Raw genomic sequence first — 288,358 nt, 5'->3', positions numbered from 1 at the left:
AGCCAGCTTTTTCACTCTCCTTCTTCACCATCATCAAGAGGCTCTTTAGTTCCTCTTTAGTTTCTCCCATTAGAGTGGTATCATCTGCATATCTGAGGTTGTTGATATATCTCCTGGAAATCTTGATTCCAGCTTGTGATTCATCGAACCCGGCATTTTGCACAATGTAGTCTACATATAAGTTAAATAAGCAGGGTGACAATATACGGCCTTGACGAACTCCTTACCCAGTTTTGAACCAGTTTGTTGTTTCATGTTTGGTTCTGACTGTTGCTTCTTGACCCACATACAGGTTTCTCAGGATACAGGTAAGGTGGTGTGGTATTCCCATCTCTTTAAGAATTTTTCCACAGTTGTGATCCACACAGTCAAAGGCTTTAGTGTAATTCAATGAAGCAGAAGTAGATGTTTCTGTGGAATTCCCTTGCTTTCTCTGTGATCCAATGGATATGGCAATTTGATCTCTGGTTTTGCTGCCTTTTCTAAATCTAGCTTGAACTCCTGGAAGTTTTTGGTTCACATACTGTTGAAGCCTAGCTTGAAGGATTTTGAACATTACCTAGCTAGCATGTGAAATGAGTGTAATTGTATAGTAGTTTGAACATTCTTCAACTATGTCTGTCTTTGGGATTGGAATGAAAACTGACCTTTTCTAGTCCTGTGGCCACTGCTGAGTTTTCCAAATTTGCTGGCATACTGAATGCAGCACTTGAACAGCATCATCTTTTAGGATTTGAAATAGTTCAGCCTGAGTTCCGTCACCTCTAGCTTTGTAGTAATGCTTCCTAAGACCCACTTGACTTCACACTCCAGGATGTCTGGCTCTAGGTTTGTAACCATACCATCATGGTTATCCAGGTCATTAAAATCTTTTTTTTTTTTTTTGTATAGCTCTTCTGTATATTCCTGCTACCTCTTCTTAATCTCTTCTGCTTCTGTTAGGTACTTGCCATTTCTATCCTTTATCTTTAGTTGGAGCTCAGGTGCAGAGATTTTAATTAACTACACTTCTAAATTTATGCCATGTCATTACCATTGGTTCACATAAACCTGCTGTTTAATTTAATTTTTTTTTTAACTTAAAAAAGAACTTTTATACAGATCCGTACTCCTTTTTCCCTCTTTGCACATAGGAAACTATTCCAATATAATGCCTGTCATTCACTGGGGTCCATTGTTTCAGTTCAGTTCAGTCACTCAGTTGTGTCCAACTCTTTGTGACCCCATGGACTGCAGCACGCCAGGCTTCTGTGTCCATCACCAACTCCCGGAGATTGCTCAAACTCATGTCCATGGAGTTGGTGATGCCTTCCAACCATCTCATCCTCTGTTGTCCCCTTCTCTTCTGCCTTCAATCATTCCCAGCATGAGGGTCTTTTCAAATAAGTCAGTTATTCGCATCAGGTGGCCAAAGTATTGGAGTTTCAGCATCAGTCCTTCCAGTGAATATTCAGGACTGATTTCCTTTAGGATGGACTGGTTGCATCTCCTCGCAGTCCAAGGGACTCTCAAGAGTCTTCTCCAACACCATGGTTCAAAAGCATCAATTCTTTGGCACTCAGATTTCTTTATAGTCCAACTCCCACATCATTACATGACTACTGGAAAAACCAAAGCTTTGACTAGACGGACCTTTGTTGGCAAAGTAACATCTCTGCTTTTTAATATGCTGTCTAGGTTGGTCATAGCTTTTCTTCTAAGGAGCAAGCATCTTTAAACTTCATGGTTGCAAAAACCATCTGCAGTGATCTTGGAGCCCCCCCAAATAAAGTCTGTCACTGTTTCCATTGTTTCCCCATGTATTTGCCATAAAGTGATGGGACCAGATGCCATGATCTTAGTTTTCTGAATGTTGAGTTTTAAGCCAACTTTTTCTCTCTCCTCTTTCACTTTCATCAAGAGGCTCTTTAGTTCTTCTTCACTTTCTGCCATAAGGGTTCTGTCATCTGCATATCTGAGGTTATTGATATTTCTCCCAGCAATCTTGATTCCAGCTTGTGCTTCTTCCAGCCCAGCATTTCTCATGATGTACTCTGCATATAAGTTAAATAAGCAATATGACAATATATAGCCTTGACATACTCCGTTTCCTATTTGCAACCAGTCTGTTGTTCCATGTACATTTCTAACTGCTGCCTATTGACCTGCATACAGATTTCTTAGGAGGCAGGTCAGGTGGTCTGGTATTCCCATCTTGTTAAGAATTTTCAACAGTTTGTTGTGATCCACAGAGTCAAAGGCTTTGGCATAGTCAATAAAGCAGAAGTAGATGTTTTTCTGGAGCTCTCACTTTTTCAATGATCTAGTGGATGTTGGCAATTTGATCTCGGGTTCCTCTGCCTTTTCTAAATCCAGCTTGAACACCTGGAAGTTCACAGTTCATGTACTGCTGAAGCCTGGCTTGGAGAATTTTGAGCATTACTTTGTTAGTGTGTGAGATGAGTGCAATTGTGTGGTAGTTTGAGCATTCTTTGGCATTGCCTTTCTTTGGATTTATGGACTTCCCTGGTGGCTCAGATGGTAAAGAGTCTGACTACAATGCAGGAGACCTGGGTTCAGTCCCTGGGTTGGGAAGACCTGGACAAGGAAATGGCAACCTACTCCAGTATTCTTGCCTGGAAAATCCCGTGGATGGAGGAACCTCGTAGGCTCCATGGGGTTGCAAAGAGTCAGACACAACTGAACGACTTCACTTTCACTTTCTTTCACTTTTCTTTGGGGTTGGAATGAAAACTGACCTTTCCAGTCCTGTGGCCACTGCTGAGTTTTCCAAATTTGCTGGCATATTGAGTGCAGCACTTTCACAGCATCATCTTTTAGGATTGGAAATTGCTTAACTGGAATTCCATCACCTCCACTAGCTTTGTTTTTAGTAATGCTTCTTAAGGCCCACTTGACTTCACATTCCAGGATGTCTGGCTCTAGGTGAATGATCACACCGTGGTGATTATCTGGGTCAGGAAGATCTTTTTTGTATACTTTTGTGTATTCTTGCCACCTCTTCTTAATATCTTCTGCTTCTGTTAGATTCATACCATTTCTGTCCTTTATTGTACCCATCTTTGCATGAAATGTTCCCTTGGTATCCCTAGTTTTCTTGAAGAGGTCTCTAATCTTTCCCATTCTATTGTTTTCCTCTATTTCTTTGTATTGATTGCTGAGTAAAGCTTTCTTATCTCTCCTTGCTATTCTTTGGAACTCTGCATTCATATGGGTATATCTTTCCTTTTCTCCTTTGTCTTTTGCTTCTCTTCTTTTCTCAGCTATTTGTAAGGCCTCTTCAGACAGCCATTTTGCTTTTTGGCATTTCTTTTTCTTGGGGATGGTCTTGATCACTGCCTTCTGTATAATGTCACAAACCTCTTTCCATAGTTCTTCAGGCACTCTGTCTATCAGATCTAATCCCTTGAATCTGTTTGTCCTTTTCACTATAGTCAGTGAAGACTATACTTTTCTTTTTCACCATACCATGACTTTATTGTATGGTGAAGCCTGGTATGGTGGGTTTTCCTCAAGTCTTCTTTTTCGTTGTTTAGCTATTTGTGTACATTTGTTCTTCTATAGAATTTTTAGACTCAATTCTTGAAAAAATGCAAATGGCATTTTGATTGGTATTGCAATGAATATATAGATCAATTTGAGGATAATTATTATCTTTCTAATGTTAATTCATCTCATTCAAGAATTTGAATTCTCTATCCATTATTCAGATCATCTGTACGTTCTTTCATTGAACCTTTATTTTTTCTCCATGGCAATCTCTTCTAAATTAATTCCTAGATACTATATGGTTTTAAACTATGAATAATACTTTATCTTTTATATTTTATAGTATGTCTTATGATTTTGTAAGTTTAAAATATTTAAGTTGATGTCATATCTGGCAGTCATACCAAGCTATCTGAAAAGTTATGCTATTTGGGGGCTTGAGACAACAGAATGTATTCTTTTGTCGTTGTGGAGATATCTAAAATCAGTAACACTGTACCAAAATCAAGGTGTGGGCAGGACCACACTCCCTCTGGAAATTCTAGGGGTAAATCCGTTCCTTGCCCCTTTCACTTTCTGTTGGTATTCCTTGGCTTGTGATCATATCACTCCAATCTCTGCCACCATGGTTACATTCTTTCTCTCTTGTATATATCAAATCTCCCTGTCTCCCTCTTAGAAGGATATATTTAGATCTTATACATATAATTCATCATAGTCTCTTTATCTCAAAATCCTTAATTTATTTATATTTGCAAATTTTTGTCATATAAGGTAACATTTACAGGTTCTAAAGAATAGTACTTGATATTTTTGGGAGGGCATTATTCAACTTATTATGCTTTCTCAATTAATAGAATATACATATATAATTCAGCTCCCAATCTTACATATTACTTAATGAGAAGACACTAACACTATAGTCAGGTACTAGATAGGAATTATACAACCAAAGGCTGAGTGCCGAAGAATTGATGCTTTTGAACTGTGGTGTTGGAGAAGACTCTTGAGAGTCCCTTGGACTGCAAGGAGATCCAACCAGTCCATTCTGAAGGAGATCAGCCCTGGGATTTCTTTGGAAGGAATGATGCTAAAGCTGAAACTCCAGTACTTTGGCCACCTCATGCGAAGAGTTGACTCATTGGAAAAGACTCTGATGCTGGGAGGGATTGGGGGCAGGAGGAGAAGGGGACGACAGAGGATGAGATGGCTGGATGGTATCACCAACTCGATGGATGTGAGTCTGAGTGAACTCCGGGAGTTGGTGAGGGACAGGGAGGCCTGGCGTGCTGTGATTCATGGGGTTGCAAAGAGTCGGACACGACTCAGCAACCGAACTGAACTGATATAACATTGTTTTGAGGCTCCTACCTATTTTAATTAGACAAGAGGAAATAATTGGGGGATGTAATAGTTGGAAATGAAAAATTTTAACTCTATTTTCAGATAACATGATTGTTTATGTGAAAAATCTAGAAGAATTAATAAGAAATGACCTTAAGTAAAATAATTTAGTAATGTAACATCTTATAAAATTAATATTCAAAATCAATAACCTTCATAATAGAAACAAAACCAATTACAAATGTAATGGTGGAGAAGTTTTCTTTTATGATTTAAGAAAAAGAAGTGCCAAGGTAAAACTTAATTAGAAGTGTCCAGAGCCTACATGAGGAAAATAAACCAGAAAGTTACAAAAGTTGATTTCAATAAATGGAAAAATGTGCCTTGTTCTTGGATAAAATCAATATCATTAAAAAATGTTTTCTCTATTTTAATTTATAAATTTATGAAATGCCTAGTAATAGTATCATCGAGTTTTTCCCCTCTGGAGCAATACAAGTTGATTATAAAACTTGTCTGAAGGAACCTACAAGCAAGAATGGTTAAGACATCTTAAACACAACAGCAGTTGTGTGAGAGAATGGGAAGATTAGCGGTTACATTACACCAACTCACAAACCCTTTATAATTAAGATAGTTTGGTATTGACACATGAATAGACAGATAAGTGGGGCAAAGAGTAATGAGAAACAGACGAAACTGCAGATGGAAATTTAGTATACAGTAAAGGGAGCATCTCAAATCAGGAAGGAAAAGATGCATTTTAAAAATAAGTATTTTTAATAATAGAAGATTGTGATTTACTTACAGTAACATTAACACACTTAAAATTCAGCATAGTGTTTGTCAATGGAACTCAGTTGACCAAACTATGAAAACATTGTTCCTTGCTTTATAGTTCTGGATGGAAGTCACAAGTAATGGTTCCATTGTGCTCACTTTAAACTAGAGATATAAACTTTTTAATAAGTAAAAACGAGATGCTATATAGCCAGTGTTTTGCTAATAAATGTTTAATACACACACATATACCTGTGTCTATATATGTGTATACACACACACACACACACACATATATATGCATACACTTATATTTGTATATATATGTATTATTGGGGCTTCCCAAGTGGTTCAGTGGTAAAGATTCCACCTGCCAAGCAGGAAACTCAGGTTCAATCCTGGGGCTGGAAGTTCCCTTGGAGAAGGAACTGGCAACGCACTCCAGTGTTCTAGTGTGGAAATCCCATGGACAGAGGAGTCTGGTAGGCTACAGTATAAGGAGTCGTAAGGAGTCGAGGAGTCGGACATCACTGAGCAACTAAGCCACCACTGTGTATACTATTTTACTGATATAAAGAATATTTAGTAAGTAATTTACTAATTGTAATAAAATATACAGTATTCTCCATTGTAAATGCCATATAATTAATTGATTCTCATAGAATGCTTTCTTTGATTTTTGCCAAATTCTTATCCATGACAAACTTATGGTTGTAATTGATAAAGGTAGCTCTCATCTGAATGTATGTATGTATTTTCACTCGCATTAATGAATAAGCTGAAAGTGAAATGACAGTGTTGAATCTTGACTTATTTGTCAAGGACATGAGTGACTTCTTTGTTGAATTGGATAATAGGTTTCAAATACTGGAAGATTATCTCTCAATTTTTCATGCTATTCACAATGTAACAGCTACAGACAAGATGCACTTTAAAGATGAATCTATGTTGTTGATATTTTCTCTATTTTCTTAAATCTCTAGGCCAGAGGTCAGCAAACTTTCTCTAAGGGTCAGATAGGAAATACTTCAGGCTTTTGGGGTTATATGGTATCTATTGCAGCTAATCACCTTGGCCATTATAGCACAAAAGCATCCATAAACAGTATGTCAAAAAAAAAAAAAAAAAAAGCTGTGATTCAGTAAACTTGAGGTTGAATTTAGCCTACTGGCCATAGTGACCTCCAAGTATACAGTCAACAAAGCAATAAATTAAGCCCTGATTTTAGAACCGCCAAGTTTCATGATGTGAGTATTCCCACCCTAGCCAATTTCATGGTGTTGATATGGTGATTAATGCCAGTTTGACAAGAGATGTAGAGCAGCACGCCATTTTATAGTCTTACCACCATATAGACCCAGCAGACAAAAATTGCCCCAAGAACCTTGATAATAGTAAAATGTTCTAAAATAATTAGAAAGTGATTGAGTTTTGAATATTTATTAGCATTGCTTTTAACATGATTTATTTCATGTACATTTGTATAATTTATTTTGTATTAATGGCTGTGTTTAGCAATCAGCTCATGAAATTCCTGAAAATTAAAAAAATCAGCTCTTGTGAGCTGGCTCACACCACTCTGTGTAGCCATACGGGGAAAGAGAAAATTTGATTCATTATTTACAGTATATACCAGAATAAATTCCAAATGGATCAGAAACACAAATGTAAAAATAAGATGAAACCTTGCAAGTACTAGGCCAGACACAGATGAATTCCTCTCTAACATGAGAGTGGGGAAAACTTTCCAAACTGAGGCTTAAAGGCCAGAGGCTTTGAGGGAAATGAGATAGATTAGCTTTAGAAAATGAACTGAGAATTATTCTTTCTTTTTGCATTTTCTGGAACGACTTCTATAACATAGGAATTGTGTTTTTAATGGTTTGATAGAATCTATTTTAAAAGCATCCAGCCTAGAGCAATTTGGAATGGAGTTTTAACTACCAATTAAATTCCTTTGGTCCTTGTAAGTCTATTTTAAATTCCTTTTTTATTCTCATACCAGTGTGGCATCCTATGTTTTCTAGGAATTTATCCATTTTATGTTTGTTTTTTAAATCTGCAGTTATTTCCCCATCTTCATTTTGATTTGTGTTTTATTTACTTTTGTTGTCTCCTTTTTCTCTTGATCAGTCTTATCAGAGGTTTATTTTGGTAGCTTTTTCAAAGTAGAACTTTAGTTTTATTAATTTCTTCTACTAAAAAGTCATTATATTGTTTCTTTTCCTCTCTTTTATCTTTTGTCTTCTTTGGGCTTGCTTTGATGATCTTTCTTATAACTTCTTGAGTTGAATGTTTACCATATTTCTTTTCAACTTTTATTGTTTCCTGATAAGTATATTTAAAGGTATAAATGTTCCTTCTAACACGGCTTTAGGTATGTTCCACACATTTTGTGTTTTCATGTTCATTCAATTCTAGATAGTCTCTCATTTTGATTATAATTTAATTTTTAACCTATGAGTTATTTAATAATATGACATTTTCACAATATAGTACATTAAAAATTTTTTCTGTTATTAATTTCTAATATTAATTCATCTGCATGGTATTTTTCCTGGCAAGTTTATTGAGACTTTCTGTAGGCCTGATCTATTAGTTTAAACATGTGTATGCTTCTAAAAAACGTGTGTTTGCTATTTGTTGCATGAACTATTATAGCATATATATCGAAGCATATATATTATACATAGCATACCACTGAACATACATATCACAGATCTCAACAATATTCTTAATAGTATAAGCCCACTAATTATACTGTTTAGATAAAGATCTGCTTAAGTTCTTTTTGCTTAATACATTTTTGATAATTTGGTTTTAAATGCTCCAGCTGTTTATCTGTTTCTCTCTATATGTCAGTTATTGTGACCTATTACTAGGTTCACATATGTTTGTGATGGTTATCTCTTCTCACTCTATTTTTTGTTTACCTTTTACCTTGAACTTTTTAAAATTAGCTATTATGATTGCTATTCCAGCCTTCTTTCATGGTTTTGGGTTTTTTCCCCTGTCTTGAATTCTTTCATTCTCAACCTTTTTGTGTCTTTTGATTTTCAGAATTTCTCTCAAATAGAACATATTTTTGGATTTTGTTTTTATTTCTTAATACCATCAGAAAATATTTTTCTTTGCTAGTTAAATCCACTTAAATTTATTGTAATTTCTTTTATATTAGGAATTATTTCTCCCACCATGTCTTATATTTAAATTTGTTGCATTTTCTGCTGGCTCAAAAATTATTCTATTTTTATTCAAAAGTAGCTGCTTTTAAGGCCCTTATTCATCTTTACTTATGCTATTACTGCATTAAATTTATCAATGTCTATATATCCAAGGAAAAAATTTGCTTCCAGAAATAATGAAGAGATCAATTAAAATAAGAATCAAATTCAACAGTGAGCACAAGATGACAAATGGGAAAAATACTTTTAAATATTAAAAGAAAGTAAATTTGAACCCAGAATTTTATATTCAGCCTAATTGTCTTTCAAATGTAGTGACTTAAAAGATATATATATATATATATTTATTTGTATGTATGTGTATGTACATATATGTTCATTTCACTTCCAGTGCCTAAAGTTTAAAACTACAGAACAGACAAGTGGGAAGGGAAGATGAAAGACAGGTGCAGGTGAGCAGGACAACTTGGAACTTTTGTACAAGCACACACTGGAACCTGGGAACAGACTGAAATTCATGTTAGTTCTTGTTGCCTCTAACCTTGATCATACGTGTTTCTTGCAGAAACTGGGACCTTTAATCACAATGGCCAAACACACACCTGGTCCAGGAATCAGAGACCTTCAAGGTGACCTAATGAAAGGTGGAGCTTTTGAAGATTCCACTGCCTCTTGACACCAATGATGTGAGCTAGCAAGTAAGTGGCAAGGCCCTTAGAACATTTCGTGGGGATTTAGCTTATGGTCCCATAACTGGAAATATACAAGAAAAGGAACTTGGAGAAAGCGAGTTCAGCCTAGCTAACTTGACACTGCTCAAAGTCACCACTCACAGACATTGGTCCTTTCCTTTCCACCACCTATATCTCCTAGCTTCTTGGTATTTTTTGTCTCTCTATCCTCTCCTGCTGACCTCTAGGAGAGGTTCTCAATCTGATCTTGCAACTCAGTGATTTATTCATCACTTTTGTCCATCTTGCTATGTATCTTATCTATTGCTTTTGTCACTTCGGCTATTATATATTTCATACCTACCACTTAATTTAGTCCTTTCTTATGTTTTCTTGTTCTTGCTTCACATGGATATCAGCCTTTAGCCTCTTAATATATCCATCATCATTTTAATTTCTTGGTCCATTTCCTCTTATAATTCTGTATAATTTAGATGGTTTATACTGTTGAGTTTGTTGTCCTTCCTTATATGTAGTTGTATTCCTTATATGACTTACGGCTATTTCTTCTGAAGAATTCCTCTTCCCCTGAGAGTATTGGTTACTACACATGGCTCTGTGCTGGGAAATGTCTGTAGCTCAGCCTTTACTTGATGTACCTGTAGGTGAATTAAATCCAGGGAAGAGAGGCTCAGGGACCCTAGAACTCATAGTGTTAATTCTAAATCGCCCACCATCTACAAGTAGCTTCTCTAGTCTATATTTCTCATTTACACTCTCTAGAAGCAGTCTCCATAGATTCACTCTTCCTACCCTGGGGATTTGGAGAATACCCAAGACTTAGCCGGTCAGTACACGCCCATCTTTCCACCCCCCCTTTTTCTTGCAGGGCTTTGGCATGTCTTGTTGCTCCCTCTGGATTCCTGCAGCCCCTGATGTGGTTGTCAGTTTCTGTGGTAACTGGCAGGCTGTGGCCGTCCACACTGGGGAAGCAAGAGCAGCGCGGAAACTCCCCTCTCTCCTCTCTTCTCAGAGCTGCCTTAGCTGCCCTCCCTGCCTGACTGAAGACTTTCTCAACTCTCCTCCCATCCCCACCCCTCCACAGCCCCACATAATACTTTCTGAGTCTTCAGACTCCCCAGGGACTTCTCATAGTGTTTTATTTATTTTTAGTCGTTCGTTCCTCAAATCCAAGTTTCCCTCCAGTTCCTATAGTTTCTCTATGGTTGATTTTCAGGAAGCAGCCAGTGGCCAGTGTAGTTTGTCATTTTGACAGGGTGAGAGAATGGTTTATAGGATGAGCAGGTGTACCATAAAAGGGGGAGAATTAGAGACGGCAGGTGTATGAGTCGTAAGCACAGAGAGGCTACCAGTGCTCACCAAGAGATGCTTTCTTATGCACTTAATTCTCAAAGTTTAATTTATCTATCTATCTACCTTACTGTGCATTTGTATTTATGTATGTACGCATATATATGTGACTTTAAAAGTAAAATAATGCTTTCAAGCTTATAATGGAAACAGGAGTCTTCACCTCTGCTCCCTCAAGGCAACATACTTTGACCTTTAAAAAAAAATGTTGCTTCTGGTGTTTATTTCCACATTCTGAGTAACATGCTTATGTTACTGTTTCTTGACTTTTTAATGTTAGAGACTATCTTTGGGTTTATGAATATATAAGATGGGGACTTGGTACTCACTTTATTTTCCCTTCCAACGAGTTCTCTTTCCCTTCTTGCTCCAGCTCCTAATATAGTTATGTCACGGCTTCCATTAGTAATACTGAATGTTTATACTATCATGCCCATGCAAGCAGTATTCACAGTTAAGACCTGTAGCATACTAAGATTATATTCCTACCTTATATAACCTTGTATTTTCTTAGGGTTAATACTGGCCTCTCCCCATCCCCACCACCCGCTCTCTTTAGCCCGTCCTGGTTTTCTGATAAGAGTTGTTGGATAGTTTCAATTGACCCACCTGATTCTTCCCCTCTCCCTTCCTATCCTAGCTCCATCTTCCTGCTCACAGCAGAGTGCTGGTTAAACCTTCCCTTTATCATCATCTTGAAACTTCCCTTGCCTACCTCCCTGTGCTAGAGCTCCTGTTTCTTAGTTCTTTATCTCCCTATTTCTTAATTCCCTCCTTTATTTGATGAAGAAAGTATTATTTTCTGGTTGCTTCCTAAAAACGAGTCCATAAGAGGTAAAAACTCATGTCGGGTGTAGTGGTCATCTGCTATTCAGACTGCCCCATAGTTTTAAACACCCCTTTCCCATTGTTTTAGTAGTTTTCCCACATTATAAATTCCACATTCTTAAAGAAGGACATTTCCCAGGTCATTTTCTAGCCGTTGGATTTCAGACATGTGGTTTTGATTACACTCGTCAGCTGCCTCTGCGTGCGAGTCAGAGTCTGGGTCGGGAGCTGGATTACTTGGGAAGGAGGCGGGGCCTGAGGCATCCACTTGACAGGTGCAGGTCTGGGTGGGGCCGCACAGCTGAGTGTGAGGATCCAAAGCGGTGGCAGAGGCAGAGGAAGGACCTGGAACTAGTGACTGCAGCCTCCTAGCTTGGTAGTTTCAGTCAGAAGCAGTGACTCCCTCGCTAGGCAGCTCTTTGCCTTGATGTTGGGGTGTCACTCCTGGAAACACAGTCCATTTCCTTCCCTTTAGTCTGTGGACTCTATCTCACAACGAGTCCTTTTAGCTTAAACTGGTCTTTCAGTCTGCTGTGCTGTGCTTAGTCGCTCGGTCATGTCTGACTCTGCGATCTTATGGACTGTAGCCCACCAGGCTCCTTTGTCCGTGGGGATTCTCCAGGCAAGAATAGTGGCATGGGTTGCCATGCCCACTTCCAAGGGATCTTCCCAACCCAGGGATCGAACCCAGTTCTCCCGCATTGCAGGCAGATTCTTTACTTGTTTGAGCCACCAGGGAAGCCCCTCAGTCTGTTGCTGCTGCTGCTGCTGCTAAGTCGATTCAGTCGTGTCCAACTCTGTGCGACCCCATAGACGGCAGCCCACCAGGCTCCCCCATCCCTGGGATTCTCCAGGCAAGAATACTGGAGTGGGTTGCCATTTCCTTCTCCAATGCATGAAAGTGAAAAGCGAAAGTGAAGTCGCCCAGTTGTGTCCGACTCTTAGGGACCCCGTGGACTGCAGCCTACCAGGCTCCTCCATCCGTGGGATTTTCCAGGCAAGAGTACTGGAGTGGGGTGCCATTGCCTTCTCCCTCAGTCTGTTAGGACTGCTATAATAGAGTACCATAGACTGGGTAGCTTAAAACCAACAGATGTTTATTCCTCATGGTCCTGGAGGCTGGAAATACAAGATTAGGAGCCAATGTGTTCCGTTTGGTGCAGACTCCCAGCCAGGTTGCAGGTGCCAACTTCTTGTTGTGTCTTCACATAGTTCAAGGGAGCTTTCTTGCATCTCTTTTATAAAAGGTATTAATCGCATTCATGAGGGCCATTCACTTTCCAAAGGATCACCCTCCTAATACCATCACACTGGGCATTAGGATTTCAACATATAAATTTAGGGGACACTAATATTCAGACCATAGCAACTGGCTAGAATAACTTCCACTATGTCAAATTAACCTGGCACATATGCCTTGCATGCCTAAAGAGGTCTTTATTCTACTGTAAGAGACGAATTTGTAAGAGATGAATTTGAGAATAGAATTTGGAAGATCTTCCTCAAAAACTAGAAAGCATTTCTACATTACCTCTGGCTTCTACTGTTGTTGCTTAGAAGTCTGAAGTCAATCTTTTTCCTGAATCTACATGTGATTCACTCCAAAGTTTTTTTGCTTATCTCAAAGTCTAATTTACTTTAAATTTTTTTCTTTTTATATTACCACATCTACAAATGGTCATGGTCATATTTTAAAGACTCAAATAGTTCTAGATGTTGTTTTATGAAAAGCAACTGTTTCCTGATTTTTTTGCTCCCATTTCTGCATGAGAGTAAGCAAGCACTTTTACCACTAGTAATCCCAGTGGCTCAGATCGTAGAGAATCTGCCTGTAATGCAGGAGACCCAGGGTCCATCCCTGGGTTGGGAAGATCCCCTGGAGAAGGGAATGGCTACCCACTCCAGTATTCTTGCCTAGAGAATTCCATGGACAGAGGAACCTGGTAGTCTACAGTCCATGGGGTTGCAAAAAGTTGGACAGGACTGAGGGACTAAACGCAAATTTATGCATTTTTAGCCCAACGAAATGAATCCCAGGAAGCCTTTCAAAATTCTCACATTTAACTGTTATTCACTTATTCAAGAAAACATTACACATAGAAGATGACTACCTTTTACCTAAACAGACTTTTTAGGATGTAGGAGTTAGAGATCTCAGAAGAGCAGTTATTGGTAAGATGTTCCTGTCTATTGACTCATTTGAAAGTAGAATGTGAATCTGGGCTGGGACCTAAGGTATAAGAAGCTTCTGTTTCTAAGGAGTGGCTCAGTGGATGAATGAGTGGTCTTTGAGGTTCCTGGAAACCAGCATTCAGAAGGGACTCCTGGCATCAGAAAAGGCTGGGGAGTGAAATCTTAAGAGCTACATTTGAAAGCCTAGAAAGGTTGATGTGGAACACATCCACTGAGCCTGGTACTGTATGATTGGAGTGCCCTTCCAGGGAACCTAGAAGAACCATTAGAGGCTGGGCAGGCAGTGCAGAGGCCAGCATCAGCTGCTCACTTCACTTTGGACTCTATTTAAGCACCTTCAGAAACAGCAGCATCAGGCAGAGGAAGCCACTCCAGGCTGTCCAGTCTCAAGCTGCTGCTTCATCTGCCCTCCATGTACCTGCTCACTCTAAGCCAACCGGCTTTGGTAGCTGTGGTGAAATTCTCCAGCCATCAGGGAGTGTATTTGGCCCCAAGGTAGCAAAGTAGCAGGACAGAAGCAAACAGGGTTCCCTCCTTAGACTTTTTAGCATCCTGGAATCCTGGAATTTCTGCATGCATGGAAGGGATGAGGGGATCTAAGAGATAAACTAATTTCTTGCTAATATGGACATTGTGGGCTTGAGTACAACCTCAGGAACCCTCCTGGGGCAAGATTGGCTGTTATTCAGCAAACAGCCTTGAAGTGAGATGTGCTGCTGCTGCTGCTGCTGAGTCACTTCAGTTGTGTCCAACTCTGTGGGACCCCATAGACGGCAGCCCACCAGGATGCCCCGTCCCTGGGATTCTCCAGGCAAGAACACTGGAGTGGGTTGCCATTTCCTTCTCCAATGCATGAAAGGGAAAAGTGAAAGTGAAGTCGCTCGGTCGTGTCCGACCCTCAGCGACACCATGGACTGCAGCCTACCAGGCTCCTCCATCCATGGGATTCTCCAGGCAAGAGTACTGGAGTGGGGTGCCATTGCCTTCTCCAAAGATGTGCTGGTTTACACAAATTATATTTTGCTGATGCTATCGCTCAACATCTCTTGACACTAACAACTCTGGTTACCTGCTATATGGAATATTTGTGTCTCCCCTCACCCCCAAAATTCATATGTTAAAATGCTAATCCCAATGTGATGGTATTAGGAGGTGTTGCCTTTTGGAGGTGATTAGTTCATGAGGGTAGAATCCTCATAAATGGGATCAGTGACCTGTTAAAAGATACTCTAGAGAGCTCTTGCCCCTTCCTCCATGTGAGGACACAGTGAAAACAAGACTGCTGTCTATGAGCCAGGTGAGCAGGTTCTCACCAGATGCCAAGTCTGGAGGCACTTTGGACTTCCCAGGCTCCAGAAATGTGAGAAATAAATGCTTCTTGTCTAAGCCACCCAGTTCATGGTATTTTTGTTACAGCAAAGCAAGACCCCTGTGCTTTAACTTTTTTAGAAAAATTTGACAGTTGAAGATGAGAGGTTGGGGAGTACAAAATGGGAGAGACTGGACCTGCCATGATCTAATTTGTCCAGAACTCTACCCCTAAGTTGCCCCTGCCGAACCAAGAAAGTTTCTACAACTCACAAAGCTAAATTTCAATCCAATTTGTATATCTATGCTAGCAGAATAAGACATTTTATCACAGATAAAGAAAAGTCTAACAGGTTTAAAGTTGGACATAAGGAACTCTGACCTTATTTTCCCTGAATATTTCCCTGAATAGCCAAAAACAAAACATCTAAAAAAAACCCACAAGAAACAAAACCCAAGCCATAAAACAAAACACCCAAAACAAACAGAAATACTTGGTGCATAAAAAAACTTTAATTTTTATACCAGGGTGAATTACATAGTTTCCACAAACAATGATGAGCCTGATAGGAAACTCAGAGCAGTGTCAACTGCTGAAGCTTTTCTGGAAATGAAAAGAGGCAAATAGTCAAACCAGACCATATATCTGTGACCCTCACTAAATGGGCTGTTTGCTCCATTGCAGCTGTTTTCAAGGTTCCTCACTTAATCCAAAGTAAACTGGACCCACGGAGTCTTTCAGTCACACATTGTCTTGCCACAGTCATATTTGCACAGACATTGTGTCAGCTGTCCTGATTCCATGGATGATGTGGGGCTGTAGCTATGACTGTGGCTAATGAAGGACACATTTGTCCTTTATAGTTAGAGAGAAAGGGCACCAAAGAACAGATCCGTATATTAAATGGAAGGTGTACGTTGGAAATGAACAAATGGATTACAATAAGATGAGAAGTTACTTAAATTTGATAATAAGTGGTTGTAGCTTAGGGAAATTCGAATATGAGAGGTTATAGTCAAGCATTTTTTTCACGAGAAAAAGCAAATCTCTAAAGTAAGCAGAAGTAATCAGAATGTATCAACTCAAGAGAGAACAAGATATGGCATTTGGAAAGGAAAGGTAATCTTGGCAATAATAATGTTCAGCCTCTGTTATTTCTTGAGGCCAGTTCAATAAATTGTAATGTTACATTAGCAGTTTCTTGGAAAAAAACCAATCAACTGCTCTTCTCTTTTATCTATGGCTCTATATTCCACATGAATTATTCACTGCTGTGGTTAGTTCCTCATAGTTGCTGCATCCCCAAAGAATTCTGGGATGTTAAATAACAATGAAAGTAAAATTTGTAATATTTTATTTAAGTGTTAACTAAAGCTTTATTTATAAATGATCATCCATTTGTTTTTAACCTAAATGCTTCCTCAAGTTCAGCTATTGATTTCACTCCATTCAAATCTAGGATTTGCTCTAGTCTGGTGTGTTATGCAAAATGCAGTGGGGCAGTGTATCAATGCAAAATATCCTAGTCACAGGCACAGTGATGTTTCCATGTTGCTTGCTAAACTGTTACCTTTCCATAGCCTCGGAGTAGTGACTGTGTAATATGTTACACTGAGAACAAAATCAAGTCTGAGGCAGTGTCTTCTAGGTGTTTCTGTTTAATCAAGACGGGTACCAGAACCCTAACATCAGCTTGAGTTTATTTGGTCCATTTATCTGTATGATAATTCTGAGGGGTTTTTTAACTAAGGGTTTTACGAAGATAATGAAATGATTTTTTGAGAATAATTGAAACCAAAGCCTTGGAATTAAAACTAATGATCAAGTTTGGCATTAATATAGACGACAAACTACAAGCTATCACAAAGCGGAACTTGATCTCATTTTCTAGTTCTTCCTCCTCTGCATGAGTGATTCAGAGAGTTTTTTCTGTTAGCATATCTCTCCCCCTGAGTTCCCCTTTTCCTCGTCCACAGCCCATGCTGTTCAATGACCCTGGCTGTCTGTGCTAGAGCGGGCCCATATTTCTCTTTCTCTGGCTCCGTGTATGTCAGGACTAAAGATTGTTTCAAACCTGGGCTATATCAGTTGTTACTGTGCTTGAGTGTGGAATGCTCTGGGAAGTACTGATGTCCTGCTGTACTTGTGTGCCTGGGAGCAACTAAGGATCCTGTTAATGGGTGCGTCCCTCCATCTTTCCTTTCCCAGCCGAGCACTGTCCTGCTTCCCCCCTCTCTCCTCCAGCTGTCATGGAGTCCTCTTGCTGTTGACCTGGGTGATGTGTAGGATTCTAGTCACCTGCTTTTGGCTGAAAAGTGTCTCCCTCATGGAGGTAAAGTGAAATAAATTCCTCCACTCAGTGGTACTAAGATAACTCTTACTCAGTGCCCTTAAACATCCCCCAAACAACAGTGGTTCCGGACATGTATGATTCCTGTCTACAGAACATGCAAAGGAAACCACCTAGATGTGGGGATATGTGTGTAGAATTAGGGAGAATGGCTCACACCTCCATCACCAACAAAACTCTTTCCCTCCCTCTCTCTTTCCCTACCTTTTTGTCTTCCCTTCTTACTCCTTCCAGTTGCTTTGGAAAGAAGTATGATTTACCACATAATAGACACAGAAGTGGTGGCTTATTTACCCATGTGCTCACTCAGTCCTGTCCAACTCTTTGCGACCCCATGGACTGTAGCTCACTAGGCATAGTTCCCACACATTTTCAATCTTGACTCTGCATCAGATTAATCTCTTAACAGCTAAAAAAAAAAAGAAAAAAGATAAGAAGCCTGACCCCGCTTCTAAACTACTGAAAGAGAGTCTCTGGAGATGAGAATTTAGAAGACTGTATTTTGAAAAATCTCCACTCTTTGAGTAATAATATGCAGCTAGATTTGAGAACCGACAGTCTGAATGTTGCCTGCTGTGACAATGATGTATCAAATGTTACATCTGATTGCACTGATGATGTAGTTTGCCTCTCTCTGATGGCCAGGCTTGAGGGATAGAATAGTGACAAGGTTGAGTATATATAAATGGTTACATCAGGCTGCCAGTGTTCAAATCCTAACTCTACTGCTGTGTGTTTTATTGCGCAAACTATTTAATCTCTTCATGTTTCAGTTTATTCATCTGTAAAATAGCATTAAAAATAGTACCTGTCTGATAGCACTGTTGATGATTAAACATGAGACAAAACACTAAGAACAACACCTGACATATAGAAAATGCTGTTAGAGTATTAGCCATTAACATTATATGATTATGCTTGAATCAAAGGGGTCTCCTAGAGTTTTAAAAGACTTTAGAATATGATCTAGTCTTCAGGCAGCTGTATATTATTATCATTCCCATTTGACAGATTAGAAAACTCAGGTTCTTAAGTGATGTACTTGCCCAAGATGATTCAGGATGAAAATAGCAACAATTATGATAGCAAAAGCAATAACAAGTAGTATCTATTGTGTGTTTATAACATGCCAACACGGTATTAAGTGTCTGATGTATGTTATATCATTAACCCAGAGGTTTTCAACCTTTAACACGCACACACAGTCATCTGGGGACAATGTTATAATGTGGATTTTGATTCTGTACGTCTGGGATGTGGCAAAAGAAGTCGTTGTTTTTTTTTTTTTTTCCTCTGTCTCTTTGTACATTTTTTAATTGGTGGAAAATTGCTTTACAATTCTGTGTTGGTTTCTGCCGTACAACAGTGTGAATCCATCATGATTATATATGTATCCCTTCCCTCTGGAGCCTTCCTCCCCTGTCCCCATCCCACCTCTCTAGGTCATCACAGAGCACCGGGCTGGACTTCCTGTGTTAGTTAGCAACTTCCCACTCTCTGTTTTGCGCATGATAGTGATATCTGTCAACGCTACTTCCTCAACCTGTCCCACCCTCGTCTTCCCCTGCTGTGGCCGCAAGTCTGTTCTCTGCTAGATTTGTCAGCACCGTTTTTCTAGATTCCATGTGTGTGTGTGTGTGTGTGTGTGTGTGTGTGTGTGTGTGTGTTAGTCACTCAGTCGTGTCCGACTCTCTGCGACCCCATGGACTGCAGCCCACCAGGCTCCTCTGTCCATGGGATTATCCAGGCAAGAATACTGAAGTGGGTTGCCATTTCCTTCTCCCCTAGATTCCATATATATGCATTAATATACAATATTTTTATCTTTCTGACTTCACTCTAGATTCATCCAACTCACTAGAACTGACTCAAATTTGTTCCATTTTGTGGCTGAGAAATACTGCGTTGTATAAATGTACAAAAACTTTTTTATCCATTCATCTGTTGATGGACATCTGGGTTGCTTCCATGCCCTGGATATTGTAAATATTGTTGCAGTGAACATTGAGGTACATGTATCCTTTAGAATTGTGGTTTTATCAAGGTATATGCCCGGTAGTGGGATGGCTGGGTCATGTGATAGATTTATTCCTAGTTTTTTAAGGAATCTCCCTACTGTTCTCTATAATGGCTATATCAGTTTAGATTCCCACAAACACTGTAAGAGGGTACCATTTTCTCCACATCCTCTCCAGCATTTTTTGTTTGTAGATACTCTGATGATGGCTGTACTAACTGGTGTGAGGTATATACCTCATTGTTTTGATTTGCATTTCTCTAATAAGCAGTACTGAACATCTTCTCATGTGCTTATTGGCCATCTGTATGTCTTCTTTGGATAAATGTCTGTTTAGGTCTTCTGCTCATTTTTTTGAGTGGGTTATTTGTTTTTCTGATATTGAGCTGAATAAACTGCTTACACATTTTAAAGATTAATCCTTTGTCAGTTGTTCCATTTGCAATTATTTTCTCTTGTTCTGAGGGTTGTCTTTTCATCTTGCTTATAATTTCCTTTGCTGTGCAAAAGCTTTTTTTTTTATTAGGTCCTATTTGTTTATTTTTGTTTTTATTTCCATTAATTAGGAGGTGAGTCAGAGAGAATCTTGCTGTGATTTATGTCAAAGAGTGTACTGCCTATGTTTTCCTCTAAGAGTTTTATAGTTTCTGGCCTTACATTTAAGCCTTTAATCCATTGTGAGTTTATTTTTGTATTCCATTCTTTTACATGTAGTTGTCTCATTTTCCCAGTACCACTTATTGAAGGGGCTTTTTTCCATTGTTTATTTTTGCCTCCTTTGTCAAAGATAAGTTACCCCTATGTGCATGGGTTTATCTCCGGGCTTTCTATCTTGCTCCACTGGTCTATATTTCTGTTTTTGTGCCAGTACCATACTGTCTTAATGACTGTAGCTTTGTAGTATAATCTGAAGTCAGGGATGTTGATTCCTCCATCTCAATTTTTCTTGATTGCTTTGGCTATTCAAGGTCTTCCGTGTTTCCATACAAGTTGTGAAGTTTTTTTTGTTCTAGTTCTGTGAAAAATGCCATTGATAATTTGATCATGGTGATTTAGCTGCTAAGTCATGTCCAACTCTTGTGACCCCATGGAATGTAGCCCTCCAGGCTCCTCTGTCCTTGAGATTTTCCAGGCAAGAATACTGGAGTGAGTTGCCATTTCCTTCTCCAGGGGATCTTCCTGACCCAGGAATTGAACCTGGGTCTCCTGCATTGCAGGCAGGTTCTTTCCCAATTGAGCTACAAGGGAAGCCCTGGTAATTTGATAGGGATTGCACTGAATCTGTAGATTGCTTTGGGTATACAGTTATTTTAACAATACTGATTCTTCCAATGCAAGAACTTGGTGTATCTCTCCATCTGTTTGTGTTGTCTTTGATTTCTTTCATCAGTGTCTTACAGTGTCTTTCTGCATAAAGGTCTTGTCTCTTTAGGTAGTTTTATTTCTAGGTATTTCATTCAGTCACATTCACCATTGCAATAAGAAGGTTTCTACACTTCTAACAACTTCATAGGCAATGGTGACCCTTCTGGTCCAAGACTCACCCTTTGAATAACATGGGTTTAACCCATACAACAACCCTATTTGATGGGTACTAGTTTTTGTCCTTATTTTATGCATAATAAACTTAGGTTGTGAGGATAAATAACTTTCCCGTGGTCACGGGTTTTGGAGCAGTGGTACTGGGCTTAAAGTGATTCTCATTCCAGAGCCTGCCTCCTTTATCACCCTGCCTGACTATGAGTATGTATGTAACAGGGGTATCTATGCCATTTTGGCAGAATGTAGAGCAAATGCCATGTGTTTCCCAGAGTTTAAAATTTTTGTGTCTACTTGAAGGAGAGACATTGATATGGTGTTTCATATATTTTAAATTGTTCATTACATCCCTGGCCCTTCCAGCTAGCTGCTAGAGTGACCCATTTATATCTGTGGTTTCTCTTGCACATAAGAGAGAGTCCTAAATTCTAGCTGATGGTAAACCTAATGGTCAGGTCTCCCCTGAGTTATAACATGCTCCATCACTCTTTTAAATCCTGACTTTCTTTGATTTGAACCCATTTCAAGTTTAGAATTCTGGACTCAATAAACTTAGATTGGATCCTCTGCCCTTCTGCACTGACTCTGACTTAGCCTCGTCAGCAGACACAGAGATGCATCTCTCAGGCCCCCTTTGAAGAAAGAACTTGTTGCTCAGCATCAGGAACACTTCCAGGTGTTGACCCCTTTGGGTTTGCTTCAGCTTTGGATCCCAAGCCAGCTCTCCTCTGGTCCTCCAATCCTGGGCATTTCCTCTAATGCTGACACTTTCATGGGCAGTCTTTGCTCACAGCTTCTCTTTGGGCTGGCAGAAGCTTTGTGAGTTCAGCATCATCGTCTGACAGCTTCCATGATCAATTTTACTTTCTTTATTGTTTTTGCACAAATATTACTCCCCAGCCTGTGTGTGTGCTCAGTCTCTTCAGTTGTGTCTGACTCTTTGCGACCCTATAGACTGTAGCCTACCAGGCTCCTCTGTCCATGGAATTCTCCAGGTAAGAATACTAGAGCGGGTTCCCATGCTCTCCTCCAGGGGATCTTCCCAACTCAGGGTTGGAACCTGAGGCTCCTGCTTTGCAGGCAGATTCTCTACTGTTGAGCCTCTGGAGAAGCCCACTCCCCAGCACAGTGAGCCTTTTACATTTCTAACTCCATCTTAGTGTCTTTTCCAACCAACACCTCCTACCACTTAACCAAGTGAGAGCTCTAAGTCAACCCAAACCAGTGCCTGGATAGGCTTGGCCTAATACTTGATAGATATCTATGCTTGGGTAGGTGCTTAAATTATATATTGATATAATCACTCAATGGACAGGTGCATATTGAGTAACTGTTGAGTACTCATACCTTCAAAAGCATAATCATCCCTTTTAAATGTCTCAGATAAAGGAGAAATGTGCCAAATTTAGATACTATGCATCTTAGGATCATGGGATGCTGCCTACAAAATTATAGCATTGTGATATAGTGAGGAAAAACAGATGTCACCAAAATAAGATAGGAAGTAACTAGCAGTGTCTATGGTAGAAAAAATACAGACCATGAGTCAGCAACATTGAACTGCAGTTCAAAAAGTAAATCACACAGTGGATACAGAAAAATAAACAGAGTAAAAGATTGAGGGTTTTTTTTGGTTTGGTTTTTGTTTGTGTTTCAGGTTTTGGTGGGTTTTTTGTTTTTTTCTTTGGTTTTGTTTTTTGAACTATTTATTAATACTACACAGAATCCTGTGTCATGGTTCTAATTTCAGATGAGGAGTTGTCAACATGATTTAATTGGATGGGTTCTCAGAAACCCCTCCCTAATTCCCCAATATCCATGTACTCCTATATTGGAGGGTTTGAAGTTTTGAAAGAGGGGGCAGGTAGAGGAGGAAATGGCAATTTTGGAGCATAAGTTGCTTGCCAAAAGAACAGTCTATGTGACTGCTGTTTAGTTGTGTGGCTGTCAGTGGAGAGGTGATGAAATGAAGCTCTGACTGTCCAGAGGATGAACTGAAATCTTTCCATCTCTGGAGAAGGAGAAATGACTGAGAGATGGAAACAGTGTTGGTTGGGAAAGAAGTAAAAGGCAAGTCCAGTTTAGATTAAAGCACATTTTGGGTGCAATAGCCTAAGTCTTAGAAAACTTGTAGATTAGAAGCAAACCATAAAATAAAAGTAAATTAGAGTTGGGCACTTTATGCCCACTTTTATTTTTGGGCTCCAAAATCACTGCAGATGGTGACTGTAACCATAAAATTAAAAGACGCTTACTCCTTGGAAGAAAAGTTATAACCAACCTAGATAGCATATTGAAAAGCAGAAACATTACTTTGCCAACAAAGGTCCATCTAGTCAAGGCTATGGTTTTTCCAGTGATCATGTATGGATGTAAGAGTTGGACTGTGAAGAAAGCTGAGTGCCGAAGAATTGATGCTTTTGAACTGTGGTGTTGGAGAAGACTCTTGAGAGTCCCTTGGACTGCAAGGAGATCCAACCAGTCCATTCTAAAGGAGATCAGTCCTGGGATTTCTTTGGAAGGAATGATGCTAAAGCTGAAACTCCAGTACTTTGGCCACCTCATGCGAAGAGTTGACTCACTGGAAAAGACTGTGATGCTGGGAGGGATTGGGGGCAGGAGGAGAAGGGGACGACAGAGGATGAGATGGCTGGATGGCATCACTGACTCGAAGGACGTGAGTCTGAGTGAACTCCGGGAGTTGGTGATGGACGGGGAGGCCTGGTGTGCTGCGATTCATGGGGTTGCAGAGTCAGACACGACTGAGCAATTGAACTGAACTGAACTGAATGATATATGTGGATAGGCAGAAAGGTTTGAAAAATGCCTTATTATGTTGAAGAAGAAAAGTGAACTACCAAAGAACTTAAGAGACATTCTCTAGAAAATGAGCTCTGCTTAGTGCAGAAAGGGTAATTGTTGTCGTTCAGTTTTTCAATTGTGTCCAACTCTTTGCGACCCTGTGGATTGCAGCACACCAGGCTTCCCTGTCCTTCACCATCTTCCTGAGCTTGCTCAAACTCATGTCCATTGAGTTGGTGATGTCATCCAACTGTTTTGTCCTCTGTCGTTCTCTCCTCCTCCTGCCTTCAGTCTTTCTCAGCATCAGGGTTATGGGTTATATCTGAGTTGAATTTCTTGTTAACAAAGACTGACATTATAAGTTAACTTGGGAGATTTTGTGAAATTCACATACTTGAAGGTAGCTCCAGTATGGTCCTGCATGGAGTTGAGAAAACAAGAAATAACCAATTTTATTTTTTTATTTAGTTTTTATTGCAGCTGGCACCCTGTCAAACTCCATATAGAACTTGCACCCAGAACTTGGTGGAAGATGTGTTAGATGTTTGCTTGACAGACTGGTTTCCCCTACCAGACTACCTGTATCTTGAATGCAGGATCATTTCTTTCTCGTGTATAATCATATTCAAATGCTTGGAACAGAACCTGTAAGGTACTTAGTAGGTGCTCAGCAAATATTTATTTATTTTTTAGTGGTTTTGCCATACATTGACATGGATCCACCATGGATGTACATGTGTTCCCCATCCTGAACCCCCTTCCCACTTCCCTCCCCATCCCATCCCTCTGGGTCATCCCAGTGCACTGGCCCTGAGCACCCTGTCTCATGCATCAAACCTGGACTGGCGATCTGTTTCACATATGATAATATACATGTTTCAGTGCTATTCTGTCAAATCATCCCACCCTCGCCTTCTCCCACAAACTCCAAAAGACTGTTCTATACATCTGTGTCTCTTTTGCTATCTCAAATATAGGAGAAATAGCCAATTTTAAAATCTGTCTAGCCCCTGCTTCTCTAATTTATGGGAAAAACTAACATTTTTACTTTTTTTTTTTTTTACTTTACTTACAGTTTGATGTGCACGCAGCAGGTTTGAATGTATAGTTTTCTGAATCAGTAGCCTAGAAACCCACCAGAGCACACACAGTGAGGTAACTCTGTCACCCATGAAGCAGCTAAAGTGACAATCAATAAATCATAAAATATGCCCAAGAGGGCATTATAAATCATTTAGAGTTGCTATTAATATTTTAGACATGTTCATTTTTAGCAGTGTGTTAAGGTTTAGTGTTTGCATTCCATTTTTAATTCAGCACTTGATAATTGAAATATGATGCTGTTAAAAGTGATGTAATTTTTTTTTTTTTGCCAATTATTTAAAGATTAAATTGAATGAGGGAACTGATTGTTAGCTTTATTCTCTCTAAAATTCCCTCCTGGTACTTTGGGCACTGGTTCTCTTGGAGTGCGGTAGGGTGTAATCATTGGTCTTCTCTGATAAGGAGGGAGCATTCTGATGTCCTTCCTGATAATTCCCCTTTCCTGGCTCTGGAGCTTTCCCTTCTCAGGAATGTGGCAGTGTGATGGATGGCTGGCAAGGGGACCTGTTCTTACTAGGCTGCCTAGGACTTTCCTAGTTTTAGCACTGAAAGTCTTGGGTTCCAAAAACCATGTAGGTCCAGGTCAAACAGCTGGTTGGTTACCCAGGCTGGTCCCCAGATCCAAAGTAATATTATTTGGCGTACTGGCCCAGGAAAAGGGGTGGACTTTAACACACTTGTCAGTAGCACTTGTTCACTTTCTTTCTGTACTGCCATTCCGCTCCTGACTTCCTTGGTTGCTTAATGTTTTCTCTAGTTGTTCAGGGCATCCTCTCAGACTATGCTACTGTGGATATCCACTTCTTTCATACTATTAAAAACATCTCAAGTGATTAATAAAAACCACTCTCTACTGAGAATCTATTTTGTGTCCAGCAGCGTGCTAAGTATTTTCTATTTACAGTATCATCAGTTCAGTTCAGTTCAGTCACTCAGTCGTGTCCGACTCTTTGCGACCCCATGAATCGCAGCACGCCAGGCCTCCCTGTCCATCACCAACTCCCGGAGTTCACTCAGATTCACGTCCATCGAGTCAGTGATGCCATCCAGCCGTCTCATCCTCTGTCGTCCCCTTCTCCTCCTGCCCCCAATCCCTCCCAGCATCAGAGTCTTTTCCAATGACTCAACTCTTCGCATGAGGTGGCCAAAGTATTGGAGTTTCAGCCTTAGCATCATTCCTTCCAAAGAAATCCCAGGGCTGATCTCCTTTAGAATGGACTAGTTGGATCTTCTTGCAGTCCAAGGGACTCTCAAGAGTCTTCTCCAACACCACAGTTCAAAAGCATCAATTCTTCGGCGCTCAGCTTTCTTCACAGTCCAACCCTCACATCCACACATGACCACTGGAAAAACCATAGCCTTGACTAGATGGACCTTTATTGGCAAAGTAAGGTCTCTGCTTTTGAATATGCTGTCTAGGTTGGTCATAACTTTCCTTCCAAGGAGTAAGCATCTTTTAATTTCATGGCTGCAGTCACCATCTGCAGTGATTTTGGAGCCCAGAAAAATAAAGTCTGACACTGTTTCCACTGTTTCCCCATCTACTTCCCATGAAGTGATGGGACCAGATGCCATGATCTTCGTTTTCTGAATGTTGAGTTTTAAGCCAACTTTTTCACTCTCCTCTTTCACTTTCATTAAGAGGCTTTTTAGTTCTTCTTCACTTTCTGCCAATAGGGTGGTGTCATCTGCATATCTGAGGTTATTGATCTTTCTCCCGGCAATCTTGATTCCAGCTTGTGCTTCATCCAGCCCAGCATTTCTTGTGATGTACTCTGCATAGAAATTCAATAAGCAGGGTGACAATATACAATATCATAGGTCTTCAAAAAAATGGTGTGAAAAGAATACTACTACCCTTACTGCTTATAAGCCAACTTAGGTCCAGAAGATTAAGAAATTAGGCAGGGACTTCCCTGGTGGTCCAGTGGCTGAGGCTCTGTTCTTCCAATGCAGTGGGCCCGGGTTCTGTCCCTGGTCAGGGAACTAGATTCCGCATACTGCAACTAAGACCTGGTGCAGCCAAATAAATGCATAATTTTTTTTTTTTTTTTTTAAGAAATTAGGCAAAGATCTCAGAACTGGTCACTGGAAGCTGTCTTTATTCCAAAGCCCATGGGTGTTTCTAAGTCAGAACTTGATCCCCTTAGGGACTTGCCTGCTAATACTTATGGCTTCAGTGTGTGGATCTCTGTTAAGGCATGCCAATATTGTAATAGCTCATCCTTCATGAATCATGACTTGGTGGCCACCTCTTTCTAGAAAACTCACTTTCTTTTAAGCACAAAGGGGCGGTTCAGGTAGCCTTCAGGTGTCCTGGAACAGGGCTGCATGATGGACGGGTTCTAGTTTTCCCAGAGTTGGTGAGGAGCAGAGATGTATATCAGTTAGGACTCTTGATGTTTTTTAAAGTGACACAAGTGTGACTTGAGCTAGATGAAGAAGTAGGTGCTTCCTGGTTTACCCAATTGTATAACTGTAAGGTATAACGGTATCTCTGGCTTCAGGTGTGGCTGATTCAGGTATAAACATCTTCATCAGGACATTGTACCTCTCCATCTCTTAGTTCTGCTTTCCTCTGTGTCAGCACCATTCTGGGCAGCCTTTCACATATAGTGATTCCCACAAACTTTCAATTTAGAGCTTCTTGGTTTATCAATTTCAGGAAAATCCCATAATTTAGTCTGTTGGGCTGATTTAAGTCATAGGCCTGTCTCTGAACCAACCACTGTGGCCAGGGAGGTGGAACACACTGTTTGCTAAGTCCAGACTTGGATTAGGGGATGGGATGAGGTCATCTGACCTGAGTCACATTCGGTGGGAGGGATGTGCCTTGTCAAAGGGAAATAGAACTTTACTATCATAAGCCACGGGAGGAATAGCTTCTGAGCAGGGAAAAACTAGAGATGGACACTTAAAATAGCTATTGAAATTGAGTGGGTTTGAAGGTGAAATGAGAAAATATAAAAGCATTTGATAAACTAAAAAGCACCATGTAGTTAAAAAAAAAAGCTCTCCTTTTATTAATTGATGTACTGTTCCACTCAGAGTTGAGAAATGAAAGCCTTTAAAAGCTTGTACTTTGATTTGGTTAGTAGATCATTCAGTAGAAACCATTGCAAGTAAAACCAGCATAGCCTTACTGGGGAAGCACAGCTGTGGAATATATATATATATATATATATTTTTTTTTTTTTCTATTGATTTTATGGAGAAGAGTGTCATGGAGGGGGGTCCAGGGAGCAAAGAGGGGCTAGATAGCCTGGATAGCCTTGTATATCAAGAAAGGTCTATGGTCAAAGAAATGTACTTTTCCCTCTTTAAAATGATGATTTATTTTAAAAAGTAAGTATTGATTTCCTTTTTAAAATTTTTTTTTAATTTTATTTTATTTTTAAACTTTACAATATTATATTGGTTTTGCCAAATATCGAAGTGAATCCGCCACAGGTATACATGTGTTCCCCATCCTGAACCCTCCTCCTTCCTCCCTCCCCATACCATCCCTCTGGGTCATCCCATTGCACCAGCCCCAAGCATCCATTTCCTTAATGCAAATAAAGTTTATATGAAGTTTACTGCATGTGTAATGTAGTCTAAAGTGAAAATGTTAGTCACTCAGTCGTGTCTGACTCTTTCTGACCCCATGGACTATAGCCCGCCAGGCTCTTCTGTCCATGGAATTCTCCAGGCAAGAATACTGGCGTGGATAGCCATTACCTTTTCCAAATGTAGTCTAAGTTCATCATATAAGCATCAACTTGAAATGATTACTACTTAATCTAATTGTATGTTGTCTCCTTTTGCTTCATGAAAAGAACTCCCCGTGCCGCAAACCACCCCTCCCCCCGCCCCCCCACCGACCCCAGTATATTTCTATTGTTCAGAAAGCTGTGTAGCCACTTCCATGACTTAGGAAGTTTCTGCTCAGATGTCAAGCCCATTAAGGCAAGTTCTTTCCAGTTTTATTACCTTCATGGAACGCCTCCGGAAGAAGGCAAGATGTCACTGTATCCTCAGCATTCCCAGGGCCTTTTCTGCTCACTCTACCTATCCTGAATCTCATTTGCCTTTGAGGAAAGAAAAATTCCCTTAGGCCATATGGTTTAGCCATCATGAGAGAAAGTATCTGTACAATGTATCCTTCTCCCTCTCAAATCCCATTTATTCATTCTTCACATTAAATGCTCATCTCCACTGAGAGTGTGCTTTAGTTAAGTCTAGAAACACCCAGAAATGGAAAAACCTGATTCCCAAAAAGACACATACAGGAAAGTATATGAATATATACATATCATTATAACTTTTATGGATATTTTATTATAGAAATGTATGTTCATAAAAATGTTTAAAAAAAGAAGTAATAAAAAGATTAAAAAATCATATTACAGCACTCAGATAATTGTGGAGGCTGTTTTCATTTTTAGAGGGAGGAAGGATGGCCTGGCATTTCATATTTTCTCATTTATAAAAATGAGATCATGTTTAAACACTCATTTATATAATCTTATTCTTCATATAGCAGTTTCTGGTTAATATTCTTTTCTACAACAATCTATTTCTTAAAGGGGTTATGTCTTATTTTTCCCCCTAAACGTCTACTTTAACATATTCTTGAGCACAGTAGGAATTGCTAAATACCAGTGTATAGTGATTTCTCTCTTTGCATTAACATACTGCTACCCCTGCCAAGAGAGATGTTTGTATTTTAATACTGCTTTTCTGTAGACAGTGCCTTAGTGCAAGGAAATAAATCTAACAACTGGTCCCCTGGGGGACATTTTAAAACAGAGTTCACCCATTAGTTTTTATCATGACATATAATCTGTCCATTCATTTGCCCATAAGAATGACCCAACTCTAAAGAGAAACTTACCCCTTCTTTCCCGATGAGTGTTTATAGAGGGAAGGGAGGAATCAGATTCAATATTTATTTTAAATGGCATTGATTAAAGATCTTGCTGTATATGCTTGGCATATTGTATCAATGTCAGCTGTACCCTTGAACACAATGCATGTCTGGTATACCAGTTAGCCACAATCACATTTTAAAATGCATGATTCTCTGTTCAGCTGTTTGTGGCACGCAGTCGTGTTAGATTTTGGAAATGGAAGAAGAAGACACCCAACTATTAGAGTATTTCTGTCACTTGCATTTGTTAGAATATTCTCTGATTGAACAAACATGTATTTCTCCTGTGCCAATATCTTTGTAGTATGAAAAATTTCACTTCACCAATGGGGCAGAATGTTTCCCCTTTAGAATTCGGAAATATAATGTTTAAGTTGGGTAAAATAATGCCAGGGAGGGAATTTGGAGGAAAGTAAGTTGCAGATAACATTAGAAGTGCCTGATACAGTCAGTTTGAAAGTGGGCCAGAAGACTTCCTTCTAAGAACCAGGGAATGAGTCTGGGTCTTTGATCAGAGCAGGGCAGTAGAATAGGAACCAGAGTTGGCTTTGGGGTAGTACTTATATCCAAATACTCCTTTCCATGAGAGGAGGTTTACTTCTGGTATCTCATGGGTTGAAGAGGCCATAACAAGACAGGATGAGGTTCAGGCAAGGTGTCAGGGAGCAAATGTTAGTTGAGCAGCAGGTCAATTACCACCACATACAAAGAGCTGCAGGTGTGCTAATTGCTAAAGTCTAGGGATGTCGCTGCAACAAGCTGGTGGAAACCTGTGGCAGCAGCAGTTAAATATGGCTTCCCTGGAGGGTCCAAGCTCAGAGCTAAAGGTCGATTCCAACGTTACCCCTGGCACATCCAACTACTCGTAGAAGAAATAAAGGTAAATAATGCCAAGGGCATGGGAGCATGGGCAACCAGGTACATTGTAAGAGCTGTCGTTTTAGCCTGAGCGTCTTGATTGGTGGGGAATGGTAATAGATGAGACTGAAAAAGCAGCGAGAGAAGAGAATTCTTCTAGAGAAGAATTTGGATATTTTCTGTGGGTGATGGGAAACCTTGATGGGTTAAAAGCGGAAAAGTGACAAAATCAATCTTGCCACAGAGATAGATTATTCAGGCAGATATGCAGGGGGTTGGAAAGTCAAAGAAGATTAATATGGAAGGCAAGGGGACCCATTAGAAGGCTAGGGCAATAAGGACAAAGATATTTGTGGCAGCACTATTTACAGGGGTAAAAACACTTGAAACAATCTTAGTAACAACCGATAGGAATGAAGCTGTGCAGTCATGAAAAAGAATAAAGTAGTTCTCTTGGTTTCCCTGAGATCAAATCTCTTAATCGAAGCCACCGAGGCTTCAGAATTAGCGTGTAGCATCTTGACCCATTCTTTTAGTGGCTACAGCCTCTACATTCTGGGTTTCCCCAATGGCTCAGTGGGTAAGAAATACCTGTAACACAGGAGATGCGGGTTTGATCCCTGGGCTGGGACGATCCCCTGGAGGAGGAAATGGCAACTCATTCCTGTGTTCTTGCCTGGAGAATTCTATGGACAGAGGAGCCTGGCGAGCTACAGTCCATGGCGTCGCACAGAGTTGGACATGACTGAGCATGCACGCATCTCCATTCTAGCCCCCATCCACTTTCTGGCCCAGGTAGGAGATGACTTGGGAGAATGGAGCATTAGAGGAGCAAATTGGGACTGTGAGCATTTTTGTAAATCTCCCCTTACCTGAGAATTCTCTGCCATAATACAGAATTCTGCCTTCTTTCTTCCTTACCATGCATCCCAGTGTTATGGTGATAAGAATAGACAGTAATCTTTTATGTGGCATGATGTTATGATGCCAATATTTGGTGAATAATACATATTTTATTTAAAAACAGTTGTTATGACAACTGCAGTGAACACTGGGATTTTCATGTTGTTAAGGAAAAAAGAGTTCTCTTCCTCCAACCCCCAAGCCTACTCCTCCTTCAAACCAAGGTTAGTTCTTCCATGGCTTTTAAAATGTTAACTTCTGGATATAAATGTGTAAATGTAAAACCAAGCAGAGCTCTCACTCCCAGTGGGTTATTCATGAGCTTGCCTTTTGTCCAAGATACTTCAGTTCTCTCCTGTTGCTTAAAGGCTTTGAAGGAAAAAAATCCTAGAGCTCCGTGGTATAGATTTTTCAGTCTCCCTGAAGCATCCAGAATTGTTTTTTATTTCTCTTCCCTTCTGAATCCACGAAGACAAACCCTTTTTTTTCTTAATACAGTTTTATTCACACATCATTAAGCTGATTTACCATATTATACACCACTGTAGGCTTAGCAATCGTGCTTTTCTCTCATTGTGGGAATGAAACAATTATTCAGAATCTCATATTAAAAAAAAAAGAGATTTTGCCTGATCCTGCAAGTACACATCACTGGGAATTTTGCTAAAACCTCTGATGTTATTAAAGTTCACAATGAGGGGAGGCATGGAGGGATGGAGATTAAGCAAATTATAAATGCAACAAATAAAATGCTAAACTGTAAAGTAGGAGTGTGTGGTCCTTGGGGCTCAGTTGGCTGACATAAAACATTTCTAAGGAGGAGTTTTTACCTGGGGTGTCATCATTTCTTACTTTGGAAAGTGCATTTTGTTGGATGGTTTGCTCTGTGTTTTGGAACTCCCTGATCCCAAGTTTGCTCTCTCAAAACACATGCTACAATTGTTGTTTCCCTCAGTAAATGCTAGAGTTTTAAACATTCTGTAGTCTTCTCTAACACAACGAAGAAAGAAGAATCAAAAGTGATTATCCACTAATGTTTGGCGCTCAAAGGCAGGATCACACACAATAACGAGTTGACAATACACAGCATGGTTTGGAGATGAGTAAACAAGGCACCATTACTCCCTACTATGAACAAACACCTGGAAGTGAGACAGTGGCAGAAAAATAAATGACCAGCTGCCAGGTTAAAAGCTCATCATTCAAGGAGTGTCCTTCATCTACTTGAAAGCATCTGGAAAGTAACGGGCACCAGCATTAACTGCACACTCATTTGTAAGGCTTGGCGGCATCTCTCCACTTGACAGCACCCTAATCATTCATCTGGTGGCCTGGGAGTGTGCAGACTATGCGTGTGAAAAGACAAAGTGAAAACTGAACACCAGCAGGATTTTACCACATGGATGCCTGCCAGTGGAAGCAGAGGCAGACTGGAGGAGGAACTAGATTTTTCAGACAATCTTTACTTGCCCCCTTTCCCTCTCTTTCAGATCAATCTATTCCAACCGTCTTTCAGCGGTTGTTTTTTTTTTCTGTTTTATGGTGGGTTGTTTTTTTTTTTTTTAAGTTTTAATTTTTTTATTTCATTTTTTAAAACGGCCAAGATGTACATGTGTTGGATTGATGAACCTACGTTGATGCATCATGAACATCCAACGTCCATAGTTCACATTAGGGTTCGCTCTTGGTGTTGTACATTCTGCTGCTGCTGCTAAGTCACTTCAGTCGTGTCCAACTCTGTGCGACCTCATAAACGGCAGACCACCAGGCTCCCCCATCCCTGGGATTCTCCAGGCAAGAACACTGGAGTGGGTTGCCACCTCCTTCTCCAATGCATGAAAGTGAAAAGTGAAAGTGAAGTCACTCAGTCGTGTCTGATTCTTTGCAACTCCACGGATTGCAGCCCACCAGGCTCCTCCGCCCATGGGATTTACCAGGCAAGAGTACTGGAGGGGGGTGCCATCGCCTTCTCCGGTTGTATATTCTATGGATTTAGAAAATGTACAGTGACGTATATCCATTGTTATAGTATCATAGAGAGTTATTTCACTGCCCTGAAAATCCTCTGTGCTCTGTCTGTTCATCTCTCCTTCTCCAATTCCTAGCAACCACCAATTTTTTACTGTCTTAATAGTTTTGCCTTTTCCAGAATGCCATGCAGCTGGAATCTGTAAAGGCTTTTCAAACTGACTTCTCTGAGTTAGTAATATGCATTTAAGTTCCTTCCATGTCTTTTCATGGTTTGATAGCTCAGTTGTTTTTTTTTTTAATGCTGACAGTGCATTATCTGGTTGTATCACAGTTTATTTATTCTTCACCTACTGAAGGACATCATGGTTACTTCCAAGTTTTGGCAACTATGAATAAAGCTGCTGTCAACATTCTTGTGCAGGTTTTTATGTGGACATAAATTTTCAGCTCCTTTGTGTAAATAACAAAGAGCATGGCTGCTGTATGATATGGTAATAATACATTAATTTTCTAAGAAATCACCAAACTGTCTTCCATTTTGTATTCTTACTGGCAATAAGTGAGGCTGTTGTTCTACAGTCTCACCAGCGTTTCCTGGTGTTAGTGTTCTGGAGTTTGGCTGTTCTAATAGTTGTGTAGTGGTATCTCATTATTGTAATTTGTTTAAATTTGCTATTTAATTTTCATTTAATTTAAATGACACAAAATATGAAGCATTTTTTCATATGCTTATTTGTCATTAGTATATCTTCTTTGGTGAGGTATCTATAACGGTCTTTGTCCCATTTTAAAATCAGGTTTCTTGGTTTTTTTTGTTACTGAATTTCTTTCAAACTTGGTTTTTTGGAGAAGGAACCAAGCAGGAGGACTTTTCTAATATTCAACATGAAAATAAAAATGCAACATCAGTGTTTCTATGAATTAACCACAATTTACTTAAAAAGACTTCATTCGATGTTGCAGTACATGTGATACCAGATATTCTCCAGATGTTATATAGAGTAAAAATTACAGGTTTACAGTGAAATCAGATGTGTATTTCCAAAATGTCCCCTACAATGGGATTCTAATCACAAATTGGCAGTATATTGTAAGTATATATCATGAAAAGTGCCCTAAAGGTTGGAAAAATTCTTTCCATAGGAGGGAAGCATGCTAAGGAGCCCACATATGCTCCATTGACTCATCAAACAGTGATGTTAAGAATGGGTCCCCTGGTGTTCCCCTATCTAGGTGTTAATGTCCATGGTAGAAGGCGGGACCCTGTTGGCCCCTGGCACAGCACTTTGGACCAAGTATTGTTCAGCAGTTCGAGAAAATAATCCACTCCAGGGTTCACTTGTACTTCAAATTTGTTTGAAACTTGGGTTTTGTAGCTTCTTCAAACTCATGAACCCATATTCAATATATTTTATTTAGTAAATGACAAAGGGAATTGCTGGATGACATAGGTGGCTTTATATGGAAAGGTGCTAACAGAAAACTCACTGACTAGGAGAAATCTCTCTCACACACACATGAAAGGAACCTGGAGATAAGGCAATCTGGGACTAGTGTGGTAGTAATGGGAAAGGAAACTGCCCTTGTTTGGCTGTATTGTGTTTGTTGCTTCCATTCTCAAGGCCACCTCACAGTCCAAGAGGGCTGCTTGGTCTTGCCATTATATCCCCATTCCAGGCAGGTGGATGGAGGAAGGTAAGAGAAGAAAAAAACCTCCTCCCATACAAGAAGATTTCCTACACTTAGCACACAACACTCTTCATTCAGCATACTAGCAATGTGTCCTAAACTGACTGAAAGGAAAGCTAAAAAGTAATCTTTTACCTGGGTAGAAATGTATCCTGCTTAAAAAAAAAATTCAGAATTCTTTAACAAGGAATTAGTAGAGAGTAGATTTAGGGGGGTACCTAGCAGTGTCTGCCACACCTGGATAATCCTCACGTCCCCCTGTTTTACGGGCTTTTGCTTAAAGTTCTCGTTAACTTTTTATTTCTGAGTTTACTGGATCAAAAGTCCCCACCATCAGATGACCAGGCCCTGGCCCTTCCCCATTCTGGTCTCACATTTACCTCCCCTCGCTGTCTGGAATCCCTGTGCCTGGGCTCTTTTTCTCTGTGTTCTTCTCAACTCTTTGCTGCTGGTATGACTAGTCATGTGTAGGTGGAATGATAGTCCATACAGCCTAATATATTAGAAATGAAATGTTATGTTATCCCAACTCTGTGTACCCATTCTCTTAGGGAATTCAACTTCTGGTTTTCTTTGAGGATTCTGCCCCAGGGACCTTACCTAGAGCCAACAACTTATGTGTATTGTAGCAGAAAAAAATACATATTTTTCTGTCTTACTTGTCTCAGTGCCCCTGCATCCAGTGGGCCATGCTGTGGGTGACATCTGTCTCATTGATCTCTGCTTCATTCACGGACATAGTCCCTGCTGGTTTTCATCACCTCATTGCAATTCTAAGACTTCAGAAGCTGCCTGTAAGGGGAACAGGGTGATGTATTGTTTCAAAGCACAGTTTGTTTTGTTGTGTTACTTGGTTTTCCAGGTAAAAGGTCCCTATACTTTTTAGTCTACTGATTTTTAATTGTATATTTTAATTAAAAATTTTAAATTGAAGTGTAGTTTACTTACAATGTTGTATTAATTGGTCTCTACTGATTTTAAGAGGAATCAGTTTAACCACATAGCTCTTTTCCTTCTGGTATGTATGGAGACCAGCTGGGGACTAGGTCAGGAAGAAATGAAATACCATGAGAGAAGAGTGCAGACTCGGGGCCAGAGGACAGGATCTGGAATGTCGCCTTCTCTTTGGAGGAGAGAAGACTGACTGTTCAAGCACAGGTTGTACAGCTGCCTTGAAGGTGGCACTGACCACCCTGCTGGCTAGCTGCCAGGCACGGATCCGAGCTTCAGCTCTAGAAGAGCCAGGGATCCTGCTAGATCTGTCGTTAGACACCTCAGTCACCTATCTGCTCGCCACTGTGATTTCTTTAAGGGCATAGAAAGAGGTGGGGTTTTAATTGTGCTTCTGGGAATTTCACAAAACCTTGAGTATGCCCAAGTGGATATTATCTGAATATTATCTGTTAGTGTGATAGTCCAAAAGAATTGAGAATCATGGAACTGGCAAATTATGGCAATCTTTACTTGGATTTCATCTAGACTATTGACTAGCTTCCCCATGATATTCTTGAGGATGGGGGTGTGGAATGTAGTATGATTGAATCTGATTAAATCAGTATAGTCAGTGGGTAGGTGTCTCATGGGTGTCACTGGGCTCTGTCCTTGCCTGATGAAGATACAGAAGGTGTGCCAGTTTTCAGGTAACATTAAGTTGGAGTGATAGCCAGTACGCTAGAAAATAGGTTACAGAGAATCAGGACCGCAAAGCATCCGAGCAACCTGAAATGATGAACTGAACCTAACAACATGAAGGTGAGTGAAGAATAAATGTGATATCCTCTCTGGAGTCCTCGTGACCAACGTCACATGTGCATTTTCAAGGAGACCTACTTAGGTCCACCATATATGAGCAGGCTTTTTTTCCCCTTGAACTACAGTTTTACAATAAATAAATAAATTTCAAGTGTACAACACACTGATTCACAATTTTTAAAGATTATACTCCATCTATAGTTATTATAATATTGGCCATATGCCCTGTGGTATACCATATATCCTCATAGACCAGGAATTTAACTATCATTCATTCTTCCATTCAAATATTTTTCCAAGTCCTTCTTTGTACCTCTTCTTTGATTGGTTCTGGGGGGGTTTCGTGATGAACAAGATAGACACAACTCATTGCCTTATGGAAACTATTGAATAAGAAACGAAGTAAGAACTGTATCCTAGAGAATACAAAACTTTAACATTCAGGAAACTTTACCATGAGAAAGTGACATTAAAGCTGAAACATGCAGGATGAGCAGGAGTTAGCTTACCAAGCAGTGGGGAGAGGAGAGAAGGGTCCGGGGGGAGGGCACAGCAGGTCCAAAGGCCTGCAGGTGAAATGATGTAAAACACTGATGCGATGGGATGAGGTTTATTTACACTGTGACACAGAGGGTGGAGGAAATAATAGGAGATGAAATTGGAGAGGGAGAATTGGAATTGGTCTAGAAGGGTTTTGCAATCACTTAAAGAGCTTGGATATTATTTTTGTGGGATGACAATTTACAAAAAATTCTTAAGCAAGGAAGTGACTTAATCAGAGTTTCCTATTGGAAGCTTCCCATGTTGAGGAGTGCAGAGGTAGAAGGGAGCACCCAGTGACCTGTTAGGAGGTTGTTGCAGTCACGGAGGTGAGAGATGGTAGCCGGCACGAGTGGCTGTGCGGATGAAAAGAAAGGGTGGAGCTGACAATTAAACAGAAGAGAAATCAAGGATCTGGTGATGGTTTGCATGTGGAGACAGGAGAGAGTCCGAGCGGCTGTCAGGCTTCTGTCTTGGGACAAGTGAATTGACAGTGAAGCCATGTTCTGATGTTGGGGAACAGCAAGAGAGGAATGAATTTAGGAGAAAAGCTGATGTAATCAGTCTGGGACAGGCTGAGTTTGAAGTAATCAGGTGTTGTTCAAGTGCTGATGCCCAGCAGGCAGCTGGGAAAAATCTGGAGCCCGAGAGAGATTTGGACTAAAGATACTAACTCAGGAATAATCTCAAGGAGTCAACAAAAATAGTAAAATATCCCTAACCATCAAAAGTAGGACCTAGAATATGGGAATGGTAGTCCTGGCTCTGGAGTACAGATGGCATCGGGGCTGAGAGCTCTTGTTCTGCTCTGCACAGGCTGTGGGGCCTGAGGGTAGTGACTTATGTCTTTGGAGTTTCAGTTTCTTCACTATAAACGGGATGATAAAAGCAGTGGCTACAGAGAAAGACAAATACCATATGATATCGCTTATGTGTGGAATTTTAAAAACATGATACAAATGATCTTACAAAACAGGAACAGACTCACAGACATAGAAAACAAACTTATGGTTACCGAAAGGGAAAAGGGGAGGGGTAAATTAGAAGTTTGGGATTAAAATATGCAAACTACTATATAAAGTGAAAGTCACTTAATCGTGTCTGACTCTTTGTGACCCCATGGACTACACAGTCCACAGTCCAGGCCGGAATACTGGAGTGGGTACCCTTTCCTTTCTCCAGGGGATCTTCCCAGCCCAGGGATTGGGTCTCCCACATTGCGGGTGGATTCTTTACCAGGTGAGCCACCAGGGAAGCCCCAAAATACTTGAGTGGGTAGCCTATCCCTTCTCCAGGGGATCTTCCTGACCTAGAAATTGAAGTGGGGTCTCCTGCATTGCTTACGGATTCTTTACCAGCTGAGCTACCAGGGAATCCCAATATAAAGTTAATAAACAACAAAAACTGTATAGCACAGTGCTGTGTAGCGCAGGGAACTATACTCGACATCTTGTAATAACCTATAATGGAAAAGAATCTTAACAAGAACATATTTGTTGTGTTCCTGTGTACTGTAGGTCTATTATAGTTCAATACAATTTTTAGAAAATAAAAGTAAGAAAAACAATCCCAGTTACTACACAGTATTTTTTATAAGAATGGAATAAAATGATGAATATAAAATGCATAAGAGTGCCTGGCATTTGGCTACTGCTCAAGAAATACTAAGTATTTTCACTATCATTGTCGCTGCTCTTGTGGTTTGCTTATTGTTTGGGAGAACTCACTTGAAGAGGGAAAGGCAGACTGTGCCTCGTTTGGATGAGATGCTGAAATGTGCGAGTTTATCAGAATGGTTAAAGAGCCTGAGGCTCATCAGGCCTGATTTACAGGAGTTCTGAGATTGCACTTTTCAAATACACAGAAGGCTTCTAGAAGAAAAAGGAGATAGAATTGCCCAGTGGGACTCTGGAGGATAGAAACAGGATGAACTGATGGGAGTTTCAAGGAGACTGACCTCAGCTCAATATATCCAAAGTTTTCTAAAGATAGATTAAGTAGTTTTTTTTTTTTTTTTTAATTTTGGAAGGAGGACCACCTTCCTCCTCTCTAAATTAGAGCTCCCATAATTGCAGCTGGAAGAGTTAGACCTGTTATTAGCGATGGGCTCGGAGGTGGTCTTGCTAACTGTGGAGTGAGTGCCTAGTTGGAACTGGGTGCTTGTTTAGGGCCTGGGATCCTCAACAAGTTCATGCAAATGCATTACAATATTCATTCTCTAAACATAGAAGAGACTGTTTTCTCTACAGAGCAGGGCAGGGGCTGAGATGGTCCAGGTAGAAACACCCCCCTCACGTGGGCCTGCATTCTGCCACCACCCAGTCTCCATGTCCCCAGAGCACGGTGTCCCGGGTAGAGGTCACACCAGCACCTGAGTGCTGCAGGGAGGTTTCGTTTTCCCAGGGTCCCCTCTCACCTCTGGAATTCATCATCATCCCTCCCCAGCTGAGTGGCCTCCTCCCTCTCCGTCCTCCATCCAGGGCACAGCTCCAGGGAAGGCAGAGGGAAGGCCCAGCAATATGTAATAAATAAAAAGAGGTCAGGTCTTTAAATCTCGCCACCCTGGGCTTATTTTCGGATCGTAAAATGAAAGCAAAATAGAGTGAAACCTCCATGATTGATGGACTCCCTTCTCTTCCGAGGTTTTCCGGTTGCATCTTTGTGCTACGCTTGACATTTATGATATAAGGTATTAATATCTGGAAAGAAGAGCTGCTGGTGCTAATTATTCAGACCTGCTCTCACAGTGCACTGGTGAGCAACTCATATGTCAGATCCCATCTATGCATTAAGTCTTTAACCTCAAGTAGGTGGGAATTACGAGGCACTGTGGGCTTTCACTGTATACATTTCACAGAAAGTCTGTAGGATATTTCAGTAAATCAGCTGTGATAGAGTCGCCAAAAAGCAAGCCAATAACCCTCTGATATATGGAATCCTCAGGAAAGTCTTTGACTTAAGAAATGTGCGACGAACACTAAAATGATACAAGGGAGAAAAAATGGAAATGATGGGACTAATTTATTTTGATTCAGAAAGGAAAACGTCTGCCTCCTCTTCTAATTCTTCAGGTTGTCAGATGTGCCTTGTTTCTAGTAGCTATTTGTAAAATTAATCATTTTAACACTATCAAACAGACTGGGTTTTTACACTTGATAAATTTTTGATGTTGAACCTTTGAAAAATGCAGTGATGTGATTTTTTTTCCCCCTCTCTCTCAAGAGTTTCTCCCCAAAAGCCAGTGTTAATTTGCAGATGCCAACACATGACTAATGGGTTTTTATTTCAAAAGATTAATACACATTAAACCTACATAGGATTAAGGACTCCGGACTGTACAGACTTTTGTCATGAGAGAATCCAGGCTTGATGATTCTGACAGGTTGGTAGCCCTCTCCTCATGAGGGGCAGTTGGTTAGTTGGTCAGTCAGCCTGGTTAACCCTGTTATTGCTTATCCAGCAGTCAGTTGTGTCTTCTTCCTTGTTAAAGAGCCCTGGTTTTGCAGAAGGAGCGATGTGCTCAGCCCCAGGTGATGAGATATAAGTGGCCTCAGCCAGTTACGGTGAAGCTCATCTTTGCCTACGAGTGGTTTAGGGAGAAAATGTGTTGTGATTCTGGCCAATGAAATAGAAGTAGGGGTTGCATGGGTTGGGAAGAGAAAGGACAGTGCTTTCTGAAAAAGAAATGAAAGGAGACCATCACGTGAGAGGTAGTCCTCTGTGTCTCTGCTAACTTCCTTTCTGATTTGGGATATGGTGGTGAGAAAACTGCTGCCCAGAGCTCAGCAGCCATGTTGGGATCACTTGGGAAGACCTCAGACAGTGATTTGGGTGGTTGAACAGAAAGATGGAAAGAGTCTGGGTTCTCTCTGACCTCATCAAGCCAGCAAACCACCCTGTCTACCCCTGAATCTCTTTGAATACAAATAAATGTCATGACTTAAGTCACTGTTAGTCAAGTTTTCTGTATATTGCTGCTGGAAGTGTTCCATACAATTACAGTCAGTTAAGTTTGCAGGCCTGGGAATTTTTCTGTACTATTTTTTTGGTTCATGAGAGTCACACTTGGATGTAGTAAAACTAAATGTCAAACAGTATGTAAAGCCATTAAATAACAAATGAGCATTTATTATCCCAGATCCCAGTATCCTCCACAGAGGAAATCACTTTTAATTGCTTCTGTTTTTAGTCCTTGATAATTACAACTATAATTTGCCTATTCTTCTATTCCAAGCATATTATTTAAACAGTTTCTATTGGCTCCCCACTCTGAAAGATGAGGAATTTACCATCAACTTCTACTCCCTCCTCATATTTATTGCATTTCCTTTATCAGTTATATTTGTAGCTTTGTATCAATAAACATCACTTTTCATATGTTTATTATATGAAGTGCAGCATCAAGTGGCATGGTTTAAACCCTAGAAAAAGGAATGGAATCCTATGTCACTAAATTATCCAAGGAAGCATGTTTTAGACATTGGTTCTCTTTCTTCACACTCAGATTCTTCAAAATCATGCCATACTTTTGTTCATATTCAAACACTGGTTTTTTCTAAAACTTTTTTTTCCACTCTGTGTTGCTGATTGCCTTACTTTTTTCTTGTGGAGAGTAGAAACAAAAATGTTTGCATTATATGACAGATACCAACTTCTTCATCATGCTATTGGTTGAAATGGAAAGTACTTTCTTAGCAGGTATTATTCTCATCAATGTCTGACTTGCTGTTCTAATTTGGCCAGTAACATATTCCTGCAGAACTATGAAAAGGCATGGTTCCACAGTCTTTTAGTGTTTTACAGATGAGAAGTTTGATGCATTTTTATTTCAATTTTCCTGTAAAAACTGATTCTTGTTTAGGTCTCTTTTCTTTGGTGTTCCATTCCAGAGGGATGGATTTAGAAAGAAGCATCTACATATTTACTCTGGTTGATACTCAGTCTTAAGTCTTATGTTTGTTGTGTTGTTGTTTTGTGTTTTTGTTGTCATTGTTCTGAGATTTTTTTCTGCTATTTCTTGGGAATTAACATCTAATTCATATGCTCTAAAATGTAATGTTTTGCTCAAGGAGCAAATGCCATTAATACTTTTTTTATGTGTTCACAAAGTTGTGCAACCATAACCACCGTCTAGTTTCAGAATATTTACATCATCCCCAAAAGAAACCTCAAAATCATTATCAGTCATTCTCTACTCCTCTCTCCGCTTGGTCCCTAGCAATCACTAATCCACTTTCTGTCTCTATGGCTTTGTCTATTCTAGGCATTTCATATCAGTGGAATCATATGGCTTTTTGTGCCTCGTTTCTTTCTCTTAGCATAATGCTTTTAAGATTCATCCATGTTGTAGCATATATTAATATTTCTTTTTATGGCTGGATAATATTTCATTATATTTATAAACCACATTTTGTTTGTCTATTCATCAACTAGTGTTTCTTTAATCATTGCCTCCTGTGCATTTTTTCAGTTCTCTCTTTCTGGCAGTTTGGCTAGCAGAGTACATGTAGGAGTTCTTATAACGATCCTCTATGACTTCTACTTTTGATTTCTCTCTTTTCTGATCAACATTTTAGTAGATTTCCTTGATTTTATTTTTCAGCCCTTCTATTACATGTAAAAAGTTTCAGCAACCATATTTTAAATTTCTAGTAACCTTTTCTTGTTTTCTGATGGTTCCTTTTTCATAAGAAGCATCTTTTATTTTTGTTTCTGTTCACATTATTGAGTACCTATCTAGGTGTCCCCAGCTGATGTAAGCCACCCCACACAGTCCTGTCCAGGGTGATGAGGGACGTTTCCCTAGGTCGTTGTGAATTCACTGTGTTGTGAATTGAATAAAAGAAGGGATCTCAGTATGTTTGGTGCTCAGAGTGTACTCAGTGTACACAGGACTTTCTCTCTCTTTTGCTTCCACGCCAGTCAGGTCCGCTTCCTGCCTTTGCTGAGATGGAGCCAGCCTTCCCAGTGCCACCCCTCCGTGCTGTCACATCAGGAGACAGACTCTCAGGACCGCTACAGACCAGGTCAGATGTCACAACTTTAGGCATCTTTCCTTTTGTGGTTTGTGCTTTTTTTGTTTAAGTCCAGGTTTATTGGGGCACAATTCATATACAGTAAAATACACTCTCTAGGGATGTTCAGTTTGATGAGTTTTGATACATACATACACTTATGTTACCACCACCATACTCAGGATAGAGAATAGTTTCATTAACCCCAAAAGTTCCCTTGGGATCCTACTCAAATCTCTCATTTTGGCATCGATTTCTTTGAGTATTAGAGATCAATACTACAGATTACTGTTAAGTGATTGCCTGCTGCTGCGTGCGTCCTGTTCTCTTAAAAGGATCCCTACTGACCATCAGAGCCCAGGGGTCTGTCTGTGAACTCTGTGGGCGGGACATGCTGACAAGATGACTTTCCTTTTGGGTATGAGGGTGTGGAGTAGGAAGGCAGCAGTTCTGCTTCTCAGATTCCACAGCCTCTAATTGCTTTGATGCAAGGGGATGGGAGTGGGGTGGGAGAGGCTACCTGGACCAGATATTCCATAATAGCACTTTAATTAATTATACTGATGACTGCTTCGCATCCTATTTCTGCTGTTGTTTCTCATCATTTATACATTTATGGTCCCTTATGACTCTGCCCTAAAGAATGGCTCCCGCCTCTACTGAAGACTTCTTCCTAATGCATTCTGGGTCTTAGCTTCCTTCACTCTGATTGATCCAACAGTATGGTCCCATCCTCTTTCTTATTGCCAAGAAATGTATCAACATAAGTTTCTCACTGATATTCTTCCCCCTGGTCACGACGGTGTCATGACTATTCCTGCTGTATTTCTTTACCATAATTGCCCTGTAACTTTCTGAAAGAATAGAAGTAAGAATATGTGCTGGGTATGCCATCTTAAAGCATAAGTCTTCATAAGAATATGTATATTCAAGAGCTCAGCAAGCAGTTATTTGGATGTCTTCTCAGATGAAACATTTCTTCAGGGAAAATAAGAAATGTGATCCTGACCTGGGAACAAGCTTTGTGACTCACGTCACCTTTAGCATGTACTTTGGCTTGCTGCAGGGCTTCCCTGATGGCTCAACTGGTAAAGAATCTGCTGGCAATGCGGGAGATCTCAGTTCAATTCCTGGGTTGGGAAGATCTGCTGGAAAAGGGATAGACTACCCACTCCAGTATTCTTGGGCTTCCCTGGTGGCTCAGCAGGTAAAGAATCTGCCTGCAATGTGGAAGATTTGATCCCTAGGTTGGGAAGATTCCCTGGAGAAGGGAAAGACTACCCACTCCAGGATTCTGGCCTAGAGAATTCCATGGACTGTATAGTCCATGGGGTTGCAATGAATCAAACACAACTGAGCGACTTTCACTTTGGCTCTCTGCATTCAGGTTATTTAAGTAAAATTAAATTAATCCCTAAATAAAAGAAAAATGAATAGACTCTCACATATAGTTTCAGGAAGTCCCAAAGATACCTAAGTATTGACATCATATACTAGTTTTAGCCATTTTGTAAGTATTACATAACATGTGGAATGTAGATGGAAATTGTTGTTCAGTCACTCAGTCGTGTCTGACCCCCTGGACTGTAGCACACCAAGCTTCCCTGTCCTTCACCATCTTCTGGAGTTTGCTCAAACTCTTCCACTGAATCACTGATGCCACTAATGGAAGTTACAATTTAACTTTTACTAATGAAGAACCTAAAACAAGGTTACGTGATTTAGATCACCGAGAAATTCAAAAGGGAGCCAAAATGTTGTGTCAAAATCTAGTACAGTGGATATAAAGATACAGAATACGTAGTGCCTCACCTTCACGCCCACTCATTTTTTGAAAGAAATGCTTCATAAAAGGAGAATCAATTTAAAAGCAAAACTAAAACACCAATGTCTCATTCCAACCTATAGATTACTGCTAAGATATCTTTCATTTTTAATCTTTACTTTCTCTTCCTTAAATTATAGGGGGGAGGTGGAGAAGCCCATTAAAATGTTTCGTCTTTGAGTTGCCAATAAAAAAGCTTCCTGCAAACAAAAATCTCTAGTGGATATAGCTGAAGTATCCTTACCATGAGTTCTTGTAGTTAGAATATTCTGGCAATAAGAGCTTTCTATTCTAGAAGGAGGAGGGAAAGGGAATGAGACCATCCCAAGCTTTCAAACATCTCATGAGAGCTTGGTGCCCAGCAGGTCCTGTGTAGGGGAGGGTGGTGAAGCCCTCTCATTTAACCACCTTTTCTTCTGGGTCTTGGCTGTGATCACGTCCCTTGTCCCTCCCGTGGAGTACCTGAACATGTTAAAAGACCTTGGTGTAGGGGTCTCAAGTATTTGACATGGTGAGAAGGCTGACCTTCACCGTGCTAACCCCTGTCGGGGATGCTGTCCCACATGATAAGTGTGCTCTTGATGTGTGATTTTATACAGGTCAGTGATGTTTTGGGTAAAGTGCTAAGCCTAGCTGTGGATTCTAGCCGAGCTGTTACGAATGTCTGTCTGGTTGGAACAGGCAGCTTAACCTTCATATGAGCTGTTTCTTGACCTATATGGAGGGGATTGTAATACCTGCTCTCTTCACATGAAGTAATAGATATACCAGAGTCTCTGTGCCTGAGTTTGAAAAGCAGAAAGCTCTCTGTGCATGTAAGACAATGCTATTGTGGCTTCCCTTACCCCTGCTCCAGTTCAGCGCCTGACCCTGCCCACAAAAACCAGCTGCTCCTGTTTCTTCTGTGACCTGTGATGGCACCTAGAGCACTCATGCGTCATGCATTCAGCTGCCTCACTGTCTGCCAGCAATCACTGGGTAGGTCACTCACCTGTTACGCCCTTCCCACCTGTGGGGCTGGGCGTCCCCGTGGCAGCCTTGGCTCCGGAATTAGGCTCTGCCACTTGGTCTGCCCATTGTCACACGCCAAGGCTTCACAAGAGTACAGTCACCTCTCCCAGGCAGGGTCACAGGCCCTGGGGCCAGCACTCAGCTGGAAAGGAACAAAGAGTTGCAGGTCTCTCAGAATATTCAGGGAGGTGCTGAGTGAGTCTGCGTGTGAGCAGACTAGGGTGAGGCTGAGATGAGCTCACGTTTGAAGAATTTGAAGAATTGGATGTAGGGAGGGGATGTAGAAAGAGGCTGAGGGAATGTGAAGAGTGAGTTGGGTCCGTTTGAAAGCAGCTAATGCTGTGTGAGCGAGGAGGAAGCAGGACCAAGATACGCGATCTGTGAACTACTAGTGTTCCCCCACTGTTCCCGCGGTTGGCGCGCAAGCTTCCCTCCGTTGTGTCTCTTCCCCCAGTGCCATCAGCTGGAAGGGGGATGGGAGGAAATGTGCTCAGCTGCCGGAGGGGAGAGAGAGTTGCACTGCCCTCTAGCTGCCACAGCAGAAACTACAGATATAACTTGGGTTTATGTCTGGTCAGCAAGAAACCTTAAAAAAAAACTTCTCTTTTTTTGCCTGACTCTTGGGGAATTCAATTTTATAGGCTTCTTCCTGAAAGGAAAAAAATGAGCGAATGTGATAAATGAAAAATAGAGGCATAAATTTAAAAATGAGTGTGGGAATTCCCCAGGTGTCCAGTGGTTAAGACTCTGGGCTTTTATGGCTGAGGGGCTAGGTTCAATCCCTGATCAGGGAACTAAGATCCCACAAGCCCCGCGGTGCAGGCAAAAAAAAAAAAAAAAGATGATGATCATTTATGACTGAATTTTTATTGTGGTTTAAATTTTCGTTTTTGTTAACTAAAAACATGGCGTGGGTATCAGATAAGACCATCATATCCCTTCTTGCAGTGAGTCCATCTTATTGTTTCCCAAGGGTTGAGTAATATGGCCATCAGCAGCAAAAAGGCATACTGGTGGGATTTAAGGGTATGGGATCCCTTTCACTAGCAGCCTGAAGCTTTCCATCACATTTTCTTCTGACCCACCCAGTTCCTGAAGTTCTTCCTGTTTATCAGGAAGCAGATTGGAGCTGGAAGGCAGGGAGAGGTGAATAAGCCAAAGTTAAGCTGGAATGATGAAACTCCAATGTGGACAACTTGGAGTGCAAAGGCTTGGAGCTGGATGAGGTGCCCTCCCTCTTCAGTGCTCAGCTTCCAGGCGGGAAGGCAGAGAGGTCAAGGGTGAGAGACTGCCTCAGGGAAGGACTCAGGTGAAGTTCTCCTCTGGGCATCCCCAATCTTGGAATTAGTTGATCACCAGAAAGAAGAGAAATCATTGAGTCTAGATGTTTACAAAGTGAAGTAGAGGAAAGGAGAGAAGGAACAAGTTTGAAGTCTGTAAGGAGAGGAGAATGTGCAATTAACTGAGCACCATAATATGGGCTGCCATCTATGGGGTCGCACAGAGTCGGACATGACTGAAGCGACTTAGCAGCAGCAGCAGCAGCAGCAGCAGCAGCATTATATTCTAGGAGTCTTAGGTAATCATATTAGTTATCCCTCCCAGCAGTCTGGTAAGCAAGGTAGTTTTATGATGCCATTTTTCAGATGAGGAGGATGAGGCACAGAGCGTTTTTTTTTTTTTTTTGACCAAAGTTGCGTGACTTTATGGGCTTGTGGGAGCTTTATGGGGCTTCTGGCCTCTGTTGTTCCAAAGCTGGTGTTATTCTCCTAATGGGAAGCATATCATAGTCCAATTGTCCAATAGTGCTATGCTGTTTCAGTGCTGAAGAAGTATCTGAGGCCATCTACTCTGCCTCTTTCAGTATCTTCATGTCAAACTTGAAGAGACCAAATTGACCAGGGTCAGGCAAGACAGGCTTGGAATGCTTTCCCATCTCAGTAAGTGGCATCCTCATCAATGAAAGTCTTCAAGCCAAACATCCAGGATCCACCTTGGTGACTTTCTCCCACCTCACACAAGGGATCCATCTTTAAGTCCTGCAAGTTCCAACTCTAAACTATGAAATCCTTCCCCTTCTCTTTCCTGAATTTAGGCAGCAGTTTCTTAATTAGTATTCCTAACTCCAGTCTCCACCCAGTAGACATAGTGATCTTAAAAAAAATGGAATCTGTCGCTCCTCTGCACATCAAATACTTCCTACACTCTTAGATTAAAATCTAAACTCCTCTTGTGACTCCTGGGCCCTCCGTGAACTAATCCTTTTCTACTGAACTCACAGAGGGTCCCTTTCTATCCTGCTGGCTGTCTCTGGCCACACTGTCTTCTGTACCTTAGACATATTGTGCTCTTATTCCTTAGGATGGTTTTGGTGGTATTAGTCGCTAAGTCGTGTCTAACTCTTCATGACCCCATGGACTGTAGCCCACCATGCTCCTCTGTCCATGGGATTCTCCAGGCAAGAATACTGGAGTGGGTTGCCATTTCCTTCTCCAGGGGATCTTATGACCCAGGGATCAAACCCAGGTCTCCTGCTTTGCAGATAGATTCTTACCATCTGAGCTGCGAGGGAAGCCCATCTTAGGATAAGATGCCTGAAATGTCCTTCTTTAGAATTTGTAGTACCTTCTCATCCATCAGGTCTCAAGCTTAAATATCAGGAAAGCCTTCGCTGACAACCATATTCTTTTTTCCTGCTTCAGGTAGTATCTATCAGATTACCCCATTTCTTTCTTTCTTAGCATTTATCATTATCCAAAATCTTCTCGATTATTTGTGTACTTGTTTATTGTTTTTCTCTGTTAGAATGTCTGCTTCCTAAAGGCAGGAAGTCTGCTGTCTTATTCACCATTGATTTCTAAGGCTTAGTTCAATATATGACTCTTAGAAAATGCTTAAAAATACTTATTGAATGAAAAAAAAAATGACCAAATAAGTCTGGGCCTCAAGCCAGTGTTCCTTCCTTCAGGCTTCCCTGGTGGATCAGCTGGTAAAGAATCTGTCTGCAATGCGGGAGACCTGGGTTCAATCCCTGGATTGGGAAAATCCCCTGGAGAAGAGAATGGCCACCTACTCCAGTGTTCTGGTCTGAAGGATTCCGTGGACTGTATAGTCTATAAGGTTGCAGAGAGTCAGAAAGTTTTCAAAGGAAAGAGTCCTTCCTTCTCTAGCTGACTAAGATAGAGAATTTGTGACATATTTAGGAAATTGAAAACAGAAAGTCTGCCCCCAACAGTTAGAGTCAGGAGAACAGAGAATTGGCAAGGAGAAAGAGAGCCAGAGCACAGGATGAGGAGCGTGGGAAGGGAGATCAGGGGTTGAGTCTCTAAAGCGGCCTGTGCCAAGATCCCCAGTGAACATTTCTTGACTTACCCACAAACATTTGTAATGGAGTCTTATTACACATAACTGCAAATTCCAGAGCAGCAGTGACAGCAGAAAAGAATGAAAGGCTATGGAAACAAGCCCTGAGAAGAGGAAGTAGCTTTTGGACAAGAGTTCCTTCATCTCAGCGTTTTTCATGGATTTCAAATATTTCAAGAATAATATTTTTATTTGCACATTCATCTTGAAAATAAAAGTTATCTAGTCTCAAAATGGAACTGATTAAAGCGCACTTGGAAGCTTTTATTACTATTTTATATTTCTAGTAAGTACAGTGGTTACCACCTCCCCAGCCCCCACTACTCAGATATTATAAGCATATTCTGAAGTATTGAAAATTATCTCCCCAACAAAATTATCTTATCCCTTTTGCTAAAATTTCCTCTGACTAGCTGGATGCAGCTTTAAAATCCTAAGAAATGGTATCAAAAAGTACTCACTGCGGATTTATTATGTTCACATTTGTGAGCATTTGACCGTGCATCATACTCAGACTTGGAGAATCTCAGGGACAGGCTTTATGTTCTGTTTGTTCTGTTTATTGTAGTGTTTCAGGGCTGGGACATAGCAGGCCCTCACAAAGTATTTGCTGCTAATATGGTACTATGCTAGGTAGTTGGGAAACAGTCACTGTCCTCGGAGTACACAGTCGATGTTCCATACATTTTTTAAAAGGTGTGTGTAATGAGAGAGCAGATAGGAGATTGTAGCATGAGGTAGTGCCAGGTGAATACCCCAAGAAGAGAAGAAGTCAGTAATTTGGAGATGAAAAGGAAGAAATTATGACTTACGATTTCAGGATCAAAGAGGGTTTTGTGAAAGGAAAGTGATGATAGAAAAATCTGAACATTCACTTACTAACCCAGTGAATGTAATTTGGCCAAGGGCAGAAAATCTGAGCAAAAAGCCTAGCGAGCATAGGCGGAGAAGGCGATGGCACCCCACTCCAGTACTCTTGCCTGGAGAATCCCAGGGACAGGGGAGCCTGGTGGGCTGCTGTCTATGGGGTCCCACAGAACTGGACACGACTGAAGTGACTTAGCAGCAGCAGCAGCAGCGAGCATAGGATTCACGCAGGAGAAGAGCAGCCAGTGTCTGGGACTACCAGTTCAAGGAGACTGTGCTGTTGAGGCTGAGACACCAGTAGAAGGAATTGGTACTGGTGGTAGGAATAACTCCTAAATCAAAGATGGAGTGTGCACAATACTTCTCCAAGCCTTTATCCCACCTCACCGGAAGTAACTTCCATCTTCTCGTTGGGGATTCTCTTTCCTTCCCTCAATATCTCAGAAACTTTTGTGGTTCCTCAAATAACAGAGGAACTGCCCCTACGTTTTGGCTCATCATGGTAGTCCTCTTGTCAAAGCTGTCACAGCTGCTGAAATGGCATTGGTTCTCTTCCTGTGCTCTTTAGGGGCTGCAGGAATATTTCTTTACGTGGGAACCTGTCATCCAGGGTACGGCCTCCTTCATTCCACCACACAGTCATGCCCCTTGGAGGCCCCATCCTCTCACCCAGGTACTATCAGGAGCATGAGGGGTGCCCACTGTTTGTGGACACCACCGTACTTTTCTGGTACACGGTCCTGTCCTCTCCTTTGCTGTGCCTGCTTTTGCCTCCCTCCCCCAGCTTAGTACACTTGAGGAGTCGAGCTCCACACAGCAGGCAGGAGGAGAAGTGAGTTTACCATCAGGCTTCTACCACAAAACTCCCCTGAAGTACCAACAGGTAACCTTTCTACTTGCTTAGAATAGGGGAGGAAAATACTGGTCATATGAATTAATAGTTCAACAAATTATCTTACATATTATTTTTAAAAATTTATTAAAATTAAAATTTATTTAAATTAAAATTTTTTTTATATTGGAGGATAATTGCTTTATAATGTTGTGTTGGTTTCTGCTATACAACAGTGTGAATCAGCCACAAATATACATATATCCCCTCCCTCTTGAATTTCCCCCGCAGCCCCCATGCCACCTCTCTAGGGTGCCACAGAGAACCAGGCTGAGTTCCCTGTATTATACAGCAACTTCCCCCTATCTTGTGTGTGTGTGTTAAGTTGCTCAGTTGTATCCGACTCTTCAACCCCATGGGCTGTAGCCTGCCAGGCTCCTCTGTCAATGGAATTCTTCAGGCAAGAATAATGGAGTGGATTGCCATTCCCTTCCCCAGGGAATCTTACTGACCCAGGAATCAAACCCAGGTCTCCTGCATTGTAGGTGGATTTTCTACCATTTGAGCAACCAGGGCACTCTCTTACACATTCTTAAGTTGAGTGGACAATGAAAAACCATTGAATGTTAGTAAGAAATAATATTCATATTTATGTTCTTTTTTTTCCCCTTCCACCATGCTAAGGATGAGAGGAAAATGCAAACCAAAAATAAAAACATGGTGTGGAGGGTGTTAGAATTTTGTGATTTAATAGATACAGTCTTAGAGGGAAGCTATTTAACATAGCCTGGCTGCCCACCCCCATTTCCCCTTGCTTTGTATAACCCAATAGCAGGGTTGACAGTCTTCCTATTGTATCTATGTATCTAAAAAATCAACTCTTCATTTTTCCCCCTGGCTTTATATTAACTTACAGGCTGTTTAAGAAGAGATTTTACCTAAGGCCATTTTCAAAAAGGGCTTCTGGGTAGAGAGAAATTACAGTAGACCTCAAGAAATAGAAAATGGTGACAAAAATTAGAGGTTTTATTATTCTTACTTCCATGTGGAAGTAGGACGTCTAGAGCTGATACTGGGGCTCCATGAAGCCCCCAGGGTCATCCTGTATCTCTGCTCAGTGATCCTTACCTTGGGGCCTCAAGGTCCCAACACGGTTACTCCACCTTGAATGAGATGTTTCCGAGCAGGACGAAAGGTAAGGACAAAGCATCCAGGCAGCCGAGTCTATTTACCTTTTAAATAGATTTAAAACACCTTCCCAGAAGTTTCACCTGCTGACGTTTACTTGTATTTCACTCACCTGAACAGTGTCGCTTGGCCATTCATAGGTGCAAAGCAAGCTGGGGAATGCAGTTCTCCCCTGGGCACACTAAAACCTTGAGAAAAATTAAGGATCTGTTAGGAAAGAAGTGGGGAAGGATGCTGAGTGGGTAACTAGCAGTGACTGCCACATTCCATACTGTTTTGCCCTTTTATTTAAGTTAATGCGCCTTCTGGAAGAGCAAACCAACTTTCAGCAAACAGAAGTAAATCTTTCGCAAACTCTTCTGTCTTCTGTGTACCCACCCAAAGGCACAGTGATTTTTCTGTTGGTAGTTCATATTATGCATATTACAGTTTCCCTCTATCAGCCTAGATCATCCTGAATTGATAATATTTGTGGATGCATACATGTGGTTATTTATACAACTGCCTCTAATAGATAATTCATTATTGAGCGTCTTTTAGTGCTTTTCTCTGTTCTCACTCTACTTCTGTATGTGTGGTACAGCGCAACTATATAAATACTTCAGCAGCCACTTATTTCTAGCTACCAGATCTTGTAGTTGGAGCCAGTCCTCGCTCATGACTGTGTAGTCTGATATACCTAACTCCATTTAGGAAAAAGACTTAGTTTCACAGGTGCCTTAGTTTCAACATGCCCGAGGTGAATTCATGGTGTTTTCATCACAAAATTCCACCTCTTCTGTGTTTGTTCATCTTGATGAATGCCCATGTCCAGGCCAGGAACCTGAAAATCATTCGTGTATCCTCCCTCGCGTTCCTTTCTCCCCACAGCCATTTGATGTTAGAGTCTTGTCCAGGTAGGGTACTGAAAATTCTCCTCTTTGCCCTCTTTTCTCTAACCCACTGCCACCTCTTGGGGTCACCTAGTTCAGACTCGGAGAAGGCAATGGCACCCCACTCCAGTACTTTTGCCTAGAAAATCCCATGGATGGAGGAGCCCGGTAGGCTGCAGTCCATGGGGTCGCTAAGAGTCGGACACGACTGAGCAACTTCACTTTTCCTTTTCACTTTCATGCATTGGAGAAGGAAATGGCAACCTACTCCAGTGTTCTTGCGTGGAGAATCCCAGGGATGGGAAGCCTGATGGGCTGCCGACTCTGGGGTCGCACAGAGTCGGACACGACTGAAGCGACTTAGCAGCAGCAGCAGCAGCAGTTCAGACTAGCTGCTTTTAGCTATATTGTTGCCACATTAAATACCTGTTAGATTTCTTCATTAGCCTTCCATGTACTCCAGAATCTGTAGCTCTCTGTGCCATTTTAAAAATTACTTTGATTTTATCTAGATGACATTGAAAAAACATAAGCAATTGTGGATCACCTGAATGGTTGTCTTAGAACTGAGTACTGCCGATAGATTTTAGTGCCTGCATGTGTATTTGTGTTTTTATTGTACCAATGAGCATTACAGTAATTATCAACAACCAACACAAAAAAGAAAGCAGAGGGACTTTGTATCCCAAAATGAAGCTTTTGGGACAGATGAAATTCAATGAAGTCACTGTCTTTTGTTATATTAACAAAGGTTTATCCTAGTTTAAGTATGGAAGACCATCATGTGGTCCAAGTAGTTTAAGTTGCTAAATTCAAAAGAACCTGTACTCAGCAGCCAGTCCCATGTTAGGAGTGGAAATTTGTTTTCATATGAAAGATGTTATCTGTCATATTGAATTAATACCATTCATTTGAATGTCAGTTTTGCGTAAATTTAATATGCAAATTTATATAGTTATGTAAGAGCAATAAGTATGAAATGCTTCCAGCTAGTTTTAGGTTTGCACAAATATAAGTATCAATACACTGAAGATATCTGAGTGGCACTTCAGGTCTTTGAGAAGTTTTTTAAAGAAGGTACATACAGCAAAGGAAACCATCACCAAAATGAAGACAACCTACCAAATGGGAGAAAATATTTGCAGATAGCACGACAGATATGAAATTAATATCTAACACATAAAAGCAACTCATACAGCTCAACAGCAAAAAATAACCCAATTAAAAAATGGTCGAAGAACTGAATAGACATTTTTCCAAGGAGGAAATGCAGATGGCTAACAGGCACATGAAAAGATGATCAACATTGCTAATCATCAGGGAAATGCAAAGCAAAGCTACCAGAAGATATCACCTCACACCTGTCAGATTGGCTATGATCAAAAAGAACACAAATAGTGAATTTTGGTGAGGATGTGGGGAAAGGGAACTCGCAGATATGGTTGGTGGGAATGTAAATTAATGCAGCCGTGGAGGAAAACAGTAGGGAGGATTCTCAGAAAACTAAAAATAGAATTACCACATGATCCAGCAATCCCACTCCTGGGTATATATAAAAAACAAAACAAAACACTAATTTGAAAAGATACATGCACCCCTGTGTTCATACTAGCATTGTTTACAGTTGCCAAGACATGGAAGCAGCCTAAGTACCCATCAACAGACGAATGGATGAAGAAGATGTGGTATATCTATACACAATAGAACACCACTCAGCCATAAAAAGAACAAAATCTTGCCGTTTGTATCAACATGGATGGCCTTGGAAGGCATTATGCTAAGTGAAATAAAGTCAATCAGGGAAAGACATACTGTATGATACCTCTTATATGGGAAATTTAAAAAATATAACATACTAGTGAATATAATAAAAAAGAATTAAACTCATAGAACAAACTAGTGGCTACCAGTGAGGAGGGAGAGGGGCAGTAAAGGAGTAAGGGTGTAAGAGGTACAAACTATTAGGTATAAAATAAACTACAAGAATATGTTGTACAATATGGGAATATAGTCAATATTTTATAATAACTTTAAATGGAGTTTCAGAATTGTGAAGCACCTCCTCCTCCTGCCTTCAATCTTTCCCCGCATCAGGGTCTTTTCAAATGAGTCAGCTCTTCGCATCAGGTGGCCAAAGTATTGGAGTTTCAGCTTCAACATTAGTCCTTCCAGTGAACACTCAGGACTAATCTCCTTTAGGATGGACTGGTTGGATCTCCTTGCAGTCCAAGGGACTCTCAAGAGTCTTCTCCAACACCACAGTTCAAAAGCATCAATTCTTTGGCGCTCGGCTTTCTTCACAGTCCAACTCTCACATCCATACATGACTGCTGGAAAAACCATAGCCTTGATGAGATGGACCTTTGTTGGCAAAGTAATGTCTCTGTACAACAATTAGGCTTCAATAAAAAAAAGAATAAAAATGATGTATGCAAAAACAATAAAGAGGATGCATATATTTCTCAAGTGGATTGGAGCAGGGTCAGCAAACCTTTTATGTAAAGGAATGGAAGATAAATATTTTAGGCCCTAAAAAAAAAATATATATATTTTAGGCCCTGATGGCTGTATGTCATCTATCAGAAGCCCTTGGCTCTGATGGTGTACTATGAAAGCAGCATGAATATTATGTAAAGAAATGAGCATAACTGTGTCCAACCAAACTCTGCTTACAAAACCAGGCATCAGGCCAATGTGGACTTCATGTCCAGTTTGCTGACTCCTGGTTTAGAGAATACAATCCCCATTCCTTGTCTTGAGGTACACCTCTGTTCACCTCTCTAGATTTATCTCTTCCCTCCTCTATCAAACCTTCTTTGTGCTCCAGTCACAGGGAACTGCTTGCCTTTCCCAAGCATGTCACAGTTTCCCTGATTCCACACTTTAATCAATGGTCCCTGTGACTTCCTTACCCATCTTCTCAAACCAGCTAACTCCTACTTACCCTGATTTAAAAATCGCTTCCTCTCAGAAGCTGTCTGAGTTTTTGTTCTGTCTGCTCCCTTTGTGCTTTTTTATATTCACTCTTCTCCCCTATCACTCTCATTGATCTTGTGGTTGGGCCCTTACTGGACTATTTTACTATCTTCTCTTCTAGGCTGAGCTCCCTCTTCTCTGCAGTATGTGCTGCCCCTCACTTATAGTTATGACCACCTATCCCCACATTGAGAGGATCAATGGAAAGAACAGAAGGAAACAAGAAAGAGTGTATTTATCCAAAGAAACTGAGAAAACCCAGAAATGTCTGCTGCTGCTGCTGCTGCTGCTAAGTCGCTTCAGTTGTGTCCGACTCTGTGCGACCCCATAGACAGCAGCCCACCAGGTTTCCCCGTCCCTGGGATTCTCCAGGCAAGAACACTGGAGTGGGTTGCCATTTCCTTCTCCAATGCATGAAAATGAAAAGTGAAAGTGAAGTCGCTCAGTCGTATCCGACTCTATCGACCTCATGGACTGCAGCCTACCAGGCTCCTCTGCCCATGGGATTTTCCAGGCAAGAGTACTGGAGTGGGTTGCCATTGCCTTCTCCCAGAAATGTCTGAGTTTTCTTTAAATTGACAAAGTTAGGTATTCTCCCATCTGTGGCAATGGAGGCTTGTGAGCTAAGTCAGTTTTGAAGAAGTAAAGGGAGGTTTATGTTTGTACCTTTAGCTTTTGTGACTAAAATTTATGCCTGTGATGGACGTTATTTAACGTTGACAAATGGAGTCAGCTGAAAAAAATCAAAGATAATGAAGAATAAAAAGAAGGCACACTGTATATGTTTGGGGTGTCGGTAAGTGGAGAGGGTTTGAGGTGTAATAGACAGTGGGTAAGTGTGCTGTGGTTGCGTTCCCTAGGCAGAAAAATACCTTGGAAAATTTACAACCAAGTTGTAATTGAAAGGTTTAAGAAGTGATTTCTGAGACTAGGCTGGATCCTTGACTAAATCTCTGAGCAGGCCTTTTTCTAGTTGTGATTTAAATCTTTCCATGGGAGTGTAAATATTACATGTATACTCACTCACCGGACAGATCACATACATATCACTAATGAACAGGAGGTAATAAACTCTTCAGTGGGAAATGTCACTGGACACATTTCACTGTTAAGGTTACCATTTCTTATTTGGGAAATAAAAGAGCTTGTTAGCTGATGGTTAAAAATCAAACTCTTTTGCCCTAAGTAGTTCCCATTAGATGTGATGTTAGTGATTTTACACAAACATGTTGACATTTTGCTATATTATATTTCTAACAGGGTCAAACTTCCAGGCAGTATATATATATATATATATATATATTTTTTTTTTTAAGTAAAGAAGACCTAGGTTCTTCCTTGAGTCAGTACAGGGAGTTTAGTGGTCCTGCGTTGGAAGCATCACCATCACACCTCTGAGAGCTTGCTGTGGGTCAGACATTGCATATGTAGCAACTCAGTGCCCACAGCAGTTGTAGAAGATGAGTTCTCTGATCACCCATGTCACAGATGTGGAAGTACATCCATAAAGTGCAGGTCACTTGTCCAAAGTCACACAGGCGGGGAGCAGCATGACCAGATCACATCCCTGACAGTCTGGTTTCTGAGGCCATACACTTCACCTCCACACGTTCCTTCTTCTTAGGATTCCAGCTTCCCAAGTGTGCCGACTTCTAATTTGCTGTGGGATATTCATTCCCAGTTGGTGTCTACTTATGATCTATATTCACCTTCCGTGAATAAAACTGACAAAGCTTTGTCTTTATAAATGACCTATGTTAATGTCTCTTGGCATTAAGATGCTCACAGGGAAATAGAAATTATATTTTGCAGCGCTTGTCTGGTTTCCTCAGTAATGGATTATGTCTACAGGATATGAATTCAACCTGTTGAAAAAGTGAAAGAATCATCATTAATAGTGGTACAACTGACATCATATGGCTCCTGATGTGATACATGGAGAAGGACACAATACCACCTATGTGATGGTACTGCCAAATGTGTCACCTGAATCTAATCATGAAGAAACAGACAAACCCACATTAAAGGACAGCCTGCAAAGTAGCTGGCCTGGATTCTTCAAAGGCATCAGTGTTAAGACAGACAAAAAGGCTGAGGAACTGTTTAAGATTAGAAGATAGAGAAGCAGAGCCATAAAATGCAGTGCATAATCCTTGTTTGGATTCTGGGTCAGGAGTAAAACCAGCTATAGGGGAGGTTATTAGGACAAATAGGATGCTTTTAAAATATGAACTGTATATTAAATGGGTTTCCCTGGTGGCTCCAGGGTAAAGAATCCACCTGCCCATGTAGGAGACACAGGTTCCATCTCTGGGTTAGGAAGATCCCTGGAGAAGGAAACGGCAACTCCTGCCAGTATTCTTATCTGGAAAATCCCATGGCCAGAGGAGCTTGATGGGCTATAGTCCATGGGATCACAAAGAGTCAGACACGACTTAGCAACTAAACAACACTACATACGTAGAACAAGTTAACAGAATGTTAACAATTAGTGACTCTAGATTAATGATAAATTGGTGTTATACTGTTCTCACAACTTTTCTGAAGGTTTGAAATGTTCATAATTTAAAAAATATATATAGGAGTAGAAAAATGAGTCAGGGTATAGGTCAAAAAAGATTAGCCCGGAGTTGGAGCTAAGTGTTGAGTACAGAGAGGTTCATTATATTATTCTGTCTACTTGTCTTTATATATTTGAAGTCTTCCCTACTGTTTCAGTCAGATTTCATGGTGCTGATTCTCAGTACATGATGAAAGTAAACTGCCATGACAGATTCTGTCTCTGCTTTTCTGTATTTTGACCTCATCCCCACTCTTACCCAGCCCAGCTACCATTTTCCCTTGCCAGCATCCCAACTCCACCTCCCATTTTATCATTCAGCCGGAAGCCAAAACGATTTTTTTTTTAATGCAAAATTGACCTTTCCAGGCTCCACTTAAAACCCTTTAAGTTCTGTCCATTGTTTTAGGAGGAAACTTACCACTCCTACAGACTTCCCTGGTAGCTCAGATGGTAAAGAATCTGCCTACAATATAGGAGACGGGGTTCAATCCCTGGGCTGGGAAAATCCTCTGGAGAAAGAGAATGGCTACCTGCCCACTCCAGTATTCTTGCCTGGAAAATTCCATGCACAGAGGAGCCTGGCATTCTGTAGTCCATGGGGTCAGTAAGAGTTGGACATGACTGAGCGACTAACGCTTTAAACCATTCCTTCTCAGTCTGCCCCTCCTCACTCTTCACCTCTTTCCCCTAGGTTCTGGGTGCACAGTCCTTTCAGCCCTCCGATTTTTACCCTGCCCTTCTGCACTCCTCTGGAGAGGCTCGTCCCTCTCACTGGAATGCCCTGTTCTCTCTTTACCTACTTAGTGCTTGTTCATTCTTCAGATATCACTCCTTCACTAGATCCATCCTTGGTCTGTCTGTTTAGAGTGTTGTCTCCTATGCTGGTAGGCACATTTCTCTGGTAACATTTATCCCAACTGAAATTACAATTCTCTGTGCTTGGACTAATGCTTCCTCTCTCCCTAGGCTGCAAGTTGTCTCATGTACTTCTTTTGTTTACCACTGTGTCCCAAATAGGTGCTTGGTATTGATATATGATTTTAAAATATATTTTTCAAAATAGTTCTCTTCCACTAGGAATATTTAGAAGTTTTTCCTTTTATAGAATTCCATTGTGCTTATCTTCAAAAGGATAGGAGACTGTCTCCTGAAGTTTAATTTCAGTTCTTAATTTCATGTGATCCTTCTGACAGTATAGAAACATTACTTTCACAACGCTCCTTGAGAAATTGGTTAAGTCACTTGGCCCCTGTTTTCTTTCACAGTCAGTATGACTTCATGCAAAATGATGCAGCAGTTCACATCATTCTGTCAGTCCGCATCAAAGAAATACTGTCTTCCAAAATTAAAATTGTGAATCAACTCACAGGAGGATGTTGTCAGATAAACAAAGAATCATCGCTTATATCACACTGCCAAGTTTTTGATAAGCTTAATTCCTCTAAATGCATTTAAATTTAATGAAGAGTAATACAATTTAATAACAACATAAAATGGAATCATTTATCTTCCCAGTCCTAGACATTGGGCACATGTCTTCTCCTTAATACGTTGTTTCAAAACGCAAAAGTTTTTTTTTTTTTCCCCTATCTCCTTTAGATTTGTCTCTCCTTATTTCTATGTGTATAGCGTGGGGAGTGATCTATATGTACATGTTTAATTAAATCACTCATCAGGCTGTAGTTTTCATGGTTGGAAATCTCAGGAATTTGTTGTTTCAAGTTCCCAAGGCGATGATATTTACATAGCCCAATGGAATTTGATAATTATCAGTATATTAGTCAAGTTTATTTCAATTGCAAGTGATATAAATCCAAATTCGAACTGACTTAAAGAAAAATGAGAATTTACTGGCACATGCAACCGGGGAGACCAAAGGTGACTGCTGGTTGAGGGCTCAGGTGAGGAGGCCTCTCATCTCCTCACTTGCTTTCCTCTCTGCTAGCTTAATTTTCAGGTAGGCATGCCAGTAGGATGTTCATGGAGCAATAGTAGGTTGTTCATTGACGAGGCGGTGATCTTTAAATATTTACAAATGAAGTAAGGAGCTCTGGCTGAGCAGAAACTGGGATCTGGAGTCTGCCTGGGTGTCTGTTTGGGTGACCTCACTTTTTCTTTTTTTTCCTTTTTCTTTTTTGGTTTAAAGAGATGTTGTGTTCTAAGGCCCTGGGGAGAGGGACAGGTGGTGAGGCATTACTTGGTGCTATCTCCCACATGGCCCAAGGACTAATTTTTGAGCCCTGTGAAAAGCTGAACTATGACTGATGATGAAGTCATTGTTTTTATGAAGACTTTTATAAACTATGAAGGGAATGCAGCACAGTTATTTGGTGTATTAAAAGCGTGATAGCTTTGAATTGCTCCCGGGAGGCAACGTTAGTGCAAGACTGGACAGCATCTCAGAGGGAAACCCTGATGATCCCAGAGGCTGTAGTTTCTTTGCTGAACACCTTTTGGAGGCTTCCAGAGACACTTGAGTGTCTGGTACATGGAGGCAGAGCAATGCGGATTACAGTAACAATAAATTTAACCCCCTGTATTGTGGAGGATGATCCTAATACATTTTATATGGATGGATTATTTGACTCCAAAAAGTTTCTTATAGAGAAGAAATAGTGTGAAGACACTGTCAGAGTTAAAAAAAGAGTAGGTGAATGTGAGAATACAAAGAAACAGGGTATTATGTGTTGACAAATATTTCAATTTGATAATTCAAAAAAAATGCAACTTACGTAGAAAGTAGTAAGTCTGTGGCATTATCCTGGGAACGTTTTCACTTATTGCCTCTAGGAAAGTCATGTTATTGCTCTGTATGGGCTTTCAAAGACAGAACCAGTGTTAGAAGAGCCATTTCCAACATGTTGCAAATAACTGAGCAACATCAAGATTCCTCATCGAGAATACCTCTTCCTGTTTAACCTCTTTTCTGGTTAAAAGCATTTCAGACTTTTAAGAAACATATATAATGGAATTGTAGAGATTTATACATTCAAGTGAGTTGTGTGATCTGCAAAAGTTAACTGTAAATTGTAATCTAGGTAAAAGCTTCTCTTATTTTTGTTTGTATGAGCTCGAGTCTTAAATAAAGCAGCTGCCAGCAGAATGCTGATTAAAGTTAAGATTCCAAATGAAAAGTTATTGAATTAAAAATGGATAAACATCACTGCTGCTGCTGCTGCCGCCAAGTCGCTTCAGTCGTGTCCGACCCTGTGCGACCCCATAGACGGCAGCCCACCAGGCTCCTCTGTCCCTGGGATTCTCCATGCAAGAATATTGGAGTGGGATGCCATTTCCTTCTCCAATGCATGCTAGAATCATCTGAAGTTATTAAATACCAGTTTAGTTACTGTTTTCTTTTAACTATATTCTTTATTCAAGTAAACAGTATAAGGTATTATGTTTGAAATGAAACTGAAAGATATCAGTCAATAGTAATTTTCCACAGACATTTAGAAATTAATGATCTGCTGAACAATGGTGATGTGTTTGGGTCTTCGTTGCCCCAGATTCCTTGCCCTCATAAAAAATATAGCCTACCTCATGTCTGTGAGAGGGAAAAAGATTAGGATGAGGTTAGATGATAAATTTTTAGCCACTAGCATCTGGCCAAAAGAGCCTAGGTTGGCCCTATCACATTCCCCATGTATATTTATGTACTGTACCATTTGGGTATTATAATAAAAATTTTTATCTGTCCCTGGAGGCAAAATTGAGTTATATATTAAATGGTTATTTTCTTTGTTTTCTGCTTAGGTATGCATGTAATGTGGTAGCATAATATATATTCCACACTTGTTTCATTCCTGCAGAGAGATAATATTTTTGCAGCTGACAGAGTAAAGACATCCTGTGCTTCCAGAAAAGGAGAGAACATATTGGCAGTATAAAATACAGATGTTCCCAGTGTTTGTCCCACTTCATGGTTATATTCAGCAGAGGTTAACTTTCATGGACATATTTCCCTATCCTTGTTTAGGCTGTTGCACATAGGAATCCACAGTAAATTCAAGATTGTAAAGATGGTTTCAAGGAAAGCATGTCAAAGTGTTTTCAGTGGGAGGAAAGTCACTTAAAAATGTCTTCCCCCTTCCTCTTCACAAGAGACTCTTTTCATAAGATTGTTGGAAACAGAACAACCTTCTTTCTTGTCTATAAGGAAGGAGCTTGGACTATATCCAACTTTTGTTTTAAAGAATTTTAAGTGGGAAACAAATATAAAATTTTCTTGTCACAGTATAGGAAAATAAATAGAAACTGCTGTGACAAAGATGGTATCCTAATTACATGTTTGCTGTCTTCTTCTTTCCCGTTTCATAAAGAAACAACCCAAGGGATGTAAAAGAAATATAAAAAGATCATTATGTGATATGATCAGAAACTTCTCACCTGAATCTATGAAGCTTAACAGTCAGAGATGGAAATAGCACAGGTAGGAGTGAATGAGGGGATCACTGGTGATCCACTATTCACATTTCGGGTGTACATCTTGGAAAAACTAATTCTTCCTCTAAGAGAAAGATTGTCAGGGAAATTGAGATATTCAGTAGTTCAAATGAAGGGAATCAAATGTTGAGCACTCAGATTAAATACCTTCTAGTAAAACAGTGGAGAAGGCAATGGCACCCCACTCCAGTACTTTTGCCTGGAAAATCCCATGGACAGAAGAGCCTGGTAGGCTGTAGTCCATGGGGTTGCTAGAGGTGGACACGACTGGGCAACTTCACTTTCACTTTTCACTTTCATGCATTGGAGAAGGAAATGGCAACCACTCCAGTGTTCTTGCTTGGAGAATCCAGGGACGAGGGAGCCTGGTGGGCTGCTGTCTATGGGGTCGCACAGAGTCAGACACGACTGACGCGACTTAGCAGCAGCAGTAGCAGTAAATCAGAGATGCTGTAGAATAAAGGGAAGAACTTGAGGGTGGGGGAGCTAATTTTCTTAGGTTCAAAAAGCATCATGTATTAATTTTGTTTAAAAATTAAAGTAAAAATAAAGAAATTAAAAAGAAGAGTAACTGGGACTTCCCTGGTGGTCCAGTGGTTAAGAATTCACCTTTTAATAAAGGAGATGTGTGTTCGATCCCTGGTCAGGAAACTAAGATCCCACATACCGCAGAGCAACTAAGCTCGCATTCCACGACTACTGAAGCCCATGTACTCTGGAGCCAGTGAGAAGCAACTTGAGAGCCTGTGTGCCACAACTATTGAGCCCATGTGCCGCACCTAGAGAGTCGGTGAGCCACAATGAGGATTCCACATGCCGCAACCAAGACCTGAGGAAGCCAAATAAATAAATGGAAGGAGAAAAGAAAAAGCAACTATGGGACATTCTTCTAGAACTCTGAGAGTTGGAAATTCAAGAGAAAAGTTGACAGTCAGAAAAACTTGAAGCAGGAGAAGCAATATTGTGACAGGAGTTCCAGAAAGAGAAAATAGCATGAATGAATGAAAAACAATAATTAAAAATAATTTCAGAGTTGACGGATTCATTGTTTACATGGAGAAAGCTTACCAAAGACTGGGCAGATATAATGAAAAGGAATCATATTCAGATGGTTTTCCATGTCTTGGATAAAGAGAAAATGCTGGAAACAGCCAACTGTAAAAAAAAAAAAAAAAAGAGGGGGAGTCACCAAAAACATGACATTAGTTTTCTTATTTGCAACACTAATGCCAGAAAACCTCAGAGAGAATGTAAAGACTTCTGAAGCAAAAGAATTATGTTCTAAGAATTATAGACTGGACCAAGCTATTATTTAAATGCAAGGCCAAATGAAAGTCTGGTTCAGATTTTTACGAATTTAGAAATTATATGACTCATGTATGCTTTTCGGAAAAAATGTAACTTAAAGTAGACCTTAAAGAAAAAACTCATCAAAATATAGAATTTAATAAAGATGAAGCTATGTTTTTAGAAAAAAGTGCAGTGAGCAATAAAACCTTAGATTTAAGTCTAAAGAATTGTTTTTAATGTGGTTGAGAAACTAAGTCAATTTATAACAAAGAATTTTAAAAAGACAAATGTATACTATAAAAGAAAATTTCCCTAGAAATATTGGGTGAGGAGAGAGGTGGAAAAGAGAAAGTAAAATATGGTAAAGTTTCAATGTCAAACAAGGAGGATCCATATTTGTAACTGTAAATTTGACATTGATATTGATACAGGATAAATTAAAACATGTTTAAAAGTTTTTTTAAGCAAAATCAATTTTCAATGAGGCTGTGAGAGAAAAAAACCACATAGAAAGCATTATTATTCCAAAAGTGTCAAAGTGTAGGTGTATATGTGAATGTGTTTAGTGGGGTAGTAGCAAAAAATAAAATAAAAAGAACTGATGAAATAAGATGCAAGGAGTAAAACAATACGAGTCTCCTGTTTTAGACATGTACTTCCAGGCTGTCATGGGGTAACTGCTGTTGAATTTACTCTTCCATTTTAAAGCTGAACAAAATATGTGGTGGCTCTTTTTATTAATAGGCATTGGATAATAGGCAGTGCAGGACTAGAGTCCTGAAAAGTCCAGACGTCATGAGATAAGCACACATTCAACCTTGTTTTATGTCTATGGGACCTTCCTTGAATGTGGCACACGGTTGTGAAGCCCAGGTGAAAAACATCAGTCTCACTGAGCTGAGGAGGTAGAAATTAAAACAGAGGGGTTGTAAAGGTAGCTGGAATTAGCAGAATAGGATTTCTGAGAGAAGTAAGCTGTACAGATGAAGGTCTCAGAAGTCAGTGCACAGATTCTCTATAGCCTTTGACTAAGAGCTGGTCTGAGACTTATATTAAGATTCTGCAAGAACCCGAGATCCAACAAGACAGCAGCTGATGTGGAGTTAAGAAATGAATAGAAATGCCAGAGATTATGCAGTGCTAAAAGACATTGAAGTTTTGGTTCAGTCATAGTGGAAAAACTTCACTGAGCACATCAGTCATTAAGCTGAGACCTCAGAAAGGCCACTCTTTAGGAGCCAGGAATAAGACTATATCCTATAGTTAAGTCAAATGAATATATACTTGCCCAAACAAAGCATAAAATGAAGCCCAATGAATCAGGAGAATTATCCAGCTATGTAGTTGCTGGTCAGAAAAAAAAGTTGTAGCTTTAAAGGAGAGACAGCATAATCCAGATGCTCTACACTATATTGTCCATAACATGCAATATTCAATAAAAGCACTACTACATGTGCAAAGAAGTAGGAAAATGGGACCCATAATAAAGACAAAAAAAAAAAAAACCAAGCAAAAGAAAGAGATCTTGAGATAACTAAAATTTTGGAGTTAGGATTTAATTTTTTAAATGGTAACTATAAACATGTTCAAGGATTTAAAGGAAAACAGGGACATAGTGAGCAAACAAGTTGGAAATCTCAAAAGAGAAATATAAGTTATAAGAAAGTCTATTAAAAAGTATCGAACTGTGGTGCTGGAGAAGACTCCTGAGAGTCCCTTGGACAGCAAGGAGATCAAACCAGTCAATTTTAAGGGAAATCAACTCTGAATACTCATTGGAAGGATTGATGCTGAAGCTCCAGTGTTTTGGTCACTTGATGCAAACAGCCAGCTCTTTGGAAAAGTCCCTGATGCTAGGAAAGATTTGAGGGCAGAAGGAGAAGAAGCCATCAGAGAACGACATGACTGGATGGCCTCACTGATGCAATGGACATGAATTTGGGCAAACTTTGGGAGATGATGAGGGACAGGGAGGACATATTTTTCAGATGACTCTAAACTGAAAGACTTTGTTTATAGTCGTCACACACTAAAAGAAGTGCTGAAGAAGGTTCACTGGGGTGAGGATAAAACTTAGAATTATAAGAAGAAATAAAGATTGTTGAAAATGGTCAATGAAATATATTTTATTTTTAAAAAATTTTAAAAAGATGATTCAAGCAAAAATAATAACTGTGCTGTAGCATTTCTAACATATGCAATGGTAGATTATGATAGTAGTGTTAAGAATTGGATGGGATAAATGGAGTTCTATTGTTGGAAGATTCTTATATTCTACATGAAATAGTATAGTATTAATTAGAACTAGCCTGTGATAAGTAAAGGATGTGTACTATAATCCTAAGAGCAATCACTAGTATACACATCCATATACAGAAAGAAAGGGAGAGAGAGAAAGAAAAAGAGGCAATAAAATGGAGTAATAAAAGTATTTTATTGGCCTAAGAAAGCAGAAAAGAACCAATAAAGAAGCAAACATGAGATGGGACAAATAAAAAACTAATTGCAAGATGGCAGAATTAAGCCCATTAAACCAAATTAATAATTATGTTCAATGCAAATGCACTAGATGTTCCTGTTAACAAATTTCACAATAGAAAAGTCAGTTTGTCAAGAGGATGCAACAGTCTAAATGTGTATCCATAGCTCTTGGCACATGTAAATACAATTAATTTAAGGATAACTCAACACAAGGAATCCATTACTGAAATTCACTAAGTAGATAGACGAAAAGAGGAAAACTTCATGACATTTCAATATGAGCAAAAATATATTTGTTGAAATACAACAATCACTCTTGATTAAAAACAAGTAAACAATAAGTCTTGGCAAGTGATCAATAGAAGGAAACTTCCTTAAGTTGGTAAAGGTTAGCATGTACGCTCACTTTTCACCGTCCTGCATTGGAGAAGGAAATGGCAACCCACTCCAGTGTTCTTGCCTGGAGAATCCCAGGGATGGGGGAGCCTGGTGGGCTGCCGTCTATGGGGTCGTACAGAGTCAGACACGACTGAAGTGACTTAGCAGCAGCAGCAGCAGCATATACCAAAAGCAAATTTCATACTTAATGTAAAACATAAGAAGCATTTCTGCTAACATTAGAAATAAAGATAAATTAGCTCCTAGCATTGTTACTCTTTAAGTGGAATCAGACTATAATGCAGTAAGGCAAAAAGAATAATATATATGTATATATATATATATATATATATATATATATATATATACACATACCCACTATAAGACAAAGACACAAATATAATTATTTGCATAAAAGATTACTTGCAGTAAAGAGTTCAGTGTGATGACTATATACAAAGTTAGCATAGGAAAAAATTAATGCTTTCCTATATATTATTGACAATACATTAAAGAATAAAACAGAGAAAATGGAATCCATTCTCAATAACAATAAAAACTATAAAGTGTCTAACAAAAATATAAGACTCATCTGTTGGAAATTATAAAACTATAGGAAAAAAGATGTAATAAGATTCAATAGATGCAGATAGATAGCCTCTTCCTAAATACACAATATTTTTGAGATATTAATCTTTCCCAAGTTAATTTAGAAATGTAATACAATCCTCATCATTCTTGTTAGACTTAACAAGTTCATTCTGTAGGTCAAATGGTAGTAATTGCCTGGAAAATTCTAAGAAGAAATAAATGGGATAAATTTCTTTTAGAAATTAAAACATTTTTGAAATATAATTGTGAAAATATAGGGTTGGTACAGATACAGACAGAGATATTGATTAATAAGATTGACTAGAACTTAGAAATAGGGGTATACACTGCTGTTTTATATAATAGTTAAAAACTCTGAATCACAAGCCAGGCCACAGAGTAGCTGTGCATTCTTGGGAAAGTTAATTAAACTTTCTATGCCTCGATTTCCTTATTTGTAAAATAAGGACTACTACGTCACCTGTATCTTATTATTGTTGTGAAGATTAAATATGTTGATATACATAAAGCCCTTAGAAGAGTGCTTGGTCAGAACTTAGAAGAATATGGTCAGAACTATGTAAATACTAGCTGCTATCAATGATAAAGATGGTAAATTAGTTGGAAGACATTGAATTACCTTTTAACTCAGGGTGAAGTTCAGTTATTTATTTTGAAAGAAATATAGTTGAGGTAATTAGTTGTCCATTTTGAGAGAAATAGTTAGATACATACCTTATGCTATATACAAAGACAAGATATAAAAGTATCAGACACAGGCATGCATGCATGCTCAGTTATGTCCGACTCTGCGACCCCATGGACTATAACACACCAGGCTCCACTCTCCATGGAATTCTGCAGGCAAGAGTACTACAGTGGGTTGCCATTTCCTTCTCCAGGGGATCTCCCTGACCCAGGGGTTGAACCCACATCTCCTGCATCTCCTGTACCTCCTGCACTGGCAAGACACCCTTTTCCCACTGTGCCACCCGGGAAGCCCCATGAAATTATCAGATAAAAATGTAGAAGAGACATTAAGACATTCATAAGCTTGAGGTGAAGAAATCGTATCAAAGATATAAAATATTAAAGTCATAAAGGAAAATAGTCACATTTAAATATATAAAAACTAAAACATCTGTACACAAAGAAACAACATTAGTGGACAACCCACAGCCTAGGAATATATCTATATTATATTAATAAAGGATTAATATCAAAATGAGTCAATAGGAAAAACACTCCAGTAGAAAAATTAGCAATAGGTATGAAAAGCAATTTACATAAAAGAAATACAAATGTTCAATAAACTCCACAAAAATGCACAAAGTCATTGGTAAATTAATGATACATTTTAGTCAACCTTCATGCATCAGATTAGTAAACATATAAAAGCTTAATAACACCCAGGGTTGATAAGGATGTGGCAAAGGGGCACTTTGATATTCTATTGATAGGAGAGTAAGAGAGCAAACATTTTTTTGAAGATAAATTTTTCAGTATTGAGTAAGATAAAACTGCCCATTTTTGTTGAGTTGGCAGTCTTTATTCTGAAGACTACTTCTTATGCACATAGACTTGAAGCTTTATGTACAGCAATGATCACAGCAGGAATATTTATTATAGTGAAAAATGGGGAAAAGCTAAATATTCATCATCAGAAGAGCAGTTAAATACCATACAGTTATTGACAAGGATATAGTACATGAATTTCATATTTTAATATATATGTGGAAAGTGAAAAAAAGTAAATTTCAGGATCATACCTCCGTTATTTTTACACACACATGTGTGGGAAGTCACAGGAAAAATACTGAAATGGAAGTATTAAACTGTTAATCATGGTTAACTCTGGTTATGGGGTGACAGAGAACCTCGTATTTTTAGTCTTTACACTTACATATAGTTTTAACTTTAATAAAAGCATTGTCACATACATCTTATATAAAAGAACAATGAAACACAATAGAAGAATAATGACTTGAGATGAGAAGTTGCAGAAGCATCAGGATGCAGATTACTTTCTCCTTGAATGCTCTTAATTTAGCAATTAATTCATATAACCTTAAAACTGTTATAGAGCAAACATATGAAATATTTTAATTTAATATGGTTAACATAAAAAAAAACCTGACAAAGATAACATATAACAAAGCTACAGTTCATGCTCATAAGTACAGATGCAAACACTTAAAGTAAAACACTAGGAAATACAGTTAAATACCACTTTGAAGTAATGTTATTATATAAACGTGAAAGTATTGTAATACTATGACAGCTCTTAATGCTTTTCACAGATTAAAAGAGAGAGCATCTGACTGTCTAGAGGTGACCTGCCCATCATTGATCAATTCATTCATTTAACAAATTTCTATTGAGGCAGCCATTCTTTTCAGTTCTGGCATAAGACAAAATGCTGTTCCATACCACTAGGAACATACATTGTAATGAGAAAAATAGATAACTAGACAAAGGCTAAATGATAAATAATAAAGTATGAAGAGGTATTAATATTTAGATAGGGAAAAACTATAAATAGGAGAAATAGATGGTCAAGTGTTTGCTGAAATCAGTAAAAATAATGTTGGAGAAAACTAAGATTATATCCAAGTTGAAAGCAACACAGCCACTCTCTCTTATTTTTAGAGATGTATTTAACAAATTCTAACCAATGTAATGGGATAACTAAAAGAAATATTATACATATAAATTATAATATACAATTATAATTGTGCATTTATATGATTGTCTATCTAAAAAACTGAAGACAGTTGAAAAATATTAGAAATGTTCAGTAAGTTGGCAAGTTATGAGAAAATATAGAAATAAATAATACAAATTTTATAAATAATAAATACAAATAAATATAGAAAAATTGTTATATACTATTAATAGTTATAATACATAATGGAAAAAGATGTCATTATAATAGCAAAGAGTAATATAGCATGCTTTGACACACACAATGGAAAATGCACAGGACATATAACAAGATGATAAAACTCTGAGGACAGAAATAAGTCTTAACCATATTTTTAGAGAGAAATAATTGGAATTATAAAGAAGTCAATTCTTCCTAAGTTGTTTATGTATAAACTCAGTGAAAGTCTAATGAAAATAATGATGGAATTTGGGGGGAATTTAAAAACTATTTGTCTCTAAAATTTTAATCTTTGTTTTTGTCAGAATTACACATACTTTAAATATGATGAGTTCTGCTAGCTTATTATAATAGTTCTCAGCTTTACTCTTTTCAGCTTCTGATTCCAACTCCCAAAGTCAACAGTTTCCAATACTTTGAGCAGTTTTTACTTCTTTCTTTCAGTTTTGAAGATTATCACTTCACTTCCTATTGTGAAAAGTAAGGTTTAGGTTTCTGATCCACTCCTCAACTGCTCCTCCCCCCACACAAATACACACCACATAAACGAGCACACATTTCACCTTCTTCTCACTGACAATATTTTTGAGTCTGTCAGTATCTAATGTCAACATTAGTATGTCTCTGTAAATATTCTTATACAAAGTGCCCTATAATTTCCTCTCATATACAACTTACTTTTGGAGGGAGTTAATAATTGCTCACTTTTAAATTTGCTTTGTGATTGATGCAGTTGATGGGCGGGGGGCGGTGGGAGGGGTGGGGGGAGGGGAAGGAGGAAGGGGAAGATGGAGAGAAATGAGGAAGAGAGAGAGAAAAAAACCAAATGGATGAACCTCTAAATTCAGTCAAGCACTCATAAAAAAGTATAGGAATTCAGTTCTCGAAAATATGCATCCTGGACCATCTTTTCACTTCACACTGGACTTGGTTACTCTCCACACTTGCTGTCACACTTATTCAGGACCTTCTGTTCATTGTCATCCTAGGAACATTCCTTTTCCTCATGTGGGAGCATCCATTTGTGGGCTTCCATGTCTCTTTTATGGTTTATACCCTAGTTTGTGGGGAGCACTTCATCTAGTAGATTCTAGAAAACTGTGCCATGGAACTGGCCTAGGAGAAACGCTACTGCCACAGCCCCACCAGACGCTGGAGAGAACTGCCACCGGCTCTGCCACTCCATCTCACACCAACCACTGGCACCTTCTGGGAAGTGCGGACTGCCTCCACTGCCCCCCATGATGCCCAGAAGGCTCATGTGCCTGGAACAGTGCTTTAAAATTAGCTGTCAGAGCCTTTAAATTAATCTTTATAAGCCATGTTTCTAAATGTTAAGAAAGGTTAATGTTAATAAAATCTCCTTCATTCCTTTTGCTCAGGTTGGAATAATTTGAGATAGATCAGGTGGTGTCCAGATGGGTTTAGTCTCATCAAGTTGGTGGGTAACACCAACATGTTAGACAAAATGTAGTTTATAATTTTAAGCAAACATTTACAATAATTTTAAGCAAATATTTTAATTTTAAGCATACATTTCAACAAAGTAATCCATAACACATGGTCTAATTTCAAAGTTGAAAGTCAGCATTTGGTAGAATATTAAAAATAAACCTTCAAATATTTTAATAAAGTTCTGTCCTTAGCCACTAGACTTATGTAGAAACTCAGATTTTCAGTGACAAGATATAGAATGTCCAGTTTTCATTTAAATTTCTTTGTAATAGGTATGTATATAATTACTAAATATCCATTTATAAAGTTGTGATTGCTAGCACAAGGAATAAAAAGAATTTCACCTTTTCACATTTATGAAAAGTTAAAATGTGCTTCTATGCATCAGTAGAATTTTTTATCAATGCTCAACTAAAGAATATATTTAACATAGTGGTGAAATATAGAGGTTAAATTATTTTCTGCATATGCAAAGGTTTAACATTTTTTAATAGAAGAATGATAACAGAAATAAGATACAGAACCATCAATCTGATACTCAACTCTGCTTTTCTAGTTGTGTTCAGTATTCGTGATTTGTGTAGTAAATTCGCTTCCCTGTGGAATGAAAATGGAAAATTTTTCTTAATTTCAGGATAGAGACCAAATGACATGAAGAAGAATGATGCAATGAAGAACGTTAAGAAATAAGAAATTATATGATGACAACAGTTGTTTTCAAGCACTGTGCCACTTAAATTCTACAAGCTCAGCCAGAGAAAAGAGTGGTAAGAACTTTCACATTCCAAGTTAGACCCACTTTGAGTTGCATATTATCCATCAGTAATGATTTAAAATGTATTCTCTTCTTCAGATTTGGAGTGGTGTGACTTTGGAAGACATGTAAGGAAGAAGGCTTAGGGTGGTGGAACAGAATATATAAGCATTTCTCTGAGTTTCTCTTACCTAATTATATATCCATTTTTGATCAGGAAGACAGTGGTAATGGAGTGGTTGAAGGCAAGAGTTCTATACTAAGCCTTCCCATCAGGATTGCACCCATGAGCCTCTAGTAATATAAATTCCATTCATGAGATGGTTTAAGCCTGAACTTTGAACAATTCCAGATGAGAGCAGATTGCAGAGGAGGATTTGACAAGGTGGACTGTGACCCTCCTTGAATACAAGGTTGATAAATATTGGGTGGGCTTGGGAATCAAGATGATCATGCTTACCCTGCCACTCAGGGTAAGAACGAGGCTGAAGAACGAGTTCTGCGTGAGTGGGAGGTACACTCCTTGGGCTATGATTTTCTCCCTCTCCATAACTTCTTTCATTTTCCCAGAATCCAACAATCTTTATTTTGAACTTCCATTCTGTTTGTTGGTGGGAAATTAATCCTGTCAATTCATCATCCTCCTAACGCTTGAGGGATGTAGGTTGGGGGAAGGGAAGGTATAGCCCAGGTCATCAGCTGTCCTGTGTGGCATCTGCTGGGACGTAGGAGACCATCTGGTTCCTGGTTGTCATTACCCTTCTCTCCTGATGTCTGCATTCCTACCTCATCTCTGGTTTTGTGTAGTTCTTGCCTCGTGCCTTCTCATCCTGGCTGCCAGTCCCCTCCAGGTCCACCAGCCCCAACTTGGCTAAATTTCTCAGTTTTTAGAGGTACCTTTTACATGATATTTCATGCCAGTATGGGAAATTAAGTAGTTATCTCATGCCCTTTCTGCCTGGAGGGCCTCCATTTCAAAGTGGCTCAGGGCATAAATTAAGATGTTTCCAGTGATAACAGGAAAGTTACCTCAAATTGCCTTGAGGCAAGTTATTAGCCCCTTTTAGAAGTCAGGAGGTGAGGTGAGCTTCAGAGTGTCTAGATTCAACAGTTAAAGAATTGGGTTTGCTCTGCTCTGCCTTCTGCCAGTCATCTTCAGTCTAAGGCGGGCTACTGTCTAGGTTATATGACAGCTGCCTGCAGAAACTAGGGTTTTCTCTTTTATATAATTGGTCTTTCATGCTTATTACTTTCTTTTTTTTTCATACTTCTTTCTTAAGAATGAAGAACATTCCTAGAAGTCTCTGGCAAACCCCTTTTTAGCTTTTGTTTGTATAACTGGGCCACAGGCCTATTTCTAAACCAATTTTTAGTAAGAAGAATGGAATTACCCTTAGACCAAAATCAGGCTGAACCCTGAAGCGGAGGCAGGAAGGGTGGGGGGAGACTCACAGTCTTGTCAGGCATTTGTCTATGCTGGGGAGGAGTGAGGACCTGAATGAAATATGGAACTTGTTAGGAAGAGAACAAGGAGACTGGATGTTCTCTAGGCAATAATAACAGCAAGGGTTTAGTTAGGAAAACAAATCACTCTAGGAATTTCAAGCAGAGTGAGATTTAACCCAGGGAATTAAGTTCCAGTTTTGCTGGAAGGAATGAAAGAGAAAAAAGGAAGGAGAGGAAATTGGTGTCAGTCAGTGTTTAGGGACTCCAGGAAGCTGCTGCAGGCCCTATAGGGGATCGTACATGTCTCATCCTGGATTGCTCTGACCTGTGCTCTGGTACCCCTGCAGAGCCAGTGCAGTTGCTAGAGGGGTGCACTGCTCAAGCTCCCTTCTACTTGTGGCCCTGCCTTTCTTCCTCACCTCCTATTTTTTAAAAACAGATTTGCTCAGATACAATTTATATAGCATGCAGTTCAGCCATTTAAAGTGTATAATTCACTAGCTTTAGTATATTCAGAGTTGTGCATCCATCACCACAGTCAATTCTGGAACATTTTCATTATCCTTGAAAGAAATTCCTTCTCCTTAGGTGTCACCCCTCAACACCCCCCTCCCCCCCCCCCCCAGGTAAACATCCCTCTAGGTAAACTCTAACTGACTTTTCATCTCTATAGATTTGACTATTCTGGACATTTTGTATAAATAGAATCTTAAAATATATCGTCGTTTGTGGTTGGATTCTTTTGCATAGCCTATTCTCAAGGTTCATGCATGTTGTAGCATGTATCAGTATTTGCTTTTATTGATGAATAATATTTCATTGTATGAATATACCACATTTCATTTATCCATTCATCAGTTAATAGGCATTTGGGTTATTTCAGCTTTTGACTATTATTGATAATGTTGATATTATAACATTATCATTATAATGTTATCATTATAACATTCATGTATAAGTTTCGTATATATGTTGGGTATATAGTAACTAGGAGCTAAATTGCTGGGTCACATGGTAACATTGGGCTTCCCAAGTGGCTCAGTGGTAAAGAACCTGCCTACTGAGCAACAGACACTAGTTCTATCCCGGGGTCAAAAAGATGCCCTGGAAAAGGGCATGGCGATCTACTCTAGTATACTTGCCTGGAGAATTCCATCAACAGAGGAGCCTGGTGGGCTTCAGTCCATAGGATCACAAAGAGTCGGACATGACTGAAGTTCCTTATCGTGTATATGATTTACAAATATTTTATCCCATATTGTGAGCTGTCTTTTCACTTTTTGATAATGTCCATTGGCATCTGCAAGTTTTTGATTTTGATAAAGTCTAGTTTATTTGTTTGTTTTTCTTTTGCTGCCTGTGTTTTGTTATCCTATTTAAGAATCCATTGCAAAATCACAATTTTATACTTTTACTTCATGGAGTTAGGTCTTAGATCCATTTTGAGCTAATTTTTATATATATGATTTGAGGTAGGGGTCCAAATTCAGTCTTCGCTTGTGACTATCCAGTTGTCCCAGCAGTTCACTTTAATCTTGTACAAGTTCTTTCTACTCACAGGCCTTGAACTGAAACCTACCCACAAAGCCTGGGTGGGGGTGGGGTGGGGGGTGGGGTTGGGTGGGGAGATGGTTGGGAAATGTAGCTTTCAGACTTCTAGCCCCTGTGATATAAGGGAGAGCTTAGATGGGTGGGAACCAACCTGTAGTACTCAGCAAACAACTAACACATTAGCCTTCTATGGGGATTTGCTGTGTCTTTATTGTCTAGACAGAAAGCAGGCCACAAGTCCCCTGTGTTTAAAGATTCTATCTAGAATCCATTCATCACCCTCAGGTCTTTGGAGGGCTACAGGATATAGGGCCCCAACTTACTTTATCCTATTTCTCTCCTTTCTGTTCTTCCCTCTCCCTAATTAAAAGAATTCTAAAATTGAGTCTAAGAAAAACTCTGTCACATTTCTTTCGAGGTATTTCTGTTTTAGGGGCTTCCCTGATAGCTCAGCTGGTAAAGAATCTGCCTGCAATGCAGGAGACCTTGGTTTGATTCCTGGGTTGGGAAGTTCCCCTGGAGAAGGGATAGGCTACCCACTCCAGAATTTTCGGGCTTCCCTGGTAGCTCAGACAGTAAAGAATCTGCCTGCAATGTGGAAGACCTGGGTTTGATTCCTGGGTTGGGAAGATCCCCTGGAGAAGAGCATGGCAACCCACTCCAGTATTCTCCAGTATCCAGAATCCCCATGCACAGAGGAGCCTGGTGGGCTGCAGTCCATGGGGTCACAAAGAGTACATTTCTGTTTTACATGCTTTTGTTTTCTAACTTTATCTCTTCCCTATCCTAGACTGAGTCTTCAAGCCAAACTGCCTCTACTAAAAAGTAGGGTCTTGATAGAGAAGGGGACACTATTGGATCAATAGTTCGAAGTATTGTCCTGCAACATATGGTCATGCTGATAATGGGGTGAAAATAGAGATGAGGTGAGTGTGAAGTGGGGCAAATCCTTATTAGCAGTTGCTAAAAATTATAAAGTAAGTGCCATGCTAAGACAAAAGACCAACAATGAGATTTTTCTACTGCTTTAAGAAATATATATGGTACTAGGGATTGCCTACCTTTAAAGACGTATTGCATTGCTTTCCTTAATTTTGAAACAGTTTGAAACATACCATGGTGAGCTTTTTAAAAGAATGAAAAAAATCAAGGTGTATGAGATTATTTTAGATAGATTATTAGACAATAGAAAGTGACATTTTGCCTGACAGGTTGGGATATGGTTCTGTGACTGTGACAGTCCTCCAGAGAGAAGGATGAGACTTTAGGAAAGGAGGAGAGATTCTCAAGGGGGAGGTAAGCAATTACAGATAAGGAGCTGAAACTAAAGAGTAAGTAAGACATTGATGCTTTTGCTAGAGATTTCTAGTTATGACCATGTAGGTAATAGGGGTAACTTGGCAATGCTTTTACCACTATATTTTATAATAAACCATAACATATTACTATATACTGAACTGTTTAAACATCTTGGGAACTTTAATTTATTCAGCTTAAAGAGCTTAGTTGAAGGGAAAAACAATAATGGAAACTAAGCTGTAGGATTGCTTTTCCTGAATTCTAAATTTAGCTTAAACATATTTCTAATCCTCTGTGCCAGGAATATTTTCCTGAAAATCATTTGAATTGTATGATTTGATCACATTTATTAATACAGAGATTTAGATGGGCACAAACATATTCACTGTATTTTACTGTGTCGATGTTTAGCCTAGGTAATCCTGTAAATGATTAATTATATTCTGTCTGGTTATCAAACTACTTAACTGAAATCCAATATGATCATAAAAGATGAGTAAATCTTTTGTGCCAATAGAGGAGATTCTACACATGGATTATATCTAAGAAGACAAAAGAAACTGTACCATGTGACCAGAACCTGAATAAGATTAAATTCATGTTACACTGAAGACATAAACCAAAAAGGTAGAGACTGTGTGAAGAGCAATACAAATTCACAGCCATCCTTTTGAGTCTGTATTACTGAAGACAAATATGCTTGCTCTCTAATCTGATTCTCTTATGAAGCTAGGTGGGGAACATTGTCTTGCCAGCTGTATGAAATATCTTTCTCCATTTTTAATTTAGGTTTAGATGACTTCACATTATGTATGGGTGTAAATGGAGAACTTTAAAATGAGCAATAGAAAAGGAAAACATTATGTAAGAACTCAAGGGTGTGATATTGGTATAGCTCCCAGGGAAAAGGGAACCCTCCTACAGTGTTGGTGGGAATGTAAATTGGTGCAGCCACTATGGAAAACAGTATGGAGTTTCCTTAAAAAACTAAAAATAGAGCTACTGTATGATCCAGCAATTCTACTCCTGGGCATATGTTCAGAAAAGATGAAAACTTTAATTTGAAAAGATACATGTGTACCCTAATATTCATGAAAGTGAAACAGGAGAATGAAAAAGCTGACTTAAGACTCAACATTTAAAAAACTAAGATTATGGCATTGATCCTATCACCTCATGGCAAATAGGTGGGGAAACAATGGACACAGTGAGAGACTTTATTTTCTTGGGCTCCAAATCACTGCAGATGGTGACTGCAGCCATGAAATTAAAATACGCTTGCTCCTGGAAGAAAAGCTATGACCAACCTAGACAGCATTTTAAAAAGCAGAGACATTACTTTGCCAACAAAGGTTCGTCTAGTCAAGGCTATGGTTTTTCCTGTGGTCATGTATGGATGTGAGAGTTGGACTATAAAGAAAGCTGAGCACAGAAGAATTGATGCTTTTGAACTGTGGTGTTGGAGAAGACTCTTGAGAGTCCCTTGGACTACAAGGAGATCCAACCAGTCCATCCTAAAAGAGATCAGTCCTGAATATTCCTTGGAAGGACTGATGCTGAAGCTGGAACTCCAATACTTTGGCCACCTGATGCAAAGAACTGACTCATTTGAAAAGACCCTGATGCTGGGAAAGATTGAAGGCAGGAGGAGAAGGGGATGACAGAGGATGAGATGGTTGGATGGCATCACTGATTCGATGAATGTGAGTTTGAGCAAGTTTTGGAGTTGGTGATGGACAGGGAAGCCTGGTGTGCTGCAATCCATGGGGTTGCAAAGAGTTGGACATGACTGACTGACTGAACTGAACTGATAGATGAATCACTTTGCTATACACTTGAAACACTGTAAATCAACTATACTTCAAAAATATATATATAGCTCATAGGGGAGATTAAAAAAGGGAACCTGTGTATTCAGTGTCTCTCATTTGTAGATAATACTATTTTTTTTGTCTTCATGATGGACCTAATAGGAAGGCATTATTATCTCTTAATGTGGAAGCTAGATCAGAGATCTAATTTGTCTGATTCCAAATTATATGCTCTTGTGGTCATTACATTTTGACAGCATCCTTTTAGGTCCAAAGACAGAAAGAAACACTATTCAAATTAAGTCCGGGAAAATAAGAAATATATTGGCTCATAAAACTGAAAAGTGTAGATATGATCCTCCTCATTCAACCATGCGTGCTACAGGCATGGTTGGATCCAGGGGCCGAATGGGTCTGTGACTCCATTCTACTTCCGTCTTTGTTACACTTACTGTCAAGTGGGCTCTCAGGAGTTTCAGCTTCAATCCCAGGGAAAAAGAGAGCCTCTTTCTAAGTTGGAAGAAAAGTCACAGTATTAAATTTCGTTATCATAGCTTGGTCTACGTAGTCCTAACCACACACTGTAAGCAGTTTGAAAGAAAAGTGAATGATCAGGGCCAGCTATTTCAGAAAATGTGAATTCTAACTCTTAAGCCTTGTGTATATATGTTGAAGATGCAGATATAGACTTCAGAATAACTGCACAACTTCTGAGATTTTTTTCGTTTAGGTCATGGAGCTAACCTGATAACTATAGCAACTGCTATGAATCATAAGGATTTCAGAAGTAAACAGTGACGTTTACTTCTCTGCTGTAGGAAAGGTATTAATCACACTGTAAAGTCATACATACAGCTTCATTCCATATTTGTTTATGATAATATGTTGCATAGCATTCTTTAAAAATACATATAAAGGAGAATAGGGTTAACATTTATCCTATAGTATATAGGTGGTACTGTAGTAGTACTAGAGTATACTAGTACTGTATTAAGTAGTATAGTACGTACTAGTACCTGCTACATACAGGAAGAATGTAGGCACTTTATATCTACTTTTTAAAAAATGTTTTGTTTATTTGCTTAAAAAAATTGGTGTATAATTTCTTTACATTTTGTGTTAGTTTCTGCTGGACATCAACATGAATCAGCTATATATATGTATACATAGATCCCCTCTGTCTTGAGCCTCCCTCCCACCCACTGCCCCGTCTCACCCCTCAAGATCATCGCAGAGCACCAAGCTGAGCTCCCTGTGCCACACAGCAGCTTCCCCCTAGCTATCTGTTTTACCTACAACAGCGTATATATGTCAATGCTACCCTCTCAGTTCGTTCCCCCTTCTCCTTCCTGCTGTCTCCACAAGTCCATTCTCTACATCTGCATCTGTATTCCTGCCCTGCAAATAGGTTATCAGTGCCGTTTTTCTAGATTTCATATATATGTGTTAATATACAATATTTGTTTTTATCTTTCTGACTTACGTCACTCTATGTAACAGGTTCCAGGTGCATCCACATCACTGCAAATGGCCGAATTTCATTCATTTTTATGGCTGAGTAATATTCCATTCTATATATGTACCACATCTTCTTTATCCATTCCTCAGCTGATGAACATTTAGGCTGCTTTCATGTCCTGGCTTTTGCAAACAGTGCTGCAGTGAACATTCGGTTGCGTGTGGGGTTTTTTTGAATTTCGGTTTTCTCAGGTTATACACCCAGTAGTGGGATTGCTAGGTCATATGGCAGATTTATACCTAGTTTTTTAAGGAATCTCCAGACTGTTTTCCGTAATGGCTGTGTCAGTTTATATTTACACCAATAGTATAGGAGGGTTCCCTTTTCTCCACATCCTCTCCAACACTTATTGTTTGTAGATTTTTTGATGATGGCCATTCTGACTGGTCAGAGAAGGCAATGGCACCCCATTCCAGTACTCTTACGTGGAAAATCCCATGGACAGAGGAGCCTGGTGGGCTGTGGTCCATGGGGTTGCTAAGAGTCGGACACGACTGAATATCTTCACTTTCACTCTTCACTTTCATGCATTGGAGAAGGAAATGGCAAACCACTCCAGTGTTCTTGCCTGGAGAATCCCAGGGACGGGGGAGCCTGGTGGGTTGCCTTCTGTGGGGTCGCACAGAGTCGGACACGACCGAAGTGACTTAGCAGTAGCAGCAGCATTCTGACTGGTATGAGGTAAATACCTCATTGTAGCTTTGATTCGCACTTCTCTAATAATTAATGGGGCTTCCCTGGTGGCTCAGATGGTAAAGAATCTGCCTGCAATGCAGGAGACCTGGGTTCAATCCCTGGGTTGGGAAGATCCCCTGGAGGAGGGCACGGCAACCGACTCCAGTATTCTTGCCTGGAGAATCCTTATGGACAAAGGAAACTGGCAGGCTACATACAGTCCATGGGGTTGCAAAGAGTTGGACACAACTGAGCGGCTAAGCTTTAATAATTAGTGATGTTGAACATCTTTTCATGTGTTTGTTGGCCATCTGGACATCTTCTTTGGAGAAATGTCTATTTAGGTCTTCCATCCATTTTTTGATTGGGTGTTTTTTTTTTTTTTTTTATTGTTACTGAGCTGTCTGAGCTCTTTATACATTTTGGAATAATTCCCTTATCTGTTGCTTTGTTTACAAATAGTTTCTCCTGTTCTGAGGGTTGTCTTTTCATCTTGTCTATGGTTTCCTTTGCTGTGCAAAAGCTTTAGGTTTAATTAGGTCCCATTTGTTTATTTTTGGTTTTATTTTCATTACTCTAGGAGGTGGGTGTGATTTATGTCAAAAAGTATTCTTCTTATGTTTTTCCCCAAGAGTTTTATAGTGCCCTGTCCTACATTTTGGTCTTTAATCCATTGGGTCATTTCTTTTAGTATAATTATTTTAACAGTTTGAAATTTGTTCTGGTGTAATATACAGGAAAAAGATTACTTTCATTATTTTTAGGTAGTTAGATTGTAGAGAATGTTTGCCATTTGCTTTGAATTCATTCACCTTTTTTTCTCGAAAGAGCTGTTTATTTTCATTTGGTGATCTATAGTCCTTTCATTTTCTGGTCATGTGTTGTGAGTAATACAGAAGTAAAACATTATAAGCCTGATATTTAAAAATTTCTTCTTGGCTGAAAAAGAACTGGAACAGAAACCATAGTCTTCATTGGTAGTTTAATGGCAAGTTTAAAGAATGGGAGTTGGCCGAGATGTGAGCAGATAAGCCCTGTTCTAGCCATTATATCCTATTCATAGACAGGGGAAAAAGTTTAGAGTGTTTTCACATACCTGTCCTGTAAAATGAAAGTTAAAGCTGAATGTTTATTACATGTATTATATAAAGAAATGGAGTTTCTATGTCTGTTTCCTGAGAAGACTGTTTCAGTCACAGCTCAGACAAGAATAGAAAATGCACTGTAGTTGTTTCAGGCAGAGGCTTTAATACAATCAATTAGTGCCTGCAGAGCCATTACAGGGGCTGAAGGAGGTGAGACAGAGAAGTACCACTAGCCTTGAGGTGCACCTCCACGGAAGTTACAGAGCCTCTGTTGGTAGCGTTAAGATCACGCAAGAAACTCCTATCTGGGAATTCCCTGGTGGTCTGGTGGTTAGGAATCTGCCTTTCAATGCAGGGGATATGGGTTTGATCCCTGGCCAGGGACCTAAGATCTCTGCTTAGGGGCATGCTGTGGGGCAGTAAGCCACGTGCCACAACTAGAGAGAAACCCAAGCACTGCAACGAGAGCCCGTGTGTTGCACCTAAGACTTGACACAGCCAAAAATAAATACATAAATATTTAAAAAAAAAGAAAAGAAACTCCTGTCCATCTCCTGGTGCTTTGTAGCTTCAAGATGAGTGGAATAGCAGGGGAGAGAGAAGCCACTCCAGAAATTCGCATTTAGAAGGCTCCTGCTATGCCTTTGACTGTTGCCAGAGAGCAAAGAAAAATGACTCCGGCCTTCCTGCTGCCTTTCAAGTATCATACTTGAGTTTTTCTGTAAGATAGAGCCTACATATGCATTCAAAACTTTGCTGCCTAAGGTATCAGAGAAATGTACTTCTCAGGTTTACAGCCTCTGCAATGTAAGGAAGAGATAGAAAGGTTTTTCCAGTGGACTGGGATGTCAAATAGACAAACCCAACAGAAGGAGTGAGGAGCTTTCCTGCAGTATTCAAATACTTATTTTAAAAATCATATACTGACGCATATATATGGAATCTAAAAAGATGGTACTGATGAATTTATTTGCAGGGCAGCAATGCAGAAACAGACATAGAGAACAGACCTATGGACACAGGGGGAGGGGAGGAGGGAGAGGGTGAGATGTATGGAGAAAGTAACATAGAAACTTACAATGCCATATGTAAAAGAGATAGTCAGTGGGAATTTGCTGTATGACTTGGGGCACTCAAACAGGGGCTCTGTGACAATCTAGAAGGATGGGATGGGGAGGGAGATGGGAGAGAGGTTTGGGAGGGGGGGGACACGGATGTACCTAAGGCTGGTTTTTGTTATGTATGACAGAAAACCACAAAATTCTGTAAAGCAATTATCCTTCAATTAAAAAAATAAGTTTAAAGAAAAGGTAGTATTGAAAAAAATTCAAAGCATTGTTGACTTGAAATTTTGAAAGTAGACTATGTAGGAAAACAAATTTGTTAGAATATTTGATGAGGAGAACAATACGACGTTATAAATTACGTTTGTAATAGAGAATTGGTTTCACCCACCAACTGGTAAGAATTAACTTCCTGTAACATCATCTAACCTAGCAAGAGCTTCTTATCGGGTGGGTCAACCAGTCCTGCGGATGCTGCCGAGCAGGGCTAGGTGGCCACAGAAGCCTTGCCAAGGACTCCAATTCCCTTGTGTATCCCAGGATGCTGTATGATCGTAACTGTCATCTTAGTGTATTATGAGAAAGGCTGTAAGGCGCTGCATTTTAGTAAAGCAGTCTTCTGTTGTTTCAATGTGACTGATATTCCTGAATATAAAGGCTCCGAAGTGAATTAATGTACAAGAAGTATAAGCAATGACTCTTTCAGGGCACTTGCTCTTCACTTGTGTGAATACATCATGGCCATATAAGGCTGTAAATCTCTGGATAGAATATTGATATTCCAGGGAGTAATGCTAGGTAAATAACAAAGCAGCTGATAAAAATTCCCTGGGTTTTCAGAAAAGTAAAAGCCTTGATTAATTAATTCTTTATCTCCTCCTCCTTTTCTTGACTTTTATAGCAAGAGTAAGATAATTATTATAGTCTGAGAGATAAGACTAAATCTTCCAAGAGCCGTATTTGTGCAACTCTGTGGTTTGGGCAAATTATTAAATGAATTAAGGAAATTCATGTTCAAAAGCCTCTGATCTTAAAATAATTTCCACTTAGAAGAGATAATTTCCAAGTGGAAAGTAAAAATCCTCTACCAAGTTAAATTTTTTTTTTTTTTTGCTTAAAGTATATTCACTGTTTTTGAGGAGTTAATTATGCACAAAGACTCCACTTGGTGCTTGAAATATATCTGTAAAGAAAATAGACAAAGATGCCTGTCCTTGAGAAGTTTATATTTGAATATGTAAAATATGAATAAATTATATAGGCTATTAGAAGGTAAAAGCAATATATAAAAAAGAAAAAGTAGAGCATTTTAAAGGAGATTAAATGTGTCAGGGCAGCAGGGATGAGTTATGAGAAGGCACAGTTTGGGTTAGACATAAGATGAGGGACCAAGCCACACATGCCAGGCAGAGGGAATAACAAGGGCTCTAATGTGGAAACACGGCTGGGGTTTGAGGTAAAGAAGGGAGGCCAAGGTGTCCAGAGCAAGGTGGGCAAGAAGCAGTAGAGTATATAAAGAACTCCTATAACTTAAAAAACAACTTGATTAAAAAATGAGCACAAAACTTCAATAGACATTTCTCCAAAAGCGAGATACAAATGACCAAGAACCTGAAAAGATGCTCAATATAACCAATCATTAAGGAAAGGCCAATCAAAACCCCAGAGAGATAGCATCTCACGCGTATTAGAATGGATGCTATTTTTTTGAAACAAGGGAAGGAAGTGTCAGCAGGATGTGGAGAAATTGGGACCCTTGGGCACTGTTGGTTGAAATTGTAAAGTGGTGCAGCCGCATGGAGAACAGTATGGCAGTTCTTAGAAAAGTAAAAAATAGGACTGTCATATGATCTGGCAATCCCACTTTTGGGTATTTATGCTCCCAAATTGAACGCAGGGTCTCTAAGGTGACTTTTGTCAATCCATGTTCATAGTAGCATTATTTACAAGAGCCCAAAATTGGAAGAAACCGAAGCATCCATCCACAGATGAATGGTTAATGAAATATGGTAGATACCTACAATGCAATATTATTAGCATTAAAAAGGAAGGACATTCTGGCACATCCTATAAACGGATAAACCTTGAAGACATTATGCGAAGTGAAATAAGCCAGTCACAAAAAGACAAATAAATACTGCATGATTCCACTTCCGTGAGATAACTAGAGTAGTCATATTCATAGAGGCAGAAAGTTAAACGGTTGTTGCCAGGGGCTAGGGGCAAAGAGGAATAGGGAACTATTATTCAATAGGTATAGAATCTTAGTTTTGCAAGATGAAGGCATTACGGCCATGGATGGTGACTGAAATAGCGAGAATGCTCAGAAATAGTGTTGAGTGACAGTGAGCCATTTTCCCACCCACACTGGCTCATTCTCAACAGGATACACAAACATTGTAGTTCCTTCTACCCTAGAAAACCTTACTGTGATCCTGCATTCCTAAATAATTACTCTCACTTTTCTGCTGCAGTTGAGAGCAAAATTGGAAAGACTTGTCAGTACTCTGTGTCAAATACCTGTCTTTCTATTGTCTTCAATTTCCTACAAATAGACTTTCAATCCATTTCTTCATTGTCAAAACTCCAGACGTAGCATCTGTAAAAAACAACCAACCCAGAGCACTGACTGTACACACACACAGTAAAATCGAGCTGATATAGGAAGGTGTTCTAGTCCAGTCATTTCATTAAATTGCATCTACTTTTCCCCCTCAGTTAGTCAAATGGAATGGTCTGGTCAATTTGTTTGTCTTTACTATTTTTACTGTTTTCAGGATAAAAATGGGAATAACTTACTAATATTACTTTTAATTTCATAATGCATATTTTGGCAAGCTTTAAAATGATATGCACCTTTTCTTTCACAAATACTTGACTGAATTATTGTAGCAATTGTGAACAAATGATGGTTCATTTTAACATGAAAATATAGAAACATTTTCATAAATCTCTGTTTTGTTAAGCATGAGAAAGGTACTTCATGAATGAGGAGGAGAGTTGATGTAAATCTTTATGTAGTGTACTTATTTAAACTTTTAATGGTTCCACGTAATTCTGTGTGATGACTGGAATGTGCCTACCCTGGGTCATACCTCTGGGTGCCTCCATTCATTGGAGGCCAAATTCCACACGTGGTGCAAGAAGAGAGACTTTCCTACTGATGGTGGTTGTTTCACACTAAGTGATTGTTCAGGAAGGTCCAAGTTTTGCCTAGTTTTTATTCACTTGCCCGGGGTCCATGATAACATTTCTTTACTGGTCTTCATCAAGCTATGTGCTCATTATCTCTTAACCATATTTTCCTCTAAGCTGAACATCTTCCTTTATATTCCTGTCATCTCAGCTGTTGTGTTTGAGAGCGATTCCCCTTATGAGCAGGGTTACTGCATACAGCTGTATAGCCTGTGCTCTGCACACAGGCTCCCCGCAGAGAGGGCAAGTGAGGCTAAAATCCAGGCGTGCTCTGTCCCCTAAGCCCTGATGGTGGCATGTAGGCAATGGAGAAAGGAAATACTCTTTCTAATTTTGTCAACTGGAGGCATGCGTTTTCTTCATTTGCACAAAGCACTGTAGAGGCTAATAGCAACCCTGCTTGTGAGAGTTGATCAGAGGAAGAGCCTTTCTTTTGATATAGAAGCACAAAGGACAAATACTTGCTTCTTCGGACCCCTTTGCCACTGGGTTGTGGTATTTGCCCTGGACTTTGACTCGGTAACTGGGACAAAGGAGAATTCTTCCCCACAGCTCAGGGGACGCAACAGCTTTCCTAGAGGCAGTAGTGATCTCAGTAGGTGTCTAGCTCTGGAGGCATTGGCGGAAAGACCTCTGGATCCAGCACTGGGGCAGGGCTTCCTGAGACTAATTCCACAAAGTGATTTTAGCTCAGAGTGTGGAATCTCACTATCCCTGGGCACCTTCCCAAGCCAGTCCTCTGACCTGCCTGGCGTCTCACCAGCTCACCCCAGTAGCTTCTCAATAAATTCTTTTTCTGCTTAAAGTAGTCAGTTTCTTTCGCCATGTAACCAGTTTACTGGAGAGTCTGAGCTCAGTGGGATCCTAGCATGAAACCGCTTCATTTTCTTTCTCCAGGTGTGCTTTGATGGAGACTTGTTTTCTGTCCTTTCACAGCATCTTGCGCAGCTCCTGTAGCATTTCAGACTTTCAGGTTTTGGAACACCGGGGACAGTATAGTCCACTGTAAGCTCGAATCTCACATCCAGTTTCACACTCCTCCCCTCCCTTGGTGCAGCTGTGACCAGTCGTGCAGATGGTCCCACCCTGGGGGGTTTGGTGTGCTTTGCTTATCTCCCCCTTCCTTCTCTTCCTTCATCTTTCGGGTTCATCTTTGCTGTCTCTTTCCGAGTGTTGGGTCCTGGAGGCAGAACTGAGGAAGGGACTGACATCGGATCGTCAGTCCTCGGCCTGCAGAGGAGACATCTAGATATGGCAGAAGTGGAGTGCATGCATGGGCTCTTCAGGAAGCCTTGCAGAGGCCTCAGTTGCCCAGGCCTCCAACATGAGTGATTCTTCACAACCCAAGTTCTTCTGCTCTCTGTGCTTTCAGCTCCTGCTCCTCCACTGCAGCCTCCCACTAGCAGTCAACCCTTTTAGGCTAGATTGTGACAAAATTGCTTAAGTCTAGCTACCCTCCCGTGGTATCCATTTAGCCCTAAGGGAACCTGAGCATTCTTTTTTAAAGATTAATTATTTCCCTGGCATTCTCATATCATCAAGCAGTGGGAGTGGGAGTTTCACTCTGTTGTCCCTTGACCACACCTTTCCTCCTCTTCTAACATGTGGGGAGAGCTGCTTGCTCTATGTAAGCAGAAGTCTGCCTAGGGGTGGAGATGCCAGCTTCTGCCTCTGGCCAGCACTCCTCATCTTGTGATTGTTTTCCTTGCCTTCCCCTACATCTTCAGTTAACTTGCCATAGGGAGGGAAGAAGTAGTTCCCTTCCCTCTAATATGGGGAGGAGAAAAGTCACCATTTGGGTGGCAACTTCCATACAGCAGGAATTCTGCCAACTCTTCTGGAATTCTTTAGTTTTTTCCTATGGGGGTAAAGGGATAGACATTGTGTGTGTGTGTGTGTGTGTGTGTGTGTGTGTGTGTGGTGGGGAGGGGAGTGTGTTGTAGTACATGATAGTGCTATCAGAGCTTGTCTTTTTTAAATTATTAAGTTTTATGAAGGTTGTGTCTATATGCATCCTTTAAAGTGTGTGTCAGTCAGCCTCTATTCTCTTTGTGTCTGAGACTATAGATTCGATTCCCAAACAAGTGGAAAACCTCATTCACCATCCTGTTATACTTGCAATAAGTGCCCTTGCTGATTCACAGTGCTCCGTCATGTATAGTTTTTTTTTTTTAATTAACTAATTTGACTGTGACGGTCTTCATTTTCGCATGCAGAATTTTTAGTTATGGCGTGTGCACATGGGATCTTGTTCTCCGACCAGGGATGGAACCCAGGCCCCCTGCACTGGGAGCATGGAGTCTTAGCCACTGGACCACCAGGGAAGTCCTCGTCATATGGAGTTTATTTGTGGTTCAGCACCTATTTCCTCTTTACAATGGCACACTGATTTACTTTTGGGACATTTCCTCTCCCTACCTTTTTATACTCTTAGAGGAATGGTATATCAAATCATCCTTCTGCCATAGAAGGATGTTCATGGGATAATACTTCATTTTATCCCAGGTCTGGCAAGAGGGAATGCAAAACCCAAGTTCAGCCAATGGATGCTCTCTCTTGTGACTGTGATCTTGAGAGTGTGGTGTGAAGACTCAGTAAAAAATTATTCAAGTTCATGAATCCAGGCGGAATATAGCATGGCCAGGCTGTTTCTGCTCTGAGTCTTTGGGACCCTCTAGAGGAAGTCCTACTTGAATTCAAGTTTAGCCTCTTCCAATTTTGTTTTTATTAAGTTACAGTTGACATTTGTTACTTGAAATAAGAACCTTGACTGATGTAGTGAACACTGATAAACTGCAGACTAAAGGAAATCACCCCATACTAGCAAATCACATACACCACAGGGATTTTTTTTTTCTTTTTTCCTGATATTCATCTCATTGCCATGGTCACTTTTGGTCATCTATGTAATTTTCTTTTCATATACAGTTATGAAGATCCTTATTATGAATAGCAGTTAGATTTATATATTCCCAATTGGAATAGATTTATTTATTGTGTCAAATGTTACAGTTTTAAAAAGCAAGGTCAGGAAGAGGTCAGTCTCTTTACTTCTATCACTTTCTGGCCTTACTATATGGAAGATGCCGTTGTTTTCTGTTGAAAGCCTTCCAAGCATGATACCACATCACACATAGACTTTTGCAGGAATATCCTAGATAGCCATATTGTTGATTCAAGAGCTTCTCCAAGCATAGTGTCACAGCTGGAAATACACCAGCAGTGCTTTTACAGATTAATAGTCCAGATACACTTGAAAGTTTGAAGAGTGATTTAGCACTTAAATAAACCCAAGAGACATGCATATCACCTTAGGAGTTTGTTAAAATGTAGGCTCCACCCCAGATACCGGATCAGAATTACACGTTAACAAAATCCCTAGCTGTTTAACATGTACATTGACATTTGAGGAGCACTAGAGTATAGAGAATATCAGAGGACATGACATATAGTAAGTGTTGTTTGATGAAACTTGTTCTGATCATATACCTATGAAAATATGAATTTGATTATGATGAAAAATGTACTTCTTCCTGTGGATTACAGTAAAAAAAAAGTTGGAGAGAGTGACATAGGGGAGATAGCTCAGTAAGGTTCCCTTTATTATATTCCCACCTCCCAACAACAATTTGGCTTCAGTTCATAGACAAAAGTGGCCGCGGAAGCTGTGGGAGCTAGCATCAAACACCAAAGGATCTGGGAGGAGTCTCGCCCACCTGTGCATCGGGTACTAGGCATACCAACCTTGCTCTGGGCTGCCGACTGTGAAGTGGCCCGTGAACCAATTCAGTTCCTCTTAGCTGAGGTCCAAGAGCCCCTGGAGAATACTGCCTTTGTCAGTCACCCACTTTTGAGCAAGCTTTTGGAAAATTCCAAGTGTCCAGTGGGGGAAGTTCTAACACACCACTGGAGGAAAAACTAACCCAAGACTGGACTCATTGGAAAAGATAAGAGAAATGTTAAACGTTATCCATGTCACCCTTCCCTCTGTGCGGCAGCTCAGTGCCAAAGGAGCCCATAATTACTCCCTTGAGAGAGACAGAGAGTTTGTGAGGGAGTGCCCCACTTCCCAGCTGAGAAGGATGCTACCAAAGAGACCCACTTCTCTTTAGCCTCATCCAGAGTATTGAATGGTAACCTATATGGGGTGGGGGGCAGTGAGCAGATAGGAAAATGGCAGCCAAGGCTCAAAACAAATCAGAGGGAAGCAGAAGCTACCAGCCGTCCATTGGGAGGCCTGACTGTCAGCCACTGGGAGGTGTGTTCTGTGAACACAAGTAGATTGTTGTCACTAAGAAAGCTTTTAAATCATAGATTTGAAGACATGATTGAGAGCACTACAGAGAGGAGGCCATGGCTATAAGAAGTCAACCTTGTTTGCTAAGAAGCAGACCTGCTAGGCTGACTTCACTTTCTTTACTGGAAATATTACCAGACAGGTAAATTGAAGGAATGAGAATACATTTGGATTTATGAGATAATTGAAAAAAGTATCCCATGACATCCTTGTGGGTCAGATGAAGAATGTGGGCTGATGTAATAGAGCTGTAGTGTTTGTAAGTGGTTAAATGACTGTACTATGGGATGAAAAGAACTGTAAATGGAAAATGAAGTCCTTGTCAGAATATGCCTTTGACTTTCACCTGCTTCCACATGTTTAATAGGTATTTGCTCAAGAGCTTTGTGGCCTGCTGATCAAACTTCAAATATATTGATTTTGAACTCCCTAGCCAGTATAGTAGGATAAGAATTAGCTCCTCCAAGATATCAACAAGTTCTAAAATGGACTGCATATAGAAAAATAGAATTTCATAGGGCTAAATGAATAGTTCTATAAAATTACTATGAAAGCTACAACTAATTATATAAGTAATATTTTAAAAAGTCAGACTTAATAACAACCATGAAGAATAATTGAAGTTTTAGTAGATTCTAAATTCTGTAGTATAGTTGACAGAATAGTATAGTCACCAATTAAAAACCCCATTTAATCTTATATGAATAATGCTTATGGTATTCAGAATAAAGGTACTAAAAGCTTCACTCTAATCCAGGTTGTTCAGGCTTTATCTTTATGTGTTCATTTTGGCTACCACATGTGTATTGCCCAGAGTTCTCAAGCAACAGAAACCAAGTCTATCCAACTCAAGGAAAATATATAAAAACATACCAAACATGCGAAATAATTTGTCCAAAGAGTAGCTCCTAGAAATCAAAGGCAAAGAATTTTTCTGTCCTTAAACGGTTAACTAGACTGGTCTTAGGATCCTGCTTTGAACAACTGAAGTGAAAACAGTTCTTTTTAGACACTGGGCAAGAAGATTGTGGTCCCAAAGGAAAAATAAGCAAATGAGGTGAACCCTAGAATCACCCTGGCTTTCTGACCAGAGGTATTTCCTGGAGCACAGTGCAGGTGAGCACAGGAGACAGACACTGGAATTCAGAGGCTGCGGTGGCTGGAATTTGGAGAGCAGTGTACTAAAGAGGAGAGAATTAAACCAAGAGAAACCTCCATAAACTTGCACAGGGTCCTTCTGTTGCTGAATAATAATCCAGGATGATTAGGGTGAGACTGTACAAGACAGGTACACACCCATCAAGAAGCTGTAAGCTGAACAATTCCCAGAGGCCTTCAGGGACTCATAAACAGAGTGAAGGGTGAATGGTCTTCAGTGAACATCTGGGGACATTCAGTAGAGATCCCAGAAAGTTCACACCTTATAATGTACCAAGTGGAAGCAAAAGTTGCTCAGCCATGTCCAACTCTTTGTGACCCCATGGACTGTAGCCTGCCAGGCTCCTCTGTCCATGGAATTCTCTAGGCCAGAATACTGGAGTGAGTAGCTGTTCCCTTCTCTGGGGTATCTTCCCAACTCAGGGATCAAACTCAGGTCTCCCACATGGTAGGTGAATTCTTTACCAACTGAGCCACCAGGGAAGCCCAGGAATACAGGAGTGAGTAGCCTATGCCTTTTCCAGGGGATCTTCCTAACCAAGAAATAGAACTGGGGTCTCCTGCACTGAAGTTGGATTCTTTACCAGCTGAGTTACCAGGTAAGCCCAATAATGTTATCAGTCTGGGTCCAGTTAAGAGATAGAAACCACAGTGGGTTAAACGGAGTTGGGGTAGTTCATGTAACGAATTATTAACTCTGGTAAAAAGTGACTATTAGATACAACAATTCTGGATGGTGTTCTAGGGCTGACAAAGTGCTTAAGAAAGAACAAAACTGGAAGGGGTTCAGATCTCATTGGAGAAGGTATAGTTCAATCCTCTGGTGAGCACAGAAGTTTGCTGGTTTGCCCAGGCTGGAGCTATTCTACCATCTCTAAGCCATCAAAAGGCAGCCCTCTGCTGTGCTGGTAAAACACTGGTAATTAGTGACAGGTGGGGCTTCCCTGGTGGCTCAGTGGTAAAGAATTCCTGCTAATGCAGGAGATGTCAGTGCTGTACCCTCTACAACTCCCTGCAGTGCTTGCCTGTGAACTAGCATCTGCTGAGCTGCTGCTCACTCTCCAGGTCCCTCTGTGGCTCATTGTGGTCCAAAGTGTTCCCATAGAAATACTACTCTCCCTGCATGCCCATACTGTTGTTGTTGTTTTAGCTGCTAAGTTGTGTCCGACTCTTTTGTGACCCCATGGGCTGTAGCCCATGACTAAAGCCCATGACTGTAGTCCATGACTAAAGAGGCAATTGGAGAACCAGTGTGGGCAGGAGGCTTTAGAGGGATGATACAAGCAGAAGACCTTCAGGGCACTATCTTTAACAGAGAGGGCTGCAGGACATTCATCACTATGCTAAAATGGGGCTATGAGGTCCATTGAATAGATAAAAATTTTAATGAATCTCTTGCCTGACAAAGAGTCACAAGAAAATAAAAATATAGACCAATATTCTTTCTGAATATAGACACACCTGAACAAAATGTTAGCAAATCAAATCCAATAGTACACAAAACCTGTCATACACATCGGCCAAGTAGGCTTTAACCCAGCAAGGCAAAGGGCACTTTTGACAATCAATTCAATTAACGAGATAAAGGAGGAAAACCATACAGTCATTTCAATTGATGCAGAAAAAACATTTGATGAAATTCAACAGTCATTTATGGTAGAAACTTTTAGTGAAGGGATTTTTCAATCAATAAAGGGTGTCTATGAAAAGCCTACAGCTAACATCCTACTTCCTGGTGAAAGACTGTTTCTTTTTGCTCTAAGATGGAGAACAAGGCAAAGATTTTAACTTTTATCAACAGTAACATCTTATTCAACATTGTCCTGGGCATCCTATCCAGAGCGATAAAGCAAGAAAGAGAAATAAAAGTAGCAAAATTGTATTTATTTGTATGTAGGAAATCCTAAAGAATTTTAGAAAAACTGCTAGAACTAATCAGTAAACTTAGTCAGGTGGCGACATATGAAGCTATTGTACAAAATTTCATTGTATTTTTCCATGTTAGCAACAAACAGTTAAAAATTGAAATTCAAAAACAAGTCTGTTGACAGTAGCACCAAAAATTTAAAAATATTTAGGGATAAATTTTTTAAAATATGTGAAAAACTGGCATGCTGAAAACTAAAATATTGCCGAGAGATGTTTAAAATGATCTAAATTAATGGAGCGATACAACAGGTTTATAATTGGAGGATTCAACTAACATGTCAGTTCTCCTTGAAGTTATCAGTATATTCAAGGCATTCTCAATTAAAGTGAGTTTTTAAACACTGACAAGCTAATTCTGCAATTCACGTAGGAGATTTAAAAAAACCCCAAATTTAGGAAAGCGAAGCAAATCTTGGGAAAAAAGGGAAGTTGGAAATCAAAGTCTTATTATGTTGTAGTTGTTCCTTCACTAAGTAGTGTCCAGCTGTCTGTGACCTCATGGACTGCAGTACGCCAGGCTTCCCTGTCCTTTACTGTTTTCTGGAGTTCGTTCAGATTCATGTCCATTAAGTCAGTAATGCTATCTAACGATCTTATCCTTTGCCTCCCCCTTCTGCTTTTGCCTTCAATCTTTCTCAGCATCAGGGTCTTTTCCAATGAGTTGGTTCTTCACATCAGGTGGCCAAAGTAGTAGAGCTTCCGCTTCAGTATCAGTCATTCTAATCAATATTCAGGGGTGATTTCCTTTAGGATGGACTGATTTGATCTCCTTGAAGTCCAAAGGACTCTCAAGAGTCTTTTCCAACACCACAGTTTGAAAGCATCAATTCTTCGGCACTCAGCCTTCTTTATGGTCCAATTCTCACATCTATACATGACTACTGGAAAAAGCATAGCTTTGACTAGATGGACCTTTGTCGGTAAAGTGATGTCTTTGCATGTGAATATTCAGTCTAGGTTTGTCATAGCTTTTCTTCCAAGGAGCAAGTGTCTTTTAATTTAATGGCTGCAGTCACCATCCTCAGTGATTTTGGAGCCCAAGAAAATAAAGTCTCACTGTTTCCATTGTTTCCCCATCTATTTGCCATAAAGTGATAGGACCAGGTGCCCTGATCTTAGTTTTTTGAATATTGAGTTTTAAGCCAGCTTTTTTACTCTCTCACCCTCATCAAGAAGCTCTTCAATTCCTCTTTACTTTCTGACATCAAGGTGGTATCATCTACATATGTGAGGTTGTTGATAATTCTCCTGGCAATCTTGATTCCAGCTTGTGCTTCATTCAGCCTGGCATTTTGCATAATGTACTGTGCATAGAAGTTAAATAAGCAGGGTGACAATATACAGCCTTGATGTACTCCTTTCCCAGTTTTGAATCAGTCCATTGTTCCATGTTTAGCTCTAAATGCTGCTTCTTGACCAACATACAGGTTTCTCAGGAGTCAGGTAAGGTGGTCTGGTGTTCCTGTCTCTTTATCAATTTTCATAGTTTGTTGTGATCCACATAGCCAAAGGCTGTAGGGTAGTCAATGAAGCAGAAGTAGATGGAGCAGACCTAAACATAACAGCTTAAATTATAAATTTTGGAAGAAATAGTGGGAGAAAATCTTCATGACCTTGGGGTAAGCAAAGATCTCTTAGATAAAACATGGAAAACACAGCTGTAAAAAAAAAAACAAACTGATAAATTAGACTTTGTAAAAAAAAATTATGTTGTTTGAAAGAAAGATTGAGAAATTAAAAGGCAAGAGACAAACTGAAACAGTATATTTGTTATACACATATATGACAAATACCTGATTTTCAGAATATGTGAATTCATACAACCCAATAACAAGAAGACAAATGATCTGCTTACAAATTGGACAAGAAACTTTGGATACTTCATCAAAGAACTAATGGAATGCAAGCACATGAAGAGGTGGCAAACATCTTTGTTCACCATCATTAGTCATTTTTTGTTCTTATTTAGTCTCTAAGTCATGTTAGACTCTTTGCGACCCCATGGAATATAGCCTGCCAGGCTCCTCTGTCCATGGGATTTCCCAGGCTAGAATACTGGATTGCATTGCCGTTTCCTACCCCCAGGAGGTCTTTCTGACCCAGGGTTTAAACCCCCCGTCTCTTGCATCTTCTGCATTGGCAGATTCTTTACCACTTTGCCACCTGGAAAGATCATTAGTCATTAGAGAAATGCAAATTAAAGCCGTAATGAGACACTACTATATACTCAATGGAATGGTTAAAATAAAAAGACAGACAATATCAAGTGTTGATGATAATGTGGAGCAACTGTCATACATTGCTATTGGGAACCTTGGAAAACAGTTAATCTCTATTATATATGTAAACACACACTATATAATCCAGTAATTCCACTCCCGTGAAAAAGACTTTTACATGGAAGTTCCTAGCTGCTTTACTTATTATAAACCTAAATTGAAAACATTTGGTGGCTGGGCAAATGGCAGTATATCCATACAATGGAATAATACTCACCAATAAAGAGAAAGCAACCTACTTTTACAAACTGTTTTGATGAATTTCAGAAACATTATGCTGAGTGAAGAAGTCAGACATAAAGGAATACATATTACATGATTCCATTGTAGAAGGATCTTCTACAATAGCAAGAAAGACGAATCTATAGCTACAGAAAGCAGTTGAGTGGGTCAGGGATAAAATGAGGTGGGTAACTGAATTCAAAGGGGGTAAAAGAGAAGTTTCTGGAAATGATTGTTCATTATCTTGACTGTAGTTGTGGTTCCATGGGTGTGTACATTATTCAAAACTTCTCAAACTCTATCTTTGATATGACAGCAATATATTGAATGTAAATCATATCTCAATAAAGTTAATTAAAAAATCAAAGGAAGTGGAGTAACCAGGTTTCATAAAATATAAAGCCGGAGCTTTGGGGTATAAATGGCATGACCTAATGGCCAGTCTCTAGAACACTGTCATATGGATCAATCAGCACTAGATTTATTCCTCCTTGTGCTGCTCTGGCCAAAGTTAGTATTCCTGGAAGAGAAGGTCTGAGGGGACTAGCTTAGGTCAGGTGCCCATCCTTGGACTCAGAAAAGCTGGACCATCCTGAATGACCTTCCCATCCAGAATGCCCTAAATGTGGCAGGGGTGGTGCCTCAAGAAAAAGGAAGGAAGGTACTGTTAACCAGAAGAAAGGGTGATGTTATCTGGTAAACATACAAACAGACACAGTCTTCCACTGTATTTCCAGGGGTTACCAAGGAGAATAGTGAAGGGCTTCAAATATACATGCTCATTCATTCCATTCAAGTATAACTTTGAGCATGGACTGTTTGCTCTGTACTGTTACTGACTGGGGTTGCATATGCTTTTGAGGTCTCTCTAAAAAGAAAGAGTTTATATTAATGTAAGGAACAGGAGTGCCTCATCTGGTGTGAATATGGAGCACAAGTCTTTTGGGGAGTGGAGAAGATAGAATTCAGCTTAATATTGAAAAAAGAAAAAGCTAACAACTTTCCGTGGATAAGAAGTGTGTATCTTCTCATGTCATTCTCATGCAGGTTAATTGTTTCCTAAGAAAGAGGATGGTGATCAGAGAAGGAGATTCCAAAATTCGTGTCTCCCCAAATACACAGATAGGGAAAAGCCTTTTCATCCTTATCGCTTTTCGTCTTTGGGTCTCCTGGGGTCTCCCTGGAGAGTCGGCAGAGGGAGCCATTCCCCAAGAAATCTCCGCCCGGGAAGTCTTAGCTGGCCTGGAGGGATTTTGCTGCTGGCCCGTGGAGTTCTCTCTCCGCTCCGCCTCCGTAAATCGGACTCTCTCACCCCACGCCCCACCTCTCCAACCACTTTGTTGCTGCAGCGAACACTTTTGTACCGTTAGGTCACTCCTCCCTTCTATGTCCCGCGGTTGCGCTCCCTCCCTGGCACCGCTGGGGACGTGCCATCCCCTCCTGCTGGTTGCTCGGGTGCTGTCCCCATTCCCCCCAGTCTTCACAGGGGCTCCAGAACCTCTGGGGACTTTGACACTGGGGCCCTGAGAGTGAATTGGGACTCAGACGAGCACTCTCTCCGCTACCCCTTGGTAAACCCCACGAGGTAACCCCAAGGTGTGCCAGTTTAGTAGCCAGACTATTGGCGCAGTCTCTTCGGGCGGTGGAAGCCGCTCAGGACAGGGACAACCCGCGATCGGGGCGCAGGAACTGGGCGGGGAGGATCCTGCAGGTCACACTAAGGACTGCCCGCCGCGCCCAGAGACCCCCGCCCCCCAGCAGTCTCTGTCCCGGCGGCAGCAGCTGCAGCAGCGGCAACTGCTCGCATCCCGCGCCAGGCTCGGGTTACTCCCCTCCTCCTTCAGCATCTCGGGCCAGACGGAGAAAACCTGACTCAAGTTTGCAGCGAGTACTTTCTCGGTGCGCGAAACCGGGGGTCAGGAAACGCACGCAGACCCGTCTTCGTTCCCGAGCCTCTAAGCCTGAACCAAGACTCCGAAGTATCGCTCTTTTGGGGACGCTGCTCGGAACCGAGCTGCGCCTTTTGGAACAGATTCTGTTTATCCGCTGGCGCTGCGTCAAAACCCGGGGGAAAGTGTTGGGCTGTGAATCTCAGGATCTCGGGTAAGAGTTGGGCAAACTCCCTTCTGGCAGCCGCTGGACCTTGGCCGGATTGGGGGCAGATTTTCCTTAGCCAGGATACCCCGGGTGCCCCGTGAGGTGGGGCAAGATGGGCTCGGTCTGGCTTGTTTACTGGTTTCCAGGGTTTATTGTTAGTGTTTGGATTTGGTCTTGTACTGGGAGCTGGGTAGAACTTCTTGGAGTATTTTTCGTGAGATGCCCCCCTTACGCATCTTATTTTGCATAATTTCTGCCCTTGTATTTCCTTGTTTGTGTTGGTTCTCTGTTGACCAGTGTCATAGATGTGTGTAGGGAGATTTGGGGAGACTGGGAATGAAACAGTTTTGGCGGGGTCCTTGTTGTCTGGTCCACTTTGCTTGTCTTCTGGGATCTTGTTTTCTAAACTTTTTCTCCAGGACTTGCTATTCAGATTGTGTGGTCGGACTGGAATGTTCCCTCCTCCTGTGTTCTCACGGTCTTTTAGGGGGCATCAGGATCACAGGCTGGGTGACTGAAGGCCTCTCTTACCTGTTTGAATACCTGGTACCTCGGGGGATGTTGGGAAGGGCGGTTCTTCCAGCCATGTGTGAAAGTGTTAGTGGCTCAGTCGTGTCCGACTCTTTTGCCGCTCCATGGAAGGTAGCCTGCCAGGCTCCTCTGTCCATGGGATTCTTCAGACAAGAGTACTGGAGTGGGATGCCATTTCCTCCTCCAGTGTAGTTACCATGCAAAGAGCTATCTCCTGTTGGTCTTTTTAATTCCTTGGATCTAGGACTTTCAGCCCTGGTTTAAGAAAGTATTTTGTCTTTCTTTCTGGAAATGAGTGATACCACGGAGTAAATGAAATGTAGTGACAACTTTGATACTTCTTTAGAAAATATCCCCACAGGAGAATCCAAATTCTTCAGGGAGAGTTAAAGTTTGAGATTTTATTATTCCTAAAATGGGCTTCCCTGGCCTTTCTCCTTTATATTCTGAGCCTCACTTTGTGTATAGTCTTCACTGTATGTGATGTTTCACTTCTTATGGATGAAAAGACCGGATCATTTTTCTGATGTGAACACTCCAAGAGGTCAGCTTGCAGGGTACTTTTTGCTGTGCTGCTCTGAGGTCAGAGTGTTCAATAGAGGGGATGCTCTGGGACCTGGGGGCCTGGGGGAAACCACTAACTCTGCCACTATCCAGTTGTATGATTTGGGGTATTACTTAACCTTTCTCTCCTCAGCTGCAAAGTCAGAAAAATCATAACAATGCTCATACCAGAGGGCAGTTCAAAGGATTAAATAAGTTAATGTGTGTGTGGAATGCTAACATGCCTGGCAATAGTAAGCACATATTAGCTGTTATTAGCATCATCATCATCATCATTATTCTAACAGTGTTAACTCGTATTGTGATGATATAGTTTTTGTTAGTTATCAGTAAGTGTTAGCCATTCTTTCTGTTTGGATGAACTTTGAAAACTGTGCTCATGTAGGCTTCATTCCCACCTAGAATGTGATGCATTGTCAAACTTTGCTCCGACATGGTCTTTGTATTGCTTCCTGCTGGGGCTTGTTTAGAGGAAAGGTACAAATTGCAGGGCTGGGGTTTGTAGAGGACAGGTCATGGTTGAGTGTCAAAAGGTGCTTGGGACAGGTTAGCAGGTGGGAGGTCTACACTCAGTTTACAACCTGTAAACTATAGTGCCTTAGAAACTTGTTGCATTACTATGCATCCTTAAACCTATTTTTTTTAAGAGTGTCAAATCATTTGTTCAATAAATATTTATCAAGCATCTATTACAGTTCAAGCACTGTTCTAGGTTCTATATTATTTAAATTTGTGTGCTTCATTTTAGAAATGGAAAAGCACAAGTATTTGCTTTATGCCTACCCCCTCCCCAGACACACACACACACAATTTAGAACTTCATGTGGCATTATTACTCTATAAATTAAGTCTCTAACACTTTTTAGCTCTAATGATTTCAATACCTGTTAAAATGAAGAGCCTATATCGCTGAGGGATTGAACAAAATATGCAATATAAACCTCTAGCAGGGCGCTTTTCCCATCAGCTTCATCATGTGTGGGGAGGTAGGGAAAGAACTGGGTAATCTCTGGTGTTCCTCTGGCTCTAACATCCTTAAATTAGCTGCCTTAGTTCATTGGTGGTTGTTTTTTGAATATCCTCTTTTTCTTTTAACATTTGTTTTAGGTTCATAAGTTATGTCACTTACTTCATTCCATGTCAGTCAAAGTGAATAATGACACTGCTAATAAAAAAAGAAAAACATTTGACTCTGCTTGTATTTCATCAGTTATTCTCAGATGTATATCAAAAACATAGAGGAGGACTTGTTAAAAGTATTAGATGGACCTGTGAGAAACTGCTAAAATTTGACCATTTTTGACCCTGGTAAAATTGTGATTTCTTGTATTTCTACCAAATATAAATCTGTGCTCCCTCCTCTTGGATTCAGGTACAGTAAGTCCTGGGTGAGATGTGAAAAGTCTGCAGTTTTACAAGTTCCCCAGATGGTTCTAATGCTAACCCAAGCTTGCACGTGCTCATTTAGCAACCGCCGATTTACTTTCCTCATGATTGTTTAATAGAGTATTTGTAAAATACACATCTGATCGTGTCATTTCCTTATTTAATAATCTTTGGCAAGTCCTCAGATGGTGTCGTCAGTGTCACCTGGGTACTTATTGAAAAATGCAGATTCTGGAGCTTCACCCCACATGTAAGGGCCAGAAATCTGCTTTTGAGCAGATCCCCAAATGAATCTTGTAGAGGTGACCTCAAATCACATTTGGAGAAACACTGACTTATGGCATAAAGCCTAACCTCTTAATACCATACATAAGACCAACTTGGCATCATCTTCTTAGGTTACTTCTCTGCTACCCTGTGCTTCAGCCTTTCAGCCCCATTGATGTTGATCTTGTTACTATTTCTTAAAGAATGCATTGCCTCATTCACTCCTCGCTGTGTATGCTTTTCCCTCTGCAGGAAATGTCTTTGCTCCTCTTTTTGGTCTAACTAACTTCTTACTACCTACTCATCCTTCAAGATGCAGTTTAATTAAGATGTTTCCTGTGAAGCTTTTCCTAGTTATTTTACATAAACAGTGGTATCTCATGTGATTCATATTCTGCTTTGTGGATAATTTTAATATAGCATCTCTCATACTGTGTCAACTCTGTTACCTGAATTATTTTCCAACTGATTGGTGAGTTTATCATTCCTTATTCTGAGCCTCTATCCAAATGACTGGCACATAGTAATTACCTAAAAAATACCTAAAGAATGTGGAGGAAGAATGAATGAATGAATGAATGAATGAATGCATTTGACTTTTTATTGACACACCAAGGGTTTGAGTTAGTCAGACTGTGGACAAGCCATTCACGAATTCACAATTTGGCTAGACAGAGTCTACAAAGTTAATAACATAAAGTGGAAAAAGGACAAGATAGAATATCCTAAGAAGATTTATGAAACACCAGATGCCCCTGAATTAATATTGTAAGTTCAAAACTGTATTCGTATTATGATTCAAGAGCTGAATTTATCATACCTTTTAGATAGTTTTGGTTGTGAACGTCAGGGTGCTGTAGTGGTTTACCCTGTGCTTTTGAGTCTATAGAACACCTTTCCATTTGTTTTAATATTTGATCAGAAACATGGTGACTCATTCAATATTGTTTTTCTTACTTAAGTAGAATAGGATGCAGTCCTAAAAACAGGTTCAAAGGTTGTGCAAAATCTTACATGTTATAGGGGATGCTGGGCCTAGAGAGAAAAACATATTATAGATTTTTAATTACATCTTGCCACTTAAGACACACTATTCAGTGTTTTCTTCTTTTTCTTTTTTTAAGTGCTCTTTAATTTTGATATTTCCTCCTGTTTGAGTCCCAGTTAACTTGTTCAAATTAAATAAGTACCTGATTCAGACTAAAGATTTGCCATTTGGGGCATGCCTAATAACTTCCATCTTCATTTCACATATTAAGTTTATGAGACAAAGTCTTCTTATAATTATGATTATGCTTTTAATTTTTTCACTTCCCACTCATTTTTTGTAATAATGGAAATATGTAATACTATTTTAACAAATGAACAAATTGCAGGGTCATGACAAAGATGGTGATGCTTCAAAAACCGAACTTTTAGCTCATGGGCAGCACCACCATAAAATAAACCACAAAGCAATGTTCATTCATAGGTTGATGTAAGAGATTTCCACTGACATAGAGCAGGAAGGTAGGAGCATCAAAGAATGAATTACAAATGTCCAAATTCTTTGGACTTCAAACAAAGCAATATTAAGAACTGCCTTGGCTCTCATTTTGTCAAGGATGTGTACCCAGTATTTCATTAAAAATATTAGCTTTAAGAATTAAAACAGGACTCATTGGCTTCTGTTAAGTCTTCTTTTTCAATTGTTTCCAGTATTAACTTTTTCTGCCTTAATTTAAGCTTGCATCTGGCTGTACTTTCATAAGTCTCTTAACTGATCTCCTAATCTCTTTATTTATTCATTCATTCATTTATTCCCTCTCTCTGAATTTCCCAAGATTTTATATTTATCTCAACTCCCTTTTCTTCCCAATTTAAGATTATTTTTCACTATAATCATACTCCTTTTCAAAATAGTTTTTGCAGAAGATGAATGTATAGAACTTAATAAAAGGATTTCTTATACTATCAGGAAAAACTAAGATGCAAACCAATGTTATTCTCCTTGATACAACTTTATTTGTAAAACTGCAGGTCACCCTGCGGCTTCTATTTGATGACGTATACTTTGTGCCATTAGCCAGTCTGGAAAGTGTGAATGTGATAATATATCCTGTCATTATGGATGTTCATTACTAGTGATTTCCTCTCATTTCATTTCCAATGATTTATACTCCTAGATAAAGAAACTATGTAAAGCATTTTAACCACTTCAATTTCCTATTCAGAGGGCAATAAATGGTACCATCCCCCTCTTCCCAAGACAAAGAAACACAGTATTTCAGTATAGAAAGCCTCATCTTGATACATGTGTGCACAGGATTGGGAGCAAGGAGGCCCCATCTAGAGTGTGACTGCTAAAGCTAAAACTCCAGTACTTTGGCCACCTCATGCGAGAAGACTTGACTCATTGGAAAAGACCCTGACGCTGGGAGGGATTGGGGGCAGGAGGAGAAGGGGACGACAGAGGATGAGATAGCTGGATGGCATCACTGACTCTTTGGACGTGAGTCTGAGTGAACTCTGGGAGCTGGTGATGGACAGGGAGGCCTGGCGTGCTGCGATTCATGGGGTCGCAAAGAGTCAGACATGACTGAGCGACTGAACTGAACTGAACTGAACTGAGCACTTTGTCCTTGACATCCTGTCCGAGCTGGCTGAGCTGCATAGACTGGCTTAGTTCTAGAACCTCACCACAGATGATCATTCCCGTGATGAGTCTTTGAAATACCTTCTAATAAAGGATCATGCTTGTCTTTTAAAAAAATATGGCAAATTGAAAATCAAAACCCCACAAATTTAGTTTGTTTCACACAGAACAAAATAAAAGTATGAAATATTTGTTTTGGGTCTAGAGGATTAATTCTACAATCAAGACGAAAACTTTGGATTATCTACTCCCACTGATACTTTGTGAAGGATACTTCATTTTTTTTCTTTTTTTTTTGCACAAGGAATCAGTGATAAAATGTGACTTTTGTTCTGTGAGAAAGTAATTAGAGTGAGTTTTATTTTGCCTCCATCAGATGTGTGTTTGGTGTATATAGGACATAGGGATACACACTATGTGTAAGTACCAAGATATTCGCCTTAAAAAATAGATGACAAAACTGCAGTGACGGTTTAAAGCTGGGTGTAGCAAGGGCCTGGTGTGCAGTTCTGAGAGCTGCTCTTGAGGGCTCATCCTAGAGAGAGGGCTGTGTGCTCACCAGAGGCATCCTGACAGTGCGGGGCCTTGAAGGAGAGGACTTGAGTGGATGAGGCATTTTAGACAGGGAAGTGTAAACACATGGCCGCAGGGATTTGTAAGACACCTTTAAGCAATAGCGACTAAACCCTCCCATAGGAGTAATGAGTTAACATTTGAGAACGGTTTTATGACGACCACGTCTGGGACTATAGGACTGGATTCTCCCTGCTTCCACAACACTTCTGTGCACTAAAGGGGCCCCTCACATTATACTGCAATTATTTTATTATATAAACCCAGTGTGCATTAGGGCACCCAATTGAGAGTCAAGTAAAAATAGAGCCCCTGTTCCATGAGAGGGTATGAAATGAGAAAACCGTTCTTTCAGCCATTGTAGAGCTTCTTCGGGGGTGTGGATGGAGACAGGACTTAAGTTTCTTCTAAGATCATCTAGATCTGAATTCATATTTTCCTTTAAGAAGTTTAATTTAGGGATGACCTTGTCACACCACTGGACTTTTAGCATGAGGTCATCAGCCCAACCATGGATATCACTTCATATCTACTTCATTTCATACAATATCACCAAACATTCAACTCTAAGTGGCTGACTTTTAAGGCTGAAAACTATGGAGGAAATTCCCATCTTAAAACTTTGAACTAAATATGCAACATGCTCGCTTTTTGTCATCTTCAGCCCACCACTGGAGCTTTCTCACGGCTCATCCTTTGCTGAAGGTGCAGCCTCTGCCAGCTTGCGTCAGCACCTCCTTTTATTCTCCCCTTATCTCCCTCTTCTTCCTCCTTGCTGTTCCTACCCCCAACTTCCTATTATCTTCTCAATAGTCATTATTATTAGTTTTTAACTTTCCTGTCGCATTCCCCACATTACTTGGTGCCCTCATTTTTCTCATCTCTCTCCTCCCAGTCATTCCTCCTCACATGAAGACTGGATCACCACAGTGTGAAGTACATGCTGTTTCAATATCCTCTCATCTCCTGTGTGTTCCTTGAACTGATAGGTGTGCAAAATCAGGCCATCAGCGAGGTGAGAAATGCTCGAGGCCTCTGCTTTCAAAGTTTAGGGGCTTAAGAATCACTGGCAGATACTGGCTTACCTCTAATTTTGATTTAGTAGGGGTGCAGTGGAGCCCAGGGCTGGGTATTTTTTAGTACTGTGGACGTCCCCAATGTCTCAGTGGTAAAGAATCTGTCTGCAATGCAGAAGATGCAGGAGATGCGAGTTTGATCCCTGGGTTAGTAAGGAGGAGGAGGAAATGGCAACCCGCTCCAGTATTCTTGCCTGGAGAATCCCATGGACAGAGGAACCTGGCAGGCTACAGTCTATAGGGTTGCAAAGAGTCGGACATGACTGAGCACACACTTGCAGGCAGGTGTGCCGCGTGGGGCCCAGGGCTGTGTATTTTTTAGTATATTCGCTGCCGAAGTGAGCACGGGGATGGGTGTTTCTGACAGGGTCTTCTGACACAGGTGGTCTGTGGGTACGCTAATAATCCTTGTTAGGGCTGTATTGCTCCAAAGGCACAAATGTTCTTTCCTTTTCTTTTCTCTTCATTTCTAATATTTAGTGACTTGGTCAGAGGGGGTCGGAGAGAATAGTTGGTCTGTGAGAACCCGTGCCTCTCCGTCTCTGCTAGGAGGGACAATGGCTGTAATACAACGCCGTTCATGTGACAGCCGGAGAAAGGAGCCCATTGTTCAGGGCTTGGCTGATGCTCCATTCCTCTCTGGCCAGCCATCCAACTGAGCTTGGTAGCCCCAAGGAAACAGACACACTTGAATCAGAGAGACAAAGAAAGGAGGTCAAGGCCTTCCACAGTTAAACTACTTGAAGCAATGTGTCAGATGTAGGATTTGGGAAAGAAGAAAGTGATTTTGTGGAAGCATCATTAATCTGCTAGTTTGGGGGTATGAGACATGGCATTAAGATCATCTCGGGTGGCGCAGTGGTAAAGAATTTGCCTGCCAATGCAGGAGACACAGGAGATGCAGTTTTGATGCCTGGGTTGGGAAGATCCCCTGGAGAAGGAACTGGCAACTCACTCCAGTATTCTTGCCTGGGAAATCCCATGGACAGAGGAGCCTGGGGAGCTACAGTCCATGGGGTCACAAAGAGTCTGACATGACTGAGCAACTGGGCACACATGATATGGCATTAAAGGGACACAAGTCTGTTAGAAGCCCCAGCTGATATCTAGCCAAAGAAGAGTTGTTTCCTGCTATACCCAGTGACTTCTCTTATGGAAAGATTTTATTATTGATTTTAAAAATGTGAGATGTTCCTCACATCTCACATGATTTGAGGATATCATATAGGCAAAGGTACATTTCTGGGCCTCTTTTCCCCAGCTTCATCAAAGACAAGAATCTGATCTGACCTAAATAAGGCCTCTGATTTCAGAGAATGATTCTTTATTCTGTGGTATGGTCACCATGTGTATGATGTATTAAAATTTTCTCTCTAAATCTAGATTCAGATGTTAGTTTAGAAGCTGAGAATCTTGTGAGATTGAAATGCAGTTAAATGCATTAGAAAATTATTGATATGTTAGGGAAGTTATCGGAGAAGGCAATGGCATACCACTCCAGTACTCTTGCCTGGAAAATCCCATGGACAGAGGAGCCTGCCAGGCTGCAGTCCATTGGGTCGCTAAAAGTCGGACATGACTGAACAACTTCATTTTCACTTTTCACTTTCATGCACTGGAGAAGGAAATGGCAACCCACTCCAGAGTTCTTGCCTGGAGAATCCCAGGAACGGTGGAGCCTGGTGGGCTTCCGTCTATGGGGTCGCACAGAGTTGGACACGACTGAAGCGACTTAGCAGCAGCAGCAGCAGTAGGGCAGTTATGAGGTTGGGGGACTCCCCAGATGTTAGGTAGATACCATTTCTTACCCCCAACTTTCAGACTGGATTCCAGCCCTGAAGGGAAAGGGTTGTAAACTTCCTGTAAAGATCTAATCCAGAGCCTGACAATTGACTACATTCTTTGCATCAGAAAAAGATTCAAATTTAAGGTCAGAGCCTCAGGAAAGGTCATGGACTTTTCACACAGGATTGGTCTTTTAGCCTGATTTATGAAAAAGTATGTCATTCATTCAGCCTTTGCCTCTGGGTTTCTTTTAAAGGGAAACTCAGTCCCTTGTTCCTGTGGATATTTGTAGGTGGCTATTTCCCCGCCCACCCTCACCCACCCCCCCAACCCTCACCACCCACCCCCCCCCCCACCCCCCCGCCAGTTAGGCAAAGAGTACAGCTTTGAGTGAGGCCGAATGGCAGAAGCCTTTCTGGTTGTGAAGGGTTGTGGAGAGCCCATTTACACAGTGTTCAGGCAGCTGCTGCTCAGTGGCTGTAGGAATCCTTTCGTGTCTGAGATAAGAGGTTTTCTGACTGGGAGTATCAGGCTAAAAGAGGCAGGTACCCAGGAGAAAGCAATACATGACTCGCTTGAGGTCACTTAGAGCTTCTTGTAATTGAGTCCATCACGGCACCTTGATTACAGACTATCGTTGTGAGTCCATTAAAGGAGGAGAAGCCAAGTGGATTGCAGAGAGGCAAGTGGTTTATTTATTCATGTTTCCACTCCCCCACCCCCTTGCAGTTTGTTTATCCTTTACTAAGTGGATATTTGGTTTTTACCAAGGATAGAGATGCCTTTGAAGTGGAGAAGCGGAAGAGGAGACTGTTCTTTGCAGGTGGCAGAAGAATTGTATTCAGCACGCTCCTGATTAGTTAATGAATTCTCAATTCGTTGTCATTAGGCCTGTTAATTTGGCTCCATTCCTGTGATTTAGAGAGGCTCATCCCTCGGTACTGCGAGGGATGCGTACTGTGCTCTGCTTGAAGTTCTGTGTAGATGCTGCTGCTTGTGCTGAAAAAATACAGCAGTGATGGGTTGTCACATTATTGTGCTCATGTCCCAAGGAGCACATTTGATGCTAAATGCACTTTTTAGGCACAGGGTGCTTGCTGGGACTTATTTTTGTGTTAGGATTAAAGCTCTAGCCTAGAAGGGCTTCTGAAATGCTCATATTGTTCTGTTTAATCTGTTGTTCAGTCAATAAGTCATATCTGGCTCTTTGCAACCCTGTGAACTGCAGCACGCCCGGCTTCCATGTCCTTCACTATCTCTTGGAGTTAGATCAAACTCACTTCTGGTGTCATATCTCTTTGCCTTTTCATACTCTTGATGGGGTTCTCGAGGCAAGAATACTGAAGTGGTTTGCCATTCCCTTCTCCAGTGGACCCTGTTTTGTCAGAACTCTCCATCATGACCCATGCATCTTGGGTGGCCCTGCATGGCCTGGCTCATAGCTTCATTGAGTTATACAAGGTTGTGATCCACGTGATCATTTTGGTTAGCTTTCTGTGGCTGTGGGTTTTTTTTTTTTTTTTTTTTAATTTTATTTTATTTTTAAACTTTACATAATTGTATTAGTTTTGCCAAATATCAAAATGAATCCACCACAGGTATACATGTGTTCCCCATCCTGACCCCTCCTCCCTCCTCCCTCCCCATACCCTCCCTCTGGGTCGTCCCAGTGCACTAGCCCCAAGCATCCAGTATCGTGCATCGAACCTGGACTGGCAACTCGTTTCTTACATGATATTTTACATGTTACAATGTCATTCTCCCAAATCTTCCCACCCTCTCCCTCTCCCACAGAGTCCATAAGACTGTTCTATACATCAGTGTCTCTTTTGCTGTCTCGTACACAGGGTTATTGTTACCATCTTTCTAAATTCCATATATATGCGTTAGAATACTGTATTTATGTTTTTCCTTCTGGCTTACTTCACTCTGTATAATAGGCTCCAGTTTCATCCACCTCATTAGAACTGATTCAAATGTACTCTTTTTAATGGCTGAGTAATACTCCATTGTGTATATGTACCACAGCTTTCTTATCCATTCATCTGCTGATGGACATCTAGGTTGCTTCCATGTCTTGGCTATTATAAACAGTGCTGCGATGAACATTGGGGTACACGTGTCTCTTTCCCTTCTGGTTTCCTCAGTGTGTATGCCCAGCAGTGGGATTGCTGGGTCATAAGGCAGTTCTATTTCCAGTTTTTTAAGGAATCTCCACACTGTTCTCCATAGTGGCTGTACTAGTTTGCATTCCCACCAACAGTGTAAGAGGGTTCCCTTTTCTCCACACCCTCTCCAGCATTTATTATTTGTAGACTTTTGGATCGCAGCCATTCTGACTGGTGTGAAATGGTACCTCATAGTGGTTTTGATTTGCATTTCTCTGATAATGAGTGATGTTGAGCATCTTTTCATGTGTTTGTTAGCCATCTGTATGTCTTTTTTGGAGAAATGTCTATTTAGTTCTTTGGCCCATTTTTTGATTGGGTCGTTTATTTTTCTGGAGTTGAGCTGTAGGAGTTGCTTGTATATTTTTGAGATTAGTTGTTTGTCGGTTGCTTCATTTGCTATTATTTTCTCCCATTCTGAAGGCTGTCTTTTCACCTTGCTAATAGTTTCCTTTGATGTGCAGAAGCTTTTAAGGTTAATTAGGTCCCATTTGTTTATTTTTGCTTTTATTTCCAATATTCTGGGAGGTGGGTCATAGAGGATCCTGCTGTGATGTATGTCGGAGAGTGTTTTGCCTATGTTCTCCTCTAGGAGTTTTATAGTTTCTGGTCTTACGTTTAGATCTTTAATCCATTTTGAGTTTATTTTTGTGTATGGTGTTAGAAAGTGGTCCAGTTTCATTCTTTTACAAGTGGCTGACCAGTTTTCCCAGCACCACTTGTTAAAGAGATTGTCTTTAATCCATTGTATATTCTTGCCTCCTTTGTCGAAGATAAGGTGTCCATATGTGCGTGGATTTATCTCTGGGCTTTCTATTTTATTCCATTGATCAATATTTCTGTCTTTGTGCCAGTACCATACTGTCTTGATAACTGTGGCTTTGTAGTAGAGCCTGAAGTCAGGTAGGTTGATTCCTCCAGTTCCATTCTTCTTTCTCAAGATCGCTTTGGCTATTCGAGGTTTTTTGTATTTCCATACAAATTGTGAAATTATTTGTTCTAGCTCTGTGAAGAATACTGTTGGTAGCTTGATAGGGATTGCGTTGAATCTATAAATTGCTTTGGGTAGTATACTCATTTTCACTATATTGATTCTTCCAATCCATGAACATGGTATATTTCTCCATCTATTAGTGTCCTCTTTGATTTCTTTCACCAGTGTTTTATAGTTTTCTATATATAGGTCTTTAGTTTCTTTAGGTAGATATATTCCTAAGTATTTTATTCTTTCTGTTGCAATGGTGAATGGAATTGTTTCCTTAATTTCTCTTTCTGTTTTCTCATTATTAGTGTATAGGAATGCAAGGGATTTCTGTGTGTTGATTTTATATCCTGCAACTTTACTGTAGTCATTGATTAGTTCTAGTAATTTTCTGGTGGACTCTTTAGGGTTTTCTATGTAGAGGATCATGTCATCTGCAAATAGTGAGAGTTTTACTTCTTCTTTTCCAATTTGGATTCCTTTTATTTCTTTTTCTGCTCTGATTGCTGTGGCCAAAACTTCCAAAACTATGTTGAATAGTAATGGTGAAAGTGGGCACCCTTGTCTTGTTCCTGACTTGAGAGGAAATGCTTTCAATTTTTCACCATTGAGGATAATGTTTGCAGTGGGTTTGTCATATATAGCTTTTATTATGTTGAGGTATGTTCCTTCTATTCCTGCTTTCTGGAGAGTTTTTATCATAAATGGATGTTGAATTTTGTCAAAGGCTTTCTCTGCATCTATTGAGATAATCATATGGTTTTTATTTTTCAATTTGTTAATGTGGTGTATTACATTGATTGATTTGCGGATATTGAAGAATCCTTGCATCCCTGGGATAAAGCCCACTTGATCATGGTGTATGATCTTTTTAATGTGTTGTTGGATTCTGATTGCTAGAATTTTGTTAAGGATTTTTGCATCTATGTTCATCAGTGATATTGGCCTGTAGTTTTCTTTTTTTGTGGGATCTTTGTCAGGTTTTGGTATTAGGGTGATGGTGGCCTCATAGAATGAGTTTGGAAGTTTACCTTCCTCTGCAATTTTCTGGAAGAGTTTGAGCAGGATAGGTGTTAGCTCTTCTCTAAATTTTTGGTAGAATTCAGCTGTGAAGCCATCTGGACCGGGGCTTTTGTTTGCTGGAAGATTTTTGATTACAGTTTCAATTTCCATGCTTGTGATGGGTCTGTTAAGATTTTCTATTTCTTCCTGGTCCAGTTTTGGAAAGTTGTACTTTTCTAAGAATTTGTCCATTTCTTCCACGTTGTCCATTTTATTGGCATATAATTGTTGATAGTAGTCTCTTATGATCCTTTGTATTTCTGTGTTGTCTGTTGTGATCTCTCCATTTTCGTTTCTAATTTTGTTGATTTGATTTTTCTCCCTTTGTTTCTTGATGAGTCTGGCTAATGGTTTGTCAATTTTATTTATCCTTTCAAAGAACCAGCTTTTGGTTTTGTTGATTTTTGCTATGGTCTCTTTTGTTTCTTTTGCATTTATTTCTGCTCTAATTTTTAAGATTTCTTTCCTTCTACTAACCCTGGGGTTCTTCATTTCTTCCTTTTCTAGTTGCTTTAGGTGTAGAGTTAGGTTATTTATTTGACTTTTTTCTTGTTTCTTGAGGTGTGCCTGTATTGCTATGAACTTTCCCCTTAGGACTGCTTTTACCATGTCCCACAGGTTTTGGGTTGTTGTGTTTTCATTTTCATTCGTTTCTATGCAAATTTTGATTTCTTTTTTGATTTCTTCTGTGATTTGTTGGTTATTCAGCAGCGTGTTGTTCAGCCTCCATATGTTGGAATTTTTAATAGTTTTTCTCCTGTAATTGAGATCTAATCTTACTGCATTGTGGTCAGAAAAAATGCTTGGAATGATTTCTATCTTTTTGAATTTACCAAGGCTAGCTTTATGGCCCAGGATGTGATCTATCCTGGAGAAGGTTCCATGTGCGCTTGAGAAAAAGGTGAAATTCATTGTTTTGGGATGAAATGACCTATAGATATCAATTAGGTCTAACTGGTCTATTGTATCGTTTAAAGTTTGTGTTTCCTTGTTAATTTTCTGTTTAGTTGATCTATCCATAGGTGTGAGTGGGGTAAAAAATATGGAACGCTTCACGAATTTGCGTGTCATCCTTGCGCAGGGGCCATGCTAATCTTCTCTGTATCGTTCCAATTTTAGTATATGTGCTGCCGAAGCGAGCACTGGCTGTGGGTTTTGTTCTGTAGATGTGGGATTATAGTTCTTGCTTCTTCTGTCTGCCCTCTGATGCATAAATATAAGAGACTTTTGCAAGTTTCCTAATGGGAGAGACTGGCTGTGGGGAAAACTGGGTCTTGCTTTGGTGGGCACAGCCATGCTCATATGAAAAGTGAGTGTTAGTCACTCAGTTGTGTCTGACTCTTTGTGACCATGGAGCCCACCAGGCTCCTCTATCCATGGAATTCTTCAGACAAGAATATTGGAGTGGATTGCCAGTCTCTTCTCCTGGAGATCTTCCTGACTCAGGGATTGAACCTAGGTCTCCAGCATTGCAGGCAGATTCTTTATCCTCTGAGCCACCTGGAAAGCCCCTTGGGGGCAGGGTAAATGGATGTGTTCAGCTGATGAGAATGTATTGAGCTATTTAATTTTGATTTGTATACATTTGTGATATATATTTTATACTTCAGTAAAAAGTTTGAAAAACTTTTAAAGCATCATGTTTAATACCAAATTATAGCTGTAACAGTGATGGAAAACAATAAACTCAGAATCCCAACTGTCACAAAATTTGGGTCTTGGAGGGGCTAAGGAGGCCTGAAAATTTAAACATCCTTTAATTTGCCCTTACTTCTATAGCCAGAAGAGCTGTGTGTCAGGAAGCAACAGACCAACACCATCATAGTTGATTGTTGTACTTTTCCAGGCAGCAAATCCAGTGCCTAAGAGGTCAGTAATGTCAGCAGAGCCCCACTCTTCAGAATCTAAAACAAAATCACCTCTCCAAGTTGATCGGCTAGCAAACCTTCTCATTCCTGCTTTCCACTCTTCTCCTGTTCATTGTAGTCTGTCAGGAGAAATCAGAGAGCAACTCTGGGGCATGGATGTTTTCCTGAATCTTTAGATGATATCTCTCTCAAAGTCTAATATTGAAATGCTTTCATTTATTTCTTTTATTTTTCTAACTGGGACATAGTAAGATGTTGGCTCACCTCTCTCACTTTTTTCAGCCATCACTTCCTGAGCTGCAGTGAGCTCCAGGAGCAATACCTGTGATGGTGGAATGGCCCTATGAGCAAAATGATGTTTCCAGCATGTGGGTGGCCTGTGGTCCTTTTTCTGTGTAGAAGGCATTATTCATCATCAATGTGGATTGTTCCGTGTACCTATTAGAACATCCTAACTTGCTGTTACCACATACAACTGATAGACTCAGATGGAAAAAATAGTTTTTTTTTTTTTTTCATTCCTGAAGGAGATTTTGGAATTGTTGGCTTTGAAATGGTTTTAGCACAACTGTGAGAGGTTTGAGTATCCATTCTGTACACTTCCTTTGGGCATTGGGCTTAAAGGTTCACTGTTGATTTTACACAAACACGTGTGATTAAAGTCATGAGCAAGGAGACAAGATGTTGATGGTCGGGGTCTACTCCTGGCTGACCTTGTGATTTACTATATGAAATGTGATAACCCTGGTGAGGGTCCGATCTCCAGCCCAAACCCTTGTGACCTTGGCAGTCTACTTATCTTCTCTAAGCCTCTTTTCAACCCCTGTGAAATGCCAAGAGTATATACTTCAAAGGGTGTTACGTAGGTATGTAGTAAGCTCTCAATAAATCTTAGTTATTATTTAACACCAAATAATGTTAAATTAACATGTCTAGGAATCAGGTTTGCTTATGATTTTATGAGAGAATTACCCTTGTGCTTAAGTATGATTATATTAATTAAATACAGAAGTTAGAAAATATGGCCTATGATATACTATGATATAAACAATAAGGAATTCAAAATATTGTGGAATCAGCAACAATTAAATTTGCTTATGGACCTGAATATTTTTTAATGATGATAGTATTTTACTAAGAGAAAAGTTATTTATCTCTACTATAGAACCAGGGGCTTCCCTGGTGGCTCAGACAGTAGAGAATCTGCCTGCAATGCATGAGACCCAGGGTGGATCCCTGGGTCCAGAAGATCCCCTGGAGAAGGAAATGGCAACCCACTCCAGTATCTTGCCCAGAGATTCCATGGACAGAGGAGCCTGGCAGGCTACAGTCCTGGGGTTGCAAAGAGTTGGATATGACTTAGCAACTAGCACTTTTAGTCAATGAATTTGTTCTTTCCTAGTAAGATGTGAGCAGACTTCAGAGGGATTTGAACAAAAACATGTGGCAGCATTACTCACAAAAACTAAAAGATGAAAACCCAAATGCCCACCAACTGATGATTGGAGACTGGATACGCAAAATGTCATATCTCTATACAATGGGATATTATTCATCCCTAAAAAGGAATAAAGTATGATACATGCTAGAATATGGATGAATCTTGAAAACATAATGCTCGTGAAAGAAACCAGACATGAAGGCTACATGTTGTATGATTTCATTTGTATGAAATGTCAAGCACAGGCAAATCCATGGAGCTAAAAAGTGGATTAATGCTTACAAGAGGTTTATAGGAGGGGAATGAACAGTGATTGGGTCATGCAGGATTTCTTTTTGGGGTGATGAAATGTTCTGGAAGTAGATGGGGGTGATGGTGGTACAGTGTGGTTAAATGATGAATTTTACATCATGTGGATTTTACTTTAATTATTTTTTTGGCCTTTATTAAAAAGAAATGAGCAAATGTTTTGCCTTTAGATGAGATGTATCTGTATCAGTCAGTCGATCTCTCTTCACGATGTGTCTGAACAGCCAAGTCTTTGCTGCATGTTGGAGAGGATATTCAACATGTCAAGGCCTGGTACCTGCCCTCAGCACACTGCCAGTCTGGGGACAGGAAAGAATAAGGAAGCAGGTGATATGTTCTAAGTGAACCTGTCTTGGAAGAGGGAGAGATTACTGTGGGTTTGTTGAGAAGGCTTCTTAGAAGAGATGGGGCTTTGAAAGATAAGTGAGCATCCTGTAATGGAGAAGAGGGAGAGAGTAACCCAGTTGATAGAAATTCAGGGCTGGGTGAGAGTGGGTGAGGGTAGGAACAGGGGCAGGCAGAGATGAGCAGAGTGGCATGCTTGTTAACAGAGATACCAAGAAATAAAGTTGCAGGAGGTTGGAGCCAAGTTGGGAAATCTTTGAAAGCTACTTACATTTACTAGGCAGTGATTATTAAAGGGTTATCATTGCTGACAGGAGTAGAAAATGATATAAAAATGGGGAAGACAATAAAGAAACTAATATAGTAATTTCACTAAATCTAATACAATCTGTTATTTATTTATTTAATAAATATTCATGGACTACCTATTATGTTCCATGCAATTTTCTATGCATTACCTAAGAGAAGCAAGGTCCCTGCCTTCTTGGACTTAGATTCTAGTTATACATTTCAAACACTGATCACTCTGTCCAGTGGACAGCTGTAGTTGAAAAGCTAAAGCACAGGTTGTGCTATAATGTGGTTTAAAGTGTGGGTTCTAGAACCAGACTACCTGGGTTTGAATTCTGGTCTGCTCCGTGTTTACTAGATGTATAACCATGAGCCAGTTACTCCAGACTTCAGTTTCGTTATCAATTAAGTAGGGAGAATATTAACTTTCTCAGAGAGCTGTCCTGAGGATTAATTGAGATGATAAATGGGAAAGACTTATGACTTATCTGGTATATAGTAAACACTCAGTAAGTTTTACTTGATTGTATTGGATTGATTGATTTCTACTCAAGGATTTGTCTAGGTCATTGCCATTTTTAATTCAGTGAGGCTGTTGTGGAATCCTGGTGTGTTGCACCTCGGGTCTACGCTCTCTTTCATATGCTGTACTATTTTGGATATTGAACGTGTTAAATCAATAAGCATAGAAACTCTTCCTTCAGAACTCAGGAAAACAGTAGAGTTCCTCTCTCTAACAAGCTGCAGTTCTGATCTTGGCTTGGACAAAAGTTTCCAAATAATGTTCCTCTTGCAATCTGAATCACGAAGTCTTTTTGAACATCTTGGCCTGACAGATTCTGCCCTTTCAGTATTAGGAGTCTAGTGGTAAGGAATGTGGTTGGTGCCTCAAACCTTATGGTATTGTCTCCCTCTGGAGACAGAGGCACACTTTGAGTTTAATTTCTTTATGTTACCTCATCACAAGTGCCCTGGCCACCTCAGCTCTCTGTACCTCTGTGACCCTTTCTGTTGAATTAGGGTAAAATAGCCAGCCCCCGCCCCCCACCAGAAGGTACCTTCTTGGAATTTTTCTAGAAGTAATCCTTAGAGCTTGTGGGAAAAGACTGCGTAAAGTTTGAGGGCCCTTCTACTCTTAGCATAAATTAATTCTAGAATATAAATTTCCTGAGCACATGCGATATGTCTGGTTTACCATGCAGTCCCCAAATGGTCAGGCATAATGCCATGGACTTGGTTGTGTCTCCCCAAATTCATCTGTTGAAATCCTGTCCCCTCAGTGTGACTGTATATAGAGATGGGACCTGTGAGGAGGTGATGAAGACTAAATGAGGTCATGATGTGGGGCCCTAATCATGTAGAGCTGGTTCCCTTATTAGAAGAGGAGGAGACCCTAGAACTCTCTCTTTCCATCATGTAAGGACACAATGAGAAGGGGGCCATCTGCAAGTCAGGCAGAGAGTTCTCCGCAAGCCTGAATTGGCCAGCACCTTGATCTTGGACTTCCAGAACTATGAGAAATAACTTTATATTGTTAAGTCACCCAGTCTGTGGTATTTTGATATGGCAGCCTGAGTAAACCAAGACATGTAAACATTTTCTTTTTTTCTTCCCATTCCCTCCCTTACTTTTTCCCTCCCTCCCTTCTTCTTCTTGCCTTCCTTTCCTTCTTTCTTTCATAGAATAGGAACTCAAGCATTTGTGGGCTTGACTAATTTTGAGATTATTCAGAACTATGGGTATAGAAGAATAACATGAAGAAGAGAACCTGACCCGCCATCCTATTGAATGGATAATCTTGACCTTGTCTCCCACTGTACACCAGCGAGGCCACGAGGTAGCATCATTGCTTGATGAGAAACTTTCTCCAAGACCTCATCTTTCCTCTACTGGAGATGCTAATGAGTGCTGAATAGTCAAGAGTGAGTGAGAACCATTGTCTGAAGGATGTGAGGGGAGGGAAGGGGTAGACAATTTGTGCTTTGGACTTTCAGGTTTTGAACAGTTGACTTCCTAGCTATCCTTTCATAGGAGGCAGAGGGATTGAAGTGGTGAGAGTGTAAAGGGAGGGTCAATAATGGAGGCTGTGCCAGCCAGACAGCACCTCACCTGGGCCAGGAGAGGTCAGGTGGATTCTTCCACGGAGGACATCCCCCTTCCAAAAGGGTGCGAACTCTGCCTAAGCCCAGGCAAGGACTCAAGTGCAGAGAGTTCCTGGGGACAGCTAGCCAGATGGTCTACTTTTATTTTGGTGAAGACCCGCCTGGAGCAAAGACAATTTTCTTCCACTATTCAAAAACAAAAGCAAAAAGCTTATGATGTGGAGCTCTGCCAAGGTAGGGCAGGAAAAAAAAAATCCTGGCCTTGTTTTTTCAAGGCAGGATGCAAATGATGCTTTGTAGTTTGGTTTGTGCAGCCACTGGGGATCATTCCGCGGGCCTCCCCGCAGCCCATCACTGCTGTAGAGTAATTTTTATGATTGTGATCATCATCCTATAAGCTAACCCTCTAGGTCCATTTGTCACCTTCCAGAGTAATTGTCTTTGATTGAGGATATTGTATTGTTACAGCATCCAGAGAGCTTCTGAAAGTGATCCCCTAAATTCGCTTTTAGAATTTGAAGTGGGTACTTATGTGCAGTCCCCTCCCTAGAGGACAAAACTCCGTTCTTTCTGAATTTGCAGAGTTCAGGCGGGGCAGACAGGGACTTCTCTCTATCCCTGGAGGATTTCTTAGAGCTTGATCTGAGGAAGCTCTTGTGTAGTTGGGAGAATTTGAAAGAGCCTTTTTCATTTCTTGGCTAGGTTGTACTGTGTGTGTGAAAACGAGGCCGCATCATTAGGGCCCCGGTGGCATGTAGATTCCTCCCCTGGCACAGGAGGAGACCGCGGTGTTTGCATGGGTTGGTGGGTGCTGCACCTCGTCCGTTTCCTTTGTTGGGGAATGTGTCAGGTTCTGCTGCTGAGGAGGGTGGCAACCACAGCCTGGCAGGCAGATTTGCAGAACAAAGTGTCAGTCAGTAAACACAGGGTTTTGGAAGCCAGGCGAGTTTTGTCACAGAGTTCTAAGAACCAGTTCTTTAAAACAAAAACAGCTTCGCCATCTGTCTAGGCATTGGATCCACCGCAAGGAAGACTGGAGGCAGAGCAAACCTATGGGGAACCACGGCGGGCTTTCTTCTGTGGCCTCTTCTCTGAGATGTGAGATGACCTCTGCCAGGCTTTGACTACTGTGCCCACAGAGAAAAAGCCATGTGCAGTGACCGTCCCGCTCGTTCTTTGTGTGCTGCAGTTATTGGCAGCTGAGCAGATGGGAAGGTGAAGATGCCTGTGGGAGGTCAGAGTCAGGCCCCAGGATCATTGTTGAAGGCCCAGCGGGAACCCCATGGTTAGGGGAAAGAAGTCCAGATGAAGCAAAATTGCTTAAAGAGAGGGGGGCTTTTAAGAGTTTCACTTCATTGATTTGGTTCAAGCTTTACCTTAAATGTACTTCCTGCTGAGTTGTGGGAGGTGGTGGGATCACCCAAATTTGAAATTCCAGCATTACTCATGAGTGTAGCTGCCCACTTTTAGAACTGTATCACTTTGAGGTAGTTTTTTGTGCTTTCTCCTCTTGGTGCCAATGAAAAGCATACACGGTAATGTGAATCTCAAGATTAGTGTCACTAATCCGTATCTATCTGTCTGTCTGTCTATCTTCACACACACTGGAAAAGGGAATGGCAACCCACTCCAGTATTCTTGCCTGGGAAATCCCAAGGACAGAGGAGCCTGGTGGGCTACAGTCCATGAGGTTGCAAAGAGTCAGACATGACTGAGTGACTAACATACACATATACTTACACACTTGCATGGCCTTGAGTGAAATAAGCAAATACTTCTAGAGTACGGGAGCATGCTCAGAGCCCTACTAGGTGGTCCAGAATAGTAGGGTGATCAATGAATGCATCTGGAGCCTGGAGCTCTTGACTTGAGATCTAAATCCGCCACTGTTTGATCTTAGGCACCTAAAAACCTGTCTCATGCCTGATTTCCTATTTATGAGATGAAGAGGTCAAAAAGGTCCTTTGCAATGCCATGACCTTGACCAGGAAGCCTCGGGGGCGAGTCTGGAGTGCAGGATATGGCTGAACGGGCAGGTGAGACTAAGGTGGGTGAGGCTTAGTGCTGGCAGCGAGCAGAGCTGTCTGAGGGGCTTGGCACCGAATGGAGGAAGCACGATTGTGTGGCTCACAGAGCTTGATCCCCATCCCTTCTCTGCCCTGGAGGAGACTGGGATGAGTCTGGGAATGGCTGCCTTCCTGGGGACCCTTCCTCTGTACTGGCTCCTGGTTACTGCAGAGCTGGGCCCGGACATATGGAACTTAAAGCACAACTTTAGCAAAGTCCTCCGTTATGGCTAACATCACACCAAATCTAAACTACCTTCTTCTATCCACGATGGATGTATTTTCTTCTACTTCGTTATGACAGATCTTCAGGAAAAACAGGTACAAATGTGCTTTCTGTTTCTCTTTTAAAAAAATCTACACATACATTAAAAAAAAAAGAAGAAGAAAAGAAAGTGTTAGCATTTAAAATCTGATATCTGCTACTGTTCCCCAAGAGACTGTGAAGAGAGTGTCTGGTGGCGGCACAGAGCCCTAGTTCAGGAGTGTGGAGTGGAAAGGCCAGTCCTGCCCCTCTGGGTAACAGAGACCCGGGACTGTCTAATCCACGCCACATGCAGTGACCTGAACGGACCCTGCAGAACAGAAGGCTTGCTGTCTCCTTGCCGAGCAGTTGCTCCGAAGCCCCGATACAGCTGTGGCTGGATTTGTGGAGAAGTGCAGTGGGACTTGATCTTTTAATCTCCTCTCTCCCTTATAGGTATTATAAATAACAACTGTTCTGTAGGAGTACCTGCCAGAAGGGATTGAGATGTGCATTCTGCACTCAAAAAAGCATTGTTTTGTGTCATCTTAACTTCATTAGTTATTAGACGAGTTGGCGGGGGCGGAAGGGAATAAAACTCCAAAGCAAAGCTACTTTGTTTTGTTTGACCCAGAAAATCCAAGCGCAGGAATTTAGAATTGAAATCGAGGAGGGCAAGTTACTCAGTTTTAACATCAAATTCCTGATAACTTCTCCGAGAAAGTAAGACGTGCACACCAGTCCGCATCCCTAAGTCCATTCATTGCGAGTTAAACAAGTGAAATGGAGTTTTGAATTCAGGCAGACAGGGGTCGAGAGCTGGGATTCTGACAGGCACAGGGGCTTCAAAATGTTAGATGCCCTTTGGTTTCCATTTGCTTAAAGTTGAGAGAGAGCGCGCTAAATTGTCTATTTTGGCTTCTGTTGGTGGGTTCCGGAGGAATCGTCTTCTGTTTAGAGCTCACTAGGAGAGCAGAGAGGGGACATTTTGGACCCCTAATCCTGCAGAGTGGGACTTCCCTGGTGGAATCCTGCAGAGAAGGCAGTGGTGGCACTGAATAGGCACAGGATCACTCTGTTGTTATTGTGTTACTGACGTGTCCCTCCTTCCACCCTTGAGTTCTAGCGACTGGCTTACGGTCCCGTGATCTGTGGAAGAACGCACAATGCGTGTTTAAATCATGCAGACAGGTGAAAAATGAAAGGCAAACAAGAAGTCCCTACCTCTTGGGCAGGTATCTGTTACTCACTCCTTAGAACTTGGCTTAGTTCCCGTTACTTCTTTTTTTAAATTGTGATAAAAGAGGTGTAACGTTTGCCATTTTTAAGTGTACTGCTCTGTGGCATTAGGTTTACTCCTGTTGTTGTGCAACTATCGCTGTCACCATCTGCAGAACTTTTTCATTTTCCCAGATGGAAACTCTTCACCCATTAAACAGCAAATACCGATGTCCCTGTGACCCCCACCCTGGCAACCACCGTTCTATACTTTCTGGCTACTGATGTGACTACTTTAGGTATCTCAGTCAGCTCAGTTCAGTTCAGTCGCTCAGTCGTGTCCGACTCTTTGCGACCCCATGAATCATAGCACGCCAGGCCTCCCTGTCCATCACCAACTCCCAGAGTTTACTCAAACTCATGTGCATCAAGTCTGTGATGCCATCCAGCCATCTCATCTTGTCATCCCTTTCTCCTCCTGCCCCCAATCCCTCTCAGCATCAGGGTCTTTTCCAATGAGTCAACTCTTTGCATGAGGTGGCCAAAGTGCTAGAGTTTCAGCTTTAGTATCATTCCTTCCAATGAACACCCAGGACTGATCTCCTTTAGAATGGACTGGTTGGATCTCCTTGCAGTCCTAGTATAAGGGAAATCATACAATATTTATGCGTTTGTGGCTGGTTTGTTTCACTTAGTGTAATGTCTTCATTTCTTTCATGTTGTAGCATGTGTCAGAACATCCTTTTTTAAGGCTGAATAATAAGGAATGATGCTAAAGCTGAAACTCCAGTACTTTGGCCACCTCATGTGAAGAGTTGACTCATTGGAAAAGACTCTGATGCTGGGAGGGATTGGGGGCAGGAGGAGAAGGGGACGACAGAGGATGAGATGGCTGGATGGAATCACTGATTCGATGGACATGAGTCTGAGTGAACTCTGGGAGTTGGTGATGGACAGGGAGGCCTGGCGTGCTGCGATTCATGGGGTCGCAAAGAGTCGGACACGACTGAGTGACTGAACTGAACTGAACTGAATATTCCGTTGTATAAATATACTGCATTTTGTTTATCCATTTATCCATTAGTAGACATTTGTATTACTCCTACTTTTTGGATATTGTGCATAATTCTGTTATGAACATTGGTGTACAAATCTGTTTGAGCCACTGCTTTCAAACCTTTTAGAGTATTTACCTAGAAGTAGAATTGTATCATATGGCAATTTCATGTTTATTTTTTTAGTTAATTGAAATAGCTATACTGTTTGCCACAGCAGCACAGTGTTTAACATTCCCACCAAGAATGCACACGTTTCCAAATTCTTCTCATCCTTACCAACACTTGTTATTTTCGGTTTTTTTTTTAGTTTTGTGTTTTGATAATAGCAATCCTAATGGATGTGGAGGGGTATCTCATTGTTTCAGTTTGCATTTTCCTAGTGATTAGTGATGTTGATCATCTTTTCCTGAGCATATTGGCCAATACTGTATCTTCTTTAAAGAAATATTTATTCAAGTTCTGTGCCCATTTTTAATTAAATTATTTTTTGTTGCTGAGTTGTTAGTCTTTGTTTTTTTAATAGTCTAGATATCGATCCCTTATCAGATATATAATTTGCAAATATTTTTTTCCCATTGGGTGGGTTGCCTTTTCTCTGTTGCTAATGTCCTTTGATTAAAAAATAAAGTTTTTAATTTTTATGAAGTCCAGTTTACCTCATTTTTCTTTTGTTGCTTGTGCTTTTGGTATCATATCTGAGAAATTATTGCCAAATTGCTTTTAAGTATTTTAATGTAAAGCTTCTTTCTCTGTAATACCACAAAAACCATTATTTGTATAATTTTATCTTTTGAATGAATATTGCTTTGAAATTGCTCTCTTTTTGTTGTTGCTGTCAGAGTAGACTTTATATAATTTCAGAATTGGTTGATTCCACTTCCACCCTGCTCTACTATCTCTCTTCTTTTCTTAGGGGATCACAAAGGCTCATTGTGGATAAACAGAAAAGAGAATAAGGGAAAGGCTTAGTTTAAAAACGAGCCTCCGTCATTTATATTATAGGGATAGAGGAGAGAAAGGCCACATTTCAGAAGTCGGGGGAACGTGAGAGGGCTCTTCAGCAATCATGACTTGCAGGAAGTGTGTGACACTGAAATGGACTGCCATTTGTCTGAGAAGCCTGAGATCTGTTTCCTAGAGCCCATTTCCTCCCTCCCCTCACAAGTTGGAAAAAATTGCTGAAAAGTAGGCAGGCGTTATGGGTGAACCTCTAGGGAACTGACAGTCTCCATCCCAAGGCAGAGAAAATGTCATATCTGAGATGCCTCCAAATGTATAGACAGTGACTTTTATACATGTTCATTCTTTTTCAGAAAACCATACATTCCTTTTATTTTTATTAAATGCTGCTCTGATTTTTCTAATAGAGTAGAAAGTCCTTTTCCTGTTTGCCAACTTCTCATGGTTTACTCACTGTTATTTCTGAGTTATAGTCTATGCACAGATCACCATTGAGAGTAACCACATACCCAAAACACCATGGGTATTGCTTGGTATAAAAATGCAAATGGGGAGTGCATCATAAATTTATATAATCTCATCCTCTAAGAGCAAATTAAACACAGAGAGAAGGCCTCAAGGACATTCTTCTTTATACTTGATTGTTCCGGAAGGATATTTACAAGGTATACATGTTGTAATCTTTTCTGATCTCGTACGTTACAACCATATGTCACAACTTCTCTAGCACTGGGCCATTGTTTACTTTAGACAGCTCTGGTTAGGTGAGTGTGTGTTTGTTTCCCTACCTGGCATGTGTTTGGGTAAGAGGTTTCCTGCTTGTATGTGTGGTCTGAAGAATGGTTTTCTGTGCTAATAATTGTCCCAGTGCTTCTGCCTGCACAGTAATTTGATTTAGAGATAGAGAGAGCACTGGGTGTCTGGATTTTTGCAGTTTTAAGTTGAAGGATGGCATATTTTTAAAAGGCAGCTGTTTTCAAATGAATTGCAGTTTAATTAGTAGATGCCCACTTACCGCCATACACAGACTTGGAAGAATCAGTGAGCAGCTTTCCTGGGGACACAGAGAGATGGCTTTAAGTTTCCCTAATATATATGTTAGAAATCCCCAATGGCTCAGATGGTAAAGAAACTGTCTGCAATGCAGGAGACCCGAGTTTGATCCCTGGGTCCGGAAGATACCCTGGAGAAGGACATGGCAACTCATTCCAGTGTTCTTGCCTGGAGAATTCCATGGACAGAGGAACCTGGGGTGGGGGGCGGGAGGTGCAGGGAGGAGGGGGAGTGGCTGCAATCCATGGGCTCGCAAAGATTACAGAATGAGATGATAAGTTCCTAAAATTCAATTTGGTGGTTGGTTTGTAGGGCACAAGGCATCCAAGGATCTAGGGGTCCTGAGAAGACAGCATCCTGGTTTTGCAGATTAGATTCATGTTTTCAAGTCATGACTAGCTCTGCTGCTGCTGCTGCTAAGTTGCTTCAGTTGTGTCTGACTCTGTGCGACCCCATAGACAGCAGCCCACTAGGCTCCTCTGTCCCTGGGATTCTCCAGGCAAGAATACTGGAGAGGGTTGCCATTTCCTTCAAGTGAAAAGTGAAAGTGAAGTCGCTCAGTCGTGCCTGACTCTTCGAGACCCCATGGACTGCAGCCCATCAGGCTTCTCCGTCCATGGGATTTTCCAGGCAAGAGTACTGATTAGCTCGGTAACTAGTAAATGCACTTCATTGGTAGGATCCCATCAGAGCTCCTAATGTGAGTGCCTGCAGGTAGGACCACAACAGAGCCAGAGCTGGGCCCTCCTGGTCTTGCCCTGCTCTGTCCTCTCTCCACTGGGCCTGTTGTTTATCATGGGCCTTGCTGCTGCTGCTGCTGCTAAGTTGCTTCAGTCATGTCCGACTCTGTGTGACCCCATAGACGGCAGCCCACCAGGCTTCCCCGTCCCTGGGATTCTCCAGGCAAGAACACTGGAGTGGGTTGCCATTTCCTTCTCCAATGCATGAAAGTGAAAAGTGAAAGTGAAGTCGCTCTGTCGTGTCTGACTCTTAGCGACCCCATGGACTGCAGCCTACCAGGCTCCTCCATCCATGGGATTTTCCAGGCAAGAGTACTGGAGTGGGGTGCCATCGCCTTGTCCGATCATGGGCCTTAGGTGAGCATGATAGAAATGGAGTCCACAGGAGAGAGAGAAAAAAAGAAGTCAGAGTAAGCATCCCAGGCCGTGCTTCCAGTTTAACTGGCACCAGGGAAAAGTGCCTTCAGCTGGCACAGGGGCTTGTGCACACCAGGCTGTGACTGTTGGCCGTGGAAATCCTGGTTGTAACAGAGGCTGCTGCCATTCAGGCAGCGAGCGAGGAGCTGCTTTCATGGGGAGGCTTTTTTGGCACCGTGTCCGACATACACTGCAGTCAATCACGGTAAAGTGCCTAATAACAGATGTGGTAATTAAGCCTGAAGAACTCCGTCTCTATTTTTTATTGCAGGGAATAACAAAGTGCCTCATTAAGCCTCCAATCCCACTGATTTTTGATTTGGGCATCCTGATGTCGTCAAAAATGACATCTTTGCAAGGGCTTTCTTCCTAAGTCCTTATCAGCCTAGGATGCAGCCAGCACAAGTTGGATCAGTTTTGGGAGGATAGTTCTATCCTTTCTGATCTGCCCTTTGCACTCCAGTACTGAAGCATATGCAGATTCCTGGGGTACCATCAGATTCCTTAAAGTACCTTGGATATGAATAAACAGTTTTAGCTTTTATGTGCTTGTGTGAATATAAAATGCTCCCTGAATATCTTCAGTTCAAATTATGCTGTTTATAGCAAGAAATTAACTTCAGCTTTCAATCCCAGAAAGGTTTCAAATAACCTGAAACCATGGTAAATTACCATATTTTAATAAGATAAATTATCTTGGAAAATAATTACATCTGAAAAAGTTTGTCTTTGTGGCAGTTTATAAAGCAAATGTCTTTGTTAATGTTATTTTTCCTTCTTTTTTAATGATGAACATGAGTCTGGCACATTATTAGAGAAAATGAATCTAGTAACTAGGGACAGGTAGAAAAAGTGTCCTCAATAGTAAGAAAATGTGGCTTGAAACTTTCTCTGGAGCACTTCCTGAATTATTTAGAGCTGGGTCTATTGGTGCTCTTGGGAAAGACAGCCAAACACCGCTCGTTGTTTAAACGTTTCTACATGACTCTTGGATAGTGTAGATTTGAAAACAGCATTTATATCATGGAGATGATTTTTTGTTTCTTTCTAATCCAGGGTGGCCATAAGCTTAGAGATGTTTAAATATTTTGAAAAGGCCCTGGATCCCATTTTATAAAATTATTGGTTCATTTCTGTGTCTCCTAATGCATAATTTTGAGTTTTTCAGGGTATTTCCAAGAGAATTTCTGGTTGACTATATTCTGAAATTCCGCTCTTTTAATCTAACCCTGTGAAGCAGATGATTCATAGCACAAAGTCAGGATTTAATTTAGTTTCAAGCTTGGTATTAATAAAGCATAAATTTGACCTGCTCATCTGATTATGATTAGCCTTGAACCAGCAACTTGTATGTACTTAATATTTGTACACAAACATCTATGGAAAGGGATACCAATGTTAATGGCAGTCCATATTTGTTTACTCAAAATGTGTTAGTCACTCAGTCATGTCTGACTCTGTGTGACTTCATAGACTATAGCCTTCCAGGCTCCTCTGTCCATAGAATTATCCAGGCAAGAATACTGGAGTGGGTTGCCATTCCCTTCTCCAGGGGATCTTCTGGACCCAAGGACTGAACCTGAGTCTCCTGGATTTCACGTGATTCTTTACCGTCTGAGCCACCGTCTGAGCCACCAGGGAAGCCCCTTGTTTCCTCAAATGACATCCAATACTTACTAATCACATTTTACCACCTTTATCCATTTAGAGATTTTCTGCCATTGATGCCAAAAATATTTTTGCCAAATATAAAGGTAGGCATGTGCAAACTCAGACCTTACCACATTAAATCTATTTTTAGAAACCATCTCTATGTATGCCTTGCATCAAAAAGTGAGACCTCCTAGCAAAACACTGTTGCTAGGATTATACAGTTGCTGGAAAAGCAAAACTTTTCTTTAAATGAGATTCTAATTTGTTTTCTTATATTTCCCCTAACAGCAAGATCTGGGATGACAGAATTCATGTTTCTATAATTTCCATCACTGGGTGAATGTTTCTACAGGTTCATAGCGTCACCCTTTGAACGAAGCGGAAACTTGGCCAAGAGTGGTCCTGAGCTAAAGCGCCACCTCCTGGTGGAACGTATCACTTCAGGGATGGTTTCTCAAAACTATTCAGGGGTTTGTTTTCCTCAGGTATGGATCCCTTTCTCAGTTTATTAATCTCTCACCTCAAGCCTCTAGACTCATATCAACTGTCTGGGACTCACAGGATACAATCCCCTGGCTGCCCTTCAGCCTCTCAGATCACTAGTTAATTTAGTGTGAATGCTGTGTGCCCCAAGTTTTGACCTATTTCAATTAACAACCGTTTGTTGAACCTCTGTTGTATTCTGGCAGATGGGGAGAGTAGTAAAAATTAAAGAGGAGTGGAATAAAAGACAAGACAGTGACTTGAGCTCTGCATTTCAGGAGTTTGTAGCTAGTTGAGGAGAAGGGGTTGGCTATGTGAAAAGATGACCAGCAGCCCAAGGTAACTTGCTGTACCAGAAGAAGGATGGGGAGAGTTGGTTCCAGCAGAGATTTCTATGCAGTTTTTAGTGAGAAGAGTAAAGAATATTTTTGCTTATGTCCTGGAAACATTGTTAATTAGACGTGGGATGAGAGAATAAATTATTGCAAAGAGAGAAATAAGTTTACAGGAAGCTTATGTAATGGTTTGAATTTCAAACAATTAGGGAGGCGTACATATTTGCCGCAGGAAATCATAGAAATGAATCATAGACCCTTTCAAATTAGCAGGGCAAGAAAAATATAATCCATGCAGGAAACTATTTCCATCCTCCGTAGATTCTTCAATTGAGATAGGCTTCATGTATACTTTAAATTCATTAGATTTTATTTTTCCTTTTAAAATTAAATGATTAGAAAGTTTAAAACCTTGAACAAACGACAGTAATATAGTTTATAGGGATATTGTCATAAGAAGGAAATTAATGTGTTCAGTATGATAGGGTCAACTTAATCTTGAACGCTTTCTGCTGTCTGTAGTTTCAATATTTATGATAAAGTGAAGATACTGCTATTAGAGATTTTGAAATTAAACACAGAGTCAAGGAAGGGTATTTATAATAAAGGCAAAAGGGAAATAACATTTAAAAAACCAAGAACAGAGGAAGGAAAGAGATTAAAGAAAATGTCACAAGTTGAAAAGCCTGTAGTCCTGCAGAGTTCAGAACACATGGCTTTAGTTCAGTTACCTTGAGCGTTTTTGGTCCAAATTGCCCTTAAAGAGTTATTAGAATCTGCTTGAAAGTAGAGGTATTATTCATCATGAAACCTGTCTATATCGATGTTAATGTTACAGTTTATTTATTTATTCTTAACATTATATTTGATGTGCGTTCATGTCCACCTGTGCTTCTCACTTTCTTTCCTTATTTGGGTAATGAACAAACACTCATGTGCATTCGGAGTGTTCTGTTGCTTGTAGTCACAATAGGACCTTCATCAGACACTGTTGAAGACCTTAGAGAGTTCTCAAAATTAAGCCTAAAAGTATATGGATCCCTATCTTTACTTTCTATATTTCAAGTATATATTTTGAATTACTTTATAATATAAGCTTTCCCCTTTTTTAAGGTTTGATTGGTTTTTAATTTATTTATTTTTAATTGGAGGATAGTTGCTTTACAATATTGTGTTGGTTTCTGCCAAACATCAACATGAATCAACCATAGGTATATGTATGTCCCTCCCTCTTGAACCTTTCTCCCATGTCCCACCCCATCCCATGCCTCTAGATTGTCACAGAGCACTGGATTTGAGCTTCCTGTGTCATATAGCAAATTACCACCGGCTATCTATTTTACATATGGAAATATATATGTTTCCATGTTACTCTCTCAATTCATGCCACACTCTCCTTCCCCCACTGTATCACCAAGTCTGTTCACTACGTCTGCATCTCCATTGCGCCCTTGCATATAGGATTATCAGTACCATCTTTCTAGATTCCATATATAATAGGTATATACCGTGAAGAAACCATAATTGAAAAAGACATGTACCCCAGCGTTCATTGCAGCGCTGTTTACAATAACTAGGACATGGAAGCAACCTTGATGTCCATCGACCGATGAATGGATAAAGAAATTGTGGTACATATATACAATGGAATATTACTCAGCTGTAAAAAGACCACATATGAGTCAATTCCAATGAGGTGGATGAACATAGAGCTTATTATACAGTGAAGTAAGTCAGAAAGAGAAAAATAAATATTTTATATTAACCTTTTTCTTTTCTAAACTTTTTATATTTCACTTCATGAACTCATTGAAGTGTGGTGATTTTTCAGTTATTATAGGTGTAATAATCTGCTAATTACTGAGGGTTTGTTATGGTGTGTTCCAGATATTGTTTTTCTGGTGAAGTTTGCTAAGATGGGTCTCTCTACCAACCCACACAGAAAGGCCCTAGGAATTGTACTCTTCAGCCATAGGGACTCAACTTTTCCCAAGTTCTAGGCACCCTACTCCAGTACTCTTGCCTGGAAAATCCCATGGACAGAGGAACCTGGTAGGCTGCAGTCCATGGGGTCGCTAAGAGTCGGACAGGACTAAGTGACTTCACTTTCACTTTTCACTTTCATGCATTGGAGAAGGAAATGGCAACCCACTCCAATGTTCTTGCCTGGAGAATCCCAGGGACGGGGGAGCCTGGTGGGCTGCCGTCTATTGGGTTGTACAGAGTCGGACACAACTGAAGCGACTTAGCAGCAGCAGGCACAGCACAAGGCTCATTGAGAGTTTGATTCCACTGTTCCTTTGTCCCCGACTCCTGTACCTTCCTTCGTTCCTTGTATTGCCTGAATCTCAGCACATCCTGATTTCTCTCTTTACCACTCCCAAATATATGCTCATGGTCACCTCCCTTTGCCCACAGCTGAGATGAATATGGATCCACAACAATTATGACCAAATGCAGCCATGTTTGAGCAGGGCCACATACTGAGAATAAAGGAATGCCAATGAAAAGAAAGCCTTGAGCTTTTAAATGAATTCACAGAATAACTAACTTTAATTAAGTCCTTGAAAGATATCTATAAGCTCTCTATAGAAGCAACACTTTTTTTCCTCTAATTAGAGCAAGTATTTTTCTAGTAAAGCTTTCATTGGTTTTCCGTGTTTATATTCACTGGTATTGCAATCATTTTATTTCAAGTCCAGGATTTCCTTTTGCAGTAGTCTAGTTTAACAATTAAATGGGATAAAACTTAGACCTTTCATTTATTTTTTTTTAATATTTGGAAAAATATTTCAAGATCCAGGACAACTGATGTACATATTCTGAGGTTTATTTTTTCCTATGGGTCATTAATTCATTCAATCAGTGGTTAAGAAACATTATTGAGCCCTGCATATATGGTAAGAACATGTAGAGATGATGTAGAGATGAATATGTAGAGATGAATTCCCTGTCAGGGAATTCACCAGCTAGTGGAGACATGAGTAAGAAAATGGCCAAGAAAATAGTGTGGTTTCCCTCTGACAAAGTCCACATCATCTATTCCCTGATGCCCCAGGGTTATGAGGGCAAAGAAGAAGAATGTTTAGATTGGCCTGGGAGCTCTTCTAAGAGGAAGTAACTTTTGATTCTTGAGGAACTGGTGAGAATTAAGTTGACCAGATAGTTACAGGCATTCCAAGAAGAGAATAACATGGGGAAAGAGAGAGGAGTGAGAACATGTAATATTCGGGGAAATTCAAGTAGCAAGGATTGCTCAAGTGATATTTAGAAGTGATAAATAGCTGTGTGAACTTGCTGGGTGACGGGTCACTCAGATCATGTGGAGTGAATGAAGGCCAGTTTGGACTTTACCACAAAGGTGAGTTCTCAAAAGCTTTAAGTATGAAATTCTGACGTTCTGATTTGTGTTTTGAGAGAATTGGTGACAACATGGAGGACGAATTGGAGGTTAATTGGAAAAAAAGAAAAGTTGAAAAGCTTGGCTTTAAAACCTACTTTATCTTTGCAACAAAAGGTCAAACTAAAAGACCAATATTATTGAACTGTTCGTTGCTGTAGTTAGAATGAAGAGAGAAACTAAGTTAATAATAAATGATAGAGGCATATATCTCTCAACTCTTTATTTCAGATATCAATATTAAAATTTAAAAACTTAATGACTCAGGAAGAGCCAAAAAATATTGGCCATTTCCTCATTCCTGATAGTTTTTTGCTAAGATATAAAAGTGATAAAGAATTTAAAGTGCTGGGACCATTCTAAGTATTGAGTTGGCCAAAAAATTTGGTTGAGTTTTTCTGTAAGATGTTAGATACAATTGGCATTACTGACTGAAAATGAATTTTAAAAGTACTTTGGAAAGCCGATAAAATTGCCAAAGATTATGTTAAAAGATAGTTGTAAAATCATCCTAGAATATACAAAGCTTATAAATACTTGAGATAAGAAATGAGAACTCTCGCAATGATTTTGCCATTGGAAAATTGCCTTAAGCCCTAAAAAGTAATGAAAAATAGATTAACAAGAAACATTTCCAATAAGAAGATCAAGCATAACTGGCTGAGAATGAGAGAGAAAAATTAAATACCCATAAGAGTTGTAAAATTATGCCCTATTTCAAAGTAACCAAGTCTTCCACCAGAATTTTTTTAAAATAAAAGGAAGTTTAAGTTATATAAGAGACGCACAATGGCCTCATGGTACATAAACATTATTAGTTCTTGAAAAACCCATGATTTGGAATATATTTGCTTTCAAGAGATTTTGATTTGTTCAGTTCGCCAGTTCCAAATCTTGCTTGAGAAGTCCTACCAGAGCCAAACCTTTTTTTCAAGCTAGTCTTCTTAAAGTCTTTAGTTAAGTCTACGTACTTGACTCTTCTCTGTACTTTATTATTCTTTGAATTCATTTAGTCACTTGTTCTTCATTCATTCTTTGGCCCTCCTCTCTGTGAGGTGCTGTTCTAGGTACTAAGGATATCACAAAGAATCAAAAAGGCATCATTGTGCTGAGGATTTGGAACGTCCGTTTATCTTTCATCAACTCCTTTGCCTCAGCCAATAGCAAAGCTTTTTTGAGGCTGTGTCTACTCCTCTCCCTCGATGCACAGATTGGGTGGGCATAACCCACTGTGAGTAAACTCCTCCTCCTTGGAATGAAAAAAAGCATTCACTAGTTACCTGATTAAAGTCTTGGCCATTTTGTCAGTATTTTAGTGACAAACTTTTATAGGAACTCTGGAGCCTATAATTTGTGTGTTTCTATTCTGTTAAGACTGGCATCAGTTGCAGGGGAACAAACGTAATTTCATCTTTATTATCTTTATGTGTAGCAAGTCATAATGTTGTACAAGGATCTTGAGAAGCTGTTTATCAAGTAGGTTTGTGACCTTGGGTGTACACAGAATTTCACTTGATCATGGCATCATTGTCCATGACATTAGAGTATTGGACCAACTTCCTGTTAACAGCTATTTTTACACAAAAAGTAGATGAATCTTAGACATTCTGGAGGTTTATAAGAAAGACACATTGGCATTAAAGCTCCTTTCCTGGCTAATATTTCTGAACTGGAAGCAAAGCAAAGTGAGAATGAGTGAATTCATTAGTGATTGAAGTTTGACTCTGGGCCAGATTACAATGTCAGTTGCTATACCTTTCGGTCCCCGTAGCATCCAGATTCTGAATTTCCCTGAAAATGGCAGAGAAAGACAAATAAGGAGATGCCAGGTAATCAGAAGGGATTGTTATGGATAATGTGAATGAAGGAAGTAGTACGGAGAATGGCTCTTAACTTTCCTAACAACATGAGATTGTTTTCCAACTATTATTCCGGGTCAGACAGGGTCACTTCTTGAATAAAAGATCTGTCTAGACACCACGGGAAGCGGTGCTTCTGCTTCAGCATGTGTCACTTTGTCTACTAAAACAAAGTCCTATTTTAAGAGCCATAAAGTTGGGGTTTGGGTTGTGGCTTCTCAGATTTGCATATAGATGCTGTTGGTGAGGAAGTGGAGATGGGAGGGATGACAGCCCCTGCGTTTTCTCCTGAAGGTCCTGGCCAAGTACAGCTTTGAGTAATTACCTTCTGCCTACTTGCACTTCCCGGTGGCTCAGACAGTAAAGCGTCTGCCTACAATGTGGGAGACCTGGTTTCAATCCTTGACTGGGGAAGATGCCCTGGAGAAGGAAATGGCAACCCACTCCAGTACTCTTGCCTGGAAAATCCCATGGATGGAGGAGCCTGGTAGGCTGCAGTCCATGGGGTCGCAAAGAGTCAGACACGACTGAGAGACTTCACTCACTCACTTGCATTTCCTCAGCAGTTCCCTCACATTTTGTCTGAAAGCTTCAAAGCTTTTCACCATGTGGGTTTAAAACCACGAGGATAAATGTGTCCAGACTTTTTTTTGTGGCAATGCCTGCTGCTCGAGATGTCTGTGGTCACTCCACATCCTGGTCTGGATTAGCGGTTCTGAACTGAGTAGTCCAGGGAAGAATGGCCATGGAGTTGTGCTGTCACGGAGTTTTTGAAACATCTGGGCAGTCTAAACATGGAAATACCTTGTATACTTTCTAAATTCACATTTTCAGTTTTGACCAGGAAATAGCTTAGTCACTTAGAAATCTAACTTTGAATGAATTTGCATTTTAAGAGGTTCCAGTGCACAGATAGAGTATTATTTTAGAAAGACTATGACTATTATACCTGATGGAGAGGTAGTTTGACTGGAGTTAAGAAACCTGAGTTCTGGTTTCTAGTTTTGAACCATTCACAAAGTAGCTCTGTGATCATGGTGGAGTCATCCATCATTAGGGCTTCAATTATTCCATCCATAAAATGAAAGAATTTTGATTGGATTCCATAAAGACTTAAACTGTAACTTTCTGTCCCATTTTTTTTTTTTTTAGCACAAAAGCTCTGTGGACCCAGGACATATACAGTGCCCTGGAAAATCTGGGGGAGCCAAATGAATGTTAAGAACTTCAATTATATAGCTCGTTATGAAGTATTAAAAGTAGAGCAATACTCTATGTGTGTTTGCCTTAATAGAATCTGCTGCTGCTGCTAAGTCGCGTCAGTCATGTCTGACTCTGTGTGACCCCATAGACGGCAGCCCTCCACGCTCCCCTGTCCCTGGGATTCTCCAGGCAAGAACACTGGAGTGGGTTGCCATTTCCTTCTCCAATGCATGAAAGTGAAAAGTGAAAGTGAAGTCTCTCAGTTGTGTCTGACTCTTCTTGACCCCATGGACTACAGCCCACCAGGTTCCTCTGTCCATGGGATTTTCCAGACAAGAGTACTGGAGTGGGTTGCCATTGCCTTCTCCTAATAGAATCTAGATGTATGCAATTGACAGGGAAATTTTCTAACATCTTCAGTTCAGTTCAGTCGCTCAGTTGTGTCTGATTCTTTGTGGCCCCATGGACTGCAGCACACCAGGCTTCCCTGTTCATCACCAAGCCCCAGAGCTTACTCAGACTCATGTCCATTGAGTCAGTGATGCCATCCAATCATCTCATCCTCTGCCTAACATCTTAATTCCATAGAAACTCTTCTCCTTATGGGGTTTGCATTCCTCTGTATTTTCTATTCTAAGAAATGACCTTGGAGGAAAAGAAGGCTTGTCTTGGATTGCTCAGATGTGCCTAAGGGTTGAGTAGCTCAGGAACTGAGGATTAGCGCAATGACCTAGAGTTGGGCAAGCAGGTGACATGTAAGTGTCCCTTTGTCATGCCAGCGATGGTGCAGAATGACCATCATCTATCCTACTATGGGCCACTGAAAAGGACCCTTCTGAGAGAGGGATTGTGCAAATACTATTATCTTTTCCTTTCTCCTACCCCCGGGTGCAAGAAAAGACCTAAGGTTCTGCTGACACTCACGTGTCCAGCTGCACATCAGAGAACTCTATTTCTCCTCTTACCGTCCTAGGTGGCTTAGTTGGTAAAGAATCTGCCTGCTGTGCAGGAGTGAAAGTGAAAGTCGCTCAGTCATGTCCGACTTTTTGCAACCCCATGATCTATACAGTCCATGGAATTCTCCAGGCTGGAATACTGGAGTGTGTAGCCTTTCCCTTCTCCAGGGGATCTTCCCAACCCAGCGATTGAACCCAGGTCTCCCACATTGCAGGTGGATTCCTTACCAGCTGAGCCACTAGAGAAGCCCAAGGATACTGGAGTGGGTAGCCTGTCCCTTCTCCAGGAGTGCAGGAGACCCAGGTTCAATCCCTGTGTGGGGAAGATCCCCTTGAGAGGGAAATGGCAACCCACTCCAGTATTCTTGCCTGGAAAATACCTTGGACAGAGGAACCTGGTGAGCTATAGTACATGGAGTCCCCAAAGAGTCGGACATGACTTATCGACTAAACCACCGCCACCCTTTATTTTAATTTGACTTTTCCTTTTTAAAGGAGATTGGCTTCTTTTGTTATTCATTCTGTTTCCATTGGATTTTTTTCCTCTTTGTATTGTGTCAAGGGATTGGTCAAACCTGAAATGTTCAGCTTCTTTAATCAGTGTTGTTGGTTGAAAGAAAACAAAAAGCAGTAAGTCTCCCTTTCTTTCTGGGCTGATCAAATTTTATTTTCTAGTTCATTTTTCTTACACACATTTATTCTTAGACTGCCTGAGGTCTCATGCTGTGTTTGGATATTTTATCTTGAGTGAATCTTAAGCCATAACATTCAGTACCATCCCTGGCCTGTCTCTATAGTTCCTCTTCCGTTCACAAGCTTTTCCACTCTGTGGTCCAGACAGACTTGCCCATTGGCTCTCCCCTCTGGGAATCTGCTTTCTGCTTTTGCACCTCCTAATTCCTTCTGGTGCAACCTCTTCTGTGCCGTCTACCCAGCACAGTCCTCAATATGGCACCTCTTATCCCTGCTCGCCAACTAGAAATACTTTCCAAACTCCCATACTTATTTTGTTAACTTATTTGGACCCTAATCACAGTTTTCATTGTCTTATTATGATACAGCCAACTCAATGGGATCGCAGAGGGTCAGGCGTGACTTGGCAACTGAACAACAATGATATACCTCTCACATTATGTTGTAAACTCATTGAGGGCAGACATCACCTTCACCACTGTTTGCTGACTGAGACAACCAATGTTTGTTCTTCAGCAAAGGCTTTGAAAAGTGTCTGTGTGAAAGATTGTTAAAATAATTGCATTATTAGGACATAGTGAAATTTGAAATAGGTCTACATATTAGATGGTAGTATGGCATCAGTGTTAAATTTCTTCACTTAGACAATTGGATGATATGGGTGAACATTCTTATTCTTAGGAAATGTAAATTGAAGTATTTAGAAGTATTAGTATATATACTGTTTACTCAATTTACTTTCAAATGGTTAATGAAATCTATATATATTGCCTTTGTATGTGTGGGTTCAGTTCAGTTCAGTTCAGTCGCTCAGTTGTGTCTGACTCTTTGCAACCTCATGAATCGCAGCACGCCAGGCCTTCCTGTCCATTACCAACTCCCGGAGTTCACTCAGACTCATGTCCATCGAGTCAGTGATGCCATCCAGCCATCTCATCCTCTGTCGTCCCCTTCTCCTGCCCCCAATCCCTCCCACCATCAGGGTCTTTTCCAATGAGTCAACTCTTCGCATGATGTGGCCAAAGTACTGGAGTTTCAGCTTTAGCATCACTCCTTCCAAAGAAATCCCAGGGCTGATCTCCTTCAGAATGGATTGGTCGGGTCTTCTTGCAGTCCAAGGGACTCTCAAGAGTCTTCTCCAACACCACAGTTCAAAAGCATCAATTCTTCGGCACTCAGCTTTCTTCACTGTTCAACTCTCACATCCATACATGACCACAGGAAAAACCATAGCCTTGACTAGACGGACCTTTGTTGGCAAAGTAATGTCTCTGCTTTTGAATATGCTATCTAGGTTGGTCATAACTTTTCTTCCAAGGAGTAAGCACCTTTTAATTTCATGGCTGCAGTCACCATCTGCAGTGATTTTGGAGCCCCCCAAAAATAAAGTCTGACACTGTTTCCACTCTTTTCCCATCTATTTCCCATGAAGTGATGGACCAGATGCCACGATCTTCGTTTTCTGAATGTTGAGTTTTAAGCCAACTTTTTCTCTCCTCTTTCACCTTCATCAAGAGGCTTTTTAGTTCCTCTTCACTTTCTGCCATAAGGGTGGTGTCATCTGCATATCTGAGATTATTGATATTTCTCCTGGCAATCTTGATTCCAGCTTGTGCTTCCTTCAGCCCAGCATTTCTCTTGATGTACTCTGCATAGAAGTTAAATAAGCAGGGTGACAACATACAGCCTTGATGTACTTCTTTTCCTATTTGGAACCAGTGTGTTGTTCCATGTCCAGTTCTAACTGTTGCTTCCTGACCTGCATAAAAATTTCTCAAGAGGCAGGTCAGGTGGTCTGGTGTGTGGGTAGATAGTGATAAAGTGAATGTGGAAAAGTGTTAGCAACTGGTGAGTCTCTGTTATATTTTTGTGGCTTTCAAGTACATTTGAAATTTTTTAAAATGAAGTGTTAACAAAATGTAACAAATTTTATATGCCATCTAATCAAAGATAATTATAGAAAACTAGAAATAAAGGAAAATTTATTTGTAGATGAAAAATTACCTAGGGAAGATTCCAAAATCCATTCACTTAATATTTTACGAATGACATTGCCCAGAGCACTTGATAAACTAAGTTATTGTGAAACAGGTCAATTCCTCTGGATAGTCTAACGTTAAATGATTAAGAATAAAAAGCAGGATAATTTGGGACAGTGCTTTGTGTGGAAAAGTGGCAGATGTACCCACTCCAGTGTTCTTGCCTGGAGAATCCCAGGGACGGGGGAGCCTCATGGGCTGCCATCTATGGGGTCACACAGAGTCAGACATGACTGAAGTGACTCAGCAGCAGCAGTACCTTAAAACACAGGCTTTGTGAGGTCATGCCTCTGGGGACACAGTAAGTTAAACTGCAACTAGAAAATGGTGAGCTCTTGACAGGAGTTTTAATGCAGAGAAAAGATTTCAGAAGCATTGTGGGTGGCTTCTTCCATGGACAACTGATAGTGAAGATGCCAACTAATGGTGGCATTTTTGAGAACTGTTTTGGATGTCAAAATACTTCCTATATTAGCCATATTTGAAATATAGGCATATTGGATATCTATTGCTGCATAACAAGATACCTCAAAACTTAGTGGCTTAAAACAACAAACATTTATTATCTTGTAGTGTATGTGGGTCAGGAGTTTGAGAGAAGCTTGGTTGGTGGTTCTGGCTCAGGGTCTCATGAGGTTGTGACCAGTATGTCAGCAAGGGCTGCAGTCATCTGAAGGTTGACAGGGGCTGGAGGATCCACTCACATGGCTGTTGGCAGGAGGCCTCAGTTGATGCTTGAGTGTCCTACTAACATGGCAGCTGGTTTCCTGCAGAGGTGATCCATGAAGCAAGATGGAAACTGCCGTGCCTTTGATGACCTAAGTGTGGAAGTTATACTGTCAGTTTTATAATATCCAGTTGGTTACATAAGTCTGTTCATTGTAAGAAGAGTTTACACAAGACAGAATTCATTGATGGCCATCTGGGAGGCTGGCTAAAACAATAGGGCATAACTATTACTACTACTAAGTCGTTTCAGTCGTGTCCAACTCTGTGCGACCCCGTAGACGGCAGCCCACCAGGCTCCCCCATCCATGGGATTCTCCAGGCAAGAACACTGGAGTGGGTTGCCATTTCCTTTTCCAATGCATGAAAGTGAAAAGTGAAAGTGAAGTTGCTCAGTCATGTCCGACTCCTAGTGACCCCATGGACTGCAGCCTACCAGGCTCCTCTGTCCATGGGATTTTCCAGGCAAGAGTACTGGAGTGGGGTGCCACACTGCCAAAACATAATTATTGTAAAAGGGAAAGAGTGTGTCTTATAAAAGAAATTACAGGGCTTTTGTTGTTGTTGTTTTTGTACAGGCCAAAAAATTAGTACTTTTCATAGGCAATGCCAAAGAATGCTCAAACTACTGCACAATTGCACTCATCTCACATGCTAGTAAAGTAATGCTCAAAATTCTCCAAGCCAGGCTTCAGCAATACATGGACCATGAACTTCCAGATGTTCAAGCTGGTTTTAGAAAAGGCAGAGGAGCCAGAGATCAAATTGCCAACATCCCCTGGATCATTGAAAAAGCAAGAGAGTTCCAGAAAAACATCTATTTCTGCTTTATTGACTATGCCAAAGCCTTTGACTGTGTGGATCACAATAAACTATGGAAAATTCTTCAAGAGATGGGAATACCAGACTACCTGACCTGCCTGTTGAGAAACCTATATGCAGGTCAGGAAGCAACAGTTAGAACTGGACGTGGAACAAGAGACTGGTTCCAAATAGGAAAATCAGTATGTCAAGGCTGTATATTGTCACCCTGCTTATTTAACTTCTATACAGAGTACATCATGAGAAACGCGGGGCTGGATGAAGCACAAGCTGGAATCCAGATTGCCGGGAGAAATACCAATAACCTCAGATATGCAGATGACACCACCCTTATGGCAGAAAGTAAAGAAGAACTAAAGAGCCTCTTGATGAAAGTGAAAGAGGAGAGTGAAAAAGTGGCTTAAAGCTCAACATTCAGAAAACAAAGATCACAGCATCTGGTCCCATCACCTCATGGCAAATAGATGGGGAAACAGTGGAAACAGTGGCTGACTTTATTTTGGGGGGCTCCAAAATCACTGCAGATGGTGACTGCAGCCATGAAATTAAAAGGTGCTTACTCCTTGGAAGGAAAGTTATGACCAACCTAGATAGCATATTCAAAAGCAGAGACATTACTTTGTCAGCAAAGGGCTGTCTAGTCAAGGCTATGGTTTTTCCAGTAGTCATGTATGGATGTGAGAGTTGGACTGTGAAGAAGGCTGAGCGCTGAAGAATTGATGCTTTTGAACTGTGGTGTTGGAGAAGACTCTTGAGAGTCCCTTGGACTGCAAGGAGATCCAACCAGTCCATCTTAAAGGAGATCAGTCCTGGATGTTAATTGGAAGGACTAATGTTGAAGCTGAAACTCCAATACTTTGGCCACCTGTTGCGAAGAGCTGATTCATTTGAAAAGACTCTGATGCTGGGAAGGATTGAAGGTGGGAGGAGAAGGGGACGACAGAGGATGAGATAGTTGGATGGTATCACCGACTCAATGGACATGGGTTTGGGTGGACTCTGGGAGTTGGTGATGGACAGGGAGACTTGGAGTGGTGCGATTCATGGGGTCACAAAGCGTCGGACACAACTGAGCGACTGAACTGAACTGAACTGATACTGGGAAGAATGGGTAGGAATGTTACTGAAGAATGTTAAATTGTGAGATGTTTAGGAAAATAGATATAATTTTATTTAGTAAATTCTGGAATGAGAAGTAGTATTTGAAGTCTTTTTCTATTAAAGAAGAGATGTATTTTTTTTCCCAAAGGGAGATTAAAATAGACCAGACTGAGAAAATATAACTGGGATTCAAAACGGTTTAAACCCAAAATAACTCTCCCTAATATTGACCCTATTTTCTGTTGTTTCTCCCAAATCTGCCAATGCTTTCTTTCATTGGTTTCTCATGTATTTCCTATTCCTTAGACGACCAACCAACCTTGGACAGGCAGTTCCACGCTAAACCTGAATGCACCCATTTTCCCTGCAGAAGGCTGATGCCATTTCCTTGGTTGGATTTTGAACACCTACTCTGTGTTAATGTCTAAAATGCCTCTGTTATCAAATAATGCACCCTGCTCAAAGACTCAAGTGTTTTCCACTGTAGACAGGATAAAATCCATCTAAACTCCTTAGCCTAAAGTTCAAGCCTCTTCATCAAAAAGCTCTCCTTCCTTTCTAGCACTGCTGCTCACAGTTCCTTATAAGACCTTCTTTTGTCCACTCTGAGGCTTGGCTCATACTTTTCTCTCTGCCTTATGGGCCCTCCCCATTGTATTCATTTTTACCCAAAGTCTTCCTTTAATCCTGAAGTAATGCCTAGGGCAGATAGCAGGCAAAGCAGTCACAGCCAGCCCTGTTTATTTTTGTTTATTTATTTATTGTTATTATTATTTTTTACTTTACAATATTGTATTGGTTTTGCCATACATCAACATGCATCTGTGACGGGTGTACACATGTTCCCCATCCTGAACCCCCCTCCCACCTCCCTCCCCATACCATCCCTCTGGGTCATCCTAGTACACCAGCCCCAAGCTTCCTGTATCCTGCATTGAACCTGGACTGGTGACTTGTTTCTTATATGATATTATACATGTTTTAATGCCATTCTCCCAAATCATCCCCCACTCCCTCTCCCACAGAGTCCAAAAGACTGTTCTATATATCTGTGTCTCTTTTGCTGTCTCGTATACAGGGTTGTCATTACCATCTTTCTAAATTCCATATATATGCGTTAGTATACCATATTGGTGTTTTTCTTTCTGGCTTACTTCACTCTGTATAATAGGCTCCAGTTTCATCCACCTCATTAGAACTGATTCAAATGTATTCTTTTTAATGGCTGAGTAATACTCCATTGTGTATATGTACCACAGCTTTCTTATCCATTCATCTGCTGATGGACATCTAGGTTGCTTCCATGTCCTGCCTATTATAAACAGTAGCCAGCCTGTTTAAATCACTGCTGCTGCTGCTAAGTCACTTCAGTCGTGTCCAGCTCTGTGCGACCCCATAGACGGCAGCTCACCAGGCTTCCCCGTCCCTGGGATTCTCTAGGCAAGAACGCTGGAGTGGGTTGCCATTTCCTTCTCCAATGCATGAAAGTGAAAAGTGAAAGTGAAGTCGCTTAGTTGTGTCTGACCCTCAGCGACCCCCTGGACTGTAGCCTTCCAGGCTCCTCCATCCATGGGATTTTCCAGGCAAGAGTACTGGAGTAGTGTGCCATTGCCTTCTCCGGTTTAAATCACTACTCTGTTTTAATTGATTTCAGGTAAAGCATTTAATCTCAGCCAATGAAATTACATCTGAGAGGTGTGAGGTGTGAGGGGTATATTCAGTGATTTCTAGTTCTTTTCCTTTTGAAAACTTCCTTTTAAGTTTGACCTCTTTCATGAGACTTCATTGCTTACATTGATTTTTTTTCCTCTTAAAACTCTTGGCATTTTCTTTCCGCAGTGACTCATCTGGCAAATAATTTTATTTATAATCTTTCTCCCTAGTAGATTTTGAACTATTAAAGCTAGAGACCATGCCTTATAAGACGTAATACTTCATAGTTGCTTGTGCTTAGATCCTCAGTGAGTATTGTATGTAGATTTCCCCCCATATGTTATAGGACACGGATTTATAGGGATGTTGTAGGATACTTTCCAGAGTTGATGATAAGCAGTGACCATGGCCTCCCCTAAACTCCCCCTGAATGCCACTTAATTACACCTGTGGGGTTGGATGCTTAAGTAGGTAAGGTTATACCTCTGTGTTCCCCTAGCAGCTCTTTCAGTCTTAATCCTTAATCATGGCTGTTGCTTGAGATGGTCTGTTGTGGCCCCCTCATTGCGTGTGGTGTGAGCCCCCTCAGGTAATTCAGTGGCTGGCATCTTCAGGGGTTTGCCCAGTTTTTGCTTGATGTAAAGTGCTCAGTGAATGCCAGAATACCCAGTTCATGCTAATGTATAGGGGTTTTTATTTATTTATCTGTTTTTTGGTTGATTATGAAACCTTTTTAAGTTTATAAAATAGGACTTGAGAATGTTTTTCTTTTATTAAATGTTAATAGCCACACTCATTTACCTTTTGTTTTTGGAAGCGTCCAAGGAACACTGGGTGGCTGCCATTGCAACGTGACTTAGTTTGACTTAGAAGCATATCTTGGGTGTGGTATTTGATGTTAGCAACATGAAGTGAGGATGCCCAGACAAAAATGGATAGCATTGTACTGCCTCCAGTGAATAGTTACGCTTGAGTAAAGTAAAATGTTGTTAAAATAACTAGCTTTGGATGGTGAAAATAGAAATCAGGACAGTGCCTCAAGGATTCCTTTGATCAGTGAAGTAGTATTTCCATGGAAGTTTTCATCTGAGGTTATTCTTGGGGCAACCGGGCAAGCATTACTCTTTTGACATCTTAAATACCCTGAAGCTGGACCTCTGATATGCTATTCACAGGCTCAGAGCTCCAGGAAGAACACAGCTCATCTGTGCAGCCTTTCTGTGTGGTTCAAGGTAAAGTTAATACATCCTTTATAGATAACATGAGGGCTTCCCTGGTAGCTCAGATGGTAAAGAATCTGCCTGTAATGTGGGAGACCCAGATTCAATCCCTGCATTGGGAAGATCCCCTGGAGAAGGAAATAGCTAACCACACCAATATTCTTGCCTGGAGAATTTCATGGACAGAGGAGCCTGGTGGGCTACAGTCCATGGGGTTTCACAGAGTTGGACACAACGGAGCAGCTAACACTTTTAACACTTGTAGATAACATGATACGGTGATCAGTGGACTAGGTGGCTCTTTGGTACCCTGGGGGAGGGGTGTGAAATTATGAGAATGTGGCTGTTTGTAATAAATCACTTCATCTAGAGAACTACAAGAGCATTTTAGAGTCACTCAGTTCAGCTCAGTCGTGTCCCACTCTTTGCAACACCATGAACTGCAGCACGCCAGGCCTCCCTGTCCATCACCAACTCCCGGAGTTCACTTAGACTCACATCCATCAAGTCAGTGATGCCATCCAGCCATCTCATCCTCTGTCGTCTTCTTCTCCTCCTGCCCCTAATCCGTCCCAGCATCAGAGTCTTTTCCAATGAGTCAACTCTTCGCATGAGGTGGCCAAAGTACTGGAGTTTCAGCTTTGGCATCATTCCTTCCAAAGGACACCCAGGACTGGTCTCCTTCAGAATGGACTGGTTGGATCTTCTTGCAGTAGTGAGCTTGAAAAAACACTGGGTGAGGGCCCCCACATTATTTCTATGTGTGCACTTAATGTTTCTCGCAAGGAGATAGATTTTCAAGCCAGAAAGAATTGTTTGGAATCATTTATCCTTCTGTTGTTGCTAAAATAAATTAGCAAGTCAACGCCCTGTTATTTATTGCTCCCTAACACACCGATAGAGAAACTGCTCCCTGTCATCACAACGCAGACTCATCCATTGTGATGATTTTATTCAACCTGATTGTTTACTGCGGTTTTTGTATCAGAATGGGCAAAGCCTGCCTTCAGAGTAGGTGGTAAGAGTTAACTCTGCCTGCTGTGTTTCCTCTTTCTAACAGGAGCACTTAGCAATGCTAATCAGTTGTACTGATTTTCTGTTTTGATTTTTCCATCACAATTAAGTGAATGATATGGAATGCAATCAAGTTTGACACTAGGGGGTTCATGCAAATGACTATTTTTTTATGTTTAAAATTTTGTTAAACGTAACCACAAGGAACGTTATTTGAAGGCAAAGCCTGGGTAGGTAGGGGTAGTTTAACACCCAATTTAGAGTTTTGAATATTTTTAAAATGTTTGTTCCAAGAAAACATATCTGTGTTGCCTTTTTTTTTTTTCAGTTGAACTAATGCAATTTTTAAAGGATTGTATTTTGTTTTCATGCACACCCTAAAGTGGAAAGATTATAGTCTCAGACAAGATGATACAGTTTAAAAGAGAAATGAAGAAAAACGTTCATGGAACTTTCTTCCTTCAGGGTAGACACAAAGACAGAAAGGTACACACATTTACTCCTCAAAGCCTATGAAAGAAAACAAATCAAATAGGGAGAGAGTATATGAGATGCCCTATCCACCTGTTTTGATCGCCTATCAGTGACAAGACAAACAAAAGGAAGGACCGCCCATGTTTCTGAATACAGGGAAATGTTGCATTTCTACACTCCTTTATAGCTCATTGGCACATTTGTGAAATGTCTTCTCCCTCTACCATGTATAATATTTGAATTGTTTGCTCAAGTGATTTTAATCACTTTGTGTGAATTTGCACCTTCCCTTCTTGATCTAGCAATTTTTTTGCTTGGAACGTTATATACTTTAATGTAGATTGTTCTAAAACTCAGTTAATTTTCTAATTTTGATTTGGAAAATCCTTCAGGAATAAGGCTGAGCTATATATATTCACTTTTGTTATAAATGTACTGATATTTTCCCTTCCATGAACACCACCAGCAACTTTGCAATGCAGTTTGATTTTTCTCTGTGCTGAATTTCAGAAGCACTAAGGAGATGACCAAATTCTGCTTTTTCTTTTTTTTCTCTGACATCCCTGTAGAAAGGTTAAAGCCTTCACAGGGCAGTGCATCAAGTGCAAAGCAAAAAGAGATACCAAATTAACGCTAACATTTTTTGCATTCAAAGAGAACAGACTCTTCCCTTTTCTTGGCAGTTTGGTTCATTGCTTCCAGCAGTTTCCAACTTTGTACAGACTAAACATTTCTAATTGGGAAATGGATGGGTTGAGGCTGAGATGGTGACTCAGGATATAAACTTTCCAATTTGGGATAATTGTTTGTGAGTGGATGGCAGATTACTGCTGACTGGCTCTTGTTTTGTCTCCGAGAAAAGGATGAAAGTTAAGGTGCATACTTCATACTTCGTTGAAACAGAATATTTACCTGGTATAGATAAGGCAATGAGACAGAGATATTTGCCATGCTTGTTTGTTACAACCAAATCTAGTATATGAAAGGATTACTTTTTTGATGGATGAAGAAAACATTACAATATATGATGTGTCTTCAGCTGTGAAATGGGGATGGTAAAAATGCCTACTTAAGTTACTGCATGGATTAAATAGATAATTCACATGAAAGGTTCAGTACTGTGCCTAGCGCACAGTAACCGGTCAGGAAATGTTAGCTCTTGTTGTTTATCATCACCATCATTATTACTTTTTATTTATTCCTGTTAAGCAGAATAGCTTCTGTAATTATATAACATTAAGCTTCAGATTTTACAACTTCATGATGATTAGCCTGTGAGAAACATCTGTGATTTGAATTAATTTATAAGCCATATTTTGGCTAGTCATTTATGCTTTGTATGTTGGAATTACTTCGTAATGATTAGAATCCCCCTTTTAAAGATTTTACTGCTTCTCATAGTGGCTTACACTATATTTTAATTATCCTGTGAATTCATGACATTTATCCATATTCCAAATCAAACATTTTCTTTCATTTTAGCCTTTGTGGATCAGAGATAGATAACCTGTCATGGGAGAAGGAAATGGCAACCCACTCCAGTATTCTTGCCTGGGAAATCCCATAGACAGAGGTGCCTGGTGGGCTACAGTACTAATACGCTATATATACTTGTGCTTATAAACAGTTTTGATTTTAAAGAATTTAATGTTTCTTCATTGTTCTGTTTTCTTGAATTTGAAGGATAAACTGTTACCTAAGGTTCAGTGTTTGCCTGTATGGTTGTTTATTACTTATTTAAGATAAACTGGCCTTTTAAAACCCCAAGATTATCACTCAATAAATATTGTCCCCAGATACTAAAACCTGGTAACCTCATGGTGTGGAAAGTTAGTCTAACTTTTCAGAATGCCAGCTCTCACCCAGAAAGTTACTGCTGGGCCACATAATCTGGTCCATTTTTACTAGTTTCACTCGTTTACCAACAAGAAGGCTAATGCTTGCTTGCTTTTTAATTTGCAAATGGATCACCTTTTTGGAGGGAGTTGCGTGGCATGTGGGATCTTACATCCCTGACTAGGAATCAACCCTCCCCTCTCCCCCTGCACTGCCCACCCCTTGCATTGGAAGCGCCGATTCTTAACCACTGAACTGCCAGGGAGGTCCTGGATCAGCTATTTCTAATTCCATGTCTATTTTTATAATTATTATATGAAGCCATTTTATATAGTGAGACAAACTTTTCCTCCTCATTAAGTGCCAAGTTTCCCCCACCATGGCCCTGCCCTGCCTCTCAGGAAGAGAGCTCCTGTGCTTCCATCTCCATGAGTGGCTCACCCGCCACTCAAGGGGCTCTAACAGGCGTCCCTCCTTGCTCTGACTCCTACATTCAGTCACCAAATCCTGTCCATTTCACCTCCTGAAAAACTCCCAGATTCCCTCAGTTCCCTGCAACCCCAGTGTTACTTCCGTATTTCACCCTCAGTTGCCTCTCACCTGACCTCCCTCTAATAGTCTGCACCTGCAGTTCATGCTCCCCCTGCAGCCAGTAAGATTTCTAATGTCACCCTGCACCCTTCCCTAGCTCTCTGTAATCCTTGGATGAGGTTCACATCGTTTGCCATGTCTTATAAAATCCATGGTGATGTGCCCCCCACCCCATATCTTTCTCCAGCTGAGCTAATTTGAGCTCATTAAGTGTGCCTGATCTTCCCTCACCTCTGTCCCCTCTGCCTTGAACATTCTCCTTCCTCTTCTATCTCCTTTGTGGGCCCAACTCTTTTGTAGATGTGTTGCTATTTGTTTTTCCTCTTTTGGTCTTTCCTCCTCTCAACAATAATACCAGGTTCATTTTTTTCTAATACTGACCTCCAAACAGCTTTACACTTTTTATCTGTACACCTATGTAGAAACCTCTATAAAACAACTGGTTTAGTTTCTGTTCAGCAGATGGTGGGACAGAAGCACTAAATATAAGAAATGTGTGTCACGATTACTAAATTATAAAGATCGTAGTGGGCAGGAACAAGAACTAGATCTGTGTTTTATGTGCCGTGTTTGCACGGTGCCTAGGATAGAGTGGCCATTCAGTGAACATCGAATGAATTACTGAATGACCCTCAGTTTAAGCCTGAGGTGCCTCTCTCTTGAGTCAATGGACCTTCTGTTCCATTATTTATCCTCTAGGACAAAGGAGGCCAGATTCCTCTGTGTGCCCTCTCCTTCCAGAAGGGAAATATGCCTGCTGAGAGAATCTGGAAGCCTGTGTCGCCTTGAGTTGTTCTGGTAGATTCCTTTAATGTCGGTTGGCATGGATGAGAAGGTCTTTTGTTATAGTGGCAATTAATGATGATTTGCACTTTTTAGTAATTTACAAAATAGTGGCCATCCTAACAACATAAGAAATATCTCTCTCTCCTGGACCATGAAAGCTGGTGACCCATCTATTTAAATCTGACTCATTATTCATGTTTCAGCCCTAGTGACAATTGGCACTTTATAGTTACCGTACTGAAAAGAATTCTTTGGGGGTCATTTTAATGCATTTTTAATTTGAATTTCTTTTTCTCGTAGGTTGTTCTTCAGGAACAATGGTTATTTCCTCGAACTCATGCCCGGGCTTTATCTGTTTATTGTTATGCCACTGGATCAGGACGGCATCATCTCTGAACCTTGAAGATCCCAATGTGTGCAGCCACTGGGAAAGGTAATAGTTTTGAGAAATAATATTTCTCAATAGTCTGAGAAATAATTTCTGATAGATTCCTTTGTATGCTATCAATATCAGTACAACATATAAAATTAGAATCTGAGAAGAGATTATAAAATTGATTTCATGTAAAAATCTTTCATTATATGTAATAAATTAGATGGTATAATTCACCTTGGTCTTAGAGAGTATGCTATGCTATGCTATGCTAAGTCACTTCAGTCGTGTCCGACTCTGTGCGACCCCATAGACGGCAGCCCACCAGGCTCCCCCGTCCCTGGGATTCTCCAGGCAAGAACACTGGGGTGGGTTGCCATTTCCTTCTCCAGTGCATGAAAGTGAAAAGTGAAAGTGAAGTCGCTCAGTCATGTCCGACTCTTAGCGACCCCATGGATTGCAGCCTAACAGGCTCCTCCGTCCATGGGATTTTCCAGGCAAGAGTACTGGAGTGGGGTGCCATTGCCTTCTCCATTAGAGAGTATATGTTATGTATATTAAGCTTGAGATATTAATTCTAACAGAGGTGTATTTGTAAAATAGGGGAAAACATTATAGATTCATAGATCAATTAAAATGATCTCCTTGAGGTCTTACCTCTGCTCTGTATCTATTTGCAATGATTTGGTGGAGCTGAACTTATGGACATATGGATTATGGTGGAGTTCCTACTTACGCATGGGAATCAATGAGAGAGCAGTGAAGATGGTGTGGAATAATGTCCTAGAGCGTTGAAATGGATGGCATAAAAAGTTGTGTGGTAGGTGACCTGAAAGGAAAAACTTGATTTCTGGAGTAACTGGCTAGGCTGCATGGAAGTGGTGTCACTTGAGATGTCCTTGAAGACTTGAATAAGACCAGTGGATGACAGTGATTGGCAGGCGTTCTAGGATGGAAGGTAGTTTGAAACCAGTGCCATGCAGACCACTAAGGACTGTACCCAGTAAGTCTAGCGTTGATACAATACAGGAGGAGGGCAAGATTGCCTACATTATATGAAAGCAAATGATGTAGTCTCCAGATCTGGGTAAACTTACAGTCCTTTTTGGAATACAGAAATAGCACAAACTATCTAGTGATACTGAAGTGCAGTCAAATGCAGTTCACTCTGTTACTTATCTTCCTAAAAAAAGTGTGGACATGTTTCTTTATCCAAAATGAACATTGCATTTGCAGATTTTTCAAACAAATAGAAGGTGTCAAGTACTAGAGAGTAGTATGTAGTTGTAATAGCTGTAAATGCAGTGACATTAAACTCTTAGCCTCTTTTTCCTGTCACCCTCAGTACCAAGAAGAGTACAGCACAGAGCATACATCCCAGTCACTGTGTCACCCACTGGAAGGATGCTCAAAGCTCAGAATTTTTCCAGCATGGCAGCTGAATTATTCTAGGGCACACTGATTCCTCATTCACAGTGTTAGTTTTCAGTGAGGGCTCACCCCCATCTCTGCTGGCAGTATTATGGCAGGGTAACAAAACGTATTCTCCTGATTGATCAATAGAGTCTTCTATCATTATGAAACTTTAAGTGGAAATATGTATATGTAATAAAGTTATATATATTTGATATTAACTATATTATACAGAATTTAAGGGGAGGGAATGCCTATTATCTTTATAATTTTCATAGACCTTCCCATAAAACATTTCGCCAGCAAAGTACATAATAGGTGGGGTTATAATAATAAAAATGAATTGATGAATACATGAATTAGGAACATATCAAATTTAGAAAAGGGAGAGTCCATTGGTAGTTGAGCTTCTTGGAGGATGATAGTTTTGAAATGGGAGAAAAAAATCAAGTTTGTTAGGTACTGTGAAATAAAAATCAAGAGATCTTGGTAATACATTAACTATGGATGTGAAAGAGGCAGAAAAGGCTGAGATTTAGAACCTGCTGTGTGGAAGAGTGGGCGTGTCATTGGACACTGTTGTTGAGTTGCTAAGTCGTGTTTGACTCTTCGTGACCCCATGACTGCAGCACACCAGGTTTCCCTGTCCTTCACTATCTCCTGGAGTTTGCTCAAACTCATGTCTCCTGGGTCGGTGATCACATATGGAAAGATAAAAGGAAGAGAGTTGATGTGACAGGGAAGAGATTCATGTGGTTTTGTCACATTGTGTTGATAAGATCAATTTGAAATACGGGCCTAGATGAATGTTTAACTTTTCATTTAAATAAAACATGAAAAATACACTTCCTCTGGTTTGTTTTTTACATTGCCCTATCTTATAATTGTCATGGACAAAAAGGCCTTATTAAATATAAGAAAGGGTACTGGCTTAGAATAACCCCTTTTTTTTTTTCCATTGAAGGAGTCCAATGATCTTGCATAGTGTCTTTTTTTAACAAATGAATGAATTTATTTATTTTTGGCTGTTCTGGGTCTTTGTTGCTGCCTGTGGGCTTTCTGTAGTTGTGGTGAGCAGGGGAGACTCTAAACCTAACATAATTTCACTGTTGTACAAGTGATTGGAGTAACTGAGAAAATACTAATGGGGAAGGAAATTCAGTGTGAAACAATAGGGAAATGATGGAGATTTTTCTCCTGCCTATGTTTTTGCTATGTACTACCAAAAAGAAAAAGTTGACAGCTACGATCTTCTCATTGATTAAATTTTCTGTTACACGGCTAGATAACGATTCTTTGAAGAAAGGTTAAAGAAAAGTAGGATTTGTTTTATAAGATAAAGGTGCAGGTGACAGATTCTCCTATATTTTCAAAAACTGAAATGAACTTGGACTGTATAGTCCATGGAATTCTCCAGGCCAGAATACTGGAGTGGGTAGCCTTTCCCTTCTCCAGAGGCTCTTCCCAACTTGGAGATTGAACCCAGGTCTCCCGCATTGCAGGCGGATTCTTTACCATCTGAGTCACAAGGAAAGCCCAAGAATACTAGAGTGGGTAGCCTATCCCTCTCCAGAGGATCTTCCCGGTACAGGAACCGAAGCGGGGTCTCCTGCATTGCGGGCGGATTCTTTATCAACCGAGATGTCAGGGAAGCCCAAAGTAAAATTAAGGAGAATCAAATCATTTAAAATACATAAGAGATACTTGTTATTAGAGAAATTCTGAACAGCATCCCTTTGGAAAATGAATAACTCCATGAATCATCTGTCCCTTCTCCCCATCTCCTTTCCCTGTTGTGTGAGTTTAAGTATTTCCACCTATGAGGGTTTCTTCTAAAGAAGACACAAATGAAGATAAACCATTCTCTGCCCAATCCCTTGGGGGTGGGACACAGGAGTGGTAATAATTGAAGCTGCATTCCTGAAGTGAGCAGAGATAAGAAATGATAATTATTACCATATCTGATTAAAGTAACAGGATAATTTCGGCAGATAAAATGTAATTAACCACTTTGGAATGAGTCCAAGTGATGATGGCTTCCCCTACCCTGTTCTTTGACCTTAAATTAAATCTTGCTGGGGTTCCTCCCCAAATAATACTTAATAGGTTAAAATCATGGTGATGATATGTTTTCAGTGTGTTTGAGAAGATGAAACAAACAAGCAGGAAATAAAAGGTTTTGCATCTTGAGCCTGAAAATAGTGTAGAGTTGGGACCTGCAGTTTTTATACCACAGTTTCACTGCTTGCTTTAGAAGCTTTCGATGTTCTATGATATCTGAGAGGCAGCAGAGGTACAGGATGGTGTCTGGGGGTCTTGGTGTTAAAGTGCTGGCTCTAGACTGACCACTAGTACCAGGAACTCAGTGTGGCTTATTTGTGATGAAAATGGGGTTGGACTAGAACAGGGGTCCCCAAACTCCAGGATCTAAAGCCTGATGATCTGAGGTGGAGCTGATGTAATAATAATAGAAATAAAGTGCACAATTAATGTAATGCTCTTGAATCATCCCCTAACCTTCCCCCCTCCCCGCCCCCATCCCAGTCTGTGGAAGAATTGTCTTCCACGAAACTGGTCCCTAGTACCAGAAAGGTTGGGGACCTCTGGACTAGACAATCAAGAAGATCCCTTCCCATTCTGTGACTTTAAGAGCAGCGCAGATGAACATGGCTGTGTGGACTGTTAGCCGGGGTACTAACTGAGTTCAAACACCAACCCAGGTATTATCCAAAGAAGTAGTGCTAAGGAGCAGGGGATGCCCTCCAGTTCTCAGAGACATTTGCCTTCAAGGTGTGAGCACACAGCTTCCAGAAAGTGGTCCCTTGGAAAAGGACAACTTGATTGTCTAATGATAAGTGGGTACTGAGCAAATCAGGTGTAGTTACAAGTATTTGGCAGTCATAATTTGAAGACTATTTACTAACAGGGAAAAATGCTTATGACATACCCTTAAATTCAAAAAGTAGACTTAAAATTATGTGGCTAGCATGAGTATGAACATATAAAAGCGAAAAAAGCTAAACTAAAGCTAAAAGCTAAAACCCCCTAGGGACGGTAAGAGAAGTGCAGGAAAATGCTATGGGTAATTAGGTAAGAGTTATTCAATTTTCTCCCTTTCTTCTTAAAGATTTGTTTTCCAGATTTTCTGGTGTGATTATAATATCATTAAAAATGAGAAATAAAAAGCAGAGATTGTTTCGAAAAGAAAAACAATGTATGAAAAAGAACAGAAAGGAAATTTGGGGTGAAGAGGCTCAGAATCATTCTCCTTTAAATTTGAGTGGAAACCTCAGTATCTGATCAATGTGAAAAGTAATTTATATTTAGCTGTTATTCATTAAGTTTGAGACTATGAATAATTCTAATGAAAAGTGTCAAGACTGAAGAGAAATACTCAACCATGGTAAATTTTATGGTTTGATTTCCCCCGAAATGTATATATTTCTCTGTTAAAGTAAAAGCATGTTATTTTAGCTTTTACAGGCTGGCCTCTTTTAAGAGCCCTTTGAGAATTACATAGAATTTATTTAATAAATCTTTGTTGAATTGGAACCCTTAATGGTTTAATTACCCTTTTATAGAGAAGAGCTTTTTTGTATCCTAAAAGCAGAGAAACATCCTGCAAATGTAAGCTATTAATGAGCAGTAAATGTCCAGAAGAGGAAATTCATATGCTTTAACATTTTTTCTTATTGAGGAAACTTTCCAGGCTGCAAGAAATTAGTGAAAACACTTTTCACATTTGCTTATGGAGTCAGCTCCTCCATCATATGCAATGGCGAGTGTTTGGGCAAGGTCCTTTAGTTGATTATTGCTTTTGCACTCCAAGGCATTTGGATCTTAACACTATAACATAGCATGTGAAATTATGGGAATACTGCATCAGATGTAGTTCTAACACACTAATTTAGTTCAGTTCAGTTCAGTCGCTCAGTCGTGTCTGACTCTTTGTGACCCCATGAACCGCAGCATGCCAGGCCTCCCTGTCCATCACCAACTCCCAGAGTCCACCCAAACCCATGTCCATCAAGTCGGTGATGCCATCCAACCATCTCATACCCTGTCATCCCCTTCTTCTCTTGCCTTCAGTCTTTCCCAGCATCAGGGTCTTTTCCAATGAGTCAGCTCTCATCAGGTGGCCAAAGTATTGGAGTTTCAGCTTCAATATCAGTCCTTCCAATGAATACCCAGGACTGATATCCTTTAGGATGACTAACAGAAGCAGAAGATATTAAGAAGAGGTGGCAAGAATACACAAAAGAACTATACAAAAAAGATCTTCACGACCCAGATAATCATGATGGTGTGATCACTCACCTAGAGCCAGACATCCTGGAATGTGAAGTCAAGTGGGCCTTAGGAAGCATCACTACAAACAAAGCTAGTGGAGGTGATGGAATTCCAGTTGAGCTATTTCAAATCCTGAAGGATGATGCTGTGAAAATGCTGCACTCAATATGCCAGCAAGTTTGGAAAACTCAGCAGTGGCCACAGGACTGGAAAAGGTCCGTTTTTATTCCAATCCCAAAGAAAGGCAATGCCAAAGAATGCTCAAACCACCGCACAATTGCACTCATCTCACACGCTAGTAAAGTGATGCTCAAAATTCTCCAAGCCAGGCTTCAGCACTACATGAACCATGAAATTCCAGATGTTCAAGCTGGTTTTAGAAAAGGCAGAGGAACCAGAGATCAAATTGCCGACATCCGCTGGATCATCAAAAAAGCAAGAGAGTTCCAGAAAAACATCTATTTCTGCTTTATTGACTATGCCAAAGCCTTTGACTGTGTGGATCACAATAAACTGTGGAAAATTGTGAAAGAGATGGGAATACCAGACCACCTGACCTGCCTCTTGAGAAACCTGTATGCAGGTCAGGAAGCAACAGTTAGAACTGGACATGGGACAACAGACTGGTTCCAAATAGGAAAAGGAGTACATCAAGGCTGTATATTGTCACCCTGCTTGTTTAACTTATATGCAGAGTACATCATGAGAAACGCTGGGCTGGAAGAAGCACAAGCTGGAATCAAGACTGCTGGGAGAAATATCAATAACCTCAGATATGCAGATGACACCACCCTTATGGCAGAAAGTGAAGAGGAACTAAAAAGCCTCTTGATGAAAGTGAAAGAGGAGAGTGAAAAAGTTGGCTTAAAGCTCAACATTCAGAAAACGAAGATCATGGCATCTGGTCTCATCACTTCATGGGAAATAGATGGGGAAACAGTGGAAACAGTGTCAGACTTTAGGGCTCCAAAATCACTGCAGATGGTGACTGCAGCCATGAAATTAAAAGACGCTTACTCCTTGGAAGGAAAGTTATGACCAACCTAGATAGCATATTCAAAAGCAGAGATACTACTTTGCCAACAAAGGTCCGTCTAGTCGAGGCTATGTTTTTTCCAGTGGTCATGTATGGATGTGAGAGTTGGACTTTGAAGAAGGCTGAGAGCCAAAGAATTGATGCTTTTGACCTGTGGTGTTGGAGAAGACTCTTGAGGGTCCCTTGGACTGCAAGGAGATCCAACCAGTCCATCCTAAAGGAGATCAGTCCTGGGTGTTCATTTGAAGGACTGATGCTAAAACTGAAACTCCAATACTTTGGTCACCTCATAGAAGAGTTGACTCATTGGAAAAGAAAGACCCTGATGCTGGGAAGGATTGGGGGCAGCAGGAGAAGGGGATGACAAAAGATGAGATGGCTGGATGGCATCACCAACTCAATAGACATGAGTTCGAGTGAACTCCAGGAGTTGGTGATGGACAGGGAGGCCTGGCGTGCTGCAATTCATGGTGTTACAAAGAGTTGGACACGACTGAGCGACTGAACTGAACTGAATGTGAGACTGCCTAGATGGCAGGTCCACACACAGAGCACATTCTCTCTGCTAGAAATGAAATGGAGAAATAGCGCTCAGGTCTCAAGATTCATTTATTTGCAAGCTGTTGGTTTGTTGTTCAGTCACTCAGTTGTGTCCGACTCTTTGCCATCCCAAGGACTATGGCACACCAGGCTTCCCTGTCCTTCACCATCTCCTGGAGCTTGCTCAGACTCATCTCCATTGAGTCACTGATGCCATCCAACCACCTCATCCTCTATAATCCCCTTCTCCTCCTGCCTTTTATCTTTCACAGCATCAGGGTCTTTTCCAATGAGTTGGTTCTTCGTATCAGATGGCCAAAGTGCTGCAGCTTCAGCTTTAGCATCAGTCCTTCCAGTGAATATTCAGGGTTGATTTCCTTTAGGATGGACTCATTTGATCTCCTTGTCATCCAAGGGACTCTGGATTGGGAGGGAAAAGAATTGGTGAAGAAAGGCTTAGAATTTGCATCAACATGAGCTTCAGGATGCTTCCCAGGTGGCTCAGTGGTAAAGAATCTGCCCGCCAATGCAGGAGACACAGGTTTGATCCCTGGGTTGGGAAGATCCCCTGGAAAAGGAAATGGCAACCTACTCCAGTATTGTTGCCTGGGAAATCCCACAGAAATCCCACAGAGCCTGGTGGGTTACAGTCCATGGAGGCACAAAGAGTCAGACACGACTTAGTGACTAAAGCACAACAACCACAACAAACCTCAGGACACTGCTGGGGGTCTGAAGGAAATCTGAATAGCGTGATGTGATATTTCATTCCAAGACAATTTATATTTTAACAGAGACCTATTGGTTTACCCAAAAGGAGTTATATCAGAGATGTAGGTGATTGCATCCTTGATGCTCGTCTGAACCTGTTCTTGTGGGTGTCATCTGCTGGAGTAGAAGGAAGTAGTTATGTGAAATGTATGTTAGAAATGCAGAAGTCAGTGGGAAGGGATCTTCAAGAACATCTCTTAGCCCATTGTTTTACGACGTGATAAATCGAGGGAAGTGAGATTCTCCCCTGAAGGTCAGCCAAGTTCTCAGTATCAGATCAGGAGGCGAATAATCTTGCCTTCTTCTAATCCAGTGGTCTTTTCACAAGGACCTACTACATTTGCCTCAGACCTGTGGAGGATCCCTAAATTTACCTAGAAATCAAGTTGCAATGTCCCAAATACACAGAGTTCAAACAGTATGATGAGTTCATGGATGTCTCATGATGACTGAGAGAGACCACTTGGAGAAAGAAATAGTACTGTGTGTAAGGCCAGTACAGCTTAGCTTTCAAATCAAGAGTCTCTTTTCTTTATCTAACCTGAATTTATTCATGTAGAAATTTTAACCCCATTCCTTCCATACTTTCTTCAGTCCATAGCTCTTCTTAATGAACTTGGCCTATTGATCTGCGCCAAGTGAGTCCATGATTGTGGCTTTTGTTGTTATTGTTGTTAGCATGAATTAAAGATTTTAGTGGAAATCTTTATGAGACTGCTAACAAATAGAAAACAGATTGTTTTGGAAAGGGAATTCTCCAGATTTTCCTGTGGGCAAGAAATTTAAGCTCTTGGGCATGCAATAGACTGCTTTGAAATAAAGTAAGGAATTGAACAAGGAATATTCTTTATATTTTTTGGATCTTTTCAGCCACATTCTTAGACCCATCGGATTGCATGTTTTTACTCTTACAAGAATCTATTAATGAAAATATATTGGAAAACAGACTGTTTAAGTAGCGTCTGGTTGTTAGTATGATTATTTCAGGCTAACTGTCTCAGCAGTTTGTTTAGAATCAGGTTTAAAGGCTTCTTTGTAGCTTCTATGTAGAGGCTGCATATATTCTTCCATTACCTGAAGATAGGGCAGGTGCAAGAAAAAAATCATTCGAAGTTCCAGAGAAATATACTTTCCAAAATCAGTATTTTTCCAAAATCAGTAGCAAAATGTACTCAGATTTGCTGATTACACTTATTTAATTTTTGAATGGAAAATTGCTCAGTCATGTCTGACTCTTTGTGATCCCATGGACTGTAGTCCATGGAATTCTCCAGGCCAGAATACTGGAGTGGGTAGCCTATCTGTTCTCCACGGGATCTTCTTGACCCAGGTCTCCCGCATTGCAGGCAGATTCTTTACCAGCTCAGCTAGGGGTATTATTTATTGAGGCCTATGATGAAAACTTTTTTTGAGAGGTTTTGATATCCCTGGACTACAGGGTGTGGGATGGAACTGAAAATTACAGGAAAATATGTGGTGATTTTTAAAAAATATTTATTTGGCTGCCTTGGCTCTTAGTTGCAGTACATGGGATCTAGTTCTCTGACTAGCGATTGAACCCAGGCCCCCTGCATTGGGATCATGGAGTCTTGGTCACTGGACCATCAGGGAAGTCCCTGTAATAGTATGCTTTTAAATTTAGTGATATCGGAGTTTTGGGTGAATAGTAAATGAGAATTTTTTGAAATTTATAGCATAAACTCTTGTGTTTTAAATATTTTAATGTCGGAACTTTTAGGGTTCAAGTTCACATAGAAACCCATCAAAACATGGAGATTCTGTTAAAAGTCAGTGTGGAGTTGGAAGTACAGATAATTTAGCCAGTGACTGTTTTTTGGTACAGAGTCTATCATTAATGTAAGAGAAATACTGACTGCTTCTCTTTTCTCTTCTTTTCAGCTACTCTGTGACTGTGCAAGAGTCATATCCACATCCCTTTGATCAAATTTACTACACTAGCTGCACCGACATTCTGAACTGGTTTAAATGCACGAGGCACAGGTAATGGACACTCAGAAGTGTTTATTTATTTGGCATAGTGGAATGGAGCCTGACACAGTCAGAGATATTAAACACTTGAGAAAGTGGGCCCATTCATAGAGTGAATAGCTGCTGAGTGTGGGTGGTTGTTGTAGCCATGTTCCAAGCTGCAGGAGATGCGGAAACACAAAAAGATTGTCTGTCCCTCGAGGAACTTACACACAAAACATCTACTGGTTACCATCATTTGATTAGCTGAAGTCACCCAGCTGTTGAGCAAAACTGGGGAGACACTCTTAAATATGGATATCACCAGATATCAAAAAACTCTATCTTAGCCTATGTTTCTACTTGAACATCGAATTTAATTTAGACTAACTTAAATTTGAATTAAATTTAAGAAAAATAAGCCACATGTTTATTTTTTCTATAAATGCGAAAACAGAAAACAAAAACACTGTGTTAAATAATCATGTTAATATGGAAGAAAACTGTCTTGATTTCAGTAGTAAAATACTTGTCATCTGGGTTGTGGGTGAAATGTGGTACCTGCTGATTTATGCTGCACTAAATGATGTCACACTCATTATTATTTCTTAGGACAAACTTTCCTTGACTGCTGTGACTAAACCAGCATTCCTTCATGTCACAATCTATTCCCTTACTCAAGCTTTATTTTTTGACAGCATTTAATCATTACCAGCCATTATTTGATAATATATTTATTTGTTGAGTGTATATCTTAAATTATACAGGTCTGTCTTCCCCAGTAGAATGTAAATTTCTTGAGGGCAAGAGCTTTATATTCTTTCACTCACTGTGAGCTCTTTCCCCAATGCCTGGAATATGGTAAGTGCTCAATAAACATGTGTTATATAAATGGATTGGTAAATGAATGAAGCTTGAGTTATATGTAAAGGTCTTTATTTTTGGTGTCCTATTTTGTAGTAGGGTAAAAATGCACTAACATAGATTTTTAAAGGACTTCTCCAAATTCTTCCTCTAAACCTATATAGATAAATGATGAGTGACTAGATAAGTAATATATATGAAGCTGATCAATATCTTATAAAATATCTCAAGTGAAGTAGAGAAGACATGAAGCTTCTGATTCCTTGCAAAAAGTGCTGGTGTACTTAAATGTCCATTCAGTGTATTCTTAGCAAATTGGTGAGTTAGTATAGTATTGCTCAAAATATATATCCCATGTTTCTCCTTTATTATTTTGGAGGACCTTGTTTTTTATACCTATATCATGTTTGATAGTTTTTTGTATTAAAATATACATTTTTGATTTCTAATCAAATTGCAGATCAAAAGATGTAATGATGTGGTTTTTTTTTGACCTCTATATAGAATCAGTTATCGGACCGCCTATCGACATGGAGAAAAAACTATGTACAGACGCAAGTCCCAGTGTTGTCCTGGATTTTACGAGAGCAGGGAAATGTGTGTCCGTAAGTAAGACTAACATTTCTTGGAAGTTCATTTACTTTTCCCAGTGTTGGTTTGCATCTGTTAATGGCAGCCTGTGGAGATGGAGACTGAGGCCTGTGGAGACTGAGGCCTGTGGCATCTTGGATCCTTCCCTTATGCTCACTGCTGCTATCTTGGCCTGTGTAAGCAGGGAAGCATTCACTATGTCCCTCTGTCCTGTCACAAGTCTCCACATGAAAGTCACTTGAGGAGAAAGCAGAAGTTGTAGAAAGATGATTCAAGGTTGGATGCTGCAATGTTTGTTACAATTCTTCAAGAAAAGTCTGTTTGGAAATCAGTCAGGGAGTCATCAGAGAAGAGAACAGAGATGTAAGCTTCCTGCAGCAACTCACCAGAGTCTTGAGTCAACTTTCAAGGGGCCAGCATGTTCTTTTCTGGTACATAGACTGAAAGGCTTATTAAGGAGCTTTCACAATATGAAATGGCTGTAAGTCTGAATCACAAAGTAGACCTTTTTTCATTGTCATTTCTATCATCCCTCCCTTCCCCACCTCACTGATTCATTTTAAGATGTCTTGAGAGAAGTTTGATGTTTTATGATACACTTTAGGAAATCTTAGAATATCATGTGCAATGTAGTTTGCAATTGTGCTTTCTAACTATTGTGTGTAGGACTCTTAGAGACACTTCAGATCAGATCAGATCAGATCAGATCAGTTGCTCAGTCGAAGTGGGCCTTAGAAAGCATCACTACGAACAAAGCTAGTGGAGGTGATGGAATTCCAATTGAGCTATTCCAAATCCTGAAAGATGATGCTGTGAAAGTGCTGCACTCAATATGCCAGCAAATTTGGAAAACTCAGCAGTGGCCACAGGACTGGAAAAGGTCAGTTTTCATTCCAATCCCAAAGAAAGGCAATGCCAAAGAATGCTCAAACTACCGCACAATTGCAATCATCTCACATGCTAGTAAAGTAATGCTCAAAATTCTCCAAGCCAGGCTTCAGCAATATGTGAACTGTGAACTTCCTGATGTTCAAGCTGGTTTTAAAAAAGGCAGAGGAACCAGAGATCAAATTGCCAACATCCGCTGGATCACTGAAAAACCCTTAAGATAGGTATTATTAAAAATGATTTTATTCAAATATTTTGGCTCAACAAAAAGCTAGAAGGACATCTTTGCTTTCTGAGATGGGATGCTGGTATTGAGTAGTAAAAAGAGACAGAGTTCTGTTCTAACGTGGAGGCACTAGAAACTTCTGATCATGTCTGGGCTTAAGACTCCACAGAACTGAATGATAGCACTGACTTGGCCACCGCTCAACTGGGTGGGCTTGGATAAACCATTTATAAATGGGTTTATAATTTTATTTGAGGCTGCTGCTGCTGCTGCTAAGTCCCTTCAGTCGTGTCCGACTCTGTGCGACCCCATAGACAGCAGCCCACCAGGCTCCCCCGTCCCTGGGATTCTCCAGGCAAGAACACTGGAGTGGGTTGCCATTTCCTTCTCCAATGCATGAAAGTGAAGTGAAAGTGAAGTCGCTCAGCAAATTTGAGGCTGCTGCTGCTAAGTTGCTTCAGTCGTGTCTGACTCTGTGCTACCCCATAGACGGCAGCCCATCAGGCTCCACCGTCCCTGGGATTCTCCAGGCAAGAATACTGGAGTGGGTTGCCATTTCCTTCTCCAATGTATGAAAGTGAAAAGTGAAAGTGAAGTCACTCAGTCTTGTCCGACTCTTAGCGACCCCACGGACTGCAGCCTACCAGGCTCCTCCGTCCATGGGATTTTCCAGGCAAGAGTACTGGAGTGGGTTGCCATTTCCTTCTCCAATGCATGAAAGTGAAGTGAAAGTGAAGTCGCTCAGCACATTTGAGGCTAATTTGCTCTAAATAGAGAGAGAGCTTGGACCAGTATATGTATCATCTTCCTTCTACCCTTTGGAGTCTATTCTTCATATAGAAAGGGTGTAGTGTTAGTTACTCAGTCATGTCCAACTCTTTGTGACCCCACAGACTGCAGCCCTCCAGGCTCCTCTGTCCATGGAATTCTCCAGGCAAGAATACTGGAGTGGGTTGCCATTCCGTTCTCCAGGGTATATAGAAAGAGTGATATCTCAAATTTGATTCAAAACCAAAGCTATATATGATAATAAATGTTCATTGAAGAGAAATTAGAAAATGTAACTAAGCAAAAAGAAGAAAATACAAATATATTGTGACTGTCTTTCCTGGTCAGTAAATATACTTCTGCAACAATTTACAAATGCCAGTGTTTATTGGATTATGCTGCTACTGCTAAGTCACTTCAGTCGTGTCCGACTCTGTGAGACCCCGTAGATGGCAGCCCACCAGGCGCCATCCCTGGGATTCTCCAGGCAAGAACACTGGAGTAGGTTGCCATTTCCTTCTCCAATGCATGAAAGTGAAAAGTGAAAGTGAAGTCGCTCCGTCGTGTCCGACTCTTAGCGACCCCATGGACTGCAGCCTACCAGGCTCCTCCATCCATGGAATTTTCCAGGCAAGAGTACTGGAGTGGGGTGCCACTGCCTTCTCCGTTATTGGATTATAGATGTTTATTTAACTGATCTCAGCTCTTGAATATTTACATGATTTCCAAGTTATAACTATTATGGACTACTTTAGAAGATGTCATTGTGATTAAATCTTTGTTCATCTATATAATTACTAGGTAAGGATACCTTCATAGACGTAGAATTTCTGGGTTAGAGGCATTCACATATTCCTAGAATGTTTGGTGTGTTTTCAATTTATACCCCCACCAGCAGTGTAGAATGTCTTTTTGCTTATATGGTGGTGGTGATTTAGTCGTTAAGTTGTGTCTGACTCTTTGCAACCCCTTGGACTGTAGCCCCCATGCTACTCTGTCCATGGGATTTCCCAGGCAAGAATACTGGAGTAGGTTGCCCTTTCTTTCTCCAGGGGATCTTCCCAACCCAGGGATTGAACCCAGGTCTCCTGCATTGCGGGTGATTCTTTACCAACTGAACCACCAGGAAAGCCCATCTTTTTGCTTATACCTTGTGCCAATTTTTCTTTTGCTATTTTTCTTAATTTGCATGTGTTTGATTAATAATGGTGTGGAATAAGAAAAATTATGTTTATAATCAAACATCTTTGAGAATAATCATGAACTGATCTCTGTGGCCTAGGCTGATGGGAAATTTTCAAAGGAGGGCCTTGAATACACACAGCCTGGAGAGTGGGGAGGCCTGGCTGGTCGGGCTGGCCACTTCCCAGATGCTTCAAGGAGACATTATCTTGGTGTACTTGCCAGGGTTCAAACCTACAAGCCTAGTTGTCAGCACCCTGAGAAAATAGCTCTATCTATTGGGGATTGTTTTGTTAATCCAAGTCCTAAGAATCATATAAAGTCGGGGTGCTAATTCATTGTTACACAGAACTTGGAGAGGCGCTGACACAGTATCCTGGTCCTACCTTCTCTCCTTGAAGATCTGGCGTGTGGGCAAACAAAATTTTATTGGCAGCTGATGTAGGGATTGTGGATCTGAGCAAGGTTAGTTAGAGAGAAATTTCAGTGCTTCATGGTTCTAGCCTTCTAGAGCCCAGTGCCTCCATCAGTAGTACAGCTCATCTCAGAAAGCAGGGCAATCCCACAGGACCGTCATACCTGGTAAAAATTATTGCCATAATGTGATGGTAAAGATATTATAACTCTTCCTTGAGATAAGTCTCATACCAGCCAATATGACTCCTGAATGCTTGGATGGCCATCTCTAGCATTTGTCACTAAAATTTTCCTTTTCTTGCAGTTTTCCTTTAGATATGTTAATACATTTAATCAGCTCACTGTCTGGTCTCCGAGGCCTGGGAGCTATTTGGTCTCTTTAAGGGTATTTTTGTATCTCTCCACTCTGATGTCTTGATTTCATAGCTTAACCCCAGAGGACAAGCATGCTTCCGTTACTTCCTTGTTCTCAGGGATGCCTCTGGTACATCTTCTGTTCTCTCAACAGCTGGCACTAGTGAGACACCCTTGTGGATAGAGAAGGAAGAGAGAACACATGATTCTTGTTTCTGCTTTCATAATCTTTTTTCTTTCCAACTAGGTTTTGCTGCCAGGCACCCAGCACAGTCACCATTTTAACTGTTTCCAGCAAGTTATCAAAAAGAATTGAAACACACGAATTGATTATAATTTTGGTTTAATTTTGTTAATCAGTTTACCTAGAAGGCAAAAAAAGGATGGTTTCACATAACAACCTATATTAGAAAAAATAGTTTCTTTTACGTGGCTAAGGTAGCTCCCCTGGAGAGCAAGTCCCGTCTTCCCATCCCTCCCTCCCCCTGCTTCATCCTGCCCAAGATTATTCATTTCTACTAAACTCTCAGGCTGTACAGAAGCTGCTGGTCCACAGAGCACACTTCGGGTAATAAGGCTCTGTGTTCAGAAGACAGATATTTACCATCAGGCAGGAAAGAGCCAAAACAAAAAATGTGGGGAGTAGTGTGGTTAGAAGCCTTTCCTAAGAATCTGGCTGGAAAAGAGAATGGATTGGAAAATTCTCCAAGAAGAAAATATTGCGGGACATGAAGATGTCTGTAATTCCTTTGTGAGGTTTTAACCTGTTCATAAAATTACACTTGTACGGTTATTCATTTTTCAAAGTTCCTATTATTGCCTGATTGTGTTTCATTATTTTTAAAAACTGGAATGTCATTTATTTTCTTGACTTAAAAAATTGAAATAGAGTCGACATAAAATATGTTAGTTTCAGGTTAGTGATTTGACATTTGCATATATTAACAAATAATCTCCAGGATAAATCTAATAACTACCTGTTAAAATCATTACAAAGCTATTATAATATTATTAACTGTATTCTTTGTGCTGTATTCGTATTATATCTGTGTGGCTTATTTTATAACTGGAGGGTTTTGCTTCTTAATTCCCTTCACCCATTTCACCCTCAACTCCCAATGCCAGAAACCACTCATTTATTCTCTGTAGCTGTGATTCTGTTTTCATTTTGTTTTTAGATTTCACATACAATTAGAACCAGACAGTATTTGTCTTTTTTATGTCTGATTTATTTCACTTAGCATAATGCCCTCTGCATGCGTGCTAAGTTGCTTCAGTCTTATCCAACTCTTTGAGACACTATGGATTGTATGATGCAAGGCTCCTCTGTCCATGGGGATTCTCTAGGTAAGAATATTGGAGTGGGTTGCCATGCTGTCATTCAGGGGAATCTTGCCAACCCAGGGACTGAACCTACACAATACCCTCTAGACCTATTCATATTGTTGGAAATAGCAAAAGTTCACTCTTTTTATGGCTGAATAGTATCCCACTATATCTGTATATTGCATCTTCTTTATCCATTTATCCACTGGCAGACACCAGGTTGTCTCCATGTGTTCAGTTTTCACGACCCCATGAATCGCAGCACTCCAGGCCTCCCTGTCCATTACCAACTCCCGGAGTTCACTCAGACTCACGTCCTTCGAGTCAGTGATGCCGTCCAGCCATCTCATCCTCTGTCGTCCCCTTCTCCTCCTGCCCTCAATCCCTCCCAGCATCAGAGTCTTTTCCAATGAGTCAACTCTTCGCATGAGGTGGCCAAAGTACTGGAGCTTCAGCTTTAGCATCATTCCTTCCAAAGAAATCCCAGGGCTGATCTCCTTCAGAATGGACTGGTTGGATCTCCTTGCAGTCCAAGGGACTCTCAAGAGTCTTCTCCAACACCACAGTTCAAAAGCATCAATTCTTTGGCACTCAGCCTTTTTCACAGTCCAATTCTCACATCCATACATGACTACTGGAAAAACCATAGCCTTGACTAGACGGACCTTTGTTGGCAAAGTAATGTCTCTGCTTTTGAATATGCTATCTAGGTTGGACATAACTTTCCTTCCAAGGAGTAAGCATCTTTTAATTTCATGGCTGCAGTCACCATCTGCAGTGATTTTGGAGCCCCCAAAAATCCATACATGACCACAGGAAATAATGCTTCAGTGAACATGAGGTGCAGATAATCTTTTTATGTTAGTGTTTTGTTTCCATCAGATAAATACACAGAAGAGGAATTGCTAGATCATGTGGTAGTTCTATTTTTAATTGTTTTGAGGAACCTCCATACAGTTTTTCATAGTAGCTGTACTATCTCACATTCCCACCAACATTGCACAAGGATTCCCTTTTCCTCACATCCTCACCGACATTTATTGTATCTTGTCTATTTAATGATAGCTATACTAACAAATGTGAGGTGATATCTCATTGTGGTTTTGATTTGCATTTCCCTGATGATTAGGGATGATGAGCACCTTTGCATGTACCTGTTGGCCATCTGTATGTCTTCTTTAGAAAAAGGTATTTTCAAATCTTTTGCCCATGTTTTAATCAGGTTTGTTGTTTGCTTGTTGATAGTCTTGTGGGTCAGAGAAAGCATGGCACCCCACTCCAGTACTCTTGCTTGGAAAATCCCATGGACGGAGGAGCCTGTTAGGCTGCAATCCATGGGGTCGCTAAGAGTCGGACACGACTGAGTGACTTCACTTTCACTTTTCACTTTCATGCATTGGAGAAGGAAATGGCAACCCACTCCAGTGTTCTTGCCTGGAGAATCCCAGGGACGGGGGAGCCTGGTGGGCTGCCGTCTATGGGCTCGCACAGAGTCGGACACGACTGAAGTGACTTAGCATAGTCTTGTGGGTGTTTGCTTTGCAGTAGTTCTTTAGTTTGATGCAGTCTCGTTTGTTAATTTTTGCTGTTGTAGTCTTTGCTTTTGGTGTAAATCCAAAGAATCATCACTGAAAGCCATGTCAAGGGCTTTACATCTATGTTTTTTTCTAAGAGTTTTACGGTTTCAGGTCTTATGTTCAAGTCTTTAATCCATTTTGAGTAGATTTTTGTGTATGATATAATATATGATCCAGTTTCACTTATTTGCATAGGGTGGTACAGTTTTCCCAACACCATTGATTGAAAAGATTGTTTTATGTTCTCGACTCTTTTGTCACAAATTAATTGACCATATATGTATGGGTTTGTTTCTGGACTTTATTCTGTTCCACTGATCTATGAGTCTGTTTTTATGCCAGTACTATACTGATTACTACAAGTTTGTAATAAAGTTTGAAATCACAGAGTGTGGATACCTCTAGCTTTGTTCTTTCTCAAGATCACTTTAGCTATCTGGAGTCATTTGTGGTTCCATGCAAATTTTAGGATTGTTTTTTCTATTTCTGTGAAAAATACCATTGGGTTTTTGATAGAGATTGAATTGAACCTGTAAATGGTGGCTTTGTTAGTATGGACAATTTGACAATATAAATTCTTTCAACCATGAGTGTGGAATGTATCAAATGTATTTGAGTCTTCAATTTCTTTCATCAACTTATTATAGTTTTTAGTGTAAAGGTCTTTCACCTCTTTAGTTAAATTATTCCTAGGTTTTAAATTTTTTGATGCCATTATAAATGGGAATTTTTTATTAATTTATTTTCCTGATCACTTTTACAATTAGTATTAGCAATTAATTTTAATTTACTAAAGTTATAAATCCAAAATCTAGTTGTTTCTTGACATAGAAAAAGAACTTATGGTTACCAAAGGGGAAAGGGAAGGTGGAGGGATAAATTAGGAGTATGGGATTAAGAGACACACAGAACTATAAATAAAGTAGATAAACAACAAGGATTTACTGTATAATACAGGGAACTGTATTCAGTATCTTATAATAACCTAAATTGGAAAACAATCTGAAAAATATAACTGAATCACTTTGTTGTACACCTGAAACTATCAAGATATTATATATCAGCTCTACTCCAATTTAAAAAAACAACAGAAATAACAAAACCTACTTGTTCTTAAGCTAAATTCACCTGACAGATGTTTTACTCATCACTGATTGATTTTTTTGTATCTTTTGCCATTAAGATATATAAATGTGTATGTGTGTGTGTATATATATATATATATATATATATTTGCCTAACTTTAACCACCATGGTAATTGCTACAATTATGTATTCTTTTCATATAGTTCTTATCTTTCATGACCACACATCCCTTGTAAATATTAGTGTCTGGTTGCATTTTGTAAATGTCATGGCTACATTTGAATTTCAAATCATAACCTCTGAGGTCATCTTGTTCATCCTCTTCCACCTTGCCTTGGTCCATGTGTTCTCTGAAGTCATGAGAGTAGACGTTGTTTGGCTCTTCCTCCACAAGATCAGTAGTCTTAGACACTTCCTATCTTCCATCTTCTCAACCTTGATCCCTCAAGATTTCATATAATTCTTTCCTTTAAAATTTTGATCTTGTTCCTAAAATGAAAAGATGCATAGCTTAAAAACTGGCTTAAATGCAGTGTTCCAAGGTTATCTGTTAACATCTATTTCCTCCTCACTTTTTGACTATCTCACTTACATTTTCTTCCTTTCTTCTTTCTTTCCTTCCTGCCTACCTACTCATTCTAATGTTGGACACTTAAATGTTGCTCACTGTAGCCACTAAGCTATTTTGAATTTCTTTGTACATGTGAAAAATTCATGAGACAAATTTAGTAGGATTTCTGGGACAAAGAGTATGTATTTTGTATCAGAAAAGATTAGGTTTGGCTGTGACATAAAAGTTTGTTTCTTTCTCACGAGTCCAGAGGTTGGTAAACAAATAAGAAACCCAGCAATTTCCACCTTTCTGCTCCACCATCTCTAGGGTGCAGCCTTCATCTTCATGTGCCATTATTGATTTCCTCACATCAGTCTAGGTCCCCAGTGGTGGGTACTTAGTTACATGACCTCACTGAGCTGCATGGGCATCTTTATTCTGAGTGGTCAGGAGCCCAGTAAAAATATATTTCTATAGGAAGGGAATAATGGAATATTAGGAGAAAGGAGAAATCTGAGTCACATTTTAAGACTTTTTGATACAAACTTCCAAACTGCTGTCTAAATTGGTTCTAACAACTTGCCTGCCCGCAAGGAATATATGAGGGTGCCCACTCCCCTGTATTCTCACCAACACTAGATGTGATTATTGCTTTCAGGCTTCTGGGTGGCAAGAGTACCTTGCTTTTCTTTGCATTTCCTTACTTATTAGTGTTGCTGTTCTCTTAAGAAATATGTATTAGTTAGCTACTGGTATTTTGGTTTCAAGGGGGATAAAGTAGACTGCTTTGTTCTTCAAACAGCTATAGAAATGCTGTTTAGAAACAATAGGTGGCAGTGGAGACAGAAATGGGCGGATTTCCCAGCCGGTACAGGAGATAGTTTGAGACTGAGACTTGAATAATAAATGCCAGGAGTCAAACCAGCAGGTGCTTCGAGCTCCTTACCCTTACCACTGTCACTGGGATCCATTCTCTCCATCCTAAAGTCCACAGGTCCTCCTCTCCCAAGGCCTCACCTGTTTGTAGCTCCAGGAACGGTTTGGAGCCAGGGTGGCCGCTTGACTTCTCCCACAGCCCCCACCATCAACACCAGGTGGCCGCTTGACTTCTCCCACAGCCCCCACCATCAACACCAAGGAGAGAGCCGTGATCTCTTCCCCTGTGGCAGTGAGGGCACCCCCAGCAGTCCTAGACAGCAACACATGAGGCTGTGGGTCGGTGGAAAGGAGTTGAGACCCGGACTCGTGATCACCATGTTCTTGTACTTGAGTAGTGAATAAGGACTTGAGGCTGGCCTAGGCATCTAACCATTATTAGCAACATTAGAACTTCAGGAAGATGCGTTGGGTTTACACACAACTGATTTTCAAACACGTCTTTGGTGCCTGACCTCTTAGCAAGTGGGAATTGCTTGTAAATTTGGTTTCTTGGGACTAGGAAAAGCTCACAGCAAAACAGCAGAATGAGAAGTTGGCAACTGTCCCTCCTTGGGAAGGATTGGCTAATCCAAAGATGATACCAGAAATTCATTCTCCCTCCCACGTCCTTGACTGGTGGCAGAGAAAGCAGATCACTGGGAGCAGGGCTGCCTGCAGCAGGGTTGTGAGCGGACAAAGGGCATGGCTTGGGGATCTCCTCCAGTGCAGCTCCCGTCCTTAGTCTGTATGTCCTGTCTTCTGTTGCTGGATGCTGCTGCAGAGGAAAGGACTGTTGTGATGACTGTTTCCTCTGTGGTGAGCTTGACTCTGTTACCCTACTTTTGTTAGATGCATATTTGGTGCTAAGTTGCTTCAGTCATGTCCAGCTCTTTGCAGCCCCATGGACTATAGCCCACCAGGCTCCTCTGTCCATGGGATTCTCCAGGCAAGAATACTGCAGTGGGTTGCCATGTCCTCCCCCAGGGGATCTTTCCAACCCAAGGATCAAATCCATGTCCCTTAACATCTCCTACATTGTCAGGTGGGTTCTTTACCACTAGCGCCACCTGGGAAGCCCCTTCTATTAGATGGTGGAGGTCAAACACTCACTTCAAGTTAAAGCTGTGATGGGGGCTTTGCAGCCTGCGTGGCTTGCAAGGGAGACACAGGAAGAGGTTTGGGGACTGAGTTGTCACCCTGTTGTCTTGTAGGCCAGCCTGGGTGGTAGAGGACCAGTTCCCATGGATGTGCCCTGGCTGTCTTTGCACTCAGTAAGAGAACTTTGGAACCGTAAATAAGAAGGCTTCACTCCCACACACTGAACTGTATATGATTTCCTGTGCTTAGCAGAGAGCAGTGTGACAATTGATTACCATAGCACTGAATGAATATTCACAGCTGATTTTTCACTTGGCCAGTTTTGTGAAAAAACTGAACTGGCTGGAGGCAAAGAAGGAGCTAGAACTCTGGTCTGTGTTTATGTAATAAATAATTCCTGCAAATGAGCTTGACTCTTGCTTGAATGTCATGTTTCAGTAAGCAGTGGGTTGTAAACTGAAATTTGGGGTTAAGAGCTTAAAGACATCTGCTGCTCACTTACCCAGGACTGTTTTCCTTCCAGGAGACAGATATGCCATAGGGGTGGCTCTTCAGGGGGCCCAGTTAGGCTGTTTGCCACATAACTCATAGATTTCTTCCTATGTCTTTTATATTGGAATGTTATGTTATACTGAACTGGAATTAACAAAAAGTTTCCCTTTGGGGAGAGAGGGTAACGTCTTAGGAGCCACTACCTGGAACATCGTGTTTAGAAGAGAGTGAGACCACGAGAGTGAGAGTGAGAGCATCATGAGACCATGTCTGTGCTAAGAGGGAGAACAGAGTGACTCATTAATGATTTCTGTCATGGTCATTGGGTGGCCCGAGCGCCCCACATTTGCCATCCCTGTGTTAGACTCTTTCTGGCCTCCTATGACATTTTGGACCTCTTAAGTCATGGAGATATCAACTGAGGTTCCTGAATTATGCACCTGGCCATAGGTTCATGTTATACCTTCTCCAATTAACCGGGAAGTTATATGTACTATTCCTGCCCTTGTCTCCAGGAAGAATGGGTTTCCTCTTTGTGAGCTGGAACATTTGGCAAGCTAACTCAGGATAATATTGTCAGCAATTTTGTTTAAGGAATGGAAAAACATTTTCAGTGGCTACATTTTGCCCCACTGTCAGCCACTGGAGGGGAAACACAGGCTTGGGGAACTGGCCGAATGGGCAAGGATTTTGGAAAGAACTTCCCTGTGGGTTCTTGTTTCCCTCACCTGGAGATGATGGAGTTGCTGTTATTGTTCAGTCGCTCGTGCCAAACTCTTTGCAACCCCATGAACTGCAGCATGTCTGACTTGCCTGTCCTTCACTGTCTCCCTGATTTTGCTCAAACACATTTCTATTGAGTCAGTGATGCCATTCAACCGTCTCATCCTCTGTCACTCCCTTCTCCTCTTGCCCTCAATCTTTCCCAGCATCAGGGTCTTTTCCAATGAGTTGGCTCTTCATATCAGGTGGCCAGAGTTTTGGAGCTTCAGCTGTAGTATCCGTCCTTCCAATAAATATTCAGGGTTGATGTCCTTTCGGATTGACTGGTTTGATCTCTTTGCTGTCCAAGGGAGATGATGGAGGGACACATTTAATTCTTTGTCCAGGCTTCATGTCATTTTGATCTACTGCTGCTGAAAAGTTTTGGACTCAGAGTTTTCTAGATGAGAAGAACTAGAGTACAGGGCAAAAGCCTTGTTTGGGGCTGTGAAGATTCAGCCTTTGGCAGAGGACTATTTTGGGGTGAGTGGTGCTTTTCCAGGGCATTCGGGGAACATGGTGAGGATTTAGGGGAGAAGCATCTCTCTGAAGTTGAAGGCAATCAGAGCTTTCTGTTCCTGATTTGTTTGACTTCCACACTCACAGGCTTGTTTAATAATAAAGTTGTGATCTTGTCAAATATTTCCAAACAACCTTGGTATGTAGACTCTCTTAAGCAGACTCTTTTGAGTACAGATAAAAGTGAGACAATCCTGTTAAGCTATCCAAAGAGACCCTGAACTGACAGCGAAACCAGATGGTATGTTCCTAAGTACACCTACCCATGATGCCCTTTCTGCCACTGGCAGTGGATTTTTTCATGTTTCCATAGGGACCCTGCCTTCTGTTGCCATGGAGCCCGACTTGGTTCAGAGGAATGTACCAGTAACTACTGGGAAAGATTCTTTGTCCGCATACTGCACCAGCAGAAATTCCAATTTTCCCACACATCTATTAGAACCTAACTTATGCTTTCTGATTTAGGTCTTTGGTTTCTGATAGTAGTGAAGATTGGAAATCTGATAAACAATGCAGGAAACCTTTTTTGTTTTATTGCTTGTAATGCATGCTGACTACTTAGGATTTTATAGATAGAAACCCTGAATTTAATAATGATAATAAAACCTCTATGTTTAGCCTCCATCTAAACAGATGGAAATCTTGTCTTCTGCCTGTTTTTTCCTTAAGAAAGTTCGACTTTAGAGTCCCATGGAGACAGGGCCAAAGGAAAACAATGAACAGCTTTACCTTATCTCTAGAAAATTAGTTGCTGCTATTTCAGTCTTTGCAGACAGGGAGAATTTTTACAGTTCCAATCATGTATGCAGTCTCCTTACGGGGATAGATAATAGCTAATATAAATGCTCAGAACTAAGAAGCATTTTTTTTTATTGCACTATAACTTTTTAGAGAAAACTAATTTAAAAGTAATGGGAAAATTACATTTTGATCTAAGTGACCAACCACAAAATATTGACATGACCAGGTGATGATGAACTTGCATTTTTTAGTCTCGGTTGGCTGCTGTCAGCACTTTCACAGATAATCCAGTGGTAAACTTAGTACATCCCTCCAACCACATACACAGATGCTAAAGGGAGAGACTGATGCAGGCAGTGCTCTGTGGGTACTGATCTTTCCTGGTGTGTGTGCTCAGTCCCTCAGTCATGTCCGACTCATTGTGACTCTGTGGACTGCAGCCCACCAGGCTCCTCTGTCCCTGGGATTCCCCAGGTAAGAATACTGGTGCCATTGCCTCCTCCAGAGGATCATCCTACACAAGCTTGGATGTGTAGTTGCTCAGTTGTGTCCGACTCTTTGTGACCCCATGGACTGCAGCCCACCAAGCTCCTCTGTCCATGGGATTCCCCAGGCAAGAATGCTGGAGTAGGTTGCCATTTCCTTCTCCAGGCGATTTTCCTGACCCAGGGATCGAACCCAGGTCTTCTGCATCGCATGCAGATTCTTTCCCACTGAGCCACTGGAGAAGCCAGTGTTCTTTCCTGAAGCTACAGCAATAGCCCAAGTTCCAGATGTAGTTTTTTCCTTTTTTCCCTTGATGAGTAATTCTTAAAAAGATTGAAAGGAAATTATCTAGAGTTCCAAGAGAACCACCACATAGAAAAGCACCATCTTAGTTAGGTCACAGGGGGCAGCATGGTGTGAAGGTGGGCCTCCCTGACCAGCTGGGCTCATTGGAGAAGCAAAGGCTGTATGGCAAGTCTACAGATATGCCACCCAAACTGAAGTTTAAACTTTAATTTTGTTGTTTGTTTTAGTTGCTGAGTTGTGTTTGACTCCGCAATCCCATGGACCACAGCCCTCTAGGCTCCTCTGTCCATGGGATTTCCCAGGCAGGAATACTGGAGTGGGTTGCTATTCCCTTCTCTAGGTGATCTTCTGATCCATGGATTGAACCTGCATCTCCCGTATTGGCAGGCAGATTCTTTACCACTGAGCCACCAGGGAAGCCCCAAGCTTTAAAACAACTGAATCAGTTGATTGAACTTAGCATGTAATCAAGGGGCAGAAAAAGAAATGTGCTACCTCAGATGAAATCCTTCTGGTGATGGAGAGAATTCCAGAGACTTGGACCCCCTGGGCATTATGTGTAGTTGCATGGCCCTGGGGTGAGCTACTGAGTACTCTTTTTTTGGAACTCACTGTGGCATTTAGCTAGTAAAATTGGAAAATGCCTTGTCCTAGATACCCTTTCTCAACAATTTAAATTTGACTTTTAAATTTTTGTTGGAGTAAAGGCATGTCTCAAACTTGCTGCTGCTACTGCTGCTAAGTCACTCCTACCCTCTCCACCCCTCTTTTCTTCTAAGAACACAATGGGACTGATAGTTTCTAGAGTCTACTTATTTGGGAAACGATGCTGTAAGGCCTTTGGTTTGCTTTGTATAACCTTAGACTGGTAATTATAAATACTTAACTCTACCAGAAACTCTTTAGATGTTTATTTTCTTGTTTTCTTCAACTTTATTGAGATATTATTGACAAATATCATTGTGTAAGTTTAAGGTATACAGTGTGATGATTTGATAGACTTACATATTGCAAAATGATTACCATAAGAGGGTTAGTTAACACCCCCTTCATCTAACATAATTACCATTAATTTTTTGTGGTGAGAAAATTTAAAATTTACTCTCTTAACAGCTTTTAAGTATGTAGTACAATGTTGTTATCTATAATCACTCTGCTGTACATTAGCTCCCAAGAAATTATTCATCTTACAACTCAAAGTTTGTGCCCTTGGACAAACATCTCCCCATTCCTCTCACTCCCACCCCCTGGAAACCACCATTCTACTCTCGATTAGTCCATCTTTTTCAGATTACACATATAAATATTATACGGTATTTCTTTTTCTCTGTTGGACTCACTTCACTTAGAATAATGCCTTCAGGGCCATCCATGTTGTCACAAGTGGCAGAATTTCCTTCTTTTTTCATGAATAAGTAATAGTTGGTTGAATATATATGTATATGTATGTAGGTGTGTATGTATACACACAAACACACATATTATATGATCTCACATTTTTTTATCCACTCTCATCAGCCAAAGGAAATTTGGATTCTTTTCACATCTTGGCTATTACAAATGCTCGTGCATTAAACAGGGTAGTGCAGATGTCTCTTTGAGATACTGATTTTATTTCCTTTGTATATGTACCCAGAAATAGGATTGCTGAATCATATGGAAGTTCAATTTTTTAATTTTTTCAGTAGCCTAACATACTATTTTCTATAGTGACCATATCAATTTTCATTCCCACTAACAGTGCAAAAGTGTTCCGTTTTCTCTATATCCTTACGGACTCTTGTTATCTCATTTTTTGATGATAGCCATCCTAACAGGTGTGAGGTAAGGTGATCCCTCCTTGTGGTTTTGATTTGCATTTTCCTGATAATTGTGATGAAAAGCACCTTTTCATGTACCTGTTTTAGTGTATGATCCTTTTTATATATTATTGAATTCAGTTTGCTAATATTTTGTTGGGGAATTTTGTATATTCATCAGAAATATTGGCCTATATATATATATATATATTTTTTTTTTTTGAGAATCTTTGTCTGGTTTTGGCAACAAGGTATGATTAGATAGCATCATTGACTCAATGGACATGAAGCTGAGCAAACTCCAGGAGATAGTGAAGGACAGGGAAGTCTGGCATGCTGCAGTCCATGGGGCTGCAAAGAGTCAGACATGACAACAACTGAAGAACAATGATGGCCTCGTAGAATGAGTTTGGGCGTTTTAGCAGAGTTTGGGAAGGATAGGTATTAATTCTTTATATGTTTGGTTATATTATCATGTGAAACTGTCCAGTGCTGGACTTTGTTTGTTGAAAGATTTTTAGTTGCTGATTCAGATTCATTACTCGTAGTTGCTCTGCTCTGATTATCTACTTCTTGACTTGGTCTTGGAAGTTGGTATGTTTCTAGGAATGTTTTCATTTCTTTTAGGCATCCATTGGTGGGTATTTTGTTTATTTCCATATCTTATGTGAATTATTAGTGATATATATATATATAATAATGAGTAGTGAATTGGGAGTGCGTGTATCCTGTTTGTATCAGAGTATTCTAAATTTGACTTATATTTGCCTTTACTAGCGTGTTATATATTTTCATATTTTTATGTCAGTAATTTAGTTCACTTCAGTTCAGTCGCTCAGTCGTGTCCGACTCTTTGCGACCCCATGAATCACAGCATGCCAGGCCTCCCTGTCCATCACCAACTCCCGGAGTTCACCCAAACTCACGTCCATCAAGTCAGTGATGCCATCCAGCCATCTCATCCTCTGTCATCCCCTTCTCCTCCTGCCCTCAATCACTCCCAGCATCAGGGTCTTTTCCAATGAGTCAACTCTTCGCATGAGGTGCCCAAAGTATTGGAGTTTCAGCTTCAGCATCAGTCCTTCCAATGAACACCCAGGACTGATCTCCTTTAGGATGGACTGGTTGGATCTCCTTGCAGTCCAAGGGACTCTCAAGAGTCTTCTCCAACACCACAGTTCAAAAGCATCAATTCTTCGGTGCTCAGCTTTCTTCACAGTCCAACTCTCACAACCATACATGACCACTGGAAAAACCATAGCCTTGACTAGATGGACCTTTGTTGGCAAAGTAATATCTCTACTTAGCATCCCTTTATTTCAGCTCAAAGAACTCTTTTTAGCATTTTCCCCCCAAACTTGAAACTTTTTATTTTGTATTGGAGAGAAATAGCATATGACATCCTTAAATGTAGAATCTAAAAAGAAATGAAACAAATGAACTTACTAAAAAAACAGAGACTCACAGACTTAGAAAGCTTTTTAGAATTTCTTAAAGGAAGTTATGATGGTGATGAACTCCTTCAGCTTTTGTTTCCCTGGGAGAGTTTTTTATTTCTCCTGCATTTTGAGGGACAACTGCTAGATAGAGTATTCTTGCTTACTTCTTTTGTCTTTTGAAACTTTGAATACATTATTATCTCCAGGCTTTTAAGCTTTCTACTGAGAAATCAGCCCATAGTTTTATGAGGGCTCCTTTGTAAGTTATAAGCTTATTTTCTCCTGCTGCTTTTAAGATTCTCTCTTTGTCTTAAATTTTTGACAGTTTTTAAATAATGTGACTTAAAGAAAATCTCTTTAAGTTAAATTTGTTTGGTAACTTATGAGGTTCATGTACTTAAATATCCAAATCTCTCCTACACTTAGGACGTGCTCAGCCATTATTTATTTAAATAAGCTTTCTGCTTCCCTTTCCCTCTCTTTTCTTTCATGATTTGCTGTTTATTCCCTTTATGGTACCCTATAGATAACTAGACTTTCTTAACTCTTTTTTATTCTTTTTTTCTTTGTTCTCTTCTGACAGGATGATATTAAAATGTCTGTCTTCCTTTCACAGATTCTTTTTTCTGTTTGATAAATTCCTTTGTTGATGCTCTCTATTGTATTTTTTTTTCTCACTTCATTCATTATAGTCTTCAGATCCAGAATTTGTTTGGTTCTTTTTTTTATGATTTCCATTGCTTTATTAAGCTTCTTGCTTGTGTATTTATCCTGATCTTATTGAATTATCTTTCCATGTTTTCTTGTAGTTTATTGAGCTTCTTTTTAAAAAGCTGTTTTGAATTCTTTATTAGGTAAATCTCAGGTCTCCATGTCTTTGATGTTGGTTACCAGAGGATTATTATGCTTCTTTGGGGAGGTCATGTCTCCTTGATATTTAAAGTTCCTTGAATTCTTTTGTTTCTGTTTTCACTTTTGCAGTGGCAGTCACCTCCTCAGTCTTTCCTAACTGACTGTGGTAGATAAAATGTCTTCTGTCAGCTCTGCTGGGGATTCTGAGACTTTCTGAGACCTTCTGTTGATATGCCATCATGGTTATCTGGGTCATGAACATCTTTTTTGTACAGTTCTATGTATTCTTGCCACCTCTTCTTAATATCCCCTGCTTCTGTTAGATCCATACCATTTTTGTCCTTTACTGTGCCCATCTTTGCATGAAATGTTCCTTTAGTATCTCTAATTTTCTTGAAGAGATCTCTAGTCTTTCCCATTCTATTGTTTTCCTCTATTTCTTTGCATTGATCACTGATCAGTAGATGGGGAATAGATGGGGAACTGATTAATAGATGGGGAAACAATGGAAACAGTGACAGACTTTATTTTCTTGGGCTCCAAAATCACTGCAGATGGTGACCACAGCCATGAAATTAAAAGACACTTACTCCTTGGAAGAAAAACTATGACCACCCTACAGCATATTAAAAAGCAGAGACATTACTTTGCCAACAAAGGTCAATCAAGTCAAAGCTATGGTTTTTCCAGTAGTCATGTATGGATGTGAGAGTTGGACTATAAAGAAAGCTGAATGCTGAAGAATTGATGCTTTTGAACTGTGGTGTTGGAGAAGACTCTTGAGAGTCCCTTGGACTGCAAGGCAATCCTACCAGTCCGTCCTAAAGGAAATCCTTCCTGAATATTCATTGGAAGGACTGATGTTGAAGCTGAAACTCCAATATTTTGGCTACCTGATGCTAAGAACTGACTCATTGGGAAAGGCCCTGATGCTGGGAAAGATTGAAGGCAGGAGGAGAAGGGGACAACAGAGGATGAGATGGTTTGATGGCATCACCGACTCAATGGACATGAGTTTGAGTAAGCTCTGGGTGGTGATGGCCAGGGAAGCCTGGCGTGCTGCAGTCCATGGGGTTGCAAAGAGTTGGACACGACTGAGCGACTGAACTGAACTGATCGATATGCCTGCTCCATGCTTCTTGCTCCCTCTTATGTGAGAAGTCTTAAACTTGTATGGCTTCTCTACATTCTACAGTGCAGCAGGCTGGGGACTGACACCCTTCCTTTTGCTTTTCCAAGGGGAGAGCTAAATCTCAAATTGGGATCTCTTGCTGGTCCACAGATTGAGGCAAGCGTTCTTCATGCATTCAGTAGCAGTTTGCCAAAACTCATTCTCACCTGTGTTGGCAGCTTGCACAGCAAGCTGGATAAATAGTAGGGGGTGGTGTTGGTTGTGGTACACAGAGTACTGGACATGCCCGTGGACCAGTTGGGGGTGTCCACAGGCTCAACATCCGCTTTGGTACATGGGTGGGCTTCTGTGACACGCATAGTTGGATCCACATTTCTTTAATGCCCTCTAAGATTTCTTTCTGCTTTTCTCCCAGTCTTCTTCCCTCCCCCGGGTGATGTAGCTCACAACCCCATACTCTTGAACATAGTAAGAGAGAAAGGGGCCTCTTTGATTGACGAAGTCCTACACAGCGGGGGGGAAGCTCCACTCATTCATATGCACTAGCTTGTCCCCACACGAGAAATCATAGGATGAGAAGGACTCTCTCAACATGCGCTCTGGGAGGGGTGGTGTGCGTAAAGTCTAACCACTCCTCTTACCCTCTCCAGTGTGTCCAAACTGATATACCTTTTTTGTGTGTGTGTGTGTGCTCCAGGGATGTGCTGGAGCTTCTCCTCTGGACACCTGGTACTTCTCAAAGGCTATCTCATCCAGGTGTTATTGTCTAATACATTGCTCTCTTGGGGTTCCTTGACCATAGCCAGATGGACTGGAGAGTTCACAGGCCACTCAGTGTCCACAGCTGGGAACAGGTCTGTATGTCCATTACTTGATGCACAGTTAGGTGGGACTGCTTCTGGGTCCCTTAGTATATGGTGTTGGATCCCATAGCTCCCACAAAGGCTCTTTTGTCTGTGGGTGAGTGCTGAATTATTGTTGTACAAGAGTAAATACTAAAATTAAGAGAAAAGGATGGATAAGTTTAAAACACAGTGTGTCAAAGAGCTTTACGGCTCTTTATTCCGAACATTTTAAGACCGTCACCGCTGTGTTTATAAAGCAGGCCAGTACTCTGCTGGAGGTGACAAACTAGCAGGCTGAATGATTTGACACATAATCATGTTTTGTTTGGTCCACTTAATATTAACCTTTAAAGAACTTTTAACATGAAACCTAGGACTTTTATCTTCTACAGAAAAATCAAGAGATTAGTAACACTGGCCTGATCTTCTTATGTGGCAATAGGCAGGAGACACTACTGCCTATCAGAGCTTACTTTTTTCTTTATTTTTAATTAAGATATAATTAATATTCAGATATGCAACATAATGATTCAATATTTGTATATATTGTGAGATGTAACTAGCACTACAGTAGGGCTAGTTAATGCTTGTCACCACACATAGTTACAAAATGGTTTTGTCTTGTGATGAGGATTTTTATGGTCTTTTCTCTTAGTGACTTTCAGATATGCTATACAGGATCGTTAACTATAGTTACCATCCTGTACATTACATTCCCATGACTTATTTTTATTTTATAACTGGCAGTTTGTACCTTTTGACCCCCCTGGAGCTGCTCCTTTTTAAATGAGCACATGCTCTCTGGATTTTCCAGGCCTTAACTGACCTACTTACTCTTTTCATTGATCCCCCTGGCTCCTGCAGGCATTTGAGTTTTTGTTCCCTGGTTTTTATGAGCCCTTCTAGTAACAATGATCCTGCTGCCAGCTTTCTTTTCGATGTTTGATCCTCCCCTTTCTGAAGAACTTCTGCCGCTTAATATAGACATTTGGCTTAAAGCTTCCATAGTGAAATGCAAATGTCCCTGACAAGGGAAATAAACTGAGTTGTTATAATTAGTCATTGATTCTTGGCTATGAGAACTCCATTTATTCTCAAGTTAGCCTTGACAGAGAAGGAGAGCAGAAAGGACATGAAGGCACCAGAGTCCAGAAGGAAATGTCCAGGGGCCATCACCAAGGAGGAAAGACACTGGATGGGAAAAGTGGCAACTATGACCATCACTGCCCTCTTCACTTTCCCCGGAGCTGGCGTTTACTATTAACATGTGATTCAAACGTGTTGGATAGCCAGAAGCAAAGTGTCTGGAAACAAGTATCAGCGCAATGAAATAGGGCAGACAGAGAAATGTCACGGGGGTGCAAAGCAGGCTGTGGGAAGGCATATTTGTCACAGAATTCCATGGCTCCGTAGAAAGTGGTCAGACCAAGAGGAATGCCATTCTAAAAACAGAAGAGCCTGGTGTGGCAGTTCCCACAGAATCACCATGCTTTCCCAGTAGATACAAGCATGACCAGACAGGAAGGAAAATAATTTATCCCAAATGAAGGTACTTTCCTTCTGGTTTCTTCTCTCAACTGTCTCCTGATGATTCTGAAATCCTTCCCAAATTGAATCGGTTTGCAGTTGTGTCATCAAACCAGTTCGTAGGCTGAGTTGTTAGGAATTTGTGCTTAGGAGAATTAGAGTTTATTTCAGCACTTGTTAACTTTTTGAAACTCTGGTCCATTAGGATCATGTTACTTATATTATTCAAATCTGATTTAACTTAAAGAGACACAATGTGGGAGTTGTGGCCAGAAGAGCTAATGCCTGTGTATGTGTGGAATTAAGCTGAAAACTTTCCATTTTTAAATAAATGAATAGGATTATGTGCTCCACAGATGGTATTACAATCCCTTGTGTGGGATCCATTACAATAGTCAATTTCATTGTTCTCCTTGTATATGTCATTTACTTTGTAGAGAAGCTTAGTGTAGAACATTGCATTGTGAGTTTGTCATATTGGCATTTCCCAAAATAAATATGTCTTGGGAGGCTCTAAAACAAGTATCTTCATAAACATTTGGAGAGCCCACTCTCCAATGACCACACTTACTGAAATTGCAAAGTATGTTTATACTGTTTCAGTGTTAGCTCAGATTTTTTATTATGTCTTATTTGTATAGTGAGAGGTCTCTTTGCCCCTCTCTGGAAGTTCTTCTCACATTCTACCTTTCCTTTTTTAAGAACAGCTTTACTGAGGTAAAATTGTCATAAAATAAACTGCACATATTAAGGGTATGAGTTGATAGGTACTGACATATGTCGATAATCATGAAACCACAGCAATTCTGATAGTGAACTTGTTCATCATGTATAAATATTTGCTCATGCCCCTTGGTAATTCCTCCCAACCATTCCTACCTGCGCCACCCACCCTGCCCACCCTCAGGTAACCACTGGTCTACTTGCAGTCACTTTAGGTTGGTTTTCATTTTCTAGAGCTTTATATTAACACATATGCAATCACAGTACATTCTTTTTTGCTTTTGGTCTCTTTCGCTGAGCATAATCACTTTGGCATTTATCCATATTGTCTGATATATTAGTGAGCCATTTCTTTTTAGTGCTGAGTAGTATTCCGTTATATAGATATACCATCATTTATTTATTCTTTCATCTATTTATGGATACTTGGATTGTTTCTGGGTTTTGGCAATTACAAATAAAGTTCTGAGAATTTATGTGAAAGTCTTGGTATGGATGTATGCCTTCCTTTATTTTGGGTAGTACCTTGGAGTAGGATGGCTGAATCATTTGGTACAGACTTTGTACACAGTGTAGAGATGCTTCGTTTGTAGTAACCAAAAGCTGAAAGTAATACAAATGTCCATAAGCAATGTAGGAAACTGAATAAAATTCCCAGAGTAGTTGTCGACTGGCAATGCAAGGAGAGTTCTAATGCCTCCAATCCTTGGTACAGGCAGTCTTTCTCATTTCAGTCATTTGACTAGATGTGTAGTATTATTTTATTGTAGTTTTAATTCATACTATTCTGGTGCCTAGTGATATTGAGCATCTTTTCAAGACATATGTACTGTTAATACATCTTATTTGGTGAAGTGAGGAAATCTTTTGCCTGTTTATTTATTTGTAATTGAGCTGTTTATCTTTAGTATTTTTTGTATATTCTGAATACAAGTTCTTTATCAGCTAGTTTTTAAATAAATATTTCTTCCCTTCTGTGACTCATCTTTTCAATCTCTTAATGATATTTTTTGAAGAGCAGAATTTTTTAGTTTTGATGGATAAATTTATTAATTTGTTCTTTGCAAGTTGTACTTTTGGTACCATAGCTAAGAAGTCTTTGCCCAACTCAAGGTCACAAAGGTTTTTTCCTATGTTTTTTTCTAGAGCTATATACTTTTAAGTTTTATATTTAGGTTTATGATTCATTTTGAGTTAATATTTGCATGTGGTGCAAAATTATATATCCATGTTTATTTATTTGCACATAGGTATCCAAATTTTCCAACATCATTGAGAAGACTATTATTTCTTCACTGAATTATCTTTGTGCCCCTGTTAAAGGATAACTGTCCATATATGTGTGGATTGTTTGACTATCTTCTGTTCCCTTGATCTGTTTATATATATATATATATCAATATTGGAGGAGGAAATGGCAACCTACTCTAGTTTTTTTGCCTGAAAAATCCCATGGACAGAGGGAGCTTGGCGGGCTACAGTCCAAAGGGTCACAAAGAGTTGGGCACAACTGAGTGACTAAGCACACACATCAATATCACACTGGCTTAATTACTGTAGTTTTTGAGTCTTTAAATCAAGTAGTATTAGTCTTTATCTTTTCTGAGTTGCTTTGGCTATTGTAGGTCCTTTGTATCTATATATGAATTTTAAAATCAGCTTGTAAATTTCAACCAAAGAAGCTGTTGGGATTTTAAGCGATATTGCATTGAATCTGTCGATCTATTTGGGAGAAAATTAATCTTAACAGTAGTGAGTCATCTGATTTGTAAGTAATGTCTCTATTTTTATTTGGAAAGAATATCCCGTATATTCTGTTGTGGTTGGGTGAGGTGTTCTGTAAATGTCAAATAGGTCACTTTGCTTGGTAGCTTAATTAATTTCTGTCAGCAATATTGTTAGTTATTAGTGTATAGGTCTTTCACATCTTTGGTCAGATTTATCCCTAAATTTTTCATATTTTTGGTGTTATTATAAATGGCTTTTAAAATTTCCATTGCTGATCATTTCTCCCTTGTATATGGAGATATAATTAAGTTTTTTATATTGGTTTTTATCAGCAAACTTGTTAAACTCTCTTATTATTTTAGTACCTATTTTGAGTAGATTTCCATTAGATTTTCTGCATACATACATATATTTCAATAATCTGTAAGCAAAGACAGTTTTACTTCTTCCTTCCCAATCTTTTATTGATACTTCTGTTTTCTTGCTAGAAGCTCGCTGAATAGCAATTACAGGAGCAGACACCCTTGTTTTGTTCCTGATCTAAGGGGTCAAGTGTCATTCTTTTACTGTTGAGTCTAATCTTAGTGATAGGTTTTTCATATTTGCCCCTTTAGGTCAAGGAAGCTCTTTTTTTTTTTTTTTTTTTTGAGTAATCTCAGTTTGTAGAGAATTTTTTTCAGGAATGGCTGTTGGATTTTGCCAAGTGTTTTGGGGATATTTTTGAGATACTTATTTTCTGCTATTATAGAGTTTTTTTTTTTTAAACTCAGAAACTGACTGATCTGAAAAGTCTTCCAAAGGGCCAGTGTATGTTAGGAATCATGTTTGGCTGCAATAAGTAGATAGTTGAAAAATGGAAACATTTACTGAAGAATTTTTTATTTTTTATGTAATAAAATATCTGGAAGTTAGTGGTTTATGGCATTTGTTCATCGATGCAAGAAATTCAGAGCAAAGAGTTCCATGATTCCCTGGGCCCTTCGCTCAGGGTTTTGTGTGTGTGTATGTGTGTGCGCGCGCTCAGTCATGTCCAGCTCTTTGCAACCCCATGGACTGTAATCCGCCAGGTTTCTCTGTAAAATTTTCCAGGTGAGAATACTGCAGTGGGTTGCCATTTCCTAATGTAGGAGATCTTCCCAACCCAAGGATCGAACCTGTATCTCTTGCGTCTCCTATATTGGCAGGTGGATTCTTTACCACCACACCACCTGGGAAGTCCTTCCCTCAAGGTTGCCTGATGGTATTTTCAGATTCAGCCTTTTTGTCCACATACTGGGCATCAAGAAGAAGAAAGAGACGGGAAATTGCAGTGACCATTGAGCCTATCCCTTTATACTGTTTCCACATGGACACTTCAATCCAGAAAGAGGGCTGGGAATGTGGTTTATTGCTGATCGTGTCATTGTCCTTGGTGGCAGTGGTATTCTGTTAATTAAGGTAGAAAGAAGACTATACATTAAGTATACAATTAGAGATGTCTGCCAAAGACACTGGCAGTAATTGTTCTTTGTACTTGTCCTTCCAGCTCTGTCATGAAAGCTCAATCAGTAACGGAAGGGAAGGAAGTTTAGGTGTGGATTTTAAAAAATACTTTACTAACTTCAACTTTCTAGACTCCCCGTGTTTTCTCACTCTCTATGACTGATCAGCCATCAATGCATGTCACGTGTATGAATTTGTGGTGGCTGTGGGGTGAGAGCCCCTTGCCCTGTGCAGTGACTTATGTATCTTTGGGGGTGGGATGAAAAGAGAATGGAGTCTGAGGCAGCTGCTATTAGCATCTCTTTCCTGCAACTTTATTCCAGAGGTATTCACTTCCCCAGATCAGATATTCTCGCTTTCCTGAGACCCTCCTTGTTCTCACTCCAGGTGGGATTAATTGCTCTCTTCAATATTTTTATAACTTTTTTGAGATGTAGTTCAATACCACAATATTCAACCATTAATAATTTAGTGGGTTTTAGCATCTTTACAGAGTTGTACAACCAGCATACAATCAATTTTAGAATATTTTTATTTCCTCAGTAAAACCCTGTACCCATTAGCCATCACTCCACATTCACACTTAGTCCCTCCCATCCCTAGTCAACAACTAATATACTTTCTGTCTCTATAGATTTGCCTATTTGGATTACATATAAATGGAAACATTGAACATGCTTTGCAGTATTTGTTCATGTAGTAGGGTATTGTTAATCGCTCATTTGTGTCTGACTCTTTACCACCCCATAGACTGTAGCCCACCAGGCTCCTCTGTCCAAGGGATTCTCCAGGCAAGAATACTGGAATGGGTTGCCATTTCCCTCTCCAGGGGGTCTTCGCAACCCAGGGACTGAACCTGGTCTCCTGCGTTGCAGGCAGATTCTTTCCCTGTGTTACACCTGCATTCCACTCTCATTTTTTGGCTTTGGGGAGCCTATATTTGACTTCCTTTGCAGACTAAGAGCTCCTGGTCTGCCATTTTTGTGTCCGTAGTAGCGTCCAGGAATGTGCCTGCTACCTCAGTAACCTCCTTGAATTGAAGGAAAAGGGAATCCATTCCTTTTCATAAAAAACACAAGAAGGCAGGCTGCAATGTAAAGTTTGCAAATATGAAAACAAAATGATTCCTCTCTGTAGTGAACACTGTAGCAACAATTTGACTTTTAGAAAGACATTGCATATAATTGGCCACAAACAAAAATATGGAGTGGATAAAATTTATCTTAGAAGTCAATTCTCTACCTTCTCTGTTTTTCTCATCTGAACCTTCTAACTCCAGACTTGCAGCCATCTAGCATACCTGCCCCAGTATCTGACCCAGTGAAGCTGCTATTATCCTTTCTTTCCTGCCTCCCCACTCCCATCAAAACTCATCAGACATTTTGGTCAACTGAGATTCAGACACCTGGAGTAACTCCTGCTGCCTCTAATGTTACTGCAAATATTGGGAAAATCATTCCATTTTCCAGGTCCCAGTTTTCTTATCTATATATAAATCTATATTCCTCTGTAGCAATTCAGAATAAAAAATGAGCAAAATAAGATTTGTCATTTTTTATTCATGACACCAAGATAGACTTCTCAGGAAAGATGGATTAGCTGGAAGGTGTGTGTTTCTCAGTTCAGTCACTGAGCTGTGTCTGACTCTTTGCAACCCATGGACTACAGCATGCCAGGCTTCCCTGTCTATTATCAACTAACTCCCAGAGCTTACTCAAACTCATGTCCATTGAGTCGGTGATGCCATCAAACCATCTCATCCTCTGTTGTCCCCTTCTCCTCCCACCTTCAATCTTTCCCAACATCAGGGCCTTTCCCAATGAGTCAGTTCTTCGCATCAGGTTGCCAAGGTATTGGAGTTTCAGCTACAGCATCAGTCCTTCCAGTGAATATCCAGGACTAATTTCCTTTAGCATTGACTGGTTGGACCTCCTTGCAGTCCAAGGGACTCTCAAGAGTCTTCTCCAACACCACAGTTCAAAGGCATCAATTCTTCAGTGCTCAGCTTTCTTTATAGTCCAACTCTCACATCCATACTTGACTACTGGAAATACTATAGCTTTGACTAGATGGACTTTTGTTGGCAAAGTAATGTCTCTGCTTTTTAATATGTTGTCTAGGTTGGTCATAGCTTTTTTTCCAAGGAGCAAGCATCTTTTAATTTCATGGTTGCAGACACCATCTGCAGTGATTTTAGAGCCCAAGAAAATAAAGTCTGTCACTGTTTCCATTGTTTCCCCATCTATTTGCCATAAAGTGATGGAACTGGATGCCATGGTCTTAGTTTTCTGAATGTTGAGTTTTAAGCCAACTTTTTCACTCTCCTTTTTCACTTTCATCAAGAGGCTCTTTAGTTCTTCTTCGCTTTCTGCCTTAAGGGTGGTATCATCTGCATATCTGAGGTTATTGATAGTTCTCCCAGCAATGTTGATTCCAGCTTGTGCTTCATCCAGCCCAGTGTTTCACATGATGTATTCTGCGTATAAGTTAAGTAAGCAGGGTGACAATATACAGCCTTGACTTACTCCTTTCCCAATTTGGAACCAGTCTGTTGTTCCATGTCCAGTTCTAATGGTTGCTTCCTGACCTGCATACAGATTTCTCAGGAGACAAGTTAGGTGGTCTGGTATTCCCATCTCTAAGAATTTTCCACAGTTTGTTGTGATCCACACAGTCAAAGGCTTTGGCGTAGTCAATAAAGTAGAAGTAAGTGTTTTTCTGGAGCTCTCTTACTTTTTTGATGATCCAACGGATGTTGGCAATTTGATCTCTGGTTCTTCTGCCTTTTCTAAATCCAGATTGAACATCTGCAACTTCTTGGTTCACTTTCTCCAAGCCTGGCTTGGAGAATTTTGAGCATTACTTTGCTAGCGTGTGAGATGAGTACAATTGTGCGGTAGTTTGAACATTCTTTGGCATTGACTTTCTTTGGGATTGAAATGAAAACTGACATTTCTAGTCCTGTGGCCACTGCTTAGTTTTCCAAATTTGCTGGCATATTGAGTGCAACACTTCCACAGCATTATCTTTCAGGATTTGAAATAGCTCAACTGGAATTCCATCACCTCCACTAACTTTGTAGTGATGCTTTCTAAGGCCAACTTGACTTCATGTTCCAAGATGTCTGGCTCTGGGTGAGTGATCACACCATGGTGATTATCTGGGTCATGAAGATCTTTTTTGTACAGTTCTTCTGTGTATTCTTGCCACCTCTTCTTAATATCTTCTGCTTCTGTGAGGTCCATACCATTTCTGTCCTCTATCAAGCCCATCTTTTCATGAAAGATTCCCTTGGTGTCTCTAATTTTCTTGAAGAGATCTCTAGTCTTTCCCATTCTATTGTTTTCCTCTATTTCTTTGCACTGATCACTGAGGAAGGCTTTCTTATCTCTCCTTGCTATTCTTTGAAACTCTGCATTCAAACGGGTGTATCTTTCCTTTTCTCCTTTGCTTTTGGCTTCTCTTCTTGTCTCAGCTATTTGTAAGGCCTCCTCAGACAACCATTTTGCCTTTTTGCATTTCTTTTTCTTGGGGATGGTCTTGATCCCTGTCTCCTGTGCAATGTCATGAACCTCCATCCATAGTTCTTCAGGCACTCTGTCTATCAGATCTAATCCCTTGAATCTTATTTGTCACTTCCACTGTATAATCATAAGGGATTTGATTTAGGTCATACCTGGATGATCTAGTGATTTTCCCTACTTTCTTCAGTTTAAGTCTGAATTTGGGAATAAGGAGTTCATGATCTGAACCACAGTCAGCTCCCGGTTTTGTTTTTGCTGACTGTATAGAGCTTCTCTATCTTTGACTGCAAAGAGTTTAATCAATCGGATTTTGGTATTGACCATCTGGTGTGTTTCTAGTGGACAGTTATTTTCAAGAGATGGATCATGGAAGCATTTTTCAAATGAACTTAAATACATTGATTATAATATATCCTTTTAAGACACAGTAGGTATTCTGTTTAATGATGCAACTGGTTTAAAGGAGTCTCTAGTCTGTCCACTCTTACTTTAACCTTTCTGCCATACCTTAGGTGTAAATCCAAAGGGAAATGTTTGTGGCAGAAGAGAAAGCTATTGAGTGTAGTTAGTGGCTCCCAGTATTAAAAGCAAGTATTTACAAGTGAAAGGAATGAGAACCATGTAACTGGTAATGGGATTTAAATGGATTTAGGAACTAAGGCTGAAACAGGATCCTAATTAGAGAAGATTCCAGGGTCATGAGGTCAGTCCTCACCTGTCCATCAGGCAGACAGGCTGTCCACAGCTTTCACTTCAAAGATAGAGCGTGTTTTTCTCATCAGTGTGTCTTGCCCCCCAGTTCTTGAGGGGGAAGATGCCTTGCCTGTCCCTGGCAACCTGATGTGTCTGCAATGGTATACCAAATGGCTCCACATATTCGGCTTACATCAGTGTCTAAAAGATTACTGAAAACTCAGAATGTGATTCTTTACCATTTTCTTAAAGAGAGATGTGAAAAAGAATCATATTGGGTAGACTGTCTTTGTTAGCATTTTCCTGGTATTAATTGCACTTCTGAAAATAAGAATGGGGCTTCCCTGGTGGCTCAGTGGTCAAGAATTTGCCTGCCAATGCAAGGGTCTCAGGTTTGATTGCTGATCTGGGAAGATGCCACATACTACAGAGCAGCTGAGCCCCTGTGCCACAACTACTGAGGCTGTGCTCCAGAGCCTGGGGGCCGCAACTACTGAAGCCCGAGTGCCCGAGAGCCCAGGCTCTGCAACAGGAGAAGCCACCTCAATGAGAAGCCCACGTACAGCAACTAGAGGGTAGTCCTGTTCTCTGCAACTAGAGAACAGTCAGCAATGAAGACCCAGCACAGGCAAAAATAAATAAAGAAATATTTAAAAGGTAGTAATAGAATAGGGAATAAAATGACAGTTTCCCACGGATGAGAAAGCCATACTTGGGATGGTTCTTTTGTGCGTCTTGAAAGTTAAGCTGTTGAGCATTTGCTACAAGTGACCGCTGTTCCCTGTCTTCTTTTCCAGCTGACTTTGGAATTTCCTATATGACAAATTCATGTCTTTAACTCACCATGGTTTCTCACGTGGAGGTTGTTAGTCCTGAAAGCTCAGCGCCCAGAGTAGGTAGCATTTGAGGCTGAAAGAGGAAAATGAAACTAGGGTAGAGGTCTAGCTCAACCAGTTTCCTAGAGGGAGAGTCTGTGTTTTTCGCCACAGATGCTATGGTTGTTTTCCTGCAACTTGGAGAATTGGTACATCAGAGAACATAAAGTTTTCTAGCTTGCTCTCATCTCCTCCATTGTCTCCCTTTGCTCTCACTGGTCTGTGGGTTCTTGATGAGAAACGTTGCTGGGTGTGGGGAGTCCCAAGCTATGGGACAGGGCATGGAACAGAGATGATGCTTGTGGTGCAGTCTAATGCCATGTGCATTCACATAGCAGTAGAATTTTGTGTTCTTTCTTTTGAGGATCTGTACCAACAATATATTTCATTATTTAGATCATTATTTGACTTTCGGCTTCAATGCCTTGAGGTGATTCCTTTGACTCTAGCTTTAATGAAGGGAAAAAAAAATCGTTAGGAAAGCAGATTGCGCCTTCCAATTCCTAATTAACTGGCAGTCTAATTTGTTTTCTGCCATCTATTTATGTTTTGCTTTAGACTTTAGCCAAATGTTATTTCAAGGTTTTCATTAAAAAAAAAACAGCAACTAGATTTTAAAATTACCATCATAGGAGTTTTTTTGTCTATTACAATTGACTAGTCTTCTTGGTGTTCATTTCATAAAATACAGTTTGCATCATCAGGAATCAAACATGAGAGCATTTGTGTGAGTATTCAGCAATCTCAAAGCATTCTGAAGCAGATCTTCTTTGATGTTTACATGTAGAAATTCACTTAGTATCCTTTCTTGGAATCCACAAGAGTAACAAAGAACGATCAATTGGTATCCAAGCATACGCAATTCTGATCCCTAACCTTTTGATACCCAGGTTTAACTTACCATGCATTTTTTTTTTCCCCATTTTAGTAATATATTAGAGAAAAGGTTCTAGACCGGTTTGCATAGTCCTTTCTCTCTGGTTGATTTAGGTGGGTACAGTGCAAAACCTTTTGATGTCACCCAGGGGCGAAGAGCTAAACTACACCTAAAACCACAGTTTAGTTTGTGGTCTGTATCGTGGCTGTGCGTATCAAAGACATAGTTTGGAGGAGAGAAAGATGTGCAGTAAAAGAAAGCATGAAGGAAGATAAGGAATGAAAAAAATGAGAGAGGAAAAGGGAGAGGAGCAAATCGAGACTTGCCCGTGGAATACCCCCCAAACTCCTCCTCTCCTGGCCACATGCTCTTTGTAGATATAAACCCCCAGGTTACTGTCATCCAATCCAGTGACCTGGGTACCCAGAGATTTTCCAAGTTTCAAGTGGTGGAACTGATTTTTTGATCAAATGAAATTATATGGAGATGCCTAAGATTTAGACAAAGTTGTGTTTTATTAATATAAATTTACCTTGTAAGTTAACATTTATAATGTTCGCTTAGTATACAGTTAATGGGTGAGAACAAGAGTATTTTAAATAGACATAAAAATTGAAATTTGAGAAGATGAATGGTACTTCTTTTCATCTACCACTATATGCAATTTCTGTGTTTTCTTTTAAATGCACAGTAACAGAAAACTCTGGTTTCATATTAAAGAGAAATAGTATCGAATTTTTAAAACTTCTCAAACTTGGGAGTGGAAATAGAATTTTAAGTAGATTTACTATCTTGAAGGAGGAGAAATTGAAAATTGGATGTCTGAAGACTGATCATTAACAATATGTTGCAAACATAGATGTCATCACTGCATTAGCCAAGTTGCACCAAATACTGTCAAATTTGCATGTTTACAAAGGGTGCCAGCATCCTATGTAAGATGTGAGTGTCCTGGGTGTGCATGCTACCATGTAACAGTGTGATTCAGGATCCAGACCATCCCCTGCACAATTAGGGGAAATTATATATTATATTGTTATAAGATACACACACACCTATATATATTGTTGAGCCAAAAGTGATCATCACTTTTAAGGTTTCTATCAAGAAAATTTAGACATGAAGAGATATAAGGGAAAGACATTTTAGGTGAAGAGAAAGCAAAAGCAAGAATAGAAAGAAAAATAAGTGGAAGTGAGAAAATCTGTCTGGGTGCAGTGTTTGGAGCAATATCTTTGGAAAGAGAGAGAGATACTTTGAAAATCAAAGTAAAGTATCAGGACTTGATTCTGAGAATTAGGGGGGAAAGGTTTGTCTAGTCAAGGCTATGGTTTTTCCTGTGGTCATGTATGGATGTGAGAGTTGGACTGTGAAGAATTGATGCTTTTGAACTGTGGTGTTGGAGAAGACTCTTGAGAGTCCCTTGGACTGCAAGGAGATCCAACCAGTCCATTCTGAAGGAGATCAGCCCTGGGATTTCTTTGGAAGGAATGATGCTAAAGCTGAAACTCCAGTACTTTGGCCACCTCATGGGAAGAGTTGACTCATTGGAAAAGACTCTGATGCTGGGAGGGATTGGGGGCAGGAGGAGAAGGGGATGACAGAGGAGGAGATGGCTGGATGGCATTACTGACTCGATGGACGTGAGTCTGAGTGAACTCCGGGAGTCGGTGATGGACAGGGAGGCCTGGCGTGCTGCGATTCATGGGGTTGCAAAGAGTTGGACACGACTGAGTGACTGATCTGATCTGATCTGATTCTAAAGAAAGATATAAATTTGTTACAAGGAATCATCAGTTAGGTCAGCTGATGAGGACACTGCAACAGAATAGAGTGATCAAAATTTCAGGAAATACAAGTTTGCATCCTGTTAAACGTCCTATTACATCTTCTGGGCGTTGTGTGACATTTTGTGGGACCTTACATACTCCATCCAGTTATGGCATTTTTCTGTCTTGTACTTGCATACCTAAAATTTAAAGAAATAATAGTAAGTCCTTTTGAATGAATGACCCATCTACAATATGAAACATGCCTGGAAATGGCAGGAGACACTGAATCCTGAGATTGGCACATATCAACTTAACCTGGCAGCATAAGTCAGCATGTTATAGGGCAGTGTGTTCATATGTTACAGACAGATTTTGCTTTTAATTACAGTTACATATGTAATTATGGCTCAGTGGTAAAGAACCCATCTGCCAAAGAAGGAGACATGGGTCAATCCCTGGGTGGGGAAGATTCCCCTGGAGAAGGAAATGGTAATCCACTCCAGTATACCCTTGCCTGGAGAATCCCATGGACAGAGGAGCCTGATAGGCTACAGTCTATGGGGTTTCAAAGTGCTGGACATGACTGAGTGACTGAGCACATACATACAAGCATCTCCTAGGAACTCTAGTGTCAAAATCTCTAGCTCATATGGCTGGTACCCCACGCAAAATTGCTTGGGTATTAAGGAATTATTCTGGTAATAGGATGTAGACTTTTATTTCCTGAAATTTTGATCATTTTATTATGTTGCAGTGTCCTCATCAGCTGACCTACCTGATGGTTTCTTGTAACAAATTTATGTCTTTCATTAGAATATTCTCCACTAATTCTCAGAATCAAGTCCTGATACTTTACTTTGATTTTCAAAGTATCTCTCTTTCCAAAGATATTGCTCCAAACACTGCACCCAGACAGATCTTCTCACTTCCATTTATTTTTCCTTCTACTCTTGCTTTTGCTTTCTCTTTACCTAAAATGTCTTTCCCTTATATCTCTTCATGTCTGAGTTTTCTTGATAAAAACCTTAAAAGTGATGATCACTTTTGGCTCAGCAACATATATATATATATATATATCTCTCTCTGATAATCAGATCAAATCAGATCAGTCGCTCAGTCATGTCCGACTCTTTGCAACCCCATGAATCGCAGCACGCCAGGCCTCCCTGTCCATCACCAACTCCCGGAGTTCACTGAGACTCACGTCCATCGAGTCAGTGATGCCATCCAGCCATCTCCTTCTCTGTCATCCCCTTCTCCTCTTGCCCTCAATCCCTCCCAGCATCAGAGTCTTTTCCAATGAGTCAACTCTTCGCATGAGGTGGCCAAAGTACTGGAGTTTCAGCTTTAGCATCATTACTTCCAAAGAAATCCCAGGGCTGATCTCCTTCAGAATGGACTGGTTGGATCTCCTTGCAGTCCAAGGGACTCTCAAGAGTCTTCTCCAACACCACAGTTCAAAAGCATCAATTCTTCGGTGCTCAGCCTTCTTCACAGTCCAACTCTCACATCCATACATGACCACTGGAAAAACCATAGCCTTGACTAGACGGACCTTTGTTGGAAAAGTAATGTCTCTGCTTTTGAATATGCTATCTAGGTTGGTCATAACTTTCCTTCCAAGGAGTAAGCGTCTTTTAATTTCATGGCTGCAGTCACCATCTGCAGTGATTTTGGAGCCCAGAAAAATAAAGTCAGCCACTGTTTCCACTGTTTCCCCATCTATTTCCCATGAAGTGGTGGGACCGGATGCCATGATCTTCGTTTTCTGAATGTTGAGCTTTAAGCCAACTTTTTCACTCTCCACTTTCACTTTCATCAAGAGGCTTTTTAGTTCCTCTTCACTTTCTGCCATAAGGGTGGTGTCATCTGCATATCTGAGGTTATTGATATTTCTCCCAGCAGTCTTGATTCCAGCTTGTGTTTCTTCCAGTCCAGTGTTTCTCATGATGTACTCTGCATATAAGGTAAATAAACAGGGTGACAATATACAGCCTTGACGAACTCCTTTTCCTATTTGGAACCAGTCTGTTGTTCCATGTCCAGTTCTAATTGTTGCTTCCTGACCTGCATACAAATTTCTCAAGAGGCAGATCAGGTGGTCTAGTATTCCCATCTCTTTCAGAATTTCCCACAGTTTATTGTGATCCACACAGTCAAAGGCTTTAGCATAGTCAAGAAAGCAGAAATAGATGCTTTTCTGGAACTCTCTTGCTTTTTCCATGATCCAGCGGATGTTGGCAATTTGATCTCTGGTTCCTCTGCCTTTTCTAAAACCAGCTTGAACATCAGGAAGTTCACGGTTCACATATTGCTGAAGCCTGGCTTGGAGAATTTTGAGCTTTACTTTACTAGCGTGTGAGATGAGTGCAATTGTGTGGTAGTTTGAGCATTCTTTGGCATTGCCTTTCTTTGGGATTGGAATGAAAACTGACCTTTTCCAGTCCTGTGGCCACTGCTGAGTTTTCCAAATTTGCTGGCATATTGAGCACTTTCACAGCATCATCTTTCAGGATTTGGAATAGCTCAACTGGAATATCTCATAATAATATAATATATAAAAAATATATACACAATGTAGACTTACAACAGTATATAAATCACACTAAAGATATTTAATGACACAAAGTTTTTTCCCATTTTATTGAGGAAATATAAATTGAAAAATATTATGATTATCTTTTTTTCCTTAAGAGACAGGTTTATTTTGCTTGTGGGTAGCTCCATTTTATTTTTATAATAACAAATGAATTAATAAAACTTATCTCTCAAGTGGACAGTTTATACCATCCTTAAGTAGAGTTTTGGAAGATCTTAAATTCAAACTCTTCTGAATTGTTTTCACAATTACTCATATATCCAGATACTTTAAAGAAGGTTTAAGCATGTGAGTGACACTAAGGGTGAGGGTAATACTGATGTTCAACACCACGTCTTTCTGATGTCCCCTTCTATCTTTGTTTTGGAAATCATCAGAATACCCATCTGCTCATGTTTGCAATAATATCCCTATCTTCACAGGTTGGGTCACACCAATGATATGCTGTAATGAAATGGGAACTGAGATTTTCTATTTCCTAAAGACCTGGATGACATTTTTCAGCTCTTCCTCAACAGACAAAGGATATGTAGCTCTGCTGTGTCATAGTTATGAATAACACATGCACAGAGAAATTTGACTTGTTTCTAGTAAAGGTATTATGTGAAAGGAGTACCTTTCGGTCTCCTCTGTTGCCCTGGAGTCCTGAGATCTTGCTTTGTGGTATGTTTGTGCATCCACATATGCATCTGCTGGAACAAAGAGGGTGTATTTGGTAGTCATTGATAATTTTTTTTAAAGTAGATCAGGCAATTTTCCTTGAAACTTCTTTCCTAACTTAGCATGAAGTAGAATTAAATAGTAGAAATGAAGGCATGTATTTGGAGGTATCAAAATAAGAAGTGGAATTGTTTGGTTACACAGAGGACTGCAAGAGGCCTGAGGAACGGAATGAAGAAAATTATCAAGCATGCATGTTGTTTTTAAGCGATACTTGAGACTGATATGTGAAACAGCTGTGTTGTTGGGTTTTTTTTTCTTGTGCCAACTTTCCTTATTTGATTGATTTTTCTCTCTGACAGCCCACTGTGCTGATAAATGTGTCCATGGTCGCTGCATTGCTCCAAACACCTGTCAGTGTGAGCCTGGCTGGGGTGGGACCAACTGCTCCAGTGGTGAGTGTGCACCTGCCCTTGTCTGTCTCGGGATGTTTTTGCTGTATGAGCCCCTTGTGTCCATGGGTTCCCTCTGCAGCCCAATGCAGAGTGTGGTGTGGATCCCCAACCCAGCTCACAAATAGTGTTTCTTTGAAATCTCGACATGTATTATACATAGAACTGTTATGAATAGAGTATAAAGAAAGGCACTTGGAAAGCAGGAGATCTCAGTAATCTGATTCTGATACTTCTATGAATATGAATACATATTCCAGAGTAGGATCCAGAATTCAGATTCCTTCATTCAGTAAGGCAGTTGTGGTAACACAGCTATTGTATTCTGACATCTGTTTTTACTTGTTCATATATCTAATATATTTTCTTGGTGATGACAATTTACCACTTGTTGGTTTTAAAGCAGAAGCAAAATTGATATTTTCAATGCTTAACTTGTTTATTTATCTCTGAATTCTGAGGTACCAATAATAAGTACTTTCTCAGATAACTGGGGTGAATTACTGGTAGTAAATGAAAATTCATGCCATTTAGTACTAATTCATAATATATAATTTGTCTCCATTGTATTAGAATTATAATTCTAAGATGATGGTGTTTTGGATGATAAACAAATTGCACTTAAAATCCTGTATTCATGATTATGAGGATTAAATGATGGAATGTCATGTAATACAGTTGCTTTTCTAAATTTCACAGTTAAAACTTAAGTTTTCTGGCTAACTCCTTGCTGTGCGTGTAATTGTGTACTCTTCCTGTTCCTTTATACTTCATTTTGCCTTGAAAAATGTGAGAAAGAGCTCAAGTGCAGCTCAATTGTAATGCATGAAATGTTAACATTTAGAGAAAGGGAATAATAGTTTTCAAATTACCAAGCTCTCATGACAAACACAGATTTGTCCTCGTTGCCACCAAAGAATTTCTGAAACCAGTCAAAAAGAACATCAGGCTATGTATAATAGATAAGCTGGTTTTAGGAATTTTTACTTGCTTCCCTTTGGAATTGGGGATGCTGTTCTTTATCTTGTAGAACTACTTTGTTTTAGGCCTATGATTTCCTGGCTGTCTCTAAAACAGCATCAATCTCCTGTGCTATCTGTGCACAGAACATTCCATGTGAGAGAGCCTTTTTATTGTGTCTTAGGGAGTGTGTGTGCATGTGTCTCTGTCCCTGACAGGGTTCCCATTCCAATGGGTAACTGTCTTGCAGGATTTAGTTTGGCTTCTGCTGGAGATCAGGAAGAGAGTGGGCATTTTGTTCATACTGCTGAGGCAAAATGTTTAGGATGTGGGATCTGGCTCATGTCCATTTTTTTGGCCAACTGACCTCAAATGCAATGTTGCTTTCACTGGCTTTTCCTGCTTAAAGATCAGTTGTGCCTACACATTTAGAAGAAAAATAACATTATTGTATAAACCATTGAGAAAGAGAAGAGTGGCTGTATTCTTCTTCTGAAAAATGAGATTTGTTATTACTAATCTCAGGGGGAAAGTTGTGGAATAATTTTAGTCATAGTCACACTTTGTCCCCTAAAAGCTGCAGCTTGCCTCGTACTAAGAGATCAGGCTGAAGTGTATATAAATGAAAGGAAAGCCAACATGGGTTTGAGACCCTCTAGAACTGATTTAGGCCTTCTAGAAACAACTGTTGCTTTATTTTGGAATTGACCAACTTTTTAATGAAGCCTCTAGAATTCTTCTAGAAAGAAATACATGTTCTTTCAATTCTGGGTGAAGATACTGAGGTGACTTTTAGTTTATTCTCCACAGCTCATATTTTGGTATTATCATGAACAGAAGCATCAATAAACATGGACAGATATCTGAGAAAACATTTCTGACACCTTTTTTAAGCACCTACATTCTGTTCTGAGTCAGAGCACTGAATTTTGTTACCTGGGTTTTGTCTGTAGTTGTTACCCTAATATGCCTCATTAGGAGGTGTGTGATTTAATACTCTCAGCCCAATAATTCTTTTTTTTTATATATATATATATATATATTTATTTTATTTTATTTTTTAACTCTACAATATTGTATTGGTTTTGCCATATATCAACATGAATCCGCCACAGGTATACATGTGTTCCCCATCCTGAACCCTCCTCCCTCCTCCCTCCCCATACCATCCCTCTGGGTCGTCCCAGTGCACCAGCCCCAAGCATCCAGTATCGTTCAGCCAAATAATTCTTGAAGCAAATGCATACTCTAGTAACCTATTAAGTAGCAGAGTTAAAATGACCTAGGTCCCAAGGATTTTTCTCTCTCTGTACCCTCCTCTCTGGTTATCATTATTCATATATTTGATACTATATGTTAGATTGAGAAAATTATTTCTTTTTTAGTTAGATCAGTTCCTTGTATTAGTCAGGGTCCAATCAGGAGACAGAAATTGCAATAATTTTTTCAACTAAACCTTTCATTTTGGAACAATTTTAGTAAAGTTACAAGATAGTAGAGGGTTTCCACATACCCACACCTGGTTTTCCCTTTAACATTTTAAGTTAGCATTAGCTTGGCAAAACTAATTGCCAAAAGAAATTGACCTGAATGCACTACTGGTTAGTTCACTACTAGTATATTGCTGTTAAACTCTAGACTTTGTTTGAATTTCATTATTATTATTTTTTTTTATTAAAGTCCTCTTTCTTTTCCAAGATCCAGTCCTGGTCACTATACTGCATTGTCGCGTCTCTCCAGCCCTCTCTGGTCTGTGACAATTACTCAGCCTTTGTTTTTCATTACCTTGACAACAACTAGCCAGGTATCCTGCAGAATGTCTCTCAGTTTGTGTTTTCCTCATGACTAGACTAGGGGTACAAGTTTTTAAAAGAATACCACACAGTTGAAGTACCCACCTCATGACATTCTACCAGGGGTATGATGATATTCACATGACATCACCGATGATGTCATCACTCGGTTAACCTTCATCATTTAGTGATGTGTAGTGTTTGCCAGATTTCTCCACATAAAGTTATTATTTTTCTCTTTCCCATTTCTATTCTCCAGAAATAAGTCACTAAGTCTAGTCTACCCTCAAGGGTGAATGGTAGGGATTAAGCTCCATGGTTTTGGGAGGAGAGATTGTCTATGTATGTTATTTGGAATTCATCTGCAAAGAAGATTTATTTATTCTCTCCCATTTAGTCAGTCATTTATATCAGTGTGGGCTTATATATATTTATATGAAAAATCAATATATTGTTTCGTTGCTTAAATTGCTCTAGATTTGGCAATCGGGCGTTGTTTTAGGTGGCTTCTGTGTCCTTTTGACACGCTCTGGTCCTTTTGTTTGGCTCTTATGTTTTGTTCTGTCTTTTGAGCACTTCCTTACTTTCTGCTACTGTCGGATTCTCCAGTCTCACTTTGTGATTTTCCTACTTCAGTCCTAGAATGAGCCATTAAAGAATTGTATTTAGAAACCAAGATCTGGATACTGGAGGTGCTTTTTGCTCCTGGAAAATATTGTAACTTGAGCATGAAAGGTTTATTAAAAAGAATTATTAGCTGTAACAAGAAATTGTTGTGGGCATTGGCTAGTAGGAAGTAGACAACACTGAAAGGAATACAAGAATGGCAAATATAAGGAACACCCATACTCCGAGGGCTGAGATGGAACTTTCACGCAAAGAGGAAGCCCCAGTAGGGGTATGGTACAGACCTTATGAGAACACAGCCACAGCCTACTGAATGGCAGAGGCTGCTGTGGTTTACTCCTCATGGGACTTGCTGGAAATCTGCTGCCTGGAACTTGCTAGAAATCTGTTCTACAGGATGCTTGGGAAAGCTGTTCTGGAGACATGTCTTATCAGAAACACTCTGTTACTGGTAGCCCAAGGGAGGTGCCCGTGATGTTGCTAGCTAATAGGTGCTGCTCGTCACAGTGCACTGTAGGAGCTGAATGTTGAAGAAGTTGCCCATGCTGGAGGAGCAGGCACTTCAGGAGTCAGCTGAGCTGGCACACTAGAAACACATCGGGAAACGCCTTCCTCTTGCAGTGTCTCTGAGCACCCTAGGAAAGTGCTTAACAGTCAGCCAGCTGGCAAGGAAGGCTATTTACACGGCCCATATCCATTTTGGAGATAAAAATGGAGAATAACTTTAGCACTGAGAGGCAATAAAGTACCTCCAATCTACTCCTTTGGGTCCTTAGGTCTCCTGTACACCTTTCTATATGCATTTGAATTCTTGCAGATAAACAAAGCAACTCAGCATTTCCATCTAATAAAACACAGCCTGCCATCTTACAAGTTAGGATGCTGTTTGCTCTTTTCTCAAAATAAAGAGATGCAGGTACCAACAGTTGTAGTATCCTGTGCTGGTTATGTTAAATTTTCCTGAAACTCTTATGAAGTTACACTGAATATTTTGTTGTTGCTGTAGTTTAGTTGCTATGTCTGACTCTTTTGAAACCCCATGGACTGTAGCCTGCCAGGCTCCTCTGTCCATGGGATTTCCCAGGCAGGAATACTAGAAAGGATTGCCATTTTCATCTCCAGGGGATCTTCCTAACCCAGGGATCAAACCCACGTCTCCTACATTGGCAGGCAAGTTCTTTATTCCTGAGCCACCAAGGAAGTCAAATATTTTGTTACCTAGATAGTAAAATTACCTTCCAACAACTTTTATTTTATATAAGATAAAATACAAAGAAGCCGAAGAAAAAATAGCTTCTACAAATAAACCTGTAGATGTCGCAAGCAAAGAGAACTCTTTTCTGTAATGACTCACAGGCTGTACTTGTGTGTATGGACTCTTTCTTCCCCATTTCAGGTATCTCCCTTCTCAGCCCAGACCTCAGCTGCTTAGGGTTCTTTGCCTGGAGGAATGACTCAAACCTCCACTCCTGAATTCTCAGTTGTCCTGCCTTTTTTTGGTCATTGACCTTTCCATTAAGCTTTACTACTCGGCATGTGAGTTCCAAGAGGTGCCCCACCGAATCCCTTGGGTTCCAGACAGAGTTCAGCTTTCTCCCACTATGTAGCCGCAACCCAATTCCTGCTGATGATCAGGATAAGTCATTCCAACCAGAAGAATGGCTCCTTTAATTTACATTATGAGTTTAAATAAATAAATTGATAACTGTCACACACAACTATCTGTCTTGTATATTTTTTCCTTCTGGATATATACATGGGAGATTAAGTCTGACAGTTACCTTCCCAAGCACAAGTTTACAAAGGCCGCCTTTGGAGATTTAGTATGACTGTTCACCTTGTCAGCAGATGGACAGATTCCTATATGTAGTATATGGTCAGAGTTTCTGAGTCTCAATGTATCCTCTGTATGAAACACCAGGTATGTGAGAACTGAGCAGAGTTTGTTTGCTTGGAGTGAAATCATGATTTATTCAACTAGACTTAGGCATATTGCTTCTTTTTAAATTTGATTAAATGATTTTTTTAAAAAAGCATATACATATTTTATGTTTATTGGCATCCTGATGTGTACCCTAGCCTATATGATGTTAATCTATCTTACCGCCACTTCTTTCTTTCCTCCTCTTTCCTGTTCTCTCTCTGTTCCTACCCCATCAATATCTTGGGTCTGTTCGTCAATCCTGGATTTCTCTTCTCTCACTGGATGATAACTCCTGGAGGGTAGGGTCTGTGTATTATTAATCTCTTTAGCCTCCACTCTGCTGTCATGTGACTGGAGCACAGTGAATGTTTGTTGCATTTAACGAGATTGAATGTGTGACTCTGAGAAGGTCATTCATGTGTTCATGATGTGAACTTTTTCGTTGATTACGTGTGCAAGGAACTGTGCTGGATGCTGGGGATAGAGAAACCATTGGCAGTTGCTGGACCCACAGAGATCGAAGCCCGTAGGAAAGTAGACAGACATGTAAGTGTCTTGTCCTGGGGAAGAGAACAGCCTCAGGAGAAGAGGTGGATGGAAGGAGCCAGAAATGGTGCTGGGTAGAGCAGTGAGAGATGTTCCGGGTGGACTAAAAAGAAGGACCTGATGTAGTGCTGGAAACAGAAATCAGACTGCTGTGTGGTGACGGGTGATGCGAAGATGCTAAAGCCATAGACTCATCTTCCGAAAGCTTAGCTGGAAGGTCAACAAGAAGGAGCAAAGAGACAGGGAGTTAGTAAAAGACAGATGCAAGCTCAAGAGCAAGTTTTGTGAGTGTTTGTTTGCTTTTGATTGTGTTTTAAGGTTAAAGAGGCTGAGAGGGTAGTAAGAGAGGGAAAGTCCGGAGGTTTAATTGAGAGGTCATTTAAATGAGGGAACATGGCTCCTGAGAAGACAGATGGCATCCTGACTCTGATGGAAGGATTGAAGTACAAAGTATTTCCGGTTCCCAGCAGAGTGAGGGAGGAAAGAGTAGCTGGCAGCATGTGGATAGGTTTCTGGGCTCAGGAGCTCATAGGCAGTGGGGAGGAGGATCTGAGCGAATTCATATTTGATGACCTTTCTTCTTTTGGTGAACTAGAGAAGAGATGACCTGCTGATACCAAGAGGAGCAGAAGTTAGACACGTTGATGATGACAGCATCATCATTAACGGGTGCTTCCTATGTGCCAAGCATTATTGCAAGGGCTTTATAGGAAATAACCTCATTCAATGCTCAACAGGATGAGAGAGTTACGATTCTTGTTCCTATTTTACAGATGAGAAAATGGAGGCACAGAAAAGTTAAGTGTCTGGCCTACGTTTATACTTCTGGTAAAGAATGGAGCTGGACTTGCATCTCATTCAGAGCCAGTAATTTTAACCGCAAGGGTATGGTGCCTTCTGAAGTGGGAAAGGAGGTTTCATGAAGGTGACGAGGTCAGGGATGCCGAGGGGAATGACAGCAGGAGGCAGGACTGACACCACCAGACAAAATAGCGAAGGGAAGTTCCTGAGAGATGTGGAGCATGTACAAACATGGCATTAAAACGACACCAATTTGGTTGGATGCCTTAGTAATTTGTAATTTCCTCATTTGTAACATTAAGGATGTTGGACCAGATTATATGTATCTTCCCTTTCAAACGTATGATTTTGTGTGTGATTTACTCTCATAAATATGTGTCTGCAACCCCCAAGACCTTTCTTTGTTTCAGAAACCCTTTAAACCTTTTGTATGAGTAGCAATAACACATTTGTTCTCTCAGCCCATATAATTCTATTTGTGATTTTCTAAAGGTCTATAGTGAAATTTATTTCTCCTCTGGTAAGAGGGCATATCCAGAAACACACAGAGACACATATCCTAAGTCAGCCAGCAGCCAGCAAATAGTTCTCAAATGCTTGTTCCCCAGACTTTTGACACTAGTACCAAGTAGAAGCAAAAAATGGAAATTAATTTTCATCTAAAATATCCAAACTGAGGTTTATTTAGTCATCAATAGCATTTCTGGTTAAATGTACTTAGAATTAGTGAAAACATGCCTAGGAGGCCAAATTTGCCCAAACATTTCCAATACAGCTTTAATAACACAGATAACCTTTTAGATAAAGCAAACGTGCTGTGCTGCTTGGAGTAAGTAATAAGAATTTGCCTGCAGGATATTCGAATGGGGGAATCCATTTGAAAGATATTACAAACCAGAAATTGTAAGGCACAAAAAGCTGACTTGTTTGCCAGCAAGGTCTGTTGATGTGAAGGTCTATTGACTAGATACAATGGAGGATCGATGTTGTCTGGGGAGAGAAGATACTGGAGCCCAATCCTTGTGGCAAGTTGTTAACATCCCCATTGCACTGTCAGAATTGCTTTAGAAATCAGGTTGATGGAGCAGCAGGAATAAGAGTGGATCATTTGGGTTCACTGGCCTGGGGGCCAGACATTGATGGTAGGTGGGAAAGACTGAGCTCAGAATGAATGTTTCATCAGAGCTACATGAAAGCAATTTCAATGATGGACTGCGTGAATTATCACACATAGAAACTGCTGATTTTGCCTTTGTGAAAGTCTGAAATCTGAGCTGTTGTTGGTTCCTCTTTGGAGAGGCAGACAATCTCTTCCACTTCTACTCACCCAACTCCCTGTTGGAACTGAACGGCAGTAGACTTCATGGTTCTCAATTCTGTACTGTTTCGATGCCTCACTTTGCTAAGCTTAAAAGAAGTTTCAAAGTATCTATGTCATATACTTGTGAAAATTAAATGATACAATACCTGCTGAGTACTCAGCACTCAGCACTGTTCCTGGCAGCATGATAACGGCTCAATAAATGATGTGAACGTGTTAGTCACTCAGTCCTGTCCAACTCTGCGAACCTATGAACAGTAGCCTGCTAGGCTCCTCTGTCCATGGGGATTCTCCAGGCAAGAATACCAGAGTGGGTTGCCATTCCCTTCTCCAGTGGATCTTCCCAACCCAGGGATCGAACCTGGGTCTCCTGCACTGCAGGCAGATTGTTTACCATTTGAACCACCAGAGAAGTCCTACTTACTTAACAATTCCTTGTGTGACAAATGTGCCTCCCACCAGACTTGGAATCAATCCAGTCTGTGGACTAGAGAATAGATGGAGCGGCTCTTTGTGGATATCTCATTTCTAGGTGACGCACTCAGTGGTAAAGAATCCACCAGCCAGTGCAGGAGATACCAGAGATTTGAGTTCGATCCCTGAGTTGGGACGATCCCCTGGAGAAGGAAAATGGCAACACACTCTAGTATTCCTTGCATCGAAAGTCCCATGGACAGAGGAGCCTGGTGGACTGCAGTCCATGGGGTCTCAGAGTCGGACATGACAAAGCGCCCGTGCGCACACACATTTTGCCCTGCAGGCCACACCCTCCTTGAGCAGGAGCCTCTCTTCCTTCACAGTTGCTTGCCAAGAGGCTCCCCAGACAGAGCCTCTGGTGTTGTTTTTCTCCCAACCTCTGACCATGAATGTCCTTACCAGATGAATTCATGTCTGGTTTGTATTGCTCTGGGTGTCCTGAGAACACTATAGATGTTTATGTTACCTGCGCTAGTCAGTTCATAAGCTGTAAATACAAGGCTGGACTGTCATTTTATTTAACTCCACTACACATCATTTATTGATTTTTTTCCTGTGTTTTTTTTTTTTAGCTTCGAGTAATTGCCCTGTATATCTGTTTATCAGAAAATCCTGGTTCAACCTCAAAAATCTAACCTTTTGCTACTCTTTCCTGGTGCTATTCAAATCCAAGCCACCATCCTCTCTTAACTGTGATCACTATAGTGTCCCTACTGTTGCATCTACTCAAGCCCCATTGGGGTCAGTTCTCTCTTCTGAGACCAGAGTAATCTTGTCAAAATGTACTTCAGAACATGCTGCTCCCCTTCCGCAAACTCCTCAGTATTTCCCATTATTGTTAGAATAAATGCCAAAGCCCTGATGTAGTCCACCAAGCCCTGTTTGATCTGTCCGTCCATACCTTCCTGCCCCCTTCTCATCCCACCAATCACTCGGGGTACCACACTGCTTAGCCTCTGCCTGTTTTTCCTGGAACACAGTAGTTCCATTTTTGCGTTTGCACTTGATGTTTTCTCTGACGAAAATGCTCTCCTCCTTGGAACTTTGCGTGGCTGGCTTCTTAAGGCCAGTGGACTTACTAAGTGTCGCCACCAGGAGTGGCTTTCCCTGACTCTATATAAAGAATATTCCCCCATACCTATCTATTACATCTTCTTTTTAATTTTTTATGGCACTATTTGAAAATATTTCATTTGTTCACTTCTTTTTTTGGTCTGTATCTCCCTCCAGGATATGAGGCCCATAGAAACGTGAATTTTGTCTGTTTTCTTCACTGCTGCCTAGCTAATTTATTCACCTAATGTCTAGCATAGTTCTGGGTACCCAATGATTCTCAGTAAATATTTGTGGAAGGAAAGAATGAAGGCATAAATGTTTCAGGAGCAGTAATGGATATAAATAGGAGATTCGAGGGATGAGTAAGGTTCTACCTCTTTTTTCAAACGTTTTCAGTTTAATAGGATTAGAAGTCCATCTACAAATACATAGGCAAAAGGAGTCAAGGAGGAAGTGGTCCAGTGTCTTCTAGAAAAGGGCATGACCTGAGGTCCTGCCTTCCTTCGAAATCACCGAGCTCAGGCTCCAGTGATTTCAGTGCTGGGAGGGATTGGGGGCAAGAGGAGAAGGGGACGACAGAGGATGAGATGGCTGGATGGCATCACTGACTCGATGGACGTGAGTCTGAGTGAACTCCGGGAGTTGGTGATGGACAGGGAGGCCTGGCATGCTGCGATTCATGGGGTCGCAGAGTCGGACACAACTGAGCGACTGAACTGAACTGAACTTTCCTTACTGTTGCAGTTTAAGCAGATTATTTAAGGCCTTTTAGACTCCCACATCTATGATGGAGGTAATAAGTATTTGCACAGTGGTAGTCCTGAGTACATATCCTTCGGTACTCACCTCCAGCCCTCCTCCTCTGGGAGCCTTCTGCCGTTCTTGCTGTCCTCTGCCCAGAGGATATAAGGCCTCTAGATATAAGGCAATGGATTGAAGGCTTCTGTGTTCCTCAAGCATCCTGTGCACTGCAAGGCTTATTGTTGTTTAACTACTCAGTCGTGTCTGACTCTGTGTCCCCATGGATTTCAGTCTGCCAGGCTTCCCTGTCCTTCACCATCTCCAGGAGTTTGCTCAAACTCATGTCCATTGAGTCAGGGATGCCATCCAATCATCTCATCCTCTGTTGTCCCCTTCTCCTCCTGCCCTCAATCTTTCCCAGTATCAGGGTCCTTTCCAATGAGTTGGCTCTTCGCATCAGATGGCCAAAGTATTGGAACTTCAGCTTCAGCATCAGTCCTTCCAGTGAATATTCAGGGTTGATTTCTTTTAGGATGGACTGGTTTGATCTCCTTGCTGTCCAAGGGACTCTCAAGAGTCTTCTCCAACACCAAAGCAAGGCTTATAATATTAGCATGTTCTTTTCTGATAAGTCTCACTGTGGGCCAGTCTCTTCCAGTAGATAAAGAAAGCTATAGGACAGGTCTTAGGAGCAATAGTAAGTGCTCAACAAAAAGAACTTAGGAAAGAATGAATGAGCAAAAGAGCAAAACTATGGCAAGACTTTATAAAGCAAAATATCCTGTAATGGCTCCCGAGGTGGTTATTATGCTTTTGACTTCAGTGAATATAAACGTAATCCCCCCAAATCCCTTACAAATCCAAGCCTACAATGTATATCCTGGAGATTTTCCTGTACCATGAATAGAGTCATCAATATGCTCTCATTGAGAGACATCAGCATTTATATTTAGACACATTAAAGAATAAACATTTCACACCTTTTTCCCTGGTTCATCGCTTGGGATAAGCATCCACTGTAGTCAAAAAATGACAGTTCATGCTTCCAAACTTCATTTAATAAACATTTTTTTTGAAGAAGAAGAATAAAGGTTCTCTCTCAGCCACTGAATAATATTAATATAAACAGCACTGGGTGGCTGTCAACAGCGATTGCTGGCACGCTGTCAGCTCTCCAGCCGGCTTTTTGACATGTGAAGGACGTGAGGTTTTAGTGCTTTCAGAGGATCTGGAAAATACATTTTTATTGTTCTTCTTCATGGATGGAGAAGCTTTACAAACTTGTTTTATTTTTAAAGCACTTGATGTTTTGAATGAGGATCTTTTCTTCTACATTAACAAAAGGGAATGACACAGCATAGCCTTGTTAGCCCGAGGCACAAGGAATGAAATCATAGGGAGATAAAAGACCCCGAGGGAACCACAGCTTGGGAAGAAAGGGTATATGTTTCAGGAAGAATCGTGTTTTTCTATCCTTTGAGACAGCAGAAAATTATTTTGGTCTCTTCTAAAAGCTACTCACTCTATAGAGACGCTTTCTTGAAAATGACTTATTGGTGCTTTGTTTACATATGAGACTACGAAAGGCTGAATTTTCTTTCCTGCTAATTTCTCTAATAATCACAGATTATCCTGTGCTTAAAGTCAATGGAGAACATCACACTGAAACTCCATGTAAAAATATATTTTTAAGTCCGTATAGCTGACTGATATAACCTAATAGATGCTTGACATTTAGATGTTAAGGGCACTTATAGTTACTTCAAACAGCAACCCTGGTGAGGGTAGTTATGTATTATAAACTGACGTCACTTTCCCTATGATAAACATGAGTTCTAAGATTCAATACATTATCCCGTGTTAAGTGTCTGGTAGAGATGGGTCGCACAGAGTTGGACATGACTGAAATGACAGCAGCAGCAGCAGAGATGTATCCACAAGGTTCTTGAACTCCAGGTAATTCCACAATTTTACTTCTTTGATTCCAAAAGTATTAAACTAAGACAAAAGAAAAACACAGAATAAAAAATGGACTACTTAGTTCATCTAAGGTTTGTTTAGCCCTATTTCACTTTCTCTTTTCACTTTCATGCATTGGAGAAGGAAATGGCAACCCACTCCAATGTTCTTGCCTGGAGAATCCCAGGGACGGGGAAGCCTGGTGGGCTGCCGTCTATGGGGTCACACAGAGTCAGACACGACTGAAGTGACTTAGCATAGCATAGCATAACACAAGTACACAGAATTGAGCCCTTTTGTTGTTCTCTATCATTCAGAACCAATTGTTTTAAGAAAGTATATTATACTTCAATATGTGTCTCAAGGCTGTTTCTGTGGTCTTGGTGGATGTAGATAAGCTGGGAAAAAATCAAGTCCTGGGATTGACACCTTCTAATATGGCAGATCCTCCAGATTCTATTTATCACCATCTACCTCTTTACTCCAAGAGGATGATTTCTAAGAAGTTCACATATTTGTTTCTAAGTTTATCCTTTTACATTTCTGAGCTCCATTTATGAGCCTGCACCTCTTGACACATTAATCATCAGCAAATGAGAAATTTCTAAATCCAGTTTTTAATTGACAATTAAGAATAGGATGTAAATTAACACTGGGTTTCATCCCAGGCCTGAGCTTTTTCCAATTAGCTTTATTAAAAAAAAAAAAGTGGATGAAAAGAGGGATACCAGGGCTTATTTTTTACTTTATGGAGTTACTGGGCAAGTTGTTTTTTGGAATTCACATTGTGAGAACCAACTTGTCCTTTTTGGCATGAATGATTCATGCAAGACAAACAAATAATACAAACCAACGACAGGCCTGTTATTCCGGCCTCATATACAGCTGGAGGATGTTTTTTTCAGGGTTGGGACATTTCACTGAGCCAACCACAGAATAAAATTGCTGCTGCCACCAGATCTATGCTGTGTCACACATACCAACAAGTATTTTAGATGTAATTAGTATGTTTCACCATCCCCATTTGACAGAAAATTAAGTATAATAAAAGTCAGAAACTTGTTCAAATTTCATGGCTAAGAAGTTGCAGTGTCCCCGTGAAGGTCCAGGCCTGTCCAGTGTTAAGTGATTGCACCCCAGCTAAGTGATTGATGAATTTTATAACAAGGTGAATGTGATGGTAAACATTACTCTTTTCTCTCAGGGAAAAATGATTTCATCCTTTTTTTTCCCCCTGATGAGGGAGTCCTTTGGGTAAGGCAGTATAGTAATGTGCCCTTGATCCTTCCTCCAGGAGTCTCTCTCCATTTAGTATGTCTCTGTATCTCTAATTGTTCTCCTTTCTTTATTCTTGGTCTATACAAAAACAAGAGATTTACTAAACCATCTCTCATTTGTTCAAAGATTTTTTCCTGCGGCCTTGGTTTTGTCAATACGTGTGTGGCTGTGGACATGTTGGAACATTCCTTATCAAATGGTTCTGATGAGCCTGCTACTAACACTTTGGAACCTGGGAACTGTCATTTAGGCAAACAAGTATTACATCTCAAAACACCTGTGTGCCTTTGGTTCTACACTGTTCCCCCTTGAAAAGCTGGCAAAAGCCAGTAACGTGCACTGGTAGCAGGTCCTGTAATTGTGTTGGTGACATGGGATGGTCTGCAGGGCATGTGCAAGATCACAGCTTGGGAGGCCTTGCTGGGTTTGGGTTGAACTCTTGCTTTTGCTACTTGAACGCTAAGTGACTTTGAGCAAATTATCATCTAAGTCCATTTTTCACATGGTATGTTGGAATAATTATACCTAGCTCATTGAGTTATTATGACGATAAAATGAAATAGCTGCATATGCTGACATATCTTCAAAACTCAATGCATCTTGAAATCTCTTCTCTCTTTCCCTGTTTTTTGCATGGAAAGCTAAACTAAGGGTTTGAAGTAGGTTCAGTTCAGTTGCTCAGTCGTGTCCGACTCTGTGACCCCATGAATCGCAGCACGCCAGGCCTCCCTGTCCATCACCAACTACCAGAGTTCACTCAAACTCATGTCCATCGAGTTGGTGATGCCGTCCAGCCCTCTCATCCTCCGTTGTCCCCTCCTTCTCCTGCCCCCAATCCCTCCCAGCATCAGGGTCTTTTCCAATGAGTCAACTCTTCGCATGAGGTGGCCAAAGTACTGGAGCTTTAGCCTCAGCATCAGTCCCTCCAATGAACAACCAGGACTGATCTTTAGGATGGACTATGTGGATTTCCTTGCAGTCCAAGAGACTCTCAAGAGTCTTCTCCAACACCACAGTTCAAAAGCATCAATTCTTCGGTGCTCAGCTTTCTTCACAGTCCAACTCTCACATTCATACGTGACCACTGGAAAAACCATAGCCTTGACTAGATGGACCTGAAGTAGGTTAGGAGGAGAGAATGTACCTAGAATTGTGATGATGGTTTTGCAGGTTTCTCTGCTTGTCCTAGTTAGTTACCCTGTTCTGTGTGTGCTCTTTCACTCACTCACCACCTGCATCTTGAGAGCAGCCACGTACCACGTACTGTGTGGACCTAGTTTTCCAGTCAGAGTACTCAGCTAATGGCATCAATATTGTTTTCACAGTGAGCTCACTGGCTCTTTTGTTTGCAGAGAATCATTTTCAACTTACAGAAGCTCTTCAGATCTGACCATCCCCTTCATTTTATTTTCTCTTTGAGAAACACCCTATGTTTTCACTACTGAGATATTTTCCTATTTTCAGTGCCCCTCATTGTTGAGTCACTGGCTGACCCTATAAGCTTGCTCAGTGGAAGGTCTTATCATTGGCTGCTCCATCTTAATGGATCATATTAGATGAAACACATCATTGTGAGGTATTATGTTTAACCAAAATACTTAATTTCACTGCCTCAGGAGCAGAATGGCCTTGTGAAAAGCGTCTGGACTTTTGTTTGTGGACAACCTTGGGTTTGGATACTGATGCCACAGCTGAGTGTTTTTGGATGTTTTACCTAAATGTTCTCATCCTAAATATCCTCTGTGTGCTAAAGGTGGTAATTATACCACTTTGTTGGTGCTGTAAGGACTAGAGGGAGGTGGGTAAAGCATGGAGCATAGAGCATGACACAATACAAATGCTTAGCAGATCCAACTATTTAAAAACATAACTTTTCGCTTGCTTTTCTCCTCCCACCAGAAGGATACATTCAATTGCAGAGAATTTAGAAAATCTAGTTAATTCAGATGAATTAGAGAAAAATCACACAGTCTTAAGATCCAGAATAACCAAGTGGTCCCATATGACCACAGAGCTTTTCAGTATCTGTCTCTGTGTCTCTTTCATTTTCTCTCTTCTCCTCTCTCCCCTGCACATTAGGGTCAGTCACATACAGTTGCTGACGTGAGGTCATTTATAACCTAAATTAATGACAGTTTCACTTTCACTTTTCACTTTCATGCATTGGAGAAGGATATGGCAACCCACTCCAGTGTTCTTGCCTGGAGAATCCCAGGGATGGAGGAGCCTGGCGGGCTGCCGTCCATGGGGTCGCACAGAGTCGGACACGACTGAAGCGACTTAGCTTTTAGCTTTTCATGTAGTTGATTCTAGTCTGTTGCTAAAGTTGAATCATGTGATACATATTTTTAGTCTACTTTTTACAGTTATGATATTTACAAACATTTCAAGTTCACTGGGACTTCACTTGTGGCTCAGCTGGTAAAGAATCCACCTGCAATGTGGAGACTTGGGTTTGATCCCTGGGTTGTGAAGATCCCCTGGAGAAGGGAAAGGCTACCCACTCCAGTATTTTGGCACGGGGAATTCCATGGACTGTATAATCCATGGGGTCTCAAAGAGTCAGACACAACTGAGCAATTTTCACTTTCACTTTTCAAGTTCACTAAGTATTCTTCTACAATATCACTTTCAATTGATGCATGGTATTCCATTGCATGATTATACCAATTTTTTTTTTACCAGTCTTCTATTTCTAGAAAATTAGGTTGTTTCTAATTTTGTTGTTATTATAAAAACATCCTTATAGCTTTGGAGAGGGTAGAATATTGTGGTTTGGAAAACAGACAAGAGATCTGTTCTTCACTCCTTTTAACCTGTATGACTTTAAGCATATCAGCTGTTATCAGTTTTTTCAATAAAATAAGGGTGACTGTAGTCCCTGCTTCATAGGGACACTGTGGTCGTTCATCTGTCTCAGGTGCTTTCAACAGTATCGGTGGCACAATTTGTAAACATTATTAATGGTTAACTATTGTGAATTGATGTTGTCTTTATATACTTATGTTTGTTTCCTTTGGGAAAATCCACAAAGATGAATTTATGAGTCAGGGGCTTCTGATACACTTTCCCAGGCTAATCTCTAAACTGGATATAGTATCTGAACTCCCACAGTACTGCATAGAGTGCTGGTGTTCCCAGAAAGGGAGTTATTATCATCCTCCCTGTGAGGATCAAGCTCATTGTCATTATTATACTACTTCATGACTCAGGGGCACAGTTTTTCACAGCTTAGTATCTCTGACTCATTGGAAAAGACCCTGATACTGGGAAAGATTGAAGGCAAAAGGAGCAGAGGATGAGATGTTTAGATAGCATCACCAACTCAATGGACATGAACTTGAGCAAACTCCGGGAAATAGTGAAGGATAGGGAAGCCTGGTGTGTTGCGGTCCATGGGGTCACAAAGAGCCAGACACGACTTCGCGACTGAACAACAACAGCAACATCTCCGAATCAGAATGTTTCTCATTATCATTGTCAGCACGGTGACTGCCAGGACATGGTTGTATGAAACCTTCTGCTGACATTTGATAAGATGTAGAAGGAGAAGGAAATGGCAACCCACTCCAGTGTTCTTGCCTGGAGAATCCCAGGGACGGGGAGCCTCATGGGCTGCCGTCTATGGGGTCGCACAGAGTCGGACACGACTGAAGCGACTTAGCAGCAGCAGCAGAAGGGTATCTATGTGTCTTAAGATCTGTGAAATTCAGTTTGAGAGATATGAAAAAAGGCAAACATATATAAAAACTGTGATCTAAAGTGCAGAGTTAGTGTCATGGAAAATACACAATGCCTTTTTCAGAGAGCATCTCAGATTGGGTCTGTAGAATGTACCTGAAGCTCAGAGGTTCTGGACTGAGTGGCAGGCTGGGGAGGACTGATGGAGAGGACATGTCTAATATCTCTTCCTCTCTGCTTATTTCTGTTCTTCATTTTGTTATGCACACGGCTAAGAAAGATGATGAGGGCCATGATGTAATAGTGTAGAACCCCAAGAGAGCATTCATGATTGTCTTTTCAAAACCTTTTGGCTGTTGCATGTATCATTCTTTCTGAATGTAAAACTGCCTGCAGCCTCCCTCTTCTTGCAGTTCCTCCTTTTTCTACATACAAATCCTTCGCACTTTACCTATATATGATTCACTATGCCATTAGGTCTCATCTTACACATCATTTTATTACGGAAGCCTTTCCCTATTCACCAACACTAGTTAATGTCATCCTTGCATTTTCCATTGTACCCAGTCCATATGCTTACCTTACCGCTTATCACAGGGTATTTATGCTCTTGCCTACTAACTTGACACCTTGTCATTAAACTGTAAGCTTGTAGAAACATGAGCTTTATTATTCTTATTTGAAGTCAAGGTCTAGTACCATGCCTGGCAGAAGGCATGTACTTAAAAGATACAGCTTGAATCAATTTCAGTCCCTAGCCCATGAGTCTACCTCTGGTCATTAGAAATTACAGCCATAACGGCCCAGGGGTAATTCCATTCTCTTCAGTGCTCTACTAGTTGTCCTTAAGGGTTTGTAGCATGGACTGTACACTTCTGATATTGCATAGTAGTTTAAAATTCCTTTTATTTCCTTTTATTTGTTTAACTTATTATGAGAGCTTCTTAGAGTAAGCTGTCTGTACTGAGACCCTCGGTAAGCTGTCTCCTGAAATACCTGCATGAATCTGGGCACATGGCATCTGACAGCCTGTTCCTAGCTGTTAGCACAATAAGAGCTGAAACCAGGAGCTGTAAAGGAAGCATCACCCCCTTCTTTAATTGGAAACGAAATTTTGTTCATTTACCTTTTCCTGTTAGGCTATTCAAGCTATTTCCGTGTTAACTACATTGTTTTTTTTAAAAAATGTATTTTATTGAAGTATAATTGATTTACAATGTTGTGTTAATTTCTGATGTACAGCACAGTGGTTCAGTTATACATATATTTTTAAAAAGGTTGTCAGTGGGAGAAACCAACCTAGTCCCTTTTTCTTGAGGAGTGAAACATTTGCCCCTTGAAATTTGTGTGAAATGTTAACTAAAAGATGCCAGATAATTTGAGTTCACCCTCTTCAAACTGTCTTTCCAAATGCAGTAGTTGAATTCAGGATAATTGTCCAAGCTTGGCACTAAACATAAGGAACAAATTCTGCCTCTTGTCGGGACACTCAACATACTCTTGTGTATGTAGTAATCAGGGAAGAAAGCTGGCTTTTGTGCGATAAACTGTGTAACTCACTGGGGTACATTTAACAGTGAATGTACTGAAGCAGTTAAATCTGACAAATGAAAAAAGGAAGTCGCAGTGACGCCTACATTCAAGCCAGGCTTCTGTATCTTACTTACTCTACTTCCTGTCTGTTTTTCTGTAGACTTCTGTCTGTGGATTTTCCTCCCAACGGAGTCCATATTGGTGCCTCGTATTCACATTGTGAGGCATATGTATCAATGGCTTTTTTAGGGAAATACAACCCCGAGGGGAGAAGCTGTCACTTCAAAGCATGCCACAACGCTTAGACACAGCCAGAAAATTAACCATGTCGGCACGATAATATTTCTTTGATGCTTTAACCCTTTCTTTGATGCTGATGTGTGTGTGTGCTCAGTCGTGTCTGACTCTTTGCGACCCCGACTGTAGCCCGCCAGCCTCCTCTGTCCATGGGATTTTCCAGCAAGATTACTGGAGTGGGTTGCCATTTCCTTCTCCAGGGGATCTTCCCAACCCAGGGATTGAACTCATGTCTCTTGACTACTGTGTTACATGGGTGGATGGATTGATGCTGATAGTCATCAATTTCTGCTATAAACTTGTTTCTGCCACAAGGAGATATCTTAAGAGTTTTGTTTTTGTCTGATCATAATAGAACTGATATCTGCCTGACTGCTGTGCTGGAAGAGAAGCTGTTGAAGGGGGTGGGCAAATAAATGAATTATGAGGAGAAGAGAGACCAGTTCTGTCCCCTCAGTACTTGGCTTCTTCCTACCACTCACCTCTTATTGTAAAATATACTCTATAAAATGTATATGCTCCAGCCCACCTTAATCCAGTTTCACAGTGAGGGGAAAGGACTCTAACCCTTCATGAGTTGTTATTTTGTTTGTTTGTTTTAATTCTTTTAACATGATCATGATATCCTTATCAAGGTAGATTTATTAGCTACATTGTTTTCTTGTGTCAATTAATTAATTCTCCATTATACATAAGGAAAAATGGATCTTTAATATAATATGAAGTTCCCAGAAGTTGAAAGGAATATGGACATTTTGGAGAGGATTCAGCAGAGAAAATGTGTGAAATTGAATAAACCTTTAAAAAATACATCAAAGTATTGAAGTTGTAGTATTTAGTATATATTTGGGCTATACTGGCATCAAGGATGTATTTACATTTAAGGAGTAAAATCATTTATAATATAGAGAACAATGCTATACTAGATTGACTATACTGTGAAAAAGATGTGGGGGGACGGGAGGATCAAATTATAGAATAATGGCTTTGACTTACATAGAATGAAGATTTTCCTTACTCTTAGGACTGATGAACCAGGGCCTAGTTACAAAGGACTTGTTTACTTTGGGGGACCTTCAGAACAAGATAGATTCCTTTCCAACTGAGATAGCTTGGAGGATTTCAAGAAACACACCATGTAATTTTTTAAAGAATGGATCTTAGATTGAAAGAATTAAAACTGAAAGAAAAAGGAGTGTTGTCCATATCCACAGGCAATAAAAAAAAACTATTCATATGAATAATAGTTAGGCTGAAATCTCATCTTGGAACCATCACCTTATCTTATTTTGTGAAAGAAGATTGTTCTTAGGTAATTGCTTTCTTGATCTGCTTTAGGTTCAATAATTCTTTCTCATTGCTTTTATTTAATTGTGTTAAATTATGTTTATTAAAGTACTAATAAGACTAAAGCCATACTTATTAGAAACAGAATTATTCATTTAAATTTCTTGATATTATGAAATGAAAGGTAGGTTCTAATACTGGGAGATGAATCCTGCAAGTCTAAAAAGTTGTTTTCTGTGTGCCTAGTTTTGTTTTTTTCAATAGTTTATTCTGTATCTGACATTACAAAATTTTTATGAAATGAAATTTTGTTTTATCATAAAGGCAATTTATCCTAGGAACTCTAGGCAGGGTACTTCCTCCCCAGTGATTTTTATAGCATCTAATTAATAAATGGATGACTGACTAGGCAATGCATGTTAAGAGTAGACTTTGCTTATTGTCACCCTTGATAAATTTTAGAATGTTTGCAACTGAAGTCTTTTTCTTCTCTGCTTTTTCCTGCTCGTTGACTTGAATCAAAGCCAGTATTCCTTTCCTTGGGAAATGCACCTTAAAGTTTTTTAAATGCTTTTTTATTGCCTTTATCTTTCCTGGTTTTATCTATCTCTTATCTGTTTATTTGCTGTCCACTTTCAAGTTCCGGCTTGTTATATTTTTAAAATAAGTCAATGACTTAAACATTTTAGTCAGTTTTTTTTTTTTTTTTCCCTGCCTTTTCTGGTTACCTCCCAATCACACATATTTTGACTGATTTATCGTGAAAGCACATCAATTTCCTTTTCAGGAGCTCGGCCCAGGCCCATAGCTAGCAGGATCAGCCCACTCCACAGTGGACTGCATGTGGGTCATTTCTTTATCCCTCTGGTCACTGCGTGAGTCGCTAAGCCGCTGACTGCCATGCTTCTTGCCCGGTTTCCTGTCTCTTGTCAGCTCCTTCCTGCCCCTTCTTCATGCTGTAGGCAGCTGATCTTACTAGAAGACAAATCTCCATTGATCCTCAGTGCTTAAAATCCTTTATTACCAATCCTCTGTCAACTAGATACAATCCAAACTTCTTGATGTGTATAAAACCCTTGCATAAGCTGACCATTCCCACCTGCCTAGTCAGCCTCCTCTTTGCCCACAACTGCTCACACCCTCCCCTAGCCAGTGACTCTGCCCACATCACACACAACACTCCAGGTGTAGGGAGCAGACTGAGCACAGGCCTCAAGCGATGCTTGAGTAATGGAGTGATAGAAAGTGGTCCAGTGCTGAGCACCAGTGAAATATTGCCATAGGTGTGTACCCAAGCCCTGCTGCTCAGTGGAGAAATGGTGATGAAGGGGTCATCCAGCCACTCTCTCCAAGGGGAGAGGAAAGCTGGTACTGAAGAGCTTGCCATTATCCACACCCACACTCTGATGCCCTCCACTGTTTCTTTCCCCAACCTCAGCCTGCGACGGTGATCACTGGGGACCTCACTGCAGCAGCCGGTGCCAGTGCAAAAATGGGGCACTGTGCAACCCCATCACAGGGGCTTGCCACTGCGCTGCGGGCTTCCGGGGCTGGCGCTGTGAGGAGCGCTGTGAGCAGGGCACCTACGGTAATGATTGTCACCAGAGATGCCAGTGCCAGAATGGAGCAACCTGCGATCATGTCACGGGGGAGTGCCGCTGCCCACCTGGATACACTGGAGCCTTGTAAGTGATCGCCACTGGGCAGCAGAGCCCGCCCACCCTCTCTGTTCCTGCTGCCGCCAGCCTCATATTCCTGTACTTCTGTCTCTCTGGCTGCCTAAGGAGTTACTGAGGGGACAGGACTCCAGGCAGTGATGGCCGTTAGGTGCTCCTGCTGTTTGTTGAGCATTAGAGCCCAGTCAGGGTCTTAGAACCAGCTTCCATGCCTTCCTTTGGCAGAGCAGAGATAGAGGGCCTGGATGTTGTGTTGAATATCAATATTTGGGGTTGCTGGGGCAGATTTGGGTTCCACTTTGACACTCCCTCAATTGCATTCATTTCACACTTTGATAATTCCTTCGATTGCATTCATTTTACACTTTTGGCTATTAACGGTCCATGTCGTTCTGCTCTGTGTGGCAGTTAATAAGATGGATAAAAGAGGATGAGTTCAGTGCCTTAGAGAAGGAAATAGATGTTAGAAATAGTTTATGCTCAAAGGTCAGCTGGGTTATTTAATGCTCATAGATATGTATGTGTTGTTTTGTGAATATAAAAGGACTTGTACCACATTCGTGTAGTATATGTGCACATGGTTTAATTCTTTCTGGAAAACATAGAAGCAAGTACTTAATCTCTACTGTGTTGTGCTTAGTTGCTCAGTTGTGTCCGACTCTTGGTGACACCATGAACTGTAGCCCACCAGGCTCCTCTGTCTATGGGGATTCTCCAGGCAAGAATACTAGAGTGGGTTATCATGACCTCCTCCAGGGAATCTTCCCAACCCAGGGATGGAACCCAAGCCTCCTGCATTGGAGGCAGATTCTTTACTGTCTGAGCCACCAGGGAATCTCAAGAATACTGGAGTGGGTAGCCTATACCTTCTCCTGGGGATCTTCCCGACCCAGAAATTGAACTGAGGTCTCCTGCATTGCAGGTGGATTCTTTACCAGCTGAGCGCCCAGGGAAGCCCTTGTCTCTACTACTTTCTTTATTTTGTGGGAAGGGCATTCTTTGGTTTGCTTGTATTAGCAAACAGACTAAGAGGCAGAATTTGTCCAAAAAAGTGAGATTAAAAAAAATCTTGTTCCCTTACTGAGAAAATTTTTACACCTGTAAATCACAGAACTAAAACTTGAAAAAATGTGGCTCATGAGGTAGCTGTTTCCTGCTGACAGAGTTAAGGCTGTAAAGTAAAGCTAAAGAAAAAACTGAATTAGCCAAGAAAGCCCTGATTTTCAGAAAAATGGATGAGCATCTCAGACTATTTAATTGTTAATGTTGCTTTTATGGGTTTTTATCAAGGTCCTAGTTGAATAAGGCTTTGAGAAATTTGGAGCAATTTTATAGGAGCGTAAAAAAGACAAAGGCTTAAAGTAGGAGGTATATTCATATAATATGGAGGAGGTTCATCATTTTGCAGAAGAGAATGCTAAAAATTGAGTACAAGGAATATGTACTAATTAGGTGATGTGAAGATGTTTCATTCTTCTTTGAGATTAGAACAAACACACCAAGTACACTCCCAGTGTAACCCATGGGCTTTTTGAGAGTTGCATGGATAGTCCCTGTAACTAAGAGTGTGTGGCCAGTGAGAGTCATCTCTCTGATAGGACGGATTCTCCTCAAATCGAAATGGTTTCAGTAGAAAATATCCCCCCAAAAGGGAAGGAGTAGGTGACCCCTTGACCCTTCCAGTCAATATGATTGGTGCTCTTGTTGTTAATGAAATGAACAATATTGAACAGAGGAGCTTGTCTATTTTAGGGTCCTGGGTGCTGCTGTGTTTGTGAACCTAAGGGTTGTAGGTTGGGATAAACTATGGTGTCCTTTGTCACATGTTAATCCCTCAGCTGTGAGGATCTTTGTCCCCCTGGCAAGCATGGACCACAGTGTGAGCAGAGATGCCCCTGCCAGAACGGAGGCGTATGTCATCACGTCACTGGAGAGTGCTCTTGTCCTCCTGGTTGGCTGGTAAGCATCCCTCCCCACCTGCCAAAGACCCTTGTTCCAGGATACCTGAGTGAAAATGCATGGGGAGAACTTTAATACAAAAGAATGTCACATCAATGGATAAAAATTTCAAAATTGGAAATATCTGACCATTTCAAAGCAGGAATTTTTTAGTCCAGAGAAGGCAGAAGGTGATTAAATCCTGAACTTGAAGTTTACTGAGGGTTCTCATGGAAAAGTTAGTAGGCCATCTGTCCTGCATCTCCCTTCAGGATATAAAAGGGAAATATCTCGCCTTTCACATGACAACAAAAGCTGTTAATTACTGTAAGTATTCAAATAAGCATTTTCATAATTATGTTATATGGATCATTATTATTCTTTGGGAGCATTATTCTCAACAGGTTAAGTGTTGTGTGAAAAAGTTATTTGGTCTTTGAATCTGGAGACTCATTGAGGTCAATCAAGTTTTCCAAGTATTGAAGAACTCAGAGCCTTTAGTGTAATGATCTGTACCTTACTATACTTCCCAACTTTTGACTATGGTATTCTTTCTTTGTGTAGTATCTCACAGGCTTAATCTTATGTGGAATACCCAATGTCAAAGCTGGTTTACTAGGTAGATTAAAATCAGGCAATAATATTGGCTCATGTTTCTCTGAGTTGGTTTCTGTAAAAGTCTGCTTGAAGACAGGAGAGTGAATGACCAATGTCTGTTTCCTTCGTTAACATACAGAAAACAAAACAGCAGTTTACTTCATGACTACCTTCCATCTCCATGAGCTGTAGTGAAGTTGCTCTTGCAGGGGTACAAGTGATGTAATTACCAGATTCAATAACAATTCCTCCATCTTCATTCTACTTCATTCCTCCAAAGCTTTTGACTCTGTTGCTCATCTACCTCCCTTTCCTAATCTCTTTCTCCACTTCTCCCCTTCTCCTACCTCTCTTATTAAAGATCTCTTTTCCTAATCCCTCTTTTTTTATATACCATTTTATTTCCTGTGTTTCATGCCAGTCTTTCTCTTTTCTCACAATACATCTTTCCTGGAAATCTCATTAAGATCCATTGCTTTAACAATCATCAGCTGATTTTTCTCAGCCTTGACCTTCTCTGACCTGAACACAGATGTGTATTTGTCACTGTGCTGTTAGACTCTCCACCCTAGTTTCACCTAAAGACATGTGTCACTATCTGCCTGAACTATGCCTAGGCTGGAGCCTTAGGAGGCAGACATGGGATTGCCCTTGCTGTAGGAATAGAGCAAAGAAGACTTGGAGTCCACTTCCAGTCAGAATCATGGGAAGTAAGATTGGGTTCAAGATGGTAAGACCACTGGGAGAAGTGAAAAAGAAATGTAAGACCGAAGGCAAGAATTGGAAATAATAAGCAGACAAGACAAGGAAGCAGAGCCTGGAGAAACTCCATGGAGCAATAGAGTCAGTGCAAGGGGGCCTTTTATTGAGTGCCTGATGGTGAGGCAAATAGAGAAGCTATTGAAGAACTACTGACCTGGAAGCAGGCCTGTCAAAGTCAGTGTTCATAGAACCAAATTTGTCATACACCTAAACCTTTCTTAAGGTGATTCTCTTTTTACTTTTTTTTTTGTCTTCATGCAAACCAACACTTGTCTCTTAGTTGCCCAAAGTAGAAATGCTGAAATATCTTTGATTCCTTCTCTTCTTTTATTTCTTATAGTCAGCCTTTTGCAAACACTGGTCATTACTTAGTTCTTGGCAAGGGATGGATTTTGCTGAAGTAGTGGAGTGTCCAGGGAGCTCCATGTTCTTTGGATGAGGAGCCATAGAAAAATTACTTGCAGAATTTTTGTGTAGACATTGTCTGTAGAGTTGCCTCATCTTGAGGTTGAAGCCTTCTTCTTCTTCTGGGTTGGAGTGGTCATGAGGTAGGATGCTGGTGACCATGAGTTTGGACCGTGAGTCCCAGGAGGTGGACATATGGCCCTCTCCATCACCCAAGCAGAGCCTCCCGTATACTCTGCACCCCTACCCTGATGGATGTTTCTTACTGAATGTTTCAGGTTATTTTTCTCTAAGTGCAGCTGAGCTTCCAAGTTACACTTCTCTTTGCAGCATTTTATTTGGGCAGTAATCCTAAGTGCTTTTCATAGGTGGCTATGTATTCCTATTCCACATACACAAGTATATATTTCAACTAATAATGTCCTGTGTGCATACCAAGTCACTTCATTCGTATCGGGCTCTCTGCTACTGTATAGACTGTGGCCCACCAGGCTCCTCTCTCCATGGTTCTCCAGGCATGAATACTTGAGTGGGTTGCCCTGCCCTCCTCCAGGGGATCTTTCAGACCCAGGGGTCAAACCCATGTATCCTGTATCTCCTGCATTGGCAGGAGGGTTCTTTCTTTCTTTTTTTTTTTGTTTTTGGCAGGCAGCTTCTTTAGCACTAGAGCCACCTGGGAAGTCCAATAATATTCTACTTAAAGCTATTGACTCACATTAATCTTTCTTTGCAAACAGTATTTCAACAGCATCTCTAAAGCTTATGTGGGACCATTACAAAATGTAAGTAGTTCCTGAGAGAGTGAGAATTTTCACCAGAACCCTGGCTTACCATGGATTGACCCTTGGCATATTTATTTCATCTAGTCATGTTAATATGTTGTGCTAGAATGAGGGGTTAGAGCTATTTTTATATATGTCTCCCTCATCATATTGTGAGCTAATTAAAGGTTGTGACTTTATCTTTGATTCTCAGAGCTTAGCACGATGCCTGGCACATAGATGATTCTCACTTAAGCACTGATTTGAATCATCTCTCAAAGGCTTTTTCAGTTCCAAGATTCTGGAAGAACTTTTCTCATTGGTAGATAGCTAGAAACCACCAGAGGAGACTTAATTAGCACACCAACTGCCTTTGTGGGTAGCCAGAAGTTAGAGGAAATGCATTTTCTTATGCTATCCAGAATAAACATTTACAAAACCATCTGGTGTTCGCCAGCCTCCAATTTCAGAGTGCCCACAGTCTGTCTTTTTTTATAGAGAAGGAGGACAAAGCAACAGCTTCCAACAGTTAAAAACATTGTAAAAATCCCTGTTATTTGGGGTTATTTTGTTTGATGTAATAGTAACTCCAATACATGATAAACTACAAAGCCAAGTTATGTAGCCAAAGGAAGTAGAAAATAGTAGAGTATTCCATTGACTTATTGGTAAAGTATCTTATGCTTCTCTACATAGGGCTGGAATAAATATGACAATATCTGACAAGACAGACAGCCTCTAGGGTGAGAAGATGTGTCCAAGTTACTCTCTTGATTCCTCTCCCAGGAAATTAGTTTTCCTATTGATCTTGGCCCAGCAATGTTTGTTGAACCTGCTGAAAAGTAAAAGTGTCTTTTCTTCCAAAATAAAATGTCTAGAATTGTTTCTGTTGAAGTATTTCTTAGGCAATGTTAATGTTAATTCAGATACACAAAATGTCCATCCTTTTTCTAATGCTTGCTTATAAGAAATATAACCAACGATAAGGTGTATTTTCTCTAGAACATATGGTAAAGTATTTGAATATTCCATTTGGGCCAGATGTTATCATTTATGTAATGGATGCTCAATAAGTGCTGTTCACTTACTGTACATGTAAGACACAGGAAGAACACTTAGGAGGATTTCTAAATTCCTTAGGTTCCCATAATCATTTGAGGTGACTGTATTTTTTTTTTTTAACATAGGTATCTCTTATGATTACTATGCTGCCACCTATGCATGTATCTTGAGATTTAGGCTTACTAAGAAAATAAGTCAATTTAGAATTTCTAACATCTTTGAGGTGATAAACAGTTTATGTGTTCTAAAATCTCCTTTGTCTAATCTTTGTGCAGCCCCGTTCCCATACCCTGCCTTTCCTCTCTTTTCTCCCTTCTCTCTCTCTTTGACCCTTCCCCGACTGGAGGCCCATCTAATTTTCCAAGTCTCTTTGAATGCAGGGCACAGTGTGTGGTCAGCCTTGCCCCGAGGGTCGCTTTGGAAAGAACTGTTCGCAAGAATGTCAGTGCCATAATGGAGGGACCTGCGATGCTGCCACAGGCCAATGTCACTGCAGTCCCGGCTACACAGGGGAAAGGTAAGGGCAGCCGTGTGCCTCTCTGACTATTGCATGGAAGCGAAGCTGGGAAGGTCCAGGGAGCACATTTACGACCATTTGTCTGTGACTATTCTATAATCTTCCCAGAAGCATCTCTAAGGTATCAGTGTATTTGACAGATTCCTTCCCAACTCAGTGCATAGCAACTGGACCGCTGACAACAATGGTGAATTGAAGATGCAGAGAAAGCATTTTTTTTTTAAATGAGAAAATATCAGAAACCCATGATGGATCAGTTCTACACAGTTAAGTGATTAGGGCAGCCACTTCAAACCCCAACACTTCTAACATTTTAAAGATTTCTGGATAGATTTATTATCTTTAAAAAATATGTCAGGCATAAAGTTACCTTCCTATGACACTGTGTACTCTTAAGAATATGTGTCGTTTCACTGTGTGGTGGTGATAGGAGTAAGACCCAGTGGGACTTACAGGTCTCTCCTGATGCTTGTGTGGAGTGTGGTTTTATATCCACAGCTTGTCCGTTTTGTGTGTTAGGTGGTAAGGTGTTACCCAGAGTGCTTTGTTCAGCCTACAGCTTCTAATTTGCTCTTTAATCCATTGTATCCTGAAAGATTTGATAACCAAGCTTGTTAGCTGTGCCTGTAAAATTAGAGAAAGAGGCTTGAGAGGCAGAAAAGTATACAAACAAAGAATTTGAAACCTCTGTCCTTGGAAATATGCTCATCTATAATGTTCAAACAATAATTGTACTTTCTTCTAGGGTTGTTGTTAAGAATTAAATGAGTACATTAACGCTTTTAGAACAGTGCTAAATCTTCCAAATATTAGCTATTATTGTAGTTGAGTGATTCTATGAACTGTATAAATACTAGTGATTATTAACTTGAATGATATCTAGAAACTGTATAAATATTAGCTATCATTATTTTTTATATCTGTGAATTAAAAATTCCTTTAACCTTCCTCTCTAATTTTTTTATTTCTAAAATTCTGGTCTATGACTTTTGATAAGTTACTGTAGGGTGTTTTCCCCCTCCAATTTAGGCTTCACACTTTCTTAGGAAATTTATTTATAAGTATTTTATAGTTTTTGAAGAATCCCATTTAAGTTTTAATTGGATATTTCTGGATAAAGAAAGTCTTGCCTTTGAATATTTATTTTTTATTTAGTCACTCTACCAAACTTCTTATTTAATTCTCATGTTATTTTTAGCAAACCCTAAGGTTATTTTATTATCTACAGATAAAGATAAATTAGTCTCTTCTTTTCAGTGTTTGTAATGTGTCATTTACTTGAGTGATTGCATTAATTTAAACTTATAAATAGTACAGTGGAATAGTGAAAGTTGCTCAGTGGTGTCTGACTCTTTGCGACCACATGGACTATACAGTCCATGGAATTCTCCAGGCCAGAATACCGGAGTGGGTAGCCTTTCCCTTCTCCAAGGGATCTTCCCAACCCAGGGATCTAACCCAGGTCCTTTGTATTGCAGGCAGATTCTTTACCAGCTGAGCCACAAGGGAAGCCCAAGAATACTGAAGTGGGTAGCCTATCCCTTCTCCAGCAGATCTTCCTGACCCAGAAATCAAACCAGGGTCTCCTGCATTGCAGGTGGATTCTTTACCAACTGAGCTATGAGGGAAGCCCAAACTTCTAAATGAATGTTGACAAATATAGATAAAAGTGGGAATTCCTATCTTCTTCCTAATTTTATTGAAAATGGCTCCAGTATAGTTTCCTGTTTGTTACTGGTTTCTAGTAGATGATCTTTTTCATCTTTGAGTAGTTTTTTAAAAATCCCTGTTTTTGTTAGAAACTTTTTAAGTAATATCTGTTTAGTTTCATTAATACAATTGTGTATTTTCCTTAATTTTTGATGTTATGAATTACTGGCACCTTTAGCACATGGTTTCTATAACATGTAATTGGGGTACTCAGAAAGTTTTTGTGCCCTGCTTCCTGGTTTATGATTGTATTTTGGAAAATGAGGTTGTTAGATGAATTCTGGATCCATGTTGTATTAAAGTCTTAATATAAAAAGATGAATCAGGGCAAGAGAGGCATGGGACCAAGCAGAACCCTAAGTAATAACTCTGTGTAATATTTTTGGACACTAAAAATTTAAATATAATAGTTTTCTTGCCCTGTCTGGATTTGTCTCAAATTCAAGGAACATAAAATCAGCAAACATACAGGCAGGCTTATACTCATTTAGAACACAGGGAAAGGGGATAACAGCTAATTTTCAGGTGAATTTTTGATTTAAGGCCAGGCAGGCAAAGAGCCAGAGTAAGAGAGGAAAGTGAAGAAGGAACTTGCTTCTTAACTTGTTTTTATAACAGTTGTGGTTTTTTTTTTGATGAACTGATGACATGACTCCTGTTTCCAATTCTTCTCTGATACACGGAAACACACATACTCACAACACAATGACATCAAGCACATTTGTCAGCGTGAAAGAAACAGTGGTTATGCAACCATTTGTGGCAGGAGGTGTGGGGAAAGCAGTCCGAGGGCCAAGGGTCCTTGCCCTTTCCCCTGTTTTGAGAAGTCAGCGAAACATGACCCCTGAGGTCAGGCCAGAGGGGAGCAGGTACCACCACAGGCAGCTGGCCCAGAGTGCGCCCCGGATGTGGGGATGGCTCTCCCAGCCAGAGAGGACGCAGAACAAACGAAACAGGCACCTCGTAGGCAGACAGAGCAGCTCGTGGGCTGCCCACATAATAGGCTGTAGGGTTTGTGGGATGGTTTCAGAGGACGGTGTGGTGAGGAAGGGTCATGTGGCACAGCCGAGTATGATGGCTCTCAGATCCTCACAGCACTCCTTCTGAAGGGGCTGAAAGAGTGTTCTTAATGCTGATGGGTTGTCGTGGCATCACTGCACTGGGGCTTTTGATGGCCTAGCGTGGGTCCATGTACATGATTGTTGCCTCTTACGTGTTAGCTGGGTGGAGAGGTCTGTGGATATATCATGCACTCTGTTAAAGGAAAGCCCCAGAATGTTACGCTATGCTGTGCTCTGAACCACCCTCACAGTGAAGAAGAATGTGGGCCAAGGGAGGGGAAGTCCAGAGTTATAGACAGGAATTGGGGGGATGCAGAACTGGTCTTCAACAGAGGCAGTCTTTTCTGCTTCCAGTATGGAGGAAAAGCTGACTCTTTCCCAGTGTTCTTTATATAAATATTTTCCCAAGAGCAGCGGTTTCAGGGGTTTGAAAGGCAGGCAGCCGATCTATTGATCCCAGTCTGATGAGGAATGTGATTCTTTCACAGTAAATCATGGTTTGGCCCAATTATTCTGGTCATTCTGGAAGGTCATACGTAAAAGGACAAAGGAGAAAATGGGACATGGCACCCCTTCCATGCTAACGCACTTTCTTTTCTATAAGTTCACAGTGAGATGCAATAAGATAATCAAAATGATAGTCAAACAAGTCTGTGACCCTCATTGGTTTGGGCATTAGTGTCATGTCTTACCAGATTATCACAGCTTAATGTGTGTCCGTTTTTCCAAACTCCAGGGTATTATTTTAAAAAATCTAAAAAAAAGTAAAATAAAATAGGAACATCATATTTTCATATTTCTACTGTGGCCAGTATTTATTGCTGTATTTTTATCTTCCTCTGGGAACACATGTATACCTGTGGCGGATTCATTTTGATATTTGGCAAAACTAATACAATTATGTAAAGTTTAAAAATAAAATAAAATTGGAAGAATTAAAAAAAAAAAGAAAAAAAAAAGAAAGAAAGTATTTCCTCTTTTAGTGACTTCTAAGATTACTTTTCTTATTCCACATGAGGCCACAAAAGCAACACTGAGGGCATAAAACTTGTTGGGAAATGATGCTTCTTTCAGAAAAATGAGCCCAAAAGGGAGGTAAGACTGCTTGACAAAGATTTTTAATTCAGCCAATGAGAAGGGTGTAATCTACTTCACCACTGTGTTTATTCTCAAGATGGAAAAGATCTACTTCTAGAAAGATATCCTACCACTTTGGTGTGGTAGGTGGCAACTAACAGGATTCCTCTTACAAGCGCAACACTGATGGAAAAGAAGCAGGATGGTGAACCAAGCTTTACCGACTACTTTCGTAAGAAAAATTAGAATGGCTTTTTGCCGTTTAAAACACAAACTTAGTAGTGTGTTTAATTATAGGTTTAGAAAGGTAAATCTGGGTCATGCCCAGCTATTATGGATTTTGTTTGCTCAGAGAGAAGGAAGTCTCTGCCAAGATAGGATAGAATAGTCACACGCTCCCCTGTCTTTGGTGGCAGACGTTTTCCCGTGCTTCCCATTACTCTCCTGTTCCCCATTTTTAGAGCTGTGCTTTTCTCCAAGTTAAAATCCTGGAGTCCAAAATGTAGCATTTGGGTTTCTTTTAGTAATATGATTTACCTTAAGCATAACTTTTTCTTTTTTTCTGGTATTGCCTTGCAAGGACAGACAGGTTGCCAAACCGTCTTGCCAACCTTTGGCGGAGCCATGAAGAGGCCCGATGATTGACCGACAGCATTTCTTCCTCCAAAGTTTACATTTTGGGGAGTAAACTAAGTGACTTGGCTTAGTAAAGCTGCTTAGAAGTTAAAAATAGAGTGCCTTTAAAAAACACTCTGGTCTAAAAATAGGTATACTCCTGTGTAACTTTGCAACACACATCTGATTTTATGCTAAATGAACTTAGTTCAATTACTCCAGAACTCTAGTGCATTGTTGAGTGAGTGATTTGAAGACTTTGCCTATTGAAAAAAAGTCTACAGTCTGTGAAACCAAATTTGCAAGAGTCCCTTTTCCCTAAATATGTCAGAGCCAGAGTTAACCAGAAAAATATCAGAGTTCTCAAGATTTATCCTCTGCTCTAAACTAGAATCCTATCCAGCCCTGGTATTGTTAGTCCCCACACCCTATCATTAAAAATATGCAAAGCCTTGTGGAAAATGTTTGCTTTTCAGCCCCTTTCCTGTTGCTTTGAAGTCTGCTTGGATTCATTATCGTGCACTTGCTGCTTGCCTTGTACCCATCTGAAAAAATGCAGTGCTGACCTACATTTTTGACTCTGGGTCTGGCATGACTTGAGAGCCACATGGGAAGTGGCTGCTGAGACTCACAAAGAGTACTCTGCTTGTGGCAGCACTCTGGCTAAGCAAGACTCCGGCTGCCTTTCCCTTGGCAGAAAGCACTCCTTCTGCTGCAGAAAATCCTATCAAGTCACCTTGCCTGGTCAGAAAGAAAAAGCTGGCCCAATAGCAGGGCATACGCTCCATGGAGCCATGAGGATTTTCTCTTCTTGAGTCCCTCCAGCAACTCGGCTTCCCACCCGATCTGACTTACCCACAGCATATCCTCATGCCACAATCTAAGGCCATTTTTTAAAAGAAAATAAGGTGGATTTTTGAGATATGATTTTTTTTCCCCTTGCTGTTTGGTAGCCCTTCTTCCCAAAAGGACAAAACCCCACTTAATAAAAATGTTGTGTTCAGGGAACTCACAGTCTCTCTACCGCCTCCTGGCAGGAGTTCCCCAGGTTGAAATTGAGGACACCTGATTTCAACAGCTCAGATTTTCCCGAAGTCCTCCCAAAGGAGGACTCCCAAAACTTTCTGAATAAGGAGCAGTTATTGCCATTCAGCTTTGAAAAGATAGACACGTTGCTGAGGTTAAAAATTAACATCAACATAAAAGCCAAGAGAATTAACATTTTGTTTCGAATTTGCTCCAAAGTTTTCACTTTGAAATGGGGAAAGCATGTATTTTATTTAAGAATAGTTAATTTACAATGTTGTGTTAGTTTCAAGTGAACAACAAAGTGATGCAGTTATACATACATATTCTTTTTCAGATTCTTTTCCATTTTAGGTTATTAAAAGATACTGAGTATAGTTCCCCATGCTGTATATAGTAGGTCCTGTTGTTTACATATATTGAATATAGTAGTGTGTATCTGTTAACACCAAACTCCTAATTTATCTCCCTCTACCCACGACCCACTTTGGTAACCATAAGTTTGTTTTTTGTGTGTATGAGTCAGTTCCTGTTTTGTAAATAAATTCATTTATGTCATTTGTTTAGATTCCATATGTAGGTGGTATTATATGATGTTTGTCTTTCTCTGACTTACTTTACTCAACATGATGATATCCAGGTCCATCCATGTTTGCTGCAAATGGCATTATTTCATTTTTTGAGAGAGAGCATATGTTTTAATCCTCTAATAATGGGCTGGGGCTCACACTTGGGCAATTCATTTTCTCTCTTTCCTGGTATCTACTAAAGGGCTATGTATACCTTTAGCAAGGACTAGGTATAAAACATGCTTCCCATCCCAAATTCATATTTTGTTTTTGATTTTACTATTTCTTTAAACAGGTTATATGACTGTTACCATTATAATTTTTCTTAATGCTTTTCATATCTGTGGTGGGACAATCACTAAGTAAATATGAAATCCAAAAAGGATCTAAGTGTGTTATACAACAAAACGTGTTTATTTTCACAAGGCACTGACTAATCTTACACTCCCATCTCCTGCATGACAGGTGCCAGGATGAGTGTCCCGTTGGCACCTACGGAGTTCACTGTGCGGAGACCTGCCAGTGTATCAATGGAGGAAAGTGTTACCATGTGAGTGGCTCCTGCCTCTGCGAAGCAGGTTTTTCTGGTGACCGCTGTGAAGCGCGCCTGTGTCCAGAAGGACTCTATGGCATCAGATGTGACAAGCGGTGTCCCTGCCATGTGGACAACACTCTCAGGTGAGGGTCAGCTGCCCCTGGAGTGATGTGTTCTGTTAAAGTTTTCACTACAGGATCCCTGATGATTCAGGTGGTAAAGAATCCACCTGCAATGCAAGAGACTCAGGTTCGATCCTTGGGTTAGGATGATCTCCTGGAGGAGGAAATGGCAACCCACTCCAATATTCTTGCCTGGAGAATTTCATGGACAGAGCAGCCTATCAGGCTACAGTCCATGGGGTCACAAACAGTCGGACACGACTGAGTGACTAACACACACTATCCACTATTTAGAAGGAGGGATCGGCAGAGATATTCCCATCCTGAGACCCTTCCTGCCTCTGGATCATCCTGGGCAGGAACCACTCAGTATATGGAAGACTTTTATACCCAGTGGTCCAAGTCGAAAGTGCTGAAGTTGTTATGGCTGTGGATATGAAATCCTATTCTCTGTTAATGACCACTGGAAAAAATTAAACTTGCTGAGGTTAGTACAATGTTTCCCTAAGAGAGGGATTCTGTGACATTCCCTTAGCAGCCAAGACGCAATGAGAGACATAGGTTAAGCCCAGTTGGGTATGTATAACCATCACAGAATGATTCTCATGGCGGCCTCTTTACTCAAAGTCTGTATAGGCAGGAAGTGTGGAAGTTTTGAGAAAGTGCTTCACTTGTGGTTGTCACATGTGAGATGTGTGTTCAGAACTGATTACTTGAACACAGAACTCACAGGGGTCTTTTAAAGGCGCAAAAATCTCTTGAAGAACTTAAGAACAGGAAACCAAAATCCCACCCACTTTACTGTACTTTGTCTGCCCCTGAAAATGTCTTTCCAACCATTTCTTCCTCTGCCTCCCCCAAGGACCAGATACACATCACTTAGAATTCTGGGCCTCGCTTACATACTGCTGGAAAAGTTGAGTTTGACTATAATGTGGTACATTATATAGCAGTTTGGATAATACCAGGATTACTTTTATTTGCATTCAGCACAACTGTTACTTCATTTATGCTTCTGAAAGATAACTTGTGGTCACATTAAATCTCAAATGCACTAAAGTTAAAAGTAAATAGAAGGCTGTGGTTGGTCTCTTCTTTAAACCATTGTTGGGAGCAAAAAAAAAAAAAAGACTTTGCAGTGTGTGCATGCACTGAAATACATTTTAGTGGGCATATTAAAGAAGTGCATTCTTAATGTGTCTCCAGCAGTTAGCAAGCTTCTTTAGTCAATTTCTGGCCTTCTTCATTGGGAAATATCACCATCTTTACAGGACAGGTTAAATAAACATTTGGGAGAGTAAAAATGAATAGTCTCTACAGGATTTTGGTTGTTTTTCAACTCTCCAGCGTTGAATTTTGGCTGCCTTTCCTGCAATGTAAGGTTTGTCCCAACGAAAGGTAATTCTCATTAGAAATAGCTAAGGATTTTTTAATGCCAGTGTGCTCTTTCATTGAATGTAGATACAGTCTGAAATCAAATAGATTAATAAACCTATACAAAGGATCTCTGCTTTGAGAAGAATTGGAGAAGCAGAGGAAATGTTGATTTTGCTGAAATTAGTTATCATAATAGTAGATGCAGGGTACAAGTTGACAGTTATTTGATTGATGTCAATACTGTATAACTTTGACATAGGTCATGTGTACCTAAACACATATGCTTTAACAAAGAAGTAAATGAACTTATTTGTTAGGTACATAGATCAAAAGAACACTAAAATCTGTCTAATAATATAACAGATAATCAGAAGATCAAAGACCGTTAGCCTATGAAGTGCTTCCCTAAATAATAAAAGCTATTTTAAAAGATTAACTTGTACAAATTCCTATTAAAACCAATTGACAATTGATTATATGACTCTTGTCTTCTTGAATTCATAGTTGGAGCCACCCTTCTACTCTTAAATCTAGGACTTCTATGTAAAATTCCTGAAAACACAAAGTTCCTTTGAACCAAAAGGCATAGTATCTTTGTATTAATTCAAAGTTTAGCCTACATTTAGTCAGACAAGAGTATAGCTTGCTATTGCATAATACATGATGTCTATCCTAAAATCCTTTGTTATAAATAATGAGATAACTAATGAAATGAGAACTATTAATTTATAGTATCTTTAGGTAAATTTTGAGTTCTATGAATGTTCACGTATTGACATATATGGAAGCCATATATTTGAGTAAGGGTTTGTATCAGTTAGTTTTGCTGTATAAAACAACAACAACAAAAAAGCCTATCCCAAACTTAGGGATTTAAAACAACATTTATTTATTAGCTGATGATTTCTTGCTTGACTCCTTGGGTTGGGCTCAGCTTGGTGGTTCTTCTGGTGGTCTGTGTGTATTCAGTTGGCAGATCAACTAGAGGCTGGAATTCCTGTGTTGCTCACATGTCTAGCATTTGGCTGAGTGATGGGAGTGACTGAGCCATATGTCCCCAGTAATCTAGCACATTAGCCTGAGCTTCTGTACATGGTAACTGGCTTCTCAACAACTGTAAGAGACAGGGCAAGCCCCAACATGCAAATGCTTTTCAAACCTTTGGTTATACCACATTTGCTAATGTCTCTCCAGACAGAGAAGGCATCATAACCAAGTCCAGCTTCCTTATACTCTACCTCTTAGGGGGTGGAGTTACAATGCATCTGTAACCATTTTTATTTTTCAAGCTATCATAAGGTTGAAATGAATTTAAATATATTTATAAGTGATGTTAGTATTTTGAATTACAGTACTATTATAGAGCCTAAGGGCATTCTCTGTGACCAGGAATTCTTAAAACTGACTTTTGTAGTGGAAATAATTTTGAATAGGAAAACAAAGTTCAAGATTCACTGAGATTCCACATGAGATATGTATATTAGCTCTTGTTAATAAGGACATTTAATAGCTGTGGGCAATCAGGATGTGCATACTTGCAAATGCCACCTAATTGTCATATATTTGAGCATTAATAATATCTAAGGAAATGAATACAAGGAAGTTCAGTGACTCTTTCTATTTTTGCCAACATTATATTGGATACCTGTAATAATTGAACTGTTAAGTTGAAAACTTTACTAGAATGTTTTAATCTAGTTATATATATAAATGTATAAAATGGTAGGTATTCCTATCTGTGTATAATCTAATTTCCATATTACACAAAGCAATCTGTTGTTTAGAAAGAAATCAGGTAGGAGGATATTGCCCTTCCACCTCCACTCTGCTCCTCTAACAACGACACGTAAATCTCATTACCAATTAAGCTGCCTGCATGAGAGCCCATCAAATGCCTCCAAAGTGCTCTAGTTTCCTACATGTAATTACAAATTGCAGAATACTAATTTTGGTGTCAATCAATCTGAGAACCAGTGTGCTGCACTAATACTCACCGGGGGGCATTGAATATCAATTTCTCTGTCTGCCTCTAGCTTAGGTCAATTCCCTATCCCTGAATTGTCTATTCTGTTTAACATTTATATCTATACCATGTATGTTGTTTTTGGACTTTTATTATTGAGTAACATTTCCTACCAAAATATGTCCTTTTTAAAAATAGTATCTATCTTAAGGTAAGCTACTTTAACCAGTTCACCATTTGGAATATTTCTTTTTTGTAATATGTAGGGCCTTGCTAAAATAAATTAAATTTGTCCCTGCTTTTTGCACAATTTAGGCTTCTATTGGTCCTAATAATAACCCTTTTATCTGTGCAAAATCCTAAGTTTTAACAATTCCTTTTCATATCTAGCCCTCCTATCAGACTGCTATCAAATTTCCTTTTCCTTTGGTGTGGAGACAAAGAAAGAAATCGGGGTTCAAGTTTGATTCTGCCATTACCTGCGCGAGACTTGGAATAATTAGTACCTCTTTCCAGGTCTCTGTTCCCTCATTTAAAAAATAGAGTCATACCTAACGTTGTGAGCATTAAATGAAATCATCCACAGGGATTGCTTAGCATGGTGTTAGCATACATTCAGCGCTGGTCTGTACATCCGCTTGCAGTGTCATCATAAATGTCACTTAAATGACTGTTCCCTGCAATTAATGGTGATTCCTTTTAAGCTATAAAGTTGAGATTTTAAAAACTAATTTTAGGGGACATCTGGCCTTTGTATACAGACATACAGACTATATTTTAACAAGGCTGGATGATTTGGAGAGATCAGGGGAGGCAGATTCTGCGCCCTGCCCCCCACCCCGCCGACACACACAATCAACTCTGATGTTTTCACCTGTTCACTCAATCTGTGTTTACCATGGGCCTACTGTATGATAACGAAACACAATTCTCATTCTTCTGGAGCTCGAAGCCTAGAGGGGAAGGGAGACAAGGGAAGGACTGTAAGAATAAGCATAAGATTACAGATCTTGACAAGTGAGATGAGCAGAGGGCAATGAAAGAGAATAACAGGAGATTCCTAACTGAAATGTGCTTGGTCGGGGAAGGCCTATCTAAGGAAGAGAGATTTAAACTGGGCCTGGAAGGATAAGATTGAGAGATGGAGGCCAGGAGTTGGGAGATGGCATTCCTGGCACATGAAATAGCCCATGTGAAGCCCTTAACTTTGAAAAAGTTCAATGCTTTTACAAAATAAAAGAAATCTATTGCAGTTGAACATAGTAATAAAGAAAGAGAATAATGATGAAAGAAAAGATTGAAAAGTAAGCAGTGACCAGTTGATGAAGGCCTGTGGGCTGGGGTTCAGTTCAATTCAGTTGCTCAGTCATGTCCAACTCATTGCAACCTCATGCACTGCAGCACGCCAGGCTTCCCTGTCCATCACCAGCTCCTAAGGTCATCATTTATCCGATGTCTCAGATATATGTCTCAGAACTGTTTGGTTTAGGTCTGTTGTCCCAATGTAATTATTAGTAACTTTCTCTTCATTCTTAAAAATGCCTTGGTTTAGACAGTAAATAATTTTCACTCTAGCTATATTAAACAGTATGCATTTTACTCTGAGTGTAGGCTTCTAAGGGAGCCTTTGAAGAATTTTAAGGAAGGTGATACCATATGATCTGTTTTTTAGTTGATGATTCATGAGTGAACACAGGGAGGAAGATTGAAAAGCTCTTCAGGAGTGGAGCAGACAGATGCCCTTGCCTTGGAGTAGGATGGTGACTCTGAAGATGGAGAGATATGGATAGAGTCAAGATATATTGTGGAGTTAGAATGGTTAGGTCCTAGTGATGAAGGCAATATAGGAGGTGAGAGAGAGAGTTATTAAGAATAACTGAGGTTTTTAACTTAAACTACTGAGTGGCTGGTTGGTTCCATTGCTTTTGTGGAAAGAGGGCTTCCCTAGTGGCTCAGATGGTAAAGTGTCTGTCTGCAATGCAGGAGACCCGGGTTTGATCCCTGGGTTGGGAAGGTCCCCTGGAGAAGGAAATGGCAGCCCACTCCAGTATTCTTGCCTGGAAAATCCCACGGACCCGGAGCCTGGTAGGCTACTGTCCATGGGGTTGCAAAGAGTCGGACACGACTGAGTGACTTCACTTTCACTTTCAATGGAGAGGAAACACTGAGTGAGGAATGAAGAAAGGGGAGAGCCAGGGCTCCATGTTTAATGGGTTAAGTTTGAGAAGCCATGGAGATGTTGGGTGTTTTGCCCAATGATAAATACCAGATAGATACATCTCAGCAATTCTAAGAAGATTTGAGATTCAGACCTTGTTTTTGGAATCCAAATCTTCTGTACCCAAGAAACCATCTTATATATAGGGTTGTGCTTGGATATTCCTTCATTCCATGTTTCCCGAGTCATGCTTGTGATGGAAGCCTAAGCCTTTGTTTATGGGCACTTGGTTGCAACAGGGGTCCAAAAGCATATTTAAATAAATTTCTGAAAATGAGTAGCAAGCTATCTAACCCACAGCCAATTTCTTTAAGAAAAAGATAGGAAATGAGATAAGGTGTGGCGAGACCCTCATTTGACAGATTAGGATGTCAGGCCCAGGGAGGTTATGTGCTTTCACTGTGGTTGGCCAGGCTGTGGGAGAGCTGGAATTTACAGCCTCAGTCCTTATCCCTTCCAGGTCATGGTTCTTTGCAGAAAATCTGTGAACAGTCCTCTGGTGAGAGGTCATTTAGCAGATGTCTAGATGAGACAGTGGGTTTTGTTACGGCCCAAGTTAAGGGGAGGGTTTTATCTCCATTAGGGGAGGAAGACCATCTTCAACAGTCTTCCAGTTGTGAGCAGAGCTGGTTTGATTGTTCAGATTTTCCTTTGGCGAGAAGCACATGTGTTTTGAGCCATACAGAGCACCCTATTGTGTGAGCCTCGTTAACCCGTGCCTCAGCACAGCTGATGTGTCCATTTGCTGTGGAATGACAGCTGGCTGCCTGGCCCATCAATGTGGCTGCCGTTTCAGGTAGAGACAGCTGCTCCGCCACCAGGTATGGGGACCTGAGAGAAGTAGGCTAGGCTGGAAAGTCACTGCTTCTGGGGTTCCTTGGACATGACCCTTGCTAACTGACTTGGTGGTGTTCGTTGGATGGAGTTCTTCAGATCGTCTTATCTAGTTGACCTCTTATTGTATTAGTGCTTTCACTTGACAAAAATTAAAATGAGTTTCAGACAAAGGGACACAGTTACAAGAGTCATCCTGCTAGAGCATGATGCTGATTTCATGCAACATTTGTGGTACCAGTCAGGTTTCAGCCGATTAATTAAACCATATCAAGCCTGAGAATGAAGTTTAAATTGTTATGTATGGAATTACCAACACATTTCGTGATCATGGCTAGAGCAACATTTGTACAAGCCTTGGGTGTCATGTTTACCCATGAGTGACTTGCTCTTTTCATCCACATCCCTCAGCTGTCACCCCATGTCTGGAGAGTGTGCCTGCAAGCCAGGCTGGTCGGGACTCTACTGTAATGAGACGTGTTCTCCTGGATTCTATGGGGAAGCTTGCCAACAGATCTGCAGCTGCCAGAATGGGGCTGACTGTGACAGCGTGACAGGAAAGTGCATCTGTGCCCCAGGATTCAAAGTGAGTGGCTTGGGCTACTTCCAGAGAAGGAGGAGAGGAGGGGTGCAGCTTGGAGCATATCGATACCATGATTTATATGACCTTTCTCTGAAGTCCAGTGAATGTGCTAAAAACCAATTGCATCATTAACAAGGAAGAAAATAAAGAGAAAAAAAATAATAAGAGGTATAAGTAATTTCTTGAGAATGATGCCTGGGCAAGCTGATGAAACTCTAAAGTGGCATTAATATTTAATAATTTAATTAATATGTATCATGAAGTAAGATGTAATTATTCCTTATGTAACTATGTAATTATCTCATCATGTAGATAATTTATAGGCAGCAAAGAAATTACTTTTCCAAATAGGATATGTTTTATTGTCCACAGTTTATGTTTTAATTCCATGCAATTTGAAGGCATAGTTAGCATTTATTATGTATTAACAGCCAAGGATTAGTAGTATGTAAATTTTTCAGTCCCTTTGAGAATCCAGACCTTTCAAATATGCCTATAAGCTCATAGAGCAGAATTTTGCTAGTTTTCAGGATTTCTTAGCCACAGATTAGTAATTTTTGTTTTAAAGGAAAATGGGCTGCTGTTGAATTATTTTCTCCCATTTTAAAGAGAACATTAAACTGTGAAGAATGTTGATGACTATTCCAGAGCATATAATATAGAACAAGTGGGTCACAAAGTCTCAGAGCTGAGATCTTTACAGGGTTTTCTAAGCTGGGTCACAGTGCTTTGGTTGAGCCCTTGAATTAGCCTTAAGAGTCTCTTTGTCTCTTCTGCTTTTAAAGGAGGTGACCTCCAGTCACCTTCGGTGACCAACTTCTGTGTTTAATGCTCCCTGTCAGATAATAAATTGAATCATGCTGCAGGCTAAATGTGTTCTGTTTCTTTGCCTTACCTACTGATCATATTACATATTATATAAAGCAGTCTAGGAATCATTGCAATTTAATGTATAGTTCATATTTATGTTTATTTATAGACAATAATTTTACAGCTGCAGTTTGTTGTTCTATATCTACTTGTATGAGCAAGGACAGAGGATTTTGTGTTTGCTACCTAGGGAAAGTAATGAAGGCAGCAGGGTTTTGGGGTCATATTCAATACTTGTATCCTAAATATAGGCCAGGTGGCACTGCCCTTGAATCTGTACAGTTTGTACATCTGAATAGTTATAAAACTCTTTAAAAAAATACAGTGTGTTAAAATGAGAGAGAGAGTATAATCAGCACAGCCAAGATATATTTTTGTGTATTTGTGTTGGCCCTATTTCAGGTGGTCAAACCACACGCATTTTCCTATTTGCGCTTGTCTAGGGAATTGACTGCTCCATCCCATGCCCTCTGGGGACCTATGGGATAAACTGTTCCTCGCTCTGCAGCTGTAAAAATGATGCTGTCTGCTCTCCTGTGGATGGATCTTGTACTTGCAATGCAGGTGAGTGGGTGAATGAGTCTGTTGTCTGATCCCGGTCCTGTTAGCTCCTAAAGACACAGGAAAGAAACCTTAACCAGGATTCCAGCTCCAGCTTTGCCAAAATACAGTGACTAAACTCAGCAAAGACCCTTACCCAGGAAGGGCTCTCCTGCTTTCCAGAGTCAAGGGGAGAGGCTTCTGTGAGATGATCTCTGAAGTTGCTGCCAGCTCCAAAATCTATGAGTCTCTGTGATTTGGGGAGGAGTAAGCAAGCAGAACTGTGTCGGTGCCCTTAAATCCATTGGCCTGGAGTCCTGACAAGAGATGCAGTCAAGCACCTGATTGTACATGGGGGCCAGAGCATCTTTATCCATAGTTTCTGCAGCAGCCAGCATTGTGGACACTCACTGTTCATGGTTCATGGGGTCCTGCTTTAAAGATGGGGATGTTCTTTCAAACGCACTTTCCTTTTCCTTCCCATATAAATATTTTATTTCCTGACCTGCACAAAACTCTGCACCCCACAGTGTGCATGACCGCATGTTAGACAGTGAGGTACCCCCAACTTGATCTCTCTTCCCCCAGTAGCCCAATGGTGCTTCTCTCTTGACAGCTGTGTTGGTGCTCTGGTTCAGTTCTGAGAAAGGCTTTACGCGGCAGAGCCATGCTCCCTGCGCTAGGGCAGGGGCCCTGCTGCCCACCTCCAAGGTGTTTCTAAAGGGAAGTGTGGCTGGGAGAGGCTGGCCAGCTCCATGCTGCCTTTGTTTGTTCACGTGCCCTGGCACTCTTGTCACGGCAGGCTGGCACGGGGTGGACTGCTCCATCAGCTGCCCCAGTGGCACCTGGGGCTTTGGCTGCAACTTAACATGCCAGTGTCTCAACGGCGGAGCCTGCAACACCCTGGACGGGACCTGCACCTGTGCACCTGGATGGCGTGGGGAGAAATGTGAATTTCCCTGCCAGGTATGACTCCGCTGGGAGGGCCGGGAGAATCCAATGGCAGAGGGTTAGCTTATTTTCTGCAGACTTCATGATTTAAAGTCCTTTATTGTGAACCAAACTAGAGTCACTGTAGAAGAATTGAGATGTTTGAACTCAGAGTGGATACAGGGTGAGAAGAGGGAAAGATGCAGAAATTGGTTAGGCAGCTTTGTGAGAATCCTTTTTATCCTCTCTCTCCTAGTTCCTCCCACCTCTCCCCTCTGTTTTCTCTGTTCTAATATACCCATCTCTTCATGGCAACCAGTCATCAGTATTTGTCAAACATCCAGTGTATGCCTGTCAACTCTCCAAACATTGTGTTTCCATTATAATGGAAATCCCCCAGCCTTTGGGGTGGGAAGTGGCAGGGCATTGAAAGGAGGGTGGTGATGGTGTCACAGAAGGGTTCAATGAGGTGGTGAAAGGTTTGGAAACAGCCGTCTTTTAGCACAAATATCTCTGGAGTCACCCAGATCTCCATAGATTTCCATGGTTCAATGCCGACTCCCTCCCCTTCACCTACTTTGGAAATACGCCCCCAACCCCATACTGAGTCTGCCGCAGGCCAACAAGAGTGGGCAATGGACAGTGCATTCTGTAGTGACGGCCCATTTCACTCTCTCCCTCTAAAGTACGGGGCCAGTGTGGCCAGTTTCCTTCCCTCTATTCCGTAGCTTTCTCTCCCTAGGCAGTTATTTTCTCCCAAGCCATTAAGCATTCTCTCAGTGGTGTGTATGCTGTGCCTCCTGGGGATCACGTGATGATGAAGTGACACCATGGCCCCCTGAACTGGACAGCTCCAGGGGGCCCTTCCACAGAGCGCTTTTCTCCCTGGGCTTCTTCCTCATTAAGTCCAACCCATTTCCCAGCTAAAGAGCCTGGGGTGCTACTCCATGCCCTCCAAACCCCTAGGACACAGTTTTGTTAGTTTTGCCTCCTGTTATCTGCCAGTGAGCAGATTATCAGTGCTCTGAGATGGGCTTAAAGATCACTTTTCACTTATACAAGTCTAAGTGTAGACAAAGCAAATCTACACCATCTTGTCTGTTTTTTTGGTATGTTATTAGATGCATTAGTAAATCAGCCAAGGCTGGAAATTGGTTTTAGTGGCTCATATTATGGCAAAACTAAATCCTATACGCCTGGGCAAACATTAGTAGAACTTAATTTAAAAAAATGTTTTACCTTAATAATCACTAGACAAATGAATATGCCATTTAACACCTACTAAAATGGCAACCCACTCCAGTATTCTTGCCTGAAAAATCCCACGGACAGAGAAACCTGGCGGGCTACAGTCCATGAGTTGCAAAAAGCTGGACACAACTGAGTGACTGAGCGTGCAGGCGCCTGTTGAATGCTGGTGCTGGGTGCCTCCCTGTTGGTAATTTCACAGCCCCTGTTTTGCTTAGTGCTTGGTGCTGTGGGAGGTTTGCCGTGCCCTCCCTCAGTTCCTCAGGACCTGGCATGAAGGATCAGGGCTTGTAAATGTGGAGCTTTCATTCCTCTCCCACAAACTAAATGATCACGTCCGTGAAGAGTCTCATCTCCGCTGGACCAGCAACGCGGATGTGCATGTGAAAACATTAAGGCCTGGGAGGGGATGAAGGGGAGGATGTGCCAGCACACAGCTCACCCCTGCCTAGGAGCTTGAATCAGAATGCTTCGTGATGTCCAGATGTCATCATGGGAGAGAGGATGCTAATTGGGAAAAAGTGACAAAACGTATTCATTTCTCCTTATAGTTCTGTGTATCTCACGGACAATTTATGGACATGATCTTAATTTAATTAAAACTATGTTGTTTTTTAAATTTTAGGGCTTCTTTTAAAAAAACGTTATTGGAGTATAGATAATTTACAACATTGTGTTAATTTCAGGTCTATAGCAAAGTGAATCAGTTATACACATACATATATCCACTCTTTTTTTTTTTTTTTTTTAGATTCTTTGCCATATAGGTCATTACAGAGTGCTAAGTAGAGTTCCCTGTGGTAAATAGTAGGTCCTTGTTAGTTATCGGGTTTATATTTAGAAGTATGTATTTGTCAGTCCCAATCTCCCAATTTATCCCTCCCCTGTCCCCTTACTCCCTGGTAACCACAAGTTTGTTTTCTATGTCTGTGATTCTACTTCTGTTTTGTAAAAAAGTTGATTTGTACCACTTTTTTTTTTTTTTAAGATTCCACATATAGGGCTTCTTTATGTGGATCGGAGTCTTCTTTTTCCACTAACAAACAGAACGTTCTGTAGGAGAAAAAAAAAATTCTGGGATTGTGTGTGGGGACGGATATTAACTAAACTTATTGTGGTAATCATTTCACAATATATATAAATATCAAATCATTTTGTTTTACCTCTAAAACTAATGTAACATATGTGAATTATACATCAGTGGGGGAAAAAATACCCTGTAAGGAGTACTGAACTATTTTATAAAAATCTTTAGGAACAAAAGGACAATATTTTTACGAGTTATGGCTCACAATAAGATAAAGATTCTTTTAATTAATTGGCATGTTTACCTATCTTTGCACATATGCACACCAGCATATTGACATAGTTGGTTTCACAATTTGTATGCTAGATGTAAACCTAGGTTTGAGCGTTTTGAAAACACTAACCCCTTGCAGCCAATATTTTAGGAGCCAAGAAGACATGGGAAGAGGTGATTGTAATGCATGCTGCCGAGAGGTGTTTTGGAGGGGAGGGTGCTGTGTGTTAAATGGCTGACTGAGGTCGCCCGCTGCGGGATTCCCATCCCTCACCGCTGTCTTCCATGTAGGATGGCACTTATGGGCTGAACTGTGCTGAGCGTTGTGACTGCAGCCATGCGGATGGCTGCCACTCCACCACGGGTCACTGCCGCTGCCTCCCCGGATGGTCAGGTGAGAGCCACGGGCCACTACTTGAAGTGAGAAACATGCCAATTTGTGCCTAGTGCTGTTCCTTGCTACCTCAGAGAAACACTCACAGGTCAGTTTTTCAAAAAAAGAAAATATGGTAATATCTCCAGTAAGGTGATAAATGTTTACCCTCACAATATTACTCCTAGGCCTAATTAGTCTGTGGGCTTCCCTGGTAGCTCAGTGGTAAAGAATCTGTCTGTCAATGCAGGAGACATGGGTTCAATCCCTGATCCAGGAAGATCCCCTGGAGGAGGAAATGGCAACCCACTCCAGTATTCTTGCCTGGGAAATCTGATGGACAGAGGAGCCTGGTGGGCTACAGTCCATGGGATCGCTAAGAGTCAGATATGACTTAGTGACTGAACAACAACAACAATTAATCTATAATCCAGGGATGACTTCTTGTTGAATCATGCAATGGCAGTTCTCTTGAGTCTTTAGGTAAGGTCTAACTATCAGTGCAGATAACTAGCAACTTCTTTATAGATAGGTAGATAGGTATATAGACAGGTAAATATAGATAGACTCTCATATCATAGAATTCACCTATTTAAAGTGTAGAATTCAATGTTTTAGTATAGTCAAAGAATTGTACAGTTATCACCACTATCAACTTTAGAAAATTTTCATTGCCCTCTCCCAAAACCCCATTAGTACTTATTAGCAGTCATTCTTCATTTACTCCCAATTCACGGCCCCACCCCCTTTGCCCTACCCTAGGCAACCACTTCTGTTTCTGTAAACTTGCCTATATGTGATGTTTTGTATCTGGATTCCTTCTGTTAGTGTATGTTTTTAAGGTTCTTCCACATTGGAGTGTATATCAGTACTTCATTCCTTTTGACTGCCAAATAATATTCCATTACTTGGATAGACCACATTTTATTTACCCATTCGTCTGTTAATAAATACTGGAATTGTTTCCACCTTATTGAATATTATGAAAAATGCTGTTATTCATGTACAATTTTTGTGTGGATGTATATATTTTTGGTATATACTTAGGCGTGAAATTGCTGGGTTGTATGGTAACTCTAAGCTTAACCTTTTCGAGAACTACTACACTTGTTTTCCAAAGCATCTGCACCATTTTGCATTCCTACCAGCAATGTATGAGATTTCTACTCCCCACCACACTTGTTATTTATCTACCTTTTTTGATTACAGCCATCCTGGTGGGTGTGAAATCTTATCTCATTGTGTTCTTGATTTCCATTCCCTCAATAAGTAATGATGTTGAGCATCTTTTTGTGTGTTTATTGATCATCTGTGTATCTTGTTTGTAGAAATGTCTTCAGATACTTTGCTCATTTTTTAACTTGGCTTATTTGTCTTATTATTACTGAGTTGTAATGTCTCTTTGTCCCCTAGCTCCATGTCCTTTTCATATATGTAAGTTGCAAATATTTTTCCTCTGTGAGTTATTTTTAACTTTCTTAATGATGTCTTTTGCCACCAAAAAGGTTTTATATTTATAAAGTTCAGTTTATCTACTTTTTCTTTTGTTGCTTGTACTTTTGGTGTCTAAGAAATCATTGCCCAGTCCTAGATAATAGATTTATGCCTCTGTATTCTTCTTAGAGTTTTATAATTTTAGCTTTTACATTTAAGTCTTTAACACATTTTGAGTTTGTTTTTGCATATGGTATACATAAGGGTCCAAATTCATCCACTGTTTATGTCAAAATCCTGCTGTCCCAGCACTATCTTATGAGAAGAGCATTCTTTCACCCCCTGTATTTTCTTGATAACCTTGTCAGAAATCAGTTGACCATAAATGTGACTTATTTATTTCTGGGCTCTCAGTTTTATTCCAGTGACAAATGTGTCTATCCTTATGTAAGTAGCATATTGTTTTGATTGCTGTAACTTTGTAGAAAATTTTAAAATTGGGAAGTATGAGTCTTTCAACTTTTGTTTTTTTCAAGATTGTTTGGCTATCCTGGGTTCCTTGAATTTCCCTTTGTGTTTCTGGATCAGCATGTTAATTCCTGCAAAGAAACGGTGGAAATTTAAAGAGGGTTGAGTCTATATATCCATGGCAGGAATAGTGCTAGCTGGGAGGGATTGGGGGCAAGAGGAGAAGGGGACGACAGAGGATGAGATGGCTGGATGGCATCACTGACTCTATGGACGTGAGTCGGTGATGGACAGGGAGGCCTGGCGTGCTGCGATTCATGGGGTCGCAAAGAGTCAGACGTGACAGAGCGACTGATCTGATCTGAACAATATTAAGTCTTCAGATCTTTGAACATAGGACGCCATCAGTAACCTCTGGAGTGGTGTCTCTCAGCTCTTTGCAATTTGCTGAGAGCTTCTTAGGCTTCTGACAAACGGAGACAAACTGTCTTGTGTTTGATTCCTAGTGTCTGAGAGCTACCTTGGGAACAGGTCAAGGCTTGTGTAATAGACTTTATTTTCTGTCACTAGGAGCTACCCACTGAAACACAGACTCCATAGTCCTCCAGTTCCTCCTTGACTTGCAAAGACTGAGATAACTCTGACTCTACAGTATGAAATTCCACTTTTCCGTGTTTCTACTTGGTTCTCAGTTACTACATGTTACAACTATTAATACGTAGGAATTAAACCAGATTTTGTGACTTTGCAAGGGTTCCTGAAGCTTTCAAATGGAGTGACCACTACTAAGTTCTCAATGACCACAGTGAAGCAAATAGTGTTTTAACCCCCCTGGTGTATTCAGGGCTTTTCTAATAGAGAAGTCACATCATTTGTTTTGGGTCATACGCCACCAAGGCTACTTTTGTCTTATGAATGTAGAGGAAATGTGACATGTTCCTGGACCCACCAGTCATTGATCAGGTATCCACCTGCTTGGATGGTTTAGAACCAGCTTGTGAAAAGCATGCTCTTGTATACATGAGAAAAGCAGGAGATATGATTTGGCCTGAAGCCAGCCAGAAAATGTGCTAGTTGCATTCCATAGTCTGGGTCATGGGGTAAGACAAATGATCCCATCTGGCCTTAGACCTGTGGAGCTCCTGCGGGAATGCAGTGGCTTTGTCACACGGCATAATCTTGTAATCCTCTGTCCATCTGTGACTGGTCTGCTTCTCCAAAGGGGAGGAAGTTTTGCTGCCTCATTGTCCTATCACTTGTTGCTCACCGTCTCTTTGCTTCATGGCTCCAGTGTCTTACTTCTCTGGGTCTTCTGTGTGGACTCTTGGTATGTTAAGTATCTAAGGCTGCCGGGACACATTGTTTAGAGAGGTCATCCCCCACACTCACAGAACACACTTGTATAAGCAAATGTGTATACAGGAAAAGAAAATTCCTGAAGTTTTGAAAAACACCCTACAATTGGATCAAGAATTGCCTTGTTTTTCTAAAAGAAAAGTAGACTCTGTATTATTTCATTGTCAACATTGGGTAGACTTATCATTTTTCACCACAAACTTACTTTGAATGGGTACCTCATACGGACATTTTGAAATAAAAAACTTTGCTTTTCATTTAGATATCAGGTTTGGGGCAAAATAAATAACCTTAATTCAGGGAAGCAAGTGATTCTGTCTCCTTTCTCCTTGCTGTGGAGTTTGCTCTCGGTGATATGTAGAGAATTGCCAGAGAGGGTAGCAAATATGTGGCATAAAAGCAAGGCCTTTGCGAAAGAATCAGTGAAATCTAACTTGGGAACCTGGACTCTTCCCTTGAGCAAATTATCGAGATTTGATCTGTAGAGACACCAACAGTGCTCGGCCGCTGAGGACACTGAGGAGAGACGGATCTGGCCTCGGAGTGTGGAGATTAAAGAAAAAGGGTCAGGAGAGCTCTATCCCTCCTTACAAAGAAATGGACATACCTACACTCAGGAAGTCAGGCTCTAACGTGATAGACAGAGGAAGTCAGCTTGCTGTCTCACCAAGGTGCTCATTCACCACCCTTGTAACTTCATTCTCTTTTCTAATGTTTGACGGTCTTTTTTTTTTCTTAAAGGAAATGAGACTCTTATTTATTTGTACTATAATTGATTGTCCCATTTTACTAGTCATAAAATAAGTCTACAAAATGTACTGCCATAAATACTAACCAAAAATTGCATCTGACATCCCAGATACTATTTCCAAAAGAAATGTACCATTTTTCAAAAGAAGAGACATACACTTTTATTATATACTGTTAATTAAAACTTTAATTTATTGATGTGTTTAGCCAATAGGTTACTTTATCAAACAGAGGCAGATTGCAGTAAGAAAAAAAAAAGAGAGAAAGAGAAGAATGCCTGGGCTTTGTCTCCCACACCTCTGTTACACACACACACACACACACACACATATATAAGTGAGACGACTTTTCAAAATCATTATCCTGAAATTCCAGAAATATAATTAGGTCAATGTGTATGTGTATTTCCAGAGTGGAGTGATATGCTTTGTAAAGTACTTCCCCAAAACACTAGAAACATGCCACTGTTTTTTTCTCCTTCCTTTCCTCTCTGACTTCAGTCAGCCAGATCACCTTTTTGCTGAGTGTTACAGCTAATCAAGATTTCTTTCCAGCTGTCTGGGAGGATAAGTAGCCTCCAGCCTGGTTCCCAACCCTGGCTAAGATCATTGTCACCTGGGAGCTCCTTTAACTTGTATATTCTTGGTCCCACTTCAGACCTACTGAATGACAATCTAGAGGGTGCCTGAGAAGGATGGAGCCATTGCCAGCCCATAACGTATCTTTTGTATAAATTTAGAAAAGGTTTGAAATGCCTCTGAGTATGCTTCTTGGTAGTAGAAAGTAACAAGGTAGATTTATGCTCTGACTTAGCCCTTTAGCCAAAGGCTTTTGTGCAGTGTGCAACCGGCCCAGCCTTACTTGGTGGCTTTGTCTGTTACTTGAAAAGTAACCCCAGTAACTGTAGTGGCGATTACCCATCTGTGGGCTGGCCTCTGCTCTACCTTGCTATTCTAATGATTGAAGAAGTTGAAGTCCAGGGGAGCATTTCTGCTGCAGAAACCCTCATAGCCAGTGGCAGAAGACTAGAGGAAGCTTAGAGATTCCTTTCTAAGTGGCTCTACACACACCAACTTTGACCAGTTGAGTAAGGGAGCTGCAACTCCGGGTACTGATCTGTGACGCCTGAATTGTCATAGTAAGCAAATGAATGACTCACTATTTGGCCCTTCAAGGTATTGGGAGTGGACAGGGGAGTGGGAAAATGTAGCACATGCTTTGTTACATGTCTGTTTGTTACCTGGGCTTGGGAGAGGCAGTAACTTAAAAGCAGAACATGGGGTCCCTAAAGTGAGGGTGAAGGGAGGGACTCACCTTCCTAAACGAAAGGCTGCAGAAAAAGCCAGGCTTCCAGCTTTACCAATCTGCCCAGCATCCTGTCCTGTTTGCTTTTATCTGGGTCCAGACTAAGGCAGACCATGATTTCTGGTGTTGCCACTGCAAATGCAAACATCTCTGATTTACATTACTTATTTATCAAGATTGTTTTCAACGTGGTGACCAATAGCAGATCCTTTTTAATGGACCTTTAACATTTATATTAATAGTATGCAAAGAGAAAACTTTGATTTAACAACCATTTGCTGAGTGTCTCCACCTTGTTTGCAACTGCAGCGTTTGGTGCTGGGAGCAGGAAGATGAGGTGGTACCAGCTCCTGGGGGCAGGAAGGTGCTGACAGCTCCCAGGGAAGGCAGTGGGCGGGCAGAGGTGGATACGCTGGGGAGTTGCTTGTCTACACTACTGTATGCCTTGGGTGTCCAGAGGATTAGAAAAGCAGAGACAGTGTTATGACCAAGTATTCAGTTGCAGAGTGTCTTTGGTTCCTCTCTCCTATAATCACCAAATCCAGTGATTATTAACAAATCACACTCTTCAGTGTAATAGATACTTAGTAGTTGGTTGCTTGGGAACAGGACATCGAATTGAAATCATTTCCTTCATTCATTGATGCCCAAATATTGCAATACTGGCATAAGGAATATAAACAATTAAGCAAGACCAGGAGTTTGGGTTAGATCTCTGAGAGGGAGAAATAACAACACCCCAAATGATTTATTTACTGCATTCACATAATCACAAACGCCTAGTGAATGCTGATTTCACGTGAAGGCCACAGGCATAATGCATCATGCATTAAATGCATGAGCATTTCTTTAGAGCTGCTTAGCTGAAGTTTATCACGATCACTCAGCCATTGCCTAGCAACTCTTGAGGGCTATCAAAGAGCTCTTTGTCCTTGGTCCTGGCAAAAGCAGTCCCTCACAGATCTCCTTATCAGCGTTAGAACATTTATCAGGAAAAAATACTTCCATTGAACCAGAGAATCCTACAAATTTAAAGATATCCCCTTTGTGTTTTGTCCCTTCTTCCAAATAGTGTAGGAAATTGTTTCCCAAAGTAACTCATATTAAAGCCTCTATCTGTACTTTGATAAACATTCCAAAGGAATTTCCTCAAGATATCCTTTAGATCTCCAGTTGCTTTATAATCTGGACTAACATTTAAAATCACAGACCTGAGCTAATAAAAGTCTGTCTTGCCCCAAATAAGTAAGGCAGACATTTCCACTCCCTTAGTTAGCAAGGGTCCTCATTTTAGGTATACAGAATATTAACATGTTGGGCTTCCTGGTTTGAATGTTCTTCTCATATCTTCTTCAGAGAAACAAAGAATGGTATGGTTGCTCCATCCAATTAGAAAATGGTCCTGAATATTATGTTGGAAAGAGGAACTGTGCTTATTGACTCATTCAAGAAACATTTATTTAGCATCCTTCATGTACTGGGCTCTGCAGTGACAATCATAGGCACCAACTCTCATGGGACTGTAAGAATTCTTATATTACCCTGGATGGAGTATGGACCAGAGAGTGGTTTTTCATCTGCATTCTCTTCTGTACTTCTCTGGAATTCATCTCCCTCAGGTGCCATTGATTTAGTTCAAGACCTTGCCATTTTTTCCACTGTTAACCCAGGAGGAAAGCTCATACTCCATAGAATGGCATCCTTGGCGCTTCCTTTTGTGACCACCTGGCTGCCCCACTGTCTTTCCTGCTTTTTCCAGTGCCAATTTCAGCCGTCCCCAACACTGTTGACTTCTGAAGGATAGACACATACTTCTTAGGGCCTGAGCCTTGCACCACCATACTATTAGCCTGGGACCCTTCTCCACCTTCACAAGCTACTTCCTTCCCTGATCATGATCTCCAGACAGGATTGGATATGTCTTTACTGGGGCCATTGTCACTCTAGAGTTGGAGGTCTTTCTCCGAGAACCTGTCATTAGCAAGCCAGCAGTGTCTAGACCCCTTGAATATTTATTGAGCTGAATTATCTTTTCTGTCTTTGACAAATAAGAAACAAAAAGGTGTCTTATAGGACTCCAGCAAGGTTGGCAAAGAGTAAGATGAGATCAGTTGAAATAAGTAAGGCATAAAACACACACTCACACACAAAACCCAGCCGCCTACCTTACCCCATAAAATAGTTAAAGCAAACTTACAGTTCCCTATCCTGGAGAAAGTTTCACTGTAGGGTTAGCCTTATATGGAGGGCACATCAGTGTCCATACACTAACTGTGACCTAGAAAAGCACTTACCCCAGGGCTACTTCCTGAATTTCAGTCAGCCTTATAGATTTAAATTTCACAGTGATTTATTTCTTAGGCTTCTAACAGGTATGCTTTCTAAAATATTAATTTTCTAGAGGTGATAACCCCTCAGTAATAATAAATTTATCTTATCCCTTTCTGACTATAAGATGAAGCAAAAGATAACAGAAGGGCACAGAGGTCTGAAAGGGATGAATAGCAACAGGAGAAAAAGGTGAAGCAAGAAGGAAAAAGACAGCTTCCTGCCTTTTTCCTGGAATTGCCACCTGACTGAGACATGCTTTATATTTGTGTCCAAATAGACTTGGCATTAATATCTGCAAAATGATGACTGACTGTTACTAGTGATAGAGAAAAAGAAAAGGAATTGAATTTTCAGGGTGAGTTGGTAATAGAACTGTTAAAATTTACTTGCCAAAAAAAGACTTCTTTGTAGCCCTAAAATAAATTATTTAAACGTAAGCTTGATTCTGTTGAAATATACTCATATGATTAGAGAAAGAAGTCTTGATAGGTGATCTCTAGAATTACCTGATTCTCCAGAAATGAAATGATGGGTAAATTACGTGAAAAAAAAGCTTATCTTTGCTATGGATCTCCTTGCTATATCAGGGACCTTGTTACATCTATGAAAATTACCTTGATAAAGTTCATTTTAACTGATTGTTATGCTAACCAGCTGGACAAACTTATTACTGAGGAGGAAATAGGTATAAACAAAGGATCCCTTTATTCTGATTTGTCAATCTGCCCTAGAGTTATTTTTCTTAACGTGCTCTAATTGAGAATGTGCTAATTAATATGTAAATCATGATAATCTGTAATGTGGAAAAGCAGCATATACTTTTTGATCTACAGTGTATTCCATTTCATTTTAACTGCAATTTATTAAGTGTCATGTAAAAATCTATTCAGTAGCTGATAAATTAGACCATGTAAATGGCTGTATCTCTACCTCCCCCAAACTCCTACCCCAGAAAAACAGTGTCAAAACTCAGGATTAATTTTCAGGGTGATTGTCAGATTATCCAAATATTCACTGAGTTTCCACTTCTCTAAAATCCTAAGTGGGATTTGCCCAGGTAGCTCCAGACCAAAATGGCCAGGGTTGTCTGGGTCTTTATGAAGCTAGTGTCTCATTTTACCTGCTGTAACACAGGAGTCCTGGCTCATGATCAGAACCTGAACTTGAATTAGAGAATGAAACAGGTTACCTTTGTGGGTACTTCTTTCAAGTTTGCAAAACCAACTTTAGATGTACAGCCTCTTTCTAAGTGGTTTGGTCCTCAGTCCATTTGCTGCTTCTGCCTAGTAATTGTGTCAGAACACTAGCTTAGACTTTGGGACTGTTTTAGCGTGCTTAGAGAGTAGAGCATTTGCAATCCCATCTCAGTTTGCAAGAAAGATCAAATATTTGTGAGCTCAAGGGGAAAAAAATCATAGTAGACCAGAATTCTGCATTTTATTCTATGGGGAACACTTAAACCCCAGTTGGCTTCTAACAGGCCTGCTCGCCTTTCTTCAGCCAGCAGTCCAGGCTGAAATAACAGTCTGTTGTCAATTCCAGCGAGACACAATGAGGCCTGTGCTTTTTCATGCCTGCTTAACAGCCTTTACCACGCGGAAGACTTTCAGATGGAGAAAACCAGGAAGAGTGAAAAGTGGAGTTATTTCAGTAGAAATGACTGGCCACCAATTAACAGTGTTCACGTTAGGGTTTGGAACTGCTTCTGTGTTAAGGTTCAGGCCATGGTAACTTTTCTCCTAATCAATTTAAGAGCAAAAACTGTAATTCAAAACATGGACTTGTCAGCCTCCTCAGTGCAAGCAGAATTCGCATTCTGGAATCGTCGGAGTGGGAGTGGGCTGGTTCTTACCGTGTTTTCACTTGGTCGGAGGCCAGCAGTCGCTGGTTCACTCCTAATTATAACTCATTCTTATTGCCTCTCAATAAAGAGAGCATTTCTTTGAGTTGTGAAGTACTGTGACTTACAAGAAAGAGGCCCCTATGGTATTTTGAATACGAATTTACAAAGGAGACTTCCATTTATCTGAAATAAAACCTGGTTTTATTTTTTGCAACTTTGGATTTTCTGTATGTTTCTTTTAGGCATTTGTTCACTGGTGACTGACTCTAAAGTTTCTCTGTTTCCAGACTAAGATTTAAATACCTGCATATGGGTTCTCAATAATCAATCACTTAGACAACAGCTATGAGTAACATCATTTGTGATATCCTGCCTGTGCTGGATTAAATGTTTAAAGAGGAATTTGGTGGCACAGATTAGTATATCTTTCTGTCTTGCATAATGTATTTTCAAAATATTTTAAGATTATGTTTGTTTGCTCCAGGGGAAGATTTTCTTTATGTAAAATTATTTAACCACCTTTTTCTTACTTTATCTTTCCATGCTTTGCCTACTTTTCTATAAAAAATAAAGAATGGGGAAGGAAGGAAGGCACTGACGGCTAAATCATATAGTATTTTTGATAAATTTTGCCTTCAATTGACAGAGCCCTTGGGCTTCTTCTCTGCTTTCTCCTTCCAAGGAAGAAAAATCAGTATAACAAAGATGTTGTATTCCTTCTCCTTCATGATGCTATAGAGAATAGTCCTGGGGTTATTTTAATGTTATGATGATATGATATATGATACAATATATGATGATGAACTGCTGTGTATAAGTGGATTTTAAGTTTTAGATCATCCCTGCTCACTGCTACCCATGATAACTCAGGTGTGATATGGTGACCTTGGTCCTGGTCTCTGACTTAGCATCCGAGGCGTCCACCCTCACAGCGTCTCACCCAGCCTTGCCTGTGTGCCTCGTTTCAGGTGTCCACTGTGACAGCGTGTGTGCTGAGGGGCGCTGGGGCCCCAACTGCTCCCTGCCCTGCTACTGTAAAAATGGGGCTTCCTGCTCCCCCGATGACGGCATCTGTGAGTGTGCACCAGGGTTCCGAGGCACCACTTGTCAGAGAAGTAAGTGTCTCGTTAGCCCGCACCTCCCGTCTTCCCTTCTCAGATCACCGTGTACACAATTGTGATCTCTCAGTTCATAGAGATGATCTGTTGCAGTCGAGGGCAGAGGAGTGGCATAGGTCATCCTGTCCTTTACAGAGCTGTCCTTGCTCCATAGCCCTGCCCCAAAGGCTTCATTTTTTCCATCCTTCAGGACTAACCTAACAGATGGGGCTCTAGCCATTTCTTCTCAGTAATGATTTCATTGCCTCATTGGCACCATCGTCAGTTTCCTGATCCTGCCTTAAACCTTGCAAATGGTGTTCCAGAAATCCATTGACCTGTAACTATTTTATTCAGCCGTTTTGGCATTGGCCTTACCTCAATTACCAGAAGTCAACATCAGCCAAACCTACCGGCAAATTATACATCCTGCTAGTAATCTGAAAGCCAGTGCTCTGGGGGAAAAGGATTGCAGAATTAAAAATGGGGACTGATGACATGGGTTAATAGAATTTTTGAGTTAGAGAGTATGAATCCATAAGATTTCCCTAGTCTTTTAGTAAATGTAATAAAAAATGAATATATGACTAATTATAAGATACATTATTCTATTTTTTAATGATTAGTTTTTGTACTAAGAGTTCTATGCTGTCTTTCTATACTTAAATACAAATAATGTCTTGTGAAGAACCTAATTATGAAGCATTTTGCTTTTTCACTTTTCAATCACAATCATTAACCTGAACCATTTTGAGGAGGGACAATCTTTTGATTCTGACTGTAGATCTATTTATTGCCAGTAATGACTCTTAAAGAATAAAGGATTAACATGTGAGTATTTATTTGGTCCTTGTTGGTATTTAGAATTTTCTTTCTCTCATTTATTTGCTCAATGAAAATTCTCCAGGCCCTTGCTCTATGCCAAGCTTCAAGCTAATTGGGGCCATAAATGGGAAAATAAAGAGAACTAAGACATTTGCTTGCCCTCAAGCAATTCAGAGTTTCCTAGCTTCTTTTCATTATTAAAAACTGCCCTTATTCCTTTTGTCGTTGATTTATGCTTGGAAAATTCTCAGTATCACTAAAAATAAATTTTTTTTATCCCAAACTTGAACCAGATCCTTATGTGGAATACAGGAGAAACATGTCTCAGGGAAGATAACTATTTCCTTTCTGTTTTCAGTCTGCTCCCCTGGTTTTTATGGGCATCGCTGCAGCCAGACGTGCCCGCAGTGTGTGCACAGCAGTGGGCCCTGCCACCACATCACAGGCCTGTGTGACTGCTTGCCTGGCTTCACAGGCGCCCTCTGCAATGAAGGTAGGGTGCACAGACTTTGGCAGAAATATGTGGTGGTGAGCACACCCCATACAGTCTGTCCTCAGGCTTCCCAAAGGACGCATTTGCAGCTAGCGGCGGCTCCTGGTATGCTGTGTCTGCAGCTTCTGTAAATATGGCTTTGAGCTTTGGGAAAGCTGGCTTGCCAGTCCAGCACAATCTCTTTATTCTTTGAGCTGTGCTACTCTTCAGTTTTAATTGGAAACAGCCTTCCATGAAAAATCAATATGAGGGAGGATTTTGATTCCCTGAGCGAGAAGCCAACGGAGATTTCTAAAAGTGTGGTGATGTCTCCTGGTTTGTGATGCCTTCATGAGGGTCTTTGGCTTCAGATGTTTGCAAAAATGAGCCCATTTAGGATGAGGGATGCTCTGGAGTGGAAGCACCTTCCCAGAGGGACAGCTGGATTGATGACCTTTAAAGTCGTTTCCTATCCTAAGAGTCTAGGCTTCTGTGAGATGAGATGTCATTATGAGTTTCTGACCTATAATTTATTCACAGTGTGTCCCAGTGGCAGATTTGGGAAAAACTGTGCAGGAATTTGTACCTGTACCAACAATGGAACCTGTAACCCCATTGACCGATCCTGTCAGTGTTACCCAGGGTGGATCGGCAGTGACTGCTCTCAACGTAAGTCTTGTTTGGGAACAACTGGTCGGCCATGTATTTCCATTTGTTTTCAGTTTCTTTAGGATCAAAATATGAGTATTTAAATAATCAAGAAATAATATATGAATAGTTAGAAGATTTTTTTAAAATTTTAAGTAGCTTTTCCCCCCTCATTAAGAGTTCTCTGCAATGATCCTGTGTTTAAATCTTTTTTTGCATTATTTTATTTTATTATTATTTTTTATAAATTTATTTATTTTAATTGGAGCTTGCTTACAGTATTTAAATCTAACTCATGCCTTGGAAAGAACCTAAACAGCTAGCACTTTGCTTATTCACTGAAATGATTTTCCTTTGCAAAATGAGGGTCTTGTACTCAGAAGCCATTCAAAGCTTCATTCCAGACTTCAAGTGTCATATTGTTTTCCCTTTGCTCTTGGGCAAAAACGGTACACACAATTATGGGAGAAATTTTTTTCTTTTTTTAAATTAATTCACATTTATGTATTATCTTTTGGGGGCCATGTTCCCTACTGGATAACCGTATAGAAATTGTAAGTGTTCCTTCTTTTAAGTAGTTATGTTCTTGAAGCATTGGTATGAATATAAAGCAAATCATTTTACCCCCATAATCTTATGTTACTTTATCTGAGGTTCTCATTGCTCTTTGATAGGCGATGACCCCTGATAATTTAGTTTGATTATGTTCTGCTTCATCCAGTTAAGAGTGTTTATAGTAAATCTGTTCTCACATGAAAATAGGAGCCTTCATGTTTAAAACAAGCCTCTCAGGACAAGTCTAGAGTGGAGTGACAAGTGCAGGTTTAGAGACCACAGACAAGAATTATGTGACCTTGAGTACTTATCTCAAGTCACACCATATTGCCCATCTAATCTCTACTCAAGTGTCCTCTCCTCAGAGATACCTTCCATAAAGGAATAGCTCCCATCATTTTGTCCCCATTTCCCTATTTTATTTTTTCTTATAGTCCTTACTGCCCTTATGTTTTAGCTGACTGGCTGGGTGACTAGCTGGCTGGGTGGCTGGCTGATTGGTTTGCCTGCCTCCCCTACAAAAATGTAAGCTTTCAGAGGATGCTGTGGACCCTGCCTTGTTATCTGCCGTCTCCCCTGGACCTAGCACAGCGCTGGTCATATCTAGGTGCTCAGTGTGGGTTTGTTAAATAGCTAACTCTGTAAGCTTGGGATGATGTTTGCTCTGCCCACCTCGGTCTGCAGCATGTGAATGAATATCATATCATAGTGATGGCCACCCGTTGGCACCAGCATCGCCATCTGGGTTTGAGCCCTGTGTGGAGCACGGTCGTTCTCAGTCCTGATGCTCACTGCTGACCCGTCCACTGAAGGAGCTGTGGACAGGTGGGATCAGGTGGGTGGGATCCTCTCTGTGGGGTGCTGGCCTAGGGACTCGCACTGAACTCTCCACGCTGTGCTGTGCTTTCAGCTTGTCCCCCTGCGCACTGGGGCCCGAACTGCATCCATACATGCAACTGCCACAACGGGGCCTTCTGCAGCGCCTACGACGGGGAATGCAAATGCACTCCGGGCTGGACGGGGCTCTACTGCACTCAGAGTAAGCGGCACCCCTTCCGAGGCTCACCAAAAGTCGGGGCTGGGGGGAGGCACTCCTGGGGACACGGCCCTACCCTGCACATGGATGAGCTGAGCTCATCAGGGTTCCTGGTATTGGAGGGTTTCTTCACCTAGTGACCTCTAGACGTCTGAATTCCTCTGGGTGGTTAAGAGCTGCCACGTTCCAGGCTTGCTGTCCCCGGGTCATATCAGGACGCTGAGGTGGAACAGTGCCGTAAGTGACAGCGTGCAGCTTCTTTCTCTTCTCTCCTTTCACCAGGCCCTAGTTATACGGCTCAGTTGTTCTAGTAGCACAAAGATTAAGATAAGTGACAGTTACTAGAAATGAAGTGAACACAGCAAGCCTCACTGCCTGACCTAATGTGCGCGCTGGGAGAAGACCGATTCAGAGGTTCTAGAATTTTAGGGAGCTTCAGAGTCACCAGGCTGATTGGACTAGTACAATTGCTGGCCCTGCTCCCAGAGTGTCTGATTCAGCTGGTCTTGGTGGGACCTGAGAATCCACATTGCTAACACCCTTCCAGGAGTTGATATCAGTCAGGGATCATGCTTCAAGAACCACGCATTCTTTCTTCCATTTTATATCCCATAATATCCTCACCACCTCTTCTTCTAGGAGACTTTTAGCATTATAGGGTATAATGTACAAAGGAATTCACAGCTCAGCGCTGTGGGGAAAAAAAAAAAGACTGATCTCTGCCCTTTTGTCTGCAATGCAATAAAGGAGGCAAGACAAGAGAGCACGCATTATGGTGATCATTGACAATAATATATAATTTCAAATCACGAAAATGAGCTAAGGAAGAAAGATGGGTCAGAAGTTAAGCAATTCTTATTTAATACTAATTAGAGAACAAAATTAGAGAATACGTTGAACATGTCTTTGGGAAGTTTCTAGAAGGAGATGTAGACCTTGAGCTGTGATGGTGTCTCAAACATATTCTGCCAAGATTGTATATGTAGGAAGTTTTTCGGCTCTTCAGGGGAAAGTACTTAAAACTTAGAGTGTGTAATTCTAAAATTGGGACCTGCTTCAATCAGAGGGCCTTTTAAAGTTAAAGTAGCACAACTCAGTGGGAGGCACGTGGGGTCTGAGCCAGACCTCCCTGTGTTTGTATCGTGGCCCTGCTATCCTGCCATTTGCTGGCTGTGTCACATGGACGAGATTCCCTTCTATAGAGGGAGACTATCCCTGTGTTTCTGGGCTACTGTAAAGATTTCATGAGAAGATGTAGGAAAAGAATCTGGCACAGGGTAGGTGCTAAATGGATATGTAGCAGTGATGTCACTTGCTGGCATCCTTACTCTGCCTCTGTTTCTTGAAACATGAACTTTCTTTAAAACCACTATAAGAAAAAGCACATGTGATGCATGGAAACAGCCTGCACTGAAGCTTTCATGATGGCGGAGAGCCCTGAGCTCTCCTGCAGGGCCACTCTGGCCCAGGAAAGCCAGGAGGGCTTGTGCATGTCCTCGGTCCAGTGGTCTTTGTCTTGAAAATTGTGCAGCAGTAAGAAGGCTCATTGCTTTTTTTTTTAACAATGCACCCAGGAAGTACAGTTTTGTTTTTTTTTTCAAGTTCAGAATTCTACTATATATCTTTGCAGAAGAAGATGCTATTTTCTAAATTAGTAACAGATACAGAAGACAGGCCTAGTAGCAGACTTGGAAACATTCTGTATTGTAAGTAGAAGCATGTAGGCAATTTTAGCATAAAGTACTCAGTTCAATTCATGGAATTTGAATCCAAGATTTTAATAGTTGAGTGAAAAAAAAACTAAAAGAAATGTCCCCAGACATCCATGGGGTTGATGGGATGCTTTTTTTTTAGAAGACACCAAACCTTTTATGTGTTACCTGAAAAGAAATAATACAAATGAACTTACTTACAAAACAGAAAGTGACTCAAAGACTTAGAGAATGAACTTATGGTTGCTGATGGGAAGGGATAGTTAGGGAGTTTGTAATGGACATGTACACACTGCTGTATTTAAAATGGATAACCAACAAGGACCTACTGTATAGCACATGGAAATCTGCCCAAGGTTATGTGGCAGCCTGGATGGGAAGGGAGTTTGAGGGAGAGTGGATATATAGATGTGTATGACTGGTCCCTTTGCTGTTCACCTGAAACTCATAAAACTGGTAATCGGCTATACCCCAATATAAAGTAAAAGGTTTAAAAAAAAAAAGAAGAAGAAGAAGATAGCAGCCTGCCTCCTGGGATACAAGTGATGGTTAAACTGCCCCAGGCATGGAACTGTTCTGCCTTCCGCTCAGGAAGCTTCCTCCAAAGAGCTCCAACTTGGGACTTCACAAAAGCTGTTGTAAGAAGCTTTGACTGTATTACTATCTTTATTCTCTCTCTACTGGCTCAGCATCCTTCAGATTCAAACACGTTGGAGGCAGAGCTGAGTTTCTCCTCGATGGCCTCTTGACTCTGCTGTCCTTCCTTCCCGCACAGGATGTCCCCTGGGCTTCTATGGAAAGGACTGTGCGTTGGTATGCCAGTGTCAAAACGGAGCCGACTGCGACCACATCTCCGGGCAGTGTACTTGCCGCACTGGCTTCATGGGGAAGCATTGCGAACAGAGTGAGTGTGAGAGCGTAGCATCTCTGGGTGCTGCTATTTCCCTAGAGTCGGTGTTCCTACATAGCTGGCAATGTGAAGGAAGGACCCACGGCTCTGAGGGTGTTTGAGCTGATGGTTGGTCACTTCCCAGCACCGTTGATTTCCCCTCCCAGAGACCTGGCCACCTTGGGATTCTTGCTGGCTGTCTTTGTCCTCAGAATTCTTCTGAGGAACTGACAGTGATCTGGGTGGAGGGGGTGTGGCTACGAGGATGAAGACAGTATTCAAATTTTCCATCTGTTCATCCTGGCTCTCTCTTCCTCCCCTTCTTGTTTTTGAAACGTGGCTGCTCAGAGCTTTAAAAGAGCCAGTCAAGTGTTCTTCATGGCAGAGGCAGAACCTGATCTCACGATGGAGGAATGTGCATTCAGGGGGGCTGGGCACCCAGGTGTGTGTGTTAGTTATTCAGTCGTGTCCTTTTTGTGACCCCATGGATGTAGCCCACCAGGCTCCTCTGTCCATGGAATTCTTCAGGCAAGAATACTGGAGTGGGTTGCCATGCCTCCTCCAGGGGATCTTCTTGACGCAGGGATCGAACCTGGGTCTCCCGCATTAGCAGGCAGATTCTTTACCATCCAAGCCACCAAAGAAGCCCACAGGAATCCAAGAGGAGTATGCATTCAAAGGGGCTGGGAACCCAGAGCCAGATCCACTATAGGGGCGGGGGTGAGTCTGTGCAAACATGGCTACGCTTTTGACAACTTTCTCTTGATAGTGGTTTTATACTGTTTCCACTAACTACTCCTCATCTTAATCTTAACAACCCTCCAGACAATATATTGCCTTCATTTTTTTGTTCTTGTAAAAAATCCCACTCAAGGAGAGTATGCTCCGTAGGAATTCCCCATCCTCATGTTTCCATTTCTACTCCATCAGCTATGCAGCTGCTCCCAGGGCTGTAAGAACATTAGCCTTAGACTTAATGTTTCAGAGTAGTTTATTATTCCTTTCTCTGTGACTTTCATTCAGCGTTCACACTGAATAAATCAGGCAATGGCACCCCACTCCAGTACTCTTGCCTGGAAAATCCCATAGACGGAGGAGCCTGGTGGGCTGCAGTCCATGGGGTCGCTAAGAGTCGGACACGACTGAGCGACTTCACTTTCACTTTTCACTTTCATGCATTGGAGAAGGCAATGGCAACCCACTCCAGTGTTCTTGCCTGGAGAATCCCAGGGACGGGGGAGCCTGGTGGGCTGCCGCCTATGGGGTCGCACAGAGTTGGACACGACTGAAGTGACTTAGCAGCAGCAGCAGCAGTAGAGCTTATGAGGCTCACTCTCTTATTATAAATGACAGGAAAGGTGCAGCACGCTTCCTGCTTACAGAGGGTGTGCTCTTGAGAAAGACGTACCAGAGATTACATGGCTGTAGGGGCATTGTTGCCTGGAAAGGTCGGCAGGGCTTTGGCAATAAAGCATCATGCTCCCTCCATCAGGCTCCCTCCCCAGATCCTCATATCACCACTGGACAGTCAGGTTGTCTCAATCTTATTTGCTAAACTCTAGAATTGTGCTTGTACTAAGTTGCTTTAGTGGTGTCTGACTCTTTGCAACCCTATGGGCTGTAGCCTGCCAGGCTCCTCTGCCCATGGGATTCTCAAGGCAAGAATACTGTAGTGGGTTGCCGTTTCCTTCTCCAGGGAATCTTCCTGACCTAGGGATCGCGCACGCATCTCTGTCTCTGGCAGTGGCAAGCAGGTTCTTTACCATTGGAGCCACCTAGGAAGCCCAAACCCTAAACTCTAGAATATATTTGCATATCCTTGCATCTAGTAAATACCAAGAGTGATATTCAGGAGTCAGCCTGGACAAAGATAGCCCCATTTTAGTTTTGCACTGCTAGTTCATTTAACCATGAAACAGGTACTTGGTCGCACAGTTGCCTGCACACCACTTTGTGTATGCAATATAATTATGTGTGTACATGTCTACACATGTAATTATGTGTGTACATGTCTAAACATATAAGTAAGTAAGTAAGTGAAAGTCGCTCAGAGGTGTCCAACTCTTTGTGACACCATGGAATTCTCTGGGCCAAAATACTGGAGTGGGTAGCCTTTCCCTTCCCCAGGGGATCTTCCCAACTCAGGGATGGAAACCAGGTGTCCTGCATTGCAGGTGGATTCTTTACCAGCTGAGCCATGAGGGAAGCCCAAGAATATTGGAGTGGGTAGCCTATCCCTTCTCCAGTGGATCTTCCTGACCCAAGAATTGAACTGGGGTCTTCTGCATTGCAGGTGGATTCTTTACCAACTGAGCTATCAGGGAAGCCCCCCTAAACATGTATGCACATGTATATATACTTGGAAACCAGAATAGGCTTTAAACTGACTTTCACTTAAATGCTAGACTATTTATAGTCTTATTAAATAAGCACATCTTAAAGTACTTCCATGATTACTCTGAACATCAAATTAAAACGTCCCGATTTTTGGAGACTTCTCCTAATGCTCCTATGTAAACAGAAACCCTGTGTCTGACAGAGAACTCTGATAATAATTGTGCATCGCCCCCTGCTGCTCATTTTACAAAAAACATCTTTATTTTGTCATGAGGATTTTTACATTTAACATGCCTAGCCTATTCTTTGAAATTCATGCCTAACTCTTACACAACTATATCATAAAAATCCCATTATTTTAGTGTCTCAGACTTCAACCTGCAAATCCAAATTTTGAGGCTTTCTGTGGTAAATAAGAGCTTCCCTGGTGGCTCAGACGGTAAAGAATCCACCGGTAATGTGGGAGAACTCAGTGGGATCCCTAGGTTGGAAAGAATCCCTTGGAGAAGGGTTTGGTAACCCACTCCAGTATTCTTGCCTGGAGAATCTCCATGGACAGAGGAGCCCATGGGGTACCAAAAAGTCAGACATGGCTGAGCGACCAAGCACACACATGGTAAATGAAGTTCTTACCTAGAAAATTAACCAACTTGCCCTCTCCCTCTTTCCCAGTTCCCAGCTGAACTGAAGGCAGAATATGCCTTTAGGCAGATCTTAAAGCTTACAGTAAAATATGCATCTTCCCAAGGAAGCATCTCCGGTTTGTATTTTTCAGTGTAGTCCCCTTTTATCCCATAGTTTTGCCTGGTGGCATCATCTCAGGTTGCCCTTAATGATGATCTTCATCAGGTCTATTGGGATTCCTCGTACTCTCTACAAACCTCCATCAAGGAGGAGGGCATGTAGACTCGGAAAGAGCCAAGAGCTGTGATGAGAGTCTCAGTCTCCAGTCCGTTGCCGCCTGGCCTCTAGAGTCCCAGCGTGACTCAGGGGATGCCAGCCAGCTGGAGGCCACCCTGGATGGTTCAGGTCTCCCTGGACAGGGATCCCCTGAAAGGGCTGGCCTCCAGGCACACCAGATCATACAGTGAGACCCTTACCCCAGGTTCCCAAGGCTGGAGAGCTACATTGGACTCTCATCTCCTTCTCAGAGTGCCCTGCAGGAACGTATGGCTATGGCTGTCGCCAGATATGTGACTGTCTGAACAACTCTACCTGTGACCACATCACCGGAACCTGTTACTGCAGCCCAGGATGGAAGGGGGCACGATGTGATCAAGGTAAGGATGCACAGATGATTACTCAGGTGGAGACACTGCAGCTCAAAGAAGCTGAGTGATTCGCCCGAGGTTACCTATGTTAATATCTGTAGTAGAATATATTAGGATTTCCAAAGCTCATGACTTTTCCACTGTGCCTTCAATTTTTTCAGCTTTATTGAGATATAATTAGCTGTAAAAAAGCAACACACATATATATAATTATACTTTGTACACACACACACACACACACACACACACACACAAATTGGGTTGGCCAAAAAGTTCATAACGGTATACAGAGAAACCTGAATGAACTTTTTGGCCAGCGCAATACAACACATATGTTAAAAAACAAAGAATACCACTTGATGAAATCTGACATATCTAGACATCCATGAAACTATCACCACAATAAAAATAATGAATATATCGCCACCCCCCAAAATTTCCTCATGCTGTTCCCGACCACCGCTGTCCTCTAGGTCTCAGGTGAAAAGTGATCTACTTTCTGTCGCTAGAGATTAGTTTGCATTTCTTAGAATTTTGTATATGTAGAACCATACTCTCCTCTTTTTCATCTGATTTTGTTTGCTTAGCATAATTATTTTGAGATTGAACCATGTTGTTGGGTATCTCCATACTTCAATTCCTTCTGTTGCTGAATAATATTCTATTACGTGGTTATACCATAATTTGTTTACCCATCCGTTCACCTGTTAATGGACATTTGGACTGCTTCCAGTTTGGGCTACTGCAGATAAAACTATTGTGAACAATAGTGTTTCAAGTCTCTGTGGCATCATAGGGTTTCTTTTCTCTTGGGCAAGTTCATAGGAGTAGAAGGATTGGGTTGTATGGTGGTTGCATGTCTAGCTTTTTAAGAACCTTGTGCCCGTGGTTCTTAACTAGGATGCGTGGTACAGTCATCTGGAAATGACAGTCATCAGTAATCAGTCCTACTTGGGCAATTCTGATTCTGGGATAGATGGCGCCCTTGAGAAAGATGGTTCTGAAGCATGAGAGCTCCTAGTGCAGGTGGTCTTAAATATACGGGTGATAAAGGCTTTTAAAAATTCATATAGAAATTTCATAAAATTCTTGTAAGTGGAGTTATCTTAAACTGTACACTATGTGGGTATTTGTATTTAACTTTCTTTCATAAAATAACTTTGACATGTTCATGATTTGTACTTGGCCATCATAAAAATCTGACATCATATTCCACAGTCACATCATTGTTACAATGCATTGTGCATTGTGATCACACTACATTGGCCTTGGTTCCTTTCGAGGCAGGTTGTCTTATAAGAAGTTCCAGCATTTAGAATCATATAGTCATAGGGACACTTGAGCTGGAAGAACCTTCATGAAGGCCAGTTTCCTCTTTTACAGATGATGAAACTGCAGCCTAGGAGCTTAAGGGAAAGTTCAAAATGTATGAATCAGGTTTTTTTTAGATGCCAGGTTTCTTGACTCTCAACTCATATCACTTGTGTCTTCACTTGATGGAACTTGAGGGAGAACCATGTAAAGCGAAATTTTGAATTTTAATAAGTAAGGTTTTAGGTGAGGTGATGTTACCTGGTATTGGGACAGATCTTTCTGTCATAGAAAATTCTGCATAGAATATATTTTCTGATCTTAGGACCTTTCTGAAATTAGGACCAGACAGATCCTGATCTTGGACTAGATTTATAATGGCTGCTGCTGCTGCTACTAAGTCAGTTCAGTCGTGGCTGACTCTGTACGACCCCATAGACAGCAGCCCACCAGGCTCCCCCGTCCCTGGGATTCTCCAGGCAGGAACATGGAGTGGGTTGCCATTTCCTTCTTCAATGCATGAAAGTGAAAAGTGAAAGTGAAGTCGCTCAGTCGTGTCCAACTCTTCGCGACCCCATGGACTGCAGCCTACCAGGCTCCTCCGTCCATGGGATTTTCCAGGCAAGAGTATTGGAGTGGGTTGCCATTGCCTTCTCTGAGATTTATAATAGACTTATTCTTAATTGGAAGGAAAATTACTTTCCTCTTAGAAATGCTAAAGAGAGACATACTATTAAGTTAGGGACTTGAGTTAGCCATTCATAAACTTAATGCTGGATAATAAACAAAAAACAATAAAAATTAGATAAATTGTTATCTCCATCTCATTTCTGGTCTAAGCATTTAATCAGAAATCGGGGAGATGCTCCCAAACCCTACTGTTGAATCTTTGGGTTCTCTTTTTTTTTTTTTTTGAGCCTTAGAGAATCCTTCTTCTGGACACAGACAAACCAACAACGTCCGGTTTGTGTCCGAAAATGAAGAATGTTTGTTCTTCCTTCCTGCTCTGTTTTCAGAAGTTTCCAAATGAAAATTTCATGTACTGAAAATACCCAGGCTTTATTAGCACTGTGGGAGATTTTTGTAAATAGAGATCAAATATCTGTCCGGCACATTGTCGTCCTTGCTCACATCTCTTTTCTTCCGTTTCTAGCTGGTGTTATCATCGTGGGGAATCTGAACAGCCTCAGCAGGACCAGTACGGCTCTCCCCGCTGACTCCTACCAGATCGGGGCCATCGCGGGCATCATCATTCTCGTCCTAGTTGTTCTGTTCCTCCTGGCGCTGTTCATTATTTATAGACACAAGCAGAAGGGGAAGGAGTCGAGCATGCCAGCGGTTACCTACACCCCTGCCATGAGGGTCATGAATGCAGACTATGCCATTTCAGGTGAGACTGGACTCGCTAGAGGCATTTCACTCATGAAAAGCGAGACTTCATCCTGGTTCTTTGAAACCGAGTGTTAGGCTGTGCTGCCCGTTGGTACTGTCCATTAGCCTTGAGCAGCTTTTATGTTTGGAGACGACGCATTGTTAGAGATGTGTTTTATGTGTCAACAGTGGTAAAATCATCACTGTTTTCTCTTATGAGAGATTTAAAATTGGGTTCATTATATGGTTGCTTTAAATGTGGGGAATGTCAACCTAGAAGGAGCTTTGCTGGACGCCTGATCCCAAGCTGTTGCCATATGTGGGGGACAGGGACGGGAGAGGACGAGGTGCCATAACTTCACCAAGGTCATGGAGCAGATCAGGGAAAAAAAAACAGGTCTTCTGTCTTTGGCCTTGGGTTCTTCCCAGGTACCCTCTAGCCTGTCCTGGAGCCCATGTACATTATTAGTCACACAGCAACCAAGTCACATAAACAGTTCAGGGGGATTAGCAAGAACCAAGGCTGTTTTTTTAATAAAACCCCTGAATCTTCCTTTTTGTCACAAGACCCCATAAAAGTAAATTTTTAAGTAATGCATTCAGTCTTCAGAAGATTCATATAAGTGAAGAATTTGCAAACTTAAGGTATTTGTTAATTTGGGGGCAATCAGTGAAGGGTTTCAGGTTTATAAATAAAGTGATTCTGGGGGAATTCATAAAGTAGCTGATTTACTTAGTGGTGTGTTTCTAGTGCAGAGTATTGTCTGGACTTCCCTGGTATTCCAGTGGCTAAGACTCCATGCTCCCAATGCAGGGGGTCTGCCTTCAATCCCTGATCAGGGAACTAGATCCTACATGCCTCAACTAAAACCCAGCACAGTTAGATAGATAGAAATATGGATGGATGGATGGATGGATTGATAGGTAGATAGATTGATTTACAAGTAGATAGAGAAATAGAAAGAATATTGTGTCAAGAGCTCAAGTGTTTAAACACAGAGAAAAGTTACAGTGGAAGAAGCTTCAAAGCAATGCCTTCCCAGCTTGTACAAGCCCCAGAGCAGAGAGCAGTTGTTGGTGGATGCTTTCAGACTTTTCCAGGAGGTGGGCAGAAAGGCAGGCGCCTGCTGCTTCCACAGGCTTCTCTGAGCATGCCGGGCAGGAGGGGATTCTGCCCGCTTGTGATCTGGAATCAGTCCAAACATTTGTTCTTGTTGCTTCACTTCCCTCTTTCCCACACACGTTTAAGGAGCCTGCCATCTTAACCATTTCCTTCTTTGTTGTCAGAAACCCTTCCTCATGGCAACGGTGGAAATGCTAACAGCCATTACTTCACCAATCCCAGTTACCACACGCTCACTCAGTGTGCCACATCCCCTCACGTCAACAACAGGGACAGGATTGCCAAGGTGAGGGGAGATGGTCCAGGTCACTGGGCGGGGTAGGGGGGGAGAGGGGGAGAGGGATGGTGGGGGGGGAGGGGGGTGGCAAGAGCAAGGAAGCAAGGAACAGGCATGCCTGAGGGCTGCAGTTGGCCAGCTGCCATTCCACATACGTACATCAATTACCTCATTTATTCCTCCAAACAATCCCGTGGGTGTGTATTAGTATCTCAAGTTTACTGACAAAAAACCCTAAGGAACAGGGAACTTAAGTCACTTCCAAACATAGCTTGTGAGAGAGGCTGCAGCGAGGTGAGTCAGTCTCTCTGTCTCTGCAACTTGTACTGTTTCCATTGCACTTCTTTTGGAAAATGTTTCTAATATTGCATGTGGTTTTAAAATAATGTCTCATAGCAGACCTATAGCAGACTCTGGTCTGGGTAAAATTGGCAGGTTTGTCTTTTGTGATCCCCTTCTGGTACCCTTTCCTGGCCACCTGTACTTGGGTAATGACAACAATAATATGCATTTATTTATTTTGATTGAACCATACGAAATTGCAGTTTTGTGGGTAAAAAGTTACCAAACAAAACAACCTAATACTATGTGCCAGGCATTTCTAATCATTTTACAAATATAAATTTGTTTAATCTTTATGCCAATCCTATAACTTGAGTGATTATCCCATTTTACAGAGGCCCAGAAAGATTGGAGGCCCAGGGCTGTCTAGAAGCTGGAGCAGCTCCTCTGGACCCATCCAGCTCACCACCAGGCCTCTTCCAGAGTGCTCCAAAATCCCAAACATTTCTCTCTTCCAACTGTGCTCGAGTTATATTTTCAATCTCCATTGTCTAATTCCAGCTCTCTATTAGAAGAAAACCAAGCTAATTAAATTATTCAGTTGCAGTTAAATTAATGCAGCTAGATTTTAATTATAGTACCTCATAGTTAAATAGCATTTCATATTCTCCAGAGACTTTGGTATTTATCGTACGATTTGTTCTCATTCCCATTCAGGGAGGGACCAAAGTTGATCATATTACCTTCATGCTTATAGCTAAGAAAACTGCTAAGAATGACTCCTACATGATTATACAGTGTTTGATGGGAAGGCTCAGGAATTGGGTTTTTTTTTTTTTTCAGTTCAAAGTTCCATGTATGTAAATCCAAGTGAGGCCTAATTGGCACAGAGCACCAACTTAAAATGAAGAAGTAAGGTGATGGAGGGAATGGTTGGGGCTGAGGGGCACCTACTCCTGCTGCCTCTAAGTCCCACCAGGTCAGAAGCTTCACCTCTGTCCCTTGGTGCCTCCTCATGTAAGGACCAGTCCTTGATATGCTCCATGGACCTGCTTTCCTTAGATGGGTAACACTGCACTGCGCCATATTGTATTTTCTTTTTTAAATCTATTTGTTGTTTATATTTTTAACAGTCAAAAAATAATCAACTGTTTGTGAATCTGAAAAATGTGAATCCCGGGAAGAGAGGCCCTGTGGTAGATTATACAGGCACGCTGCCTGCAGACTGGAAACACGGCGGCTACCTCAACGAGCTTGGCAAGTTCCCCATCCCCCAACCTCCACCAGCATCTTTATCTTTTAGTCACTTCAAACACTCAGAGATTCACGACAGTGCCAAAGCAACTATTGAAAATATGCACAGGAAAAGAAAGACATAGCATTACACCTAATCCCTGTGTGGGGCTTTTACCGTCCCAAGTGCTTTATTTACTCAGCATGTATTGAGTTCTTACTGTGAACAAGGAATCAATAAAGAGGCAAGGATCACTGCCTGTTTGTGGCTTACACTCCACCTTTCCATGTATCAACTCAATTCTCACAAGTACTGCTGTAGGTACCATTATTAGCATCATCATCTCCCTGCTCCCGTTGTGACACTGCGTCATAACGAAGTTAAGTCAGTTGTGGAAGTCCTCAAAGCCTGTGACATGGTAGAGCTGGGATTTGAACCCCGTCAGCTTGGTTCCAGCATGTGTGCTTCTCTTGGCTCTCTGCTACACAGGTTCGATCCCTGGGTTGGGAAGATCCCCTGGAGGAGAGCATGGCAGCCCACTCCAGTATTCTTGCTGGAAAATCCATGGACAGAGGAGCCTGCTGGGCTACAGTCCATAGGGTTGCAAAGAGTCAGACACAACTGAAGCAACTTAGCACACATGCACAAGCTGAGGTACCCTTACTTGAGGCCCTTTCCTCTTTTAGGTGGGAAAATGGAGATATCTTTGGGAATATAGTGAGTCAGAGGTTCTCAAACATCTGGGAATCAGAACACTTTCATGTAGTACCCGTGGCTGATTCATGATGTATGGTAAAAACCACCACAATGTTGTTAAGTAATTAGCTTCCAATTAAAATAAGTTAATTTTTTAAAAAAGTAATCAAGGATCCCCAAGAGGCCCTACTAACATGGGTTATATTTATTGATATTTGCCATAGTAGAAATAAAATCTGAGGGCTATTTATTAATTTATTGATGATAACAAGTCTTATTTCCTGATAATATAAAATGCATTTTTGTGAAAAATGACTTCTTTTTTTCAAAATGAAACAACAAAAAAATTACTGAGAAGGATGGCCACTGTTTAACACTTTTATGACATCTGGCTTAATAGAGGTCAGCTGAATTTTCATAGCTGCTCTGCGTCCAGTCAAGAGTGATGTCACACTTGGTGTGGCTCCTGGAAAACTCCACCGTCCACCTGAGAGGATAAGAGTGGAAAGGACAAACAGTGCTGTACTAGGACAAGAATTGTTTTAACCTCAGGGCCCTCCTGCAGAGGGCGTGGGGGGACTCCACTTAAATAACTGCTGTGACTCCACATTGAGAGTGTGGTATATTCTTATTCTCAGGGAGGAGCTCCACGTAGTAACTAACATGGTGCAGTGTCTTATGGGCACTTTCCCATGTATTGAAAGCAAACCCTTTCATAGGTATTTATTTAATGATAAGGTTGGAAGGAAGTCTCATTAATTTGGAATTTCAGGTAAGAAACAAATAATTTTGGGGTAAGTATATCCCAAGTATCGCACAAGGCACACTTATTCAAAAAATGATTTGTTGTTTCTCTAAAATTCAAATTTCACTGAACTTGCTATGTTTTTGTTTGCTAAATCTGGCACCCCTCACTGTGTGGGCCCTTCCACATATCTTGTTTTATAAAGGAAGAAACAGGTTAACTCTTGTCTTAAGATTTCATGGAAGGAAGATGGTAAAACCGGGTCTCATAGTTGATCTTCTGCCCACTCCCTCTCTGATCCTTCTGTGAACACCTTAGATGTCAATTCATCTAAGCCACTTGCAGGAGCCATGGGTGGGCTCTGGAATCCCCTATTACTATGGAAATAGAAAATAAGTTCAAATGCTTAGCTTTTATCTGAATTCTTCACTAACATTATCAATAGGATGAGTATTTCCACACACTTACAGTAAAATTATTTATATACCAGATTTACATTATAGTTATTGGTGAAATCATTTAAGTTTAGGGAGGTTAATAATCTAGCTCAAAGAAGTCCATGAATTGTGTGGTCGTGTGTGTTAGTCGCTCAGTCGTGTCCAACTCTTTTCGACTTCATGGACTGTAGCCCACCAGGCTCCTTTGTCCGTGGGATTCTCCAGGCAAGACTACTGGAGTGGGTTGCCATTTCCTTCTCCAAAAAGGCTGATGAAAATGTGTAAAACCAAGATGATAACTTAGTTCTTAGTAAAATACCACCCAGCACTAATGAGGGAAAAGTTCTCTCATTCCATCTCCACTTAATGCAGTTTGTCCTGATTCCAGGATACACAGTTACTGTAATGGTCACATATAAATTTCTCTGCTTTCTGTCTCAGTGAGACCCAAGGGACTGATTATTAGGAACATAAAATCTTCATTGGAAATTCTGGATCTCCTTGGTTTGTTCCCATCCAAAAGTAATTCTGCATTTAATATCCCTGTGAAGTTGTGGCATAGAAAAATTCTTCTCTTACAAAGAACAGAATATGGCTCATTACGGATAATGAAGTGTGCAGTGTTTTAAATGATGGAAAAGTTGTGATGCTGTCTGAAAGAGCCCAGAATTTGACGCAAAAGCCCTGAAATCAATTCCTAGTTCTGTGGTATGACACTTGCAGTCACCCTCTCAAGGCTGATTTGTTCATTTGTAAAATAGAGATCCAGTCCCATCACTTCATGGCAAATGGAAGGGGAGAAAATGGAAACAGTGACAGATTTTATTTTCTTGGGCTCCCAAATCACTGCAAATTGTCTCTGCAGTCATGAACTTAAAAAACCCTTGCTCCTTAGAAGAAAATGTATGGCAAACCTAGACAGAGTATTAAAAAGCAGAGACATCCCTTTACTGATTAAGGTCTGTATAGTTAAAGCTATGGTTTTTGTAGTAGTCATGTACAGATGTGAGAGTTGGACCATAAAGAAGGCTGAGTGCTGAAGAACTGATGCTTTTGAACTGTGGTGCTGGAAAAGACTCTTGAGAGTCCCTTGGGCCACAAGGAGATCATACCAGTCAATCCTAAAGGAAATCAACCCTGAATATTCATTGGAAGGACTGTTGCTGAAGCTAAAGCTCTAATACTTTGGCCACCTGATGCAAAGAGCTGATTCACTGGAAAAGACCCTGATATTGGGAAAAATTGAAGGCAGAAGGAAAAGGGGACAGCAGAGGTTAAGATGATTGGATAGCTTCACCGACTCAATGGACATGAATTTAAGCAAACTCCAGGAGATGTTGGAGGACAGAGTAGGCTGGCGTGCTGCAGTCCATGGAGTTGCAAAGAGTCAGACACAACTGAACAACAAAAACACAAAAAAATAGAGATAAGGATCATGTTCTGGCTTATTGTATTAATTTGATTAATTTGAGCATTTGAAAAAAGTAGATTAATTTGAGCATTTGAAAAAAGTAGATTAATTTGCGCATTTGAAAACACCTGTCCAGACACTGAGACAGATGGGAGTTTATGAGAAAGCCCACTTGCTCCCTTGTTAAAACTGCGCCCTGATCAACCAGGGCAGAGGGGAGGGAATCTGCCAAGCATGGCTAATCTCGTAGCCCCACTCTTATTCCCTAAGTTGTTATCCACCCCATGTTGCTTTCATCCCTTGGGGAAGGCTAGATCTTGCATAGCTAAGATCAAGATGGACATTTAAAAAGACTTTGCCACAGCTTGGAGGTGGCCAAGAGAATTAGGCAAAGGGTAGTGTAGACTTCTGGAGAAGGCAATGGCACCCCACTCCAGTACTCTTGCCTGGAAAACCCCATGGATGGAGGGGCCTGGTGGGCTGCAGTCCATGGGGTCGCTAGGAGTTGGACACAACTGAGTGACTTCACTTTCACTTTTCACTTTCATGCATTGGAGAAGGAAATGGCAACCCACTCCAGTGTTCTTGCCTGGAGAATCCCAGGGACGGGGGAGCCTTTTATCCTGTCTTCCTGAACAACTTGGTGCCTTTCCCACCATCTGGGAGCCTGCCTGGCTATTCTTCACATACCAGACTCAAGAGAGCATGCCTGAGAGGGAAACATCCCTGTTTCCTGTCCTCTAACAGTTGACAGTAGACACACACTCTCTCCTTCAGGGATCCTCCCTCTTTCTCCACAAATGTGTACCCCCAGGGAATATCACCTTCTGAACTTGAGTTTAATATCACTCTAAGAAAATTATACACAGACCTGCCATGCAGGGAAATAATTTCCTTACCCTTCTCATGCTATGCTATGCTATGCTAAGTCGCTTCAGTCATGTCCGACTCTGTGCGACCCCATAGACACAGCCCACCAGGCCCCGCTGTCCCTGGGATTCTCCAGGCAAGAATACTGGACTGGGTTGCCATTTCCTTCTCCAATGCATGAAAGAGAAAAGTGAAAGTGAAGTTGCTCAGTCGTGTCTGACTCTTAGTGACCCCACGGACTGCAGTCTACCAGGCTCCTCTGTCCATGGATTTTCCAGGCAAGAGTACTGGAGTCAGGTGCCATTGCCTTCTCTGACCCTTCTCATAGTTATTTGAATATTCATCACAAGTTACTACTTTACTTTCTGTTTTTAGCCTAAATCCATAACATTCTATTAAAGAATAATTGCAGATACCTTGGATTGCCTACAGATAGACTGCATCTGAGGGTGTTGTGACACACAAAGTGTTACAGTAATTGATTGGTGCAGCCACTGTGGAAAGCAGTATGGAAGTTCCTTAAAAAACTAAAAATAGAGCTACCATATGGTCTAACAGGGCTTCCCCAGTGGCTCAGTGGTAAAGAACCTGCCCACCAATACAGGAGATGTGGGTTAAATCCCTTGGTTGGGAAGAATGCCCTGGAAAAGGGCATGGCAACCCACTCCAGTATTCTTACCTGTGAAATCCCAAGGACAGAGGAGTCTGATGGGATACAATCCATGGGGTCACAGAGAGTCAGACACGACTGAAGTAACTGCACATATGCATGCACATATGATCTAACAATCCCACTCTTGGATATATATCCAGATAAAATTATAATTCAACAAGATACATGCACCCCACGTTCATAGAAGCACTATTCAAATAGTTAAGACATGGAAGAGACTTAAATGTCCATCGACAGATGAATGGATAAAGATGTGGTATGTGTGTATATACTACATATGGAATACCACTCAACCAGCAAAAGGATGAAATAATGCATTTTCAGCCACATGGGTGGACCTAGAAATTATCATACCATATGAAGTAAATCAATCAGAGAAAGACAAATACCATGTGATGTCACTTATATGTGGAATCTTTAAAAATGATACACGTGAACTTATTTACAAAACAGAAATATACCACAGACATAGAAAACAAATTTATGGTTGCCAAAGGGGGAAGAGGGTGGGGCGGGAAATAAATCAGGAGTCTGGGATTAGCAGATATAAACTACTATGTAGACTACAACGCCCTACTCTATAGGGAAAGTGCAAGTGTTAATCACGTAGTTGTGTCTGATTCTTTGTGACTCCAAGGACTGTAGCCCACCAGGCTCCCTCTCCATGGAATTCTCCAGGCAGGAATACTGGAATAGATAGATATCCATTCCCTTTTCCAGGGAATCTTCCCAACCCAGGGATCGAAACTGGGTCTTCTGCATTGCAGGCAGATTCTTGAGGAAACTATATTTAATATCTTAACCTATAATGAAAAAATATATGTATAACTGAACCACTTTGCTCTACCACAAAAACTGACACATTGTAAATCAGGTATATGTCAGCAAAATCAATTTTTTAAAAAGGTATTACGGTAACTGAAATACTGTTCATCTATATGACACCTCAGCGTTTACAATGCCTTTCCTTATGGTCGATTCACTTTATGTTCACAACAACCCTGTGAGGCTTAGAAGGTGAGTTGTGTTTTCCCTGTTTTAGAGATATGAAAATTGAGGCTCAGCAAGTTGAACGTCTTGCGTAAAGTCATGCAGCTAACAAGTGATGAAGTCCCAGTCCGTTGTCTCAGGTCTGCCTGGCTGTGTCCTTTCCACTGAGCAACCTTGAATCAAGGCAACCTTCTTGGTTCGTTGGTTCCTCGGTGTCTACCCCATGGTGACCAGCCTTTCCCAAAGCCACGAAACAGGCAGGAGAATGCTCAGGATGATACATAACATTTGGTTAACTCTGAAGTACTGACACATCTGGCCCAAGTGATCCAGTGTCAAGGTTTGGAAAATAGAAACCTTGTTTATTTCCTGCAGTAGGGAGACTGTGGGTGCCCAAACCATCATACTCCAGTGACCTGAGAATATTAGATGGGTTTTCCCTTCCTTTCTTTTTTTTTTTTTTTCTCTTCCTTTCAGTTCTCACTGGATTTTTTTTTTTTCTTCCTTTGTCACAGGTGCTTTTGGACTTGACAGAAGTTATATGGGAAAATCCTTGAAAGGTATTGCCAGAATTTGTAGAAGAAATACATTTATCAGAATCACAATTTAAAATATTTTTTAATATCAGAGACAAAAATAATTTGTTAAACCAGCAAAACTGGCACTCCAGAGAAAAGGTAGCATTGTTACTGTGGTGTGTGCCTGCTAAGTTGCTTCCGTCGTGTCTGACTCTTTTGTGACCCCATGGACGATAGCTTGCCAGGCTCCTCTGTCCATGATATTCTCCAGGCAAGGGCACTGGAGTGGGTTACCATTCCCTTCTCCAGGGTATCTTCCTGACCCAGGGATCGAACCTGCGTCTCTTATGTCTTCTGCATTAGCAGGTGGATTCTTTACCACTAGTGCCACCTGGGAAGGCAGTTAGTGTGGTAAATTACTCCAACAAACCCACAGCCAGGTTTGACTGCCAGCAAGAGTGTGAACGTAAGTGGATCCTGTTAGACCAGAAGTTTTAGAGCACCAATATCTCAGTTTGCTGGGAAAACACACATAATTCGCCTCAAAGAAATATGGCTTATGGAGAGAGAGAAATATGAAGAAAGAAAAAGCAGGGAAAAGAAGAGGTCAGCCTGGTTACATGTTCACTGAAGCCAGCTTTTTGAGAAGAGTTTGAATAATAACTTCATATGCCCAGACCTGAGGTTTTACGAGGAAGCCGTACAGCACAGGTGCCTTCCTCACCATCAAAATAGAACCTCCTTGTGCTCCTGGAGCCAGCAACATGTGGGGTCTTGATCGAAGCCTTTGAGGATTCAGAGACTATTAGTAAAATAGAGTGGAGTTAATTTTATTTGAGTGTGATAATAAAAGGGGCTTTCCTGGTGACTCAACTGGTAAAGAATCCAGCTGCAATGTGAGAGACCTGGGTTTGCTCCTTGGGTTGGGAAGATTCCCTGGAGAAGGAAATGGTTACCCACTTCAGTATTCTGGCCTGGAGAATTCCATGGACTGTATAATCCATGGGGTCGCAAAGAGTCGGAAAATGAAATCAAATCCATGATGTTTACACTGATCCTCACCTTAGGAGCCACGATTACTTTATGGATGGGTAATTTTATAGCTGATTTTCTCCAAATAAGTGGAGAATGAATAGTATTCTTTTCCTTGTTAAAAATGATAGAAAACTAGATGCAAAGGAAAAGAAATAATTTGCCCAAGTCAATTAATCGCCAAGAAAATAAATGTTGTTGCCCATGAAATAGCATTTGCTTTTCACCCCTCTGTCTCTCTTCACAGACCTGGGGAAGCATTCTGAATATAATTCAAGTAACTGCTCCCTAAGCAGTTCTGAAAACCCATACGCCACTATTAAAGACCCGCCTGTCCTTATTCCCAAACACTCAGAGTGTGGTTATGTGGAGATGAAGTCACCAGCGCGGAGAGATTCCCCATATGCAGAGATCAATAACTCAGCCTCTGCCAACAAGAATGTCTATGAAGTTGGTAAGTTTTCTTAACCAAAGAAAGAATCTAGTGAATGAGACTATTCTTTTGAAACAATTTTAAAGTCCTTGAGAATACAGTAGTTGCAGTTCATATACATTTTATTGTAAATAATAATCTGTATTTTAAACTCAGCCTGTGTTTGTGGTGATCATATTAGTTGGTGTCAAATGAACTTTCCAGGAAAAATACTATTTCAAAAAGTCAAAGTAGGTTTTTTCTTACCTCCCTAGTTATCCATCTTTTGTTTTGTAACCATAGTGAATATTTTAGCACGCATGTGGAACAGCATATGTATCGTATTAGCTAACATGTTGAGTTAGCCAAAACAAATGGTTCAAGTGGATTAAACAGATGGTTCCATTTCCTGGTTGCATCCATTATACCAATATAATGCTTTTAGCAGAATTTTAACATTTTACTTTTATATTTGTCTAATAGATCAGTAATATTCCCAGCTGTGAATCTGATACAAATTAATAAGAATTCAATTAATATTAGAGTTATTTTGATTGCCCCTTGCACATCCATTTGAGGAAGCTAAAACATACCAGAGCAATCCTGGGCTAGATAGTAGAGCTTTATATTGTCATTTTTCTTTCTCCATATCTTTCCCAGTATTTATGATTTGAACCTAAAAAAATTCTCTATTCTAGTTGATCCTTGAACAACATAGGTTGGAACTGCACAAATCCACTTACACACGGACTTTTTCCACTTAGTAAATGCTACACTGCTACACACTCTTCTGTTGGTTCAATCCAAGGATGTGAGATGGTAAATAGTGGGGCCAATTTTAAAACTGACTATGGATTTTAAATTGTGGTGGGTTGGGGTTATGTGTGGAGCACCCCTAACCCTGAGTTGTTCAAGGGTCAACCGTAGTGACTTATTTAACTCTAGTCACTAGTCATTCATTTTATGCCATAGATGTGACCGAAAGATATGTAACTCTTTTTAAAGTATTAAGACAGCTTTGTAAAATGGAAACCAGGATGAACTAAATTTAGTTTTGGAAGTGAGCAGCAGTTCCCTTTTGAATTGTCCCCTAAGCCTACCACTGTGAGATGGGAACACAGCTGAAAACCTGAGTCCGGAATCCTAAAGCTATGAACTTGTTACATGTTTCCATGAATCAAGTGATCGCCAGAGGACCTTGTTGTTGTTACCTGTACAGGAAGGGGCTTGGACTAGATTATCTCCCAGGTTTTACAGACAGTGATTCATGTCCAGGGTTTCTTTATATTCCCTTGATGTCTTCATCCCAACCACACAGTCACCCTTTGTTCTGAACATCATTTGTAAGTGTCAGTGGGTTACCAACCACAGAGTAGTCACCTCTATGGGATTATACAAGGATTGTTTGTTTTTAAAAATACTTTCTTATATTTTTACGAATGTTCCTCTGGCATGTTTGATACTTGCATGAAATGCCATATTGTATATTTTTAAAACGTCCTTGTTTATCAATTAATGTGTCCCTGGTTGTCACAGAACCTACAGTGAGTGTTGTCCAAGGAATATTCAGCAATAATGGGCATCGCACCCAGGATCCATATGACCTCCCAAAGAACAGTCACATCCCTTGCCATTATGACCTGTTGCCAGTCCGAGACAGTTCATCCTCCCCCAAGCAAGAGGATGGCGGCAGCAGCAGCAGCAGCAGCAGCAGTGAATGACACCAAAGACCACTGGGTAGCCACTGGACCCCTTTCCAGAACTGCAGTTCGGTTCTTCTCCATCCTCAAGTTTGCCACCCTATGTGAATGTTAATCTACTTCATAGGCAATTGTTGGACATGAACCCGAAAGCTCAAAGCTGAGGCTAACTGACCATAGGTCCTCCTTATACAGGTGGCTCAGAAGGAGTTATCAATGTGATTTCCCATTTTTGTTAGTATTAGAACTGCACCCATGAAGCATGACTTACTGTAAAATCTTGGCTAAAAGCATGACCGTGCAGGACTCGTTCAGAGACACGGGTTGCAGCGGATGTTGGTATTGTTGCTTGAAAAATTAAAATTTAAATATTTTCTTTCTCATTTGCATCATAGAACTGTACCTAGGATTGTGCATTTTACCATGAAATTTACTTCATTAAAGTGTCACATGCTCAACACATAGAAGAAAAGGGCCATCTCATTGAGTCCTTATTGTTTACCTTTTTTCAGCGGGACTCATTATTGTAAGGATAATAGGACCCCAGCAGGAAACATTCTGTCAAGTACTGCACTGACTCCTCATAAACTCTAGAGGTGCAGAGCAAATTTACATATGAACACTTTAGACTTTTTTTTGTAGGATGAGGAAATGTACATTTAGAATTACTTTAGAAGTAATAGAATTACTGCAGCAATGAATACACAGATGTGACAGACAGAGATGCTTCTCTGTTTTTCGGCCCATTTTAGATCCACGACATTATTCTGATCACTGTCCCAATCATACACATTCACCACTTGAGATCCATAACATATCAATAATTATTTCATACATACAGAAATGAAATAATTTTATTTTTGACAGCTTGGATTGAATGAGTGTCTAATGATTGGAAAAGGTTGTAAATGTTAGGTGTAAGATGATGCTTAAGTTTTGTAAGCCATTAGTAATACATGCTGTAATATAGAATTAGCAGAAAGTTTTGATTAATTTTTCCCTAGAAGTGACCGAAATATTTTTGTGCATATTTGAGAAAAGGGCACTTTGCTTTTATTAATTGTTGATTTAGAGAAACTATGCTTAAGCTGGTCTTTTGCATTGCTAATATGACATGTACCCCATTTTTCATTAATTTGTATTTCCGTTTTTAAGTTGTATATTCTATGTTTTGTAGTGTTTGGATTGTTAATGAAAAAAAATATTATATGTTTATTGTTTCTTGTGTTATGGCCGCTTTTCTTTTTGCTTCAGAAAAATGCATTGGTCTTGTTTCTTTTGGAGGGAAGAGAAGAAGATATATAAATCGAATCCATTAAAATGGGGCATTACTAAAATAGTGTAGTAACAAGTAAATGGTTTATAATGGAAATGGAGAAGCATTTAAATATTCCAAAATGGAGTTCCTCTTGATCTGTGGGTCCTGAGTTTTGGTTAAACCAAAGGGAAGAGGAACGGGGAGTCATTGTCCCTGAGCGAGTACCACAGACTGATCTTACTGAAGACCTTCATTAGGGTGATCATATAATCAATTATCCAAACTGGGACACTTGTGAAAGTAAATGAAGGCATTATGAATAATTATCCTGCAGTGGGCTTAAATGTGCACTTTAACAGGCAAACCAGAAGAGATACTCATCTTGTGTATTCTGAATGTAGTTAACATTTTTCACTCCAAGGGAGTTACCTCAGGAGAATGCCAACTCCATGCAAGGAAACCAGTTTCTCTTTGACCTACCTGGGCAACCTGAAGAGCTGAAAGCTGAATGAGGAAGCAGTTTTGTAAGAGAAAACAGTGGCCATCCATCTTTTAAAGACATGAAAACCTATGTGGTGTCCTGTGCCAGTGAGTCAACTCACAAATACGTATTGTACTTCCATTCTGCCAATAGTATACAGAAGGCACTGTCCTTGCCAGTCACCCAGTGGGGTATCCTGTGCTTTCATATCACACACCTGCACCTCTGATGTTGGTTTGATCAGGTGGATGAGAGAACAAATATACTTCTTTGATGGCTGTTTCTTTCAGGGAACTCCAAAGTTAATTCAAGGAAATGGGAAATGCCCGGAACACACCTTAGAAACAATTGATTTATTTCAACAGTGTCCTGCTGGTTGGCCCTTGATTCTAGGGAATAGAGATCTAATTGAGACAATTGGGTTCATAACCATGTAAGAGTCCTTTTTGGTTAGAAAAAAGAAGACAGCTTTCCACTTCTAAGATTCATCTCTTCAGAGCTCCATGGTAAGTTGAAATTTCCCATTACTCCCTGGCTGCTTGCTGCTAAGTCACTTCAGTTGCATCCGACTCTGTGCGACCCCATAGACGGAAGCCCACCAGGCTCCCCCGTCCCTGGGATTCTTCAGGCAAGAACACTGGAGTGGGTTGCCATTGCCTTCTCCAATGCATAAAAGTGAAAAGTGAATGTGAAGTCGCTCAGTCGTGTCCAACCCCTAGCGACCCCATGGACTACAGCCCACCAGGCTCCTCCATCCATGGGACTTTCCAGGCAAGAGTACTGGAGTGGGATGCCATTGCCTTCTCCAAGATAAGTTAAAAAAAAAAGACATCTTTTTTTTTTTCCTAATTCCCCTATTTTTAAAAAATGAAGGCTTCATGTCCCAAGGCAACAGCAATGTAAATAGAAAACCTAGGAAACAGAGGTGGGTCCAGAGGGGCACTGATATCCCTCCCTGTGCGATCTTTCTGACAGATCGCCTCCTCAGGATGGCTGGTGTCCTAAAACGACATTTGGACCGGAGGCAACTCTTACACATAGCATTGTGGATATTGTAAAACTACACACTATGTTTAAAGAGATCTAGTTGAAAAGTAAAAAATTTCTAGATACTTTGATAAAGACTTGGGTAAAGATACTTTAGAAAAACAATTTTGGCAGAAGGAGAATTGGAGACAAAAGAATCTGACAGTTTTTCCCTTGAAATTACAGTGTTTTGGGCTTTTTCAGATATATCAAATTCGATTTAATGGTAATGTTCTGCTTTGTACACAGTGAATCTGTTTTCATAACGTTTGAAAGTAAAGTCACTCAGTTGTGTTCGACTCTTTGCAACCCCATGGACTGTGTAGCCTGTTAGGCTCCTCTGTCCATGGGATTTTCCAGGCAAGAATACTGGATTGGATTGCCATTTCCTTCTCCAGGGGATCTTTCCAACCCAGGGATCTAACCCAGATCTCCTGCATTACAAGCAGACTCTTTACCATCTGAGCCACCAGGGAACCCATTTTAATTTAGAACCTTAAAAATAATCTCTACTCAATATCCTATAGTGGTCAAAGCAGTGAATGAGCTTGGTGACATGTAGCAAAAACCATTCATGTAGGGATGTCAGCCAAACTATTATACTTTCTCTAGAGGTTGATGTGTCAGAAAATTTATAACCTATTTGTATTTCTATATAAATACATGAAAACTGGCCCAAATTATAGTTTGTATGCTTGCTTTAATACAGAGAAAATTATTTGTAGTTCAGTTCAGTTCAGTCGCTCAATCATGTCCAACTCTTTGAGACCCCATGAATTGCAGCACGCCAGGCCTCCCTGTCCATCACCAACTCCCGGAGTTCACCCAAACTCACATCCATCGAGTCGGTGATGCCATCCAGCCATCTCATCCTCTGTCGTCTCCTTCTCATCCTGCCCCCAATCCCTCCCAGCATCAGAGTCTTTTCCAATGAGTCAACTCTTCGCATGAGGTGGCTAAAGTACTGGAGTTTCAGCTTTAGCATCATTCCTTCCAAAGAACACCCAGGACTGATCTCCTTTAGAATGGACTGGTTGGATCTCCTTGCAGTCCAAGGGACTCTCAAGTCTTCTCCAACACTGCAGTTCAAAAGCATCAATTCTTTGGCGCTCAGCTTTCTTCACAGTCCAACTCTCACATCCATACATGACCACTGAAAAAACCATAGCCTTGACTAAACGGACCTTTGTTGGCAAGTAATGTCTCTGCTTTTGAATATGCTATCCAGGTTGGTCATAACTTTCCTTCCAAGGAGTAAGCATCTTTTAATTTCATGGCTGCAGTCACCATCTGCAGTGATTTTGGAGCCCCCAAAATGAAGTCTGACACTGTTTCCACTGTTTCCCCATCTATTTCCCATGAAGTGATGGGACCAGATGCCATGATCTTTGTTTTCTGAAGTTAATTATATGATGAAGAATATTTCATAATTATTTACAATGTTTGATTTGAATTTCTCTCCTATGCTAGGGAGCTTATGTGTTTTTATTATCTCTGTGGAAAATTATTCACCAAATTCAGGAAAACCAATGTGGAATTTTATAATAGGACAGTTATCACTTCCAAACAAATCCATTAGCACAATGACTACATGTTGTGAGAAATGCAAACAACTTCATGAAAATGTAACCATTTTGACCTCAAAGAATCACAATAATAGTTATCAATTATTGGGATTTTAAACTATAAATATTATAAGAGTTGCAAAGAGTATTATGATACCATTTAGGGTTCATGTCAATGTTAGTTCGTTTATCACTTAAAATGAGATGTAATCATTTAAAAAATTGAGTTTTAAGGTTATGTCCTTTAAATAATAGATTTTCTGTCTTTAAGTAACATGTCCTAATTATTCATATTAAGTATTTAAGAGTGAATCACATGGTTTAGATGGGTGTTTGTCTAGTAACTAAAGATGTACGACCAGTTGCTGCTTTAGGGTCCCCTTAATACTGATGCCTAACACTAGTCTGTCTATTCTAGTTCAGTATTTAGTCTAGGCTTCCTTTTGATATGAACAAATCACAATATATATTTTTAAAAGGAAGATAATTAAAACATATTAGGACGTATGTGCTTGTAGCAAACAAAAAATTCTTTCAGTGTTAAAATATCTCTTTTCCCAAAGATGATTAAATTTTCATCAGTATTAGCTAACATTCTTATATATATGACCAAATGAGTTTGTAGATTAATGTAATAAACTTTCTAATAAAAACTAAAGTAGTGTTTATTGCTATGTTTGATTCTATTGTTAATTAAAGAGGAGAAAAATTATGCTACTGGAAAAAAAATTAATATTTTTTCATATGTGATCCCTTAGCACTATATATACATTTTTAAAAAAACAACTATATTTTATTATATTTAATTGCTTATATACCTGCTTTTTCTCCAGATCACTTGTTCTTTAAAGACAGAAGCAACATTTTTGTTCATATTTGGATCCCTGGAACCCAGGTTAGTGCCTGAGATTCAGGTCTCTATAAAAAACTTCAGGTTATCTTATATGGATTTGCTTTTTAAATCTCAGTAACCTGTTAATGCTCCATTTTAAAATTTAAAATTTTTTGGAGGTCTCACTTTATAGCTGGAGAAGGAAATGGCAACCCACTCTAGTATTCTTGCCTGGAGAATCCTGTGGACAGAGGAGCCTGGTGGGCTGCCATCTATGGGGTCGCACAGAGTCAGACACGACTGAAGCAACTTAGCAGCAGCAGCATCACTTTATAGCCCTGTGTTCTAGGGCTCAGATATGAATAAAGCATTGCTGCTTCTCTCAATCACTACTGAGGGCTTGAGTGCCAAGACCAGTTGGGGCTGCAGAGATGTAGAAGATGTGAGCTCAAGTAGCTCATTATTTCATGAAAGGAATAAAGCATCTACTTTAGCTGCATGACTTTGGTAAGTTACTTAACTTCTCAGGACCTTGGTTTCTATATTATATGTTGGAAATAATAGTACAAAGGGTTTTGTGAGAATTTAATAACTTTAATTATATCTACAAACACTTACTTCTCCAGGGGATCTTCCCAACCCAGGGATCAAACCTGAATCTCTTGTATTGACAGGCAGATTCTTTATCGCTGAACTACCAGGGAAGCGGGGCATATAATTATAGGACCAGAGTGAGTTTCCTAGAACTGGAGATAAGGATTTCTCAATTTGGAAATTTAATCAGTTCAGTTCAGTTGCTCAGTCATATCTGACTCTTTGCAACCCCATGGACTGCAGCATGCCAGGCTTCCCTGTCCATCACCAACTCCAAAATCTTGCTCAAACTTATGTCCGTTGAGTCAGTGATGCCATCCAACCATCTCATCCTCTGTCGTCCCCTTCTCTTCCCACCTTCAGTCTTTCCCAGCATCATGGTCTTTTTCCAGTGAGTCAGTTCTTTGCATCAGGTGGCCAAAGTATTGGAGTTTCAACTTCAGCATCAGTCTTTCCAATGAATATTCAGGATTGATTTCCTTTAGGATGGACTGGTTCGATCACCTTGCAATCCAAGGGATTCCCAATAGTCTTCTCCAACACCAGAGTTTAAAACTGTCAATTCTTCAGTGCTCAGCTTTCTTTATAGTCCATCTCTCACATCCATACATGACTACTGGAAAAGCCATAGCTTTGACTAGACAGACCTTTGTTGGCAAAGTAATGTCTCTGCTTTTTAATATGCTGTCTATGTTGGTCATAACTTTTCTCCAAGGAGCAAGCATCTATTAATTTCATGGCTGCAGTCACCACCTGCAGTGATTTTGGAGCCCCTCAAAATAAAGTGTGTCACTATTTCCATTGTTTCCCCATCAATTTGCCATGAATGATGGGAACAGATGCCATGATCTTATTTTGAATGTTGAGTTTTAAGCCAACTTTTTCACTCTCCTCTTTCATTTTCATCAAGAGGTGCTTTAGTTACTGTTCACTTTCTGCCATAAGGGTGGTGTCATCTGCGTATCTGAGATTATTGATATTTCTCCCAGCAATCTTGATTTCAGCTTGTGCTTCTTCCAGCCTAGTGTTTCTCATGATGTACTCTGCATAGAAGTTAAATAAGCAGGGTGACAATATACAGCCTTGACATACTCCTTTCCCTGTTTGGAACCAGTCTGTTGTTCCATGTCCAGTTCTAACTGTTGCCTCCTGACCTGCATACAGATTTCTCAGGAGGCAGGTCAGGTGGTCTGGTATTCCCATCTCTTTCAGAATTTTCCACAGTTTATTGTGATCCACACAGTCAAAGGCTTTGGCATAGTCAGTAAAGCAGAAATAGATGTTTTTCTGGAACTCTCTTGCTTTTTCCATGATCCAGCGGATGTTGACAATTTGATCTCTGGTTCCTCTGCCTTTTCCAAAACCAGCTTGAACATCTGGGAGTTCACCATTTATGTACTGTTGAAGCCTGGCTTGGAGAATTTTGAGCATTACTTTGCTACCGTGAGAGATGAGTACAGTTGTGTGGTAGTTTGAGCATTCTTTGGTGTTGCCCTTCTTTGGGATTGGAATGAAAAACTGACCTTTTCCAGTCCTGTGGCCACTGCTGAGTTTTCTAAATTTGCTGGCATATTGAGTGCAGCTCTTTAACAGCATCATCTTTTAGGAATTGAAATAGCTCAACTAGAATTCCATCACCTCCACTAGCTTTGTTCATAGTGATGCTTCCTAGGGCCCACTTGAAAATTTAATATAAGAATGTAAAAACAAAAAATATGGTAACTACTGAGAAATGCAATCAAGAGAAAATTTCTAAAATGGTAAGTATGAGTAAGAGAATCAGGAAAGACTCATCCAAGAGACCCAATAGTGAGAAGGGAAAACAATTGAAGTAGTAACCAAAGAAATATAGAACAAAAATTCCATAATCTATACTCTTGTGTACTGTGAATCTTTCAGGTTTTTAGATCTTTATTTCAGTTATGAAAGGATCTACTGGACAAATGAAAGATGATTAATGAAAAAAACATGGAAACAGATAACTCCTGATGAGTTTTCTGAACTCTAAGACTAGAAAAAATTAAAATGGTACAAGTAGAATTAACAGAGTGCTTACAAAGTTAAGATATAATGAATAGAGAGAGTGTAGGGTGGAAGCAAGAAAGGGGAGGATACCAAGGTGGGAAAGGGTATAAGACTGCCTGACGTGTTCTCCTGCCTACTATGCTTCTGCAGCAGCAGCTCCTCTCTTCCTAGGACAGCACGGCTACTTAACAGGAGATTGCCAAATAGCCCCCATTTCATTCTACTTGAAATCTCTGATCCAGTTGGCATAGATCAGGAAGAGACTGTGGCAACAGGAAGAGAAAAAGGACTCTATGTGCCAGACTGGCACAGGAGAAGCTAGAAATACCAAACCACCAGCCAGTCATCCTTTGGTGGTAATGGTTTAGTCACTAAGTCATGTCTGACTCTTGCAACCCCATGGACTGTAGCCCACCACGCTCCTCTGTCTGTGGGATTCTCCAGGCAAGAATACTGGAGTCGTTTGCCATTTCCTTCTCCAGGTTATCTTCCTAAACCAGGGATCGAACCCCAGTCTCCTGCATTGCAGGCAGATTCTTCACTGACTGAACTATCAGGGAAGCCCAATCATCCCTTACTGAATTGCTTTTAAAGAATCAGTGAATGTGTACATGGCTGTCGGCTTATGGTGGGTTGTGCTTCCTCCTATACTGATGGCCTGGACTTGTTTACTGATGATAAAGCGA

General features: G+C 40.6%; 1 protein-coding gene and 1 non-coding gene across 3 annotated transcripts; one reads left to right on the top strand and one right to left on the bottom strand.

Moving 5' to 3' along the window:
- The first annotated feature begins 98,894 nt into the window (after positions 1-98,894).
- MEGF10 (multiple EGF like domains 10) lies at positions 98,895-281,224 on the top strand. Of its 2 annotated transcripts, none has more exon segments than NM_001046451.2 (25): positions 98,895-99,027; positions 149,307-149,439; positions 159,329-159,430; positions 160,766-160,866; positions 197,441-197,533; positions 219,250-219,496; positions 221,326-221,446; positions 225,393-225,529; positions 232,053-232,265; positions 239,048-239,222; positions 240,533-240,653; positions 241,432-241,595; positions 244,399-244,501; positions 254,936-255,082; positions 256,248-256,382; positions 256,902-257,030; positions 258,475-258,603; positions 261,088-261,216; positions 264,690-264,818; positions 267,274-267,510; positions 268,779-268,900; positions 270,307-270,430; positions 276,745-276,789; positions 278,027-278,233; positions 279,728-281,224. In NM_001046451.2, coding segments are annotated over 24 exon segments (3,411 nt in total). In that variant the 5' UTR covers positions 98,895-99,027; positions 149,307-149,323; the 3' UTR covers positions 279,913-281,224.
- Positions 113,087-113,193, bottom strand: LOC112447648 (U6 spliceosomal RNA). Its single transcript, XR_003035828.1, has one exon. It is a non-coding gene; the product is annotated as a U6 spliceosomal RNA (small nuclear RNA).
- Positions 281,225-288,358: the final 7,134 nt, after the last annotated feature.

This window comes from Bos taurus, chromosome 7 (genome assembly GCF_002263795.3).
Source record: "Bos taurus isolate L1 Dominette 01449 registration number 42190680 breed Hereford chromosome 7, ARS-UCD2.0, whole genome shotgun sequence".
Classification (NCBI taxonomy): domain Eukaryota; kingdom Metazoa; phylum Chordata; class Mammalia; order Artiodactyla; family Bovidae; genus Bos; species Bos taurus.
Note: the sequence above shows the minus strand (reverse complement) of the source record. Positions and strands in the feature narration are given on the sequence as shown.

Bases quoted from the DNA above. Each gene is read 5' to 3' on its own strand.
- MEGF10 (XM_005209094.5), top strand. From the start codon at position 149,324: ATGGTTATTTCCTCGAACTCATGCCCGGGCTTTATCTGTTTATTGTTA. The intron at 197,534-219,249 runs GTGAGTGTGCAC...CCCCAACCTCAG, and splicing joins TGGGACCAACTGCTCCAGTG to CCTGCGACGGTGATCACTGG. The intron at 257,031-258,474 runs GTAAGTCTTGTT...CTGTGCTTTCAG, and splicing joins CGGCAGTGACTGCTCTCAAC to CTTGTCCCCCTGCGCACTGG.